General features: G+C 38.9%; 2 protein-coding genes across 5 annotated transcripts in view; both read left to right on the forward strand.

Moving 5' to 3' along the window:
* The window catches only part of kiaa0825 (KIAA0825 ortholog), a 128394-nt gene extending 34638 nt beyond the window's left edge, over positions 1-93756 (forward strand). Inside the window, exons 11-23 of one of the 4 annotated variants that reach the window (XM_055049232.1) lie at positions 493-643; positions 2953-3143; positions 4236-4442; positions 4735-4845; positions 7644-7783; positions 10604-10783; positions 13926-14153; positions 14253-14557; positions 14868-14974; positions 17688-17832; positions 19211-19357; positions 21650-21744; positions 93343-93756. In XM_055049232.1, coding sequence (XP_054905207.1) covers positions 493-643; positions 2953-3143; positions 4236-4442; positions 4735-4845; positions 7644-7783; positions 10604-10783; positions 13926-14153; positions 14253-14557; positions 14868-14974; positions 17688-17832; positions 19211-19357; positions 21650-21744; positions 93343-93544 — 2209 coding nt within the window. In that variant the 3' untranslated portion in view covers positions 93545-93756. Of the gene's footprint in view, positions 1-492; positions 644-2952; positions 3144-4235; positions 4443-4734; positions 4846-7643; positions 7784-10603; positions 10784-13925; positions 14154-14252; positions 14558-14867; positions 14975-16277; positions 16380-17687; positions 17833-19210; positions 19358-21053; positions 21389-21649; positions 21745-93342 lie in introns of those variants that run through there. The other 3 variants (XM_055049233.1, XM_055049234.1, XR_008607223.1) reach the window with 3 other exon arrangements.
* Positions 93757-96304: 2548 nt separating this feature from the next.
* On the forward strand, positions 96305-243572 carry fam172a (family with sequence similarity 172 member A). The gene is made up of 11 exons (XM_055048923.1): positions 96305-96389; positions 96940-97078; positions 97187-97288; positions 102311-102411; positions 111264-111329; positions 113665-113856; positions 153713-153931; positions 166128-166247; positions 192858-192974; positions 199686-199770; positions 241255-243572. Exons 2-11 carry the CDS (start codon positions 96958-96960, stop codon positions 241413-241415), a joined length of 1284 nt encoding a protein of 427 aa, XP_054904898.1. The 5' UTR covers positions 96305-96389; positions 96940-96957; the 3' UTR covers positions 241416-243572.
* The last annotated feature ends 9410 nt before the right edge of the window (positions 243573-252982 follow it).

A 252982-nucleotide genomic window follows, 5' to 3' on the forward strand; every position in this document is an offset into this window, starting at 1 on the left:
TAATAGAGCACACTATAATGACACCATAGAGAGCTGCTATTAGTTCACTTTTGTCATTAAAAACAGTATTGTTAAGTTGGAAGTCCTCAAGAAGTTAAGGTGACTTATAAACATGTTTAATTAGCACTGGTTGGCAATGCGTCCTTAAATTGTGTGGTAACTTTAGTAGAGTATCTTATAGCTCTAGTCTCTGTAGATTCCCTCTATAGTCCTTTGTCTGTCTGTGTGTTTGTAGGCCCCTTATCTCTCCATTAAACTGTTTTTAAGGGGGAAATAAACCTCATTGTGAACTTCTAGGATAAATCAACAGCTTCTTTTTTCTTTGCTATTTTAGGTTATATTGTTATTACAGATTCCTGCATAAATTTAACTGAAAATAAGATATGCACAGTTAAAGATTGAACTTAAATGAGCTTTGTCCCAAATATTCTTGGTACAATACAGATTTGTTTGTTGCGTCTCTTGAACTTTCTTTTCTTCTTCTTTGATCAGGTCCTTGACCCTGCTACCAATCCAGAGATACCAGGAGGCAGTGGAGGCCTTAAGAGAGCAGATGACCAGCTACTGCATCCAGGTTTGCCTCACCTGTATTCTTCAGGATGCAGAGAGTCATGACTGGGCTGACCCTAAACCATTCTACGAGGTGTGAAGTTTACATCAATTTCCTGTCCGTTTAGCTTGATATACCTCCAGATTGACAACACTGGTGTTTCATGCACATGTTTTAGAATTTACATTTTATGCACCATTCTAGGTTTTTGCTTTGGAAATATCTCGTGTGCCTGTTCTGCAGATTGTAGGGAACTATAGAATTATTACTCCAGAGCCTTCCTGCCTATTCCTTTCATTCCCACAACACACCTTTACCTCCCACTCTCCTTCTTCTGCCGGAGTGTTATACTCTGAGTTTCCTAAGAACATCTGTGGCTTCCATGCTGCCCTGGGGGCTCCAGGGATTCAGCTGTCTGAAGTCTGCAGTCTACACTGGGACTGTCTGGAAACAGCATAGGGGCCCTGGAACTCCGGTGCCTTTATGCCCTAAACCAATCTAAACCTTGCCTCTCCTTCTCGCTTTATCCTGATTCCCTCCCCTTTGTTCCTTCCTCCTTCTTGGGGTCACTGGTGTCAGACAGGCCTGCTGTGTGCAGGTGTGTGCTTTTGTTCAACCACCCCCAACTGCATCTGTACGGATGGATGGATGTAAGAGAGTTTGCAACAACTTTGGCTCCTCCACATCACAGTTCTGCTCTTGAGAAACTTTGTCGTCAGCCACACCAATTTTTTTGTTTTTTTTGTTTCATTTTTATGCACCCACACCACCAAATGAATTGTTATTGGCATAAAAAAAGTAATATGTGACACTAAAATTGCAACATATGTTTGAGGTCAGTTAAATGGGTCAAAGAGAGTATAAAATATGAGCTTGGCTTATGTCTTTATGACATGATTTGGCCTTCAGAGCCTTTAGAGCCAAATAGTGATTTAATTCAAAAATAAGGAGGGGGAGCTTTCGAAATTCCATGTGTATTTTATTCCCAGCTCCCCAACCTGGTCTTGGTCTTGCAAGAAAAGTAATGTTGAATAAAATGTTCTATTTTTTTTTTCTGTAATTGACCTGACTTGTTAAAAAAAATAGCTAACTGATCCAAGCAACCAAAACAATTGTGATTTATTTCAAATCCTGCTTCCTTCATATTGAGAGTAATTTGGAGCCATGGCATGACAGGAACTTTTGCATTATTAAAAGTTTAGATGACCTTTCTTTTATTTGGCAGTCCTTCTTTAAAAAAAAAAAACATTTTGTCTAACACTAAGAAAACATCCACTGTCATTTTTTTTTCATCTGAAATTAGCATTTGCTCAGAAAGCTCCTTGAGTTCATTTTAATGTTTTTTCTTTCGTTTTGCTTTTTCTGTTGAATTCTTTATGCAGCGAGAGAGCATGGAAATGATTTCCAAGCTGCTCTCAAATATAGGTAGCTTTATTGAACAGAGTTGGATGATGATTTGTTTTGCTAGAACTTTACCTGAGGTTTCCTGCCTATTCCTTCAAGAGTTTTCCTTTTCTGACAGAATCTGTTCACAGTATAGTTAGGTTTAAATCTTCAGATTTTTGCCTTCAGAAATGTTTCTTTTAACTTGCTCTGGGATTTTTACATTTTTTAAATTCCAGGTTCAGACTTGCTATTGGATTTTATAAAACTTTTTTGGGGAAATTAGGTGTTTTCATGGGGTTGCTTTTGTTCTGTGCCTAATACTGCTGTTAGTCAGAAAGATCCAGGCCATACTCCCGTAAATGATTTATTGAGTGAAATTACCAGAAAAGGAAGAAATATAAAGGTGAGGTAGAATTTGAGGATGTGTGAGGGAACTCAATGGCCATTGAGACGTAGACAGGAGGTAGTTGGGGAGTTTTGGATGACTCAGTAGCCCTGCCAATCTCATCATCAGTTTGTTGCTGGAGGGTAAATACAGTATGCTGAGCTTTGGGGAACAGGGGTAAAGAAATCTAAAGGCATCTTTAATATATTTTTGACAAAGCTACAGAATTCCTGGGTAATAATCTCTCTCGATCCATATAGCTTTGTTCTTTCCAATTCTGACGCATCATTTCTATCTTTAGCATTATTTGATTGATCTCATCTCCCTCTCCCTTTCTGTAAGCGTGAGTGTTTCTGGAAGTTGCAGGTGTGCAACTGTTGGGATTTTCATGAGATTGTGACTTTAAAGGAGCCTATATTCCCAGTGGGGGAAGAAACCCAGGTGCAGAGTGCAGGTGGCATGACCGCTACGACATCCTGGTGATGACAGACCAGTCTCTTTCCCTACATTGCTTGCAGTTTCTCTCCTTCTATATTTATCTTTTCTGTGTTTCTGCTCCACTCTCTGTGTCCACATTATAGCATATATGCAGCTGTAGCCCTCTCCCTCCTGAATGTTTCTTCCTTCGCAGGGAGAGCGGTGTTCCTTCGCACTGCAGATGTGGTTTTACTTCCTGTGCGGTCTTCGCAGCGACCTGTGGTCAGTTCTTCCATCAGAGCTTGCCAAGGATATACTGGGATATGTGCTGGCAGAAACTTTGCAACTGCTGGTGCGAAGATATTCCAGAGTCCGTGCTTCGTACAACAGACACTTGCAGATTAGGTACTTTGAAAAAATATATAAACAACGCTACAACAAAATCAATATCCCAACAAATGCACTGAATTATAAAGTATGTTGAGTTTTAAGGGACCAACCCTTGGGTTGCAGAATCTGTTGAGTTGGTATTGTACAAAATAGCTAGAAAAATGTGAAATTAAAGTAACAGAAATGTCATATTCTGTATCCTTTACACACCTCTAGTACCTACTTTGATTGGTAACATGGATCTTTTTTTTTTTTTTTTTTTTATTTTAGATTTCAGACAAAAAACTCAGCATCAGCCAAAATCAAAATCTATTGGTCAGACGTTTAACAAACAATGGCGATCTGCCTGAAATCTGCTGTTGGTGCACCCTTAGTTCATCACTGCAACCAATTCAGAACCTGACAAAGACAAATATTACAAAAAAACTTAATTATACAAAGAATTGTTTTGCTACACTTGGTAGTTCACACATATGACTAAAGATACAGAATAATTGAGTTGAATCAAAAATGTTCATGAATCAAAAGTGTGAATTTCATCTATTCTCTCAGTTTTGGAGTTTGCTACCTGCTTCAGTCTGACTTTATCAATACTACCCCTGCATTACAAATAAACATAGAGATGATGGATGTCAGTAAATTTATTTATTTTTATATTGAAATTCCAAAACAGTAAGAGAAATATTAGGAAACTATGGCTTAGATAGAAAAACAAAATGCAGTATGTTAAGTAAAGCAGATTGTTCACAGAAAGTCTGGTTTATGTTCTTTGGAAATATTCATGACAGTTGGAAACTGTGAGATACAACTAAACAGGTGTCTGTTTAAAACTTCTCAAGGTCTAAGACACCAATTGTTACTTTCATCAGTCTCTGCTGGGTCACCATTGCTTGTCTCTGAAAAGGTAGCAGATGATGGAAAAAGAATACTTGACCATATTATGAAAAGGCTTCCAGATTTTTAAATATTAACACTATATTTTAATCCCTAGGAGTTAAATAAAAATAATGTTTTTCTTTTTTAGTTTTGGATTGAAACAACAATATGCATACTTGGGTATTGCCTGTTTTCATATAGTCATCTTCCCTGTTCCTCTCTGCTTTTAAGGTGTGACATCACAGCAGTGTTGCTTTACGTGGAGGACCTCATGTGGAGTGTCAGTGAGAGTCCAGAGGATGTGATTCTGATCAACCCTTCCTCAGAAATTACCATTATAGGAGGTGGCTCGGACTGGCCGTACCAAATCCACATCCTGTGTGACCAACTGCTGTCGGTTCTCCTAGTTGTTACAGCGCCAATATCTTTTGTGCATAGGTTCGTACTCTGTGCACATTAAGCTTATTTTCTAAGTAACTGAAAATACTTAGAAATTAAGGTGAAGTCCGTAAACTTAATAATTATCAATTAGTGGGCTGAGTGAAGGCTGTCAATAGCAAAAGAAACTGAAGAAAACTGAATAAAAGACTACAATGAGCAAAAATAAATAAATAAATAAATAATCGGTTTTAACGTTTTCTGCTTCAAAAGCTGTTTGACCTCCATTAAATAGACACGTGTTGCAAGAAGCGTCTTTTAAAGCTGCCGTGTGCAATTTTAATTTCTCTAGATCGTTTCTGAATAGTGCTTCGAAGGACTCAGCATTGCGCCAGCCTGAAAGGCCTGTTGTACGCTGGTTAAATGCTATCAACCCTGACCGCTTCCCAGAACAGGTCATAAGGTATGTAAAGCAGACCCATCATGTAGTCTGTCACACATCATTCAGTAGACACACTAACTGTACTCAGAAAAAGCATTTGTACCGACTGAACTGCATCCACAAACTTCAAAGTTTTTATCACCAACCAGCAGGACATAGTGCACAAATGTAAAGTATTTCCTTTACATTTTAAAATTAATCTGACAGTTTTATAATGCATTTGTTTTTAGCACCGTTTATTCGGATACGACTGCATACCCATTGTTTTCAGAAGTTAGGTACTTAGATTAAAGAGTCCAGATGAGTGTGATTTAATCTTAGAGTAAATTTCGCTGTTCTGTGACGACTAGTCAAAGGCAAAGTTTAAAGCAGAGTTAAGTTTTAAAGCACTGACTTGTTCAAAAAAATAGCTAAGCTTTGGACATTTCACACAGCACTGTTAAATTTATGGTCTAAAAAAGAAAGAGCCTGACACAACCACAAACTTGACAAGAGTTGGCTGTCTAAGAAGGCTAAACAAACAGAGCAGTAGAGCAGCCAACAGGTCCATTGTAACCTTGAAAGTGCTGCATAGATCCACATCTCATCTGGACATCTTTTCAACACATCTAGTAATCATCTACCTCAAAAATCTGGCATTTGTGAGAAAATGAGAAGAATGGAGGCATCACTGAGAAAACCAGAGGATGTCCTTGTTTGCAGTTTGTTTTTGTTTTTTCTAGACTGGCAGTGGAAGAAGTTACTCTGCTGTCTGCCTTACATGCAAAATGCAATGTGTGGCCAACAACTAACATTGTGTCCTCCTCAAAATACCGCCCCTAGCTTTGTAATTAAATATGGTAGTGGAAGCATCATTCTTTGGGTATTTATTTCTTCCACTTGAACAGGGAAACAGAGGGAAGTTGATGGATGGAGCTAAATACAGAACCATGGAAGAAAAGCCATGTAACTATTGGGATCATCTCAAAGTAAAATGACATACCCAGAGCTACAATAGATTTCTTTTTTTTTTTTTAACAGTTGATAGAATTAACATGTATTGGAAAGGTACTGTCAAAGTTTAGACCTAAATCCATTTCAAATTTGTGCCATGGATTAAAAATAGCTTTTTATCAACTCTTTTTAGCCAATCTAACTGAGCTTTGAGCTATTGTTTGAAGAAGAATGGTTAAAAATTACAGTCTCTTGATGTACAAAGCTTTTGAAATGCACTCCAGAAGTCTTGCGGGAATGCTGTAATTGCAGCAATAAGTGTTTCTACAATGTATTGACTCAGAGGGACTGAACACAATTGTGCACTGCACCTTTTATTTAAAAAAAATAAAAAAAATTGGAAAAACATTTATTGGTTACTTGAAAATTTGAAGTATTTTTGGTTAGTGTTTCTCATAAAATCCAGATAGAACACAAAACTTTTAGGTTGAATTGGCACAAAATGTGGAAAAGCTCACCAGGCATTGTAACCTGTTGCCCAAGCTTCAGTCCAAAGTTGCTGCCATAATATAATGCAGATGAAACCAGGATTACCTTTGACACAGTGGTAACACTGATGGTTATGGGATCTTTATAAGGGAGACATCACAGATGCGTTATTTGTCTACGTTTGGGTCTAACTGCTGTTGTGAGCTGTGCAATCAATCACTCTTGCGCACATTTGTCTCCACCCTCCACCCCTCTCATCTCACAGCCAGAGGTTATGTCACTAGATGCCAGCGGAGCACAAATCAAACAAATCCCTACTTTAGTATTGTGGATCTGAAGTTAGTTTGGTTTTATGGCCTCTTTATTTCTTTTGGTCCCACCTCCTGCTTTGATGGAAGGACGCCAGAAGGCCTACAGATGGCCCATAGCCAGAACCACAGGTCCACATCCATATCCTGACTCCCAAATCTTTCCCCAGTCAATTAAAACATATAAATGTATTCAATGAAACACTTAAATCACCAAATAAATTGTGTTGCATGTTTCTCCTTTGTGCTCTGCTCTGAATTATTCCATCTGTCTGTCTGCGGGTGAGTGTGCATGTGTGTGTGAGCATGCATGCATAGTTGTGTTTGTGTGTTTGGATTCTGTAAGCTGACCTTCCCCTGTAGATTTATCAGAGCACTTAAAAGAGGACTACTTATGAATTTGCAGTCACAGTGACATCATAAATTGTTCTGTCAGACCAAGGCATCGTTTTCTTCAGTCAAGCAGTAGGGTGCACCCTTCTCTAGCCTTTCAGTTCAGATGGAATGGCTAATTTCTGGGGAGACACCCCCTCACCCGCTGCCTCCCGCCTCTTTGCTCTTAAGACCAACTCTGTCCACTCTTTCCATTAGATTTTATTGAGATGTATAAAGTAACATGCAGGCACACATGTCAGCATGCTTTCACACTTGCACACACATAACCATAAGCAAAGGCTCTGAACACACTGAAAGCTTCGCACACACCAAGGATACGGCTCATTACTCACAGCTGGCTGCAGCCTCTTGGTTATACAAAAGATGTAGGAGGGGGGTATTGCTGTATTTTCATGTATTTGGCTGTCACCCAAATGTTAATTTGCTTTTAGCTGGCCAAGATTGGAGCTAATTCCTTCCCATGCTTGCTATAAGTAAGTTTACATTTGAAGTGAACAGCACTAAAAAGAATGACTATTTTTGTCGTTTCCCAGCTGTTTGTACTTCTCAGGATTTCTGCCTTTGTTTCTTCCTCTCTTGTGAAGCCTTCATGTCTTTTTTGTCGTCTCTAGCGAAATGGATTTCAATCAGCATACTCACCTGACGCTGCAGAACTGTCAACTTTTTCTCCTTTCTTTGTTTCTCATCTCTAAGAGGTGGCCTTACGGGTGAGGCAGCCTTGGCATGCCAGTTGAGGCTACTGACCTCTGACCCAGGATGCAATCCCAAGCTGCTGCTGCAAATGCTGCTTTATAAAGACTGTCACCTGCCTAGAATACTCCTCAAAAATTCCTGTGAGTGTTTTTTTTTTCTGTTTATTTCAGTTTGCATTGACTTAAAAGTGTTTGCAGTTTGAGCAGGCTGTTGTTTTCTAATGCCTCACCATTCGTCTTTTAGGAAAAAAGCAAAGATACTTTTGTTCTTTGATATTTCCTGTTTCATATCAGCAGTTACCACAGGGGACATCTGTGAGAAGTGTTTATTGGAATCCTAATTATGGTGCTCTAAGATCTTAAGCTAGTTATATGGACTGTGGATGATCCCCATTCATTTTATGAAGTTATCATCAGCATCTTTGCTATCATCATTTTCACCTTGGTCATCATCATTACTAAATCAATAGAGCACAGTAATAAACACTCAGCTGGCCCAGGCAGAGCACATACTCTGACCTTTAAAGATTTTTTTCCCTTCCCTCTTTTCTTCTCCACATGGCAACAGTCTAACCTTTAAAGACTGTTGTGCACTCGCACATTAATTCACATTATAGCGACCTCATTAATAACAACTCTCTCTGTCTTGTTCTCTCGCTTGGTCTGGGCCTGACTCAGAGGCTTCGAGATGCGTCTCCCTGCACGCTGCCGTAAATCAACACTAGAAGCGCTGACTCTCGCCTGTTATCTGGGGTGACGGGATAATTAACCAGGACACAGACAGACAGAGGGAACAGCTTGACTGAAATGTCCTCACTGCAATAAGACACTGCACTTCCCCATATGTTTGGGTCATTTCTCTGATGATTAAAAAAAATCTACTTTCATAATATAGATTTACTTTAATAATGTAGTATGAAAACTAACTTTTTCATACTGCTTACGCGTCTGTCTACTTCTTGTACGTTTTATTGGACCTTTGAAATGAGCTGCTACTGGTTGAAAATAGGATTGGATATTTTATGAGACTTTTGTTTCATCGTTTTTCAACCAGCTTTTTCAAATGTTGACATTAATAATGTAATGTACTGCCATTTTGTTCAAGTGGTAGCAGTCCGTGGTGGTTTTTGATGCTGATATTCCTATTGATATGCATAACTGATGCTTCAGAGTAGTCCCAGTCCCATCAGGTCAGTAGGTGGTCCTTTTCTGTGTTCAAAGCCACCTCTGAAGGTAGTCTCAGGAAAAGCATTTGCAGTGTGTCTTGGGTGAGTTCACACCTGTATGTGGGGTTGTCTGGACACAATCAGATCAGTTTAAACTGTTATTAATGCCAGATGTGAAGCAGGTCTCTCATTACTTTTGTAATTCAACAGCTTTCTCAAAACTGAAAGTCACACTACGTCAGGTAAACACAAACAGTCTTTTTATTGTCTGTTGTGCGCCTGCTTCCAATTACTGTGGTTTGCGGAAAGGACCCTTGTGACTGCATGACTGGTTGTCCAGAAGATAAACAGGTGTCTTTGTTGGCTATGTATCAAGGCTGAATAAGCACAGAGAACAGACAAGGGTAGAGGGGTAGAGAAGGGAACATAGAAATCAACTTAAAAAAAAAATAACACACAGGAGTTATTGTATGCTGGAAGAGTTCTGGAAAATCCACAGAGATGTGCCAGCGCACTGACATCTGTTTTTCTGAAGTCATCTGCTGCTTCATAATGGGATCATTATTAAAAGGCACCTAGTTAACCTCCCGTGCTCTCCAGCACTCAGAGTGGAAATTAATGTTAGCCAACCCCGTTTCTTTGGCCCATTGCAGGCACAGCAGTGATATCCATAACACTCTCCCCTTAAGGACCAATTACCAGACAGGCAGCGAACAAGATGCCTGCCTGATCCACTTAATGCTGCACAATGTGCAGAGTCTTGGTCCGTTTGGTTTACAACATCTTAGGATACATGTTAGCTGAATGGTTGTAAAGGAGCAGAAGTGTCAGTGTGAAAATCAGTTTTCTTATAGTCCTCTGTGCTTCATTCCCAAATCTTATGCAAGGGGCTGATCTGTCACTGCAATGCTGCAGCTAATTCTGCCCTGTCATTTTAAAATAGCCCAGCATTAGTCAGTAGGAAGTCATGCTGCCCTCCATTACAGCACAGCGCGTCCTCATTGACTGCTGCCTTGCATACGCTCTCCTATACAAATAGTTGTCATTTCCTAGACCTCAGACTGACAGACCACTAGATGTCTGCCACCTCTGGAGCAGCGGGCCTTTCCTCAGCAATCCCTGTCAACTTAACACACTCACACACACAAACACACACACACACACACATACACACACACACAAATCACATGTATAGACATCCATATGGGTTTTACAGTCACACACACCTCCATCTTCAGCCAGCTCAGACAGCAACCCCCACAAGGACACCCTGTCAAAACCTCTTCCTTTTCACTTCCTGTCTCCATGTTCTATGGATCCCACAGCCAGGGGCTTTGAAATCTCTTTCTTTTTCATTCTTATTTCTATCCAACACAGATGTGGGTTTTTCTTCCCCTTCCATTCCACGCTGTCTTTTGTTCACCCTTTCTGTTAACATGTGTCAGGCGAGGCAGCCTTGACATTTTCCAATGTGTGTGTGTGTATGTGTGTGTTTTGTTCAAAGAAATCAAGATGTTTTATATTTATCTATCTGTCTTTCTATACATACCTTTATAGAGCTGATATTTTCTGAATGATAATTCAAACAACTCCCCTGAGTGTTTTCTAGCATTTGGGTGGGTGAGCTTTTTCATCTTCTAGGATTGTGATTGTTTGTGTACGTAAAGTCTTCTAGAATATCAGGATTTCATCAATTCAATGTCGTTTTAAATATCCACACATGTAGTTGTTTTTTTTTTTTTGCTGAAGTATCTCACCAGGCTAAGGCTGACTTCAGTTGTCTTTTTGTTTCCAGATTTTTGCCAGGAGACTGACTCAGAAATGTCCACAGAGAATTGCAAGGCAGGAGATGATTTCATAGTTGCTTTGTTCAACTTGTTCTCCTGCTTGAATAATGTTCCTAAGGCTTTGACCCAGGCTCTTCAGCCATACCTGGAGAAAGCACACATATGGAAATATCTCTATACACTGGCAGGTAATATCTTGGTTGGAAAAGAATGGTAATATATCAAATTCCACGCCTTTAGATACTCGAGTATTCTACTTTGTCAAATATTGCATTGTTTAAAAAACAACGTTTTGGGGTAAAGGTCTAGAAAAATCAATTGCACTAAATTCTTTATATTCAATATCTTTTATATTTATTGCCACAGCTGTTAATCAGTAATACACAAAGACTCTGGTATTAACATAAGGATTACTAACAGTAACAGTCACATAGTACATTATTAATTTAATGTCTGAATTCAAAATAAACTTTGATTTGATCAGTCAACCTTAAAATGATCTGATAGTTTCTATCTACTAGTGACAACTTCAATTAAACAAATATATTTGAACATCTATAGGATTTAAAAATATACATACATAGTGGGGTTGTATTAATGGTATAATATTATAGTGTATGGTTCATATTTGTTAGAACCAAACACTATTATAGTCAAAAGCAGTTATCAAAATGACATAGAAAAGATCTGTCAAGGTCCTAAATTGAAGTAACTCCTGTTGCAGATTAGATTATTGGTATCATTGTTCCACTGACAGACTCTCAAAGGTCATTGTTTAAGTTTTTACATATATTGAAAATTTTGATGCACAGAACTTACCACTACTCAACCAGCAACTCTTGATGAAGTTGGATGATGTGTGGTTTAAATTTTTTCGAAGATTCTGCTCCGTATTATGTTCAAACAACACAAATTTGCATCCACTTCTAGATAAGCCAAACTTTCCAGACTTTATTTTCTTAATTTTACTGAAACTACATCATAGCAGGAAGCAACATTCACCATCTTCTTGTTTAATGTGTGGATTATCAGCCCCTAACCACGTTCACTTGAGTGGCCTTATTTAATAAAAGTGACTGTCATATAGTCAAGGCTGATTCCTCGTGTGGTTTACTCTCTTTATAGTTGTGGATCCACTGTGGTATTAAAAATCCTGAAGCTGTGTATCGGTTATCTTTCATTAACTTTAATTAACTTGAGATTTAGCTGCCCTGAACTCAGGGTAAATCTGTTGAGAAGTCAGTCCTATAACGCTTGGTATGCTTTTCCAAAAGGGTGTGTGTAGCCTCTTTATATTTCCTTGACAAAAGAAACTCTTTTGTCAAGTATGCTTTTCTTTCAAGACATGTTTTATTCGTGTTACAGCTCCTGTAACTCCATTCCACTGTTCCAAAAATGACAGTGTTTTCACACCTTCCACACAGAAGAGTGTTAGTGATAGTGTGACCTGGTTTAGTTTTGTATGATGCACTCAGTGATTGAACCTCCCCCCCCAAACAAAACATCTGATTTGTTGTTGCCAACGAACCAATCACCAATCAGAGCTGGTCAAGCAAGAAATCGTCTTATTCCAAGCTCCTGTTGATTTCTTGGTGTAACCCTAATAAATCAGTCGCAGGAAAATGTTGCTTTTTCATGATAGCAGGAAACGTGTATGAACAACTGAGAGAGGTCACCACCTTCTCACTCATCTACTGCATTTCAGTAACGGTGATTTTAAAGTAAACCTGTCAACGGTATATTAGTTTCTTTATTCTCTAAAGGCCAGTGTTGACATCGAGTGCAAATGATCAAATGTATGACTATAATATGATGTTTCTTTTTTTTTTTTACAACAGTTCTTTTTTTCTTATCTCAGATGCAAGCTTTGCAGAAGCGCTTAATCAGAACTCCTGTAGTGAAGAGAGTTCATTTTAGGAGTGATTTTCACATCCTGGCTGAGTGGTAATTATTGCAGCATAAATTAGGGTGACTGGAGAAGAGTATTTGGATAGAGACAAAGCACGGGAGGGGTCGAAAAAGCAAATGAACGACAGTGAGATAGAGTGTGCCAGAAAGAAGTTCTCAATGTCATCCAATCATCACTTATCCTCAAAGGGTAATTAGTTTAATTATTGGACTGTTCCAAATCTTTATACTATAATTTTGGTTACAGGATACCCCCAGTGCCCCCATTTCTATTTAAACTGTTTGCTGAATTAACTTTCATAGATCACATTGAGAGTTTTGACAGTTTCAACACTTACTCTGATGTTTTACCACACTGGAGTTCGAAGGTTGTTTCAAATCAATACAGGGATCGATAAAGTAAATGCAGTTTAAGGTCTGAAAATCAAGTTACTTTGAAGAACAGATCCAGACTACACTTTCCAGAGACTTGCTTTTTTATTCACTAGTTATATCATTTTCTATTTTGCTCCCTGTTTTGGGGGGTTTTCTTCGTCTCGGGCGCTGAGTTCACCCAGCTTTTAGTCATTCTTGTGGGTTCATGAGCCACCTCTATAATTTGTAGCTTGTAATGTTACAGCCAGAGCTGTGGGAAGTTTATAGGTGCCATGCAACCTCATTCTATAGAAGCTCTGTTATCAATAATAACAGGATTTGAAAGAGGAGAGCGATGAAAGCTACACTGCACCTGGCGAAGATAGTAAAAATACTGCTATCGGGCCATCTGGGTTTAATACAGAACATCTGAGTAGAGCCTGACCTTACTGTTTTGTAATCCAATTTTTATTTCAAGAAAATAGGCATTCTATTTGAAATTTGAGTCACAGGTGCCTCTGCATTTTCATTTTCCCTGCATTAACAAGTCATTTTGACATAGTGTGACCTGTAACATTGTGTTCTTTTGATTGAAACTCCACCAGTCTAGTAATGAAATATATGCATGTGGTTTTGTTTATTGAAGCTAATGTATGTATTACAACACTGACAATCAGAAGAAGAGAATTATACACTTACATTCCGACTACTAGTAGGACTAATGCTCCTTATTGTTTTATTAGCCATCCCTCAACATGATGCTGCCTCCATCATGCTTTATGTCTGGTGCAAAATTCTGACAGTAACTAAAATGTTTCTTGCCCTTGTGGGAAAGACAAGTCAGTCTTTGTTTCTGTTGACTATAAAGCTTCTCTCCAGTTATTTAGCTTTACCACTTGAGCAGCTGCAAATTTCCCCTGTGGTTGAAAGTCATTCGTTTCTTCTTTCATGTTTTGATTATCAGACATTTCAAACAAAAATTGTATACCTTTTAATGTCTTAAGATTTTGTTTTATTTTACTTCAATCACTTTTTTTACTTGCTGCTTTGGTTTGGGATTTTCTTCAGACACTACACAGAAGGCACCAGTGGTCGTTGATTGTGTCCGAGAGTTGGTGATAAACTCAGTCAACAGAATTTTGGTACAACTGGTCTCCATGGCTTGGCAGAGCACAGAGGATTGTAGTAAAGCACACCAGTTTAAACACAAGGTGCCAGACAGTGTCCTGGCTAAAATACCTGAGGACTGGAACTATACAGTACCTGGTGGAAGAAGGACGGATACTTCCTCTAAAGGTAAGCATACACCCATTTTTCTCATACTTGGAAAAAGGAAAAAATTCCTACGAAAGTATTTTCGTCTCTGGCTGTTTTTTCATGTGTTTCTCCTTTCAGCTGTCATATCCTTAGCAATTCAAGCATTGTCCTTCATTTTTACCAACCTGCCATTGGCTGTGTCGTCGTTGCCTCTCCCTATCCGCTTCGTCTTTCAAATGGCAGAAAAGCATCTCTCCCAGCATGCCCGACAGTTGCGCTCAATGGGGCTGTTGCTCTGGGCGCTGCTGGGGTGTCTGATCCAGGGTCTGGAAGACCATGATGCACTTGAAGAAATCAGTGGTCTGGCTCTGGACTGCAGGGCAAAAGACTACTTATCTCTGCTCAGAGAGTGCCTGCAGGCTGCAATGAGCATCCAGCACAAGGTAAATAATTTATTCACCACAGATAAGTGTGAGTTTTACTATAACCGGAGATGTTCCAATCAATTAGACAGAGATCAGAATCAGAGAATTTGCTGATTCTGCAGGTTGGATCTAAAAATAACATAAGTCACTTAGCTAAAGCTTGATTACTGCATAATCTACTGCACTTTTGATACAGAGCATGGATGCTGCCTTATGTATATTGAATGCATGTAATCTGTTGTGTTTTTCCATGTGATCTAATTACACTGTACATCCAAGCTGATTTGATACAACCTCAGGTGCAATTTATGTTAATGTTCTACGACAGGGAATTCCCAAGCCTACAGTGCATAAAGTACTGCAAGGTCTGGAGGAAAGAAGACCCAAGTGGATAAACATCCAGCTGCAGAAAGCTCGAAAACTCTGTGCAGAAAGGTGAGAGGGCACTGGAAAAGATTTCTGAAGAGGTTGTGGTCAAATTAGTACTGATTATAGTTTAATGATTACATATGTACTATTGATTATTTAAATAACCAACGGGTTTATGAATTTATTTGGATCATTTGAAAATGCCTCTTTATACATCTAAGATCTAAGAGTTTTGATTGATCATTGCCTAGATGAAGGTTGAGGGCTGACAGAAGGAGGGTCAAACTGGTCCATCTGACTGATGGTGTTTTTAGGTACTTGACATTAAAGAAAGAAAAAAAAATACTCTTTTTCTTTTAATTGAGCATTCAACGTTTGATAAATTGCATCATCAGGATAATTTTTTATTGAAAAGCTCTGAGTCAAATCGATGAATCTCAGATGTGTTTGTTTTGGTAAATGATGTGGTGGACGTACCATTTGGCCTACGAGAACTCCAGCATAACATGATGGGAATCCAGCTTTTATTCTGGGTCAATCTGTGACCTTTGGCTTTCCGTTTTGTAGCTTGTTCCCAGAAACGGCGTCTCTGGCTGTTCACTTCATCATAACAAGCTCTGGGTGCATCTATCCTCATGAAAAGGCGATTTAGTGGCGTAACAACTTTAAGTAAATGAACAGATGAAAACATTTAGTAAAGCTGCAACCGGTCCTAGTAAAAGGCTCGCCTGTTACAGTAAGATGAAGAGGGGGTGAGAGGTGAAGGGAAAAAATAGAGAGAACAGATGGGGCAGCATAGAGCGTCAGGGCGAGGGGGGATGAGTGGAAAAGTGAAAGAAGAGTGATTATGTATCACCTGTCGGAGGCATTCAGTGGGATCATTACTATTCATTAAACTAACCTTCACAGGGAAGTGACGCCTGACTTGTAAACAATCAGAGAACACTGTCAGACAGAGAGAGAGCAGCGGTATTTAATAACTCCAAAAAACACAGCCACTTTTCTGCTGCCGTCATTTTTGGAGTGAAACCCTTATAAAAGGACATTTGCCCCCTTCTCTTCTTTCATCTCACTTTCCTCCTTCCCTTTCCCAACTGTAATTCCCCCTTCCCACTTACTGCGCCACCCACCTTGTCTTTGCAAAGTAATTTGTAGAGGAGAAGATTATTGTTCTCCATCATGGTGACCCTGGCTGGGCTGACGGGATGCATACACAGATGAAGATGAATGCAGTTATTCCTTGGCGGAGGTCTGCCTCTTTCAGGGCACATTGGCCCTAATGACATGATTGATAGGCTGTCCCAAATCCGGAGGGGCCCTCATTAATCACCCCGCTGACTGAATCCAATCATCTGCTTCACCTGCACAGTGATGGACAGGAAAGGATACAGCGCAGGTGCTGACACGGATGCACAGCCGCCACCGCCGACAACACCACCAGCCGGGCCGCCAGGCAAAAGAATGAGGCAATGTATATGGACAAGACGGGACTCCTCTTCTTTTTGCCACCCTCAATGTCAAACAGCCAATGGCTGGCTGACAGGCGACACAGCTTCTGCCATATTATAATTACAAAGAGGAAGAGGAGAAAGAGGACGAGAGAGGGAACAATGACAGGAAGTGTGTGTGAAGGAGAGGACTTGATGGACGGTGGTGTGATAGCCATCCGTACAGAAAGGGCAAGAAATGATGTGGGCGTATGCCAGGGTTGGGAACTGTACACGCTTGAGGACCTTGACATACAATTACACGTCCTAAAAAACACACACACACACACACATACCAATCAATTTACTATCGTGGGATTCCCTGGTCAGAGTTTATTTGGTTCCTTATCACAATATTTCTAATTAATTTCCTTTTTCACTTGTGTTCTGGGGCATTGCTAGAATAAAGCTGCCCTGAGGCCCAATATCTAAATATAGTTGAACGCTTTAGACTTAAGACTTAAATTAAAGTATCCACGGAATGTAATTCATAATACTTGACAAATGACAAATGGAAGGGATGGTTTCAAAATACTTTGTAATTAAAAATGTGAATTTATTGGAGTGCATGTTTCAATCCCTTGTTTTTGTCAGCTGTGACAGATCTTTCTGGAGTTTTACAACATCGAGAGAGTAAAATCTCATCCTTTTCTTTTGTCAAAGTGGCTCAGGCCCTGTCACTTTGGATGGAGAGCTTTGTTTTCAAGTTTTGCAAAAGTGCTTCTTTAATAGAAACTTCCTCATGTGTGCTTTGGACTCAAAATGGCTGGTGTCAAATGACAAAGTGTTCTTACTTTCTTTCTACAGTTCAATAAACTTCTCAAAATACAGATTTGTGCAGGACATAACTGGTAGATGTCCTATCAACAGATTCATTCATCTGAGCTGTGCAACTTAACAGCTCCCAGTGTTACAAGAATTGGTGGCTTCTTTTTAAGTTGAATAACCTTCATACTGACTTTATAACACATTCACTAGCAGAATCTTTTTTTTAACAATACTTTGTTTAAAAAAAAAAAAAAGAGATGGAGCAACTGCCCCAGTAAGATGGGTCTGACAATATCTACTACATATATTAATTTTTATTAGTTTTGACTGAATAGTTTCAGTTATCTGAGGCATTTTTTTTTCTTTGATAAAACATACATTTTAGTTTTTAACCCGGTGATGGGAATGTTTCAGAATGTTAATTTCCAACCTGGATCCAAATTCTTCTCTTAACTGAAATCAACTTTTTAGAGACCCTCTTCTCGTTTGCCTTCACGTCTCTTTTTGTTGTCTTTTTCTCTCAGCATCTTGGAGCAGGGAGCAGACAGAGGAGCTGCTGCGGCTGAACTGACTGAGCAGAAAATAGGCCTGATGCTGCTGGAGGTCTGCCACAAAGCAGGTGGCTGCGCCTACCTGAGGCAGATCTATCACATCATCCAAGGCAATGAGGTAGGGAAGAGCCCCTTCTCCCCAGCAATTAGGTGGCTGCTGGCCTGAGGCCGTAGGCTGTTTGGGAGGGGAAGAGGGCCACTGCTTGTGTGCAGTCTGCTTGCTTTGATCTTGTCTTGTGCAGGTGACCTCCAGGGTGCAAACCTTCTGTGAGTTCTCTGCCAAGAAAATATCCAGTCACAATGAGCTGATTCAGTATGATGCTGTTCATGTGGAGAAAATGCACCTTTTTAAAAATTAAATAAAACATATACTATCACAATTAACGCCTGAATTTAACTGGATGGACAGATGAATGTATTTACTATTTACAAAGAGATATTTGTTATTGAATTATAAATTGGAAAAAGAAAGAGACATGCTTATTTTGCTAATTAAAGCAGGAAAATCTTTAAACATTCTTTTAAATTTTCTTTTAGGTCAGTGTTAGATGATTATCTGAAATGTAGATTTTTTTTAATTGAACTGATCCAAACTGAAAATTGTAACAGTCCAGAGTTTCTCACCTCCTCTGGTCAGGAGAACATCCTGTGGAATAACAAACAATAAGTAAGACTCCAAGCCTGTAGGTTTTTTTTTTATATCATTGCTTAATTCAGAGCCCTAGTGAAATATGGTCTTGAAAAGCTTTGAGAACTATAAAATCTGACTTTATTATTTTCTAAGCCTTTACAATAAGTATGGAGTGTGAACAACTTTTAAAAAAAGGCATACATTTTACGAAACCAGATGGTTTTGGACAATAATTTTGATGAGAGCTATTTTAGAAACTGCAAGTGCATGCAAGCACCTGTGGATGTTTCACGACGATGCTCAGGTGATGGAACAGGTAATGACAAGGTTGTACTCTGGGAGTTTTACACAATAAAGTCATTAGGAAAACAGCTGAGAAGTGTTGTTCCTTGCTGTCTTATGTATTTGCTAATGGAAATGTAGAAAACAGAGTGCCTGGGTAAGCAGAATGCAACAGGACAAACTCTTCACAATGCTGTGTTCTCAATTTCTTTAAAGACAAAACTGAAAGTGGAATCAGTTTTAAGGAGCTATTCATTTTGAAAACAGTGTGACTGGAAATTAATATTACCTTTACTATGCTATACAGTTGTTCCTTTGTTTAGCCTGCAGACTTTGACATTCATTAAAAAATGGCGAATGTCCTTAACAATCTTTCAAATATCTATTGTTTGACATTGATTCAACTGTATGCTAAATTATTGTTTGTTATTCTTTGAGAAAGATGAAGATATAATGCACTTGTAACATAATTTTTTGCTTTGGAGGTCTGAATTTACAGCTGTTTCTTTTTATTTATTTTTTTAGCTATTTTAAGTTCTCATATGATAATATGTTCCTGTTTTGGCTTACGTTCTGGGTGCAGGAGCTCTTGATGTCTAAACTCAATGGAAACACAGACTCCACAGATCTCTCTGTGAAATTTGATGTCAGCCCAGAGAGTGTCGATCGCACCGCATGCTTCAATCCTCTCCTGCAGTTTGACCACATTGGCAAGAAGAAACTGAATCAGGTTTGTTCAGCATAAGGTGTTTCAGAGGGAAAATACTTTCCAATAGGTTCTTATCTACACTTCTATGACTGAGTTAAATGTTAAAGTGAACTTGAACTTTTTCAGACTTTACAGTCTTGCATGGGTATACCTGTTATGTGTCATTTAACTTTAACCAAGGACAAGGGCTTACTATTGAAGGTGAGGATCTGCCGAGTGCTTAGTGAACTATAGCTCTCTCTGAACTTTTCTGCTCTTTCTTGTTTCCCAAAGGTTGCTGCCTTTTTCAGGCATGGCGCTTTTGGCTGATAGAAAAGAAAACTGAAAAAGTTGGAAAATGAATGTGTTTTGTTTTGTAATGAAACTGGGTAAAGTTAAGGTGAATTACTATCTTAAAGTGCAGCTTGTTGGAGCTTTGAAATACATCTTTTGTCATAGAAAACCAAACTTCAGGTGTTTAACCATGATATTCAGTTTCCTTGGCTCAAAAATATATTCACACCCTTAAACCTTTTTCTACATTTTACCATGCTACAACCAAGAACTTCAGTGTGTTATTGACATTTTATGTGACATGTAGGAGAAAATAATGTATCGTTATACTAGTTTTACTTGTAAATGTGTGTGCATTGCATTTGTACCCGGTCCCTTTTACTCTAATACTCCTAAATTAATTAAGTGCAGCCAGTTGCCTTCAGATGTGACCTAATAAGCAGAGTCCACCTTTTGTAAATTAATTGGTATATATACAGCTGTTCTGTGAACACCTCAGTGGTTTTCTGAACCCTCCTGTGGTCTGAGCATGATGCTCAGGAGGAGCACAAAAAATGTCACGGTCGGACGGCGGGGAAGCAGGGTGGTTGCCCTGTCAGAACATCAATTTTCAAAACCACACACAACAAAATGCGTAAAGACGCACACTGGGTCAATGTGACCCTGCCGAATCGCACACAGAGAAAAATAAAAAACTAAACAAACTCATGCCGTCTAATTGACACCATCTCCAAAGACCGCATGAGGGTTGGAGAGGGACGAATCTTAATACAGGGCAGTCCTGACGGAAAACCTGCCGCTAATTGCAAGAGACTTCAGACTGTGCCAGAAGGTTTATATTCCTGTAGAAAACAACTTTAATCATAAAACTATAGTGGAAAGGTGTAAATCAAATCATATAATTGTGTTAGAATGGCCCAGTAAGGTTGGAATGTAAATCCAATTTGTAATTTGTGGCAACCTTTACATAATCACCGTTTCGACTCACTCTCCATTCAGTTTGACTGGTTGAGCTATTTCGTGAAGAAGAATGGTCAAAATGTCAGTCTGCAGAGGAGCTGGAAGAAACAGAATCAAGACTCGAAATTTCAAAACACTGCATTAAATTCATTGCAAGTGCATTAATGTTTGTGGGGAGACATTTTTAAGACATCGGTATGTAATTTAAAATATTGTCCCTCATAAAAACTAGATTAAATGTTTTTTTGTGAAAACTGTTGATCTCAAAGAAAACAGTCATTTAAATGTCCCTACTTATTTAAAATATATTTATATTTACATAACAGAATCAACAATGCAACAATGCTCATTGGCATTGTATTTAAAGATCTGACACATTTTAATCCAAAGACTTTACCCATTTTAGGCTTATCGCATGAGGCTGCATAGCTTTGCATAGAAACACCCTATTAAGGAAATGATTAAAAGGCCTTTTCTGCTTCAGGTGCCAGTGTTGTTTGTCAAATAAAAGGGAATGGAGAGAAAACAAGTTACACCCATCAATCAACCATTAGGAGGAGAAATAGAACTGGATGGATGGACGGACGGACGGACGGACGGACGGACGGACGGACGGACAAACCTGGAGTTAATAGTGGCAGTCCAGGGATCAAAGCTAGTCTTATTGTCTTAGTTCTTATGATGAAATTTACTAAGTGTGGTTGTTGATGTTTACACTTTTTTGTGCCCATGTCCAAGAGAAAGATGGAGAGCGAGAGAGAAAATGGGGGATGGCAGGATGCCGCTGAAGATGGAAAGTGAAAAAGCACAGCAAGAAGAGTAACGACTCACTCCAAAAATTGATTTATCTTTCTATAAATGATGGCTACATCCCCCCAAATGGCTTTATAAATTAATTGCTGTCTTATTGGAATAAAAACCTTCTTGTGCGGACATGATTGATATCCAATGTCGTGGCCTGCGCTGGAGAACCCCCCACCCCTCCTTCTTTGTTAGTGGGGTCCCAGCTGGAGCGGTAATGCACTGATGGTATTAACCCTGATTAATAACTAACAATACGCTTTCCTCATACATCAACAGAGTGAAGTGGTTGACTGGACGTGGGACTGGCCAAGGCTGCTGCCAGCCTATGAGGGCATGAGTCAGGTCACCTTCAGAAGTCTGGTAGCCAACAGGTAAGATTGTACTTAATAGGTATGTTTGAATTCAGACAAGGTCCACAAACTAAATAGACATGTTCAATTAATCAGTTCTTCAGATGACCACCTTGTTCATTTGTTTTTTAAAGCTGAGTTGTGGAAATAGCGAATTCGTAGATTAGGTCTTCACAGAAAGATTTTGCTTCTTTCTGTGACGGGCGATTTTTTTTTTTTTTTGTAACAAGTTATTTTAATTGAGAAGTTGAGGCAGTGGTGAAATCAAGTGTTGCACAGCTGCAGGATGAAGTTCACATAATAAAGCTGAAAACTGGTCAGTGTCATCCAACCCACATCTGTTTTTGTTTGCACGCTGATTTTAATTTGCTTGTTTTGTCAATAATAGTACCTCTGCCCTGTGTTGTCTTCATTTGAACTAAATGAAACTGAGCATAGAGGCAGTTTTTGGCTCATTTTGTTGTTGCTTTTTGTTCTTAATTAGCAAAAGCAACAGTGTCTCCCTTAAATCACAATGGAAGTTTTTTCGCCTTTCAAAACAACAGTCTTTCAGGTATGTGTCCAATCTCACCTGCCGCTGCAGCGTTCTTGATAGGTATTTTCTCAACCTACATAAAAAGAGAACCACAGACAACGTTTGAGTTTTCAAGCAAGTCTTTTGCAAAAGGAGATGGCACAGCAGACCACTTCCTCAAGGTGTCTGCCATGCATTCTGACTTTCTGCATCACAACTGGTCCTTTATTACAAAGCATAGCAGGAAAGGAATGTGGAGGGAGGCAGTTTAAGGAGTATGCCAAGATAAGAAGTGGCTGCAGCCTCAAGGTCTGTAAGCAGCTGCAGCTCCAAAGTCCAACAAGTTCCTTTCATCAGGGATGTGAATACTAAATCTATCAAAACTACAAATGTAAGAATGATAACAAAACATAATTATTCTAACAGTTCTCTTCAAAAGAGTGGGTTTTCCACAAAAAAATATCTTCTGTGTCTAAATTATTTACAGTTTTGTTGAGATTATACAATAGAATGGAGCTTTGTTGTACAGGATTGGTAGAAGGATGTTGGAGCCATATCGGGTTTTGCTCCTTATGCTGCTTTATGATGATGAAAATTACAGTGGTTTTGAGTGCAGTTCATGTTTTTGCAGGAGTTTTGATGAGGGGTGCACAATGTTAATTTCTTTCAGTTTAAATAAGGGATCATATTTGCATGTTCCTATGTACTTAGTCTTTTCTGTTAAAATTTCACAAGTTTAAGTCGTAAAGAGAAGTCTATATCCACTCTTCAGCACAATGTCTCTCTGTCATCCAGAATCATGCTTCTTTATGCTCTTTTGTTTTCAGCTTACCTTACAGGCATTGAGACTGTAGATCCCTCTGAATATCAATGTAACTTTATTTTATTATTTAATATAATTTTATGGCACAATAAATACTACAATGTTCCATTTCGAGTTTTGTGATATTTAATTTCACTGGTAATTGTTGAGAATTATTTTTTCATTGAAAATATTTTATAATAAAAACATATACTGAAGGTGGAGTTTAATTAATACCATTGTTTTTTTTTCTTCTAAAGTGGGAGCTGTGTAAATATACATAGCAATGTTTTTTGGTTAAAATTATTATTTTTAAAAAATCCCTTACCATCCATCTCACTATCAGTGGTGGCAAATGTGGACGCTTGTCCAGCCTAGTGGCCAGTGGATAAAAGAAATGGACCTCTCTTTTATGTCAAATATAACCCAAGGAAACAAAAAGCAGAGTATTATTTAGCAGCATCTAAAAGCTGTAGTCCTCTTAACAAAGTGAAATACGTGGAGATTCAGTGGTAAAGCAGCTCAAATGTATGTAGAGGCTGAAGTTCTTGATGCAGCTTCAAGGGTTTGATTGGTGACCCGAGTCGCTTTCCTGCAAGATTTTTCCCTCTCTGCCCTTCCTGTGAAGCCATTATTAAATAAAGTGAAATATTACAAAATTTTAATGTCGAAGCATAAAAAGGGCTTGAATCATATTTATTTTAAAGCGAGCATTAGTGGTATCCCTAAAGGATTTCTCCCCCTGCCCCCACCGAATAAATTTACAAGTTAAAGATTTTTATTTTTTTATTTTTTCCCCCGAAGTGAGAAATTATATAACTGCAGTAAAAAGATATATTTAGTTTAGCTGTTTACACAGTCAGGGATGGCTATAAATGTCTCAAATGTTTGGTAAAAACCATTAAGTGCATGTGTTTTACCTGATCTGAGCTTACTTGGAGATCTCAGGACTAATAAAATTGAGCTGATGATGGATAAAGACTGGCTGGCTCAGATCTCGGTGTCACCTGACTGAAGTTTTTTTGCCTAAAACCACCTTTCCTGTCCCATCCTCCCATTCTTCTCTTCCCCTCCTGCTCTGCAACAGGCATAAATATTTATGCAGGTATGTGACACATATTAGATTGCAGTACTTCAGGCTGTTCCCTGTTCTCCATTCACAGCTGTCACGCTGCCAGCTATCAGGGAGCTATGGGGCTACTGCACCTTGTCTCCACGCCTACGCCCAATCCATTCTAAATCACTGCCATTGTAACACACACACACCTTTCTAACAAAGGGCAAGCTCTGCATCTGCCAAGGACACGGGCCTAATAAGGGTGAAGTACGCAGCACTGTGCTATGCTGTGACGAGCGTTGTCGCCTTCATGCCTCTACCTCATCTTCCCACATACACATAACCCATTGTCCCCCTCCCTTATTTGCTGCTTTGTTGCAAGGTAAAACAGGGACTGTCATAGCTTGAGTGAGCCAAATTAGGGTTAGGGTATTCATGAATAGAAACTGGATAAGGTAGATATTAAGTCAGATAGAGGAAGGCTGAGAAATAGAAAGATTGGAACTTGCAGTTGGAGATTGTGAGTGACACGTTAAGAGACGACAGTCAATTTTCATAAAGAACTAAAAGAAAAATAGGAATAGGAGGGGGGTAAAAGTTATATAATTTACCCTAATCTCCCAATATCAAAGTGTCTTAAATGCTGTCATTTCTATCATTAGCCACTCTTTGTTAGGCCCGAGGAGTGGATTTCATGGAGGATTTGGAGAATGGCTTTGGTTCTGCCTGAGTCACTCAGAGAAAGCAGAAAGCTGGTTCCATGACTGCTGACATGTAAGCTGTCAAACTTTCCCTTGGATTCATAAGTGCTCAAAAATATCTCTTGAGCTATAGAAGTTAATTCTCAGATAGGCATGTTTGATCCACTGAGCTGTTTTGTTGAGATGAGAGTGAGGTACTTTGTATACAACTGGGATATTTTCATTCAGACAATTGTTTTTCTTCCACTTTAATTGTTGGGAAATTTGTAGCCTGCAGGATATTATATGTAAGCTCTTCCATGTAATTTAGAACAAAAAAGTTAATTTATTTTATTTATACAATTCAAAAAGTAAAAGTCAAATTTACTAGATGTTCTACATAGAAACTAAATTAGTTAAAAACAGAATGATGTATGTGAAGATTTTATTTCTGATTATTTTTGATTAAACCCTATACCTTACACTACCACTACTACAAATTTTAAAAATTATAACACACTTTATGTATACATCTCAAAGTGCTACTAAATGACAAAAAACAACTAATTAACCAATGTAAAAACAATAAAACTCATTTAACATATCAATTATAAGATCTTAAGAAGATTTTCCAAAAAACAGTTTATCAGAAAATTATGATTTTATGTAATAACAATTTTTGTGACTTTACATCCATGTAATACTTATGTAAGCCATAATCACCAAGATTAACACAACAAAGTTGCTTTGTATAACTGTATAGTTAATCTATGCAAGTATCACTGTTTGTACTAATCTAATTAAACACATTGTTTTCAATAATAAACTGAAACAGTGAGATTTCATGACAATCTTAATTGCAGTAGCGATGCCCAACATGAATGTTTGAGTTGTATAAAATAAGATAAATCATTCTTACTTTCCATGGTCCACATTTTTTCTTTCCATCTTAAAAGTTTTAGTCTCCTTGAATGACTTCTCTTTTCTGTACACAGATGATGTTATTTCTTCCTCACCAGACTTTGTGAGTTAGCAGAATGGCCCATTGGCCTCCAATATATTGTTATAGTGGCAGGACAGTTATTGTGCCCAGGTTTTATGTCACATTCTAATGGAGCAAGGCTATGAGTTAAGGGCGCTGGGCTTTTAAACCAGGGCTGTTAAATCACAGTTCAGATGACTTCATTAGCTGAGCTGGACACACACTGGAACATTTTAGCCTTTGCACACAAACACACACACTCCCCCCCATTCCCCCTCACACACGCATACACTTACACTCCGCTACCTTGACAATGTAACATCAGGGCCAGACAGGAGGCATAGTCAATTTATACAGGTGTGTGTGTCCTTCTTTGTCACCTGTCACTTCCGTTCCCCCAGCATGATGGCTCATCCATCATCTGCAGATTGAGCTTTTCAGCAGAAACTAGACTGATTAATACCACAGGACCCCCAGGGTTGACTAGCTGACTGGCTGACCTGACTTCCACTCCACACTGGCTTTTGATGTGTATGTAAGTAGACGGATAGCTTCTATGCGAGGTAACTTTTTAGACTACTTATCTGTTGACAATAAGGTGGTCTAGGTTGGGTGGGAGTTTTGTAATAAATGAAAAAGCTGTTTAATTTTGTTGGTGGATGATGATACAAATATATTGACTGAAAAACAACGATCGCAAATTAAAATCTTCGAAAATAATTCTTCGAAGGAATCCATTTGGGGATCCCAAAATCTTTCTAGGCGGAAAAAGATTGTGGTTCATCCAGCAGGTTCCATGTATGGCCTGGAGTCTCCTTCCAACTGGACCTGCCTGGATGACTTAAAGAGAAAATAAAATTTCATTTAGGTCAGGTGTCATTTCACCTGACTCCTTTCAATGCAGCAATTCAACTCTGAGCTTTCCCTTTTAACAAGGGAAGTTTGTTTAAACCACTTACCTCTAAGATGTAATCCTTGGAGACATGATCCTTATCTTACCATTGCTAAGGGTCAGGTTGAAGATGGATTATTAACATTGAACTCTTTGCTTGTTTAGCTCAGCTCTCTCTTCACCATTGTTAAACAACAGAAACTGTGCACATGAGGCAAAAACCCACTTATTTGTAAACATCATAAAGAGGATCACTGACTAGTTACAGCCCTGATGAAACCCGACCCACTCAGGGAGCAACCTTGCTGTCGTGCAAAAAATGTGGACGCAGTTCATACTTTAGGTTTACAAGGACAAAATAGGCCTTAAAGGCATCCTCAGCACTCTGTACTTCTGCCCCCTCAAAATGCCTCATTTGGCCTCATTCCTGTTTTTTACACACACTTTCTATCTCTTGCTATATCTGATGTATGAAGGTAACATCACTTTGTGAACTGCCAAAACCTGTTACATTATTTTCCTTAACATTTGATCTAAACTGGGGTTTCTGGTTGTATACTTGTTACCACCACTGGCTTGCAGCAAATAAGATCCAAGGTGTGAATCATGGGTCGGGTCTTTCTGTGTGGCTTCCTTCAACAGTCTAAAGACATGCATGCTAACTTAACTGTTTCATTAGGTATGAGTACGTGCATCCAGTAGCTGTTTTTCCTGATTCTTTCTGTTGGCCTGTACATTTCTGGAGACCCCTCCTCTCACCAACTTATCCTCGAGAATTGACAGAACCTCCCAACCTTGTAATCATAAGCAGATATAGAAAATGAATAATGTTGAAGGATGGACATAATTCATTTGAAGAAACTTGCACGCAAATGATCTGAATTAAGTGTCAGTATTTTATAATTGAAAAAATTCTTAAACTTACGAGGCATTCGTTCTTATAATTGCTGGAAGTCAAAGTATGAAGTGTTTCAAATGAAGATGAAGAGTTTTCTTCTCAGTTAGATGTATACAAATGGATAACTTGCCTGCCTTGTCCTTTGAGAGCCTTTGAAAGAAACCTTTTCCACAGTGAGCACTTGAAACACTGTTTCTCCATACTTCTGTATAAAACAGTCAGAAGAAACTCAACACCTCTATAGGCTGGGATTAATGGCAACTTTACTGACCCTTCACTTTATTCTTTCTTTTGATTGTGCTATGAGGCCTTTGCTTGCCAAAGTCTTTCATGTCATTTTTCTTTCCCATACAAAGAAAATAAAACAGAAGAGAGTATGGTGTATTGCCCCAGACTGAAGTCAGGTTTTAACTGTCATCTGCCAAGGTGACTTTGTAAAACTATATTCGTGTGCCTGTATGTCAGAGAAGGTCCTCTGACCTGGTTGATAAGGGGCAGCTAGCTATGAGGAATGAAGCTTCATGTGTCACAGGGCACTCTTCCACTCCATCACTTGGACCTAGTATCATCCAAGGACATTACCTGTGGTAAGACACCACTGGTACCCCTTCAAAAACGGGATGGGAAAATGCGATGGCCTTACACTGCTCACCTATCAATTCAAGTTCAACTCAGGACATTCGAATGTTATTGAAAGTCAATTTAGTTCAGTAAGAATTCTAACAGTGAAACTCATATAATATACACTCACATTTATTTATTTATTTATGTCTGGTGATTTAATAAACATGGCTAACAGTTAATGAAAACCCAAAATCTGTTTTCTCATAAATTAAAACAGCCAGTTACCAATGTTTTGAAAGCTGAAATGGAAGCATGCGGAAAAGTGTGTGACTGTCCTGTTTACTATGTGGACCCTGAACTTGGTTGGAGCTAATTTTGCATCAGATTGACATGGCATGGTGTCGCGCAGCCTGCTGTAATTTTAGGGAAGCTTAATAACCTTAAATAGGCTCTAATATGTTTACTCAGCCAGTCTGTGTTAATTTCTTCAAAATTCTTGTCCCATGTACAGAGTTTACAGTCATCTAAAGGTTGCAGTACGACAGTTTTTCCATTCACTTAACTTTTTGTGCCTTGCCGTCCTTGTGAATGGTGTCATTAAATGTTCACTGAGCAATTATCTTTTCAGCAGTTTTTCTTATTGTTGTTTTAGTCATAACATTTTTCTTATTTTTTTTCAAAATTTTTTGTCAGTTTTCAGAAAAAAAACATGCTGGATTATTAGATATAAGCCACAGCCATTAAAATTCAACAAAATAAACACACATGTGTGTTCAATATGTATTTGAATTTTCCTTTTTAAAGGGAATTACTGAAAAGTTATACTGATGCACATATATGCCTGAGATAAGTTTCAAAGCTTTTTTTGTTTTTATTTTGTTGAGTAAGCACTGTGTTTTTCTATTTTATAAAATGATAAACAATAACCATAACAGATTTTTAAATGGCCTATAGGTTAAGTAATTCAATATTGTAAGCGATAAAGTAATGCTCAAACAACAAAAGTGTGTCCTCTGCATTTACTGATTGTTTCTGTTACCCCGTAAGTCCATAACAATAGCAGTTTGTGGAAAAATGCCAGTCTGTGGCATTCTCTTGCTTGAGCAGCTCCTTAAATTGCAGCAATAGACGCTTGTGCTTTCAGAAAGTAGGCAATCGCCATCTGTTCCTGGGCGGTGCCATATGGTGGGCTCTTTTCTCAGGGAATAAAATAAAAACAAATATGTCAGAATGTTCGTCTTCCTCCACGGACGCTGATCAACCTGGGGAAAAGCTGGATCGGAGTGTGTCTGGATTAATGGTCTTACTTTATGCTTTGGGGAATGAGGAAATGTTTGTGCTTGTGTTTGCTGTGTAGGTGTGCGATGACTGTACACGTGCATCCTTTGTGAGGGCATGTACATGCTAATCTATGTGCCTGTTCCTGTAAGTGTTTACTGAATCATTTATCTGACTTAACGGGGAAAATCTTATCTTTCAGCTTTCAAGCAGCTGGTTGTCCTAGTCTTGGTTGCATTAAAAACACACACAGGAGAAAAAGAGCTTCAAGGTTAGCCAGAGTGACATTTCATGGCTGCCACTGCCAGAAAAACAAGGAGAGATGCTCTCGAGCCATCATCAGGCTCTCTGTCTTGCAAGGCCAGGAATTCAAAAGACTTGTCAGTTTTGAAAATCAGGGGAGTGTGATGTGTCATTGAGGAAGGGCTGCTTTCTTCTCTCATCGTTCCTCTTGTGTGTCCCTTCCACTGACTGACAGCTAGAGATGGGAGTCTGTTTTGGTCGAGACAGAATGTATCTTTTGTCTGCTTGGTTATACATGCTGTGTTTAGTCTTTGCTACCTTTGGACAGCACTGACACATTAAAGTTTTCATTAGCCATAAGCAGGTGGCGCTGGCGAGGGAAGGCCTACTGCATATGCTGATATGCATGTGTTTCTGCACTGGGCCAAGTGGTCTAAAGCAGGCACATCGTGGAGGGAGGACCATACATGTGTCCGCCTGTGCAAGTGTGTGTGAATGTTCAGCATTACACGTTAGTGTATGTTATACTTGGAGGTTTGCTCCAAAGGCGAATAAATCAGTGATGCCTGGGATAAGGCCATGGCCCCTCCTCAAACTGCACAGACAAGCTGAGAGGCTCATTAATCAAACGGCCAGTCACAGATGTGATGGCTTCCACACAAACCGCCAGCAGACTGTGAAAGTCACATCCAACAGAGTCAACTGTCAGCCAGGCAGGCAGGCTGCACTTTCCTCCCCGCTTCGTTCTTTTTCCACCCCCTGTTGTATTTATCTCTCACTCTCCCTTTACCTTCTCTCACCTCCAGCATGATGCCTCGGTGTGATACATCTCAAATATTTGTCTTGTCCCTCTAAAAACGATCTCAAGGGTCGAGGAAAATCCATCTTCTCAGAGAGTGGTCATGGTCAGACCATTCTGGAGGCACGAGACATCAGTCATTACTACACATGACTCCGCTCGACGTGCTAACAGCAGAGCAAAAGAACACATTTTGTTCTGTAACCTTTGTTGCGCAGGCATCTACTGTAACCTGTTTGTCTGATATCTGTATTTCGCTGTCCCAAAGAAGAGTTGCTTCATGTCATGCACTATGTATATATACATACATAGTGCCTTCTAAATGGAGTTTTCTCCTGTTAACTTTTCCATGTTCTGTGGAAAGGTTGCATATAATTACGAGGTGTAGTTCTTATAAGTAGATGTATGAGTCCTCTTTAAATAACAGTTCAACCAGAAGCCTTCAAAAGTCAGCTGGGTACTAAATACACCACTTGTGTGCAGCCAAACTCAAAGAAAACAACTAGTCTGTGAAATACTGTGAGGTTTGTTAGAGAACATTAGTGAACAAACAGCATCATGAAGAGCAAGGAACACATCTAGCAGGTCACCTGAAGTGACAGACCAAACACGTACAGTATTTGTCTGAGATAGGAGCTGATGAGAATTTGTAACCCTGGCTTTGTAATCTTTGTAACCTTTGTAACCTTTGTAAAGTGGCAAGAAGAACTCAACTTTACTCTCTGCTCTGGGTGAGTGGAAACTGATTTCCCCATTAACTGTGTCAGAGTATTTAAAGTGAACACTTATAAAACAGCCATTTAACCAAGATTTGATCAAATAAGGTGCCACATAATTCAGTTTAATTACTAATGTTATTTTGGTCTTGTTGATTCCAGTAACTATCTGGAATGCAACTTACTGTCATCACATCCTGTGACATGTGACCTATTATCACATTTTATCTGATAGGATACCATCTCATCATGTCTTATCACATCAGATATTATGTTATCTTATCTTGTACACAGTAAAATAACATCATATAATCTTGAACACTAGGATTATTCTGTTTTCAAAGCAGTCTTTATATTTTTAATGCGTATAGGATGTTTGTTTTTCTCATACTTTGCACTCTGCAGCACTCCTAAGGTAAAGATGAGCAAAACCCCTTGTAAATAATTAATCTTTTACTAGGTTTGCAAAATCTTATCTGTGAAAAAAAATGCTGTTTATAAACAGGGAGCTGTGGAGATTTCTGCACCTTTTGTCCTGTCCTCCTGAATGTGCATAATGGAAACTCATCCAGCTCCATGAGTTTGTCACAAAATTTCTTTCAATATTTACCTTTGTAAATGTACAATTGAATGAAACCTGTTCATCTCTAAGTTGTCACCTGGCAACTTTTGTTTTCAATTTCTTTTCTGACAGTGAAAATGTACAAGCTAAGGTAAGCAGCCAATTTCATGACAGCTATCTTATCTTGCCCATTTTGAGAAGTAGGTAAGGAAAAATATCCTATTTCCTTGCCATATTCATACCTTTGGGGGAAATAAAAAATCATAGGTTGCTAATTAGTTTTTTTGACACTGGTCAGTTTTTTTTTAAAGTATGTAATAAAATGTGCTTCACTTTCACTTTTCTAGGTACTCTCAAGAGTGCCACTAATTGTGACGCTGGTGATTTTCAGAAAAAGCTTTTTTTTTTCCCCATTCCATTTTTATGCCCACAAAAAAAAGAAAAAAAAAGAAAAAAAGGATCACCTTAAATATTTTTCTTTGTCAGCCAGTTTGGAAGGACAAGCGCTTGTTGTTAAGGGTAAATGACGTTAAAGTGGCGGGCTGTCTGACACTGTTTCTGTTGTTCTCACTGATTTACTGAGTTTCTGCTGCAGGCCTTTGTCAAGAGTCACATTCGCTCTAATGAATGAACACCTCTCAGACCCTCCGAGCCTTTGAGCTTTAGCTTGCAGGATGGAAATGTTTTATCATTTTATTGAAGAATACTGCAAATCAACTAATTGACATAAAATGCACTGGTCCTAATTTGGACTTTTTCTTTTCACATAAAAATGAAACCAAGATCACTGAATTGCATAATTGTTAATTTTCCAAACATCTGCTTCTCCCTGCTCTCATTTATTATAATTCACTCTAGAAAAGAGCAGGAGTCAAAAGCCTAAAACATTGTGTCTGAGTGTGTGTCCTCCTGTGAGAGATGGTGAGGGTGTGTTCTGTTCTGATGGCACATCACGAGGTCCCATCCCATCGCCAGGCTCATTAGCCCATCGGCGGTGCCCAACCAGCCCCAGCCAATCGTCGCTCTCGACTTGGCTTTGCCATTTGCGTGTGGTCCAGAAAGAGATAATTAGAGGGATCTCTGCCTGTCACTGTTAATCTGGGACTTAGTGAAGGGCTGTGACGCCGACATGCTGATGGACTGACACACGTGCTACGCACACACGCTATAGTGTCGCACTGGTGGAATCCAATATAGACGCAGAGAGATTCCAAGGAGAATTACAGTACCTGCATGCACACGCATTCAAAGCCTGTATGCACAGGCTATTACATGCAAACACTGCCTCTGCTATCCTTCCTTTCCAACTCTGAATGTCATCCTTTGAGGCTCTTGACTCGTGACCAGTAGAGTTGTCTTTTTGTCATCTTTCTTATCTCTCATCCCACAGCACACTGCACTAAAGTATATCAGTCTCCTCTCTATTGGTATGTGAATGATCGCATGTTGATTCTGTGGCTGTTTACACCAGTTGTACTACGCTGTTGACAGAGGTTTTAGATCCCTGCTCAGATAGACTGCGCGCTTGTTGCTTCCCAAACAGACAGAATGCTCAATAAGCCTTTTGAACAAGCCCAGCTGTCAGCCCTATATACAGTACTTTTGCACACATACACACATCCCAACAAACATGTACATGGGCTTGTGCGCTGGCACGTCCCCAGACACACACACAAACGCAGAAAACGCACACATGGCCTGATTGGCAGGCCTCCTGTTTCACTGTAATTCCGACTGATTTATCCAATCAATCTCACTTGGAGAGCTGCTAAAGCGTTGACTAATATTAAGAGTACAACATGTGACAATTAAAACATCCTTCAGGTAATTACAGAGCTGGTTTAGCAGCAAACAACTCAGGCATTTTATAAATTCAGCCTGTTGCCCATGTGCTTTATTTGTACCTGTTTGAAAGTTAATCGGGGGAAATGAGGTACATCTGTGAACACTTCCACCGTTAATGTACTTGTCACGTATTATGTAAAATATCACATCATTAGCTAAATGTGTCTATGCAAATATTGACTCTCTTCATCTAATTGAATATCATAGACGGTTTTATATCCTGAACAAGAAATGTCTTGCAGCAGGGCTGGATAGATGTTCCTGTCATTGCCCAGCCCATTTCTATGCAATGACAGCAAGTCCCCTCTTTTTGCTCTCTCAGGGATAGCTAAATGGTGCATGTTGAGAGAGTGGGTGAGTACGATTGCCGACCTTATCTGTCCTGCTGTGTGACCCTGTGTCACCACTGATGGCACATAATGGTTGACACTTGACTTCTGTGGGCTTTTTAAGTGCCAGGAGTGCCCAATGTGCTGGATTCATATTCTAATGCAGGCATCTTTGCCCTCTGAGCCTCTAGCCTTTTGTCCAGGAGCCCTTGCTACATTTGTTTCTGGTTCTTTTTTTTGTCTTCTAGTCATCATCTTTCTGTTTCAACATGTTTCTCTTGTGCCAAAAAATATATCAAGCGTACGGCAATGAAACAATGTTAGAACTCAAGCAGTCTTTCTCAATGGGTCATGCCTGGCATGCACAGAGAATGACTTTCTTGTCACTTCTGAAAAGGCAGAGAATCCAGCTAGAAACAATCAACTCCCTTTATATCTCTAATTAAAATGTTGTTCTGCCTGCATGCAACGTTGTTATCTTACCATCACATTGCTTTGTTACAAAGAGAAAAAATAAATTGAGGGTTGAAATTGGGATGGACTGTAATTCAGACCAAATCAAACGACTAAACTAAATAACGTCAGAGTAAAAAAACATTTTTGCATCAACTCATATATCTAGTTAACCAATGAGAACATTTATTTAATAAGGAGTATTTATCGATGATTCATATTATGCCCTCTCTAATTCTATGAAAAGGAGACCTTTATCACATCATACAAACTTAGCGCATTCCTTTTAGCAGATGTTTTTTACTGGAAGCAAATAATTGTATACACATGGTACCAAGGTGGTATGAAATGAAAGTTGGTCTGACAGAAGCTTCAAAAGCATAAAATAGTATGGTGGTAAAATGACCAGTATCCATTATGTCAACTGTATTTTGTCATTTCAACAAAAATGTAGTCAGTTCTTGGTAAACAAATCCAAAATATATAATGCATGCACTAGCACATCTGGTATAAATCCTCAGATCTAAAAAAAAAAGATCTCATTTCACATTCTGTCCATGCTGTAAATATCATATGTGTGTTTGTGTGGCCAATGACAAATATGTGCTTGCACCCTCGCGCTTTTGCTTCTCCACCTTTGTAGCTCTTTAGTCTATGTTTGTCTCAACTCTGTCTCCTTTTACCTGCTTTTGCTTCCCGTCTCTGCTATCTTCTCTGTGAAACCATCATGGGTCATGTTTTTTGAGTCTTTGATCACTGAGTAGTCTTTCAGCGTGTTGACTACAAGGCCTCTCACCTCCCCGGTGGTTGTTGCTAAAAAAGGGGGCACACTTATCTGCCTTCTGTGATGTTGATGGTTGAAAGCATTTGCTGATCTTGAAAGAGTCTGTTTCTTTCTGAGTGTCCGTGTGTGTGCACGCATGTACTTTTGAGTATATGTGTGTGTCCACTCAGACATGATAAAAGACTCATGGTACTGTGTTGTGATCCGTTGAAACTACATACAGCCACGTTCCGAGCTGGTTGTTCAGAAAAGCATCCTTACATGGTGATCCGCTGATGATAATCATGTGAAGGTACCATCATTTTGGTAAAGTTCTAATATAATATTTCAACAATTTTAGTAATGCAAAGTTACTCTTTACATTTCTCACTACCTTGAAGATCCTGTGTAGTTTTGCTTTTTCTGTTACAAGATGGAAAACTTCCTTTACTGTGTCATAATGGGTCTGTCCTCAGGGCACAAACTCTGGTTCAAAAAGGAAAAAAAAATATATATATATATATATGTTTTTTAGTCTTTGCATTTCATATGTGTATTCAGTCTCCAACTCTCCTTCCTCTGACAACCAACTGCAGAATGCTCCCTTTTGTTAGATGCAGGAGATGGCCCTGATATGACAGCTTGTGATGCTAGCCCAAGTTGTTTTTGACAGACGACAAAGACTAAGGAAAAGAGGTAAAGAATAAAAACAGCAACATGATGGCAAAGAGTTGGCTTTTTTTCTTAGACAATGAATTAGGTTTGCAAAAATCAATGTTTTCCTCATCCATTTTAAAAAATCCCATCTATTTTTGCCTTGTCATGACTGTTAAGAGCAGTCTGTGTGATTGAATTTGCCTCTGGAAATATTTAGTGATTCTGATTAATTGTTTGGACTCAGGGCCTGGGCTTTCAGGAAACATATTTTAGAAGTCCCCTCCTCTCTGACATTATGTAAACAGGTCTACCCTTTGCAGCAGACTGAGTGGTATTATTTGACATATTGTGCTGATGCATGCCAGTCCATAAGAATGCCAATGACAATCATGGTGGAGGATATTTAGATTACTGTTGAGGCTCCTCGTCCCGTCTCTTTTTATCTGGTCTCCTATCATTCTGTCTGTTTTGTAATCTGTTTTTTCTTCCTTTTGAGTTTGACTTGTAGGATTAAGAGCTTGTCACAAAGGTACAGGAAGTTCTATGTGAGTGTCTACAAATGTTTACGTGGGATGTTTTTTGTTGTTCTTTTGAATGGGTTCAATGATGGCAGAGTGAAACCAGGACTGTAATTCTCAATCAGGCAGCCTGCCTCACTTTCCTGTCTCAGTATGTCTCCTTTAAGACCTTTAAAATAAGTTCTTTTCTTCACAGTGTGGTAGACCTTGGCTCTACACCATACTGTTCTCAAGGTTTCTGCTTCCATTTTGTTTGGTCCCTATCCTTCATAAGCATCATCCTTTAGATATATGTTCTTCATAAATGCTTTAACTCTCTATTAGGTCACCTCTTTACATGGGACCTTCCCAATTCTCTATATAAGACTTTTTTTTCTTTTTTTTTTACCAACCCTCTTTTTAGTGCTTAAACAAATTTAAGGCACATTTCTTTAATCTAAATGTTAATTAATTATCATAATAATACATACCAATTCTCTGAGGTGTTGTATGGTCATTTTGATACTGCTATATTAACTTCAATCAGAGTTGGTAAAATACAGTAACAATAAACAAAACCACTTCTCCCAGAAAACTCAGTGAAAACCTTCAAACATTACTATTCCCTTTTAGATTATGTTCACTTTTATAAAACATGTAACTTGAGTTAAGTTGTTTATTTTAAGTACTTTATTATTTGTTATTATTATATATCCATAGCTTTTATATTCATTGGGATTAATGATGTTGACAGGTTGGCAACATATGCACAAAAAAACTCTTGAAAAAATAAAATCATTAGTTTTTTTTTTCACTCTCTGGTTAAAAGCCCTATTATGTGTTCAGTTATGCACAGTATTAAATATTGATGGCTTATCGTTTATATGGTTACCGTCCATGCAGTGTAATATCAGTGTAGGCTGATATCCGTCTCTGTGCGTCTGTATCACTGAGTCGCTATAGTTGATATCCTTGTCATCTCAGCATCTTAGACCTGACAGCACCGATTATAATCAGCACTCCCTTCAGCCGTCCTTTCAGCTATCTTCTTTTTTTCTTGCAACACATCCAGCTGATATATGGTTGTGTTTGTCTTCCCATGATTGTTTGCTCTGTCTACATTCTCCTCTAGGTTGTCTTATGTTTCTTGATGAAATGTTGAACTTTCATTTGTGGCCAGGCAGGTTTACAGCTATTCCACATGTTTCAAAGGTTTTTTTAATGCACTTAATGGTGTCCGTTGGAGCATTTTTTAGAAATTTTATTTTCCAGTCATATCATCCATGATAAAAATGATCTTCACTTTTGGTTTTGCTCAATCGTTTTTGTCTTCCCCATGATAGAAACTTGTCTTAAGCATCTTCATGGCTGTGGGAGGAAGTCAGAGTACCTGAGGAGAGCCCACAGTTGCACAAAGTGAACACGGAAATTTCATGTTGCTAGACCCTGGTCAGGATATGAAATTCAAATCCTGAACAGATCCTATCAACAATTCACATTTTTTTTCATTTTTTTATTTTATAACTAAATGTAAACATCAACAAAAGTAAACAAAAACAATCCACCCCAAATCAACAAGGAGCAGAGCAGTGTCAAAATAATAAAAAACATACATACAGCCCACATACACAAAATACAGACAGACATACCCAAGAACATACCTGTGGTGCTGTCCATCTCAGTGGTATACATTTCTTGTGAACTCACATTTTTAATGCGAAGCAAATGTGTTAACAACTGCATTACCATGCAGTCCAAGCAAATTTTAAATTTTTGGAAAATGTTAATGATGAACCCTTGAAATTGTTGGTGTTTTAAAGCTGCAGTATGGTGTGAGGCAGAGGATCTTTGATAAAATAAAGTTCCTCCACCTTCTCTCAGTGTAAACTCGAAACAACCAGTCAGTGCCAGTGCCTGCTAATCACTCTCCGTGTTGAATTGCTCTTGCCACCCTTTGCTCTTCCCCCTTTGGTCTTTGTTACGCTGCAGCTAGCAGAGTCTGTTGTGAATGCTCAGGCTAGCTAGTTTTCCTGTAACTGTATGTTGTTTCTCCTCCATTAGCACATTGAGGAGCAAGTACACAAGGTTAACTGACAGCTCTTAAGACCCTCCCCCTACTTCTGATTGGTGGTTTCTGGTCAGGACGCATGCATTTCTTCAGACAGCAGTAGTAGGGCAGATTGGAGGGGAGGAGATTGATATTTTCACAGATTAAATTCTGGTAACAGTTTTAACAAGTACGTAAAAATATATATATTTTTATATATATTAGGTATATATAAATAAAAGTTGCCTACCACAGCTGTATTTCAGGTTGTACAGCAGTTAAATCATTCACTCTTCTTTACAGGGTTTCATATGATAGTATTTGTTCATCTGAAAATAAATAAATAAATAAATATAAAAATATGTACATATTTTACAATACGATTTAAAATATGTACATATTTTTGGTGATGAGGTGTTGGTGATGTTGGCTCAATGATTGTATTGCTGTAAATGAAGTTGGCCAGTTTTTAAACATTACCTGACTTTGCTCAGTTCTGTAATTAAATACATGTATTTAGTTTAAAGGTGGGTTGCACATATCTGTTCAGTGGCACTGGTTATCAGTGACAGGGAGGATCAAAGTGTGACACCACAAATGAAGCCGTCAAAGTGGCCCCGGCAGCTGGGTCCCAAGGCGAACATCCTTCGTTCGTGCATTTTATTAAGATCTCGGTGATACCTCACAGCAAGTAAGAAAACAAGAAACGGGGAAAGGAAAACCATCATCTTCTCAGCAAGAGAGGGAGAAAAAAGAGAGGGGGAAATAAACCAAGCGGCACAATATTATTGCCGTTCATGATGAAATGAATTATGAATGTGTGAGGCGGTTTGGGGTACAATGGTTGAAGTCACACGGATCCTCGCCTAGTTTCCTCACACTCATCCTGGCAGCTAATTAGCACTTTCAGCACTTGTGTATCATCTCATTAATGTGATTTCTGCTTATGTAACGTGCATGCAGATGCGCTTGCTTACATACACACATTACAGTGTAATTATATAAAGCAAACGCAACATGTAAATTCTATTGTTCATTGTTAATCTAATATGGTTAGCTGTAATACTGTAAGTTTGTCGACAGAATTTTCCCTTTTGTCTTGCAATTATTTGAGCAATTTGATGCTTTGCGCTGATGGTCATCAATCGTATCAATTGTTAGCGGTGCAGAGAAAAAGCTGTCAGTAAGTACTGTATTGCTTCTATAGCTAAAAGAAACACAAATTATTGAACAAGCATGACGTTTAAAGGCGTATACAGTATATTTTTCAGTTCGCTCAAATTGTTTGTATAGTAGATACAATCCACGTCAGCTAATTAGGATAACACGCTGAGATATGGGGAGAGGAGCAAGGGGGAAGCGGCAGCAGGAGGGTAAGGGTAGATAATTAGACAAAATTAAGCCATCTCTTTTAATCTAGCTCCTGAAAGACATAGAGAGAGAGGAAGAAAGAGAGCGATGGGGGTGAGATGGTGGAGGCTCTGGGGGTGAGGCCTACATTCACCCCTCTGCTCTCTCTTTCCCTCCCTCTTTGCCTGTGTGACGCAGGATGTGAATGTGTGGGAAAAGAGGGGCCTGAAGTCTTAGCTCAGCAGAAGGGATCAGCTTGTGTTTTTGGGACTCTAAAAGTGTCCTATTGTCATGATGTCACTGCAACTCAAGAGGGCTGACCCCTGACCCTGATGGATTCATTGCGGCCCAATGCGACACCCCCCAAAACAACGCCAAAAAAGGGCCAGTTTGCCACTGGGCGCCCACTAGGGGGTACCCAAGCCTTTTGCTGTAGGGTTTAAGTTGCTTGCAACTGATGGTGTACGCGCCGATGAATTCGTCCCTCTTCATCCCCCCCGATTAGGGCTCCTTTCTCCTTCTCTTCCCCACTTGTTTTGCCTCTTTTCCCCTCAGCCACTCTGCCATCTCAGGCAGCCTTTTCCCCTCTGTAGCTTTCTCCATCTCTCTCTCCTCCATTCATTGCATCTCAGTACTCATGAATATAGCGAGTGCCGCCAGATGTCGCAAATACATCATCTGAGGGATACCGCGGTGATGGAAAAAAGTCAAGGCACGTACGAGTGGGGGATGTGCGCTGACTTGAGCTCTCCAAGCGCTTGTGTGTGAGTGTGTCACTGTATGCCAGCATTCATTTGTGTGTGTACGTATACGTTAAGTGTGTCTATGTGCAAACGGATGAGTGTGTCTTTTTTTTTTGTGCGGAGGTCAGAGCAGGTCAGCATATTGTCCCTCTGATGTTTGATATTTTATGTATAAGATGGGGACTAGCACCAGAGGATAAGCACGATTCTGACAGAGGCATCTCTCCACCACAATCTGCCACCTCAGCAATGTAGAACCCAGAGTCAGATCGACGATGGCGAGGCGCTGCCTAACATCTAGAGAGGGCTGGTGGGACCGATGGGGGATCTGCAACAAGGCTACAGCTGCTGCTGTTGGGACTGAAGACTATAGTTCAGCACAGACACAATGAAATCATTACTGTTTTGCTTGCTAATGCTGATTGGGTGTTTAACTGTAGAATTTAAGGGTTAGTTATGGTATCTAGTCATCATTTGGGATGATTCTGAGTTTTCCAGTGTGTTGCAACCAGGGATAACCAGACATCTCCAGCCGGGCTTGGTGGGGATAAATTGAACGTCTTCTTCGAAGTGTCTGTTGGATGTAAAGTGACAATTGTCAACTTGTTGTGCTTGTGGCAATAATCCAAGCCTCTCCATCTGGGCATTTGAAGATCCTTGCAAGGAGAAGTTTAACAGATTCATGCTGGGATGGACCTGCCCACGTATACCGCTGATGAAGATCTTTAGTCTTCATCAGCGGTATACGTGGGCAGGAGTAAAACATCTCCAGCTTGGTTGAAGTGGGGAATGAATGACTATCTACAGCATGGGTTTTGTGGGGATGAAGTAAAGACCTCCAGTCTGGATCAGTGTGGGAGTAAAGCATCTCCAGCCTGAGTCAATGGTCCTACTGGGGATGAATCGATCATCTCTGGTGTCTTTTTCAGAGCTATGTATGGGGAGGATACAGGTATCTGGAGGCCGAGTTTGCACTTCTGGGGTTCCATGAAACCAAATACCCCATCTTGAGCCTCTGGTCTTTGTTTTCAGTAGAAATGCACAGGTTCAGTCTGTAGTTCTGCTGGGAATGAACTGAGCATCTCCAGGCTTACTTTGTGAGAAAAAGGCAGGTAATCATAATAATATGACTCATGTTTGTAACATGATCAGCAATGTTTATCTTAAACATGCAGCAGCCAGGCATGAAAGCTTGCTTACATATTGATTTTATATGGTTGAAAGAAAACCAGTTGAGCAAATATCAGATTATGGCTGGTTTGTGGTGCCAGTTACAGTATGTGTTGTCATTTTCTGTTTAGAGGACTTTCAGGGCCCAGAGAGTGACATTACAAGTAGTATCCCCTCAGATCAGCCACATTTTGGGGGACAGGAATCCCCCCAGAGTGAAGTTATCCAAAACAGCTCTTCCTTTTCTCCTTCAGGGGGAAAAAAAAAGTTTACTGCGAGCTTGCTTTTGTAGTCGGCCTCAAAAGATTTGCGGCAGTCAGCATTAAAAGGCTCAGATCTAAGACGACTCCTCCAACTGAAATACCTACAGATGAATGAGAAGAGGAGGAGAATTAGAAAGAGACAAATCCGGTGCAAACACTAAAGGCAGATGTTAAGCATTCCTCTTATTTTGGCTTTATACACCAAAAACAGAGGAAATAACAACAAAAGTACCAACACCATCCAGTTATTCTTTGATTCACCCTTTTTCCAACCATGTTCACACCCTTTCATTGAAAAGGTTAGTCTCTTTTTTTTCCCTTGTGCTCACAAACACGGTCCTACAGAGCGGTTACCAGGGCAATGATGTGGCAGATGACATCATGCCCTGACTGTATTGTTCAGTGACACTTCATGGGATGTGGCATAGCTCCTTCCTCTGCCAGCGGCTCACAGCGTTGGACTGTCCAGTGCTTCTTGTGCTCCCTAGAAAAAGGATTAATTATTCTCTGCGCTGCCTCAACTACATTTGAATTTGGCTGTTGAAGTAACCTTTTAGCATGGCACAGTTCTTGTTAAGGCAGATGCTTTGGCCATGTTTACATTCAGAGCTTATCAGATTCTTTCAGCTGTTTTCCACCAACATTGCTGCTTGTGATGTAGGAGTGGACTGACATGGACATGTTTCCTCATAGAGCATCCTCATAAAACATAAATAATCATCTACAAATTTGAGTTTATGGCAATTTTACTGTACCATCACAGTACCTTGTTCAGTTAGACCATATAGGTTGCATCTGTAAATATCAAAACTTGTAATATTTGCACTCAGATTTGATATTTTTATCTAGACTTTGACTTGGCCAATCTTGTATCATGATATGTGACCACTTGTCCTGCTGGAATGGGACATTTGCCAATCTTTTTCAGCTTTTAAAAGTCTTTCTTCCAGTATGGCTTATATTTACCTCTGTTTGTCTTGTTATCAGCTCTGACCGGCTTCCCAGGCCCTGATAAAGAAAAATATTTTCTGCCACACATTTTTATGTAATTTTGGTCTCATCTGACCAGAACACCTTCTTCTGTGTGTTTGTCACAGATGACATGAAAAATTACTACAAACATGATTTTCTAAGTCATTTTTTTAACGATAGTTGTTTTTTTCCCCCCCATTTTTCCATAAAAGTTGGGTTTCTGGCATGCACAACAAGTGGTTGTATCAAAAGAGTCACCTAAAGGATCTGTGGCTCAGCTCCTCCTGATTTACCCTGGGCCTCTTGGTTGCTTTTATCTCAAAGATGTGCTTGCTGGGCCTGTGAGTTGAGGCATACAGCCATGTATTTACATGTTTGCCATATGCGTTCCATTTTCAGATGATGGATTAAATAGTTCTTTGAATGATTTCCAAAGTGCAAAATCCTTCAGTATAGTGGATAAATGAAAACTTAAGATCCTCCATTATTTGTTGAGACCACTTTTTTCTATTTGTATTTTTTTGTTGCAAATAGACCGAAAAGAAGAAACAAAAATACGTCTAATACTAACAGCCAGCGCGAAACAGAAATGGACCAACCATAATACATTTTACAACACAGTATCTTCTGCTGATATGCAGTCAATCATTGTTGATTAATTATTACATGACTTGAGATGTTATATGCTGCCATAAAATGGCACACAATACCAATGCTTTTATGCCCGTACACAGTGGTAAAACGAAACGCGACACAACGAGAAACGAAAAGAAAAAGCCTTGACGGCCCCTTTCAATGATCCCCATCCCCCAGTTCCTGTCTCCCCATTTTTTGCTCTTCCTCCATCAGTGGAGGTGGCGCCTTTGTCGAGCAGGAGCACAGAGACCTCACAAAGCGAGGGAAGATGTCACAACAAACAAAAACAGCATAGTAACTCCCTGAAATCTAATCAGGAGCCATTGATTCATGCTCTGAATGGAGACTGAGTACCTTGAGAGTTTCTCATCCAATAAGGCCATAGACAGCATGACAGGGTCCTTCACAATTCAGCTGTATGGTTCCCAGTCTTTCTGTTCTCACCTTTAGATTCGACACTATCAGCTCAAAGATGATACAATAATCACTCCACTGCAAGATTTTATGCCCTCTTTTTCAAGGTCTGCTAATTTATATATCCTCTGTATACCCGAATCAATCACTTATTTCCCGCCCTTTTGACTTGACGTGCAGAGTATTCTTTGAACTGTAATCGGAAGTGGAGGCACAGGAGCCTTTGCTGCCTTATTCATCCTGATTGCGCACATAAACGAATGCTTTGATTGAGCAATTAAGAATAATGCAAACTATGTTTACTTAATGCTTCTTAAAGAAATCCAAAGTAAAGAAGAATCTGGTATTTAACACAAAAAGTTAAATATTTCCAATGGTAAGAATGTATAAACTGTTTTTTTTTGTTTTTTCTTTTACCTCTATTGCATTATCATTATCTCTCTACTGCCTTTGGCTTTCTTTTTCATAAAACCAAAAGAAGAAAAAAAATGCATTAACACTGTAACTCCATTAACACTTATAGTAGCAATCTGTGACATTTCAAATGAAATTATTTAATCTATATTACGTGCATGCCCTTCACAGAGTTTTTAAATGCTCAATCTAATGCAACAACTTTGCTCTTATTATTTGTAATGATACTTTGGCATTATAGGGTAGAAATATTGATTTTGGAACCCAGAGCATTTATTGTGAAGGTAAATGTTATTATTTTAATATTGGAGCCATGCTAATTTAATAGAGTGTAACATACGCACCACAGTTTAAGCCGCAGGGTTCTCCCCCGCCTCTTCTCGCTCCCTCTGATTCGGTCGGCCAATGAGCTTTACTCAGTACAAGTTGATATCAGGTAATGCGAAAGACAAGTCATGGCAGCTCTGCAAGTTCTCATGTGGCAGACTCTGCTTCAGCAATCAATAGCACATATTTGTGATGTGGCGATGTTTCATATGTAGTGTCAGCCTTATTTATATAGATTGTTCATCATTCATAGAAGCATATCAATTATCACTCTGGTTTGGTGTGTTTCTCAAGAGTAATGTAAAGTATAAAGAGAAATTAATACTTTTAACTACTCACCAGCACACAGTGGCTCAAAAGTACTAAGGCTTTGACATCTGATGCAGAAATTTAAATCAAGCGTCCCTCATTGTTGATTTTTTTTTAACTTCTTATTATTTAGGAAATAGATGATTTTCAAGATTTAGTAGTACTGTAGTGATCTGTTCTGACAAGGAAGGAGTAGGTGTGATTGGTAAATTAATTACATTAATTAATCAAATTTGCTGTCCTCTGAAGGTAACTGATTAAGGGCCGATGGCAGTAAAAATCTGGTGTATCTTATAAATGTACCTTAAAATCAGGGCTGAACATGTTCAGGTGGCTCATGCAAATTCTGACTCAGCAGTCATAGCAACAAAATAGATTACATTAACCAGCCAGCATTTGTAATAATGTTTTCGTTGAACGGTAATGTTTCTACTTAGGATGAAGTTTTTCCACATTAACAGCTTTAACAACCTCAGTCGCCTCACTCTGAGAAACCAATGACAATAAGTAAAACACTGCTCTCTGTACTGTATAAATGAGCGTACTTACACAGGCTTGGCGGTGATGTTTCTCCTAACTTCTCATTAATAGACTAGGAGACCTTGGCCTCGTGAATGTTACCATGGCAACTGACCCATTTGCCTGTTGTTTTTAAAAGTGAGGATAAATGCGACAGAGGGTTAGAGAGTCTGACCTTCAGATAGGTGGAGTTGTAACACTATGGTGAAGTCATTCTGCTAAGTTCTTTGTAATTCCTGTCATTCTGCCTCAGTTGCTGTGTGAAGCGTCCGGCCAGCTGTTTCGACAAGGAGACATTTGATGCGTATGGTTAAAACCTACTGTCGGTTTATTAATTTCATTGCTTCAAGTGTGTGTGTGTGTGAGAATGGATGCACTTGTGGCAATGTTTGTTTTTGAGTAAGTGTGTAAAAACTTATTGAAGACATGTGGGTGCGCATGCTTGGATGAAGAGGTGGAGCCTTTTTTAAAACACTCTATCTAAGGCGGTACTACTGGAGAGGAGGGGTCTGAGGGATACCCCCCTGCCTTGTCTCCCACCCCAGTGAACAGATATGAAGCTGTCAAGAGAAGAATAGCTGCATTCATTGAATGACACTTATTTTCTCCCACTTTACACAAGTGCAGCGAACAAAACAGGCCGTGGAGAGCCTAGGAAGACATTTTTCTCCTCTTCGAAGGCAATGACAGACATGCAGCAATTACTGAGAGTCTAAGCAGACAACAGGAAAACAGCCAGTAGCTCTGCAGCTTTGTTACTGAATTCTTTTGAATAGAATCAGGATTTTTTAATATATATTTTTTAATGCGGTCTTTTTTTTGTGTGCGCATATGTCAGGTGTGTGTAAGGAGTTAATTACTCAGGACGCACCGGCCTTGAACAGACCCTTTTCCCTTTCAGAGATGAACATATGGCGGTATCTCTATTCAAAGCTGTCACAGAAAACCGTACAACAAACGAACATAAGAATTATTTTTATGTAGTAATGTAAATAAGTTTACAAATAAAATTAAAAATTTGAATGAGGTCATTTACCTCATTTGTTACAAGTGTATGCTAGATTGAGGGTTTCTCTATGATATTTTCTTATGTATTGCCTTACTAAATTAATTACATCTGTTGAACTTTTCATATTTGATTTTGGTGCAAATTATGAAACGTATATATTGCTATTTTTTCCTTACTTTTTAAAATTACTTTTTGCTGCAGTAACTGTTTTTTTTGGACCTCCCTTGAAGTGTTGGACATCAGGAGACTGGAGTTTGAATGGATGCCAGATTTTAAGTTAGTCGCAAATTATAGACAAGGCCTATGTGTAACGTACACTTCCCAAAGATACTCTGAACCAAAATGTTTCATTGGAGCCTTGGCTGTTTGGTTATGGTCATTGTTCAAATTTCTTGCTGACATCTTCAAGCATGATGCTGCCACTGTCAATGTTGTAAAAGTTTAGATGTAGTGTGGGTTTTCTGCTACACATCCAATCCAAAATTCTCAGTTCTGATCTCATTTAACAAAACATTTTACAACATATTTGTTTTGTCTCATGCATGGTTTATGGCAACATGCAAACAGACTTCTTAACACGTTCAAATGAGGACTTTTAGAATGAAGATTTTTGAAGCCAAAGAGCTGTGGCTGTTTTTTCATTGATGGAACCTCTTTTATTTATGGGTGTCAAATTAGAGTCGGCTGAATTCACTTGAATGCCTAACTTTTAAGATTTTTAAAAGATAAAACTTTGGAAAAAAAATAAAAAATCTTTCTAAATCACAGTCATCCACCACATTCTGTTGGTCAGTAATATAAAATGTTACTAAAACTCATTGAAGGCTGTGGTTTAGTTTGATTTTTAAAAAGTGAAGCATTCCAAATGCTATGAATACTTTAGGAAGGTGCAGTGTAATGCTATGTGTTTGTTGTAGACATTTGTCCAGTAGGTTTACAAGAGACCAGCTAAAAATGGACTGTATGTTCAGCCAGTATCTCTATTTATGTGTTGTCACATTGCCCGCTCTTGGTTATCTAATAGCCTGGCAGCAATGATTTACTCCACCTATGCCATGTGGCACTGGGGATCTAATCTGACCATGACTAAATTAAAAGTCCTTTGGTGCGGAAGTGGATAACAGTGCCTGCCTGTGGTTCACCTTACGTCCCTTCTGCCTCCTCCTGCCTCGTTTTCTTTGCCTAGCCTTTTGCCCACATGGCCACAAGCCGGTTTTCCCTCTCAGACCAGTATCCCTTTGCACTAATAAACAAGGTATTATAACCAAAATCACAAATATGTGCAATTAAAAAAATAATAATAATAAAAAAGAGACACTGACACATTGATAGTAGACAGACAGCAATCCTTTCATACAAAGTCAATGTAAGCACAGACTCACACACACACTTGAACGGACGCCCCACTGTCACCCTGCCGTATGTCCAGGAGTGACACTTGGATGACACCAGCAGCAGGATTATAAGCGCTTATTTATTAGCCTTGGGAACCACAGGAGTTCAAGCACAAGTATGCTGGCAGAGAAAGCCAGAAACAGAAGCTAAATGACAATTAAAACCTATCAATTATGCAGTGGCTCAATGCATATTTACCAACATTGCCAAGTATTTAGTTTCTTTGTATTTGGTTGTCAGTAAGATTAGAAATTTGGCCATTAAATTTATCTTTCCACTGTCCTCACATCAACTTCGAAAAAACCTGAATATTTGCAGTGTGGCAGGTAATTGCTTTCCTCAATGACACATATATAAATGCTCTTTTCTTCTCAAGATAAAAAACAATGTTATCCAGTTCACTAAGGCCTTTCGAGAAATGTTTGAAAATTTGAGGCAATAAACAATAAAAGAATAAGTGATCAAAGAGGTGAACTACATTTTAATTTCAAATGGTTTTTCATGTATTCTTTACTTTTTAGTATCTGTTGGATTTTGCTTTTCTGTTTGTATGTTAATACCACTTTCTTTCTCAAGATATCAAATACAATTGGCTTACTCAGAATCCTTCCTTCTGACACACACACACAAATGGCCATACCCTCTGTTGCCTTTCAAAAGAGCAAACTGGTTGTCAGCATCAGTCCATCATTACAACCTGCAAATAAATGAATGATAATGTAGAAAGGTTTTCATTATTAAAAATAACAACTGCCATTGCCTCCAAATCATGACACAGTAAACACAAAGCACTTAATCACCAGCAGAAAGGAGGTGACCAATGTCTTAAAAGTAATTTTATTTTCCTTATCTGTAATTCTTTGTGCTTGGAGACAACGTTGCCCTGCATGAACCTTGACACTGTGAAGCATTAAGAGGTTTTTCACACTGGAATTCAGAGCAGATAAGGATAAAAGAGACTTTGCTATTTAAAGCATAGAACTGTTAAAGCTAGTAAATGCAAATACTTGTCTCATTGCTGCCATTTCTCTCACTCTGTGTCCTTATTATCCTGTTTTGATGCTTAAGGGAGGCAAATGAACTTCAGGTGCCTTGGAATCTGTTAATGAACTCTCTCTTACCCCTCTTTGAATCCTGCATGTATTAAACCAGAACAGCAGCAGTTTTTGTATTCGATGTGAGTGGCTACATAGGTTCAGAAAGACTCACGACTTAAAACACTCAGATTATTCACACCTGGTTGCTGCGTGACCACCAGGAAACCACACATACATACAATCATATTCCACCTGGCAACCAACACAGTTTACAGACTGATGCAGTAAACATGGCAATGTTTACTCCCTTCCCTAACAGCAGCCATCTTTGCTTGGTCCTTTTTGGCAGTGGAGTCACAAGTAAGTCCTAATTCAAACCTTTCTTTCCGGCCTACTGTCCACTCAACCACAAAGTCTGGCATGAACTTCATCAACTTGTACGCTAAGCCTCCCCAGATGTCTACATGCTACCCAGATTTTTCTGATTGCACTGACCACACACAATGGTATTAAAATGATGGTAAAAACACACACTAGAATAAAACTACGACAATGTTTTTTTTTTAAGAAATAGAGTTTTAGTAGGTATGCTGTTTTCCCCATTTCTTTTCTTCTGCTTTGACAGTACACAACCTATGCATCTCAGGGATGTCAGAATATCTTGTGTTTGTGGTCACAATAATCTACGTTAGAATCTTAGAATCTTTGGCTGCCTCTATTATAAAGTTGTCCACTTTGCCCTTTTTACTAAAGTTACATTCACAATGACAGTGGATGGACAGGAAATAAGGAGGAGAGAGAAGCGGAAGATGTCACTAGTTATGCATAGCAGAGAAATCTACCCATTCAAATTAATCTTTAAAACTGGTAAAGAGCCTATTAAGATCTGACAAATCATAAAAAAGAAAGGCTATAGAAAAAGAATAGCGCTTGAGAGAGGCCACATCATTTGGACAAATTCAAACACGATAAGGAGCGACTTGAGAGAGCCTCTGAGAGCAGGGAAGAGGAACAGGCAAATGAAGAGTGACACAGAGTGGAATAGAACATATGTTGGGCTCAGGCAGCATGGCTAGTTCTCTAGCTTCCTTAAGCTCTTTTCACAGTTATGGATGTACATACAATTGGCTGGCAGACTAGCTGGCTGGCTGGCACTTGTGGCTGCTCAGTGGTCCTGAACCAGCCTATTTGAAAAGCCTGATGTGTTTTATTTGGGCCTGCTTCACACTGTCAACTACGTTAGGAGATAGACTGTAATCGAGAGTCAACTCTAATCTGCATAGTGTGAAGCTGAGGAGAGTCGGTGAGCTAAGAAAAGACAAAGCAGTGAGGATATATTTGAATTTTGTGCCAAAGGTCTTCCACAGAATAATATTGACAATATTGATAAAACATTTTCTGTGTGTTTTTGAAGCAGGATTTTAAGCTCGGGTTGGTAACCAGTATAATAATATATCAAGATTTTTAAAAATCCACTGGATTATGACATATCTGTCATAATTGATAGGAATGATCAGAGTGACCAGCAGCTTCTCCAATTGTGTATTGTAGCCACTACAGACACTAGCCCTCCCTCGCCTGCTGCTACACACTGCCTGTCAGCTGGTTGAAGCAACAAAATTTTTTCTTATCCTAACTGAAAATACCAATTTAGCTGTTTCAATATATTTCTGACATGGCATAGACACTTAAAACGTGCCCTTCATTACAGAGTAGCTACTCAAAACATAAAATTGGCAAGCCATAACCTGGCTAGTCAACTGATTTATGTGAAAGCAATTTAATTATATTTTCATTATTGTTTTAAATCCTTGTGTTTTTTATATTAAGACATTGAAATTATAATATTTTTACTGAAGGACATTATACCCTGAGAATCTTTAATATCTACTGAATTTATATTTTCCCATCCAGTCTTTTCTAGAAAGAGCCACAGATCACTAGTCAATGAAAGAATAAGAACTTGAAGTTGCAATTTCCAATAAACCTTTTCAAGTCAGTCTTCATCTGTGTTTCTGCTTTCTTTTCTCCACCTTTCTCTTTTATACTCACTTGCCCCTCCTTGCTGCCCTTGAGTTTAAACAGTGCAGCTACATTTTTAACCACACATATCCATTAATAAAATCTACATGAGTACGCTCATATGTCGTTCTTTATTTTTCTCTGAAAGACGGCTTAGGAAACCACGAGGAGCCCAATGTTCGAAAGGCCAGAACCTTGCATCGACTGAATGTTGTCTTAGTGTGTAAAAGTGAATGGGTGTTTTGATTTGCGTGTCTCCGTTTTCTGTTTTGTAGACACTGTGCAAGTGTACCAACACTGGTTGTACAGGTAGCAGAGTATGACAACCAGCCAGCAAGTGTAAGGAGATGCAGTATGGTTCTGGGGGTAGGTAGTGAGCTGTACAGTATGTGGTAGTGGGTGAGGGGGTGCAGGGAGCAGCTCAGAAAGGCAAGGCCCTTCTGTCTCCCTGTCATCTTGTAGTGCCACTGGGGGTTGAAAGTGCCAGCACGTGTGTGTGTGCGTGTGTGAGCGGTGCAGTGATGCGGGTGGGCGCACAGCCGAACGTGCACTTGACTGGCGCTGCGGCACTTAGCTAGCAAGTGGCTGCTGGCTTGGAGGCGCTCCAGGTTAACTCGGCGTGCTGGGAGGTTTTTTGTATCTGTGTGCGTTGGGGTTGATGTGGCACCAGATGCCACTCCATGTGCCCAAATTCTGTTGACATTTGGAGAATGGGCAAATGGGCACATTGGAAGGAAACAAAAAAAGAGCAGAAAAGGAGGGAAATCTAATAACATGAAACAGCAGCCCCAGCCTTTGTTACAATGTTACGCTCAGAACTGGCAAAAGATGCAGATGCATGCAAAGTCACCCAGAGTCACAAATTTGGTATAAGGAGATAGTCCTTAACAAGTTTTAGAAAATGTGGCTGTATACATTTTTTTATACACTCTGCAGGAGGCCAGTACATTGAAAGAGAACAGGAAACAAGATCCCAGGAAGATAAAGGTGGTAGGAAGAAAGAAGTATAGGGGGAAGTTCACTGAAAAATTGGCTTTGTGTGTGCATATGTGAAGGGGATAATTTGATTAAGCAGGCTGGCAGGTGGAGGAAGTGGCAATGATAGTGTGACAGGTTGAGGTCGTCTTCTCCTGGCATGGACTTCACCCAAACTGGGAGGAGATGGAGTTAAAGGAGCAAGGAAGAAGGTCGTAGGAAAGTTGAATTAAAAGCAGTCAGATCGTGCGGGTGCAGTACGTAGCCAGGAGCATTCAACGGCAAATGTTTCAAAGAGTATGATGAGTAAAACATGGAGATATAAAGTAATTATCAAACAGAAAAACATATACATTGTTTTAAACCAATATCCACATATAATTGTTTTTGTTTGCTTCATCCATTTTTCCTTTGCTCCCTTTTGCGGTTGGTTAAGTGCTCTTGCGTCAAGTAATTTTTAAGCATGGGCTTGCTACATAAATTTCATCATACTTTTAAGGAGTTGCATTTTTACTCTAGTTTCTCATGATCTGAGAATCTCAAACCAGCCAATACCTGGTCACAAATACCTTATTGCAGTTTTATCCTCAAAGACATTTAAATGTCTTTGTAAGCTCAAGCACTAGAATGAACTAACCATTATCATCTCTGCTTCCTTTTTTTTTCTTTCTTTTATTAGAAAGCACATATTCATTGTTGTCTGTAAAGATTCCAGTCTCGTAACAGTGGACAGAGAATATCTGAAAATCTCTGCTGAGATTCTCATTGTGAAACCCAGGAATCCATACCAGCATGAATGTAACCTGACAGACTCTATAAAAACATTTTGATATTCCACCGATATTCAGTAGTTTGACAGCAAACGCCACAACTCTTCTGCTATTGTTTATTCTTTTCTGATAAAACTTTTCTATTGTAAGTGTTTTAGGACCATAAAAATATACAGAAACAAAAAATAAATTATCACCTTTCCTTTACCCTGGAAAGCATAAAACATAAACCCGATCTGAGTTCCAGAATCTTGGAGGACCAGATTATTCTGTGCTCAACATGTATTTCAGTAGGTAAGCAGTAAAATCCATCCAGACCCGCACATGCACATGTACTTACTGCCTCATTTATATGGGGAAGCTTATGGCTGGCATCTAGCATCAGGTCTCATAATAATTATTTTAAATTGCAAAGAGGAACTCAAGTCCTGGTGGGATACATTACTCGAAGTCTAGCCAGAGATGAATTTCTGCCTGCACCTATGTACACCAAAGCCCTCTTGCTTTTTATATATGTATGTATATAAAATATATATGTGCAGGTGCTTGCATGTGTTTGTGACCTATACTGCACAAATACATGTGTATGTATCTCCGTTTCAAATACATACACATTCCAGTAACAGCTCATTTGTTTTGGCTAGGGTAACATATATGGTTCAGGGGAATATTAATGTGGAAACAAGGTCATAAGACTAAGTCTATTTCTTTATATATTTACGGTATACATTTACATGTGAAAATGTTTTATTAGAAGACTGTAACTGCTATTTAAGTTACTCTTGTTGAGTATAGATTAGTGCCATTGAAACTGTTCTCTGTAAATGTGTCTTACCCTTACAGATTTCTTCTGTTTTACTTTCAGGGCACTTAAATCAACCAATAAATTTGATCTACCACTCCAGATTGCTGTGCGACATGAACGGCCTGTTTAAGGTCATGTCACTGGATCTCGATTGAATTGAAGTCTCAACATAAGAGCTAGTGTGTTTAGGACAAGCAATCTGCTTTTGTAATCTGAATGTGCTTCAGCTTAAGGTCATGAGCTGATGGTTGAAGATTCTCCTTCAGAATCTTTGGGTAGAGAGCAGAGGCCGTGGGTCGACCACGTCTAACTGTTGCTAAAATGTTGTTTGAAGCACTGCATCGGTTCTAACATTGTACAAGATGTTTTAAATGAAGAAACTCAAAGGAAGCATAAAATTTGGACTAAACTAAATGCGTTTTTCAGAATTTGTATGAACAACTAAACAGATGAAACTTGAAGCATAAGAAAAAAAAAGGATTTCAATGACTGATTTCTAATGTATTTAATATGACTAGAAAGACAGATAGGTTGCTTTTTTTGCACTAATTCAACTTTCTCTTCCTTTTGCAAAAAACATAGCATATTTAGAAGAAAAAAAAGTTTTATTTTTTATTTTTGCTTTCTACATATTTTAAGTCTTCATCGGGGGAAAAGCAGAAACAAAGTAAAGTTGCTTGTTTTTAAGCACAAACTTGGTAAATGAAGCTGATTTTGATTCCATATGTTGTATAGACATTTTCTAAAAACACACTTTGACACACCAAAAGATGGCATGCCCATTAAACTTATATGACTGTAACTAAAATTGAAGATTCTCATTTAACATGCAAGCGACACCAAAACTCCTCATAATGAAGGTGCCATCCTGTCAGGCACGAGTCGTCCGGGTGGAATGGAGGTAATGGTGTGAGGTATATACAGATTTAACAGTCATGGACCACATGTGGTGGGATGTAACGCGCCATAAACCTAACTCAACAGAAAGAAAGGTGGAATTACAGAACTAAAACGTGAGATGGGCTCCTTCCCTATCCTGGCACTCCTTCATTCTTCCCTCTATCCTCCTTCTCCCTTCTTTAACCCACACCTGAACCTGTCAGCTCTGCGTGGCGGGGAATTTTCCGGCAACTCTTCGACATCTCACTCGCGCCCTGCCTGTCAAAGACCGCTGAGGGCAGAGAGAGCGAGCAGAGGATGTACTGATGAATCCCCTCACAGAGCAGAAAGTTCACCTCGCAGGTAATCCTATAAAAAGCCAAGGTGAGGTGCTCTTCTGCCTCCTGCTCATTATCGCGTCTTTACCCTGCACTGTAGCCGCTGCTCTGCTGTTATTGGTATAGTGGGACGGTGGAGAAGGAGGCGATGGGGGCGAGTTGGGAAGCTGGGGGCAAAGAGACAGGGGAGACCTTCTCACTATGCACACAGCGCTTGCACGTTACACTGCATGCACCACATCTGTTAGAGTTTTTGTATCTCTCTCCCTTTCTCCCTCTTTTTCTATCGAAGCCCCTCCCTCCCCTCCGCTCCTCTCTCAGTTCCTTTTTTAATCTTTTATTCATAGCTTAGCAGGTGATGAAAAATTTATGCCCTGGGTCTGGCATTGAAATAAATGCAAAACGAAAACAGAAGCAGTTTATACTGACAGTCTGAATATCTCTATCTAGAACAAGGCTGCTTGCTGGAAATCGGGAAACCTGGTGCTCTCCTGTTAGCGCCGCCGTGTAAATGATGCTTTGTGGCTTCCCATGAAGCCAAAAGATTAGTGTGTTTTGTTTCTGCCTTCACTCTCCTCCTTTTTATCTTATCCAGAGGGGAGGGAAGTGGGCAGTTTTTTTCTGGGCATCATTTCTCAAATCTCTCCACCTACATCCACTCCCCCTCCTCCGCTTAGCCCAGCCCTCTTATACCACAGCCGAACCCCCCCAACAACACCACAAACGACTTGTTTTCCGGTAGCCGATCAAAGTGGGCAAAGTGTTAGATTTGCTGTTCTACTTGTTGGTTGAGTGTATTCTCAGGTGTATTGTCAAAGCGAGAGTGAATTATTTCCGTGTGAGTGAATGTAAACCCCACTTTAGCAGAAGCTTTAAAATCCCTAGCCTGCCTTTAAAACATGTCCACACATACAAATATACACACACACACACACACTTACTCTTAAGGCTTACAAGAGGGTCTATTCCTCTCTGTGGAAGTGTCATAGAGAGGCAAACGCTTCCCCTCAGCACTGGCATATTGCTGCTGTTAGTTTTGAAAGTGACCCCCCCATCCCCACCTCTGTACCCCGCATGTTAAACCTAAAGCTATAAGCAACAAAACCAATCCACCTGTTAAAAAAATACTTGCACATTTTATAAACACAGTATCTCCAAATGCACCATAAAGTGCTGGGAAAAGTGATAAATAAGAAATACGTGGGAACCTTATGCTTTGTGCTGGTAAGCGAGAGAGAGAGACCAGTGAAATAAGCATGGCTGCATGTTCCACCGTTGCATGTGTGTGCATATTCGGTGCATCGTGAAGTCCTGCTGTCAGCTGTAATGATGTGTTGTGGTAGAGTGCTGAGAGCGAAGAGGCCAGCTTGGCCTCAGCCATGGATCTAACTACCGATCTGATACTCTCTGACAGCCAGGGAGCAGAAGAGACAGAGATTTAAAGATGAAGGAGGAGGAGGGGAAGGAGAAAGACCTGATTTAGGACAGCAAGGAAGAAATGGCATGAAGTTTTAACGCCAGGAGGAAAGAGTCACTTAGGAGAGATATGAAGAACAACATGAGGCTATAAGAATGGACTATAACTAGTTCTTACCACACAAGTTTTGAGTTATTATATCATAAGCTGTGGACTCTGTGAAAAGATGCATTTACCTGTCTGCGTGTTACCTTTCTGATGTTTGGCATCATGGAACCAAAAAGTAAATACATTGCATGTTTCATAAAAAAGTTACAAAACATTTGTTAATCAAAACACTAGCTCTCTACTGACATTTCTTGTTATTTTAATTATTCCATATCTAATCTGACATATAAATATGAGATCCAGAAAATGGTGGAGCTTTTGTTCCACCACGACTTGGCACTACTCTAAAGTAACATTGTCACCAATGGTGGGTGAGTGACACTGGTGATATCTCCACGCACCTGTTAAGTGCGTGGACTTTATTAGGCAACAGCCAAACATTGTGTCCTCGAAATAAATGTGTTGGAAGCATCAAAGGGAGCAAACAGAAGCGCGTTTGACAAAGACGATATTGCCACAACTGGCAGACTGAGTCAGAGATTTCCCAAAACTGCATCTCTTTTGGGTTCCCAGTCAGCAGTGCTCAGCATCTCTACATCATGATTCAACAGTGGTGAACCCCAAAACGGTTAAAATACACTAGCTCAAATTGTTGGATTAGTTAATTCTGATTCTTACACAAAGATGTCACAACACGCATGACATCTCAGTTTGTTGATTACATTTCCAGGTTACCCAAACTGACTACTGTCACCCACCTAAAGTGCCACCGAAGCATGACCACAGAATAAGAGAAGGTAGCCTCGTCTCATTAAGTAATATTTTTTTTTGTGACATGGATAGCCAGGTATATGTCCATCATTTAGATGAGAAATCAAGATTCAGTAGAGGAAGGCTGTGGGACTTCAGTCCTCCAGAGTCAGTGAGACATGCGTTAGTGTTGTTTTGACAACAAGAGAACTAACAGTCTATTAATCAAGTGGCCATGTTACTCCTGCTTGATGAATGTCTTGTTATTTTGAACAATGTTTATTAGATAATTTGAAGGAAAAAGTGGATATATGTCACGTGAGCTCATATAATAACTACTGGGATTTTAACCAACTAATCAAGAAGTTGGACTTGATCATAGATCTACTGTGATCAAGGCAGTGATGTTTTGGAGCAAGTTCACAGGGGTGTTTTCTAACTTAATGTATCCTGCAAACATGTAGGTTCATTTTGCTTAACATTGTTAAAATAGTATTGCCTCCTTTTATACAATCTAAAATAATTTGGCCAGAGCAAGTTTAGTTTCTTTGGGATTTATCAGTGAAATACAGAAAGTGTATTTGTTTATATGCATGAATGTGCAAGTGTGTGTCCCTGGCCCCTGCCCCAATGCCACAGTGCCAGTCTTCAGCGGAGCGTGGCAGTGTGCAACAAGGACGAGTACCCCAGCAATTAAATAAAGATCTCTAATTGGCTACTTCATATTAGGGTCAGCAGCTGGAAAAAGAAGAGCGTTTTATTGCGATGTGCGCTTTGACACACTCCGAAGAAAACCCTGAGAGTGTGCGTACACGTGGCACGCGCATGTGTGTGTGCACTCATCTACTCGCGTACACAAGCAGGCGCAGCTCCTGAACAAAATTCAATTATGAATGGACTGATTGCTCGAGTGGAGCTTCACTGGGAATCTGAACCTGCCACACTGAATAAAATAAAACCACTGCTTTACATTTTCATTATACCAAACCGTGTTTTAAATTGCAAATGCATCTCGGAAATCCACCGTTGCCCCTCCTTCCTTAGCCCACACCCCCAGCCCCTCTTCTCCACCCTCCTTTCTCCTTGCTGTCTCACTACAGCAACCCACTCTCTCCTCTTTCCATCCTCCTCCTTGTCCATGTCCTCACCAGATACATGTATCCGTGCACGCGCTCAAATACACGCACACACATGCATATTTTACTGTGGTGGTTTGTATGTGTGTGTGTGCATGTGTGTGTGTGTCTGTGTATGAAGAGGCACCATTAAGCAGTCTTATTAAAGGAAAAAGCTGTCTGTGTTTGTGGGAGAGAGGAGAAGTCTGCATGAGGAAGTGCTTCTGGGCCACAGCGGAGCTCCTTCGCTTATTTGCAATCAGGTCAGACAGACAGCACAGCCACATACACCACTGTCACCTCCCTCTAGACTTCGCTCTTTCTCTCTTCGACTCTCCCCATCCCTCTTCTGTCTCCTCTCCCTCCTCCCTCTGCTATGTTTTTCTTCAGCACCACAGAAATAGCACACTTTGTCAGGAGTTGGATATCTCAATTATCTCTTTCATAATGCTGAGTACATTCCTTTTTATTTCATTAACCAACTCTCTCTTCTATTTTTGATGCCCATTGTACACAGATCAGCTTTGTGCTCTTGCCTCTTAAATGTCCATTCTAAATTACCTTCAGGTATTTCATCCAAACCTCGGTTGACTTTGTTATTGGTGAACAAAAACAAATATTTCTTTTTGCATTCTTCCAGTTTTTAAATCTCAATTTACATCGTCCTGGTTTTTAAATACCTATTTTTTGGTACTGCCTGTTTCACAAACATTATTGCTTGTTTTGAGCTTAGCAAACACATAAGAAATGCAACAATTAATATGTGGAAGATTCATCCTGGAACAGATGTACTTTTTCAGAGGGCTTCATTGTCCTGACTCAAGGGTAGGTTTTTTTCTTTTAATAGCAGCCTATTTGAAAGAATGCTAAAAACTGCAATGATGCACTCACAAGTCACTTTATTTGGCACAATTTCAAAGTTGGACCCTCTTACCGCTTCAGAACTACCTCAATTCTTGGTGGCATAAATTCAGCCGGATGTCAGAAACATTCATCAAAGATGTTGGACCATATTGACATGACAGCGTAATCCAGTTGTGGCAGATTAGTTGGTGGCACATCTATAATTTAAATCTCTATTTCAACCAAGTCCCCAAAGGGCTCAATTGGATTGAGATCTGGTGACTGTGGAGGACTGTGAACTCATTGTCATGTTCAAGAAACCATTTGGGGATGATTGGAGATCTATGACATAGTATATTATCCTGCTGGAAGTAACCACCAGAAGATGAGTAGACTGTAGCCATTAAAAGCTGGATGCAGGGTTAACTATACTCAGATGGGCTGTGGTGTTTAAAGAATGTTTATTTGGTCACAAGAGGGCTAGTATTCAGAGAAAACATGTTCCTCCACACCATTTAGCCTGAAGCATTGAAGGCAGGATGGCGCTTTAATTTTATATCGTAAACAAGCAACATTTTCCAAATCTGTCATTGTCCAATTTTGATAAATCTGTCTGTTTTCTGTTCTTGGCAAGAGTGGTTTCAGATCATTGATGGCTGAGGTTTAGCAATGTTTTGGCCAAAAAAATGATAATTGATTTTCTAAATGAAAGATGTTTATACTATTTTTTTTTCTGACAGAAAACTACATGAGCATAATCATGTTGTAAAAAAATATCATAGGGCTCATAAGATGTTCTTTTCCTAAAAAGACTGATTACCAGATAAAACACCTTAAATGCCATTTAAGAATTATGAGAGGAGACTCTAAAGTGGTCTAACTGTTCATCATCAGTTGAACCAATCAGACTTTCTGGTTTACACCTTCAGGAAATAACTGAGCATTAACTGCAATATAAGGGTCTTATGATCGTACAGCCAGCTATCACTACCTTGCTGATGCCAGCTGTTTAGATCAAAAGAAATGTGGGTGAAATGAAGACTTACCCGGTCATCACGATCTGTGACAAATAATGTGGCGCTGACATCATGTTATTGACTTGACCAATGTGTGGAGATAAACGTATTGCTTTTCTTTGTCGGTTCAGACGCTTTTTATTTGTTTGTTTTAACTCGCCCAATTGCCGCAGTACGTTGAGGAGCAATGGAGAAAGATTGTTTGGAGGTCAGCTGTTTTACACCAACTCTCTTTCCCAATACCGAAGCACAATACTGTTCAATGTCACCTTTGCCGGTTTTGTCGTGGTTGTTTTGAAGGATTTTGACATAGGCTTTAGCTTTGCGGTGGAGTGTTGCGTGGTGTGTTTGGGATGTTTAGAAGTGCCATATTTGTGCAGGTTTTTGTGAATGAAAACTTTTGTGTTTCAATCTCATGTGTGCAATATTACTTTTTAAAACAACACAGGGGAGATATTTGTTTTTATAAAGACCCTGCTATGTATGCATGAGGCTTTCCTATGATAATAACATTTGATTAATGATCAAAGATCAGATATGGGCTATGACAGATAAGTGTGATAAACAAGAAGAGAGGAAATCTTTGGCTTCTGTAGTATATCCAAAATGTTTTTTTGCACATTTGATGCTTAAGTGTATGCTTATCTGCAGGGATACATGGAGCATCCCTATATGTCTGAATGTGTTTGGCAGTAAATATGTATTTGTGTTGTGTGTGCTGCCTTTTGCACACATTCTTGTTTTTTTTTTTACTTCTCTGTCCTTCTCTTTCTTATTTTACCCTATCTGTGTGTGTGTGTGTGTGTGTGTGAGAGAGAGACTGCCTGAGTGTGAAAGTGGTTATAGTGGGGACAGAGAGGCTCATGGGAGCTGTGCTAAGGGCCATAGTATCACACTCCACTGTCTCTCAGGGCACATTGTTTATGCATGGGGCCACATATGCAGCAGACACAGACACACACTGCATACTTCAAGAGGCACAGGGAGGTTGTGTGTGAGGGATCTTGTATGCATATAGAAAAAGAGTACAACATGTGCATGCATGCGTGTGTGCGTGTGTATGTGTGTGTAAGAAGCTGCATACTTACCAGTTTATGCTTTGAAGTATAAACTGGCATAAGCTTTATTTTCTCCTGGACATACATGCAAAAGAAACCTCCCATCACAATTACAGCACAGAGATGCACAGTGTTTCCATCCTCTTGTCTCCACCTCTAATGTGTCAGCACCCTGCCGGCTTCATACTGTTTTCCTTTGCTCTGTAGAATCCAGCTCCCATACAGAAAACAGCACACATGACCTCATAGTGTTCAGCATATGGGCATTTGTTAGAGTTTGATGTTATGTGTGAGAACATGCCAGTCAAACAAGTCCAAGGTCAAACACTTTTTCCTGCTATCTGCTCTCTGCTTTTGGCTCCTCCCAGAGAGAAATAAGCTTGAGCCAGATGTCTTGTTAAAAATGACCCTTCAGTCCTTCCTTCCTTCTCTCCTCATTAAGTGAAACCCTTTACTTAGTATATCCCACCATGTGCTGAGCTGTATTTCAGTCCCAAATATGAGTTTGATGCCAATGCCTTCCCAACCACACATTTTTGCATGCACTTCAGTTAAATTTCAAAAATACTTTGGTTTTGACTGAATTAAATTAAATTAAAATTAAATGCTGCCCTGAGGTGCTATGGTGGCACAGAGGTGAAGCACAACCCAAGTGTGAAGGCCTCAACACGGCCGTCACAGCTTCAAGTCCCGGCCTGATGACCTTTTCTTCCCCTTCTCTCATTACCCATTTTCCTTTCTGTCAACTCAAATAAAGGCCAGTAGAGCCAATGAAAGGTATTACAAAAATTAAATGCTCCTCTAACTCATAGGGTGTCACTTAATGGTGATGCAGGAAGACTCTCTGGTAGCAGGCAGTCTTGAAGCGAAACTGAAGAAGCCTGTGGCTGACTGCTACTGACAGCCTCATGACTGTCATGACACACTAACAGCTCAGTTTCAAATGACGATTCAATTTGTACTATTGTGAATTTTAGTATTTTAAAAACTGATGTAAAGAGATAGGCTAAACGCATCTTTTCTTCAACATTAAAATTCGACACTGAAGTTATAGGTATCTTCAACACATAAGCTACAGTGGTTTGTAAAATTAATAATACGCCTTTTACTTTTTCCCATTTTCTGGAATTACAAACACAGTTCTTTTCTGGATTTTTTTTTTTTTCGTAGACCAACACACAGTAGCACAAATATCGAAAACAATATGGGAAATAATTATTGCTCTTCAAAAATTCTCACCAGTAAAAATCTGAATAAACAGCATTCACCCCTCCAGATTTAATACTTTGTGGAACCACCTTTTGCTGCAGTTACAGTGGCAACACTTTTGATGTATATCCCTCACATACTCATCTCGCCTGTCTAGATCTTCTTCCACATGTTGTTGAGTACCTACAAGGGTTGTTTTTTATAAAGTACAGGTGTATAGAGTGCAGTACTAATAATTGTTCAGACAACACACTCTCCCATCTCAGCTGCATCTTGATCGTCTGATACTCTGTCCATTTTGAGACTATGCTGTTTCTTGAGCAGATCCTAATGAACTGTCCAAAGCTTTGCTATTGCAGTACAGCCTAAGTGTGCTTTAAACTCTGAGTGTGTTCCTTGGTCCGCATGTTTGTTCACCAATATTGTTTATTTGGCCTGTAAAACGTTCACAGAGCAGCTGGATTTATGCTGAGACTGAATTACACACAGAAAGACCATCGCTAATTAGGAGACTTCTGAAGGAAATTGGTTGAAATTGGAGATTTTATTATGGGGTTAAAATAGTAAACTGGCTAAGTAAATATACACTCCTCATTTTTCAGATTTCCAATTCACAATTATATGCTGCTTGGTTTTGTCCTATTAAAAAATAGCAATAAAATACAAAACAAGCTTGTATTGTTGTACAGTAAAATGTACAAAAAATACATTCTTTGCAAATCAAGAATGCAAAGAATGTATTAGGATTGTAATTTTTCTGGTTATTGTCATTTTCCTCAGATGTTTAGCAATTTTTGGCTGAATATATCTGATGATGGGAACTTACTGCCAATATATTTTCAAGTGAAAATAGTGTTGATTTTCGAGGACATCATCGTGTATTTGACACAAACTCAAATATTTTTCATCAAAATTATTCAAATCTTTCTGTCTTTTATCTTTAATAACAAGAGCAATAGCTAATCCCTGTAGCGTTTTCATTGGTAGAATCAATTGAGCAACTGTTTCGAATGTGAGCATCTGTCAGAAGTGGGTTTGAAAAAAAGGAGACAAGAAAAACATGTCATTGCATTCTTGACAACAAGGTGGCACTCTGCACCAAGGCAAATCCCCTGAGGCTTTTTTTTAACCCCCAAGAGGACACCTTTACCCTGTGTTCTTCAGTGTGTTTATACTGTGTCTGACTGTGGAGTGTATGGCTGTCAAACTGACTTTTGACTTGTGAGGTCTTCTCCTCGACTCTGTACCATGTTACGCAAGTCAGCGCTCACAGATTGGCTGGCATCCATGTCCACATAGAAGTCTGATAGAGTGAAATTTTTGTAATAGGACTGAGTCTATTTATGCTTAGGGAAATGTAAGGATTGTCTGGTTTTTGACCTTTGGAAATGAGTCTTGCATGTTTAATGAAATACCATTTTGTCTGAACTTTTATTTAGTACAAAATGTCAGAATAATTTTGTTTGGTTGAGGACAATGAGAACAATTAAATCTGGCATTTTGGCAGCAACTACTTGTTTGAAATATTGCAGCTTTTATGAAAATTATTCTCTTCAAAAGTTTAAAAGCAATTTTTATAAAATGCCATAAGAGCTAAATAATTAGTTTTTGAGTGCTGTTCTTTTTCCTCCTTTTCTTTGTATGTGCCCTGTAGGAAATGGTGTGTTGCCTTTGTTTCAAAGGTGGAGCACAAAACCCTAAACTGACTTTTAACTGGCGCTAAAAATGCTTAAATGATTCTTTAAAACTGGATTTGTGCACAAAGTAATTATAACAGATGGTGATGAAACACTTCAGTTTTGATTCCAACTTAGGTGTTTGACATTTCATTTTAGACCAAATACATTCTGATTTTGAAATTCTGTAATTGTAAATGTTTTACATTTTCTGTCATTACAAACAATGGAAAATAACCTAAAAATATTTTTTTATCTTTTCACTTAAACACTATAGTAGTCTCACGACCATAAGAACAGGCTTTCTATTTTTTCAGCAGCTTCATGTAACATATGTCTGCCTCACAGACAGTGATGTTTTTTGTTTTTTTATGCATGCAGTGTGGCTCTGTGCTCAGGGCGGCACTGCCTGGGGAGTACCATCAAGCAAAAAGAAAAGGAGTTTTCCATCACGGGCTCACAGGCACCGATAAGATGTTACTGTACATTGCAGGTGTAATAACACAATTTTTTTAATGTAAACTTTTATGGAGTATGAGATGTATTTGACCTTCTCTATTTAGCCGCTGTCATTTTTTATGCAGGTCAGACCTAAACTGGACATTTTCCACTGAGCAGAGACTCTTTACAACCAATTTAATAATTATTAGCCATTTATGTTATCTCTTAAAATAAGAAAAGGGGCATTTTACAAAGCTTTCTTTGCATGAGGACCACTTTAGATTAAAACACACAAGAAAAGGCTCAATATTGATTGGTCATACCTCAACTGATTTTTTTTTTTCTCCACTGATTGCAGATGCTATAAAAGCAGCTTGTTGATTGTAAAACCATTACTTTATGTGACTTTTTTTTCTCACACAGAGAGATTGTTGATATTTAAATGTTTATGGATTGTATGACATGTTATTTATATTAGAAATAATGTTTATAACAAGTCAGAAATGGTTCAATTAGGGGAGTGGGCATGTGGCTGCTTTTGTGTTGTGATTCATAACACAACACAAAGCCAACAATGGGCTTTTACTGTCCATGAAGGAGCAAAAGGAAATATTTTACTTTATCCAAAACTGCAAGTGGAGTTTTGTATGCCATATAACATACTGTGGTTAAAATGCATTAGGTATATTTTCCCTTCTGTATTTGTCCACCTTTGTTTGGTTTGGTGCTGACTGCTCTCAAAGTGGGCGAAAACAACTAACGCAGCTGCTTTCGTCAACTTTGTGTTGTCTTAGTGGTTTTCTGTTTAATTTATCTTAACCTGGGCCACTTAAATCTTGATCTGATTAATTGACTCATTTAATTAACTGAACCACCTTATTCGTGACCGAATGTATACAAAATGCATTTTCCTGTACTCTAAGCACAATCTAGGTATCAGCGTGTGCAAGGTTGCTGCTCTTTACAGGAAAGAGCTCAGTGACAAGTGTGCTCAGTGCCATCTGCACCAGACCTCAGACTGTAACATCTGTGATTCTCACACATACACACACTCTCCATCCCATGAGAAGTATGCACTTCTGTGTTGTCACACTGCTGTTATGTAGCTGTCATTTACTGAGCATATGGCACTAACCCTTCCTCCCCCCACAGAAACCTGAAGGCCCAACGTCAGATGTGACAAGCGATGTAGAATTAGTCTCAATTCTGCTCCGCTGTAAAAGGTATTTACTCACATTATGTTGAGGTCACTCTCGCAGCAGCTATCAAATTACAACACATTTTCATTTGATTGCCAAACTACTAGCAGCGAGATGCGGTGATGAGTAATTTTAATGTGATCTTCAATGAAGAACGATTTGTAATGCTTACGTTGTTTAGATGATGGCTAAGGTCAACCAAAACTTGATTTTTTTTTTCTTCCCATTTTTGCCGTTATTATGGTTCATCTGTAGCTGATCTGTACAAACACATCATGCTCTAATTGATTCTGTTAAGACCTGTGACTGACAGTATTATACCCAGCGTGCCCTACAAACCATATAAAACCTATCCTAAGAATTTATAGAATGGGAAATGGGAAAAAGCTATGCAGCCTTTCCTTCCTTTTAACTTGACATGTAGAAGAATCTGAATCCAAGCTAAATTCACTATGTAGATTTTACACATCCTCCTATGTTTGGACCATTCCGTTCTGTTGCTGCGGTTAAATGTTGGGGGATGTTGCCCAGGATATTTTCCAGGATTTCCCTGTGCTGGCTCCATCCATCTGCCCATCAACTATGACCACCGTGGTAACCCCCTGCTGAAGAGAAATGTCCTGCATCATAGTGCTGCTCATGCTGTGTTTTGCAGTGTGGTGTTACCCTTAAAAAATAAAAAAAAGAAACCTCACGTTTGGTCTACCTAAGATACCATCGTACACTGATGAATGAAGTAATTTTCTAAGGCTGGGTGTACTGTATTTTATTTAAAGATATCAGAATTAAGGAGCTGAATGCAAGTGTTCAACAAAGTTTTTAAAGTTCTATTTGTAGAAAAAAATGACATGTCTCACTTCCATTCATTTAGGGTTTGTTATTAAGTTGAATAACTGTGGAAAAGTTGAAGAAGTAGGAATACTTTTACGAGGTGTAGTTAAAAGCAAAACATTTTTGCGTGAGCCACTTGTGAATTATGTCCTGTAAAATGTCAGAATCTCTCTCTACGGTTCCCTTCATGTATTAGACGTGATTGCCATTGTGTGTTTGTGTGTGAGAGAGAGAAGAAGAGAGAGAGGGTGAGATGGCCCAGGGCATACATACTGTCAGACTGAGACTAATCACCTTGCTGTTGTGATGATTGAAGGTTAATTTCTCTGTTAAGGGTTGATTTGTCTGTTACAGAGATCCATTGTTACACTTTCCCACCACTTATTGGCGATCATCATTCTTAGGACTTCAGCTGATAATGAATGATAAAGGCTTTTGATTGTGCTGTGGTCTTTGAGTGCTGCATTAGCAAGAAAAATAATTGTTGCCATCATCACTTAAATGGCTTCATACACATGATGCAATTTAATTGGGCAGCTATTTTCCCCTTTTTTGTTTAGATTATTTAGTCTTGTTTGCGGTGCTAATGAAGGACTTCATGAAAATGATTCATTAGAATAAGCACAGGGATCAGCATGTGAAGCATGCAGCTTCCATCATAGCCTTCGTGCAACATTGCCTTTAAACACTTCTTTATATATCATGTTTTATGTATAGCTGCAAAGAATTTCAATCCAGATGGAAGAGGAATTTTCTTTTCATCATTTACAACATGAAACAAAAACTATCCCTTCAAATGAGCATCTCGGGTACTCAGTAAATATGTGGACAATGTTTTTTTGTTGTTTTTTTTTGTCAAATGAGACAAATTAATTTTGACTATGCAAATTGCCATGTCTGGTGGAAAACTAACCCTGAAAACATCCCGTTGCTTAAACAGAGTTGTGGTAGAATGATTCTGTGGGAATATTGTTTTCTAATAAGGACAGGGAAGCTGATCAGAGCTGATGCTGCTTTTTAATCCGCAAAGACATTCTTTCAGAAATTGCACTTTTGCAATAAAGTTTAGAAAGAAATGCTACCAAAGATTGAAGAACAAGAAAACCGTTGTTATTCTTGCTTAGACTATGAAAGTTTCCTGTCTAACTTTTCCATATTGCCTCATTTCCACTTGTTTGATGTTAAGAGTCCAATCTTGACTCTGTGTTTACCTCCTCGCTGACCTCAGCCTCCAGCTCCTCAACACCCTCCACTTCTTCTCCCTTCTCCTCAATCCCAGCTCCAGTCCCTGCAAAAAGCGAAATTGCTGATTTCTTTAAAAGGCCATATAGACATGTTGGCAGCCATTATCTGTGGTTAGAGAAGGACCAAGCAGAGAGCCAGCCCTTTTATCCCAATGGCTCTGCTCCCCTCTGTCCTCCTCCTCCTCCTGCTGGTTTGTGTATGTCAGAGCTGCGTAATTTGGCCCAATGTATGGCCCAGCGTGCCACAGTTAATGAGGGGCTGTTTGAGAGTTAAATGCACATGAATAATCATCAGGGAGCTGGAGCTACAGAAGGAAAGAAGAGAGTGAGAAAGATTTAAATAACAACACATGCAGTGGGACTTGTGAGACTGAATGATCAGAGGCAGATGAGTAATGGTTACTACATGACAGGTCAAATATCAAAAATGTTTCCAGTGTAACCAATCCGCATTTAAATTTTTTACCTAATGCAGCCAACAGGGATTTTGTCAAATTTAAAAGACTGAATGATAAAATTACAATTAGCCAACATAAAACAACATGTTTAAGATTAAGTAGCAAAAGAAATGAGAAATATAGTCTTTTGTCTCATCTCTTGTCTCATCAAGATCTATACCTTAAATTAACTTTAACAAACTGAATAATCTAAGCCTGAGGTTCAGCCAAGGACGCATGAATCCTTAGATGCTGGAATTAGCTCCACTGAGAAGTTAGCATGATGACTTTGATGAATGTTGTTGACATGTTTTCGGACCTCTGTAGAGTTACCATCATCTTCTTGATAACTTCTCTGATTAATGCTGACCTCACCCAGCTTGTCAGTTTAGACAGACGATGATTTGCAGTTGTGCCATATATTTCAGTTTTGGATGAATGATTGAAGACTGTTTCATTATGTGTTCAAAGCTTGGGGATTTTTTTGGAACTAAATCTTCTCTAAGCACAACTTCCTGGGTCTACACGATGCCATTTTTCCACTCGGTTCTTTAATAAACTTCTAAGGCCTTCATAGAACATCTGCATAAACTGAGATTAAATTACTCGCAGGTGGAATGTGTTTAATTACTTGGTGATATCCATCCTCATTCTACTGGGTAGTCTAAATTTCATTTATCGCAACAGAGTAAAAAGCTTGACTGCATGACAGAAATTTTGAAAACCTTGTTTGATTTTCCGTTGTCCTCCCAATTATACGCTACTTGTTGGTCAATTAAATCCTAATAAAAAACACTGAAGTTTGTTATTTGTAATGTGACAAAATGTCAAGATGTTCATGGGATATAAATACCTTTGCAAGGCATTGTATGTTTCATAATATGGTTGTTTCTACCAATGAACGGCAATCTTAGTTGCTTCAGAAGTACAATAGACCAAATTAGTTACAACTACAGAATTGAGACCTGTCTACTTAATCCACAAATTATCCAAGTGCTGATTTAACGCAGTAATTAGACCACGGCGCAAGGGTGTTTAAACATGCAGGGAGCCCCGTGCTCCAACAAAGACCTACTCTACCCAGCACCAGCTATCAGGGAGAAGGAGTGTAATGGTAGAAGTCAAAACAGGGCCATTCATTTGCTCTTGTTGAGCTAAGTGCATTCTTGGCTCACAGTCGGGGGGCATCGCACCAGACTGCGCGGCTAAAGCCAGAGAGCCCATTTACGGAGGCAAATGTCACCATGTCACACCGCCCCGCATCTCTGCATCTTTCTCTCCATGGCTGGTACCCTGCCGTGCCCTTCAGCGCTGTTCAGCTGTAACTCGTGCTCTGTTTACATCTGTTTCTGCTTTCTCTCTCCCGCTCTCAACCCCGTCATCATGTCTGTCTCTTGTGTCTTTTGAATCACTTGCTACTCAAACAGAAGCTGTCTCTCTGTCTGTGTCTCTCTCTTTTTCTGTCTCTCTCTCTCTTTTTTTTTCCCATATTGTATCTGCCACAACACCCCTCCGAATCTTACCCCTGTGGCTTAGGTCGTTCTATGTCTGTGCCCACATCTTTCCATTTGTCTCTATCGGCTCAACCTTTTCTCTTGCCAGTCATCTTTCATCCTCAGCTGATCTTTACAGTGTTGCTTATCTTATCAGTGCAGTTTTGCATTTCCTCTGTCTTGATTTCTTTTTTCTTCTCACATGGCCATGGTCATTTTTTTTTTCAGTGTTTATAGCACATAATTTCAGGCTTTACATAAGTGATCAATGCAAACACAGAGAGCGATCTCATTTATCCTCTACATCCCCTAATTCAATCTGTCCCTTCCTCTCTCCCTTCTTCTGTCTATAGCATCATGGAGACAGTTTCATCTCCTCTCTGTTTGCATTGCAACCAGAGCGTGCCCCGTGGTTTGCATGTAGCCGCTCTATCTTAAAACCAAACAGCGTGCATGTGCTCCAGGCCCAGCGAAACGTTATAGAAGGCTGCAACGGCGTGTGTGGAGCTGCCAAGATAATGAATAGGCGACGCAGCTCATGCATGCTAATGTTATGTTGTAAGCAGTTTTGTTGACAAGTGCTAATACTTCTTTCATACTATCATCAAAAGCAGCTAATACAACAGCCATTACTCCACAGCACTCCATGCAAGACATGATGGATTGTGACCTTAATATAGGTTAGCTGAGTTTTGAAAGTTAAACAACCTGCAATAAATCACAGAATTATTACAATGCACTTTAATTGGTTAAGGACTGTTTATTTCCTAAAGAGGTGGGAAAAATTGGGTTTCTGCACTTTTTAATTTGCAAAGTGCATTTTCATTACAAATGGCAGTTTAATATTACCCTCCTTTGTCATGTAAAATACGCAACACACTGGCAATATATTAATTGGACAAAAAAAATGCGATGCCAGCGCAAATCCTCCCTCTGTCTCTCTCACTCCCTTTCCCTCCACCTCTCCAGTGGAAAGCGGCGGTTCCATCGATCAGAACCAGAGACCACGAAGGCAGAGTTAAACACTTGCTCTCACACCATGCCAGTCCTTGTCTGCTGATGAAACGGGAGGAGCAAAATAGAATAAAAATAAACTCACCCTAAAGCGACAGGCTATTGTCTGGACCAGGTCAGCAGCTGATTAGGAGACAGTAAATATTGGGGCCATGCTGATAAATATGTTTGCCCTCTGTTGGTTTTGGATTTTAGGCCTTCCACTGAAAAACAAACCATGACTTGTACAGTGACAAAATTGATCAACTTTAGCTCATGTCTCTGTATATTTTTTTTCAAACATTTGTAACTTTATTTAACAAAAAAAAAAAAGAAGAATAGCTATTTTATGTAACTTTGATGAACTGGCTGCATCTCTTGGCTTTTCATCCTCTTATTGCAGAAAAGGTTAGGCTGGTATTGAGAATGGGAAGTTTTCTTAAAGAACAAACTGCTTATTACTTTTAAAAATCTGTCCACTGGAAACTTGTTTCATTATCAATTTTGTTTTAATTTTGGTTTTGGTTTGGTAGTAATTTTCAAACTAAAAACTTTTATTTTTTAACTTTTTTAAGTATGACTGATGCTTAGAAAGGTCACCGCTCTATTACAGAATTGAAGACAGAAACTTAATTTCCATAAAGCTTGCTGGAAGAAGCACAATTCTTCTGCTGTCTGCCCCTTCAGTATAAATCTGAATGTCTTGTCTGACATATTTATTTTGATGTGTCTCATTCTATTTATATATTTATATTCCACGTGATCAATGAAGATATGATATCTTTTAGAGCTGTTTAAAGGACTGCTGTCATAGAACCTCTGGAATTTGTCATATTTTACTAACTAGGCTATTTAAGTCTAGCTAATTAGTTTGGTAGTGGATCTTGACAGTGATGGACACAATTTGTCCTCAACACTGGACAAGCAAAGTAAGAAACCAAACACTAACCCTTCAGTTTTCAGTGATGAACATAGTTTAAGCTTCTGGTTCTTCAGTGCATCCTGGGGGCATTTACATGTGTAGTTATATTTAACTACTTGTAATGAGATCACTCAGAATCTTTTTTGATATGGGGTGTAGACTGGGAATTTATTAACTTTTTTCCAAACTTTTTCAAAACATTTTTTTGCATTTTACAGTTTGGCATCGTTGCGGCAATCACCAAACGAGTCATATGTAGATTTGATCATGTTTTCAGTCACACAGATACTTAAAGAACATTTTAAATGTGAAACACAGCAACAACAAAAACAAAGAATATGCATGCAAGACAGACACATTATGTCTTCATGTCAAACTCATCTAAGCAACAATTACTTCATACAATTTCACATTTATATTAAGCAAAGAATGTTGAGTAAATGTGAAAGTTTAACAGAAACTTTAATTCTGTTTACAGCGTGTGCTTTATTTGTCTTTGGCGTGTGCATGTGTGTTTCATAGTTTGACATATATTACCTTTGGTTGAACAAATCACTTTCTAAAGTGTGAATGGTGGATTTAAAGGCTTGTTCTACCCTCTCTTTATTTGTACTTGGATCATATATGGGTTAAAACAATGTGAATTGTGAAGCTGGGGACTCTTGTGCCGTATGATCCCCAATGGTAACATTATGACATGTTGCCAGCTGGTTTTGACAGGGTACCACCCAGACATCACAGTTCTGTCCTGTGTCTCCAACCTCTAGACACGTATACACACGCACACACACATTCAACACGATGCACACATATACCCCTGAGGCCATCACTCACCCATCATTCTCTGATGCCTCGTAGACCAATCAGGCTCTGTCTCACGAGAGACAGTGTCACACATTTAAGGATGCATGACAAAGTGCTCCTTGATTTCCCAGTGGCCACTGTCTGCAGCCTGCTCGTGCTTCTAACCACTTCTGAACATGCGCACACACAAACATGCACACAGATGCATGCTCGCACCCTCAACGTGCCTAATGTGTGAGAGAAGATACGTGTCAGGGGACGTTACGTCAGTAGTAGGTGAGACGATGGGGGTCTGACCTGAAGGCACTTCCTGTGTCCATTTTGAACATATAAAGAAGGCAAGCAGAATCAGTTTTTTTTTTTTTATTAAATGTGTTTTTATTTTAATACTAACATACAGAGTGAAGGTAGAGCAAAAGAAGAAATTGTTATATAACCTTTTCAACACTAAAGCAGCCTTCATTAGACTGGTGCTAAGTGCAAAGTGGCAACAAGTCCTGTTAAGTGTGCTGTTTTAACTCATGTTAACTCATAAACAGTCATCAGGTTTTTCTTTTAAACTAACCTTGATTTTGTTGAAGACCCCAGTACATTCAACAGCAGTGGGAAATCCACAACCCGCCAGCAAGCCCCCTTACAGAAAGAAGCTTCTCTTTGATTTTAACATTTCCAAACAGAAAAAAAGCTCTGTGGTTGACCTTTGTTCTCTCTCGTCCCTCCACTGTGATTTTCTTCTTCTTTTGTCTCGTTCTCTTACTTTTACAGTGCCTGTATATTGCTGTGAGCTAGGCAAAATTATGGGGCCTGTTGAATACTGCAGAATGGTTTCACCATTAGAATAGAGATGGAAAAAAGAAAAAAAAATACAGGAGAATTAGAAATAGCAATACTCTGTATGAGTTGTACGTGTCCCAAAGTTACCTCTACATGACCCACAAAAACAGTGATTCCTGCTCAGGCAAGGAGAAAAAAAGCATTTTGGAGCCATTACTCAAGCCATTGCTGCTGTGCACTCATATAAAACAAGGCATACAGGGTGGAGGTAAAGGCGAGAAAAGGTATAGCGCCAAAGCTCAATTGCAAACATAGCTTTTATGCTGGATGAAAGCCAAACTTCAATTGAGGAGAGCTTTCAGGGTCTTGTGTAGGGGTTGGCATTGAAGAAAGGCATACAGTAATGTTAGAAAGCCATTTGTGCCACACTTTTGCACAATTACAGCCTTTTCTCTAAAAGTGTGTTGTTTGTAATAGGTGACTGAGGCAACAATTGCACTGGAGTAGCTTTGAAGCCTAGTGCTCGGCAGAAGAGATGGGGTCCAATGCACTAAACATGCGACAATGAAAGAGAGTATAATCCTCATAAACCAACAGCATGAATTAACATTAAACTGGCATTGTGTGTGGCTGTCTGTGTTCATGAAAATATTGCATGTGAGAGTCTCTCTTGTTTTCAGATCTCGAGATGTGTGAAAACGTACTTATGTTTTCAGCTCAGCAAGGTTTGCGTTTTTCAAAATAAGACTCATCCCCCATCCCAACTAAGCTCTCTATCAATCACAACCAATTAGCATTTTGCACAGTGATACAGGCCACAATGGTTTGATGTACTGACACCAGCTGCTGTGACTTTACCATCATTCCTTAGGCAGTTCTATGAAACAGTAATTGTTTGTGACTCAAAGCCTGTATTTTGCGAAAGCCGGCACTGCCTCAGGTTTGTGCGAGATAAATCAGCCATAAATCAATTTACCAATCCGTGTATTCCAAGCTTGGCTTTTAGGTTTGTTTTGGTAATGGAGTAATCCTTTTTAATAGAAAATTCACACACCCACACTCGTCTTTTTAAAAGAGAGTTTGATGGATTAGCTTTTCCGCTGAATTCCATGGATGACATCCTGGAGTGGAAATCCAGGTGTGGTGATCCTTTTATTTATTTCTTTGCCCCCACCGTTTCTTTTTTTGTTGTTGTTGCTGGAGCTAGAAATTGGCAGCGGGGTGCGTAACATACAAAAAAATCACCCGTGCATGAGAGACACAGACTCCCCGCACATATAGACGCAGGAAGCTTTTACTTGTTTAAATGTGTGCACATCACATTTTAGCTATTTGTTTTTCACTCCTCTTCTTCCTTCTCTGTCAGTTGTCCTTCATCTTAACATTTCATCTTCAGCCTGTAACCACAGATAGGGGTCTGCCATACTTTCAGGTGTACTTTAGACAAAGCAGACTACAAGTGAAGTTACTGTGACCATATCTGTTTACTCAGCCTTCTATGGCTAAAACACAGGACATTTGCTTCATTGCAAAGCGTGAAAGTGAAAAGTACCAGCAGCCATGTTCTGCCTGGTCTGAGGCGTGACGGGCTTGTCGATGGTTGACATGAAGCACCTGGGTGGGAAGATGGGCCAGCCAAAACTAAAATGGTTCACATTTTCTATGGCTGTTTGAATCAAACTATTCATTGTTTTATCTTTTTTCACATTGGAATAGATCCAACAAAGAGAAATGGTTGAACTCATCCGTTGTTATCACCCTTTGTATGAAGATGCATCAATCAGAAATAGTAGGACACTTTTTTCTAACTGATTTTTCCCCAAAACCGTTGCATTGCCGTTTCTACAGATATAACAACAACATTTAAATTAGAACAAATAATATTTTTAAACTCCAATGTATTCAATATTCTAAATTGGAGTTAATTTTGAAATATGAGAAATTTAAGACAGCACTATATATACTAAGACATGTCAGAGTATGTCACAGTAAACAGATTAGAACATTGGAAGACGAAACCAACGTTTCAGCTATGGGTGAGAACTCATCGAACTTAAATTGGCCAATTTCTGTCAACAAAGTCTTTGAGTGTCTGTTACAGCTGTCCAGTTTCCCAAAGCTGACTTCAAAGTCTTAATTCAGGGTGCTGAGTTGCATGATAAGAGCACATATAGTTTAAAAAGACACATGCACCATAAATGTATGGGAGTCTCTGCAGACTTAACCGTCAGAAACACATAGCACTCAAAGGGCTGATACGGCCCGCCCACAGAGACACCTTTGCACACACCTTACTCCTGGGGAACATCTCCATACTGAGGATTTATAGATCCTAATAGACATTCCTTGCAGTGCCCTGGATGAGGTGTCAGAATTGATGGCATGCAGACTTTTATTACCTAGTATGGTGTGTGTAATTAGGTTAAATAGATGGGGTTGGACACGCATGGTATAAGCTACATTTCTCACCCCGACTAAATTTATTGGCCACACTCCGCTCTCTGAGGTCTCCTCTAATGCACTCATTTGCATGGGGGCACATGTAACTGATGTGTGTGCTACTGTTACATCAAGCACTAAGCACAATGACAAGGGCTAACTCATGAACAGCCCGGTTCGGTGGTTGGCAGCAGCCTAGCTCACCAACTGCCTATTAGCTATGATATGAAAGCTTCTTGGCAAGTGTTAGATTGATACTTGACACTTCAGACAAAGCTCATTGTCATTATAATTACTATACGTTGGGTCTTAATTTCATGGTCGTCCATATTGCCAGCATGGTAGGGCTGTCTGTTGCTTACATCTTCAGTAACAGCTGCCCATTCAGACAGGGTATCTATCCGCCTTTCAAATTTCCAACAGTCTCAGGAATAACGACTTCATAATGACTATAATCATTGCAGATATAATTATTTTGCATCATCATTAGTACAATTAAATAGTATTTGGTAAGATATAGCAGTTTCTATTTCTTTCTCCAGATGTCTAACCAAGTATGTCTTCCTGGAAAGCACCACAGAGCACTATATGTGCTATAACCTGTTCACTGAGTAGTCTTTTAAAAGAATCACTTCATACCAGTTGCTCTGTCATTTACTAAAGGGTCCATCCCATCTGTCTGTTAAGGACAGCCTGATTATGAAGTGTATTTGATGAGGTCAGTTGATGATGAGCGGAAGCCGGCCAGCATTAATGACATTGTCGAAGCCGAAACAGTAGCCTGCATTGGTGGATGTTATCGTTTATACTTTTTTTTTTTTGACCTTCACGAATTCCAGTTTTCCACACCGAGCCCATTATTCGATTGAATCATTGGGAAGGCGTGTCCGCTCATGTGTTCTCGCAAGTATGATCTCATCCACCAAGGTCTCTTCCCTCTACTTTAGGGGGAAACAAAAAATAATCTCGCAAAGAGGACCGTTCACATCGATGTGCACTCAAGTGCACATCCCGCCTCTGAGTCCAAGGCCAAGTGATTGGCTTGAAGCAGTCGAACCATTTCAGTCCATGAATACAGGAAATACACAGGCTTAGGGTAACATTCCCCTAACCCGGCTCCTCACCTGTGCAACAAGACAAACATCCAATGGAATGTTGGACACACACAAAAGCAATTTGGCTATTTTCTCCATGCATTTGGTTGTTCTTTCTCTGTCACTCCTCTTTTTTTCCACTTCCTCTTCACCCACATACAACACTTCCTCTACTCATACACTTTCACTCTTTTTTTTTTATTCCAATCTTTCTTCATACTTACCAGTGCATGCTCACCATTTTCTTCCTGCTCCACCCCACCCCCATACCCTTGAGGGTCGGAGACAGCATAGAGAGGGGTTTGCTGAAGACAGGGCCCATTGACAGGCTAGACTGGCAGTAACTTATTGTCTATTGATGGAGTGTGACAAATCATGTGGGAGCGCAGGGGTGCGTGGCAGTGAGAGCCAGGGTGTTGAGTACGTGAGCGTGCCTGCATGTGCACTTGCAACGTCGATGCATGTGTGTGTTTGTGTGCCTGCATGTGTCAATGCCTGAACGTGTGTTTGTGCATAAAGTCTTAGTGTGGGGCAGGCGGCATAGCCAGGACCCTTCACAGCTCATTTAGCCCAAATGGGGCCACCTGGGTGGTGAGGGGGGCTCAGCAGGACCGCTCTGGCATTCTGGAGCCCCGCTGACAGCCCTCTAATATAGGGGCTTTGTCGGCCTATTAATCAACACAGCCACTCTGACAAATCACCACAAGTATGACCTAATGAGCAAGGAAAGGAGGATGAGGTAAAGTGCAGGAGTAAGAGACATGATGGAGAAGGTAAAAACAGTGGCTATATGGATAAAGCTGGACAGAGTGGGAAACTAATGGAAAGGAATTGAGAGGAAGTAGGTTGACATTACAACTGGCAGCTCAGGCTGTTGGGGTCAACCTGAGGTAATAAGAGGCGAATGCTAACCCAGTTGTCATCTGTAGCTAACTCTTTGAGTCTGCAGTTCCAAAACAAGCAAGCTGATATGTTGAATTGGAAGACGAAACCATGTCATCCAAACAGTGGTCTAGTAAGTTTGAGAGTAACAAACCAGTCCACCAATTTTCTGTCGCTGCCAAACAAATTAAACTATAAATTCCTTCAAGACAGTTTTTTTTGTTGTTGTTGTTGCAGAGACTTCAGAGAAAATTAGAGGTGCGAAGACATTTGATTTTGAACACAAACAACATTGATGTATGTCTTCTTCTCCGGTTCCCACCCTGCGGTGAGCCGGCATCTAATCTCTCCACTACCAATCTCGAGTCCAAATCACATTAGGCGGGATCAGAGGTGAAACTGGAGCTTTTCAACAGCAGCCTGTTCTCACTAATGAACCCCCATGGCCATCCATTGCATATTACAGCCACTCTGAGTGAGGGCGAGAAAGTTTTTTGCAATAATCATTATGTAATTGCACAATGGTTTCCATAGCCCTGACATTTTGAAAACTCGATAGCAATATCTTTATGCTTCTCCATGGGGAGTGTGTTTGGAAGGGCTGCACTATATATGATGGATGGTTTTCTAAGGCTAAACAATATACTTATTGTAATTATCTATGGAGGTGTCCATCTGAAGTTTGTACTGTAAACTAAATTAGTTTATCTGCTGTGAATTCTTGGCTGTAAACTCCCACTGGCTGTATCCCATTGCTTGTCGGAGTAAATGTGACCAACCTCTGAAGTCGCTCTAACTTACTTTTACTAACACTTTCATTAGCTTAACTATTTCTTCCTCTCTCCTAATTTCTTCTAGAAATTCCTTGGAATGCATCAATGAAAGTTTTGACTAAACTTATCTGTGCTAATTCATATTCAGCCCACCACTGAACACTTGAGTGAATATTCAGAAGCAACATCCCTCTATTGACTTGTATCTGTCTGCTGGGCACCTCAGTGATATACTAAGCCTCAGCCTGTCTGGTCCATTGTCTGGCCCAGGATGGAAGGGCACCAGAGAGGATTCACAACTGCATGCTCCTCCCATCAATTACCTGGTTAGCTGCCGCTTATGTAAAAACACTGACTGTGTGACACAGTTTGCCTTGTGCACAGTTTTTCAGGTAGGCAAAGTAATTCGTTTCATTTTATGTTTATTGATATTCCTGTTAGAGATTGATAGGGCTTTGCTAAATTTGTATGGACTTGCATCAGGAGCATGACCAAGTCCAGCTTTTATTGGAAACAAAATGTGAGAACTTCTGACATTAACTGGCTTTAAATTCAGGTTTCACATCATTACCTAATTTAGTATACCATCCTTTTGTGTGTGACTTTAGTCAATGAAGTCCCTCATAAAAACTTTTTTTTTCAAATCAGTACCAGCCCAAGTCTGCTTTTGCTTTCTTTAGCAGTTGTTTATTAATTTGCTAATGTTTCTTGCTCCATTTACACGCTTCAACAATAGTTTTGTTTGCTGTACTTTGTTGAATAATCTTTCCAAATTCATTGATTAAAGAATCACATCTGGCTTCTGATCCAGTCTGTGCAGGGCAATTGCTATACCACTCCCTTCAGCAGCTGCAGCTGTACAACACATAATGCCCTCTGAATACAAAGTAATAAGAGCTGCAAATGCAAAGCTGGTGTGCGCTTCCTTTACATTTTGTATTGGTAACTCAATCTTTACAGTCGATTTTTGTTTTTGCAATGTGCACCACATTGCAAATACATCCGTACCATGAATTGTTTTGCAGATTTTCATGGTACAGTCACAAAGTTCAATATACTATAAAAGTTCTTCATGTGAAAGGCCAACACAAAAGGAAATATTACAAATGTACATCTCAGAAGGGTCTGCTTCTCATCCCCTCAGAATCATAAATAAAATAATCTATGTGTGCACATACTTTATTATTAAATAAAAAGACATCTTGACAGAGAACATTAATGAAAGAATTGACCTTTTGCCCTTGGTAACTCTGGAGGAGGTACAGTGATCCAACGTTCAGTTGGTAAATTCTCTTCACATGATAAATATTGCTCCCACACTTATGAAAATGTGACTGCATGAAACACTGGAAAGAAAAACATCATTGTTGAAAGAAAGAAAAATCTCCTAAATGCCATTTAAAGAGAAACGGCTAATATATGAGAGAAGCTCTTGTTGTGGGGATTCTTTTTTTTTTTTCATCGAGAACATAAAAAACTGGTTGTAGTGAATGAATTTGTATGTAGCTGAAAGCAGGAAGCTTAAGAGAAAGAACTATTAGCGGCAAAATACTTGAGGCAGAACATCCCAGCAGGGTAAAAGCTAGAAACAGTCAGTCAGAAGTACATCAGTACAGTTCAGGTCAAATGTGTCCACATGACCTAGAGACACACAAGCCAAGTCAAAACATACTCCAAGCAACTGTCAGCTATAAATGAAATACAACACATTGACTCAGTGATGCTGAATACATATGCATCATGCAGATTGGTTTGTTAAATTGTTTTCAAACCATCTATCATTCCTCTTCTGAAATTTGACTGTGCAATTATTTAATTTTGTAGACGGAAGCTTTAAAGAACTGAGAGGAAATACCTGTGCAGTACAAATGCTAAACAGCAGAAGCTTCATGACAATCATGTGGATGAAGGCAAAACAAAATCTAATCGGGATGTCATGCTTGCATTTGTTTTCCTGATAGGTAAGCCTACAAGCGGATTGTGAATCATGATGTTGCGCTGTTCCTTTCATAGACTTTGTCACTGTTTGTATTTTGTTTTGTAAGAAATGCAAAACTGCCAGAGGGCTGTGTGTAAGAGAGCAGACACACTGTGCTCTCCTGAGCTGACAATAGACCTTTACATCAAATCCCTACAAGGTGAGGCATAACTTTAAAAAAAAGAAACATCTTTTCATCGCCCTCCTTATCTCTTTCACACTGCTGTTGGCAGTAAAAAGCAGAAAGAAAAACTGAAAGAGGGTGCATTATGATTTTATTATAAGGACATAGGAGGTAAAATAGGGCAGACACGATAAGGATCGGGAGATTAGGATGGAGCTGAACAATAAATTATGCAAAGTGTTTGAAAACACATACAGCTATAATTAAGTGGCATTTGATTTTAAATGAGTTGACAGTACAAATTTATTTATCTCCTTAACCCCCTAAAAATGCCATTAGCATGGTAGAAATTGAACTGTTTGAAATGGTAAAAGAACAAGGCCCTCGTCTGATAGACAATAACAGAGCACCCCCAGCCATACAACACACACGCATGTGCACGCCCATATGCAAAAACACACACAGAGAAAGGTAAGATCATTTCCACATGGACTAATCAGCTCATTGCAGACACTGGCAACTGTAAAACCACAGGAGCCACACCTAATAATGTCATTATGAATGGAGCCTTTACACTTAAATTTACAGTATGGCCAAACTGGTGCCTGAAAGTGATGCAAATATTTCTGCAGTTTAAATCAAATATGTTTTGTTTTCTAATAAAAAATGGTTGCTTAGGAATTGCTTGGCAGGATTTGCTTTAAAGAAGAAAGAAACAGTATAATGTATTGTAGTGAAGACGAAGAAGTATTGCACTGCCCCAGACAAAATCATGGCAAGACTTACTTTAGCCAAACCCAAAGAAATAGGCAGACACTACAATATTTTTGTAAATGTGTAGGGCAAAAAAATACATTTTTCCAACCAGTACTGTCCAATTTTTGTGAATTGTAGCTTCACTTTCAGTTCTTAGCTGACAGCAGTGGCACCTGGTGTGGTCCTTGACTTGAATTCAGAGATAGTATTTCTCACACCTTGGTCCTTTTTCTCGCCATTCTCTGTTGACCTGAGAGGTTGTTTCGGGTAAAAATATGAGAATATCAGCATTTTCTGAAATATTCAGATCAGCCCCTCTCTTTTTTTACTGGTTCATAAGAAACTATTTTTTGACAGTAAACCTCTGAAAATGTTTAAAAAAACAAAGAAATGTGTTTTACTTCTACATCTACTTTAGTTAGTTTATGCGATTACTTAAACTGTTACAATAACAAAGTTAAATCAACCACACCAAGAATGTATCCAGCAAAGCCAAGGCACAAATTTTCATGAGTAAAAAAAAAAAACAGAAATGCTGAAAAAGGAAGTTTATTTGTAGCCGCTTGAAAATTATAGACAGGTAGGCTGAAAAACTAAAGTTTTGTCACTTTTGCAGCTTCTCAAGCCTCACCACTCTTTAGCAGAGTTTCCACTTGATATATGCACAAATGACAAAGAGAAAGTCTTGAATAAGTCATAGATTATTTCCTGCTAGCACACTGAGGTGAAATAACAACAAATAACTTTTTTCCTCCTCTGTAGGCTGTTCAGTGGGGAGCTTGGATGAGGGAATTCTTGTTCTCTGTGTTTGCGCTAGTGTGTGTGAGGAGGGCAAAATCTAAAGACTATCTGCATCGTCTTTGTTCATTAATTCATAGGTTATATTTTATGCATTTGGTGACAAGGTTTAAAGGAGGAGACCCAAATACAGGCAGAAGGCACGGAGGCAGGTTGTGTGTTCTGGCAGGCTTTCATATTTGTTCTTTAAAGAAACCTGTGGATGTACAGATCACCTGGTGTCAACAGAGGGTGGAATGAGGAGTTGTGGTTTCACCAGGACCTTAGAGGATGGTTCATGATTTGAGGAAAGGTAGTCTTCCTGTAGATTGCATTTTAGCTGAGTGGATGTAAAACATCTACCAAGGATCTATACTGTTTACGTTATAATACCAGGTTTATGTGGCTTTGTACATTTTTAGTTTCTCGTGTCTTCTGCAGTTCAATCTAAAACCAAATAAATGTGATTGGAGAAAAGGAAGATTGTTGGTAGTAAAAATGTGCCAGATTTTGAGGACACTAGTGCTTCCTCTTATTCGGATGAGCCCACAGATTTTCGGGAAGATTTCATTCTGGACTTCGGCCAAACGATTGAAAAACTATGTCTCCTGAGATCATTCTTTGGATTAATGTTTGGACTTACTTAGACGCTGCAAAGTTTGAACCCTTTTATATTTAGCTGTCTGAGACACCTGACATTGTTGCATCAAAATTAACAGGGACTGTTTTTAATTTGACAGATTTCCAGTTCATTGTTTTTATTATGGTGTACAGAGTGTGTCTCATTTAAAAGGGTGAAGGAAAATGTCACACATTTTTTTAAGTCATTGACTATTGTTGAAACATCTACAAAATTTGGAGCATTGCAGGCATGTTGGTTTGGTTGCAGGTACTTGCCAATGTTAAATACCTGACTTACCTACTACACAACCAATCAGGCCAACATATTTTTAAAAAGGATTTTCATTCAAGATTTATGCCATGAAGTGCCTGATTTGCAATAATGACCAAAGACATTTGTTGTTTTTCAAGTTGCTTACTTTCAACCTTCTGAATAGATTTATATAGGAGGGCGGTTTTTGTCCCCTGATGGAAATATTTGTTTTTCCTCATGTGAAGGGAACTTGGGAAATGGTGTCAGACAGGGAGACATAGGACACAGCAGAGACTGTTGGCTTTCCTAACGAAGGGGCTCGCTGTAATAATTTACTGCAGCTCAAGAAAGAAAGGTCTCTCTTTCTCTCCCTTTCACACAGGCACACACACGCACACACACATCGAAGTACCTGCACATGCCCACAGTTCTCAGTGTCACAACTTCTTCTGGGGGTGCTGTTTCAGTGAAAGATGCCAACCTGTTAAGCCAAGCTCCTAACAAGAGCCAAACAGTTGGGAGACTCGGAGGCAAGCAAAGAGAGAGAGGCAAGGTGGAGGGAGAGGTGGGTCAGGTTGGAAGATAAAAGGGACAAAGAACTGTCAACCCTCTGGGACACAGAAACCTCAGTGCCTGTTCTGCTGTACTGACCAGGAGACAGTGTGTGGACTTGGCAGGTGTTTGGATACTTGCTGTTGTCCTCATTTTCCCTGCATATAAAAATGCGTCCAAAAACAGCAGCTGTTCTAAATTGGACCTCACCTTGTCAAACACGAACAGTTCCCCCTCACTCTTTTCTCCTCGAGCAAGATCTTAGCCATAGAGGAACAGTGAGCATATCTGAGGAATGTATCAAGCTGTGTCTTATAGACAAGTACTCACAGTCACACTGCGGTGGACAAGCAGCATAATGATGTCTGAAATAACAGAACAACCGCTATGATGTGCCATGGTAATTGCTACCTTCCTGTCCACAGTACAAATAAATGTTGACTCAGAAGGCAAACATATTAATATGGAAATGTCTACATTAATTTGGAGCATGGTCTAAATTATTCAGTAATTAAGCCACTGCAAATTTACACAAACTTTCCCCTGGATGACTAGAGAGAATAATTAGGAGTGAGAAACAGCCAAGCAAAGGGATTTGAGATATTTGGTCACATGACACATAGTCTGATGTCTTTAAAAGAAAATGAAAATAATAAAAAAACAAAAGGAGTCTGACTGAGTCGAGGGGTTTGGCCCACAAAACACACACTGTAATCCATCCACTGCCACAACATTTTGTAAAGTATTCAAACCCTTTCAATATTTTGTTGTCTTGTTACTGTCGCAAACTTAAAAGTTCAAATGTTTATACATGGGGTTAATTTACACAAATTAAAAGAACTACAAAACTAAACTTAATTGTTTATCTAAGCAGGATTTTTGAAGGACTATTTTAGCATATTTTGTACTGTGTAGAATGGCTAAGCTATAAAAAGAAACATGCTTATTGCATGTCAGGTTTGAATATTCAGATCATACTGTAAAAAAAAAGCAGAAGAAAGAATTACCCAAATTGATCACTTCTACTTCTGAAAACAACCACAATTCAGCATCATAAATGTTGATTAGTGTAATTTTTAATTAGTTTAATTGCAAAGTGAATTTGTCTATTGTGGTAAATTACTCTGTGTGGGTTGGTTATTAACTCACTTCTGCAGCCCATTTCATTGCAAAATCTTTGAATATTGTTAATCAGTATCGTTCATAGAGCTGCACAATTTAGTAAAGCCTCAACATTCATTACAATATCAATGGTAAAACAACACAATTAGAATAAAATATTAGCTAAGTCATTACATATGCTTCCATGTTGTACAAGTCACTGTTAGCTAGCTAGATGAACTTTTACTGCTCTTGTTTCCCACCCGTTATGTAGCATTTGGTGGTTGCGATGCTAAACCTCAAACAGATGATGCATTGACTGGAAATATGAATTATAATGATATTCCTCAATGTTTTCATTTATGTATGATTTCCTAAAATGTTGCCTGATAGTTTATATTCTCTTAATCATTTCATTCTTATTCCTACTCCATGCCTACTTTTACTTTGTAGATTAGGTATCCTTTCTTTAATTGATTTGGATTTATGACAGGCTGAAATCTTCCTTACTAGGTTCTAATCTGGACAATAACAACTTTCACAGTTAATAATTACAAGCCATTGAAATGTAAGTATTTGCCAATTCCATCCAACAGGAAAACTTCTTCTGCAGCACACACTGTACTGCCTCTCTTGTATGTCTTGAATTATGGGTCTTTTCGACTGTCTTATGAATCTGTGATATGTTTTACACCATCCAGTCAGATATTTTAGATTACTTCAGTTAAAATATTGCAATATTAAAATGATTCCCCCACCCTCATTTCTACTTCTTTTTTTTACTTTACATCTGTCTGTTCTTGGACATTTCATTTGATGATTTAAGAAAAAGCCAGCCTGTGCCTTCTGATTAGCTTATTATTGCTTGAACTTGGAGCCAGAGACCAAGCTCCGTTTGAAGTCTTGTGTTCGTGTGAGTCCCTCTGTACATGCGCATGTGAGCACGCATGCCTCAGAGGCTAGATGTGTGTTTGTGCTCAAGCAAGAAAAAGCGTGTCAGCTTGTGTAACTGTGGATGTCCTTTCAAAGGGCCTTCACAGATCTGTCCAAGGCCCTTTGATCAGGCCATCTATGACTTGACTGCTCTTGACGGCCCTCGAGATGGGAGGATGTCTGCTTGGTGGGAGACAAGACCGGTTTGATATGGTTGAGAAAGTGTCTTTGACATGCACGCTCACACATACACAAACATAAACATCAATGCACATGGCTAGCAATTGTGCAGATTCATTCATGTGATGCTTGAAAACTTGGAGACAGGTTTACCAGTAGTTTAGCATGTGGTGAGAGTTCAGAAATAGATTCTGGTGGGGATTACTAAAATTGCACACCACTCTGTGACTCCTTGTCTGCTCCTAATTTTCTGGAAATCATATATAACATTTCCTTTTGGCAATCCCAACACATTCATATTGCCTTGAAACAATTCCTGAAAAAAGTTCATTCATGATACTTTAATTCACTGGAAGAGACCATGTAGAGATGTGTATATTTTGTGAAGCATCTCAAACACACTGTTCTGTTGTCTGACGTAATGAAAAAAAAATTTAACAAACTCTACAAAGACATGGGGAGGACAGTTTAAAGTGTTTCATTCATTGTGTCAATTTCCAGATGCCTGGATGTTTTTATTAATTTTAATTTGTACTAATGAATGTCTTGAAGTATAAGCAGATTGGAAATGTCCAGAGATCATAGATTCAGGATGGACATATGTTTTGTCTCTTGAGGATAAATATGTTTTGGTGCAAATCAATGCTGGAAAGCAATACATAACAAATGCAGACATCTCCAAATTTGTGCCATAACTGATTTTGTTAAATGCTGAATGTCATAAATAGATCAGTCCATAAAAGTTATTTTTTATCTAAAATGTATTAACAAAAGCAGACATATTCAAATATTTACAAAAAAACCCAGACATTTTTTGAATCAGATTAGTTTCAAGCTGTTCAGACTCAGCTATTGTCATTCTTTCTTGTTTTGTGATGCAAACTCTGTCAGTCAGTCTATCTTGTGCGCATTGAATTTTTTTTTTTTCATCATTTGACATAGATTTGCTGTGATACTGCATATTTCTATCCTGGCTGTGTTACAGAGTGTCCTGCAGCTTTTGAGCGGACATCACTTTGTATTGAGATTATATTGAGATGGATCCCAGGTAGGGTCTAATACTGAGTGGCAACGCCACGTCACCCGGACATACTGTAGATCTGATGCTGAGTTGATCTGACAATACAATGGATCAGTGTTGCAGCGAGTAAGTCAGAAGGTAGAGCATAATCCCTTCTGTCAAGTCTCTGTCTCGTCAATATTCAAATCCAGCCAGCTGTCCAATGGCTGTCAGTTACAATATCCCTCTGGCTTATAGCCCCGCACAGGCACATACCCAAATTGAATTGGATGTTTGCTTCTCATTGGAAACTGAGTCTAAAGAAATGACCTCCTGCCCTATATTGTGAACTCATCAGTTGTCTTTGATCGACTAAATTCTGATCCACAGCCATTCTTATCTAATTGCTCTTTTTTGTGGTTTTACTTTTTTTTTTCCCCTTTAACTTTTAATTCACATTTTTAAACTTCCTTTGGAATAATTTGTGTAATCTTTAAAACTATATAACTAAATGCTAACTGAATTGCAACGACTTAAGATAAGATTTTACTCAGTCTTATTCTGTTGCGATACACTCACAATCTGTGCCCACATCTTGTACTCTACATCTATCCGCTCTCACCTTTTGACTCACACCCAGACACTCGGAGCTCTGATCTCACCACAGAGCTGCTGCTTGAGTTTGGAGAACCAGTCCTGGTCAAGTTGTCATAGCTGAGGAGGTTCATTTGTCTTTAGAGAGAACCACTGCTTGCTCGCTGCTGTCAGAAAGTCTGATATTTTTATAGCTTTAAGCTGAGGTTTGTTTGTAATGTTTCTGGAAACGATGGTGTCAATCTGAGTGTTCTTTCTGAGACACCTTTACATGTTGTAGCCATTTAGGCCACGATGCAAGTGACTGAGAAGTTATTTAAATATGAGAATAAAACTTTCAAATTCTACTGCAACACCACTTCAAAGTTTGATTGACAATCCAAAGGATGCCTGTAACATGGTATCAGATTTGCACAATTCAAACATTTAAATGTTTGAATTGTACTGGCTAGAAGTAAGTTGGTGCTCACATTTATTGGCACCCATGTTGTAGTTATGTAAAAAGCCTCAAAATGCCTCAGGAGAAAGCATCAGAAACATGAACATGTGAAGTAAAAACTTTGAAAAATTAGAATAGAATAGAATGCTCTGGCCACAATCTGAGCATTAAGGAGGGAAAACACAAAAAGAGCTAAAATGTCAGTTTACCAATTTAATTGATAATCACCTTAGATATTTAGTAAAATTCTGATTTCCTTGGGCAGAAATGCGAGAGAAAATGCACAGAAATTGTTCACCAGACATAACTTTGACCTTGGTCAATGCCCAATCTCAGTTCCCATGCCTGAAACCTAAAAAACAAAAAACAAAAAAACGCTGGTTGAACTGAACAGGAAAGTGCAGAAGGGGCAACCCAGAATTGTCCATAATCTATCCAATGAATGTAGCCGGCTCTGTATTTCTCCATGTGTCCCCGTTGATATGTGCTTCTCTTCCCACTTCACTGTGCACTTCACTGACACATGTCGCCCTGGCATCCACGGAAAGGCCTGACCTTTGGAAAGTTTAGCGCTTTAAATATTTAGGCCTGGGTTATGATGGATTCTCCAAGCCCTGTGGCAATGTGCAAACCCTCTGATTAGAGCTTGCTGTCAGAGTCATTTAGCAGAGCGTCTGGCTGTCGGTGGCACTCTCTGTTTGACAGGCGTGCCTTTTTAAACAAACAGAGGTCCCGGTGGCAGAGCAGGCACTGCAGCCAGAGTGGTACAAACACCCCGACACTGAGAGAAACCACAGACAGCTGCTAAAGAAACCACTGGCCACAGACTCGTGATCTAAGCTCTGTCTTTCAGCTCACTTGCACCAAGTTCAATGCAAGCAATACTTCTTTTACTTCTTAGAGTTTACATTTTCTCTAGTTCTTTGCTACTCGGAGAAACAGCTTTGTGGAGGTTTTATCTGCACTGTTTTATTGCTTGATCTCCAGCAAGATGTTGAATACATTTTCAGCTAAAAGAAGCAGGAAGGATGCTGCCTGTCTCATGTCTGCAGCCTCCCCGTGATTAGCACAGCTCACACACTGAAACCGATCCGAACCAGCCCTTCTCATCTCACTCTGAGACAATCTCTCGTGGCATCAATCCTGTAAATATATGAGTCTTAATATGTGTGTCCTATTCTGTATTCAGAGGAAGAGCTAAGTCAGCAGCTCCAGTATTAATGCATGAGAAATGAGCAGAGCCCATAAGAATTAAAGGGTAAGACTCGCCTTATTAAGATGTAAATTCTGGGGAAAAAGTTGCCGAAATGAGGATACAGTGAAGTTACTGTCAACTTTAGCCTACTTATGCATTTCTAAGAGGCGTTGTTGTGTCATGATTGTTGAAATTAGATGCACATCGCAAAGCACCTTGTGTCTTTTGTTCAGCACGAGATCAACCAGTCCTGGCAAATCAGCAACCTTTTACCTTACGCAACAATTTACAGTTTTGCCAACATTATCTAGTGACAGTTTACATCAACTATTGTGGTAATTCTGTTTGTATGTACGCAGATTTGTGTGTGTGTTCTCTTTATTTTTTTTCCCCCTGTCTCTCTCTCTCTACCTCTGTCTCATTCTCATTTCAAATTTGCACTTAACACCTTCCTAGGGAAAGACTTCTCATTCATCAACAGTGTTTGTCCCGGTGACAAGCAGGGTGCTTCCTGCATATCAATATCAGCTAAGACAATGCTGAGCATGTAACCTTCAGCTAAATGTCATTCTGCTTAATCCTATTTGAAAATTAAACATTGAAAAACCTTTACCGTACCTTCCTGTCTTCCTTCCGCTCTCCCATCTCTCTCTTTTCCTCTTTCCCTCTTTTATTGGGTGCCATTCTTCTGGCTGGCTGTTCTCCCTCGTACAATTGCTGCTCTCGATCTGCATGCCGTGTGACATTTGTATTGTTCTCAATGTGGGAGTGTTGGAAGCTCATAATGGTCATTCGGCAGAACTGATTTTATTCTTTGTCACTCATAAAAACATCAGGTGTAAATTCTTTTCAAGTTGTGTGATTTCCCTTTTTGTTCTTCAATCTTCTCATTCTATGGACCGATGAACTATTCTCACCACTTGAACATTTATGCATCTTGTCGTGTTACAGCCACCAACTTTTTGATTGTGGCATTAGACATTAAGACATACACAAAGTAGCACATGATTGTCACAAATGAAAATTTGATGAGTGCAGTATGATATTGTTTTCAGTCCACTTTTCTTGGATACCTGTAAATAAAGTCCATTGCCTTCACATTACACCTTATATGTAAACAGAGGGATGTAGGCTTAATATCAATAGTGACCATGAGTGAACCAATACCATCATAAACAAGAAACACAGTGGACAAGGATAAAGTTGTGGAGAATCTGCTTTTACATCTGGTCTTTCTTATGCCCATGAGATACATAGTGAGGTAATCACAGCCCTGCATCGGCTGATCTGGCTAGAAGTAAGTTGGTGTTTCAAGTTGAGGGAGTGACATGGTGATAGTTTGTTGGTCTGCCAAGCTGCAAGGTAGAAAAGGTGTATAATTGTAATTTGACTCATTTGTTCAGACAAAAAGGATCTTCTATTGTCCTGCACTGTCAACTTCATTTCTGAAAGGTAACTGCTGTGTGCTCCTTGTAGGAATATGACAGAAATATTTTGTGAAAGGTTCTATCAAAAGCAGGCTTTGAACGTTTCAGTGCACTATTCACTCCATTTGCCAAATATGGAAAGAGTACAGCAAAACTGGCAACCTACCAAAACACAACTGTCAAGTGTATTTCACAGGGGCAAGGATGGCAGGAATTGGAGAAGCAACCAAGAGACTCCGGATAACTGTGGAGGAGCTGTAGAGACCAATAGCTCAGGTGGAATATTCAGTCAATGGAACATCAGCCATTCACTCCACAACTAAGTCCCTTCGGAGTATGTCACGAGTCATCCGAGGGACACAGCAGACTTGCGTCGGAAGAGGTTCTGGCTTGTGAAAACCAGAATTGGGCTTTTGACTCAGATGTGGGCAGCCAAAAACTGCACAAAAAACTGTACGTCATGCTGAAGACACAATCCCATGAAACAATGCGGTGGTGTCATCATGTCACGGTAATGCTCCATTTCAGAAACCACATTGAAGCTGGCAAGAGTTGGGTGGGAAGATCTAAAGACAGATCAATCCAGAGAGAAAGTCTGTTAGGTGTTACAAAAGACTTCAAACTGGGTTGAAAGGTCATCTGCAGGAAAAAACACTAAGCTCACTGCCTGACCAATGACAAAACAATTTGACTCAAATCATGTTCATGTATTTAAAATGATCTAGTCTAACCTAAGGCCTCTGGCTAACGGAAAATATCTGGCAGAAAATAATGTTCATTGACACTCTTCATTCAGTCTGATGGAACTTATGGAAGAAAAACAGGCAAACTTGTTGGTCCCTTGATGTGCAAATCTGGTATATAAAAACTCAGAAAGACTTGCAGCTTTAACTGTAATTGAGAGAATAACCGACACATGTCATATTTTTATGATTTTATTTGAAAATATTGGAGAATTTTCTTTTCACTTCAAAAATGATTGGATACTTTGAAAGATGTAAAAACTTTGGAAAGGCATAGTAAGAAAAGTGACTGATACACAAATGACCCTTCAAAACAAATTTATGACCTTAGCATGCAGAGAAGAATGCACACTTCCTTAAACAGACCCACTTCTTGGATGGTAATTACGATGCTTAAATTGTATTCAAATGAGCCAAAATCATGTCCAATTGGTCTAGACACAATCTGTTACAAAGACTAGATCTTCCTCAAAGGCTCTGAATGTTAGTTTGCATTGAACACATATGATTTTCTTCGTCTCCTGCCTCCTTCCCCCCTTATATACACTGTACACTTCACACACATCAACAAAGCACAAACATATAGCACATGTTTCACAGAGGCAATAGAGGGAAGTAGGAATGGAGGCAGACCAGGATAAAAGGGGACGGAAAGATTGCAACGAAAATGCAATCATTTGCAGTCGAATAGATATAATTCTTTTGTGGAGGCAATGTAATGCGGCGGCTCAAAGACGGCCCTCAGCCCATCCTTGTGGATTTGATTGACCACAGTTGCTCGTCAAGGCATTCAATCGAAATGCTGTGAGTGAATTACAACGAGATTAACCTTGATGTCCTCACATTGAAGCCCTCCATCCAACTCTGTAGCTTGAAGAATTAGAAAATGTATAAGGAAGACATACTGAAGACGCGATTAAATGGGATGAAGCTGCATTACTTCATTCTGTAAAAATGTTTTCACCCCAACTGATTGCTCTGAAGATGCTGAATGATATTTTGTCTATGGTAGAAATAAGAGAGATTTGTAGAAAACATTAACCTACTGTGCCTTGAAAAAATAACTTCTAAACATAGATTTTTCTACATTTTGTCACATTTCAAATAAACTTCAGTACTTCAGACTGTACAACTCCTCACTGGGGGGTCAGAGGTGACACAGGACAGAGGGAAGAAGGAGTAGTTTTTCTACAAATGTGAACTCCATATTTATCAGGCCAAACCATACAGTGCAATACCATATCACTGGTCAATCTATCCACCAAATTGCTATAATTTCCTTTTGTGTTGTATTTATATTCTTTGTTTTGTATTTAATTTGTATTTTTTTGTATTCTTTTGTGTATGCTTACTGTGTGCCACATTTTTGCCTGTGAGCTGCTGGTAACTATAATTTCCTGAGGGAGTCTTCCCAAGGGATCAATAAAGTCAAGTCTAAGTCTAAGTCTCTAAGACTACAGGGATTTACTTTGAAAGACCAATTTAAAGAGATGAATAATTTGAATGAAGAGATGTAGTTACATGTTGTTTTCAAAGATTTTGAGAAATAAAACCACAATATATTTCCCCACCCAACCTATATCAATACTTTGATAAAGGTTGGGTGAAGTTTTTTGGGGCATCAACTAGAAATTTGCCCATTTTGTAAAAAGAGTGGGTGGAGATCTTCTGTGAATATCAATTTGCAAATCTTTTTAAAGATTATCTCAAATTATTGACCTTTACTAGGCCATAGCAACAGATTGTTAGGCTGTGATCAAAACTAACCTTTTTCACTGCACATCTGGGTTACTATTTCGATCCATTGTCTTGTTGGAAGCTAAGCCTCCACCCTACTTTCCATTATTTTGTAGCAAATTGAACTTGTTAGAGTTTTGTTTTACCAATAACTTTCTCCTTTCTATTCTTCAATATGTGTTAGATTGGTGGAGTTTACAAGAAGGAGCAGACCTACTACTCTTTCCTTTTTGTATAGTGAACTGAATAGTACTCCATAAAATATCCTGACTTGTCTCATTATCTAATCCTGATCAAAAACATCTTCAAAATTCCCTGCTGTGTTTGGCGTACGAAGGTTCTCTGCAGAAAGTCCAAGCAACTCACTGTAGAAAGAGAGGCAATAGCAACTATTTTCTTTTAACTTTTCTACTGTTGGAAAATATGCAAGTTAATGTTCAAACATTTTAACAGAAATTTATTAATGTACAAACATAAGTCGGCAACACAAAATCTGGCACCAACATGAGTTTTGGATAGACGTTTAGTCTGAGTCTAAATCAGGCCCATGGTGCCTCATGCTTGTGAGATATATTTAGAGGAGCGATATAGAAAGATAACACCACTTTGGTTGGGAGCTTATCGAATATGTTGGCAAAGTCCTAATGCATCAAAACAACATAAAGGAGTCTAATTCAGAAGATTTTGCTGAATGTGGTTTTTCATTTAACCCTCAGAACTGTTTGCTGAAAAATAACAGCTGTTGTTGTGTCTTCTTGCTCTCCAGGTGGGATATGCAGGAGGATGCAGAGCTGGAAGATGGAGAGAGAGCAATGGTGGAAGAACTTCAGAAAGCCTTTTTTGTTTGCTGCTGCAGCGCGGGACCACAAGATGCCTCTGGAACTGATGAGACACCAACAAATCAGACCCAGGGGGAAGCAGAGCCCAGCGATAAAAGTACTGCCCGACAACAGCGCGCACCGTTGTAGTTTTTATTATGTAGTAATTTTTTTATATTCTCTTGGCGCTCTCAAGGTGGTTGTTTGTGGACATGTACGTGCATCCCTGTTCACACATTTGTGGGAATATGTTGGCCTGTGCATGTACTGGAAATTTGTATGTATGTGCACAAAAAACAGGGAATAAAAAACAAAAACAAAAAAAACACTAGACACAAGAAAAGAGAGCACGAGCCGGTGCCTTCCTCTCTCTGCACACACCTGAGACAAATCCTCTCTGTCGTTCAATGCTGCATCAGGTGCGTTTTCATCTTTTTGGAGCACATCTGCAGAAACCAGTTCCGGGAAATAAAGAGTTGCGATTTGTTTGTCTGGGACAAGATAGGACTGTGTGATCACTATAGCAAGCTGATGTGTTTTAAGACTGTGTGGGTAGTGTCAGCATGCTTTCTTTTGCTTTCTTTTGAGAAAATATCAAACAATATAGTTTGGAAGCAAAATATTACCTGTTTTGATTTTTGATGGGTTCTAGAAATATGCCACACCATAAATTATCAGTCAGCATTTAGTGGAAACTTGAAAAATATTCATGCGTATGACGATTGCTAATTATATTTTTTTCTAAATCTGTATACATATATTTTTTTATTTGCATGAATTTTTGTAGGTAAAATGTTACACATTAAAATACAACCACATTTGTACTTCAGTAAGGATTGTTCTTTTTTTTAAGATAAAATAGTATCATCTTTGTGATGTAATTTTTGTATATTGGATTATCATTTAATGCTGTATTTACAAGCATTTTTTCTCCATCTAATTTTCAAATTAAAAGAAAACAATTGCTTCTTTTCTTTAGTCTGAATAAAATATTTTTAAATTCTACTATGTGAAAATAACTATTGCTACTGAAAAAGATGTTGGTATAGAAACAATAAAAGCAAATGTAGAGATATTACAATGAAAAGGGGGTCTGGATTTAACTTGTGTCTTTATATATCTTATATTTTATGTAATAAAACTTGTTTGGTAGTTGTGAAAAAAAGTCAAACTAAACTATTTAACTTACCTTTTGATCTTCACTTTCTTGCTAGCTGTCAGTAAGTATCGTGCATGAGATGACAGTCGTGTCATGGGAAGCTTATATATTGTTGTTTAAAGCAGGGTTATGTGACAACTTTCATCAGGATTATGGCACTGCAAAAATACAAAGACATGGCTGTTCAACTAACAGGCTGGGTCAGGAGAACCAAGAAGCCCTTGGTAACTCTGAAGGAGCTGCAGAGATCTACAGCTCAGGTGAGACAATCTTTTGAAAGAACAAATTATAACTTAAATAGCTGCACATTCAATAAATCTGATCTTCATGGGAGGGATACCTTGCTGATAGAAACCCATAAAAAATCATTTTGTCATACCAGACTGGAATTGAAAAGCAGTAGTAGATTAAATGATAGTCATGTCTTTAAATGGACCAGTTAAAGTCCAGACCTAAATCCAAATGAGAATCTCTGCCAAAGCTTGAAAACTGTTGTTCACAGATTATTTTCGTTCAATCTGACTGAGGTCAAATGTTAAATTTCAGTGTGCATACAAATATTGTATAATAAAGACATCTTGGTTTTTGTTGCATGCAGCTTTGACAACAGAGCTGTTTGGCAGTCTGATTTTCAAGTGCTCAAGTTTGGTTGTGGTTTGTCAGATTCCACGTTCTGCACTTTCTCGCAAATACCAGCAAAACAACAATTGATCGACAACTGTCATATTTCTAACAGACAATTCAGCAAGTATTGTCTTGCTTTTGTGTGGTTTTGATTTGCTGTGATTTTTGTCATAGAATACTTTTCTTCACCTATAAACAGATTCCTGACTCAAGTAACAAAAATAACTTTACTCTTGCTTTTTGTGGTTTTAATTAAAAATTCCATTTTGACTTTTATTCACAAAAGTTTTTCTTTCTTTCTTTTTTTTTTTTTTTTTTTTTTTTTTTTTTTTAACCAGTGCACAAAGCACAGATTTCAGCCAAGTGTTTTGGCTGCTTGGACACAAAACACTTTCAGATTTTTTTTTGTTTGTTTGTTTGTTTTTGATTGTTTATTGCCACTCGTACAATCTTCAAGATCCCAAACAAGAAGTCATTCTCATAGTTATACAACAGATAGATATGTTATCATTACATATTATAACACCGGTTCCAGATTCAATTACAGTACTGAAAATATTTGTTTACAGAATTACAAAATATAAAAGCTACAAAGCTGTAGGCAATTCATGTCTTTTTCACGCTAGATCGACCAGGTTTTTAGTCCTAAAAGTGAGTATAAAAATTCACAATAAATTCCCTTCAATATTTCTCTAAAGGTTGAATACATGTAGGCTTTGTATCTACGTCCAGAGATACATGTATCTGAACGGATGGACAAGGGATGAGGGGAGAAAATTTGCAATATGCACATTGTGCCATAATTAATTTTTTCCCCCCTTATTGTTTTCCAGACCTGGAAAATACTTAAATGAAAATCCAAACCTTTGCTGATGCATGACTGTTAAGGATTTTTTAGATCTGAACATTATATAGACAGCATTGCATTTTGTGAATTTTTCGTTGTAATAGACAGGGAGAGAGAACTCAGCGCACACCCTGAAGTGCAGCACAAAAACACAAAAGTTACGTTTCCGCCACAGTCTCTGCTGTCTGTTCAGCACTTTGCGACAGCTGCTGCTGCTGCGCTACTGTCCCTTTAAATATCCATTCCAGTTCGTTGCCCCGGTAACCCGGAAGCTTCACGCGCTGCTTGCCGCTGTGCTGAGAGTCCTTCCTGTTTCAGAAATTTGAAGGAAGCAGCAGCAACAGGACAGTCGCTGAGTAAACATGGTGCGTGAGTTCAACATAAAGTGTGCATGCATCTGCAGTGAGCAGCCCGGCGCTCTGTAAAGCTCCCTATGACGTTTGGTTTGAGTGAATTTGTGAATAAACAGACGGATATACCTCAGTGTGTCTGTTCGCAGTTGTTCCAGGTAGAGCAGCTGTTTCTTTAAGCCTGCGAAACATCAAGCAGATGTTGTCTATTGTGGACAAAGTCCACGGCTCTGTCCTAGTGGGCGTGAAGAAATGTTTAAATCTTTGGTCGGTTTGGAAATAAGAAAAACGTCGCGGAGTGTGGATAATTATTAACTTGGTTGCTGCACGTGTGGAAACTGCCTGAGTAGTCCTTACTAAACAATAGAAGTGTTTGTTTTCTTTATGTTTGGGCTAATTAATGAGAAACACATGTATCCACGACAACAATAAGTGACCCAATTACTAACTAATATGTGTCAATAAGTACGACGGTGTCCAGCAGCTGCAGATATGCATGTAATGCAAAAGCCAGCATAATTATTCTTTTCTTCTACTCTATATTTTCTATATTGACTCGTGGCAGGTTTGATCTCTGATCTGAATGAAGGACGGACCTATGCGCTCTCACCTTTTTTCTGCCACATCAGCCTTGTACATACTGTGGATCACCATGGCCCAGGTCGCTGGCCAGGAGGACAGGGAGAAAACCACTGCGCTCAAAGGTGAATGAGCAACTCTGCTGAGGGTTTGGGTTGGATTTGAGTTGTCACTATACAGTTTTAAATGTGTGTTAACTTATTTCTTAACTTGCCATGTTTCTTTGCTTATAGATCTGTTGTCAAGAATAGATTTAGACGAACTGATGAAGAAAGATGAGCCTCCTTTCACCTTCCCTAAAACACTGGAGGAGTTTGAATATGCCTTCAATGAAAGTAAGCACATTTATTCCCTGTGTAGACCGGGACTACCTACTGCTGGCCGACAAGGAGAACCAACCCGAAAAGAACAAAACAATGGGTTCAATTAGCAGGATGGTCGGTTAAATAAAACTGGATGCAGGAACTTTAAATACCTTGTAGATCCATAAAAAGTAAGTAGATAATTATCAAATTATCTTGACAGTTATCTCATTAAAATACAGACAAACCAGTGTTTAAGCCAACATTAGAAAGTCATTTCACCAAGTTTATATAAAAGGACACTACTGGCAAAATGTTTAAGTCTTTGGTTGGTTTTGAAAATAAGAACAATTTTCAAAACCCTAGCCCTTTTTTACCCTAACCCTTAGAAAATAACACTACTCACTGTCAAATCTCTCATGATTCTTTAGATCGTGAGAGATTTAGCTTCCCTGAAACTTTTAAGTTCAAATGTATCTGAATAATACTTTTATTCAAATCATAGTCAGGTAGTTTCTGCAAGTGCTACACTATGATGCATTTACTTGAAGTTATGTCCCTTTAAGAATGTTTAAAAAATATTTTAAAAAAATACATTCTGGTGTCACAGAGAAACTGTTTCCTAAGTATTTTTTTTTTCATCATAATTTCACAATTAAATGTTTTTAGCATGTTTTACAATGCAAGATTAATAACTGTTGTGCTGAAAATGACTGTGAATTGGAGTGTATGTTATGCTGATGCACAAACATTTAAATTCAGGTATCACAAAAGAATCACAAACACATCTAAAAATGTGTTTCAATGATGCCATCTCGAATGTTTTTCTGAAGTTTTTGGGAGGTTTTTTTTGCTAAGGCTCGTGTTGGGAAGATTTAGCTGTTCCCATCAACATATGGTGGGAATATAACCATAAACTTTTAGGGTAATGAATACAAATATCTCAAAAGGAGAGTCAATAAAAGAGGATACCTTGTACTTCTAATTGTAAAGTATCACAAAGCTTCTTCCACTTCCACAGGCATGAACTTCACAAACATACACTAATGAAGGTGAAGTGATGAGGCTGAACTCTGCAATATTAGCTGATTACTTCCACAATCAAGCTGAGAAAATCAAATTTATAATTATTCACAAGATCATAACTAAGGGGACCCTTGTAAAATTAGCATAGCATTTCAGAGCATGGGCTGCATAGTAGCACAGCTGGTAGCACTTTTGCTTTGCACGAAGAAGGTCCTGAGGTCAAATCCCAATCTAAGGTCTAAGAGTTTGCATGTTCACCCTGTACTTGAATGGGTTTTCTCCAGGTACTTCCTTCCACAGTGCAAAAGCACTATTGATCAGTCAGTTGAATACCCTACATTGATCATAGATACCCGTGTGCATGTATAGTTGTGTGTTCTCTGTGTTACCCCATGTTGGACTGGAAATTTGTCCAGAATCTGTCCAAAATGGGGGAGAACTGGATCTGCTGGAGATAGACAGCAGTCATTGGGTGTCGTTGCCTATCCATGCAACCCTGCAAGGACAGGCGGTATAGACAGTCAGACAGCATGGTGGTAATGTGGTGGTCTGGGGCTGCTTTAGTTCTTCACCACCAGGACATCTTGCCTAGTTGATGAAATCATGTATTCTGCTCTCTACATTGAAATTTTGAAGGAAAACATACAACTGTCATTTTGTGACGGTAAGCATTATTGTTCTTAGTTTGTGCAATGGGACTCAGCTGGAATTTGAAGTACAGGCTTAAGATCACTGCTAAATGATATTAAGCCTGTTTTCATTTTAAAAAAACATTAAAATGAAGATAACATTTCAGTGTGACAAAATAAAGATAATTCTACAAAGCAGAATGAGCCAAATTTATGCCACAGGAATATAAAAGAGTTATTGCTAGTTACAACAAATTCTTGAAGACAGTTGCTGCAGCCACACTTGGCAAGCCCAGTTATTGGTTTAGGGAGCAATTACTTTTTCAAGTTGGTTCGGTTGGATTGGACAGCTGTTTTTGTCTTATGTTAGAATTGCACAAAGTAATAAACAAAAAGCTTAGAATAACTAAAATTTTGCCAAAAAAGCCTGGATGAGGACCTATATTTATTTTTTCCGTGATATGTAGACAGAGAGATGGAAAGGAGGTGCAAGCAAGAATAGAATCTTGGGTGATAATGTTTTAAAATATTTTAACCCTCTTTATGAGACCTACCAGTAATTGTGGAGGGTGCTTTATATTATAGGAAATGGGTAAACTCACAGACCGTACCCAGGTTTAAGCTATAAAGGTAGCAGAATATGAAAATCTCCTTGTACTTGTTGAGGTTTAGATGATCTAACAATCTTTTGGTGATTATTTTGGTTTGCAGTAATCAAAGCAGGGATTCAGGAGAAGGAAGAGTTTGGAGACGGATGTGTTGCTGATAGATTTTTGGCTCTTAATATTCCTCCATAGTCTCTTGCCCTGTCTCTCTTATCTCTACTTTTCTCTGTCAGTGTCTGGCTGGCTGAGTGGGGGACATGTTGTGTACTCTACGGCCCGTCAGTAACCTACTCAGCCTTGCCCTCTGTCTGACGGAGAATTTGCATAACCTTGCTGCGCCTAAGAAAAGACTCAGCACCTGAAATTATGCAACACCCACAAGCTGCTCTTCCCACCCTCAAGTCCTAGCTCAGTCTACCATAGAGGCGGAAAAAACACAGTCTTTTACCTTCCTCTTCCTGCAAATTCCCATTCCTATCATTTCCCCCTTTTTTCTCTCTACTTCTGCAACATCTCACCAAAAATTTCAACCTGAAACACAAGGTAGCACTTCACACTGGAGCTTTTTAAATCTTTATGTCTTGTCAATATCTCTTTTAGGCCTGTTTTCGAAGGATACCATTTCCATTAAAGCCACAGTGGCCCTCTGGCAAAGTCTCCTGTATGTCGACTAAGTCACTTTGGCCTGAAGGGTTTTTATTTTATTTTAATATAAGTGAACTCAAGCTATCGTAGCCTGAGACAAGTGGAACAAAAATGTTAATTTCACCATGTAATGATATGAATACAGAAGAGGCTGTGTACAATAGTTTGCAGGTATCTTAATCACTGAAGATGATGACTTCATCTCGCCAGCCCTCCGGTTTTCCATTACTGGAAATCCAAGGTTATGTACACCTAATTAAGCGGCCAAATTGAGAACAGAATGCTAATTATGACAGAAAAGGAGGAGAAAAGTTGAGAAAATGTTATTCCTTTGAGAGATTGTGTTGGGGGAGATGGGGGGTGTGGTGAGGGGGAGCTGATCACCCCTCAGCCTGTAGACATGAACACACACACACATCTCACCCCCCCTCTCCATTCCCCTTCTCTCTCTCTCTCTCTCCACACACACACACACACACACACACACACACACACACACACACACACACACACACACACACACACACACACACACACACACACACACACACACCATCCCTTCAGTGGGATTTCATTATAGCTCTTGTCTTCCCCCCCTCTTCTTAGGCTGTAGTCTTTAGATACTCACCCCGTCTGTGAATGCATAATTTATTTTCTTCAAGGTACTATTTGTGCACACACTGTTTTATACTAAGTTCTCACTTGCCTCCTGTTTTACCTTTCAGGCATAAATGTATTTCTAAATACAACGTACCAGGCCTAGATTCAGGATTACATGTTATCTAACAACTAACAACTATGAAAGTACTGTGATACGCAGTAAGTGAGTAGTGTAAGATTTATCACGTTGATAGAGGTGTAAAATGGTGGCAATTTAGAAGGAAATAAAAAAAATCTTCATGCAAAGATATTATATTTATATGCTCACATTGTGCAATAATTGAGAAAGTATGAGGCCCCCCTGGCTATTTGGGTTAAGTATGTGTACTTTTTGTCATTTAGCTCTCACAAACTTTGCAGTCATAAAGGTCAAAATTAAATTTAACACCGTTTAGTGTTTTATTGTGTTGTAGTGTCAACTGCAGGATCGATGGGCTCATTGCTAAGGTATGGGCTCTGCAGTAGCAGAAGGGTAATTATTTAAAAAACTAGTGCCACCTCTGAACAGCATTTTCTTCTTTTATGAGTTTTTATATGAGTAAAACCTTTAATGCTTTTAAAACTCCTCTTGCTTCTCTGAATTAAAATGAAGCATTTAAGCTATGTTCCAAAAACCTTTGCGTTTTGGCTGCATCGTAACAATTTCCAGATGTGGACAAAGTCATAGTTCGAATTGTATGCCCACACCTGGACCCCTCTGTCTGTAGCAGTGTGGCTGTAGGTTGCATCGCTAGTGCCTTTTGCTGTCACAACCCAGAAATGAACAGGGTGCAAAAGTGCACCTAACAGTTTCTTTACTACGCTGGGACACATTAAGCAAAGTGTACAGTCACACTATACTAGCATATTGTGTGTTACCTTCATACACACAATATGCTAGTATTTACATACAATACTTGCATTTTGTGTCTAAATATTGGTTATTTACACACAATATGCACGTATTTGAGGCATTTCTGTTCAAAATGCTATCAGCCAAACGGCTGCTTATGTCAAAATAAGTTTTGATGGACAAGGTTATAGAGAAAAAGCAATCAGAAAAAGACCTTGTTCACACTTTGCAGTAACAATAACATCTCACTATTAACATAGTTCAAGCTGTTGAACTATTTCAAATTGAGCTGAAAAATTAAGGAATTTAAAGCTGATCACTTTGCAAGAATTTTAATTTCATGTGTGACAGGCCACTTTCGGCGAGGTCTGCATACGTGCAACTCAGCCGAGATGCATGTTCATACCAGGTGATGATAAGATCCATGAAAAAAGAGACATTTTTGTAAAATTTTGAAGAATAGCTACTGTTGTTTAGCCAAGTAATAGGATTTGGTTGAGTTGACTTGGGGGTTGAAATTTTCTGAATATGTCTTTTAGTAGAGGATTAATAACAAAAAAGTGCAATAAGCCCTAGAAAAATGATCGTTCCAAAATTTTAAGGATTTGTTTTCTTTGTAGTTGCTTGTTTTCCTTACTAGTCATGTTATGTCTCACAGATGGCCAGCTCCGGCACATACAAACAGGTGAACCCTATGTGTTTAATGCCAGAGAGGATCTGCACCGCTGGAACCAAAAGCGTTATGAAGCTCTTGGAGAGGTAATATGAGTTTTCTTCTGGCATTTCTACTTTTTCATGCATACATAATGTATTTTTTTCTTTTTGTGCTGCAGCTGGCTTGCTTGTCTGTACCTTGAAAAACTCTGGAACAGAACCCAAAGAGATATTTTGAGTTTTTGAAAAGCTTTTAACATGTGGAAGATATTTGAATCACAAAATGTGTAGTTTCTATTAGGATGGGTCAAATGGAATAATAAATACCACATTGATATGTGACAATTTTTAATACCAAGCCCACACAGAAAACAGAAAAATCTTCAATCTTCTCACTTTTGTTTTACTTTTGTTGAGAGAAAACAGAAGAAATCCGTTATTGAGAAAAATGCATTTCACTATATAATGATATAGTAAACCCAAATATGCTCTATCCTAAAATTACCCTCTAATTCAATTCCACTATATTCATTATGCATAAAGATAATGAGACAAATATTCCTTTGTAATAATCTTTTTCTGGTTGCTTTCCCTACTTTGCTGTTGTTAATTGTTGTGTGCATTCTTTGAAGTTCAAAGGATAGTGATGGACCCTTTTGTGGGATTACCTGGATGTTTTTATTATGTCTAATGCAGGTATAAAGTAGCACCTCAGTGAACCAGTCCTCTCTGGCGGTTTTTGTTGCCTTCTTTTTTTCTTTTGCATGCTTAGGCAGTATCTGTCACCATCTGAAAAAGGATGAAAAACAAATATTTGACTGCAGCAAAACTGTGGAGCTCAAGGAATACACAAACATTTAAACTAAATGAACTTCTGCACCTGACATTCAGAAGAAATGAATAATTATCAAACCAAACTTATGCAAACAGCATTTACCCTTTGATTAAAGGACTGATAGAAGTATCTGCATTAGAAATACAATAAAAGAATCCCTGCAGATATGACTTTGTGTAATGAGAGCAAATATCATATGAGTTGTGCTGTAGGAGATTAACTGGCTGAGATCAAAAAAGCACTTTCTGAATAAGCAATATTATCTTGTTCATAGGCCTCCAAAAAAGAGAACTGCATCTGCAAATGTCTGTACAAGAGTAGAACGTAGCACTGAATTGTTCTTTGCTCTAAAAGATTTGTAAGACCGAATATAAATAAACACAAATTCTGAATTGTGTACCTGTGGTTGTAAAGTGGATTAGGCTGCTTAGTCAGGCTCTTCATATCTGAGGTTAAAGCTGTGAGGCACACAAGCATACCTGCATTCTTATTTCAGCACCTGTGTTGCTGATGCATGCAGATTTATTTACGCTTGGATCTCTTTTTGTCTGCCGAGTCTTTATTTCAGGTAGATTGAGAAAGTACATGAAGAGTTTGTGTAAATGCACACAAGTCTGTTGTCAGCTAATGCTACTGCTTAGTACATCCCAGTCTCCCCATCAGTCTGCAAGCTGATGGAGGATATAAACAGGCACAAAGCTATGCGTGCATGTTGCCTCTTTTTGTATAGAGCAGCATCATCGTTTCCCTTAATGTTCATTCAGATTCCTTTCTTCCCCACTAGAGAAGGATACCTCTGTCCATCTCTCTCTCTCCAGTCTTCCCCCCCTTTAGTTCCTTTTGATCCTCTCAGCTTCTCATTTTCCATGTAGGGCTGAAAGTGTGTATGCGTTTTGTGTGTCTGTTTATGTGCATCAGGGGGCTGTGGGGTGTGGTAGTCAGGGTGTTGCCCATATTGTCAGACACATCACACCACCAGATGTCCAATTCGCACTTCAACCTTGTCTGAATAGGAGTCTGATGGAAGGAGGGCATTGGATGATATTGGTATGACGGCTTGAAAAGCGGAAATAACAGAGATGAGCTTTATTCTGTATGGATAAATATTGTTCAAACTTTGCTATATGTTTGACATGATAAATAGACATTTGCAGATAATTTATATTGTCTTTACCTACCAGAATCTCATCAGATTGTTATTTTAAGCAAAAATTAACCCCCAGTGGGCCAAGAGAAGCAACTTTGTCATCCATCAGTTGTTTGAGAATATTGGTTGTGCATCAACTTGCCAGAAAATCACAATTACAAAGGTCCCAGCTGAAACCTTTGTGCTTAATAAAAAACACAATTAATTGCATTAAAAATGTAAAATCTAATTAATTAATTGAAATGAATACATTACAGTCATTACAGCCTTCTTATAATTCCAAATTGTAAAAACAATCCATCCCTTGTTTGCTTTAAAGAAAGAATGCGAATAAGCCGGTATCACTGTAGTTGCTTGACAGTTTATTCTATTTTTGTACATACTGATAAATACATTTGATCGATGGCAGGGTGAAACCATGTGAAGAATAATTTGTAGTTAATATGTCTGCAATATAAATGCTTCTCTTTTTGTTGAGTAAAATCAGCAAAGTAGTTGGAAACCCCGCTATTTTTATGCAAAAAACAAAATGCTCTACTACATTGCTAGATTGAGAAATATATTTTTATTTTGTTTTGAGCTTGCAAACTAAATTAAACTCAGGGATAAAATACCTACACACTAATGACTACGACATGAGCATTTTCCAGTCTTGGCACCAACTGTTGTCATAATTGCTGCTCTCCAGCTGTAAAGCACTGGAGGCTATCTGTGCAGTGTCGTTCAGTTCAGCAGGGTCACCTTAGCCTGTGTAGGTGTCAGTTGGCGTCTAATTTCTGTGATTTGCTGATAAATTTCTCTGATAGAAGACAAGCATAGGGCCTGGCCCAGATGGAGCTCTATTAAGCTGTTAATAAATGAGGATTCTTCTCTGCTCTGTCTGCATCTGTCGAATGGAAGGCAGTCACAAATTTGTAAACATACACGCACACACACACCCCGTTGGAATATTGTAATGAGGTAAAGCTAGCCAGATGGCTGAATTGGAAAGCTCTCTCTCTCTTTCCCTCACACTCTGCAGTGTCTCTGTTATCCATTTTCTCTGCCGGCTTTTTTATGGTATTGGTAACCAAATGACAGTGGTCCTCAAAGTTTTTACCTCTGTAAATCCCACCTATATAAATGCTGCATATTAAAAATTTCTGGTTGATTTCTGATCCTCAGTTTTGTAAAACTTTTGTCTGCCTGCAGTTTTAGGAGATTTTGATTTTGATAATTAGCAGTATTCAAAAGTATTTCTTTCTAGCAATCCTGTCCCGACATACTGAATACTCTGCAGAACTTGTGTTTGACAGTTAAATAGGACATGCATCAAACTACATTAGGTCCCCTCTAAAAATTGGTTAAAGTTGCTTATTTTATAACAAACACCAAATACACCTAAATATTCATTAATATGCAAAGTGGTAATAGTTTAACACTATTTCAGAAGCTAAAATCTACAGTTTCCCTTATCTTTGCTCTTAAGGGTGTAAGAAATTTGCTTAATTCTTAAAATATGACTATGTAAGCAGTTGCATATACAAAAAAATGTATTACCCATTTATCAGCTGTTATATCCATCTTTTCAAGTGAAGAAAAATCTCCCAGGAGGCCATTTTGGTTAGAAGCTGATTGGATCCCTCCTTCCTACAAATGGCAGCTTTCTCGGTGGCTGCGTTGACGGTACCAGGCCCAGGAATCCCTCACTACTTTTACTGAGAAGAGAGTGGCGGATGCAGGCGGAGGCAGACAGATCTGGATGAAAACAGTTGAACGGAGTTAAAGAGTTAAATTTTAATTGATGAAAGAAAAAGAGAATTGAAAAATGATATGTCAGGTAGGGAGGTTTTTAGAAGACAGACAAGGGGACTGGTGGTTACAACACTGACATCTATCACTACATCAAAGATTCACTGAGACTTTACTTTAAACAGTCTCTCCGCCAGCTTCGTAACTTAACAACTGAGTAGGTCATTATGCTGCTGGTACGATAAGCGGAGCAGGTAGGGCAGGGCAGAAGTGAGACAGAGGCACATGTGCGCGAGGTGTAAACAGTCTGTCAGTCAGTCTGCATGTGAGAAGTTTCTCTTCCCCTGGAGAGTCCTCTATCCTCTGACAGAAGAATGACAGAGACCTCATGGGAATTACGGCAGCTTCTTTTTCTCTCTCTTTGTTTCCCACGCCGACTGACAGATCACAAATTCACAACAATAGGCCCTATTTTAATACATTTTCTGTTGGTACACAAGGCTGACTTAAAATAAACAACCTTTCTATTGCCTCACGCACGCTCTCATTTTTGGAGCCTCTCTCCTTCTGAGCGTGGTTTGCTGTTGTTGCTGCGCTTGTTGTGCTGCATTGTTCGGGGGGGATTTTCTTCTTTTTTCCCCTTCTTTTCTCTATTCTCTGGAGAAGCAGGGAATGCTTTCCTGGGTGCAGTCAGTGATACGGCACAGAGCAGCTCTTTCAGTTTCATTATATAAACAGCTTTGATGCCTCTTCTTGTTCTCTCTGGTGTCTATGGGTAAGTGGCTTTTGGAGAGAGCTCTGGACCGAAGAGACAAGAGGTGTGTGTATGCCTGTACATAACTTTTACTGTGTGTGTATGTGTGTGAGAGTGTGAGTACTGTATTCCTCGGTGAGTTTTGTACATTTTTGGTCTTAGGCCACGATGACTGTTTAACTGTCTCCTTGTTAATTTTCTGATGGGGTCACATCACTTCAGAGTTGCTTTATCTTTTGAATTACATTTAGAAATAGTTCCATACGTTGGAAAGTATGAATTGTTGAAATGTATTTTACTAATTAGGTTTAAAAAGGGGAAATGGTCATCTGTGTTATGTGTATGATCGGAGTTAAGCAATAACTCCAATCATAGTGCACATGTTGTAATTCTTAAAATCTTGAATTGGCTTTTCTCCTCAGTTCTCTCAAGATTGTGGTTGTCTGCTTTGTGGTTTCTCCTTCCACTCAACTTTTCATTAAAAAGCATGGATATAGGATTCTGTAAAGATCCAGCTTCTGCAGCAGTGATCGTTTCTGGCTTCTACGTGACAACTGTAACGTTTTCACGTAGAAGCAACTTTGATAAAGACTGTAGTTTTTCAGAAAGACTACAGATATTACATTAATGTTTTAAAAAATGTTTTGGTTTTTCAGTGTATTTTGAGACACTGAATTTTATATTTTTCTTAGTCATAAGCTATAACAATCAAAAAACACAGGAATGATAGTTCGAAATACATCTGTGGGAATCTGTGCAGTATTTAAGTTTCACTTTTTAAATTAAATCACTGAAATAATGTGTCTATCACATACTTACTTTTGGAACTGCACATCTATTATCTATCTGATCAAAAAAAAATTATGTGTTAGCCCTTCTTCAGAGCAAGACTTTTGTATTTCTGGGTTCCTTTTTAGTTATTTTCCTCTGTTGTTTTCATGCCAAATGTTTCCTCCTCCATTAGGACTGTTGCTTGGCCTCTTCTTCCTTATTTGGTCCTTTTCCTTTTGTGTGCGCCTGGGAAGGATCATCTCCTTATTGCCTCAGGTGCGGTCAGCCAAACCAGGCATGACTGTTGTAATCAGTGGGAGAACACACAGGGATGCAGGAAACACACACAGACTGATTCTTAGAGACACAGTATGTGGGAGGTCTCTGAAAAGCATATCTAGTTGCAGCCACAGTGTTCTTCATGAAGACCTTGACCTCAAGGAAGTGATGAAGAGACTATTTATGGGGATGACTCCAGATTTGCAGGGAGCTGATGTCACAGCCCACCCATTCCAAGGCGTTTCATCAAGACACAGTGCACTGTACCTTTGTTTCTCCATCTCCACTCCCTCTTCCACTGCTCTGTCCTCTTTGGTGCTCACATCAGTGGGAGCTGGCATGAGACTCTGTCTCTTGAGGATTACTTTGCCATCTCTCCTTTCTTGTCTTCTTCGTTTCCTCCCACTGAGCCTCAATCTAAGTCCCTTCCTTCCGCTCTGATCCCCCTTTTCTTGGTTCATCGCCACAATCTTTCCCCTACACAAACAAGCTGCAGACACAGTGGACACAGCTGCAGAAGTTAGATCAGAGTGTCCCATCTACAGACCCTCTCACGGTGAAGAAGAACAATTGTTCTTTGTTTGTCTTCTGCTGAATTAGTTTCTTTATAGAGAAGGATTTAAGAGGTTTTTGATAGTTTGGTAACTGTCCTTCATGATGAATGCTGTGATTTGCTCTGCAGCCGAAACTGTGTCTGTTTATTGTTGAACATATTTGCCTTTTCTTAAAAGTACAGCAGCAATAAATAGTATATGTACTGATTTGAACTACTTTAAATCTTTTTCTTTCAATCCCCTTCTTGTTTCTCTTTGTGTCCCTTGATAATATTTGCCACATCCACTCTCCATGCTTGTCCTAGTGACAATGGCATTGTAGCTCCCTGCAGGCATTTCATTAAAGCACTAATAACACATTGGTAATTAGGTGACAAAGAGGCCATTTTTATTGTACTGATCAGCTGCTGAGACATAGTCCTTGGAGGTAACCGATGAAGGAGCTATAATGTGTTTGCTGGTTTCTATGATCTGTGGATCCTGCTGTCAGTAAACTAGAAATAAATACTAGTTTAATCTTGTAAGACCAAAGAAAAACATTTAGATAACTTGATATAAAAGGTTATACACAAATCTGGATATTAAACTTGTACAAATTTATTACCAGAGCACATTTTTATCTTTGTAAATGTTTGCACAACCTTGCTTTTGTTAATCCCTTGTTCCCTTTTCTTATTTTCCACCAGCCTCCTTATCCTATATCAATAGTTCGTGGGCCACCTGAGGCACAGAACAAATAAAATATTGCAAAAGAAATTTCCTGTGAAGCCTATTGATGTCATAAAGCATGAGCAAAGCGAGGCCAGGAATCATTTTAGTTCTCATCAGAGCAGCTGACATTTAAGCGTATTAGCTGCTTGAGGTTTGGTATGCTTCAGTGTTGCTGCTTTAGCTCCTCATAGTCCTTCGCTTCAGCCCACACAGAAACAAGGTCAAATGGTAGCATTGATCATATCATCTAGTCATTTTTGTGCTTTGTCTCTCAGTTATAAGACTAACATTTGTCTATCACCTGATTTTGTTCTTTCGTCTTATGAGATAAAGCCATTATTACATTGGTCTATTTGATGATATAGTTTATAGCATATTTTTAGGTTTTTTGATGAGATTAACCAGCACAGAGTAGCGCAGAATTGTAATCTGGAAAATAAATAATTCAATGCTTTCAAACCTTTTATGAATAAAACGTCTGGCAACCAGGCATCTTTATTTAGCCCTCTTAGTCAATACTTCACTGAACTACCATTTGCTGCAATTACTCCAGTTCAGTCAGACTGTATGGAGAGCATTTCTTCAAATCTTGCCACAGATTCTTAATTGCAGTTATACTTTAATATAAACCATTCCACTGTAGTCCTGTCTGCTTGTGTGAGCTGTGTTCTGGAGGAAGGTGAACCTTTGCATAAGTATTTGGTACTTCTAACAGGTTCACTTTAGAAGCACCAAATGTGTGGATTGGCAAAAGTTGTCATGTGAAAAGGAACTCTCATTTGAGCATTGGAATCCTGTTGCTCTTTCAGAGATGCCCACGGGCTTATTAGCTGCTTCTTTGATTAATGCACTTCTCTCCTGACTTCGAAGGTTAGGGAAATGGACATTTCCTCATAGGTTTGCAGTTATGTCAAACCCGTTCCATTTTCAAGTAAAGAATCGAATGGTTATCTCATGTTATAAGTGAAACTCACCTTAAACGTCTCCAGACCTATTTGGATCATTGCTTGGTCTTGACATTTGAAGGCATTCTGTTGCATTTGAAACCTGTGTATTAATATCTCCTCACTTTAAAATTATGCGACGGTTCAACTTCACAAAAAACTGAAAACATTAAAAGGAAATGAATGCCTCTGTAAGACAATGTGTGCACAATCTGTTAAGTCAAAGTGAAGTTCTCCTCTTTCCACACTTAACTGACATCTGAGCCTCATCTCCTGTGCTTTAACGCGCAATGGTCTTTGGTAGAGCCTTGTTTGTGTTCGAAGTCAGTCATTTCAGCATGACTGGAGCGCCGACACGCTTTGTGACTGTGGCGCCACCGCTGGCCTTTAGTTTCTTGATTTAGTAAGGCTGATACTTCAAAAGCACATTTAAGTAAGACTTCACAGCACAGCATGACACCAGGCTGCTCAGCTCTCCCCGTGGTGCATCCACCCAACACAGCATTGTTACGACACAGACGGGACGCATGGCTTGTCTTACTGCGGGGGGAACCATCGTCAATTGCTGTGCTGCATCTTATAGCTACTGGTTGTGTTTGCTGTCATCTGTTCTCAGTCTTTAGTTCTCTGTTTGTGTCTTTCACACCTGATCAAGAATTAAAATCTTTTCCACAAAGTGCTCCTGTCTGTTCTCAGTTGAACAGGATGGAAGTGGGAAAAAAATGAAAAGAAGGAAAGAGAAACTGGGAAAAGGGAAAAGAACGTTGCTAATGTCACTGAACCATGAAAGGCTTGGCCTGGGGTAGGAGTGACTTTGTATACAAGGTTCTTTAGTGCTGTGGCTGCAGGGATAAACACAACTTACATCAGCCCTTTGCATGTACAGGAGATTTCCTCTCCTGGCACTTTCAACCTCAACAGTCTTGACTGTACTGTACACACAAATACACACTCAAGTACGCACACACTCGCACGCACACATGTACAGTATTAAACCAGACGCTTTCAAGTTGTTCGCGTGCACACAAACACCAGAGGGCAAATGGGGGTTTTGAGCAGCATTCCTTTATATCTATGGTGGCAAATATGACTGTGGATGCTGTTTCCTTGTTCACATGTGTACACAGGTTCTCTTTCACAGATTTATTTGTATCAGCAGCCAGGAAGAATATTAACAGTGTATATCTGACTCGTTATATCTGACAGTGCCTTTTCTGTTTTTCTTTTTCAGATCATCACTAAGTATGTTTACGAACTGTTGGAGAAAAAGTGCAACTTGACTAAAACATTTCTTCCTGTAAGTATCTTGAAAATTAAAAGAATTAAATATAAATAATGGTCAGATAAATAATGGACTTTCTTTAATGGTCAGAAAGTGTTTTGCAAAACTATTCATGAGCTCTGAACATTTCTATATTTTTTTATATTGCAGTGTTTTACTGGGGTCTTGCTTGAAAAGACCAACAACACAAGGTAGTGCTTAATTGCACTCAAATGTAGCCTTTGAGCTAGTTTATAACAATGACTTAGAGATTTTTCTGTTATAAATAAGCATCTTAAAAAAGTGCAACGACTATTCACTCCAATAGCCAATACTTTGAAAAACTAATTGTATTAAAATTAAACGTGCAACTCTTTAGAGATAGTAAACCCTTTACACGAAGAGATAGACATTTTTCTCATTCTTCTTTGCAAAATAGCTCAAACTCAGGTTGAACTTCAAGTTTTACCACAGAATCTTAATTTGCTCATGGTCTACAGTTTGGTTGACCATGTGGTTCCATGGTCAACCAAATTTACAGTAATTTGAACTCATCCTGATTCTGTCTATTGACTAAACAGAAGTAAATAAACTTGTGTTTAAATGGTGAGTAAACAGAAGAACTCCATGAAGAGCTCTTTCTAGAAAGAAGAGCTATTTATGGAACAGCGTTGTAAAATAAGCTCGTGGAATCTGTTTAGTAAGGTGACTTTTGAAAACAATTGAATGGATTTTCTTTTCTAGGTGTATTACAGTAAATTAAGCCTTTCTGTTTGACTGCCACATACAATCCAAATATGTACACTGAAGTGTGTGGGCTCAACAGTACAAAATGTGAAAAAGGTGACGTGGTGTGAATATTGTAAGGTACTGTGAATGATCAGGCTTCAGAGTGATAATGTGTGTCCTATTTAGAAATAAAAAAATAATAATAAGAAAGGTGGATTTTGAGAAAGCAGCTTTCCTAATTCTCCATCAGTTTTTCTTTTTATGTCTTCCTCATATTCTGTGTCTTTCCCAACTGCACACATCCTTTGTGCAAAAGTGTCTCCTCCACAAATTAGAACTGGATTGTGATGTGTCATTTCAAATAGGCACAGCAAGCTGATGCTTAATCTGTTTTGCATTCAGTTGGGCTGAAGGCGACTTTCCACTCTGCCATTGTGGTGGTATTCTTTGCCCAGCTCATCCAGGCTCAGTGCACATTCTTGATCCCTTTTTATTTGTTGTCACAGGCTTGTTGTCTCTTTTTTCTGCCCCCTTTTTACCTCTCTTTCCCTGCTCTTTTTCTGTTTACAAAAATGGTGATCATTTTTCAGAAGCAGTTTTATAGCGATGTTGGGAAGCGTTAGTGTTTAGAAGCATGCCAGAGTTAGCCAGAGCACTAACAGTGTCTATAAATCACCTAGCCAGAGTCAGCGCCTTTCATTAGCCCCCATACTCTTTTACTGGTTTATCTGCTTGGCCTATTTATCTCATTATTCCTCTGGAAAATTGCTCTCCTATGATTCTCTTCTGCCCACCCGCCTGCACATATACTGAGAGTGTGCGTGTGTGTATTTTAGCGTGTTAGCGGTGGGTCCGTCCACCTGCGTAGCATTGAACTTATGACCGCAGATTTTAAGAAGATTAACCGCAGCCAAGTATAAGGAGAGGGAATGAAGGAGCACAGGAGAATAAAGGGTAAGATTTTCTCCCCCACTTGGCCCTCTTTGTCTGTTTGGATTAAGTTCTTGCAGCTGCCACCCATAGCTTTTATGGACAGTGTCTCCTTAGAGATTCTTCCAAGCATACTTGAGAGGGATGCAAAGAAGCCAGGGACGTGGATGAAGCACAGACTTTGTGCTTTCTGACATTTTCATCCTTAGCTGTACACCAGACCCACCATGAGTGTTTGTTGGGGAAAAAATAAAATTCTGCTAAAGTCCAAGAACAATTAAGACCACGTTTCAAAAAGTGTATTAATATGGGTCATCATGCATCATATTTATATGAAAGGATATAAATATAGATTAATTAGACATTTCTTTGTTTCACATTATAAATGTAAAGTGTACATAAAAAAAATGCTTCAGTTACATTTTTAAAAAAAATGTTAGATGTTTAACCGTCGTGCCATCACTGACTTTAAGAACAGTTATTTATTTGTAGTTATTAAATGATTAACTGTTATTCCTCTTGGTAAATGTTGGAAAAGTTTAATTGTTTCTAAAACATCTGTCAGATTTTGGTGCTCCAAGAACTTTTTTTGTAACATTTGTCAGATAAATTTCCAAAGAAGTATACTCTTAAGTTCATTCCTTCAAATTAATTTTGATTAAAACCAGTGATTGTACCTTTTTTTGCGACTTTTTCTTTTCTTCATTTTCAGGTGGATGCAACAGACGATGAACCCAGAAGTTTTATCTACCTTAGCACAGATGCCTTGAGTAATCCAAACAAGCTGCTCGTGCTTATCCAGGGCAGTGGTGTGGTGCGGGCTGGTCAGTGGGCCCGTAGGCTTATCATAAACCAGGACCTGGACTCAGGAACACAGATCCCTTTCATCATGAAGGCCATGGAGGTAGGGTCTCAGTATTGTCCACAATTAAATAAATTTTGCGTTAAATCCTAGCACGTCTCAGTAATAATTTTCTTCCTATTAGGATAAATGTTAAGCTAAAATTAAATGTGCGCTTATCCAACTTAACTTGTGGGTTGCATGTTTGTAATGTGTAAGGAATAATGTGTACCGTCAACTTAATTCATTTTAAATGCATTGTACAATTTATACAAGTGCGGGATGTAATTACATGATGATGAACAATTATAGCATTCTGCAGCATCACATAACCCTGGTACCACAAACAAAAAACACAGCCAGACATTTATTCACAGGTGCAAACCTCAACTCAGTACTCCTGAACGACACTTTAAGTAAACCATCATCAGCTCAGAATTTAAGCTCATATTATCACATAAGTAAAATTAAGCATATTTGTTAGTGGAATCATTATCATGCAAGGAAACTTTTATGTAGCTTTATAATACAGGATTTCTTGTTATGTCTTGATATGTATTCTTGGGGATTGAGGTGAAACAGCAGCGATATGAAGCAAATACGTTTTCTGTACTGACCACATGATTATACGAAATGTACACCTCTGTGTCAGCAAGCAAAAGGTGGCTTTGCCTGTCTCATTATTTTCCTCCCCATCTTTGTGCTCATTTGTCAGTGTGACCACGAGTGTCTATGTAATTTAATCGGCCTGCTGTTCAAATTGACTTTGGGGGATACTGCTCTCCCCTTCTCTCACCCATTCCTTCGCTTCATCCACCTGAATATGATAAAGACCTTACCTGCTGTATAAAGCTTTCTCCTGCTGTGTACAACTGTGGAAAAGGTTGGGGTTACATGCGTGTCCGTATGTACTGACATAGATTTTCCAGGTATCATGAAACATGCCTTGCACAGCCTGCCTGCTCTCACCGTTCGAAAAGAAAAAGCTTGCGCTGCACTGAGGCAAAGTGACAGCTTAGATATAGAGAACATGGGTGTGTAGAGAGAGTGTTGCCCATTCATCACTGTAAACAAGAAATCATGTTCTCGCACCCTGACAAATCATCATCCAGGCAGAAGGCAAACACAAGCCTTGTAGTGTGTTTGTGAGCTGGAAAGACAGCTGCGCAAATTTCCACTCAGTTCAGACTGTCTGCAACTGTTAAAGACATGTTTGTGGTTTATTATGTCATGCTGGGAAATTTGTCTTGATATCTTTTTAAGCACATGCACAGAAGAGGACTTTGCTGAACCATCAGAGAGAATAACTATAATATGTAATGGATTTCCCCCCCAAAACTTTTGCTTATTCAATCATGAATTTTATAGAATATACAATTGGAACCTGATATTTACACAAATGTTATGAATGAAGCTTAATCTTTTTTTCCTCACTGTTTGACATTAAATAATGCTGCATTTTTCAATTCGGGTCCATTAGGATTACCAACATTATTTATTTTTACTAAATGTCAGAACTATGAGTATCAGAAATGTACATATAGTTCCTCAGTATTTTTGCTCAGTTGCTTCATATTTTTGTCATCTATAAATTACTTTCTAGGATGTTACTGCTTGAACTGACTTGAACACTGACTTATGCTGCATGCATATGCTGCTTTTCTCAACATTAATCAATGCTGCTACAATAAAGTCTGTATTTAAACAGAATTGTTTTCACCATAGTGGCCTACAGACACAAACCATGACACATTTTTTGACTATTTAAAATTTTTATTTAAAAATATTGATACGTGGTCAGATGTTCATATTATTGCTACACTTTTGTCTGTAGATTTATTCCAATTTTACAAAAGTAATTTTTATTAGTTATCTGACCATAAAGTGCAGCTTATTTTACTTATGACCAGCTGACTGGAAATATAAAGCCTAAAGTAAAGTGTCACAATACACTGGAGTTTAATGCTGGAGTTTTTACCTTTTCAAAACACACCAGCACCCAGAGACCTACGTTTAATTTGGCTCAGAGATGTTGGGAGTATGTATGTGCGGTTGTGCATGGAGGTGCACCTGCACTATACCAAAAGTTTTTGGCAAGTTTCTTGAAAGTCTGAGTCAGCCTTCTTTGTTTTGAATTGGTACTGCATCTGCCAATCAGATGATTTTTGGAAAAAACTTAAAAAATAAAAAAAACACTGATTGCGTCTTTTAATCATAGATTTACACAGGTACAATGTGACACAGATGCATCAACACACAAGCATAAAGAAAAGAGAATAACTTTTATGGTTTTATATTAGGAAAATATCTTCTACCCTTCTTTGCTTGTTGTAGTACAATGACCACATATTAATGTGGTTGAAGAAATATGTGTGTTTAAATTCTGAAGTGTTTACACATGAACATGTACTGATCCAGAAAACATTCACATATAGACACGCATCACACCAGGTGAAGGATGTGCTGCTGACACTTGGCAGAGTGTGTATAGTAATACTAAGTTAGGGGAAGAAATTTTTGCTGTCTTTGCAGGCCTCTTGCATGTTGTCTTTCGTGCATGTGTGTGTGCACATGGAAGAGGTGTAAGTCCCAAAGCCTAGAGGTAAAATGACAGGTGAGAGGAAGGAGAGGAGGCTGCTCCAGCAACAACCAAAGTACGGATGGAAAGAGAAAGGAATCTGAGATGGGAAGCGGGGGTGTATTGGGTGCAGGAGATGGGATTATGATTGGCTGGACGAGGACAGAGGAGGAAAGAAGGAGAAGAGTACAGAAAGGATTGATTCGGGAAGAGAGAAATGAGAGAAGGATGAGGGAATGACTGCAAATGGGGTGGGACTGGCAGAGGAGAGACGGGAGTATTGAGGGATAGTAGGCAGAAGGCAGCCATCTGACAGCTCCACTACTGGGAGAGGGCCTCTTAATGACAGCTTATTCCTTCATGATTTCAATTCCTGACAGTCGACAGGTCTGCTTGTTGCATCATGGCAGCTGTATCATTACCTTCTGGCCTTGTCAATGCTCTGCATCCTGAGACTGAGATGGTGGATGAGGAGGGTACATGCAGTGGGGCTGCAGAGGGGGTGATGGTGGGTTGGTTGCAGAGACAGTAAGGTTACAGTTAAAATAATTGAGCAAGGAGGGAATATTGAATATTAAAAGACAGGTTCATTAGTTGCAGTCAATTGCTGATGTAGCCAATAAAACCCTGAACTGAAGTTAGTTCATGTCCACACCAAAGGACTTTTTACATTTATTGTAATGTGGTCTTTCCTCATTTCTCTTATGTACATTCAGTACAGTCTACATTTTAAAATGAAGACAACTTAGCATTCACTTTTTTGGCTTCAACCTTTTTAAAAGTTAGTTATCTTTTCTTCTTTAAGGCATTCTAGAGGAACAAAATTTGTCTTAAGTTTTGAAAGAAATACTATACACTTTTATAATTTTGAAGCACCAAGATCCAGCTGGTTGGCTGTTCAAATGACCAGGAATCTTCAGCAAAGATGAAAAAAAATATTTAGTTTAATCTTTATTGAACTACAATAGCAGTATGATTATCAAAATACTTTAAGTCTTCTTTGTTTAATCATTTTGTTGTTTGTGTTCAACCAATACAAATTAGTGCGTTACAAAGAGGTGGAATGAAGAAAAACATAGTTTTCCACCACAGGTTACACTGATGGCTCTAAATAACATCCACTGCAACCAACAGCCCCTAAAATTCATTCGTAAATATATTTAATATGTTTGTGATTGAGGTTTGTTAGAGAACTGCCTAAGCATTTTATAGAGCACTGTTCAATTTCACATCTATATAAAAAAGATTAAGGTAAAACTCCAAACTTAGGAAGACAGTCGGAGGGTAGGATACTGTTAATCAGAGTAGCAGCTGTAACTCTGGAAGAGCTTCTTGGATCCATATGTCAAATGGGAGATTCTGCCAAAAGGACTATAAGTTTAAAACTCAATAGAAATGGCCTTTTTGAAACACTAACTTTGAACTCGCCCTCTTCCTGTTAAAACATATTGTTAGTACTATCCTTGAAATTTATGTTCATAGACACTCTCTACCGCTCTGCCCTCCAAAAAGGCTTGGGGACTGACTACATGTACACACTACACTTTCACCATCAGTAGAACATTTTTAAACCAGATATCATTTTCTTTGACCTTTCACATTTATGCAAAACTTTGTGTCACATAAACTGTCCTTCATACATGTAACCATTTCTAGTAATCTGGCAATAAAAAGAAAGGTTCTTGGTTTAGAAATGGATTTGCAAAGCCTTGTATGCTCTGTCAGTATAAATAACTTAATTTTAGAGTCACTAATAGAAAAACGGATCTGTGGCTGCTGTCACCCTGCCGTCTTCACTTCTCTGCCACTCTCTTGATAGTGAGTCAGGCACGATGCTGGAGTCTCATTGGGAAGAAAGGGGGGGTGTGGTGTTTTCAGGAGTGTGTCAAAAGCCTTGGGGTTTCTATCTGCCCAGAATTTCAATGGGAGGCTGAAAGGGGGCAGTGAGGCAGACAAACTCAAACACAGAAATCCCACTAATTTCTGTCAGCCTCCTCCTTCTTTTTCCCTTTTTTTCTCTCTTCGGCCAGATGATGTCTTCTTCAAAATCAGCTGCACACTCTGTTTGTGTTGTGTCACGGCATTTATATTGTTATGTTCTTTATCTATTAAGTCAATTATTTTGCTCTGTTTCTCATTAGATCATTCCCTTCCCACTGAAGTTCTATTTAACCCGTATGTAAACGTGTTTTCCTCCTCTGTAATCAAGGAACAATGTTGCATGTTCTGGTCATGCTCAGGGCATCAGGTGGCTGCACAGGTCAGACAAGTATCATTCTGCCAGCTAGTGAGCTTTAGCCAGAGGACAATTTTAATGTTGGTGAGTGAGTATGTGTCCATTAAAGCCTGTAAGATGCTCCGCCTTGCCATGGCCTTGTAGCAGTAGCTCTACAAGCAACACACACTGAGGTGCATACACACACCTCCAGGTGGGAAGGTCTCAGCTCAGATCAATGCACTTGACACGTTCAAAGGCGGCTGTGGGGTCTGGACTTGCTCTCGGGTTAAACCTCTTTTAAATAGTCTCCCCCGGGAAGGCAGCTGTCAATAACCCACCATAATTACTGGGGCCAAGCCGCCAAGGGCTCGGCTGCATGGGCCAAATTAAAAATTGATCAGAGGGAGAGAAAACATTATTTTTGTGGTGGTATTCCCTGTCCTAACAGCACTGCTGCTGCCGTATGCGAAATTTCATCAACCGACGTCCAAACTTGATATCTAGAGACCCATTTATCTATCGGCCCTCTCACCTTCTTCCCCACAAACAATGGAGAGATCTCCAGGTTGAAAAGATACATTTGCATATTAAGTGCCTTTTGCGTTATGTATGCGAATGTACATGTAAGTTAACGTGCGATTGTGCATACTGCATGAGAATGCAGCTGATTGCTATGTGCTCCAGGTAATCGTACATCATCCCCTATCTGTGTTGTGTGTGCACACCTTGTAGCAGTGTATTGATTGTAGTTTTATTGACTTTCTCTTGGCAAGGGGCCTGTATTTGTTTGTTAGAGAATGATATGAAGACAATATGTTCATCCTCAGGCCAGGAAAACACAGAGGTTGTTGTTTCAAAAGACAATGATAAATGAGGACAGTTTGGAATAGATAAATATTGTGTTATCTTGTTTAGCAATTATTGTGTCTGTAACTTTGGCCTTTGTTGTGCTTTTAACAGTTACATAGCAAATAGTAGAACCTGTTATTCTGACCCAAATTTAGCTTAATAAATAGCTAAAATTGAATTTTAACATTTTGGCCAGGAATCCATTAATTTAAACAATATCTTTCAACTCTATCACTATGTGCTGTGCAGTAAAGGGGAATAATGATGCCCAATAACAGTGAATAGCAAATATTCAATGAATGAATGAATGTTTGCCATTCATTCATTGACATGAATGGGACACAATTGCATTACAAGTACATTTAACAAAATGATTTGTGACTTTAATCAGTCTTCCTGTTACCTGTTGAGAATTTGAACTGCAGAAATATCTTGACATGTTGTAGAAAATAACGGGTAAGAATAACTTATTCTTGTGCTTACTCTAACTTGATACTTAACACCTAACTGATGGTGAAAATTAGTTACCTTGTGACTTTTCTCCTCAACAATTTTCACATGACCAGAGTTGGTGTTTGACTGGATGGTTCATATGTCCTTTATACAACACAGCACATAGCATATATTGAGATGAATGGGAAACAATTGCAGTACATATACATTTAAATATGCACTTTTGTGGGTTTGTTGTTTGAAGGTTGTGAGAGGGGAATTAATTACATAAAAAATGGGACAAGAATATTTACTTGTACAGACTTGTGGCTCAAGCATCATTATTGACTTGATTTTTTTTTTCTCTTGAAATTAACAAATTACACCATCAAAAAGGCTGTCTTTGTGTGTATGTGCATGATTGAGTGTGTGTTTGCAATTGTCTGTATATGTGAGGGGTGGGTAGTAGGTCATTTGCAGCTGCAGGCTGTTTATGTGTGTCCCAATGGGAAGGTCTTGTTTAGTCTCTATGCCAGAAGGCCCCAGGCAGTGGGTTGTGGATACCTCTTCACTCTCTCTCTGGGAACACTCTTCTATGGCCAATATGCTCATGCAAAAACACATACACACTCACGCATACCCGCAGAAAAATTCTGATATCTTTATTAAAGTCGTCATCCTATGCAGCAGCATATTTGCTTTCTGTCAGCTGTAACGGCTTTTCTCTGTGTTTCAATACAGGACTCTTCAACCCAAGTCATCAAGCTCTACTAACCTGCAGGCTTTAGATGCATCCCTGCTCCAACACAGATGAATCAAATGATTGAATTACATCTGCAGGATTCCATCATGTTTGGCAAAGGCCAAATAACAAGCTGTTCATTTGATTCAGGTGTGTTGAAGCAGGGTTGCATCTAACCCCTGCAGGACTGTAGATCTAGAGGACCAGGGTCAGAGATTCTTGTTTTAATACATATGTGTGTGTGTTTTAAGAGTTTGTATCATCTAATAATACATACAGAGGCATAGCCTACACCGGTACACTTAAAGACTCCTTCATCCTGCTCTAAATTTGACATGTCTCCCTTTTTACAGCATGTTTGCAGAGGTTAAAAGTGCTTTGCTGAGGACAATCCAGAGGGAAATTTAGTTTTGTGAGGAGTAAGTGTTGAGAAAATCAGTGACCAACTGTACATTTTGTGTATAGACAGTGAAAGAGACACACATGCCTACACACTGCAATGAAATGTTGAGAATCTCTCTGGGTTAAAGTTGAAAACTGCTGTAATCTCTCCAGTACTGGTCTCAAACTTCTATACTTTGTGTGCCATGCTTTGATCGATGAGAACAAACTTGTGTTTAAATAGGGGTTATGTAGGTTCTGGGGGTATATTAGGGTTAGAAGCAGACAACAGTAAATCTATCCAATGCCAAACATTTGGTTGAAAATAAAGTAGATCCTGCAGGCTTCCCACCAGTTTTCTGAGGGGCAATAAATATTAATACTTTCTCATGCAGGATGTTGTGCTGCTTTACCCACATTTACCCCACTGGACGGTTACCTATAGAGATGATTGGTGTTTCACTTCTGTCAATGTATATTTATTACAGGGTGTTTGTGGGGTTGTAAAAGAAATTAAAAGGGAGAAATGAAATGTAAAAATTTCTTCCCATTAGAAAGTGTTCATACTTGATGCGTATGAACAATTACCCTACTATACTTTTTTTCTCCATTAATTAACAAGATTAAATTCCTGTGAATTTAATCTAGTTTTCTGTACAAGTAAGAACTGTTCTATATCAATGACAAATTGAGATTGGTCAGTGTCCTTTCGCGCCTGAGTTACCATATGCTCAATGCTAACTGGACTCCTATGCACCAGATCACAATCATAGAACTTCTAAATTTACCCATCACCGTACCGAAGCTTTTTCCCAGTGTACGATACCGGGACATTTTCTGGCATTGTAAAAGTTTTACGTCAATCAGCTGTGTTACATCACAATCCTTGCTCCTACACCTTAACAGACATGTTCCTGTCACACACATAAGGGACGATGGCAACCTGTCAAATTTGTGGTGAAGAGACAGAACTGATGTGCAGACATCCACTGATGAAAGGAAATTTATCAAAGAAAACTTACGAATTGCAGGTATAGTTAGAACGGAGCTAGAGAGTAGATATGGATTAATGCATAAAAATGGATATTCAGCACTGAACAGTAAAAATAAAGAGGTAGTATGAAAGGCAGATTAGGTGAAACATATGAGGATGATGATGCAGTGCAGGTGGATGGCATGAACAAAGATCTGTAAGTATTTGAAATTGAGAAATAACAATGTAATGCCAAAAATATTTTGAGAAATAATCTAGCTTCTGTTTTTACTATACCTAAAATATGAAGCTCTTCTCTCATACCTAAGTATAAAGACTGAAATATAGAGTTGATCAGGCATTATGAATTTGTTGTGCAACACAGTGCATGGAATAATCAAGCCAGGTATCTAAATCTAACTTGCCCATGTATAATATACATTCATTATTTCTTTGTAGAAGAAGAATAGTTTGTTGTAGAAAAAAAAAAAAACATGCAAATTAAGGTGTGCATATTCATCTTGCAACTTTTTTAGAGATGCAGAGTGCTCTGAGAAGAGAAACGAGCCATATGAAGAATTTACTGTCACTTTGTGCATAAATATTACGCAAGGAAACGGTATGTATGACAGACCATATTTTTTAGAGGAAACAAGTCAAATTTCAATGGTGATACAACATTGGGAGATGTAATTAGGTTTTGTATTTGTGTGTTAATGTCACTTTTGAGACATTGCAACTCCCTCTTGGTTTTTCTCATATTTTCTCTATGATATTATGCTGCAAAAATGCTGACATCTGATTGCAAACTTTCTTCAGCACACATCAACCATTAAACACAGATGTGTTATAATGTGTCAATTACTTGCCTTTGTACCTTGTCATCAGTTTCATCATGCTCAACACCACTCCTTATACCTGATCTGGCTCTCCTCACCTCTGTCTAGTGCTGTTGGTCTGACGATATGTGTTATTAGCCCACTCTCTGCTGACAGTCTATATCTTAAGCCCCTTAGGAGCACACTGTGCTATGCTTGGCTGACTTGTTTGCACTAATGTCAGATTTTTGCAGTTTAGCAACCCGTTACCATATGCTACTGTGCTGCTGTCACCCCCGATGCCAGTCAAATAAGTGTCAGTCTAAGCTCATAAGTGTGCACATTACAGAATGGAAACATTAAAAATGACAGATCATATACACAAGCAGTAAGTCATCCATACATTTACCATACTGTTGACAAGACAACTGCAGACAAATGAGACAAGACCTAAAGAAGACGCATTCTGTTTCAGATGTCTAGGGAGCACAATATGGGCTTTCACCTGGAAGACCCTGTCATGTTACTCTTCATTAAGCAGACTGAAAGGTGCAGAAGCATCTACTGTGATCCTTCAAGTGAGATTATTGGAAGAAAAAAAAAAGTTTGTAAAATATACCTAGACTCATGTATGTCAACGTGTCCACACTTACAATGCTTTGTATGGTTCTGCATATCACATTGGTTATTTTCTACCCATTCGTGGACTTGGTGAATGGGCATGGAGGCATTCTGTTGATGTCTGATCAGCCAACCTCTTAACCTGAAATGCTAATGATCACAATTCATATATATAGTGTAAAATGTGTTAATACATGCATGGTGCATTCAGTGACAGTCAATCAAACTAAATATGATCAGATTTATTTGATCATAAAAACAGATCAATTTGGGGCATCTGCATATAGAGTAAAAACTGTAAATTCTCATGTTGATATACAATCTTTTTTAGCCTGAAACAATAACCAGTTTTCCTCACAAGTATTCTTGTAGGACTCTCTTTTTTTTTTCTTTACTTCCTTTGTTGTAAAGGTTTCATAACAGACGCAATAGATAATGCAGGAGTCATCTCTTGAAAAGGTTCATCATTCTTTAACATGAACTCACAATCTCCACCTGTCTTGTTGGCAATTTTTATCCAAATATTTTGTCTACTTTCTTTTATTCTTGTTGAGCCTTTTCCAATACTGTGTCTTCATATGGTGCAGATGAGTGCACTGATGAAAGTGACATGTAAATGTCACCAGGTCCTACCTTGTATGACTGCTGTGAAAATGTCTGTGGAAAAGTGGTGAGGATGTTTATTCAGACGTTATGCCAAAATGCTGAGTTGCCTTCAGATACACGGAAACTAGTTCATGTCTGAAAGGGTCTCAAGATAAATACCAGCTCTTCAATAATCTATTTTTTTTCTTTCAACTTGACATTTACACACTTCTTTCTATCCATAAATTGCAGTTCTGTGGGTTCTTCTGTGGTTCCACCATCATCACAGAACATAATATTCAGAAAGGTTTGCATAGCTATTGAATATTGTGCTCTAAGCTCACACAATGAAAGTGTATTTCTTTTGTTGTTATTCTACTTTTCTGTGCTCTGTGTCATGTTGGAGGTTGTTGTCAGATGTTAACAGAGTTATTTTGTGTTCAATGTTAGAGATGCATTGTGGCCCTGCAGCTTTTTTTTCTTATTTGACCTTGTTCAAACGCATCCATTGTTACTCTTTAGTATTGTGCTCCCTCTTTTCCCTCCCATTCCAAGGTTTATAATTCTTAGTTATTTCTCTGCTTGTTTATAGGGGGGAAAAACTACGGAAAAGTCACTTCTAAAACATTTTTTCTTTGGCCTTTGACTTATTCAGATTGCAGAACCATGAAGGGTTGGGTCACCAGTTGTGAATACTGCATGGTATTTCTCTATATTTTTTATACCTTCCTTCTCACTGGGTCTTTTTTTCTGTTTGTCTCACTCAGTGTCTAAATTTAACATCAGTTAAACTGCTGAGCAGCAGCTACTTTTGGAAGTGATAGAGAAGTAGCATTATAGTAACAGTTACAGTGACACGGTTCTGAACGACCCCGGGGAATGGCAAGAGTGGCGGGTGCTATAATCCATTTTAATTTTCACTGATATTATTGTACCAAAAAAGAGGAAGAGCAGCAGAAAGAGAGGGAGAGGCAAAAGGAGTGGGGAGAAGTGAGATGTCTCAGACCAGAGACTTCACTCTCGCTGACTGCAATGCCTTGTGGTGACCTAGTTGCAACCTCTTTGAAGTCCACAGGCTGATCTTTCTCTATAGGCTGCAGAAGAGATCTGCTGCCTGCAGCTTTATTAGATTGATGAAGGAAAAAGAAGCATTAGTTGCGTTTTGTCGTGCTTTCCATTTTTGAACTTGCTCTAAAATGCCCCGGGATGACATGTAGTCTTGTTTAAGGTTACATTTTTGGATGTTGTCTGCAACATGGTGCGTGTGCGTGGGCTCATTTGTTTGTATGTGGCAGATTTTCCTTATTGCAGTGTGGCTGTAACGTCATGCCAAAGACATCTTCAATCCTTTAGCCCAGCACATTAGGAGACAGTGGTGCATTGTCAGGAGAGCTGACCTAGAATACTCCAATCACTCTACATTCAGCCCTCTGTTTGCCCTCTCCTGTGATCACCCTGTTGCCAATGCTGCAGTCTATACTGTGTGTGTATGTGAGGAAGATACTCTGCAACTATGACCCAGTTCAATCACTGGTGTTGCCAAGCTTTCCACTGGTATGGATGGTGTGGTAGTCAGATGTGTGCTCTGTTCTCTTACTTTGATTCCTCATGTCTGCCATTAGAGATGTGCCAATGAAAAATTTTATGCTAAGAGCAAAAAAAATAAAATAAATAAACTGCAAAAATATAAAGGAAGGACCAAAATGACCAGGACCCACCAAACTCTAGCGCTCTGTTGTCGCAACCTAATTTATGGTGCAGTTTCTCATGACATCACATATCTTTTATTTATATATACTACCTTGCATCTCTGTGTTTCTGACTGCTTTGCTATTAAAAATAAGTTTTTCCCCAACTGACCAGCCATTTGGGTGGATCAAACTAAAATTGACAGATTTTTCTATTCATCTCTAGCTACTGCTGTTGTAAATGTGTCTATGATTATACACATTTAAGGTTCATGGAATTAAACATAGTGACTCTCACAGGTATAGTAAGAGATGGCCGTTCAGTGAACTCTCAATTATCTGGAGCTTTTCTTTTGCACTTCTACATCCCTCCAACCATGCATCTTCCCACCTGCTCCCCATTGAGAGCCTGTGTGTGCAGACACACTCTGCTGGGGGCTTAACCTTTTTCCTGCTGCACAACACAAAGACACAAAGACATCCATGCTCTTCTTCCATTTGGGCTTCTATTTAAAAAAAAATCCACTTCATTTCCTTCCTTCTCTCTTCCCCATTCCTTTCTTCTTTCTCTCTCCTTTCCTTTGGCTTCTTTTTTTGTAGTTAGCCTGGGGCCGTGACAGAGCTTCATCAATCCTTTTGCCTTGGCTATATTGCATACAGGTACCCTCTGTGACTACTTGAAATGACTTAATTAACTTTAGTGTACAGCAGTTGGTAGATGCCTTCTCCATCTCCCTGTTCCTCCCCTTCTCTGTTTCTTTCTCTGTGCCTTCATAGAAAGGGAAAATGATTGAGCAAACGTGACATATTTAGTGCATTGCTGTATGATTTCACTTTCTAGGTCATTCTCTGGCTGTGGAACTGACTAACGGCCTATTGCCTTGAAGAACAACGTAATAAATGCTGATGCATGCATCCAGGTACATACAAGCTTCACTCTGCCTAATTAGATGTTTATTCTGGGATCTTTAGCTTGAGACAATAGTCTCCCATTATTTGATGTTTTTCATTTATGCAACATTTATTTATGCTGTAGCCACAAAAGAGCTAACAAAATTTAGTTCAGCTGTTATTTCAGTCATGTATTTGTTTTGAAGGTTCAGACATAGTTTTGTTGTGTTGACTCTTCTGGTGTGGATTCTCACACAAATTCTAACTTTAGGAGCTCAAACAGCCAGTTTCAAGTGGCTTTTCTTATTTTCAGTCTAGTCCTTGACAATTGAAAGTGACATTCAAAAAAAACATAAGAAAAACTAGTGCAACTTTATCCTCAGCTGCTACTTCTGGCCTTCAGTTTGAACCTATTGGACTTGATAACAATCACAAACTCCTGAAGAAGTTTTGTTAATGCTCAGTGCTTCCCATAGTACATCTTGTAACATTGTGAAGGTCCTGAAAGTTGATGCTCGTTCTCCATAAAGCTTTATAGTAATGAAGTGCCTGATGAAAAGATATGACCACAAGGTTGTGAGCAGTGATGGTCATCAATGACTAAATGAGTTCCTTCACCCTTAGGGTGGGAACAAGATCTCAGAGGCTTTAAGAGAGCAATGTGCCTGTTAACTTCTAGCGCACCAGTCTAGCCTTAGTTTGCTGGCTAGCTTCAGGCATGTGTTAAAAACCTGGGTCCGCTAAATTAAGTTTGGCTGTGTGTGCACAGCCCATGGCGTTGCACGCATCCACTTAGAGCACGTGAACTCACAGCTGCTTAAAGTCAGGCACTCGCCCATACTGGTTTGCACACACTCACACTCTCCCATTACCCTCTCTTAATTGGCTACCCTCCGTCTTTCTCTCTGCCTCTCCTTTTCTCTCTTGGATAGGCCCATGGGCCTGTTGGTACGCTGGCACACAGCAGCAGCAGCATTTGGGCATTTGCACAGGTCTGGGGGCAAGGAAGAAATTGGAAACAGAGAAAGCGATACAGATGGGTGCCGGGAAGAGGTTGAGAGCACGACTGATAGATGGAAGAAGATAGATTGCAGCTATTTGTCAACACAAAAGAGATATTTTACTTAAAATCTCTCAAAAATATTAATGTATATTCACAGTAGCTCATCTTAAAGTTACAGCTGCAGTCAGAAAGAAGAGTAGGAGATAGCTCTCTCCTTTTTCCACTAGCTGAGTAGTTGTCATGTGCTGTCAGCCAGCTTGTTCTCCATGTGCCTGTCACTGCTCTGGATAGGAGCTGCGGGTCCCAGCATCTTGCCAATTGGCGAATTGTGTGTGATTGTGTGGGAGGCTGTGTGTGCGCATGTGTGCTCGTTGCCCTCGGAGCACTTTGTTGATTCTACTCTGCGGTGTCAGTGACACATTGAGCTGGTTCGGTGGGAGTCCCCTGGTTTCCCCCGTGCTGTGTTTACTCCATCTGTTTACTCCCTCAAAACACTCTCAAATCTATTACCCTTCTCTCTCTCTCGTGCTCTCTCTCTCTCCTTTTTTCTCTCTCTCTGTCTCCATCCCTCTATTTTTTACTGTGTTGATCTCTCTTATTTACTCCTTACTTCTCCTGACTTGTCGTTTCAAATCAGTACTTTTGTGGTCGTCAGGTGGCGTGCCAGTCGACAGCCAGCTCTCGTCTCTTTCTCAGCAGGAGTCAGGATTGAGTTTCTCCCTCTCGTCATCCAGTCAACCATCTTTTTGCTTGAAAGGCCAGAACACGTTCCCTTTTTCTGTTTTTTTATTAGGTTAGAGAGAGACAATGGATAATGTCAAACTTTGTTTTTTTTTTAGCGTATTATTGCAAAACACACCTACAATTTGGGAATCAGATGCTTTGATGAAGGAGGTGCAGATGCAGTTTATCAGGGGATTATGTGCAGATTTAGGGAATCCAATGATTTATACTTACACTCCTATGTAATATTTGCTGGAGTCAGTTGCCTTTTAAAGTTTTAGGGGTATCGGAATAAAAAGGTTTAACTAAACCTCTCAGACAACAAATTTCTGACTTTTATTTATAAAATATTTAGAGAACCAGGTATGATTTTCAGTAACAGACATTGTTTGTTGGAATGTTACAAGGCACTCTGAATAAGTAAATATAGACCTATGCTACTACATGATCATTTTAAATACTCATAAAAAGTATGAGTGCTATATTTTTTTTCTTTAAAGAACACATCACAGTCTCTAAACCTTTAAATCAGCAGCCAACTTTCAGTCACATTTGAATTCACGTGTCATAAAAAGAAAATTTTGAAATAACCATTGACTTTTCCTTTCCACACAGCATCACCTCTGAAACAACTTCATTAAGCCTTGTGCTCATTATTCAACCTGTATTATCCTTTTTTCCAATGGCAGTCCAGAATCTGTGTGATGGTATGAAATGATAGTTTACATGCCCAGTGCCAAGGGCACCACCAAGGGCTCATGAATGAGAAATTAAAAGAAGTAAAAGTAGAGCAGGAAAAGAAGAAAACTGCTTTTCCTTTTCCCTTTTTTTCTTTGCTCATCTCTGTGACTGGTTAATTAGCCTGCTCCTCTACAGAGCTTCAGCTGCAGAGACAGAGTTCAATAGTTCATCTATCTACCACTGAGCTACAACTGTGGTAAACCTGGATTAGCTGCTCCTCCGGCTACCAGATCCCGTTTTAACACAAAACTATCGTGTTGAACAACCTGGAAATCAAATCAGTCCAAGAACTGCATAGATGGATTTACAAAAAAGCTGTTGATCAAAAGATGCATAATGCTTCAAAATATTTTCTTCTAGTGTTTTCAAGCTCTAACTTCCAAAATGAAACAGGACAAAATTAAGTAGTAATTTTAACTTGGTTATGGGTCAGAAATCCTCATATTGCTTGATTCAGTTAACCAAACAGGGATACATACCAATATTAATTGAAATAAATAGTTACATGTAACATGTTAAATGGTTTTCATGTAATTTAGAATTAAAATAAATTGTATAAAAAAATAATCATTTTATGACCACTTCCACAATTCATTAAAGCAAACTGATCTCAGTGACACTATTGTAGGACTTTACTAGAAGATAAAAAATATGGAACAGCATAACTTTGATTTTTTTTAAAGGATTTATGATTTTTGTCTTTTAAAATGTCATATTTTTAAACTTTTGTCCATGTTGTATTACACAAGTGTTATAAGAATCACCAATTAATCGAGTGTAATTCTTGCAACACAAGGCAAAATATTCTTCTCCTTTTATAAAATTGGTTTGTCAACATTTTGTGTAATTGTTATACTCAGAGCATTGAAAAGTGCTCAGTTCCTCTTGTAAAAATACATTTGCTTCTTAAACTAAATGTGTACAGTTGATACAAAGCACATCACCAATTAACCTCTTCTCACTTGGAAAGGAAATCAGATACACATTTCATATACATGCCTTCACACCTTCAACCAAGTCTAGCCTATGTTCTCATTTATTCTAAATGTGTTGTTGACCACAGATGAAGCAATATTAAAGGTATTGTGACTACACTGATGAGACACAAAAGTGAGGAGACTGAAAGAGATGGTTTGATGTTCTTTACAATAGCAAAGAGCAAATTAAAATTCCAGTCCTTCTTGGTCACATTCTATCTGCTTCACTCATCAGATAAGAAAATCATTAGGTGGATAATAAAGGTGTAGCACACCTCACTGGATGCAGCACAACGGCACAAAGCACAAAAAATGCATAAATTGACAGTTTTTTTTTGTGCTAAATTTCACACTTTTTTAATGATTATTCCAGTATTGCTGACAAGAATATTTGTTCATCTTAACATAGTTTTTGTAGCCATTCTTCTAAGTTTGTGGTTTCAACCTGCTTAAATGAATCCATTTGGATGCCAGTTGCTCCAGCGATCGTTTTATATCGCAACGAAAGTGGAGTACAGCGGAGCAGAGGGTCAATTTGGCTAATGAAGTTGTCAGAGACGTGCAGCACCAGCGTTGATGGGAGGGCCTGCCTGGCAGCCAATAGTAACGGCGTTGCTGTGATCAGCCGAGCGTGATGGGAGACCACCCTGCGCAGCGAGTGCAAAGGCTCGACACAGCCCCCAGATCAAAGAGCTGGTCCTCTACTGCACCAGCGGTCAGAGCAATGCACCTGCTTAATATATGCATCTTTATTTACACGTACACTTAAACATGCTTGTTAGCAGACTCCAAATTGTACTTAACATTACCACACATGTGTAATGCATATACTATAAGTAGCTGTATCTTCTGCAAATATATAGGAAAATACGATGATTTGCCATACTAAGCGCCATACACTGTAAGAAATGAGGAACCTTTGTTAAAAGTATTCATTTTTTAAATCCCAATTTTCCGTCTTCACTGGCAGCTCTGCTTTTCAACTCCAAGGCGCTCTCCTCTGTTCATCCATATCATGTCTTCCCCTTGGTTGCCCCTCTTTAGTTAAGTTATCTTATTAAAAACCACTTCTCTTGTCTTCCTCCAGTTAGCCTCCAGTGTTAGCTCTCTGCTCCTTCGCTCACCCCACCGCCTTTCCGTCTCTCCTCCCTCTCTGCTCCTCTGCTCTCTGCTCTGCTCTGCCCAGGGTTCTTGTTTGAAATTCAAGAGTGGTGCAGTGAGACTGCAATAACCTACATACAGATCTCTTTTCATCATACTTATTTTCTTTCCCTTTTTATTTTAGCAATAGTCCTTTTTGTTTTAACAACTTATGATGTGACATTCTTAAGATACATGCTTCATCTACAGATGCCTCAGTCAGATATTGGCAATTTTTGACCTCTGTTTATTTGCAATGCTCTTACTAATATATTTTAATGAATCAAGGATCTCCTATTGACACACAGCATATCTTCCACAAGCCAGTCCTTGTCAAGATGAGCTTCAAAATGTTTCACAAGTAATGTTTCCAGGCCATGTAGCTGCATGGCCTGGAAAACACAAAGCTACAAGTTGAACACAGTAATTACTAAAATACAAGACAGAAACCTGATTTAAAAGATTATAACAGTGACATTGAACTATTAAAACTGTTTTTAAAAGTTATTCAAAACGATTATGTCAAAGGATGCTCTGGTGATTACTCCATTCTAAGGAGCAAATGTTTAAAAAGCATATTTTCTTAATTCTTTTCTTGACCCTCAAATTTCTCATTGAACTATAGGAGCAGTGACATTGTTCTGCATCTGTGCCACAACAGTTGTTTTAGAACAAGGGTCAACTATTATTTTAAAAGAGCAAGTAATAATAATGTTGCTGAGATTTTACATTTTGAGTTCGAGACTGCAACTAGCATAACCAAAACTGAGTTTCTGGAGAGTGTAAATCTTGATTGTAAGTTAGATATTTCCATATGCCTGCAAATATTTACAAATATAGTGGGTTTCATGAGAGAGGGAGGTTAAAAGCTCAAAGGAATCAAGTGAAAGTCTCGCTCGCTCTTGCAGCTTGAATGAACATGTGGTTTTAAATAGCATCTTAGATCCCTGTAATTTCTCTAATTTCATCTTAAACACCTCACTTGCTTTCTAAGTTACCTTCAAGTCATTAGTATAGTGACTTCACTGATCAGAAAATGGATTGGGAGAAGGGAAAATAGATATTTTCTTTTTTATTTTCCAAACAATTTGTCACTTTGACTTTATGGGAACTCTTGAAATTAAGATGGTCTCTCTTCGCCAGTGTTTAATTGAAAATGCCGATACATCTTTCTTCATCTTTGCTACTCCTTCTGCACCAGCCCGTTGTGTCTGCGTAGCTTTGTGTATTGATGCTGAAGGTGCAACTCAAGTACGTCCCGCTGACTTCTAGGTGAACTCCTCTCCAGCAGATTAAAATAAAAATAAAGAAAGGAAAAGTAGAAGGCCAAATGAGAAGAAAAAAAAAATGTGTGCATATATGCGGAAAGGAGAGAGCAGAGGGGAGTTGGGGTAAGTCCTTTTATATGCATATTTGTGTCTTGTGTGAAGTTTCTCTTGGATTCGGTTATAGTAAGGAAGTGACATATGTTAGCAGTGGGTGGCAGTGCAGGAAAAGCAAGCTGGCTTGATGCTGGGGAATGTGAGTCAGAAGATTCAGGGTAACAGAATCTCACCCCCTTACGTTGCTCGTGGAGAACAAGTTAAAGTGCCGCTCTTGCCCTTTAATGCCCTTTTGTTTTGCTCCAGATGTCTCACCTTTTCATCTAATTAATCATTTTAAACTTCTTTGCTTAATATGGCCAGTTTATATGCACAAATAGGTGAAACGGAAAGCTCTGTTTTGGGATTTACTTTGTCTTAACTATAAATATTGCTCTAGCAGAAACCTGTGTAAACATAATACAATATAAACTCTCCTGTGTTCATGTCTGCATGTGAGCACACATGGCCCAACTAGATTAACCCTGATTAATCCATAGTGAAAGCCCCCCGAGTATTTCTTGGGACACAAGATGCTTATTTCCATGCTTTTATTTGCCTGGGATTAATAAAACACAACAAACTTCTACAGTATGCATTAATGTGAATATGCATACTCAGATTTGCATAGACATTTTCAAAGTAAGTCAAATTGGATGCTTAAAGGGTCAAAGCAAAGGGCAGTGGGTGTTGGTGGTACCCAGGACAGACATTCCAAATGAGAATGAAAAAATAGAAATAACTCGGCATCGATCTTAATATTGGGTCAAAGTGTGGTTTTAAATACTGCAGTGTTAGCTGTCTGAGGAAATTTTGAGTATTTGTAAAAAACAAACAAAAAACAGAAAGACACTGAGGGGGAAAAGGCAGATATATTGATAGCACACCACGCTTCTCTCTGCCCTGAATAATCATGATCCTGAACTGGGATACTGCTTCAAAAAGATCAGAGTATGCGTGAACTGTGAGTGAACTGGAACCTGCATATGAACCGAGGTGATAGCCCAGCCCAGCAGCTATCCCGGCTCCCCCAGCGGGGTAATTCTGAAACGCCAAAGTTTATGTGTTCTGATATTGTGTGAGTAGATGCGGCTAAGGGATTATCTGTTGTGGACACAAATGGTTTGTTCTGATGCAAATCATTATGAGGCTAGGGGTAACAGAACGGTTGAGGTTCAGTCTTAGAGAACTGTCAGGTGAGCAAATCTTTGTTGCATTTTCTCAAAGTCTGTTCCACAACAGACCCCTTTCTCCATCTCTCTATTTTGTATCTCTCTCTGTTAAACTGTCTGTTAACAGTGCCTGTCTGTGTGTCATCTCTTTGGGGCTGTTATCATATTCTCCCTCAGATCTTGTCTCTCTTATAGTTGTGTTTCTCAGAATAATTTTAAATTCAAATGACAGATCCTGAGACGGATGTGTTTGGAGACTGCAGTACCTTTTCAGACAGATAGGTGGCAGTGTACCTTCAGGCTAGATCATTTTCTCTGCATATTCCTCTTCTGCTCTCAGTATTTTTGCTGTTAATGTCTCTATTATAGTATGTGTATATTTTCAAGTTTTCATAACAAGAAATGATTCAGATGGATCTTTTTAAATCTCTTGTCATGTCAAGCTCCCATCTTTTTTTCTTGTCCTCTTTCTAAGTCTCCCTCTAGGCTATCTGTCCATACTTACACTCTCATCTCCCCCTGCAGGTGCTTCCTGTCTAACCGCTTTACTGCAGTGTCACCGGGCACCTGTTAGATGTAACTATTCTTCTATGGGGTCCATAAAAGACCACATCAGCTGCAAAGAAATTGTAGCACTGCGTGTTATAAAGGCAGAAAGGAGGAGATCCTTGCACGCAGAAAGAAACACATGATCTCACAGTTTGGCCAAATCAATTCTGTGGCTCTCAAGAACTTGAGAGAGGTCAGGTACAGAGAGCTCGTGGAAATAGATGGTTTTGTGATCAAAACATCCGCTCCTAACGACACGAGCTTTGTCACTGTTGTCACATGTTTGTTTCTTATTTAATTTAAACTCTCTTGCACTTTAACTTGCACCAAACACGCACTAAACACTACCCACCGACACAGCTTCTCTTTTTCCATTTTAAATGTTCTTTAAGAGGTCAAGTTGACATGCATTCTGCTTTTATATTAGCAAAAGTACATTTATTAACTTACATATGTATTTTTTTAGTGAAGGTCAATTCGACTGGAACTTGTTAAAAGCTCATGTTTGCCTTTATGTTAGTTTTTCTTCAAATGAAAAAGTATTTTTGCTTAGCAATACATCAATTGGCCAGACAATAGATATTATTATTATTATTATTGATTAATCCAATTGTGTGAGAAGCTTGGCCATCCAGGAGGGGCTCAGAGAAGAGGAGTTTAGAGGAGTTCGTGAAGATGGATCTGGCATCTGGTTAGGTCTCCCTGGTGGTCTCGCTCAGAGGAAGACCAAGGACATGCGGGAGGGAAAATGTCTCTCGGATGGTCTGGAAACGCCTTGGGATTCCCCTGGAGGAGCTGGTCCAATTGGCTCAAGAAAGGGAAGTCTGTTCTTCACTACTTGACAATCTGATCCCACATTAGGGGATGGACAAACGGATGGACGGACGGATGGACGAACGAATGGATGGATATTTCAAAATGAGTTGGGCTTAACCCATATTTGTGTTTTTCCCATCATCATGATGGCTCTTGCACTCTCCGTTAGTTTTAGCATCTTTTAGCAAATCAAATGAGCAGCTTGAAAAATATTTCTGTCTGATTAAAGGTCAGTTTTAAAACATACCACATGAAATATATCAGCAAACCAAATACTGCTCACTGAATTTATATACATTTGTGCTGCTAGTTATTGTTTCAGTTGTCAAAATTCTTTTTACCCTGTTTTTATGTAGTTTGTGTTTAAAATCTTAACCCAAATCATTGTGCAAGAAACTCCATTAAGATGAAATTGCAAACATTTTCTGTATTCATTCTCATAATTAATTGTACTTGTATATTTTTCTCACTAATCTAATTCCTGAGAAACTTTAACAGGCATTCATAGCATTGAATGCTATGAAAATTTCATATAAAAATTTTAGCTGATAATGCTATCTGAGCCATATTAACTTTGCTGTTATGAAAGTTACCAATATTTACCAATATCCAATAGATTTTACTTCCCTTTCAACACCTTGAAAACAAATAGCCACACTTCCCGTTTCTTCCAAAGTGGCGGCAAGAAAAATGGACAACCTTGTACTATACAAATTCGTACTTGGAACATCGAGAAAGTATAATACTTTGCCTACCTTCACCACTATCTAGTTGCATTTAGTTTTTGCTACACACATTTAAGCCAGTTTCGTGTCCTTTTTCACCTCAATGCTTCCCCTCCTGTTCACCTCCCCCTGGCCACACCTGAGAGTTGAGAGTCTGCCGTGCCCAAGTTTGCCACATGTTCATAGGGTCAGCCAGAGTAGCTGGGTGAGCGCCAGCCTGCTGAGAGTGAGGGCCAGGGCAGGCCAGAATTTGCTCTGACCAGCAGCAAGACCTTTACAGACTGGGATGGGAGAGGGGGTGAGAGCGGCAGAGTTTGTATCCTGCAGATCACAACGACAACCAAACTATATGCACAAGAAAGGGTTTTTAGTGTACTGCTCACCCAGCAATGACCCTCTAAACTTGGGAAGCAAGTCCACATGCTTCTGTCTGCACGTGTTTTATGAATGGATTTGTTGAACGTGCATTTTCTCTTTTTGCAGCCCATATGTAAAGGAAGGGTAAACTTTTCAGCTTTTTTCACGTGATCCAGCTAAAACTGTGTTTTAGAGAATACATGCAACTTCCACCTGCCTGAGTGCTTACGTGTGTGAAGCTTGTGTATGTATGTTGGCTAATAGGGAAAGCAAAGATAAGTACACAATTAGATTAGATCTAAATAAGTCAATTTTAGCAATCTATTTGTGTTTTCTTTCAAATATCTTAACCTAGACTGCTCTGTTATTTTCATTTCTCTTTTAAGTTTTCTTTCAGAAATGCAATATTTCTTTTGTGTTGTCTAATATTTTGTAGTATGAGTTTTATAATATTTTGTTAACTTATTCAAAAAAAATCCAGCAACTGAATTAGGCCTAATATGGGGGCGTCTTCACAGGCATTGTGTATGTATGCATGTCCCTGCGCTGTGTGCGCTTAGCAGTGTGCCACATCTCCAGCCCCTTATTCTCAGATAATTGTACTGCAAGCCCTCAGCCTCCCCTTTAGCCTGAAAACCAAGCTCATTGCAGACCCCAAAGAGCCTTCAACCCCCACCCATGCTGTGAAAAAAAATCCCAAGTTGTCCTTGTGCATAAAAGTAGATTCTACTCTCCAACACCTTTTCAAATTAATATTTGCGATGGGCGCCATTCTGCCAGCCCCAGTTTCTGTTCCCCGCCTTTGTTCCCGCGTTTGATGTAATGGAGGCAAGGACAAAGAGGAGAGCAGGCAGAGTGTGTGAAAATGGTAGTTAAGTGGGCTTAAGGGCTCCTTCAGTACCTACTGAAAGGCCTGGACCCTGAATAGGACCCTCGCACTGCTAAGCTGTAGTGCAGTAAACAAGACAGGTCCACCACAAAGGTGTGTCTCAAATGAGCACAGACACCCTCGTTCCTCTTTTTCCTCACCCCAACCTCCCACCCGACTCTGACATCTGGCCAATCCCAAGACCTGTCTGAGCCCTCACTCATCGCATCCCCTTTATCCGCTCCCCTTCATCTTTCCTCCCCCTCATATCGTTTCTCTTATTCTTCAGAGTTTCTCTGGACTCTCCTCTGGTGTATTCGTGTTTGTGTTTTGTTGTACTGGTCCTGGCTGGACAGCTTGCTCCCTCTAGCAGTCTTGTCCCCCTGTGCTGGGGCGTTTCGGCTCCTTTGTTCGGTTAATTGCAATGAGTATAATGTACTAGTCTCTCGGAGGTCTACGAAAGACAATTAGACAATCCCAAGAATTTAATGAGACACCAGCAGCCCCAATCCCCCATCCTTTGCTTTGAGAAACACCCTGGTCTCCAAAGGCACTGACTGTGGTATGGGTTCGGGGGGGAGGGAGGGAGAGGTTGATACAGGTTGCCTGGTTGTGCTCATGTTTACGAGATTGTTAGTCAGAAATCACTTAAGGAAAAGACATAAGCAAAATATTCTGTCACAGTTAAAATTTTGTATTTACTTGACACATTTGCAGACTTCCGACACTGTGGGATGCTCATGTAAGGACACAGTTCTGTTGGACAGGACCGATTTCCTGGGAATATCAGTGTAATTATTAAGAGTTATTATCCTGTTCACCCAGTGTAGGAACAGAGCACTTGACGGTGTCATCCCCTAAAGGAGGAGGGATGGCTGAGGAGCTTGGGTGATGGACAAAACCCTGGGTGGCCTTTTAAGGACTTCTCCTTGCTCTTTTTTTCACTTTTTTCTCTCTAATAATTCTCTCTTAGTGTTCGCTTCCTCTGTCTCTTTTTTCTTCTGCTTTACATTCAGTCATCAACTCTTAAGACCTCTCTGCGGATCATACCAAGATAAAGACCATCTTAAAACAGAAGAAATATCCATAAGTGATTTATTATATCTCTCTTCACCTCATGTTGAGATTAATTAAAAATATCACTTTGCCTTTTTCAAGTGGCTATAATTCACAACCTTAAAACCTACACTTTCACCGTGTCATGAAGGGACGTCTTTTTTTTCTTATGTTCCTCTGGTCCTCTTCTCTCTTCCATTCTTTCTCTCATTCTGTCCTTCCCGTTCTTTTTTTCCTCCCTCCTCGGCTAATCACGGTGTTACAACAAAAGACGGGGCTCCATTATTGCATGTGTCTGTCCCAGAAGAAAGGAAATGAGAACGGGACAGAGGGTGGCCGTGGCCTGACACCGCACTATTAATCTTCCAGTAAAGCCTTGTCAGGCAGAAACGGACACAAATGGATCACTCCCATTAACTGGGAGAGTGTAGGTAAGGGCTTTAACAAGCGTTTACCAGAGTCCATTTTCTCACTAATGAAGAGGGGGAATACGCGGCCTCCCAGAAAAACCTGCAGGACTGCACTTGAAGGCTTGGGTGGAGGAGGAAGGGAGGGAAGAAGAACCGGAAGAGGTTGCAAGATGGCAACATGTGAGCATGGATTAAAACAGTGTTCTCTGTGTCGACATAAACCATGGTGAGAGGTCAAGATCAAGGCCACCTTCATATTCACCTCTTCATTGCCCCTCATAAAACAGGTCTTCTTTTGCTGTTGGACAGAGAGATTCTGGTCTCAGAAACTGTAGAAACAAAATATTTTGGGTTCACCAGAACGACTCAAGATAAAGTGACTATAGAAATAGGTTTTGTGGAGAACTAATGATTGCGGTATCATATTTTTTATGCTTTCACATGACAATAATGCAGTTCAGGTTTGATTCATGACAATTGTTTTTGTCATACATCTAATTTTTAGGTGATCCTAATGCAAAGAAACATTGACGTTTTTTGATTGTCTTTTCATTAGTATAATAGAAGTCACGTAAGAAACACACTTCAGTGCTATTTTCAAGGTTAGCTTGATGAGTTTGGGTGTTTTGCTCTTTGAACTTGAGATGATCAAATGCAGTCCAGTATTCTTAAACAATTGCAAAATAGCTGTGGAGCAGATGCTTGCTTTAGTTAATATTTTACATGCTAATTTTTGAAGTAGGTGCTAGCTTTAGTTTAGTTAAAATTCACTTTTATCTTTAATTCACCAAATTCTGCTGGATAAATAATTTAAAAAAATTGTGGAGACTTGTGCAATACAGTCAGACAGTGCAGTGACTTGGCAATTCAGTATCCCTTTCTGACTTCAAAATAAGTCTTAAACAGATAAAATGCAATGTATCCATGACTCATAATAATACATAATGAGACTTTGCCAGATAAAATCACATTTGGAAACTAACTAGATAAATGTAGGTTTTAAAGTGATGAGAATTATCAGAGCATTATTGTTAAAGGTGAATCATTCAGTCTGTTTCTGGCTGAGACTGATGTCCAGTTGTCTTTAACATATTGCCAACTAATTTTAATTTCTACATGAATTAATTGAAACATACATCCACGACTTTTACCTGCTATTTGTTGGAACCATATCAAACTGATGATATATGTAGATGCATTTGCTGGCTGGAAACAGGAAGAATTATTCTTTTGACTGCTGATCAGAGCTGATTAAGACAAAATGCTGATCTGCAAAGAATTCACAGGTGTACTCTAGTCTTACTAACACTTCCATATATTGATCTCAACTTGGATATGAACCAATTTTGACTAGTACTAACAAAAAAGAGCATACGTTTGTTGCATTCTTTGACATCCTTGTCTTTATAGAATGGCTTGGGCCAATACTGTAGGATTCTTGTATTTGCATTTATGTGCTATGTTTTAAACATGTGTCTGACAACCCATCGATGTGACAAAGTTTCTTCCACCCTGCCCTGAAACCTGCTGGCAGTGTGACACAGCTCTCGAGGGTGTCTCCTGCATTGCACCTAAACTCCCAGAAGGTTTTGTGTGTGTGCTGTTTTGTATAAATCTGTGTGTTTTCTATCTGGGAGTTATCAGAGTAGACCTTCTTGTTGAATTTTAATGCATTATGTCCCTTCTCCCTTGACACAAGTTGGATGGGCAAGTGATTTCTTTGAAAAGCTGCACGATAACAAGAGATGTGCTGGAAATACATCAAAGATCAAACTGTGGGCTGCAATGTAATTCATCACTGTCTGTCCATATGCTAAACAGTCTCAGTTTAAGTCAGGAAACAGGCGGTCAGATAATTAAAAAAAATAAATAAATCTAATCCACTCGGACTAAAAACATGCAAATGTGTTTTCTGCTTTTCTGATTTTTATTTTTATTTTTTTCTTGGTTATTGTCTTTCTCTCCAAGGTAAGAGTGAGCTAAAATCTCTCAACAGATTAGATGTTCATCTTGTTTTTGTTAAGGCCATGATATCAGTAGGTGTGCGTTTGGTTGTTGTTTTCCTTTGTGTCAAGTGTCTGGTAACAATCAGACCCGTTTCCTGACCGCAGCCACATCGGTGGAACTGGTGTCATTAAAGAGATAGCAGAGCACGCGGACCTGAGTGATATCAGAAACTGAGCAGAAAAGTCAGAGGAAGAGATGCACTGCCAAGCCCGTTTGTCTGTTATCAATGCCTTTGTCTTCCACCGGCTCCCAGGGAAAACTTTGAGACGAGAGGAAGACCTCACCTTCCTCCTCCCAGACGCCACTCCGCCCCGTCTTCCCATCGCACCCTGCAACAACATCCCCCTTTCACCCACCCACCACCCCCCCGACACCTCAAACATTTTTAATTATATCTTCTACCAAATAGTGCGGCTCAGTAACCAAGGAGCTGACATTGATGCATGTGCTGATAAATCCGCAAACACTGGAAACAAGATTAACAAAGATTTTGAGGAAAGGGTGACAGCTAATTTTGCGCAATGGTTTGGTGCCTTATTCAAGACTGATGTTTTTGATAGAGCAAGCCACGCCTGAGAATTCACGCTTATACACAGGGGAGGGGGCCTCAAGCACAGCAGTATAAGTTTGGTGGCATTTACTTTTTAAATAGTTTTTTTTTTTTTTCCAACATAAACATCAGTATTCTTTGTCACTTTTGTTGTTTCATTTTTTCATCATTGCCACAGAGCACCTTTGTTACTCATGCAGGAAAAATAACTGACTACAATGTTATATCGCTTTAATAATTTAGATCATATTACAAAATAATTGTAATAAAAAAAACAAAACAATGCCCTAACACAACAATAAATGGACAGGTTAGTATCCATGTCCGTAAATTCGTGCATGGCTAAGAGTTGACTCAGGTGTTGGTTTCAGTTTTTGTGTGGCTAATCATTACGATCTAATCAGTGTATGTTACGGAGTTGGTGACATTCCACTCCAGGCCCAGAGCCCTGTCTCTAAACTGACTCTCAACCCGCTGAGACACCGATTCACGGTCTTCTGAGAGAGATATCTGTCCGTTTCATCACCCATACACACACACACACTGTAGAAAAGAGAATGAGATAACAATCATACTTCTACAACTGATTTCCTATTTTCTCATCGAAAGAGCCACCACCCCACCTCCGTCTGTTCTCTTTCTTCTCTCTCCAACCAATTTCAGCTCTATACAGTAGGAAAATCCTACAGATTTCTTTTGTTCTTGTCTCAAGCCCATTTTCCTTCTCTGTTTTCTTTATTCCCGCCTTTTCTTTCCCTTTCCCCCCCAAATACGTGATGTCTTCCCCACTTATAATCCCCTTCCCTGTCTTCATCTGTAGGCAGCGGATGGCTTCTTTCAGTTTTTTTTTTCTCTTTGTCAATTTATCCTATGTCCCTGCGTCTCTTTAGCTCTCTTTTTCATCTGCCACCCCCCCACACACACACACTTCCATCTGCTTTCGCTTTTGTTTCCCTGGCCCCTCTCCCGTCCCAACTTAAAAATGAGGAATGCGGTGTGACCCTGACCTCCATCGGCCCTGCGACCACCTCCGACCCCCCAGGTGACCCCCGGTCTCTGTTTTGACAGCTTGATTAATTACCCAGTGTTATGATTTATGAGAAAAGCTGTATGTAAAAATAATAGACAACAGGTGGTCTTGAAAAAAATTGGTAAATTTGAAAGAGCTTCTAGTGAAGCTTGAGGCGGCAGCGGGATTAAGGTTGGCTGCACGTGAGAAAAATGTATACATCTTCTATTGTTAATTGTTCTCAACCATTTTTGAAGACTACATCAGGTTAATAAGAAAATGTCTGGTGCTACATGCTTGGTTTCCTTAGTTGCCAAAGCGTGGATTCCACCACGTGTATGGTGAGAGGATGAAGGGGATTACAACATGCAGCTCCATGTGTGTGCTGTGAAGCATGAACCCAGCCATGTGGTAATGACACAATGGAAAATGTGCTTGAACACAGACTTACAAGCACACTCTCACACACACGCACACACAGATATGCTATATGCTCTGCCACCTCTTCTCCGGGTTACACGCTGTGAAAATAAGCAGAGTAAATGGCAAGACAGACCAGTCATAGTGTTTACCCTTCACACCTCAAACATAGCTTGTGATTGGCTGTAGCGACCTCCCCTGACTCACAGACCTGTGGTGCACCTCCACTTAGAGAGAGGTCAAACTTTTGGACAGTTGGACCGTCCGCGTTTTAGTGTTTCTGTGAGCAAATACAGGGGTTTTCTGATCCTCCGTTTTCTGACCTGTCACGTTTCCAAATAGAAATTAATTATGTATACATGATGTTGGAAAACTGTCTCACAAATACCAAATTGTGCCACATAGCAACAGCCAGCCACATCAGCAACCCCACCTGCTCCATCTCTGGTTGTCCCTTCTAGGTCACAATAACAGGGCAGAGGTGACGCGACTTCTCTTTGACCTTTGGTCCAATGACATTGCAGAGATTCTATGATGTTTAGTAAGATTAATCTGCAGAACAGCTACATTGTTCACTTATAGAAGATTATCGTTAAAACAATGTTGATTGTATTATCTGTACCTACAGTTTATATACAGTGGTTTGCAACTTTGTTATGTTTTGTCACATTATAATCAAAGACTAATTTGACAGGCAGCTATACCTCATTAATTTGGAAAAAAAAAAAAAAAAAACTGTCCCTTTTTCTACGCTGTGCTTAATAGAGGATCTGGACCCTCGACTATTGAGAAACGATTAGTTGCTGGGGAAGTGAATGCTTTTGAAGTTTAAAACGACTGGATCTGATTTTACCCAGTCGCTAAGGTTTGGCTTTGGCATATATAATGTGCCAGCTCGATGAAGCTCTCTAGAAATTACTTGTGCTGTAAGCAACCTTGTGGGATTTAGAGCCACTACATCTTTGCCGGATATAAAATATTTTATACATTCCTCTTCCTTCGACTTTAATTGCTCAATATTTAAAAGCATGTCCAACGCTGACTGAATTGATTTGTTCACTTCCTCCATTGCCATTGGCAAGCTATCAACATAAGACTTAAGTCATAATTCACAGCTCCTCTTTCTGTTTGCGGATTCTCCCAGTTGGAATTCAACTGGAGAAATCAAGATCAATAGGAGAAATCCCAGACGGATCACTGAAGAGAGACAAAATTTGTAAGGAACACACAATGATTAGGCCAATTCCTCATGAACTTCACAAGTCGTGAAAATAAAAAAGCTTTCCTTGAAAGGAAGCCATGAGATGTCCCTTTTGTGGTTGTCCTTAAACCATGTAGGGGACAGAGCAAGCATGTGATAGAAAGCGGTCTGGTAAGATTAACTTCTTATCTTACATATACTGTCAGTTTTGCAGAAATCTATCATTGCACTCCGAGGTGGAGTGACACAATAGTTGCTTCCATAGAGAGTCTTTACTTCACCAAGAAGTTAGGAACCTGGTCAGATTTAATGGAAGATGGATAGCGCTAGTGATGGGACAATACTGAAGAAAAAGCTGCTGTGCATGACTTGAGCAGGGGTTCACCTTCCAGCATGACAACAACCGCAAAGATACTACCAAAACTACAGAGGAATGATTATGATCAAAGCATATCCACATCTTAGAATTGTCTAGTCAAAGTCCAGAGCTAAATCCAGTTGAGAATGTACAAACTGACTTGAAAATTTCTGTTCATTGACGGTCTCCATCCATCTGACTGAACATGAGACATAAAAGGATAAACAACATTTTCCATCTCTAGACATTTAAAGCTTGTCCAGAAACCCCCTTAAAGATCTGCAGCTGAAATTGCAACAAAATGGGTTCAACAACGTATTGATTGATTGATTTACTTTGTGTTGGTCTATAACTTAAAATTGAAATAAAATGCATTGAAGTTCGCTGTTACAATGACATCAAGTTTAACAAAAGTTGAAATCTTATGGATGTTTGTGAAGTGTATGTATGTTTTGGAAAAACTGTCCCAGTATGTAGTTGCATGCTTTAGTGGATAGATGTCCTTATAATTTACTCCTGAACATACACACTTGAAGTGTGTGTGCATCGTGTACACACACACTTCTTGTTGTCGCTTGTTTTATGGACTTGTCTCTTTCTTTGTATGCTTACATGTGCCTGCAATTACTAAATGTGTCTTTCCATTGACCCCCTGCTGACTCAGTCTGTACATGTAGCCATGTAACCTGCACCCAACTTGCATGTGTGTATCAGCACAACTATCTGTCCAGATGGCAAAATAGAAACATTGGACAGCTGCTGAAGGAGGTGAGATTTCTTTGCTCTAGTTAAGTACTATGAGATTCATTGTTGCTGTCATTGTAATCAATGTTTTATATGGATTCATTTTAGTCAAAAGTTTTTAAAAACAGCTTTCATTCACTTTGTCCAAAAAGTAGCATCATATTCCTTTCTTTGTACATTCAAATCTTTATCTTTCTCACCCATGTTAATCAGTAATATATGCCCCTGAAGAAAGGGATGCTCCAGGGCAACTTCTCCTCCTCCTGTTTACACTTATTTTGTAGCATCTCCGCTCAGCTCTTCTCCTGATTTATACATTAAATAGTTATGTGGGAGAATGGGGAGGCACCTATCATTCCATGATCTATACCTCTCTGTGCCTCCATTAAAAATACATGTGTATGCTTAGGGGAGACAATATAGAATATATGAATCAAAATGGTAATGGCAGCATTGTTGGACTGCTGTATTTATTTCCCTGTAGCTTTACCTCGGTGAACTGTGGACTCTTTTTACTGACTTTATTTCCTTTCTGATGGTTAACACATTTACTTCAACGTTAAAATATGTCAGATGATAAATTCACTAGTTATGATCCTTTATTTTATCTTCTTTTTAGGCTGTTTTAGCCTCTTAACACATCCATGATCTGCCCTGTGAATTCAAACTCTCAACTGCCCTGTTGCAAATGGCATGTTTTGATGTAACTAAACAAGTTAAAAGTAGGAGGGAAAAGGGAAAAAGTTGACAAATGACTTGTGTAACATTTACTTGCACAATCGATAGCTCTGACAATTTCCACCTGGACGGTGATTAATGCTACATCCACCCCCTATCCTGGAGCCCCCACCCCCAGCCCCTTACCTCCCTCTGTTTGTGTCGTGCTGGGCGCAGATGAAGCAGGCTTGCGAACTCCGTATTTTTCAGTGTGCATGTGTGTGTGCGTGCATGTATTCATGTATTCAGTGTCAGTCTGGACATTCAGCCTCCAAACATCCATTGAGCATCGATAGTTGTACAAATACACTCAGCGTCAAGTGCGGGGAAATAACTGACTGGGCTTTTTTGGGCTTTTCACCGCGGTGCTTTCCATATGAGTGTTTTCCTGGCTCTACAGATGTGCTGAAAATAGTCAGGTCAAGAGTAGCGAAATAAAATGAGAATTAGAAAGTAAAATAGAGAACTAAATGTAAATACACAAAGAGAACCAAAGGCATGGGAGATCAGATGGTGTATGACTCTTTTCACTTCCTCCTTCCGACTGTTCCACTTTGAACCCATTTATAAATATTCAGCTGCACATATAAACACTAGCCAAATGAGCCCAGGCATCCAAACCAAGGTTAAAAACTACTTCTCATTGCAGACTCAATGACTTGACTAGCTCAAAAGGTTAGTTTCTTATTCTGACCCAAGCTGTTTATGCTCATTAAGATCAAGGAAAAACATAATCATTACTGCACAGTTATTTACTCAGGCCAAATTAGTGTATGATTATTTTAGATCAAGCACACAACAAAAAAGTGTCTTTGATGTTGAAATGAAAAGATGAATTTAGAAAATGTAATCACATATGCAGTCTCATTTCATGCCAGACAAATCAACACAGAGGATGAACTATTCATAATAAAAAGGTATATGATAAACTCCAGTTTATTGTATACGTTAACAAAGGGGACTTATTATTAAAATATTTGTAAAATGTGTTAAGTCCTGAAATAAATACAGTAGTTCATTGCAGTAACATAAGTGCATATTGTATAATTTCCCAAACAAATTGCTTTTTTTAACTTGAGTATATTTATAATGTATTTATATTTATATGTATTTATTTCAGAGTAAAACTCGTTAGCAAATTGCCTTTTTTTTTTTTTTTTTTTTTACTTGAATGATCTGTGTTCATCATTGGCCTATTATCTAACTTTCCATTAGCTTGGTATGTTTTGATCTTCATTTGTTGGAGAATAACTAGATAAATTATCTGGAAGCTTAACATTGTCACATTTACAGTCGGCGTAATGATTCAAAAGTTTAAAAGTGCTAAAACTGTGAGAAATTAGGCCATCTAAACATTTCTATTACACACAATAATGACTATGATACGGAAGTAAAACTAACAAAAAAAAAAGATTGACTTTCACTCTTGGAGAACTTTGAAGGTCCAACATGTTCAACTTACAAAATTTCCAAAAGAGTAGTTTTAAGGCATTTTTAAAATCTTCATATTGTTGCAAATGATTGTGGAGAAAACTGGATGCACTTTAAGTGTAGGTGAACCCCACTCTGCGTAGTGTTGTCATTTTCATCTGTGATCTTGCTGTAAAATCACATTTAGATCCCGACTTCAAGTACTTGCATGGCCCTGTAGCTATAGCTAGTTATCAAGAGGGTGATTGATTTTGGCTGACAGGCTGATGACAATCCTGTCTCATCTCCTCTCACATCACCTCTGAAATCCACATGTCTTTTTCATAACCCCCGTAGTACAGTAAGTTCACTCCCACCTCTGTGCGCTCTCTGTCTAACAAAACTGTGTGTTTTGCGATTATGGGGGGTCTCGAACTGGTGCTGTGTGAAAATGAGAGAAGGGGGCACCGTGACTTAATCTGACAGTACTGTGCGAAGTGTGTGGTATCTCGGCCTCAGGGAGACAGGCGTGGGGAAAAGAGAGAGGTAGAGAAAAGGAAGGGAATCCAGTTGGATAAAGGGGCCCTGCATGGAAAGTTAGCTCACACAGAGGCTGAGACAGACGAGGTCACACAGAGCAGGGTGGCCCTGACAGAGAGGGAAATAGAACAAGAGTGTGCGTTTGTGATTACTGTATTTACCTTCTCCCTCAGTTGCATTACATGTCTTTTATTAAGAGTCTGTGTTTTTTGCTTAACAGTTGCAAACATTTAATATCTTTGTCATTTTCCTAAAGAAAATTATTTTTTTTCGCTTAGCATACGGTGCTCCCTAAAAATACTAATATCCCTAGTAAACCTGAGTTATAAAGCCTGAAAATAAATTATTCTAGTAGGTACTTCAAGATGCCACTCTTCTTTTTCACCACCCATACCTCTCTGCCCTGTGTACTCTGGGAATATAAAAAATCAGTACACTCTCATTCTTTGCTGTTTTAGTTGTTTTAAACCTTTAAGTTATGGTTCTGACTGTAAATATTGGAAAGTTTAAGCCAGTAGCTATTTTGTTGCACCTTTATCCTTACTATTGATCATCAACACACATCTGCCTTGTCTGTCTTGCATGTACTCTTGCTTTCTAATTTTTAAAAGTATTTCAGGAAAAGAGAGGTTCTTGAGGTCGGGGGGAAGAAGATATCAATGGAAATTATTTCCTGAAATCAGCAAATAGATCCCTTATACTCCAGAATCTGTTGAAATCCAACTTCAAACACAAAATCATCTCAGTTAGGTTCAGATTAGGGAATCACCTGAACTCAATAGCAATGCAATGCAAAAGTGGATAGTATAGCACCAGTCTAAGTTAAAACATTTGCATATTTTTTTCAAAAGTAAAGATTATCTTGTTTTTTGTGTTATTTAAATTCTTAAAATACTGCATTTTTTATTATTTTGAGCATTTAATATGTTGGTGCATGGTTGAAAAGACTCTGTTGTGATTACTTTATGAAATAAACCACCCAATTGCATACTTAAAAATCAACAAAATTAAAAAAACAAAACAATTTATTAGGTGGTCCATTGATTTTCTGGTGACCCGATGTGAACAATTCCTAAAAGTGAAGAATTGTTTTACTACTGTGCTATAGGAATAATATTTGGAGATGTTTGAGCCTCCTTTACCACCCTTTGGTTCCTCATCCATTCTCATTTCCTCAACACAGATCTTGTCTTTGTCTTCTTTACAAAGACAAGATAACATGGCGTTCTCTTGTCTTCCCCATTACACCACATAGTTTTGAGAAATTGATCTGTCTTACATTATCTTTATACCTGTAGGGATAAGAAATTTGTGAATTTCAGATAAAACGTAATTGATGGTCTGAATAACTTCAACCTGTAAAGATTTGAATGAAGAAAATGTCTCAGTTATATTTATTTTATAGAAAATATCACTTTTTGCTTGTCTCATATATGATGAGATAATATGATTGTCTCATCATATTGTTGAGACAAGGGAGCAGAGGAACAGGACATGCGTCTTTGCTTATCTCGTCTCCTAACAAGAAAATATGAGAGCCTACGAGCTAGTTCCTTTTTCTAATTTATTGAGCAAGTATCCTTAAAATATAAATGCATGAACACACATGTATCAATATTTTTTGATAGAAGTACAAAAGGTGAGTAAGAGAACATTTATGTTCTTTTATTCTGCAGGCAATACTGACACAACACATACAGCCTCCAATTCACCTAACCATACCATCCACTTTTCTCACTCCATGCACCCGTGACCGCTATCAGCCATGCTTTGTACCTGTCAAGTGATGTCCTTTTCCTTGTGCCCGGATCCCTGCTTCACTACATGAGAGCTCTCACATCAAAGCGTCCTGGAGCTCCACACACACAGATGAAACACACTCTCAGTGTAGCCGGCTCCGTCCCCCGCTCCGGAACATTAGACACATTTCACTTCATTACAACACGACTGGAAAAATAGAGGTGCTGCTGTCTTAAAGGGACATCTTATTTACCTTCACCTGTACTTACCAAGATGTGGATACACAGAGGTGCACAAACACATGTCTTAACAAAATGAAAGACTAGTAGAGACAGCATGGCTGCTTTAGATTGTAGCTGATATTGCAATCATAGCCAGGATATTTAACACTAACATTTTATATCTGTCAGTTAATTTAAAAAGATCAAACAAAATGTGGCACTTTTATTAGATTAACTCCAATTTTATATTTTTTCCTTTTAAATTTTTTTGTAGAAGGAGATGACCAACGACAGGTTTCATAATTTGACGAGACAAGCCCCGGTTTCCGTAGCAGCAGCGGTCTTTGTTTTGCCATCTAAGTGTGGGGACAGGCTGACAAAAGAGAGCTAAGGAGCGTCCAGAGCACGGTGGCGAGGGTCGGGTTGTTCCCCTCTCAGAGGGGGCCGGGGTGACCCTCTTGACCGCTGGCCCCAGGGCAGAGTCTCAGTATGGTAGTGGCACAGGGGCACCCATAGGGCATGGGAAGGGACTTAGCCTGCACACTACAGCAGAAAGACAAGATTGACCTACAGCTAGAGGATTGTGCGTGTCTACTTTATCTAAGACAGTGTGTATAAGGGACAAAAGAGGTGTTAGCAAAGCTAGCAATGTGTGAGAGATTTTGACGTGTCAAAAAAAAAAAAAAGCATGTTGACCCAAAGATGGCCATGGGCATCTGTGTGGGATTCACACTTTGACAGCACATCACAAAACAAAAGATCAGATTTTTGTCTGTGTGTGTGGAAGGTGGTGGGGTGTGTAGGGGGTTAACAGTGAGACATAGCCACAAAGACAGAGACCAAACTAAAGAAGATGGTTGTTCAACAGACCTATTTGTTGGAAGAAGCAAATGTGCAGATGAAGATATTTGACAAAGGCTTTGTGAAGAGAGTTTTGTGGGGGGAAAAAAAATAAATGTACCTTTCTACATCCTGTTGGAAAATTACAAAGTATTAAAAATATTAAACCAAAGCTATCTTTATTTATGCTAAATAAAATTACCCTAATCTGTCATAAGTTTGCACAGACTAAAACAGGCAAGTTCCAGAGTGATTGATTCAAATAATAGAAGTAAAAAGTGAGTGGACACAGACATCTGGGATTTCCTGATTCCAACGCAGTCCTCCCAGTGTTCAAGTGAATGATGGCTTCCGACACATAGATGAACCTGACAGCCCTGCTCTTCCAAATAAAGCACTCTAATGCTGCTGGTCTTCTTTACAGCAATCTTCTCATGGGTGACTGGCCAGCTGAAAGGGTTAGCAATGTTAGGTTTATTATGTGTATTTATGTCTCTAAAGAAAGGGGTATAGGCCATAACCTAAAGACTAGCTAATGGCTGGAAGCTGAGGTCCTGATGTTGGCTTTAGTGTGCTTAAGGATAGAGAAAGTTAAGGGTCAGACTGAGACTAAACATGTTTAAGGGACACAGGGTTCATGTCAGAACACGAGGATCGTTGATCTAAACCATTAACTTCTGCCCTTTGCAAACCAGGATGAAGGTAAAGAAAAACTACTTACTGAGAACGTATGACATACGACTCACCCTATAAAACATCTCTGACAAAGATTGGTGATTTATATCTTTACTTTATTTGTATATGAATTATGTGTTTTGCCATCATTTCACAAGATGTTGATTTTTTTCTTATTTGGTTTTCTCAAAGATGCAGTACATACAAACAATTGTGTTGGTATCTCTTAGAAAGTGCTACTTCAGTGTTTATAGATTAAGAGCTTTAAACTGGCTTAGCTGGTTTTGTCAGTTATTTTATCAGACCACCACCAGTGGGCAGTGGCACAAAGCTATTGTGTATAGGCTGTATCTCTTCTCATTATCTTTGCTTTATTAATTTATATATAACTTAATTTCTGTCCCCATTTTTCAATTCTTCACTCTTCCCATTATATTCCAGTATTTTTTTTTCATTCTACTGTGCTGGAATGTGGGCTCATGTCTTCAAACTTCAGTACTAGTGTGTAAATATCTCTGTGATGTTGGGTTTAACTTGTCGGAATAATGTTCACTGCTGCTATGCAAGCAGTATATTTATTATTCAAGTAAGTTTTAAGGTTGACCTAAAAGCATCTGGATGAATAAATAACATAATCTGTTAAAAATATCTTTATCTTTAATAACTTAAAAGCTGTTGCAAAAGGGTCAAATTGTTATGTAGTATAAAATCAAAAAGTTTTCTAAAAATACAATTTTATTTTTTCAAATTGAAATATTTCATCATTTGTAAGTAGAAACATTGCACTTTTGTTTTCAATTAAAATTGTAATATTTTAAAGGTAATTTAGATGTTAACCTTTAACGTTACAAACATCTGTCAAGAAAGAAATTTTCGGACTGACAGGGAGTGAGAACAGGACAAATTTCTTCAATATTAATAAGTGAGAACGTGTCATTTTGCCGTTTGAGCCATTTTGCCATTGTCAACACACGGCAGGTGCTAAGGCACAGGGTGTATGGCAGGTTTGATGTCAGTCGGCACAGGAGGGACACACACACATGCTGCGTCAACGGAAGACAAGCACATTGTGTTAACACTTATTAAGGAAGAGGAGACGTGCTGCCATGAGACGACGCTGTCCGTTGGAGATTTGCAAAGGAAACTGAAATGTATCTCCTAAACGTTTTCTAGTTGTTTCTTTTTTCTTACTTAATCCTAGTGCATGTTTAATTTAAAATGCCTGTGTTGAAATGATTTTGGCAGACAGCCATCATTATTGAATTTTCTGGAGTGTTTGTGTGGTTTTGTGTATTTACTCTCGGGCTTGTGTGTAGAAAGGACATTCAAAGTGAAACAGGAATCCATCTATTTCCTCCTTTTAACAAAGGACTTGGGATAATAAACAGAGTTAATTAAAACAGGTTCAAAGTTGAAAAAGTCATTTGGCTTCAGTAGAAGAACCTTTTTTTGTCCCTCCGTATACTTTTTTCTTCATTTCCTGAAAAATGCTTTTATATTTTTTCCCCTAATTTCTCTCTCTGTGTGGACATTATCACCCAACCCTCTTTGCTTTTTTTATATTTGAAAGGGTTGTTGTTAAATGATCAGGAATGTTGAATAATATAATTTTAAGCTATGCACAAACAAACTCAAGCAGCTACAGAAAGATATGTTCTTTGCAAACCCTGACTGTGTGATGGTAGTATTGATTGGGTTTGATATTAAGTGACACATGGCCTTTGGAAGTCACTAAATGCTACTCACTGACTGAAACTACCACTGCTGAATTCCAATCCCCCAGTTACTTCTTAAGCTTGTCCCTCCAGTGACACACTCTCCTTTATCTCATTCACTGCCCTTTCTTTCAGCCTTGATTCACATCTTTCCCCACAGTTATCCAAGAAGCTGTGCCTTTAAAGTGTTGTAATGATATTTGCTCACAAATGGCCAATGCTGAGTTCTTTATTAAACACAAAGAGCATGAATCAGAGATAAGCTGATATGCTGTGGATGAGCGTTAAAGAGCATAAAGCTATTATGTTTTTTTATTTATTTATAATTTTGTGATTTTTTAAAACTGAAATTATGACCAATGCTTGTTCATCTTTCTTTGTAATAGCATTTCACAAAGGAAGGCAAAGCAACTGTGGCCAAATGTCAAGCTTTCAGTTGGTTCTTAATCATTTCTGACCTGACTTGCATATCTACTAAAAGGTTAAACACAGTATTTAGATATTATACATAAACATTTTCAGTACCTTTTTTATATATATATAATTTTGCCTCATGAAACATTTTGATGGTAAAAAGATCAACAAAACAAATGTTTGTTGAGCTACACATATGATTACATTTTCCAGTACTATAAAACTCTGACTTGCTGATACTAATTTTAATGTGTGTAAAGAGGATTCAGTGTAAAAGAGTTTTAATATAAGAAAATAGACCAAATTAATTGACTATACATTTTAAATAGCCTCTGGTGTCTTGTACGAACAAATAGCTCAACTGGTATTGCTAAAGAAGCATTCTCTATACCATCCTGAACCTAGTTTGTAGATTTCCTGGAGGCCAACAACACTTCAAAATACAGCATAATTAATTAACAGACGTTTTAAATGCTAAATAATAACTGTAATACATGGGCCTTTCTGTTACTTGCTAAAAGTATCACTTCCCCTTTCTATTTGACAGTTCATATAAAAATATATGTGTTCACATGTCTAGAATATTAGTCCCTTTTAAATAGAATTTTACATCTACTCGATAGTGAAAGTCTTAATCAGTTAAATTATGCTCTTATTCACAAGTTTGTGCTGGACATGTTTTAGGAGGACTATGGCGTGATGGTGCTCAACCCCAACGAGAACTACTTGGAGGTGGAAAAGCCAGCAAAGGACTCCCCCATTAACTCTCCTGCCGAAAGCTCGGATGAACCTGCCGAAAAGAGGGAGCGCAAAGATGAACAGGAGAGCAAAAAGAAGAGGGAATTTTATGAGAAATATCGCAACCCACAGAAAGAGACTGAGACCGAGCGCATCCCTATACGGGTGAGTCGGAGCGATTAAACCATATTTATGCTGACAACGATGAGAGGAAGGAAATTTTGGACTGGAAGAAGAGGAGAGAGTGGTAGATGTTTGTCAAAATCTTGCACGATGGGGTATCTAGACAGACAGACAGACTGTTCCAGGGTTGTAGATGGAAGTAGAGGAGAAGTACATAAGAAAATGGGAAAGAGGAAATTGGACAAATTTTGATTAGAGAAAAGTGGTAAAAACGTGCGGATGGCGACTTAGCTTGCTGAAGTAGCAAGGCAAGGATTTGTTAGGTGACTAGGGATGAAGAGAGGATGGAAAGCAGAGGGAGAAAGAGAGGCTCTTGTGTGGTCAGCCTGTGTGTGAAGAGGTTGGCTGTGCTCCAGTCGCCTCTCAGTGAGCAAGTGTTAACCACATGGCTACCTCCCTCTCTCCCTCGTCCCCTCCCTTTTTTCTCCTTCAGATGAAGGGCTGGTCAGTGAATCTCTGGCCCAACACTCTTGTTGACCACTGGGATTTTTATCTTCAAAACACACACTCTGCAAATACACTGTAACACTCTTATCAGCCACACTCTAACCATGGACACACACACACATGGCTTAAAGCACCTACCTCAGCCAGTTTACCTTGTGGTCCAACAAAGAAAATGACTCATAAATCTAGTTTCTTTGTCAAAATAAATGTGATAAACAGTGAAAGCAAGGTTATCCCCTTCATCGGCATCTTGTGTTACATCCCATTCAATTTTAAGTAATTAAAATAGATCTTTTAAGTAAATGTTTAAAACATTATTTCCACATCCAGCCTTTTTCACAAGAAGAGTGAACTATATTTAACTTTGCTTCATGGCCGTGATTTTAGAGCATCAATTCCAGTCCTCATGCCCCCCTGCCCTGCATGTTGTAGGTGTTTCCCTTCTGCCACACACCTGGGTTGAATAAGTGGGTGATTAAGAGACTCCAGCAGCACTTGATGGTCATGCAGTCATTTGAATCAGCTGCTCAGGAATAGAGGTACATCTAAAACATTCAGAGCAGGGGGGCCTGAGGACTGGAACTGAGAAGCGCTGCTTTAGAGTAATGAATTTCAGAAAATGTATACAGTGGTAGTGTATGCTTGCATGTGTGTGAAAAGTGTCACTCTGTGATTTTTGACAGGAGTTAGGGTTGCTGTGGGGCTAACAGGCAATGTGTGAGCTGTCAGTGCACACTTCTTCTTTCTCACCCCTCCGTCAGTACCTTTATGCACACTTTAATAAGGCATAATTAGCTTCAGTGGTGTCTTATTCCATCACACCTCTTTACATGTTTCTTACATGAGGAATTAGCTTCACAGTATCTGGCATTAAGTTTGTGACATACGATCATTATGTTACGCAACCCTGGATTTACCATCCTCTGTGGTGTCTTTCTCACTTTTGCCTCATGTTTCAGTTGTAGGACTGAAGCAATCCAGCAAAAATGACAACATTATTCTTTGTTTTAAATGATCTTAGTTTTGGTTAAAAGATGGTTTTGATGACTGAGGCAGACTTTATTTAATTTGCCCTTACAAATCATGGGAGAGACCTCACGTTTCATTAACTTTCACTAATTATGGCTGTGTTTCTAGCTGCAGAGGCTATGAACTCATTGATCTAACTAAAGTTAAGTTTATTGCAACTCCTACCTGATGTGGCAATCATTAGTTCTTCAAAAAAATGTTTGAATATTTATTCAGTAAACCAGTCCCAAATATTAATTTAATGATTCCGTCAGAATAGATGTATTTCTTCCCAGTGCTGCATCGCCATCTTTATATTCTTTGTGGGGTATATTTTTCAGTCTGTTTATTTTTCTCTATTTGCAGTAACATTTTCTTGGCTATGACATCACAGCATTTTCTGTGTAACTACTGAAAAAGTTCATGACTTCCGGTTAATCGTTTTGTGACTTTGCTTTTTTTTTTCGCCCAGATTTTGTAGTCCAAGTTCAGCTATGCCGAAGTTGCAAGTAAACAAGTCAAAATGTTCTAGTGTGTATTAACCTACAGGATTCCTTACATGGTTCCCTGACCTCAGAGCATCTTTGCAGTGTCTGGTTAAACTGTATTTTTCTCGAGAATCTACCCACATCTGGGGTGAATGTCTGTTTACCGCATCTGTATCAAGACGGATTTTCCAAAAGACTTTGTCTGATTGAGGCGCCAGTTCCTGCTCTCTACTAAAATGAGGAACATAGCAAAGCGGGAAGCGACAAATAACGCAAAAATGACAGCAAAGCTTATGTCAGACATGTATTGTGTGTGTTAGTAATTACTTCCTGACCAATAATTTGATAGGAGCATTGAGATTTCTGCTTCTGTTGGCACTGTGTACTAACTTTTAGCGGCCTCCTTGAGAACATAATTTTACTGCATTTTTTGGATATAAATATTTGGGGTTTTTTTGCCATTGTTGTCTTGGGGAACACATAATCCAAATGCATTCAATGGGGATCTTGATGCTCCTGTTAGCTAATTCCTTCATTATGTTGAGGTTTTGTTTACTTTAATAATATCATGGTAGGATTAATCTTTTAGTAGGTATTTGACATGCATGGACATGTAGTTTAACTTCACTCCATGTTGTAGGCAGCTGGTACGGATGGAGAGAGAGTAAATACAGTAATAACACCATTGTGACGCATTCATTTAACTGCGTGGTTCTGCAGGCTCTCTTCTCTTACTCTCGGTCAAACTCTGGATTTTGTGGACCTGTTATGTAGTTTTGTTCGTTATTTTATAGCTAAAAAAGTAAAATAAAAGCAACAAAAATGTCCACTTAACTTTTGATGCATTTGACAGAATACAGCAGCTGGTTGTATCAGGACTTGAGATAAAGACTAATGTGTGAGCATGCCTGCTTTTTGTTGTAACCACTTGAGTTTTGACCTTTGACCCAAATGTGTGAAAGATAATTGTGAGTGTGACCTTGTCTTTTTGTTTCACTACGCCTTCTTTTTCACTGTTGTACTGTTCTTCCTGCTACTGCCCTGGAGAAAGCTGCCACATCCTTACATACACTCACAATGAGTACAAATGTGTACACACACATTCTCTGTGCTTGTATTTCTGCTTCAGTTTGCTTAGTCTGTGTGACTGGGGGATTAAATCAAACCTCTTAAGGATGTCTGCTTTCATCTTTTTTTTTTCTTTTTTTTTAATGTACCTCACCAAAACTTACTCTCTTACCAACCTTTTCCATTCACCAAACATCAGATTTCAACTCCTGTTGAGCTGCTGGACCACCTGCCCAATGCCATTACAAAGCATGCAGATGTATAAACCTGAAGACAATGTACCTGTATCCCTCATAATATAGTTGTATATAATCCAGTTCAAAAATGCAGAGGGTTTGAACTTTTTGCCTAATTATCCAGGACCTGGAAAAAAACCAACGAACAAAGATCGGTGCTCTTGCACACACAAACACACAGCAACCCACTGATAGAGTTGAGTTGATTAATACGCTTCCATACACACATTAATAAGCTCTTAACCGCTTTTAGGATTCTTACTTTTTAGCCCCGGGTTCATAGTGTGCAACCTCTCAACCTCATCTAATCGCTTGCCTCTCTTCTCCTCCAGATCCCCAAAGCACTGGCCCATGTTTAGAGGGATAATAGCGAAGGAGGAGGAGAAAGAGGGAGGCATGAAGGGATAGAAAGTCTGATCAGGAGGGATGCTGATGAGGATAGTGACGAGTAATGTGGTGGGGTGGGGGGTGGGAGCACTGTCTTAGCACTTAGCCATACAGAAGTTTGGGAGTTCACTTTACTCTGAATTTTAGCAGTAATCCAGTTAGCTATTTTCTGTCAGCCAAGCGGAGGAATGGCAGGAACAAAAGGCACATTCATGGGCTTAAGAAGCTTCCAAAGAGTTCACCCAAGGCTGGCTGGCTGGGATTAGGCCAGCAGGCCCAGGAAAGAAGAAGGGGGGAAAGGCAAGCAAAGAGGTCCAAAAAAAAAAAAATAAATAACAGAGCATCGCCCTCCTTTAAGTGCCAATTGGGTTTGTAAATGACTGTAATAATTTTTTCTTTTTACAAAAATTTGTCTTTTTTTCACTTGGTAATAATCTGAAGGCTCACAGACATATTTGAAGATGACAAAAACACTTCCAATCTGAAGGAGGACTTAAATTCTAGTTATATTCACTGTTATTGCATCACCAAAATTAAAGTGGTCCTCAGAAGATGCTTTTTCTATATTAGTTCATAGAAAAACAAATACACAAAAAATAGCAGTATTGTTTTAAGCTTAAACAGCAAACATAATAATAATAATTTAAAGTAAAGAATGATGTACTTAAATACTATCTAGATTTAAAATGTTATAAAATTTTAAGAAACTGAACATTAACATAACAGCCATATTGAAATTTGAGGTTATGTTGGTTAGAAAATTGTGTTTGCCCCCTTTGAATTTTGAACTTAGGGGTCTTCCTTTTGATTTTTTCACAATGGAACTTGGATATTTTTCATTTAAACATAAAACAAGATTGTTGTTTTTTGGGGGGTTTTTTGTCTGTGTTTTTTCATGAAAACACAAACTGCAAACAGACCAAATCCATTTGCGGTAGTCTTTGTAATGTCTTGAAAGTGAAGGAACACTTGAAAAAATATTTAGCGAGGTGGTTCTTGTTCCAGAGTTAATGAACCACATATTTTTATTTGGTTTCTTTGTATGTCAGCTAAGGCCTGTTTTTTTGTTGTTGCTTTTTTTTAATTAGAGCCATACCTTTTTTCGGAGCTTTGTCTTTATTCCAGATGAATGCAAAATCAGACCCTTTTTGGCTACTTTTCTCCTGATTGCAACTGTGGCCTAACCAGCATATATATTTTTTCACAGTACCTTGAAGATTTTCTAATGTTTGTTGCTTCAATTATTCAGTGAAGGCAAAACCTTTGAATCCCAGCTGTGTTTGTCCACTGAGGCCCTTCCGCTCTGTTAAGCACATAGTGTTTCTGTTCCATTGTTCAGAACTTTATACAAATTGTCTTGTGGATTCAATAAAAATCATTTTGGCACATTGGCATACTTAACAAAGCACATGTCAGATATTATAAAACAGTTACACAAACATTTGCATTGATGATTCTACACGACGTCGCTGTACCATGTTTTTGTTTGACTGGAGTTTTGCTTTTTGCCACCCGCATCCATTTCCCCCAACCTGTGACCCACAAGCAGTTATACAGGCAGAGTTAATGCACTTTTGACCTACAGATTTGACAAGAAGTTTGGCTCAGTATTTCCAAGGACAGGCAGAAAGTTGATTAACCTTTGAACCTGGTCAGAGGAGAGTTCAGTGACCAGGACAAGATGGCAGATCACCAGCTTGCTGCAGAGAACAGATTGGCTAGATGCCATTTTATTTTCACTTCTTTCTCTCTTTTTTTTCCTCTTCTTGGCTACTAGCTGCCCAAATATGTTTGTACAAAGGATTTATGTACATGTGTTTTAGTTGTCTTATTGTAGGTCTCCCACATAGTCCATCTATCCACATATTTGAACGTGGATGGATGGACTATGCTAAGGTATTAATTTTCATTTAATATCTTAGCAATGCAAACAAAAAGCTAAAATTAAGTGAATGTTTGTATCCATACATGATTAATGCCTGAGGAACTGACTAAAATCTTTGACAACTCAAGTCAATTAAATGTCCTTTTTACATCTTAAAGACCAAAATCCAAGCAGAGGTGTCCGTTTTAAGAGTTTTTATATAAGTAATCTGAAAGTCCAAAAGAGAACTAGTTTTAGTTGGATTTTGGTCTTGTTTTTGTGTTGGCGCATATTCTGCACATGTGTCTTCTGTAGCACAGAACATCTGTTCATGCACACATTTGTGTGCAGCTGTGTGTTTGACCAAGGCAGAACCTGCATTGCCGGTCTCAGATCCCTGCTCCCAATCTTCCAGTCAGGTCAACCATCAAACACTTCCATCCTGCCCTCCCTCGCACCTCCTCACCCAGCAAGCTCCGTGCCCTCTCAGTCTTCCACTCTTTCTCCCGCTCTTCCTCTCTCTCTCCCACTCTGTGCACACAACCCTGCTGTAAATACAGCCTGGTCCAAATAAAGACATACAGACACACACCCAGGTACACCCATATGCACACAGCCCTAGGGGTCATCCTGGAACAAACACAGCCTTGTCTGCCTGCCCGCTCTCCTTTGCCTTATGTCAATTAATGACTCGCAGTAATTTCACCTGACAATCGGGGCGGCAGCGAGAGGCTAGCTGAGATGTCACGGCGATGACCTCGCTGGCCCGCAGACACTCTTTTCTAATAAAGAATCTCACAAACCCACAGCAACTTCCTTTGTACTTTGTTAATGAGTTATTGATTTGAAACAATGCCCTGGCAAATATTGTCAGAGCAGAATGACCCTACCAAGGTCATGCTATTTTATTGTATACAGTCTGCACATGCTTATCTGCACGTGGGATAGCATACACACTATGGTTTTGCTTCTCTTTCTTCATCGTTCCTTCTCCATGTCATTTACTCACCCTCCTCACGCTGTATATTCCCTCATTGCAAAGTCAAATAACACTTTCTCATAGATTTCATCCTCTCTCTCTCGCTCTCTCACACACTCACACACACCCAGTTCCCTGCTTCTTGTTAGGCTTACACACATTTTTCACCTCATTCTCCCTTTTCTCTGTCTCTTTCTCACATCATTATATTCCCAATCCTCCATAGGTGCTATACCTGCTAATTACCCACAATGCCACAGTCATTATTTTCCCATCTTTGCCGCTAATTTGCTCCATACCTTCCTTCCCCCAGCTCAAGCGGACCCATCAGCTCACAGACAGCTTCCAGCTCGTCTGAGCTTTCCGTCTGCTTTTAAGGAGAGGAAAGAATGAAACAAATACAAAAAAAAGGGAAGGGAAAAAGAGGAGGAGAGAGAGGGATGGCAAAAGACTACATGTCCCAGGCATTGATTGGATTGCAATTGCAAACAGGTGTCCTACAGGACCACTTTTAATTGTGCACGAAGAGACAAGCATGCCATTGTGCACAAACAAACAGAAACTAACTTGTCCTAATAACCTATTAGCTAATACCAAACATGTAATTAGCTACATTGCTTATTTAATATCTAATCATTAGGCCAAATGAAAACAATCTTGTTCTGTGCTGAGCTCGACATATTAAAGATTGTAATGACTGGGGCTGTGGATCGCTTAACTCAGTGTGTGGCCTGAGCACAATACAGGAAGGAGAGATTGAAAGATTCAGTGAGTTGCAGAACTGTTCATGCCCATAGAAGAGATTTATACATTTTGTACATTACATCTACACACTCCTATGTATTTTATTGGAATTTTATGTCCTCGACAAACACGGTGGAGCATATGAAGCGGTCCCGTTATTCAGGCTGTCGCGCAACTCATCTCCTTGCAGATTTAGAACATTTTTCAACTCTTCTGTGATAGCCTCAGATGTTTATTACAGAGAATATTAGTGAACAAACAACAAAACGAAGACCAAGAAATACAGCTGACAGTCTATCGCTTTAGTTATGGAGACGTTTAAAGCAAAGTTAGGTTATAAAACCATATTATTGAATTTGATTATCTCATAAAAACCTGTTTAGTTTATATGACTGGCCTTGAAAAAACCAGGACGATGTGTCTTTTTGGATATTTTGAGTTGTCCAGAGATTCTGAAAGTGTGGATTCTAAGCTTTTTAATGATGTCACAAAAAATAAAAATTTATGTAAAATTAAAAAGATATGGCTAGTTAGATGTTGGTATTCTGCTAAAAAGACCATGAAGAAAACAGCTTCCTGGTCTGTTCATTTACATCACATTGTAACCTCCCCACCTCTCATCATTGCCCATCAACAGGTATGACTGGGAAGGTATGCAGTTTTGTGCTGCTTTGTTGTGAGCTTTGTCATGAAGTGGTCAGTGAACCCTGAACTTCAGTGGAATTAAACCATGCCTAAATACACAATGGAGAGATTATTTTTCTCCTCTAGCCAGGGAAAGTTTTGGGAATCTCCCAAAGGAGCCAGGCCAAGTGGCTGTAGAGAAGGAAGTCTCTTCTTAGGCTGCTGCCCCCGCAACGTGACCTTGAATAGTACATGCAGCGTGCTAAATAATGTTTTTGTTAAGCTCAACATGAATTATTATTTTATTTTAGATATTACAGCTACTAGACGTAGCTTAACTCGTGTTCATCATTTCACACTCAGCGAAGCCTTAGCAGTGCAGCGCCTGGCCAGGGAGGCTAAGATATGTGTGCTGGCGGTATCGTTCCAAAAACAAAATAAAGTTCTGAAACTCACCCCTTAAGAAATTGAACATTATTCCTGTTGACATGAATGCCCCCAATCATATAAGTACCCCTGGCATGTTTTTAAAACTGTATCTTTCTGGTGGAGGTTGTCCTCTGAAGTAAGGATGTACATCTGTTGACTTCAAGAATGTGCAGTTATTCTCATGTCATGTTGCTCTCTTCAGCTCCGTCAGTGGATTCATCTAAGAGAGAAACACAGCTAAACATGTAGCATCTATAGTCGTCAAAGGAATTGATGCAAACATTGCAGAAAATGGTGTTTCTCTGACATACTGAACCAGAGAAACCTATGCATACCTTTTCTTCTGATTTACAAGTTCCCAGTACTTAGTCATTACCTATTGATAAAATACATAGAAGTTTGTGGTTGTTACTTGAGTACAAAATAGTTTTTGGATTTTGTGTAGTCTGGCAAGGCACTATATTTAGTGAAAAGTAGAGTGTGTGAGAGGGATTGTGTGGGCTGAATAAGCTACTTGTTTGGCTTCATTCTATAAGAGAAGAAAGAATCTGGTATATTATTGCCATGTTATGAGTGTTTGGATAGATTTAACCAGTACCTCAGATATTTCTCCAAATTACACCTTCAAATACTTAAGTGAGCCTTTTTTCAAAGGTTGGAACCATCACTGCACTAGCAAAGGACTCCATGTCCAATAAAGTTGTTTAGGAATCCCGTGACACTGTTTCGACAGTTTTGGCACTCCCTAAAAGGTCTGTAGAGGAGTGCAAAAAAGTAGAATGGCTCTTACCCACGAGATGCTTTCCGGTTCCACGCTGCTGACTGTCTTCCAGCCAGAAACTTCAGCGCTTTCAGTTGTTTTCTGTCGTTTAGGTTAAGGAGGAGGAGCAGACAGGGGAGAAGGGAGGTCTAACTGGTTGTTTGTCAGAGTGTGTTGATGTTGTTGGATTCATTGTTTCCTGTGTTGGTCAGACACTGGGTTTATGTTGGCTTTGGTCCCGTTATTCTGGCTGCTGTGCAACCCATCTCTTTTGCTCTCCCCGCTTCTCATCACAGTGAATAAACAGGATCGGTATTAAACCGGGCTAGATTTAGGAAAACAGGAGCATGTGTGTGAAATTGATTGTGCATATGTGTACGTGTTGCTTTTGTGTCCATTGGATGAATGCAATTAAATGTGACTCTATAAGTAAAATGAAAGATTTGTATTTAATTTAGAGTAAATTGGAACATCTCCAAAACTTGAAAATTACCGGCCATATTGTTTCAGGAAATTACCATGTAATTATTAAAGAAAAAAAAAAAAACTTTGTTTTCCATTACTTTTGACAACTTTATTATGTCTAGTTGATTGATTGATAATAGCTAGCTGTCAGCGTCTTAAGAATGTTTGGACCTGACTCTGTCTTAGTTTTATAATAGATTTTTTTCTGCTTTGTATTCCCAGAGGAGAAACCATAGATCCCTTTACATCCACTCATCGTATGCACAAACAGCATCCTCCCTCAAATATCCCTTGACAGTCATGGTTGAAGAAAGATGGCAACAGGTGCACAGTTTGAATGCTATTCTGACAAGGCTGGCAGATTCACACACAAACACACAAAAGCAGTACTGTGACTGTGCTGTGTAGAAAAACTCTGAGAAGAAAAGCATAAAAAATAAAATAGCTCATGTGAGAGCTGGTGACAGGAAGTCAGTCTCGCAGGGTGGCATGCTCCACTTCAGCAAATTAACCTCACGAAATAATTGCAGCAGTAAACTAATGCTGTTTCGATTAGTCAGTACAGCACACATTGTTTTTGCTGCTAGTGTATCAGCAAATTGGTAGGGGTGGAATCAAGGGCTCTCTTTGTCCAACTGAAGACATCAGTCTGCGGTCTGTGAAATATTTATTGAATATTTATTATCACCTATATGTCTTTTTTAAAGACATTCACACCCCTTTCAATTTTTTTTTTAACCTATCTTCTCAGATTAACTATTTTGTGTTGGTCTCTCATATACAATATCAATGAAATCTATTGAAATTTTCTGTATGATGAGAAAATGTCAAGATTCAATGTAGCATGGATACTTTTAATTCTGATTAGCCTGCATACTGTTAAGACTCTTTTGAATGTGGAGGAGAGGTGACATGCATAGACTTAAGAGCTGCACACAGTCATAAACGCATGTCAGGCCTCTCCAGTAAAGGTTGACTAGAGAGGAGGACAAAAGGAGAGAAAAAGGTGTGTGAAAGAAAACAGGTGGCATCTGTGGAGGAGCAAAGAATATAGACAAGAGGGAGAAAGTGAGGATGAGGAGGTAGACTAATGAAATGAGCCTCATATATGAAGGGTGACGTGGTAGAGGAGAGAGCAGGGAGACTTCAAAGCACTTTGATGTCACAGCCTTTCAGACAGACAACTCTGCTTCAGCCAGCCACTGCGCACATGCCCAGAACCCATACACATACCTACACACACACAAACACAACACGCACACAGTGAAACAAGTGCACTGCAGTGACGGTGGAAGGGCAGGATAGCGTGGAGTTGCCCGCTCTTGCATCACACTCTGTGAACTGAGGTTGGCGCTGACACTACAACCCCCACATGCTAATATGGCACAAACACAAACAGCCTGACAGGTTAATTTAGTTCTGGACAAACACCACTACTAAAAAATACACATCAGCACATCATCAAATGCTACGAGCTTACACAGACTTGTGTGCACAGATCCAGGCAAGCAAAACGGTCATCAATTCAAAAGAGGGTTTAATATCCTCTAAATGAAAGTTTAGTTTAAACCACATTCTGTTATACATTTGTGTATGTGTGTTTTTGTTCTACACTTTCTCCCCAATACCACCTTTTGGAAAGTGAAAGTTAAAGTAATTATCTTTCTGTTGTACTGCACTATCTTATTAAAATGCAATCACATTTATGGAAACTAACAGGATAGTCTCCGAAGAGACATCCTTTGTCCTTTACCTTATATTGCTAATTATTTGTTTTGAGTCACATTGAACAGTTTGACACTCAATTAACAGATGAGGCTCCATTCTCCATAGGCCGTGTGTTTGTTTATTTTCAGATATATTTTTTTTACATGCATATGTATGCTAATTAGTAGAAATGCGGGTGCTTGTCAGTGTGGTTGTGTGTTGTGGGGGTAGCATTTCTCTGGCATGATGCGGAGTTGCTTTGGAAGATACAGGTGTTTCCAGTCAGCGAGGCTCTGGGTGGAGAGCATTCTCTTGTGGGTGCTGCTGATTTCTATTGTGAACCAGACAGTTTGATAGGAAATCAAAGCCTAGAATCAATGTCCCAAGTTCATTAACGGTTGCCCTTTTCTGGCCTGTACTTTTACTATTGTTCACTGCTAGCCTGGATAAGCACTTACATCTCAGGTTAATTAAACATGTCTCCCAGTTCCATGAACCTGGATGCCTGTGTGCCTGTACACATACAGATGAGATTGATGTGAGTACACTGGCAGATGTGTGCATGTTTTTATCTTCTGTTTGCTGTTGCTTTTTTTTCCTTTTGACCTTCTTTTAGTGTCTTCCTATTATGCCCTTACTGGTGTTTGGATGGGCCATTGATTCAGCAGTGGGCTACAAATTAAGATTTAAATGTTATGTCATCCTCACTATTGAGTTTTACATCTAGGGCATTTGCAAAATGCAAGACTTATTGATCTGCTAAAGTGTGGCTTTTTATTAAAGCTACCTTAGGCTAACGCCACTTTTTGATGTATTTTTCCAATTTTGCTGGGCTTTAGGGTTAAGAATCTTTTAGAATGAAAGTATCAATACAGTTTAATAAATGCTGATTCTTTAACTGGTTAGGCAAAGTCTGCTTCTGTTTCTCTTTGACACAGATGTCACATTTGATTTTGTTTTTCTCTGTTAAAGGAAAACACCTCCTCTGAAGAACACGTGCTCTACGTGTGGGACCACTTTGTGTCTAAAGCTGCTGCCAAGAATGTCTTCATTATCGCCCACAGCTACGGAGGCCTGTCTTTCGTTGAGCTGGTACGTGTGCTAGTTTTTCACCTGTCTTCTTTACCTCTTATTAATTAAAGACACATTGATATGCTGAACATCATTCTTCTGGTTTTTTTATGCAAAACTAGATTCAATGCTGAAGATGTATAAATGAGCACACATGAGCAGCAGATCTCAGCACTGTGTGAAATTTACAAATTTGGACTTTGGTAAATTTAAACATTTTTTCACCATTTTTGTTGACTTTGCCTCACTGATAACCTTTAAAAAAAACTGAATGCTGAATTTGATCAGCATTCAGTTTTCAGCTGATCAAATTCAGCATTCAGTTTTTTTAAAGGTTTGTTTCATCCTCCATGAAACAAATTATGCAAGACGGAAAAAAGCAGACATTAACATAGAACAAAATATATTTATATTTTTGTGAAAGTTCAGCCTCTGTCAACAGCTTGATTCATCATTGCCCTTCTGTGCTGTCTGCCTCTTATACACATCAAGAACAGATGAGGAAGAGTGGAGTTTTGGATATGTTGGCATGAGAGTACCTTGTAAATCTCTTAATACAAAAAGAGGACAGGATGGAAACTGGTGGGAGAGAAGTTAAACTTTTTTTCAATAAAAAATAACTGTATTTGCTATTAAGTGTTAGACCAACACAATGTTGCTGATAAATGGTAAGTGGAAGAAATGTGACTCTTGGAATTATTTTTGTTTGCTTTTTTTGTTTTTACAAAAGAGTTTTGAGATCAATGGTGTGTATTTCTATTCAACTTCCTTTTCTCCCATGACCATGATTAAAATACAGTGCGAAATAAGAGGCCCTAGTGTGTAATTTCATACCAGTATAAGTCTAACCATCAAAACAATCAACAAAGATGGCAGAGACAAGTCAGGAATAAGGTTGAAGAGGTTTTAAGCTGCATTATATTGAGAAACACCTTCCCTAAATTTTAACATCTTACACAACACATAACCTTCTGCAGGATCTTAGTTTGCGCCAGGGTCTCCTTTCATCTGGTTATGCCCAAAAGTTATTCTGATCATTTGTTCAACCAAGTCTAGCCTGCAATGGAGCAAGCTCATTTTAGGCCTTTCTATCCAGGATCTCATTCTTCATGATTCATATCTCATAACCTTAAGTTAGGTTTGGAATATAAATAACCTGGTAAATCGAGAGCTTTGTTTTGAAGAATGTAAGTACAACTCCCTCATGGACCAGAAAGCCCCTAAAGGCAACAGAGCACCAAATATATTCCAGCATCACTCCACACAATTTTTTGTAGTAATGTGATAAATTCAGAAAAAGGGATATGGATATTTATGAAAAGTGCCATATTGTACTTTAACAAATTTGGGGGACTTCATACATAACAATTTCTAATAATAATGTGTCTGTTTTTTTTTTTTTTATATATATTATTGTTGCATCCACCAGGCTTATTTGGTGGGCTAACATTAAAGGAGAACAATCAATTTTTATTTCTGACTTAATAAAAATTTATTTTATTAAACTATGCTAAAGAAATAGAACCTGAAAAAAATATATATAAACCAAAATAGATTAAAGCAAAAACCCATAGCTAACCAGAAATAAACAGATGCAAAACAAACCTAACAAAACCCATCCATATGTTACAAACCAAATGGAGTTCTGAGGAGGGAGAGGGAAAAGTCTTCTGTCTGCTGCATGCACGGCAGCTTTAAAGCAGCAGAGCACCAGTCAGGGCAAAACGTAACACCTGCAGAAGGCCTGTCTCCAGAACCATGCAAGGAAAAAGGGCAGAGACCCAGTGCAGCCATAACACTGCAGATGCACTGTGAGGTTAAGATGAACAGATCATAGAAGTCAAATCAATACTTAAAACCGTTATCTTTTGTTTTGTGATAGAGTAATTTGACACTATGTACCGTTGCCACATAAGTCTATATGGTATGCAACAAATATTATGTTGAAAGGTTGTCTTCCATCCATCCATCCATCCATCCATCCATCCATCCATCCATCCATCCATCCATCCATCCATCCATCATCCATCCATCCATCCATCCATCCATCCATTCCATCCATCCATCCATCCATCCATCCATCCATCCATCCATCCATCCATCCATCCATCCATCCATCCATCCATCCATCCATCCATCCATCCATCCATCCATCCATCCATCCATCCATCATCCATCCATCCATCCATCCATCCATCCATCCATCCATCCCATCCCATCCATCCATCCATCCATCCATCCATCATCCATTTTCTTCCACTTCCTTCCACTTATCCGAGGTCGGGTCACGGGGGTACCAGCTTCATCTTCTCCAATGTAATTTTCTTCTACCATCCATCCTGCTGATTTATGTTTCCCAAACAATATACATCATATAGTATTAATAGGATTCATAAATGCATGACAAATACTTTTAAATTCTAAAATTTTGATGTGGAGCAATGCTGCTTTTTAACTGCTTTTGCTTTTTCATGAAGATTTGCAATACTATTACTTCAAAGCACCACACTTCATTACTTCTGCTGATACATTGGACTGTTTTGTTTTATATAGGGGATATACTGCGAGGCTCACTACTTCCTGTATTATTTGGGAGATTGCATTCTCCTTTTCTTTAAAATGAAGGGAGGAGGAGACAGGCAGGACAATGTTAGCATGGGTAGTGGGGAATTAAAGAGTTGGACTTGTCCCACTGGTGTTCACAGGGATATTTTCTGTCCATCTCTTTCACCTACTCTTTTTTTGTTTCGCTATTTTGTAATTTTAATTTAACTACTAAATATTCATGTGGTGTTTTGTCTGTGACAGACTCATGTTCTCTTGGGTTTTCTCACTGTGTGACCAAGACCATCTATTCTCTATTTGAATCTTTCAGTCTCTGTGTTTCCTTCATATTCTTTTTCTTTGTGTGAGTGTGCCAGGAAAGACTCGGTGAATGCTTAGCTTACTACCTTTATGCCTTGTCCTTGTCATATGAAAACCCTGTAAAAAATATGAATTTACATCTTATGTATATCAAATACAAAGCATAATGCATAACAGGACAAATTCATTTAAAATATATTTTATATGAATACTTCTGAGGGCAAGAAAGTAAAATTATGCTGTTTCAGGTGTTGGTATCATCTTTATCTTAAAATCAGGAGTTTCTTTTTTAAATTTGTACATATGAAGTTATTTTATTATGTTACAGTTTAAGTGCTTTACCACAAGCTGTGTGTCTTTTGGTCGTACAAAAACCAAATCTTTTTTCTTACACACATGCAAGATTATTGTATTAAATCTCAGGTTTTAAAGCCATCAGTATGCAATTTTTTTTTTCTTGTTATGCATTCCCTTATCCACTCACGTCAGCACAACTACACACATGTACAGTACATACACAGACTCACAGACTACTTAATTGAGGAGAAAGTGGTCCAAAGGGATGGAATGTGTGTGCATGAGCTGGCATGTGGCGAGCGGAGCCTTTCGGGATGAACCATTTGACACACAAGAAGACCCAGAGAAAACAAGCTGTCTGCGGGTTAATTACCGCTCCCCTTTGCAGTTAATAAATACGTTTCTGATCAAGCACATCAAAAGGCCCAACATTAATTTCTCCTGCTCGCTTCCCTTGCCGCAGAGCATGTTAGCCAGTGTTTAGAGCACTCAAGTGTTTCAATGCAATTTGATTCTTTTTAAACACTTCACAGTGTGTACTGACTAATTATAGATGCATCAAAGGCTAACAAACTGCCTCTGAGTAGAAGCTAAGGCAGGTAAACAGAGAGTAGCACTCTAAGGTTACAGTACTGCTGTGTTCTTCTCCAGTCTAGCACATTTGTCACTTCATATAAATTCATTCATCCATCTGTGGTCTTCTCTTTTCCTACCTTAGACCTTTGGCCACTATGTTGTTTCCTCCCTCTTCAGCTCCCTGAGCTGTAAAGTTTGAAAGGACCGCAAATTGCATTCCCTCAGTTGTCAAAAACTGTTTCTTTTTAGCTTGTAGTGCACCAATTATAACAAGTTTTGTACCAGTTGTCACCCAACCATCTCATATATGAGTTGTTACATGATATCATCTTTCTTTTTTACCAGTTTATTTCTACTGCTTGTGTCATAACATCAAAAATATTCCAGTAAGTCTGATTAGAAAAATAAATATTTTGGTGAGACTATAGGCTCTGCTTCGCTTTCTTTTTATTCTTTTCATCTGTGCCCATCACTTAAAATCACCGATGCATCTCAGTGAATTATGTAGCATCTTGATACTATTCTATTTCAGTAATTTAAATAAATTTCTAAAGTTCATAAAAAAACATACATTTTCCACAAGAATATTATGCTATTTCACACACAATGGTGTATCTCTATTGGTCGGTCCATCTTGAATCAGAATTATCAGACTTGTCTCTGTCATCGAAAGTCATTTTTTCAGACACAAGAATATTTTGCATTTCATTTGGAAGTGATTTGGAAATGTACACACTGGAAGTTGCTGGTCATCCAGTCTAAAGTTGCCTCAGTCTGTGATGATATGGTGAGTTTATCTTCGGGTTTTTTTCTTTTTTTTCTTTTTTTATAAAACCAAGACATTTACCAGGAAATACTATAGCACTTGATGCCTCCAACTTCTCACAAGCCTTATGGAGATGTTGATTTTGCTTTCCAAAACTACTAATACTTAATTTAATGACCGTGGTATCACTGTTCTTGATTAGTTACCTGATGTAAATCCTGTAAAGAAATCCATCGAGGATTGCAAGAAAGAAAATAGGAGACACCAAAGTCAATTATCCAGACAACTTGAATGCCTGCTATTAAAGCATTGAAGAACCTGGGCTTCCTTAACACCTCAACAGAGCCACAGGCCGATCCATGTCCCCAATGCAAAAGGAGACTTGACCATGTAAAGATTGCATACAGATTATAGTACATGGACATAATTTTAAGCAGACTGACATTTCTTAACAAGTCTTTTTTATTGATCTTTCATAATATTATACTTTTCAAACATTTATAGAATATCTGTTTCACTTATTGAAGAGAAATACTGAAATAAATCAATTTTCTAATTAACTGAGCTGGATCTTTTGGTCTATATATAAAGAATCTCTTAGAAATTGATGTGGGGGTGTACTGTGGTGGCGCAGGGGTTAGTACGCCCCATGTTTGGAGGCCTCAGTCCTCGACGCGGACATCGTGAGTTCGACTCCCGGGCATAGTGACCTTTGCCGATGTCTTCCCCCCTCTCCTTGCCCTCTTTCGTGGCAAAATGCGAGCCACTAGCGCTGCTAAAAAGTCTTCGGACAAAAAAAAGAAAATAAATTGACGTAAGGAACTTATTTTATAGGACAGGAGAACATTATATAATGTCTTGCATAAGAGTGCATCTGTCCCCCTGTACAGCAAAGTGGGGATGCCAACCAGCCAGCCACTACAACAGCTCCTCAGAAACATAGTTGCAGATTTTTGAGTGTCCTGTGTGAACACGCTGTATATAAACTGTACATGCTTTCCAGAAAGCTGTCTGCACAGTTTCTCTGTAATGCCATCTGTTTCAGTTTAGTGTTCGTTCACTTAATGATTTTTTAAAATGTATTTCACAGACACACACAAAAAATCAGCTATTCAGGTGCAATTGGTGCACTGCCGTTTTCTTTTTTAAAATAGCGATTTTTCAGTAGAAAGGTTAACTAATCAATTGAAGACCTTTGCTACAAACAACATTTACTAGTTTTAAAGTATATATATATATATATATATATATATATATATATATATATATGAAGGTACCAGATATAAAGATACTGTATGCCAAAAGCATACAGTACAAGCACATATTGCTAATCTGTGAAACTACTCCACATTGATACTCATTCAAAATACTTTGTAAGTAGAGCAACCTTCACCTGAGGTCATCACAATGCAAATAAAAAATCACTTAAGTTTGTTGCATATGAATGCTTTAAAAAGCCCTTCATTTAATGCTGCGTGCTTGTGTTGGCTGCCTTCAAAAAGTGCTTGCCCATCTATTGCTTCTGGTTTGTTTTTATCTCAAGGTTCTCCATAGCTGCGGGCATCTGAGTGTTAGTGCAGTTTTCTGCGTCTGTCTGCCTTTAGACTTATTTTGGTGTTTATGTCTGCTTGTGGGCACACGCATATTGTATGGATCTCTATTTGCTTAATTATGTGTGTTTGCGCATGCACGTATGATAAAAGCGTGCACATTTGTGTCAACCCTGGCCTGAAGACACCTCTATCGTCCTGAGCAGCACTGCTCGGTGGAGAGCAGCTATCAGAGCCACATTAGGGGGAGCAGAGGAGGAGAGAAGGTGAGAGGCAAAGATAAATGGCTGGGTCACACTAGCAGAAATTAGTGGAGCCATATGCAAAGCTGTGGCGTTTTGTTTGATGTGAAACAAAAGGACCACCATGACAAAAGTGCCTGCCAGCCTTCACAGCAGGGCAGCAGCCCTCCGCATATACACTAAGCAGCAATGACTCTATGTTTGCATACGTTCATGTTTTTCACTACACACTCATCTGTGGAAGGGTGCTGTCCTGCATGCATAACATGCCTTGTGCCCGCATCTACTTTATGTGTATTATGTCTGTCTGTGTTTTTGTCCTCCGCTCATAATGACACACAATGCCTAGCTCTTTGTGCGGCCTGAGAAGACACGGTTTCTTCCTCAGTACAGCTACATATTTGCTCTATTAAGCGGCTGAAATATAGCCGTCTAATTTCTTTGGGAATGAATAGAATCTTAGAGAGCGGCTCTCCTCTTAACATAAGGATGTAAATTGAACTGTTTAAATGTCACGGCTAGCAAGCTGATTTGATTTGAATTGATTTGCTTGTTTCTTGGGAGAAAAAAAAAGAAAGAAAGACCCTGAACACCCCCGCCGAACCTTAGCCGCGCTGGCTGCCACAGATAGACCAAGGTCTTTCTTTCCACCTCAACAGCACATTGTAGGGCTCCTGAATTCTTCTATCTGCTGTGATTATGTACAAATGGCCTTCATTTGCCATCCATTTCAAAGCTGTAGTGCTGCATTGTGACTAGAGGCAGATGATGCAGACCAAATTACAGCGGGTTTGCTGCCTGAAAAGGATACTCACACAATAGGCTTTGTGAAGTATTCCCTTCAATATGTCGCCATTATTCTCACCTTTGTTGGTGTTTCTCTCTATGTTTCAGGAGCATTTTTTTCTTTGGTTTTTATCTTGAATTTCATGGTGCCGTAGAGCAGGCTGGTATTAAAAATACTTCTATATTATGTTATTCCCTTAACATGCAGACAACTATAACTTTCTCATTTACCAATGTGATAGTTTTCTGCAGAACAAAAACCTAATCTCAGAGAATTTAAAAAGTCAGTTTTTCTTTTTGATTGTCTTACTTCTTCTGATTTGTCATAAATGACATTTTGAACCTGACCAACTTGTAAAAATTTTATCAACCCTGTTTTATTTTTTTCTGCCTCTCGAACTACATTTTGCTTCGTATGGAAGGTCTGGGCTCTCGGCTTTGGAGAAATGATGGCTTTTGGGGACGTGGACTGTGTGGTGGATTTAAATTTTACCCACTCACTAGAGTTTGCTCTTGATGTATGTAGTTTGAGAAGAAGCTTACCGGAAGTTGCCTGTGCTGTAAACAGCCGTCCTCCACTGCAGGGAGGTAAGTGGTGATCTTAACGAGCCAGGTGTTGATGTTAAGTGAATATTTTGACCAACTCAAACTGGGTGACTTTGTTCACTTCCTCTGCTGCCATTGCAGACTACAATTCTAAAACAGTGCAGCAAATCAATGTTATCGTTCAGTTTTCTTTGTTTTTGCTGACACTTAACTCTTAATACTCTTTAGGGAGTAGAATGTTTCACTTTACTTTCACAGTTTTCTGAGATGCATCGGATGAAGAATAAAAACATCTGGAGTTTTTAAAGAGTAGGCATCATATTTAATTTACTTTTTAGCTTTAATCATGGTATGTATGTCTCGTCAAAAATATAGCTGGAGTGTTGCTTTGATTCTTTCATTTGCTTGCTTTCACTAAGCCCCACCTATTTCCACAAAGTTCTTTTTGGAGGTGAAGTCTCCAGCTGAGCTTCCACCTCACAAAGCACCGCTCCGCCTCGCCCACTCTGCTCCACCAGACTAGTGGCAGCTGCAATTACCAAATACCTGGTGAAACTAGGAGTCGTCTGAGCTCATCAGACGACCTATTTCTCAGTCCAACACTCCTAAGAATGATTGTAAATGACGCAATGGAAAGGCACTGTTGTCATGATGTGCTACTTCTGGGTAAGCCATGTTTTGATAGAAACTCAATATCATGTCATGGGAAGGATTAAAATTAGATATTAACCCCTACCTTTGGTATCAGGGTATTACTTCTTTTGAAATATTAGTTTAGAATAATTTGTCATGTTGACTTGTTTTTATCAAAGACCATTAAAGGTCTCTCTAGGTCTAAGCCTGTTTCTATTGCTTTATTCATTTGAAATTATTGCATCTCCGACTATATTATTATATTGACTATTTGAACATCTTTTCTCACTTGTTTTTTTTTCTCTCACTATTGTTGTTTTTCTTCATCACAAGTGACAAGACAGTGCAAAATCCATCTGTCGTCAGCGCATCACTTTGCAAAGGCTGTCTAATCTCACTCGTCCCGCTCCACCCACCTTCCACCCCACCTCTTCACAACAAGGTCTCTTTCGCCTTTTTGTGATATAAGACAGCGAGCTGGATGAAGTTCATTTGAGTTCAGTTAAATCTTTAGGGATTCATCATTACATATTTACTGGCTGAGGCTGATCTTGCTGTAAGGTTCTACCCTCGTCCCATTGATCTAGTGCGCATGTTCACTCCTGAGGTTACAGGACGTGCTTCCATTTGCATAAGGCCCTGGGCAAGGTTCTTTCCACCATTGATTGGCCTGTCCGTGAGCGCCCCGTGCCTTCTCACATTGATCACTTTGTTTTTTTCCCGGAGACAGTGCTACTCAGAGTTCAGCTGCAGCTCTGGCATATCAGACCTGCCGGAGGAAGAGAGAGCGACTGACATGGAAAGGGAGTGAGAGGAAGAGGAAAAGAAACAGGGGCAACTAGGAGTCACAGCAGATAGATGAAAAACTTTAGAACAAATCTTCCAGTAAAGTTTGAAAACAAAAACAAGTGAAACAATTCACACCTGTCACCACTGCCTCACCCTTTCTTCAGTTTGTGCTTCCTTCCAAGCATTACACTAAACTTAAACATACATAAATGGAAGTTTCCTTGAATTTTTGTAAAAGTATACTAAATCATTGTCAGAATAGTTTATTCATTGAGTGGTGATTGTTTTATAGTCTGTTTATTTATAGGCCTACAGCTGAAATATATTTTATAAAGGAAGCAGAACAGAATAATACAAGAAAAACATTACTCTGTACCAAGTATAAAGAAATGCAACCTCACTTTAAAAGATGGTTCTCCAGTCAGATTGTGGTACAATAAATGCAACTATCTATATCTTATTTTAAGTTAGAACTACTGCAAAGAAATTAGCAGGGATGTTTTATTTTTTATTATAAAGGACTGTGATAGCAACAGGTAGTTAGGATGTCAAATAAAGTTTACAATTAGGAACGTCATATTTCCTTTGAAAACCCTCGGTTTATGTTCTAAACATTTCTCATATTTGAATATTTTTGCCTATTTTTATGATGATTTAAGAGCTGACCATGCTTCAACACTAAAATCGCATTTTTAAACATGTATTTGACTAAAACATCAGGCCACCTCTACATGGCGTCAGTGGTGGCGAAAGGCTCAGACTCCCATGATGCATCGCTTCTCTTTGTTCCTGCTTTGTAAAAGCAGCATGCCGCTTTGTCTGGTTTTCCTCTTCCTCCCGTCTCGTTAGCTCAGTAGGAAGGTTTTGCTCTCCTCTCTCCATCCAAATTTTTTCTCGCTCTTTTATACTCATTGAGCAAGATTCGCCAGGTTATTTCACTCTTCTTATTCACATATTGTTTTCTGCCTTCTTCTCTGATTAACACAATTTTCCATCAATTCCGTTTTTCGTCGGTCTCGTTGTCCTTTCGCTTTTATCATCTACCTATTGATGTTATAGTGAAGTGTACATCTCCTGTTACTTCTTTGCTTCTTTGTTTTTCTTTCTTAATTAGCTTTTTTTCTTTCATCTATTTCTTAACCTAAGTTTTACATCAGCTGTTCTTCAGCACTGGTGAAAGGCCCCTTTTTCAGATTATATATATATATATATATATATATATATATATATATATATATATATATATATATATATACACATATGTGTGTATTTTTTTATTATTTTTTTTAAACATGAAGAACTGTTGTTGTTTTTTTTTTTGTTTTTTTTTATGAAATTCAAAGTTTTCAAAAAGGCTCAGCAGATATTGTTTCTCACCCTGTCTTTTCGCTCTCTCGCTTGCCTTTCCCTTGTCTCGCATTCTGCATTGCCACTGTGGCATTTCCAAACATTCACCTGCTGTGTCTGGATGTGCTATTTGGTTACGACCTAGGTCACCTTCAGCAGAGAGAGAATACAAGTGCTTGACATGAGGTTTGAATGTGGTGAAGATGACGTGTTGACAGCTCAAATTATTCACTTGTCACATGTCATTTCTCCCCTCCCCCTGCTTAATTTTGCCATTAGAAAGCAGAGAATGGTAGAAGAGGAACTTGGCTGCAGGGTTACAAATTGTCTCACACGCTTTTTACAAAATCAGCTCTTTGAATCCAGCTTTTTTTTTTCAGCAGTAAAGTGTGTGAATGATGTTGTTCCGTGGCAAATGTAAGAAAGAAAATATTGTGCTACTGAAAGGAAGGAAAGTGGCGTTTCTGACCAGTCCTGGTGCAAATGTCAGTGAACTTATTGACTTCAGTGTTGAAGTTTGAATCCTTTGTCCCTTTGTGGCATTTCTTGTCTCCTTTTGTGCCTCTTTCTTTCTTTTTACTTTCAGATTCTTCATCTGCATCTAGCACACCACATTCGCAACCTTTTTCAAAACCTTTTAAAAAACAGAATTGACTGTTTTCCTGATTTGTTTTGCCTTGCCAAAACCCTTAGTGACAGGGTCACAGATATCTTGTTCAAGTTTTTATTTATGTTTTAAGATTCTTCTGTGGCAATGCCTTAGCTGAAAATTGTGTGCTTTCTTCTCAACTGGTATGTTTGAATAGAACAAGCAGAAACAGAGAGAAGTTTGCGTTTTTCTGCCCTTTAAGCTTGGTACACCAAGCTTAAAGCTGGTGTACCAAGCTGACTCATTGCCACTTTTCAAAAGCCTTGTTTGACTTCTTAATGGCCATTTTGAGAGGCATGTTTTGGGAATGTACCTGCACTAAAACATTTAACTTTTAGGCAAGGACATTGACACTGGAAATGAATATGAAGTGTTTTATGTGCCATTTTATATGCTGTAAAATGTGATGGGGTTATGAAATAAAGTTAGTCGAAAGTGGTGGACAGACTGAGAGGCTGTATAGAACCTCTTTGATGTGTCAGTCAGAGAATATAGATCTGGTTGTGAGGAAGGCCTTGGTGAGACACATGCACCAACTCATTGTTTTTAAAAAGTTCTTTTTTGGAATGTTTGCCTTCATTTTAATGTCCGCCATCTTGAAAAGATTTGTTGTTTGGTTTTCATTTGAAATGTTCAGGGTGTAAAGACACCCTGAACTTTATGACCTCTTAATTTTGTAAGAGGTCATAAAATTTAAAATCTTTTTTTTGTTGTTTAAATGTTGTTGTACCCATCTGTCCAGACAAGGTCTGAAAATACATTTAGTTAATTTCTACAGTCATCCATTTATGACTTCTTCAATCTTTGTTTTTTTTTTTTCTTATGTTATGCCAAGAGTTCATAAGAAAGTCTATGTTTGCCACGAAGGGATTTAAATCAAGAATTTCAATATTAAGCCAAGTCAAGTCTATTTGAATAGCACATTTCAGCAACAAGGCAAATCAGAGTGCTTTACATCATAAAAACTGAAAAAATACAAAGTCATAAAACACACAGTCAAAAGATCAAAACATGCTATTATATGATCTAAGTCCAGAAAGCTCTGGATTTGTATGCAACTCAAAAAACATATTTTTAAGTTGGCATATTATGATTATCTTGCTTAAGTCAAGGAAGTTAGTTCTGAATTTATAATTATTCTATTAACTCACTGAAGGTATTTTTGTAATTCGTGTGTGTCTTAAATTTAATATGATCATCTTAGCACTTTCAATCCTTGCAGATGTGAAAATTTAAACAATGAGATTCCTACATTTCTAAACTATTTAAAGTTATTTAAAGTTACATATAAACATATTTAAAGTTAACAATAGACAAAAGTATAAATTTTATGTCTAAATTTAAACAAAACAATGTTTTAGTTTTCTGGGGAGGTATAAGTCCTTTGTCATGGTTAAAATATAACTGGCTAGATGTGACTATTTTTAAAGAGTGATTTGTATGCTTTAGAGTTATAGCCTTAAAATATTGTTTAAATCATCTGCATTGTGCATGTTTCATGTCGTGTGCCTGTGCATTGCTCTCATATTTAGTTTCTTTTCAGGTTTGTCCGTCCTCCTCCATTGTTGGCTCTCATGGAGGGCCGGGCTCCCCCTTTTTGGGTTTGTTGCCCCCATAACCCTGAAAATTAAAAAGTGACTTAAAGCTGTCAGACAGTTTTGACCCCCCTCTTTCAAACACTCAACTAAAACCCACATATATTCCCGTTAGTTCTTGTGTTCTTGTTCTTGTGTTCAGTTCTTGTGTCTCACAGAGTAAAAGAAGTGGGACTTGTCGCTGGACACAGCCATCTCCACATTTAAATTTGTCCCTCAACTAGAAGCACCTTTACCCCTTGCCTTCTTCCCCCTGTTTTATATTTGTTTTTGTGGCCTATCATGGATAAGTTGATTTGGTTGGAATTGTCTTTGATGAAAACACTAGGGGGCACTGCCTGTCCTTTGTTACCCCCCTCTTTCATTCAGGAGGCTTTTCGCTGTATCTTTTTGTAACTATGTCTGTGTGTCTGTGCTTGCCTTCTTGTTTATGCTTGATTATGTTTTTTTCCTTCCTAAAGCAGGTCCCCTGTCTGTAAAGGGTGACATAGCTCTGCCATCAGACGGACAGAAAGGCAAGCGGGCACCAGGGTCTCTTGTGGTTGCCACACAGGACTAGTCCAGAACCTCCTGTCGTCATCCCCCCACTGTCCTTGCTATCATCCTTTGTTTCTGTTTGGTGAACCCAAGGGTTCGGGTTAATGAAAAGGGCTTGGACAACCGAGTGGAGCGACAGTCATCTCCCAGTTAACTCGGCTCACCTCCAGCCTTCAGAGACCTTTTCTCCGTGACAGCCTCCCCACCATGTCGGCCTCTGTCCCCCAGGTCGCTCTGTGCTGCCTGTTGGCTGCTATAGCTTTGGAAGAAGTGTCTGGAGTGTTGGAGCCTTGTTTTGGATGATGAAAAGAATGCATGAGAGCTGGTTCTCCAAAAGCCTCGCAACTTATGCAGAGGAGCTTGATTGCCTTCAGGTCGGGTCAAGGAGCAGGCAGACTGAAAATAAAGATCAGCTTCACACCCTGAAGTCTGGGACAATACAAAGAAAGTGTAGATCTTTGTTTCTGGTTCCACAACTTCTCTAGTGGTACTCTACTTTTTTTTTCTCTCTTTACATCCTTAACACACTCAAGCCATATCTTGCAATTAGTTTTAATGTGCTCCTTCTTCATCCCTCCTTAAGTCTTTTTAATGAATGAGTGCATTTTCAAGAGAAACTTTGAATTATTGATTTGTTCTGTTTTCTCTCCTTAAGCAGACAGATGATAAAGGGGGTTTGATGGTGCTAATTGGCAGCTCCCATCCATACAGTGTGATTGGTGGTGGGTTGGGGCTGGGCGAAGTGAAGCGCTGTTATTGTTTAGAGGTGTCAAACCCAACACAGAACAAAGAAGATGGGAGAAATGTGCTGCACATGCCTTTCATTGCTGTATGCAGCTAAAGCGCGCACACACACACTCTTATAAATACATATTAAAATTTACGTAAGTATGAATGCTCATTCCTGTCCATCTGCTCTCATACGCACTCACAGTAGACCGTTACCTGGCATCAAATAAGACAGAGTTCATCCTTAGTGACATGCATGCACCGCACAAACACGAAACACACACAGGCACATACATGGTCTAGGGAAAGAAAAAAAAAGAAGAAAATCAGTGTGAAAATGACAAGATAATAACCACATTCAAACTTACCTTCAGCTCAGTGTAAATGCCTCTCTGTGAGATAAACTAATAAATAAATTTTCTTTTCAAATGCATCACACTGAAGGCCCCTAATTACCATACACTGACAAAGACCTGACAGAGGTGCAGTAGTTAAAAGGTAATTTACCACAAGTAGGAGTTTGGATAGGGAATAGGGTCAGTGAAATACCTCCCTTCACACACATACACACATACTGCTTCCATCTCTTTCTTTAAGGGTTTATTCATGCTTTTCAGGACTTCTCCCGTGATTGACTGACAAGGTCTTTTTTTCAAAATAACATCTTCAGTAATACGAAATAATTGACTCCCTAATCAAAAAACAGAGGTTCGTGGAATCCACAAACCCATCCGTAATCTTGGCTGGCATTTCCAGCAGAATTGACAGTTCTCATTGCTTCAGGCTCTATACCACTTTGATTTAATTGCTTTTTTTATATGATTAATAATATGCCTTGCGCTGGGTTGGGTGTTTGTGCACGCGCTTAGTGTTCGTTTATTCTATCTCATGCTTCTCTCAGGTGTTGTTTTTAATCAACAGTTAAAAACTCACTAAAAAACAATTACCATTCTTTTTTTTTCATCACACAGCCATAAATATTACTTTTAAATTTCTCAAAAAATTACTGATGCAAAATGAATATCAGCTTCAGATGAAAACACAGTACAGTTGCCTGGCAAATCATTTCACAATAATTTGAAAAATAATTTATCAAAGTTAATCAGAGATGCACCTGACCAATACCGATTTTCAGTTTCCTTGATATTTTCCATGCCAGTTCCTATTTTGACTAAATGATTGTCTATAATGATCAAAAACTTTCAATGATAAATGCAGAAATTCTTAGTCCAAAAGAGGAAAGGAATTACAAATGTCAATGTTCCCAGTAATGTTTCAAAGCTCATCTTTCTAACATTTATCGAATTTTTGTTGAACACAGAAAGAATAGAACAAACAAGGCAACTTGTAATCAGCCACTGTTGATTGAGATTGAAATTGTTGAGGTTTTTAGTTTTGGTGCATTTCATAATTCTTTTAAAGATTTCAGATTTTTGGTTATTTGACCTTTCCATCACAGACAGATTTTTTAAATTTGCCACACTGATTATTTTCTTCACCTTTCACTTGAGATTCTCATGTTAATTTTTTTTTTTAAACAAGACAGGTTGTGTTAGTATTACCATTTTGGATTTAATATATGTATTTTACATTTAGGATATTTTTTAAATTTAATTTTCACTAACTTTAAATTTAAAGTGAGCTTTTTTGTTCCTTAATTGGTTAGTTAATTTTAATGTTAATTGCAGTATTTTTATAAGATATCAAACACATCTCCTGCAACATTTTTTAAATTGTATGTATTTAGGTCTTTAAACATTAAGGAAAGGTTTTATCTCTTGAGATCTCCGAGTTTTTAATTAGGCAAAGCTTTCTCTTGTGTACTCTTTTCTTTCTCTAGTTCTATTCTGACTCAACTTCACTCTAAAAAGTGCTTTTTTTGACATAAGCAATGATTTGAAAATTAATTTCAGTTGGTAATGTACCTCAATTTTCTTCAGTGTCTTTCTGTAATTCTTACTCATCTACCACTTTCTTTGAGGACAGGAGGTTTGTAGTCAATCCCTACATATGTATTTCCTTCATTTCAACCTTTATTTTTTTCTGCGTCCCTCAGTGAAGCTGACAGAGACTTTAAGGAGTTGAGGAACACTGTTTATCATTTTTATCAACTCTGTCTTTTCTTTTCATGTCCTTAAAACATAGTTTATCTGCACCGCTTTTAGTTGAGTTTTGTGAGTTTAAATAAAACATCTTGACTGATTTTTCAAATCCTGTAGCTCACACACGCACACACATACGCGCACATGCACACACCTATTGGCCAGTAATGTCCTGGACAGCAGGCGCTTCTAAATTTGTTGTTTTCCTTTTCTTTCTCTTCACACATTCACACCTGAGGTGAAAAACCCTCCTTAGAGATTTTTGGTAGATTTTGCGATAAGCAGCCCATACCCTTTGAAAATGCATACAGAAGCTGGACGTTGTGTTAATATGGCTGAGCATAAACAACTATTTCTATGGAACATAAGTGTGAATATTTAAAAAACATAATAACTAGGTCTTTGTTGATGACAACAAAAGGTATAAAAAAAAGTGACACAATTGTTAAAATTTAGCTCCTCACAACATATTTAGAAGAATTGAGGGAGAGTTCCACATCAGTGTGTGGTGTAACATTTTTTTTTTCACTGTACCCCAGTTGAGAAATATAGACACGACTGCCAAATCTGAGCTCAGTTAGTACAAGGAATCAGTGTTCATCGGCCCCCGAGGCTGCCTGCGTCTGTGCGTCTTAGAAATGGACAGCCGTACCTGATGGATATTTAACACATTAGCTCTGGCAGAGCTGAGAGTGGTGTGAAAACACACTGATTTCCTAAGTGGCAATCATATCAGCCTCGCCATCAGAGAGGCAGCAGAGAGCAAACATCTGTGTGTCTGACTGTGTGTGTGTGTGTGTTTGTGCCCTAGAACATGCATGTGAACTGTTTGTGTCCATCATTTAGATGCATATTCCTCAGAAGTGGGCTTATTTTTCTTTGTTCATCTATATATTTGGTTTAATTTTGTTGCTCACTCTACTTGCGGAGGGCTGTTTGCCTCCTTCCAAGCAAAGTTACAGAGCCCTTGGTTTTCCTAGATGTCTGTATAACCCAGAGTTACCACACACAAAGGTCTCAGCCTCCTCTAGCATCCCGCCCTTGTTAGGACCCCTCGCTCACTTAGTCCCTTCATCAATCCCAGTCTCCCTTGGCCTATCCATCCTCATATCCAGCTGAGAATCGCTGAACCGAAACTATGTTAAAACAGGGTCATCCCCTGGTGCACACTTAAAGGCGGTACCCTTTAACCTGCTCTGAAATACTTACGGCTATTATTATAGCTTATAAATCATTAAGAAAGTTTAATTATACCAAAATTTCATGGTGGAAATATGCAAGCTGACACATGGGAAGAGAAATTTAATGGGCCAGCAAGTCCCAGCACCATGAGGAAAAATATTGAGGTTAGGTTTCTATTTTACAGCATAGCCGGAGGGTTAGGAGACAGGGAGAAAGACAAAAAGACGCACTTTCAGAAGAAAGGAAAAAGGCGATCTAAAGTAAGGCCTGTTTAATATATAGTAACCTTTAGACTTAACAAAAGCTGCTAATTTAACTTAAAATTTCCCAAAGAATGAGTAAAATTTTGTGGGCAAATATTGTACTAGTTTTCTTAATTATATTGGGTTTTAATTAATTTACATTTTAATTAGTCTTTCTTTAAGAACAGTGCCTAATTAGATCATATAATTCTGAGGATTTCTGGTATTACTAAAGCTAAATAGCAGAACGTTGTTTGCCTTCTGACTGTTAACTTCTTTTCACAGTGAATTTCAAAGGAATACCGTTGGTATAATGAGGGCGAATGAATCGGTAACTGCCAACCCTTGTGGTGACAGTGTAAATTGATCAAACTGTTGTGAGCTCATATTAATAACACTTACTGCTGTGCAAATGTCAATGGCACTGTAATTAAATTCTGTTGTAGTTAACTATGATGCGCTGTCCTGTGTTTGAGTGGCCTCTTGGTTTATTAGGTCTGAAAGATATGAATGTAATGCCATTGTGACATAGAGATTTCAGTCATGTGGAAAACCCACTGAAATCTAGCCATTTGCTGGTTGACGTTTTAAACTTTTACTAGGCCAATATTAGATTATAATTGAAGAGGGGATACCAGCTGCCACTAGCAGCTTGCAAATTTTTTTTATATATTCTGAATACACGTGAATCATCAAATTTGAAAAGCGAAACTCAGTTATTATGTGGCTTTATTACAGACACATTCCCAAAAGAATGACTATTCTCAAACTCTTGTTTGAGAATAGAAAGTTAAGTGAAAGGAAAAAAGTCTGTTAAAAGAAGGTACACATAAGGTTATTCTGTAGAAATATCCTTTCAAGTTTGAGGGAGACATTCATAAGGACACATACTACATCTAAAGTGGGTGCTTCAAGAACCACCACACATAAATGTTTCCAGAACATTGGGCAGTACTTTACCATTTCCTTTCATTAAGGTATTCCTGAACCAGATACCCATTTTTTGAGCACACCGTGGTTTAATAACTGTTGCATCACTTAGTGCTTGATTGGCATTAAAACTGGGCTGAGCTAAGCCCTGTGGAGAATCTGTAGGGTATTATCAGGAGGAAAATGAGAGACAAAAGACCAAACAAGGCAGACAAGCCGAAGACCACAAGGGAAGCAACACCTCAGCAGAACCACATTCTGATAGGATCCAGAATGCAGTAAAACAAGCAAGAGCAGCCTCAATCAAGTATTATGTGGATCTACTGAACAGTATGAAAATACTTGGATCAAGTTTTGACTTAATGCCATCTATTTGTAATTTCCACTAAACAGTGCTTTAGTGATGAGGTAGAAGGTAACTCATAATTTTGTTAGTCTGTATTCTGCATGCTGTTCTCAACCTCTTCCTTAACAACAGATTTTTTTTGTTGTTTTTTTTAATTAACGAATTATTTTTCTTTGGGGGTGTATTACACATAAGCTATGTGGATTTTTCCCTTAAAACTCTCTCCCTTCCTTACTTCCATCCATCCCTCCTTCCTGTTTCGTCTTCCCGTCTGCTTCTTGTTTTTCCACGCGGGCACAGGCAGGGCAGAGCGCCCATAGCCGGCAGGCTTCCTGGCATGCCGCTCCTCATCCTCTGCCTTTTGTTTCCACCAGTGGACAACCATTCTCCACCTCTGCTGTGTCAGTAAATATTTATTGGCCTTCCTTTTCCTCACTGCCCCCACTGATTTTTAGTGTGTCTTACTCTATTTGTACGAAAATGTGTGGTTTGCGTATGTGTATGCGCCGAAATCGCTTTAACACATGTGAATTCGCTTACCACCTCCTGTTACCAAGTGTCCAGTGCCGTTGCTCACACAGTTTAATTATTTGCCCCCTCTTCTCTCAACTTCTTTGCATCATACATTTGGCAGCCATGAAAGGAAAGAGGAAAAAAGAAAGGGAAGTTATTGCAGTTTTCTCTTGCTCTCTCCTGCTGTCCCCACTCCCTCGCCACAACCAAAGTTCATGCACCGGAGAGGCAGAGAGGAAAAAATTCTGCGAGTAAATGCACATGACCTCAGTGAGCAAAACCTCTACACACTCCCACAACACTACATGCACGTTCACAAACATGCTGCCTGTTGCTCCCTGGAGGCCTGTGGCCTCGTGCTAGAGAGGGCTTCCTTCCTGTGGTTAAGACAAAGGAAGCCAGGGACCAACAGGAGACCTGAGGCCGCTGCTTCAAAGCCACAGGAAGCGCTGGTGTTGTCTCTTCCTGTGGAGGGTGTTGGAGCGTGGGGGGCCAGCTGCCTGTGTTTTCACAGTCAGGGATGTCCCAATCATCATTTGTTTGCGGACGCATGTGTGTGTGTCACAGACAGGTTAGTTAAAGTAGCAGAACGTATTGCACTGTAACTCTGACCTTATATCAGTCGCTGAAAGCAGATTGACAAGACGATGAGGAATGAGTCGTAAACCTTGTTCCTGTAAAAAATCCCATCAAAATTTTCTAAGACTAAAAAAATTAGCTCAATTTAAAATAAAAATAAAAATTAAGGATTATTTTCATGTCAATTTAGAAAAAAATATTATGTAAACCAATGCCTGCTAGAGTTTCAGATGGCCTTCATGATTTTTTTCTTGCTTCTTAGCCTTCGCCACAGTCTCTGCAGAGCCCACACATGCTTTCAGTGAGAACAAGTCTGTGTTTGTGCCCCTTTTCCCTGTTCTTGTGTTGGGATTTCAGGGGGTGTACATGTTGGTGTGCCATGTGTTTTCAAACCTTCCGGTGTGCACCCACATCCATGTTTGTTTGTTTTCTTCTGTACTCGCCTTGGCTCCTCAGACGTGCTCCTCTTACTCTCTGGCAGCAACAGGACAGTTAATCAATCAAATATTTAAGCAGCGCTTCAGTGCTCAGTGGGTAGTCCTAGATTATCTGTGGCTGTTGGCAGAGTGTGGCGCAGCCACATTATAAGCCTTGTCCCTGACTGCCATCATCATGGGGTGCTTCTTGCACACACACTCTCCTCCTTCTCACTGGCTTCTGCTCAGTCTTCATTCTTTCTCACTAAGAATATATTTTTACTTTTTTTTTTTTTTTCTGTCATTCCCTCGTTTTCTTCCGGGGGGTTTTTTCCCCTAATTTTTGCACCTCTCTATTTCCACGTGCTTTGTGTATAATTATGGCTTTTCACAGTGACTATTTGACAGTAAGCAAGGCCCCTTAAAGAGCTCTCATCTCCCTGTCTTTGCCTGTATTTCTCTTTTCTCTCGCACAGCCTTCTTTCCAGGACTGAGTGTGCCTGTCTCCCTGCAGGGAACTCCATTGTGGGTTGCTATTCATTTTTTTGTCCAATTATCTAGTGGCTTTTGGTGCCTTTGACATGTAATTATCAAAGGCCTAAATAATTGTCTTTATTTTATTTATTTTTTTACCGGTGTTTAGATGTATCTTCACTGGAGCAGTCATGAGCAAGGAAGTATCACAGTGAGAGGAAAGAAATTAAGTATTTATCTCAACCATGGATTAGTTTAGCATGCTGTTAAATGATGTCTTGTTACTTATTTAAACTACTTTCCTTCATAAATAAACATTGTTCATACAATGACTTGCAAAAAAATTAAGGCTCCCTGATGTCTTGTACCATTTTTTAAAGTTACAGCCACAAACTTCAAATTATAGACTGCACATAACTTGTAACACCAAATAAAAATTTAAAAAGTGTGGCATACACTTTTATTCAGCCCAGCCAATATCAGATTATCCTGGCCTGTGTTTAGTGCCATCCATAATTTCTCCAACTCTGTCCAATTTTTCCTTTTTTCTGTTGCAGAAAAACAATAATGCTGCCACCACGTTTTGGTGGATATGGTATCTATAACATTAAGTGCAGTGTTATCATTGACCTCTGTACTATTTTTCAGATCAATGCTCACCTTTACAGTTTAGGTGGACAGCTATGTATTGGTAGGTTTGCAGCTGTGCACACTCCATTTTGGAGGTGCTCTATGTGATGTTAAGGCTTAACTTCCCCGAACTCTTATTCATGACTCATCTTTGGCTTTTCTTGGTTTTCATTAATGTTATCTGTTGTAAATCTCTGAGCTCTTCATGTAGAGCTGTCATTAAAAATGAATTATAATTACACACAAATTAAATACGTTTTCTAATTTGTGATATCTGAATGAAATTGGTCGTATTGGATTTTATTTAGGAGTGTCACCGTTAAATGCACTATAAGTGTGTGCTGGACTTTATGTAAGTTGCTCAATATTTTGGAGATCAGGCTTCATCTTCCTTGCACTTTTCAAGTATATGCTGTTTCATGTTGTTCAAGTAAATAAAATAAATAAATAAAAATATTTATCTTTGAGATTTTAACATCACAAAACAAAATATGAAAAGAACCAACACAATCCTCTCAGATTGTGAGAGAGGAGGAAGACATGCGGCAAAGATCAACAGGCTGCGATTAAAACATGTGATGGCTGCGTCGAGGACTGACGCCTCCATACATGGGTCGTCTGTTTTACTCCTGCACCACTGCTGCAGCCAAAAAACCTTTTATGAGCATATAGTTTGTCTAAGTTCCCAAATGTTCCCTTCCTTTCCTTCATTCACAATCTATTGCATGTTATTCTCTACATTTAGACTTTGTTGGAAGAAGACACTTTGTAAATTAAAGTACATCTATATGGGACTTGTGAGAAGTCAGGTAAAGTTTACTTCTAAATGTATCTGTATTGCTTAATGATGGCCTCTGACGTTTTGACAGAACTTGGAAAAAACTGGATTTAGCCTTTTGTATCACAGGGGTCAGAATCTGTCATGTGGGCGGGTGTTTTTGGCAACCAGTTCTTCTGCTGAGTAATCACAGAAAGAGTTTATTTGCAGGGTCAAGGATTTCATAGTTCATGTAGAGTTTAGATTTATTTGAGGTTTGGGTGAATTCAACTCTGCCTTATTACTTTTGAGTTTGTCATCATGCTGCATCGAAATGTAAAATGATGTGAAGTTGTAATCTAAAGAAATTCAATTCATTACACGGGAGTTTGTTTAAAATAGCACAATTAATTTCATGTATTTTTATGAACACAAACGGTGATTAAAAGATGGCCCTGATGTTTTAACCCTTTTTAGGTTTGCCTTTAAAATTAGCTACCACTGAAAAATAACATTTCAGATGGACATTAATGAAAGTATCTGTGTCTGTTGCCCAATCTTGTTCTTGTTTTCCTATCTTTCTGTTTCCTTTTGTTCTGCTGTGCATATCACTTTAAACCATTTATTAGCGTCTGCCCAACACCCACACACCCACCTGAGTTTTACTCAGTATATCAAGCTGTTGTAGCATAAAAGGAACTGCCAAATGTCTCAACATCTGTGTGTTGGTTTTAGGTTCAACAAGTATTTCCACATGTTTCTCCTCCCTTTCCACTGCCCGGTTTAGCACTGGTCACAACAGCTGGCTCCTTCTCTTGTTAAAGCTGCTGTCTTCAGTTACATAAGGAATTAGCAGATTTAACCTTCTGAATAACAGTACATGTCTAACTCCAACATTACAGGATAACTCAAGGAGTCATGGGATAGGACAGATAAGAGTCATATCCACATGGAAGCATGTGGCTTCATGGTTCTAAATATTTACAAGTTATAGTACAAGTTGGATTATACATTCAGCGTACAGCTAACCACAGTTGTCGTTCAGGCTTGTAAAACATGGGACCCAGTGGGTGTCCAGATTACAGTAGTTCAGTGCCACGCAGCTGACAGCATTCCTGAACCTGTTACTCCTCAGCTGTTATTACAGCCAACTGTGTTTTAATGTAGGTGTTGTACCAAACTGTTTCATTGCATTTCTTGTAACATTTACTTAACGCTCACAGAGACTAAAAGTCTCCTGTGCACAAGGGTTCTGGCAAAATATGCACTGCAAACCACTGTAGGCACAATTTTAAACATAAAAACACACAATAAAAAGAATTACAAGTTTTAAATGCATCTACAGCAAGATTTAATTCCAATCTCTTTAAAAATTCTTCAAAAGGTGGTAATAATATCTCCTGGATACTTGTGACATTCAGCAACTGATTTTAGGCAAATGGAGCTGTATGTTGAAAAAAGCAAGTTTTTATCCTGTTTTTTTCTTGTCTTTGACTTTGGTACTGATCAGACATTTGTGGCCAAATTTCAACCTACAGATTTTGTCACTTGAGGAAAAAAAAAAAAAAAAAAGAAAAAGATCCAAAGAATTCAAGGACAGAATGGAAACGAGACCACTGGCCTCAATCAGTCTGGAAAGAGTTACAAAGCCCTTTTTAAGTTTTTAGGACTCCAGCTAAGCACATGGAACCCATCATTCACAAATGGAGAAAACAGCAAACAGCAGAAAAAGACTGGATTAATGGGTATCCTACCAGCCAGTCATTGTTCATACATTCATTACTTTAGAAGTGTAAGTTTCTGCAAACCTCCTGATTCCATCTGACTGTGGTTCACTTGTAGGCCCTCAAAGGGAAACTGTTGTTTTTTTGCATAGGTTCACAAATCAACTCTGTTTTTATGCTACTTGTCATTTCTATCATGTAAAGAAAAAAGATTTCAGTACCCAAAAGTACACCAGTAGTAGTGTTATGTGAATCCCGTATTATAAAAAAAAGTAATGCACTAAATATTGCCCGTAACTGTCGCATTACTACCATTGCCTTACAAGTTCTCAATGTTGGAATCTAGTCAGAGATAGATATATTAGATAAGTAGATATATATCTTGCAACAGACTGGCGACCTGTCCAGAGTGTACCCTGCCTCTCTCCCAGAACGTTAGCTGAAGATAGGCACCAGCACCCATCCTGACCCCAGTAGTTGGCTTTGTTAAATACATGACACAATGTTACTTTAGAACCTGCTTCCAACAACAGAAAATCTAATAAAATATTCAATTCAGTTTATTTGTGTAGCACCACTTGACAAATGTTATCTCAGGGCACTTTACGATAAATAATTTCCATTCAGTCATGGATATTTGAATTGATCCTACTGAATAAACAGTACAGTATCCTCAGTTATGCAAAGTAGACCCAGCTGATTGCAGTATCTTTCAGTATACATCTGAAGTATGCTGAAAATTCTTTGGTTAATAGTACAAGGTTAATAGTATGAACTAACCATTTTGAGACGAGAGAAAATTGTGAATGTGTTTTTAACTGGCAACAACTTCACTTTATCCTGCTTTCTGACCTCAGTTCTGTAGCTGTTCAATCAACAGTGAACCATCATGTAGCAAAACCTTGGCTGACACAAAGTTTTTAAAGAATTGAAATGACTCCTCTCAAAGGACAAGTCTTGCCAGAGAAAATCCCTAAAACCACACTTTGATTGGGAGAATAAGATTTAAGCTCTTTGTGTTATCAGGTGCATGTTTAAGTGGCAAGGTTTTCATTTTCATTACCGCTGTTCATTGTCATATTCATCCTTTTTTTGCACCTACCTGCTGGCTTTGCTAGGTTTTTTTCAATGAAATTTACTACTTAATTCCTCATCAGTCGGATGGTCTGCATTGATGAGTTAAATTATGTCTTATATAAAAACTCTTATTTTAATTTGATCATGTCTGTTGAGGTATTTAAAACAGACATGGTAAACATTGTGCAGTTCAGAGATTTGACAGTGGTGGGTCAACTGCACCTTGCATATGATTTTGCAATATTGAATTGTGACTATATATCTCACGGTAAAGTCTCACTTGCCAATTGCTATCCAGTTGATGTAAGCATGCAACTTTGTCTGGCAAATAATGCCTTGCTCATTATTTTGAGACCCAGATGTGAAAGGGGATTCTTTAACCTTAGCACACTTTTTGAGACCATTGGTTTGCAATATATAACTAAGTTATTATTTAGTTTCTTTAGTTGGTGTCTGATCTACTGCCTGAATTGAAAGTTTTTTTTGGCATTAAAACAAGCATAAACGCCACATGTGAACTTAGACTGGAAGAACTCAGTTATATCCCTAATTACTTTTTATAGAAGGACATCAAAACTCATGGCTTTACAAAAATAATGGAAAAGGAATACTGGATATAACAGAGTTATGTCAGGTATTCCAAGTACTTGTTCGGTTTTAACCTTAAGGCCAAAACATATTGACGAAAATGTGACATGCATGAAATAACGTTATTTTGGGCAGGATCCTTTTTTGAATCATTTCAGCTTTTTTTAAAAATAAACCACTGAAGTCCAGTGATCTCTGTGCTCTTTGTGGCTTACAAGTGTTAATGGTAAGGAATAAATGTTTGTCTAATGACACACTGCGCTGCCAAAATCTTGACGAGTGGTTGCCATCTGGTTCTCGGTGTCCTCTCCTACATACCCATTTATCCAAGCAGTGAATGCCAACATAAGTCCATTTGACATGATTTTTCCCCCTTTTTTTAAATGACGCTGACAATAACCCTTTATTATGCTTGGTTGTTGACCAGCCTTTATGTAGACTCTGATCCTATTCTCAAAGCGCTACAGCCATCTCAATTCCACCAGTTTCAATCTGTGTTTCTAAGAATATACAGTAAATGATTGTTAACCTATTGTTGCAAATCATGTTCCCCTTTCTTCCAATTTTATCTTAAAACCAGGTAAAGTGAAAAAGCTTGTTCCCTAGACCTGGCTACAGTACTCCTTGGGGTCGGAGCAGTGGTGTGGGAAGACTATTGTAGTGTGGTAACAAGTCCTTTGTGTGACATTTTCCTTAGCGTTGACATTCAGAGGGGAATAGGAAGACGGGCTTGTGAACGGCACTTTCTTTGTGACATCTGAAGGTAAAGGGTATTAAGACTGGGGACCAGGTTATTTTAACGTGCACAGGGAAGGACATTTGCACAGAACGTGACAAGGACACGCTATAGTGGAAGTGTGTTCTTTCATATTTCCCTCTATAACATTATGCTATACACAAGGTTGAATCTGTATTCTCTGGCTTAAAAGCCATCGTGGTTTAACAAGTGGGCTGACAGTGCATGGTCTACTGGGAGTCCACAGTGAAAAGGCGTATTCAGATATTTGTATTCATATCCTTATTTTTCTGAAGATTACTTTTGTAGCTTTTTCAGTTTCTATAGAGTATATTGGTTTTTAAAAAAGTATAATCTTAGCAGTCTGTCATTGATGATGAGTAAGCTTAAATCCAGGCTAACAAGGTGAATTTACTTTCATTTTGCAGATGAATCAAAGGGAAATGCAAGTGAAGAACAGAGTGTGTGCTGTGGCTCTCACTGACTCTGCACATAATATTTGGCATCAGGAGACCTCCAAAGGGACACAGGACTGGATGCAGCAGGTAATACAAATAAATCAATTCTCAAATCAAAATCTAATAAGATAATTAAGACTATGAAAAGCGCATGGAACAAGCCACATAAAACACTCTTTCACTAAAGTAAACCGTTGAGGTCCTGGACAATTATTACTGGAGTGCTATCACCAGTAATATATTTATTTTTTTTTTAAATATAACCAGTTTCCACTTCTGCCTGAAGAGCATCTCAATGAGTAATTGATAACATGTATGTGTGTACAGCTTTACGTGGATTTGTTTTAGATGTGGCCATGTGATAAGCGAACAGGATGGAACGCACGCATGCATTTTTTTGTGGCTTCATATGAGAATTTGCCCTTTCTGGTGTGACCTCTGTGCCATATGCATCACCTGGGCTCACTCAATATGCACATACAGATGAGGAATAGCCAAGACCAAAGCTGCTGGAGATGCAAATGTCATGTGTTTTCTCTGTCACACACACACACACACGCACGCACACACACACACACTCACTAACCCTATACCTGCAATTGTATTACATTCTCTTTTTATATCCATGGCCTTTTGTTTCCACTATTTAATCTCCAGCTTTGTCCACCTATGTTTGACGGAGCTATCATTGCTTGATTTTAGATCTTGATGGGGTCCAAAACCTAACTGGACATATTTTAAGCAAAGAAACATTTTTGTTAAAATGGAGACCAAATTTTGTTCCCTTGGAGTTCAAAGATTTTTTAGGAGCTCAGGATTGTCATCTTAGTGATACTATCAGTTATTTTATTAAAAGGACAATGGTCTATATTCAAGTATTTATAGTAGAAAGCAGGCATTTCTGTATTCTATGCAAAAATTAAATGAGACTAAATACTGAAATCAGATTTTTTTTTGACACTTTTTAAATATTCCAGTGGTATTTGTCAAATAATTTTTCAAGTAGAAGTTTCTTTACACCTAAGCTTTAAGTTCCTGGTTGACATCCTAAGAGGTTTTCTGAATATTCTCACATAATGTTCTTTCCTCATAACACCATCTATTGTGTGAATTGCCCCAAAACACTCACACTACATGATGTTACCACCCTTGTACTTTATAGTGATCAGGCTTGCCAGCTTATCCATTTTTCTTAGAAATATAGTGATGGTTGTTATGTATGTATGATCATTGGATATAATTTTTTGAATTGCTGATAAAAGGCAGATTCAGGTATCTGGATAGTGCCTATTTTTTTTTACTTTTTTTTTTTTTGAAACTTGTTTGTTATTAAATTATAACTAAATTGAACTCCTGGATTAGTTTTATATGGTTTACCTCAGCTACATATTTTCTCATTTTGTGGATAATGTCTCTCTCTCTTTGTGGCTCACTGGAGTCCTGAAACCTAAGAAATAGCAGTACTTTTCAGATTGATAGAAACCATATATTTGTTTTCTCTTCAGTACTTTTGAGATCTTTAAGCCTGTGTGAGTGACTTTTTGATTCTACTGCAGTAATCAGGCATGAACAGAGAGCAGAAAGTGAAACTGAAGCAAAAATTATTGATAAATATTATTATTAAAAATTACAGTTAAGACATTAGGCATGATTTGAAAACCTTTTTTTTTTCAAACTATTAATTATCATTTCTTTAATAATATCTGTTTGATCTGAAACATTTAACGATGACCAAACAACAAAACTGAAAATACAAATATGTGGGTCTACTTCTTCACTGCCCTCCAGGTGTCCTGAAGTAAGCTTTTGAAATGATTTGGTTCCTTCATGTCTTAGTTTTTTCTCTTTGTTTTCTTGTGATTGGATATAAAATTTAAATATAAATGACATTTCTACTTTAGTGGGCACAGTTTAGGATATAGAAATACTAAGTCTAATATGAGGTAATGGTTGTATTTAAGGCTCCTTGGCTTTGATCGTGAACTGATGGGTTCTATGGATACTCTGAATGCTGATGTTTGTGATTATTTACCATTACACTCTATGGACTTCTTGTGCAAATCGCCGATAAATAAACCAAAATGAACAGCAGTATCAGCAGCTTGTACATAGGTGGATCCAACATGTAAGCAGTACTTTGTAAGACACATGGACAGAATCACACACAGGGAGGACGGCTTTCATGCCGCGACACATCCAAGAGAAGTGTTAGCATTGAATCGGAGTAGCACTCTAGGTGGTGTATAGATATGGGTGCCCATATGAGTAGGTGCATGTGAGGTCGGAGCACACCAGCTAGGTTCTTCTCTGTTCTCGTCAGACAGAGATAATTCCCTCCCTTGGGGGTTCAAGAGGTCGTTGGATGGCGGGATGGAGCGATCAGAAGAGTAGAAGAGAGAAGATGGGATTTAGAGATCAGTGCCTGCTGAGCCAGGTTACAAAGACCATATGGGTCAGACAAAGGGCACCTGACGTCACAGCAATGGCAGAAAATACAGAGTGAAGCTGGAAAAAAAAGACGAAATGGCAGCGAGAGAAACATTTCTCCATTGACTGACAGAAAAAGACAACAAAAAAAAAATAGTGAGAAGTGTTCAATTATTTAAATCCCATTGACTGCCACTGAGAAATTGTAGAGCTGTGGAAAAGGAAAAACAAAAAGACAGGTACAATCTGAATGGAGTGAATACAGATGGAGGAGAGGGAATAAACTGATGTATGTGGAGATAGATGAATAGCGGAGAGAGAAGAATTGAGTGTGAGAGAGAAATCCGAATGATGGTGTACAGCTGGCAGCCTGTCACAGTCTCCAAGGTGTCTCCTGTCACTGTGCTGGCCTGCTGTCACACTCTAGTGGCCTGCCCAGAGCACATAGACACACACACATAAGTATATATATATATATATATATATATATATATATATATATATATATATATATATATATATATATATATATATACTACTTGCACACAAACAAGAGAATAAAGCATCCTAATCCAGAAAGATTATATACCTTCTGGAGGAGATGGGAGAGGCAGGTGCAAAGAAAGTGAGCAAAAACTTCCCCTGAGTAGTTGCTTGAAAACTGCCATGTGTGCTACAGTTTAGGAGACTTTTGGGCACTGAGCCACTGTTTTTCTTCCTGTTGGCTCTCAGAATGAAAGCGTCAACACGCCATTCTTGGAACTGAGTAGAATAGATCCTGTGTAATTGAAAAGAAATTAAAAGGATTTTTGATTCTAATGATTGCTTAACCTTAGGAAAGGTATGATGGAACTATTTAGCAGTTTTGAACTGTAAACTTTTCACAACCTTGGTAAACTTTAACACATGCTTAAATCGGTACAACAGATTAATTTCTCAGGGAGTTTGGGTGCGGGTAGAGGGAGTTTCATCTAACTTTATGATTCTGACCACATTTAAAATGCTATGGAAATCATGGAACTACATAAAACATAGAGAGACACATACTCAGAGCTACATAGTTGTGGGAAAAGCCGTATCTATCTATCTATCTATCTATCTATCTATCTATCTATCTATCTATCTATCTATCTATCTATCTATCTATCTATCTATCTATCTATCTATCTATCTATCTATCTATCTATCTATCTATCTATCTATCTGTCTATCTATCTACCTACCTACCTACCTACCTACCTACCTATCTACCTATCTACCTATTTGTTTCTGTTTTGTTGATTAGTCACAGCCAATGTGATGTGCCATGCTATTGTCATATCACCCTTCTCTAATCCCAGCCAGCAGGCCTTGCCTTCATGCGAAGGCTGTTATGCCTCTGGTGTCCCACAGCTCTGGGGCTTTGTGCTCCGTGTGTCTGCGTGTGTTTGTGCATGTATGTGTGTGTCTATTTATGCAAGAGTTTGTATGCACATGTGTGTTGTTGCCTTGACAAATCTATTCAGAGCCAAACCTCCATGTCTCCATTGGTGGTGATAGCGGCGTTGTAAGGGATGGAGGAGGGCCCTTTGAAAGACTCCCCTCCTTTTCTCCCTCTCCAGTCGCCTTCAGCCCACTGCTCCACAGCCCAGCTGACATCTTCCTCCAGACAAACCGAATGAATTAAAGAAGATACAATGAGACACTTGATGTAGCAGTCAAGGAGCCCCACTGCTTCTGTGCTGCTCCACACAGCTCTGCCCTCAAACTCAGACTCAGAGGAGAGCACATCTAGGGCAAAGCAAAAGATCTAAAAATACACAATATGCCACTGTTTACCAAGATGACTTTTCATCTTCCCCCAGTACTAAAGCCCCGAGCTGCCTCCCGTGTTTCCCCTCTCATCTCTTCACTGATCTTTCTACAACCTCTGTGGCTTCACTTTTTCTATATCCTCTCCAAATACAGTTGTGTTTGATTTATGTGACCAAAGGAATGAATGAAACACGATGGACTCGATTCAAGAGGGCATTTTTTTCCTTTCTATTTTTTTTAATTAAATAAGTTCCCAAATCATTTAATTCAATAAAAAGTAAATCAAGTAACTCCAGAGCCTTCTATGAAATTGTTTAAAAAATACTAATTTTATTTTTAACTCTATTCAATTTGAGATTTTATATTTCAACATAAAAAGGTTATATATTTAATCATAGGTCTATAGTAGTTGCTTTGATGTAGAACAGATTCATCAAGCTGTTGATGGCAAAAGACTAAAGTTTTACCTGGTACAGAAGTTATAGCAATAATTCAAAGGTCACTTTCTCTCTCTAATATTTTTATTTTAAAACATACCAAACACATGTCGACAAGCACACAGCACAACTGATCCCTTTATACTTTCACAATTAATCATTGAAAAAATGTCAACAATGTAAATAAGTAAGAATCATAAATAAACTTTTACTTTGTAGTGGTCAGCTTCTTCTTTTTCAATAACATTGTTCATTCTGATACTTTCAGACCAAATGTGTGATACTATCTCCAAACTCTCTGATGTGGTACAGGACTCGAAGATGAATCAACGTGAAGAAACTCACCCTTTTATAACACAGAAAACATATACCAAAACTTAAGCATAACTATACTTCACAAACTCTGAAATAATGAAATTTGCTCTTGCTCTGCATCAACCATGCTACTGTAAGAACGCCATTTGGATTGTTCTGCCTGTATAACACATTTATATAAATGTATCGTATTTGTTGACTTTTCCTGTGCAGTGAAATTGTGACAATTCCTCCAAGATCTTGCATGTGCGGTTTTGGCAATAGCAGCAGCAGTTTTGCCTTGCAGTGATGAGATTCTGGGGTTCACTTTCTACACGCACTGCTCTGTTTGGTCTTATTTTTATTGGAAATTTTTGTTCAATTGCACTTTATTGACTTTAAATTTTTTCTTGAGTCTGATACTTTTCACAAGCGTTTCACTTGTTTTGAAATCCTGAGTTTTGTAAACCTTGGACTGATGGAACTACTCTTCAAAGCAAAACCACTATCGCCCCCTAAACATTTTCTAATCTCCAGCAAGCTTTTGAAATAATGTGGTTTTGGTTTTGGTTTCATTTGGTTTGTTGGAATCAACTATTCACACACCACAGTGTCTGTTAGAGGTTATAGCATGAGAGGTGTTGCAAATTTTTCCGACTCGTCAATCACCTTGGAAGTCTGTGGGTTAGAAGGAGAATTCAGAAGCACGTGTGCCTTTTTTCTGTGTATTTGAGTTTGAAGGGATCACAACGCATCTTTGTGGGAGACCCTCCCCCGAAATGAAGTCACTGACCCACACACAGAAACCTTTACGCACACACAAGCATGCACTACGCAGTAATGGCTGTCAGGGGGCCAGGGTGAAAGTAAACAAGGGCAGATAAGCAGTGAATCAGAAGGACGCCAGCTGCACATTCTAATCTCTTTACATTTTTTCTTTCTTCTGTTGAACTTTTATCTTATCTAGGGGAGCGTCTTCTCTAAGCATTCCTCCTCAGCCTCCCTGTCTCGTTTCCCCTATTCCCTTGTTTTTGTTCTAACCCTATGAACCAGAGCATACCAGTCCACACTGCAGAGTCAAAAGAGACAAACACAGTTTGATGTGTTGTCATCCACTGACCCAGTCAATGAAAACTCAAAACTAGAGCACAAGGTAAAGTTCTCTGTTCTCAGGGATTGATACATTTTACTGAAAGGGCATCAGATTCAAACTTTGTATGTGTGAAACACCCCAGTGTGAGGCGGCACATATAAACTAGCAGCGATACACAAGATGGATGAAGACAGCAACAGCAGATAAAGAGGTCTTCCTCGCTTTCTGACAGTGGAGTTGTCAACCACAAGGGGTTTGAGAAGAGTTGGGGTGTTTGCAGGGGGTTATGGGTCAGCAAGCGGGGCAGACACCCTCTCCCCCCAGGGCGCCCAGCGATCAGCCATGGTAGAAGGCCTCAGTTCTCCACTGCAAACAAACGGCAAGCTGTCTTAGCAGCATGTCACAGAGCTTTTAATTGCTTGTTCTTGTCTTTGTCTCTTCTTCCCCCACCGTTCATACTCAATTTTTTGCACACTTTTTTTTTTCTTGCCCACCTGTTCCTTTTTCTCTTCTGCTGTGCCTTCTGTTGTTTCTTTTACATGGTCAACATTACAGAGCTTTTCTTCTCTGTAAAAGAAGAAGTTTTAACATTGTCTCTTTCACTATTCCTGATTTATTGCAGTTTACATCTATTTGTATGATGAATCTTTAGAAAACTGTAGTTGTCCTCGATCCTTTTTTATAATAACATACTCAAGAGTAAAAGTTATGACATGTTTTGATGTATTTGTTTCCTCCTGTTGTTTCCTACAGTGCTGTTGTAACTGGGTGTCGAGTCCCGAGCCACTGGACACGCAGCTTGAGCCCATGTTGCCAGACTGCCCTAGAGTTTCTGCAGGTAATAATCTGGTATCTACAACAGTTACATCTTTCAAAGCCTGAACTCTGCAGTATTGCTGTCATTATTGGATTGAGTAAAGAGCTTAATACTTTAAAGTTTGAATATTGTCAAATGGTGAAGCCTTTCCATTAATTGTTAATATGGATATAATACATTTTAAATTATGAAAAATAATGTGAAGCCCAGAAATAGAGTAAGCGTAAGCACTGCTTGTGTGTTTGCTATTAATCCTCAATACAGCTGTCTTTTTTTTTTTTTTTTTTTTTAATGAATATAAGGAAGTTATTGAATTTAAATCTTCAAAGGGTATGAATAGACTTGAGTTTAACTGTATCTATTGAGATAGTAATATCTTTTTTTTATTATTATTTGCACGTGTGTGTGTGTTATAAATCAATCTGCATACAGTCGACTTAGTATTGATTGAGATCAATCATTGTCAGTCAGACTCAAGAATTCTAAGCTTTCATGCTGTTTTAAAACATGAATACACAAAGATTTTCTTACATAAACTTTCAGTTCAAGTTCAGTTCTATTTCCGACTTCTTTGTCCTGTCTTTTTCATCATCCACTCTGCCTCCTATATTCATTAATCCTCTCCTGCAGTGTTTGGCCTCCTGTCCCTGTGCCCTCACTGCGGTTCACTGGCCTTGATGATGTCATGTCCATCATGAGAATGTGTCCTTAATGTAGGATTAGGGAGAAAAGCTGTAATCCTCAACATGACTGTTGATAAGAGATGATGATTGTGATGTTGTTTGAAGAGTGACACACATTTAGATATGCACACACTGAGAAACAAAGAGAAGACTCAGTCTTTAAACAGAAAACAGTGTATATGTTATGTATTTCAAGGCCCTTTTAAAATAATGTACAAGTCACCACTTAAGTATGTACCTGCCCACAGATACCTGGGGAACTTGGAATATGTTGTCTCATATTTTGTCACATAACAACCATAAAATTCAATGGATTTGTGTGGATTCAGGTAATGGACCAACACAAACAAGTCCATGTTTGGAAAGTGGACAGAAAGCTGTTCATAGTGGAAAAAAATATGAATCTTAAAGTGCCTAGTTAATTTCCATCCAGCCACTTTTGGTCTGTATGTGGTTGTCCCCTTAAAAAGCTGACAAGCCTATAATAAAATAGTTTAGATCAGACTATAATGATATGTTCAAATGACCCTGTCACTGTCCAGAACAGCATCCCCTTGAGAATCTGTGGGACTAGACTTGAAAAGTGCTGTTCACAAACATTCTCCATCCAATCTGACTGAGTTTGAGCTTTTCTCAAAGGTAGAATGAGTAACAAGTTATGTCTCTGAATGTAAAAAGTGACCCAAATGGAAAGACTGCAACTGTAATTCAACTAAAAGCTTGTACTAGAGGAGTGAGACACATTTTTCAGAACTTACTATGTAAAACCTTCTTAAACCCAGTCCTCTTTGTATCATGTAAACCCTCAATAAAATGCATTGAAATTTATGGTTGTAACCAAGCAAAATGTGAAAAGGTCTAAAGGGTATGAATACTTTTGCAGGAGACTGTGCATTCTTCTCTCACCTCTCATTTCCATCGCTGTTTCGGAGGTTCATACCTTGTGATTTTATTCCCTTCAAAGCTGCTCACTGACATCATAGTGAATGTATAGGTCATCTTACACATGCCCCATATGTCTGTGAGTACATCTCTTAACATAGCTATCTCATCTCTTTAACTGAAAATGGCTTGTTCCACATGAAGCAGTGTGGGGGGTTGGCCTGAACATCTACCAGTGAATCAGCTCCTTGAAATGTCACCTAGCTTTCAGAACAAAATCATTGCTTTATTTCATGTTCAAATGTCATTTTCTTTTACTCTCCTGACTTCGGCCTCTTCTCAGCGACTGCTGTCAGTCAAATGACAGCTGTGGTACAGCCAAAGTACCGAGGTCACCAATTTTAAAACTTTTGCCGTGCCTTACATTGTCCAAACACAGAGTTGTTTGACACATTATCGTTTTGGTATGTGTGCACTATTGACTTGTGCTATGTTGACTCCTGCTACTTTAACTGGGCTGAAAAGATCTGGGTCTCTAGCCTGCTAAGAGAGCTGCCAACTCAGCTTGTCTCTGGTCTTTTGGTGGCAGCTTCTGATGTCAAAGGTTGCCTCAGTCATCTTTGTGTCCTTGGCAGCCTGGCAGGTTCACAGGCAGCGACCATTGTGGTGAGAGTTACAGCAGAGCAACAGAGGTGACAAGGTTGAGAGAGGGTTGAGGGAAGGCTGTCAGGGCATCGTGGAGCAGAATTTCAGTCAAGCCAAATGCCACCATGGCTGCTGTTGTCTCGGTTGCCATGGTGTTTGCCTGTGTGTATGTGTAAGTGTTGATAATTGGGGCTAAAGATAATGCCTCTCAGTAACAGAAAATAAACCAGTGAATCCTTGCTGTCATGCCCAACATGCATGCACACATATCCAGGGGCTCACATCACAATGTGAACTACTGCTCTTGTGTGTAGCCAGGCAGAGCTGGGCCTGAGGCAAGTCTGGCTGGTGTGGAGAATGGTGTATGTTCAGACAGACCCGCGCTAAAATGTCTGTGGGCTAGCAAAGTATTCAACTTCTATTGGTCATGCAGCATCATGGAAAAATGGGATAAAGGATCAGTCCTCCTTTTGCTTTATTTGCAGTGTGGGCATTAGGTTTTTTTCAATTCTTATTCTTCTCTTCCTCACACTTTTTGTGTGATAATATTATTATCATAAAGAGTTTTTAGTAATCAATGTTAACTGTCATTTCCTAATTTCACATTTGCATGGTTAATATTACTGTGTCTTGGTGGTGCTGGAATGAGTAAGGCTGCTGCAGATGCTCACAGCTGACCCTGAATGATAGTGCCAATATTCAGCAATGATATTAAAATGACAATTTTAAACATAATGCAGTGTTTTTTCTATACCATTTACCAATATATATTTATTTCTGTTTCTTGAGTAAGTCTTCTGTGATTTTATTTTATTTTCCTCTTTATTTCATCAAGCAAAGAAAATTTTATCTTGTCAATGTCAGTGCTGTAGGATTTAGCAGTGACCTGTCAGACTAGCGGCATTTTATCAGTAAGTGGCATGTTGAGTTCAGGTTAAGTATGACAGTGTGTGTACAACTGGAATAATGTTGGTTTACATGTCATCTCAGTATACTTCATGCAAAAAAGTAAGTAAATCAAGGTAAGCTGGATTGATCAGCTAAATCTAATCCAGTTCTAGAACAATTAGCTTAAAGTCCATTATGGTTCCAAATAAAACAAATTATATTAAATACAGTTGAAAATGTTAGCAAAATGTGTTTGGTTTGAATACAGTAGTAAAGCAATATTTTTATATTACTTACACTTTGGAATTTATTATTTTTTTAGATAATAATTACAGAATAAAGAAGGCATTGTGCTGTGCACAGCAGTGAGAATGTTTTGGTTTATGATCTTTTTTGATGGGTTGTTTGATCACAGAGTCTGCTGTTTCAAAGGTGGGAAAGCCCCTTTGCTAATGACACGCACATGCAGAAGCACACACACACACACATGCACACACACAAACACACACACCTATAAATCACTTCCTCTTAGGTGATTATTCATTGTCCAAGCTGATTATTAATTACAAAGGGAGAGCTCTCTGAATGTAAACACTGATTAATGGCTAACAAAAGTAAGTTAATGTCTTACCTGTACTTTAATTACTGTCCCTGCTCTCCTACAAGAAATATCGCTTAAAACTGCAATTAACCATAATGGACCTCAGAAAGGGACTTCCTTCTGTTTTCACTTGTCACAACATATATAAGTTGATATGTCCCTTTCTTATTTTACAATGGTTCGCATTCTGAATATTTTCTATAATGCTAGTAAGTTTTTTTTATTTAAACGTACTGATCTTGTTCAGAAAAAAATTAAAGTGGCAGCTACAAAACTTAACCAATCTTTAGGAATTACAATCTCTTTTTTTCTGTGATGTACTGGGAGCTGATTTTGCTCTTTTCTTTTCCTACAGCCAGTATATCTGCAAATGTACTTAGCATTCTGCCACATCACAGCAGAGACAAAAAGGAGTGGCTTCTATTAAAGAAAAAATGTGATGACACATCTGCTGCCATGCCATGGGCTCTATCCTGCTCTAGGTTCATCAAGACTGTGACACTCACCTCCCTGATCCACGCATTGCTGACCATGAAACACTCTAGCTGTCTGCACATCATCACTACACACACACACACACACGCACATACACTCATGCACACTCACTGACACGCCACATCTGATGGGTGTTTGTGTGCCTTAAATCTTTAAAAGGAAATCTAGGCTCACTCGGATGAACCTCATGTCCTCCCACCACTGTTTTTTCAGCTTGGTGTGGTGGAAGTTGGCTGTCTCGGTAGAAGATCACTTGCAAATATGTGTGTGTGTGTTGTCTGTGTTTTTGTATGTATTTCAGTGTTTTTTCAGCTCAGCCAACCCATGTTCAGCCAAAGTTGCAGGAAATACGTAGGTAAACTCTAGCAACCTATTCTTCAACCTCTGACCTGGATTCACTGAGACTGTCTCATGCTTTTGTCTGGGTCACATTAGTTGCAGACCAAATCATAATAATGTGGAGAGAGCGCATGTCAAGGATTCCAGACTTGGTGAAGCGAATAGAAATAATTGTCTCTAATTTTGAGGGCCAATATGAATTTAGTTTATAATTATTTTTGTTTAAAAATGTATATGATCACATATGCATTTAGACCTAAATATTAATATTGTAATATTAATATTTAGGTCTAAAGTGAAAATGACACAAATTAAAATCCCATTTCTGCGTTACAACCAAAAAGGGAGCTTCTGAAAAAGCACAGTACTTTCTTGAAACAAAACAAAACAAAACAAAACATTGGATTTGCCCCTCCACTGCCTGCCTCTGAAATGTGACTGTTAATAATTAATTTTGTATCAACAAGCAGCTTCAAACAGTTAATTATTTTGCATTTTATTAGATTTTGCTTTATTAGTTTTTCATAGTGGTTGAGCTGTCTTAATTATAACTAGAGATGTTTCCGGGAAACAGTGTGTTTTTTATTTTACCCCTGCACCATGTAAACCTTGTTTACGGAGCATTGGGTTGCCATCTGTAAGTCAAACTCAAACCAGCATTGCAGGCAAAAAAATTCCCTAAAAAAGCATAAAGTATTCAAAAACTTTTGATCAATAAATGAAAGTTCAACCACATTGAGTGAACCATACAATTGTGTTGGGCTTTTCTAATCTCATTACCATCTTAGCGCCAGTTATGCCCTTGAGGGCTACTTTCTATTCACTCTTTATTAAGTCCTCCAAGTTTGCCACCTTTTTTATATCTTGTCATATAACTACAAACATGTAGCTATTTTATTGTGATTTCTGACCAATATAAAGTATCATGCAGTTGTGAAGCAGAAAGAAAAGGTTCAGTTGTTGTTATTTTTCTTCCAAATCAAAGTCAGAAAATCTTGGTAACCCCGTTATACTTTGATATCCCTCAATAAAATCAGGTTCCAAAAATTCCATTCATATGCCATTTAATTTGTCCGACTTTAATATCAGCTTAAAAACTGTTTTTTTGAAGGGCTCACAGGTTTGTTAAAGAAACGGCATTATGAAGACCAAGAAACACAGCAGAGATGGTGGTGAGGTTTAAAGCAGGGTTAGAATATAAACAGTTATGGTACGGCAAAAACTTACCAAGACTGTCTCCATAGCAGATAGGGCTTGCAAAAAGAGCATTTATCAGAGTTGCCAGGAGGCTCTCGGTAATTCCAGAAGAGCTGCTTTAACAGAAGCTATGCCAAGAAAAAAAGTAATTGCTGAAACAAGACAAGAACTCCCTTTTGCTGTTTACCACAAGCCAAATAGAGGACACAGCAAACATGTTTGCTGTGTCCTCAGATGAGATCACATCTGGTTAGATGAGACCACATTTTAACTTTCTAACCACTGTGGAAAAAACTAAATATGCCAGAAGGCTAACACTTCACATTTCTCTTAACCCCCCATAGCATTTGTGCTTGGAGCTTCATGTAGTGGATATGATGTTATTCTGCAGCAGGGGCATGAAAGCTCATCAGAGTGCATAGAAAGAACAATACACCTAAATATAGGTCAAAAATCTAAAAAAAAAAAAAAAACATTTGGAGGCTGTAAAAGATGCAACGGTGGCAGTATACCTTCCAAAGGACAATAACCTATTACATATAAGCAGAATTGCTTTGCTGATTAAAATCAGAGCATATTTATTTGAGTGACTCAGTCAAAGTCCAGACCTAAAGTCCAGTGAAAGTTCGAGGCAAGAACTTTCATTTGGCAGTGGTGCAGGAGTAACACACTCAATCCATGTCCAGAGGTCTCAGTCCTTGACGTCTTGACCTTTGCTGCATGTATTCCCCCTCTCTCACAACCTGCTTTACTGTTGATTCACTACCTAATGAAGGCCAGTAGAGCAGAAAAAATTTATTTAAAACAAAATAATAATTTGAATGGACACTATAACTGGACTTGACGTCAACGAGACTTATTTCAAGAAGACTGGAAACCTGGTAGACCATTCTCCAAAAGATTTAATTGTATTCGAATTGATATATTTTCCATGCAGTGTAGCTTTTCTATCATTCTGTATATTCAGCCCGTTTCTATTAAAGTGTGACTTTAAGTTAACCTTCCAATCAGAGGTCAGCTATTTTGTAAACTTTGAAAGAGTTTCACATATAGTTTCAATTTACTGCTTGGCATGAAAATGTTTAAAACTTTCTTGCATAGTCAAGTCTATATCCTCCATCAGTAATCTGGCTCAGATGGGGGCGCTCCTATGCAAGGTACAGAAGAGCTGGCCACCTGCTGCTTTGCAATCCTCAAGCCTCTTAACTTCTGCATGTAGTGTCCATCTTTAGTCACTTGGAGGGCATCCCCAGATTAGCGCTCCATGGACATGGATCACATTTGCCCATATGGCCTCTTCTCATTGAGTCGATACATGCTCTAATCTGCCCAGCCTTTTCCTCTGAGCTTGACATGCAACAACTACTGAGAAAAGTAACATGCACAACATGCATGTACGACCTCACAGAAGTAGTAATCAAGGGCGTCGATGGCAACCTGAAAGGTCACTAGCACGTTTTAATCCCAATTGTTGTGGAATTGTGGATAGTTTTAGGGTGGTGACATGGCGCCAAAGTAATAGCTTTGAATAATATGCATCCTTTTTATGGGTGTGGACTGTTTTTAAATGCACTCCCTGGTGTGCAATTAATCCAATAATCCCAGAGAAACACAGTGAGTGCTAGAACATAAACCACTATTATGAGTTTAGCTGCTGTCTTTATCCCATATCTTCCCTGTGTCTTTATCCGCTCATTAAGAAATCACATCTTGTCTTTCACAATTGTCACTGGCATGCAAGAGTCTCTTTGCTAGTAATCTTTACTGCCACAAAGACTGTTGGCAAGATGACGAGAGTATCTTTAAAAAAAATTAGGTGATGGTGGTTGTTTTTGTCTGCCATTTTGTCTTCTTCATTATAACAAACACTTGTCAACTGAATTTCAGAGTAGCACAGTATGACTGGAATGTATAGGCCTATTGAAAGAACTTGGGCAGAAACTGAAGCAGAGAGTAGTATTTTAAGGGACAGTAAAGTAAAGTTGAAATGTTCTATTAAGAGGTTTTGGACTCTGCAATTTTAACTAATATTGTCTTCCTTTTAATAAAAAAATATATATCACAGCCTAGAGATAGTAAGAACTGGACCGAAACAAAAGTAGATTACAAAATAACTGCTGTCTTAGAAATCTCAAAAATATCATTAGAATTTAAAATCACTACAATGGCAGGAGATGCTGCTGCTCCCTTTGCCTCCCCCTCCCACTTTTCTGTATCAAGACGTCAGGTGAAGAAGCAGCTGGGTGTGCCCACCTGAGTAAGCAGACAGTCATGTATTAGGCCCCACAGCAGTTTACTTATCGCCATGCAATTGAAGTTGAAGATACCATTATATACCTGCTTCAGCAAATCCTCTGTCATCTGGATAAAACAGGCAGCAGTGAGGATCATGTTCTTTGGTTTCCCCACTGCATTTAATCCAATTCAGCCTGATCAACTTTGTCAGAATCTCCAGAAGACACAGACAGGGGCCTCAACAGTCACCGATATATGACTACCTGACAAACAGATGGTGATAACACAGGAGCACCACAGGGGACTGCACTCTCATTATTCCTTTCCACTCTGTACAAATCAGACTTCCAGCACAAGTCCGACTTTTGTCATCTACAGAAATATTCAGATGATTCCGCAGTTGTTAGGTGTACCAGAGATGGACAAAAAGCTGAGTACAGAGATCTGGTGAACCGCTTTGTGTCATGGTGTGGGAACAATCATCATCTTGAATGTAAACAAAACAAAGGAGATGATTTGTTGATTTCAAGAGAAACAGGGTTCACCTGGACAACAGACTGGGCTAGAATCTGTTGTCCAGACAATAGTGAAGCCGTCTGTAAAACGGGAGAGAGAAGGATCTATTACTTGAGGATGCTAAGGTCCTTGTGGGTTTGCAGCAAAATACTGCATATCTTTTATAAGTCTGTTGTTGAGAGTGTCATCTCTTCCGTCGTCATCTGTTGGGGGAGAAGCATCAGAGCCAGGAGTTTAAGAAGGCTCCACAAGCTGGTAAAGAAGGCTGGTTCTGTTTTGGGGTTGACTGTGAAGCCACTGGAGACAATGACGTAAAGTGTTCTTCTTAAGATCAAGAAAATTATGGACAACCTTTTCAACCTCTTCATGAGACTAGGAAAACAGAGCATCTTCAGTGAGAGGCTTTTTCAAATTTGCTGTAATACAGACCACTGCAAGAGATTGTTCCTGCCAACAGCCATCACTATCTACAATGATAACTATTTGAAGAATTTCAGTTTATGAGCTCCCGTAACATTTAATCACCCTTTGGGATTAATAGTGTATTTTCAAATTTGAATATTGAATGCTCAGATAAGGCTAAACATTTAGTCAAATTTATATTGTCTACAGGTAAATATCATTGATCACACTGGCATATTTTCTATTTCCTGTATTTTGAATGTATGTATAAAAATAAGAAAAGTCTTCTTTGAACATTACTAATACAAAAGCAAAGCGTTGTTTTTTTGTTCTTAGAAATATAACCTATTTATGCTTGAATATTGCTTAGAAATGTAGAATCACCCATAAAATTAATGTAACTAGGTGAGAAATATGAAAACAGAAGAAGAAAATATTTTATTTTGAAAATGAAAAGCAATACAAAGGTGTAATAATGACTTGTTTGTGGCCGAGGAAGCAGAAAGTGCTCCGACGGTTTCTTTGATTATTGTGCCAGGAACTAATGAGATAGGCTGCGCTGATCCCTCACTGATGCAATGACTCCTAATCCTCAACACTGTTTTCCTGCTCCAGTTGTTTATCTAACAATATCCTGTGACCGTCCATGGCATGTCACCGCTTTGTGTAGCCCCAAGTGTCTCCCAACCTCTGTGTCAGCAAAGTTTTCAGCTTTGAAATCGATCTGGTATCTGAGCCAAAGTAATGTAATAAAAAGTTTAGCTTTTTCTTTCTTTTTGCTCAGTGTATAACTAAGCTATTGCTATGAAGCATGCGGACTATGTCTCTCTCTCTCTATTGATACTTCAGTGAACTGTATTTTGGAAATAATTTAGAAAATAAATTGCCTTTATAAAAGCTTCTTACCTCATATCTTTTTACTGGTATTGAAAAAGTGTTTTTTACTCTGCAACAACGTCTGCACTGGAGACTGCTTTGTTATTGTAACTTATTAGATCAAGGATCAGAAAAACACCAGATTCTTTTTTCTGATCACTGAGACACCAGTGAGGGTTGATGCAGTCACTAGTCAATTACTTTGTAGATCTTTAGGGATTTTCTTATGTCATGTTATGTTTGAAGTTGTGCTCTTGTTGTGGAACTACTTGTGTATACATTTCAACCAGACAGAAAATCGTGTACACTTGTAAGTATATCTTCCTACTACAAGGAATGCTGTGTGTGCTACCATGTTATCAGAATTACTTAGACACACTAGTTATCACTTGTGTGAGCCTCTAAGGGCTAAACTATAGAGTGGATGGAAAAATGCCACTCCTGTCTTCTCTTTGTTGATTAGATAAGAGATGTATCCTGCAGAAGGTGGACACACTAAAGGAGAGACAAAGAAAGGCAACTGGCCCAAAAATACACAAAGAATGCATTTATATCTGCAGATCCACACACACAATCAGAGATAGCACTGAACATCTAGTCACATTTAGTGATACAACCCCAACGATGCACACACCACTCATATCAATCCTTACATTGGTCTGGAAGTCAAGATATGATTAGCTGCTGTCATAAAATGCAGGAGCACAGCAGGGGGCAGACATCAAGACAAACATGCAAATCAGGAGGTCACCACCAGGTTGTGCAAATAGACCTTGATCTAGAGAGAAACTGAATTAGGAGAAACCTCTGTGCCTATAATTATGTCCAAATAACTGAATCACTGTGGTCCTCCTTTCAAATAACTTTGCCACAAAAGTCGGCAAGAAGAGCTGTGGGATCAAAGTTTAATGCACAGATTCCGAATCCATCCCTTGGCACTATTTTAATGTCCTTTTTTTTCCTTGTTAAATGCTTCATCATTTCAGGGTGCATCCCAGCTTGATCCTTAGATGTCACCAGCAGGACACCACTTTACCCCAGAGATCCAAATATGACAATCTCAAACATAGAAAATACATTTACCCGGCCAGCACGTTGTGCCTGAAACACTGTAAGAGCATTAAAGGAGGTTGGCACCAGCCAGTGTGGCACATTCTTGGAGAGTTGGTTGGATGTGAATTGCATTTGGCACCAGGAGGCTATCAGGTAATAATTAGTATAGCTAACATCCCAGATGAATGAGTCAACTCTAGGTCAGTGTAAAAATCTTCAAGGGTCTTAGTAGGTAAAGGTTGGAGGCCAAATCATGCTCCTTTCACTCCCTGAGTATAAGCTCATGCCTTGCCTGCTCAGATTTGCTGAAATCTGACTTGACCTTTAGCCTTGAGGTGTTGCAGCCAGTCACATGTCAGCCTGGCTCCCGTGGACCTTGTTGAATGTGTTCCTATTGGATTGTCTGAGGAGTTCCTACTCAACAGCTGAACAGCTCAAGTGATTTAGCTTTACACACAACAAGGCTTTTGACATAGATGTTACCGTACAGCTTAAACCCATGCTTGGCATTCCAGCCCTTCCCTGGCCCCAGGATCACCCATTCTCTGTCGCACTGGAAGATCCTTGAAGCTGCCAGAAGATAAATTAATAAAATGTGTGAACAAATGCAAAAAAACAACTTTTTTTTCAATGTATAAGTTTGAATGTAATGTGGTGCAACATTTCTTTGATTAAATAGTTGTGGAGATATGTGTGGATTTGTACATGATTTCTTTAAAAGAGTCTTTAATCTTTCAATTCAATCATAATATATTTTAATGCATTCTATATTATACAAAAACAACATGGCATAGCTGTTTGAAGTAAGTGTCACACTGACTTATTATCATGTTTTCGTTGCCTGGCAAAATACTTCAAAACGCTTTGAATTTTTTAAATATTTTGTCACATTGCAACCACAATGGCATGCTCAACACGGTCCAGAGTCGTTCTTTGTGTTCTTGGTGAAATTATCTAACATAGCGACCAGATCAATGGCATTTCTGACTGTCTTCCAAGAAAATCTTGAAGAGGGAGCTCATCATTTCCTGCCCTCGCAGGTACCCTGTACGTCCTACACTGTGTATATTTCCCTCCGCACTGTCACCTCCGAAAGAACCAGACTAGCGGTCTCAATCTTAGAAGGTCTAAGTTTTTGTTAGCTATGATCTTAATTGCATTTTTAGATCAACATTTGTAAGTCACTTTTGATGAAAGCGTCTATTGCACAAACATTGAACACAAATGTAGCAGAACATGGTCAAGTGGTGGCACATATTGTAATTATATATCTAACATGTGGTCTTTATTTGCTCTGATATATGATTACCAAATGACACAAAATAGTCCCGGTTGGTCAAATAGTGATAGCTAAAACTCATCCTAAAGCATGCCGGTCATGTCACACCGTTTGAACCTTTACACAGTAAAGGCTCGATGCATTTCAATTCCCCCTTTAGATTCAGCAGCACATACTACCGTATTTGAACAAAACATCCTTTTTTTTTTACTGTAAACAACAATATACAATTCTAAAAAAATTCCCAAAATAGAGTACATGTTCTTACAGTTTGAAAATAGAAAATTTTATATGTGTACCACATGCTTTCCTCTCATAGCTTCTGTCCCTGAGGAATTAAAATAAACAAAGATCTATTCCAGAGGGAGAGAAGGAGAAAAAAATTGAACTACATGAACTTTGGTGCATTTCATTTATTCGGTGTGCTATTTGTGGTGCTTTTCATCTCTTGAATCCTGACCTCGTTTCTCTATCTTGTTTTTGGAAAACATGAGCTAAGCTGATGTGCACAAGCCATTAGATCATTGCACTGTATATCTGACCTGTGACCAGTTAATCCGGTGCCCTGCCCCGCCCCTGGTAAACCCCTCACCCCCACCCTCTCCACATCTGCCTGCTTCAAGCAATAACCCCAGCCACATCTCTTCGTGGAATTGATATTATGGTGTTTGGATGATCCGCTGTGTCTTCATCCATACTGTAATCCCATTTGCTCTGTCATGTGTTGGGACTCACAAATTGGTGTGTGTGGAATCACATCCAGCTCATTTACAGATGTTTCAAGCTTAGCAGTGCCATTGTCTTCCACATGTGCCAGAGATTGTTCTTCCGCGCAAACACACTTACCATAACTCTTCAGTCACACATTCAGGTTTTCGGTTATAAATAATTCTAACAATATGAATGCGACGACTCCGGAGGATTCAAATTTGAACGCTCTGTCCTTTAATCCCCTCCTTTATTCTGCCATTTGCTGCAATAAAAATGTTAAGCTGAGGGATTAAATAAGTGCAGAATGGAATAAGAGGATGTGATGTGGCAGACTTTGGGCGCAGGTGGGAGGCAGAGACTTCCCGCTCATTACTGAGACACGGGGCTAAAGGAGAGGCAGAAAGCACTGCGGGGTGAGAGGTCCTTAGCAGCAGTCTACCAGTTGGCGTCTCGGTGTCCACATTTAGTTCCAGCTGAGTGCCCACAGTGGATCTGACGGTGCTGACTTGACACTGACCTCTGGAGTGAGGACCATTGCTTGCCTGAATCCACCGCCGCTTTTGATTCGTAGTGCTCCTTGTTTTCTAACCCCTCCTACTCTGTGTATGACAGAAATGGTTTCCTAACAAAACAAATAGGAATGCTTAGAAGTTGATTCGTCCTACCAGTGTGAAAGGTTTGTGATCAAACCGGCGCAGCTTTAACAAAAAAAAAAAAACTTAAAGTGAAAATCAATAAATATTTTATCTTTACATTCTTAACTTTTTATGCATGTAGAGTTTATGAAGTTAATTAGATTTTTCATAAACTTTTCCATGTCTGCTTGATTTTTACATACTTAATGATGGCATGGTGCAGTCTGTGGTGCACCTTGGTACACTTTAGGTTAGGTTTAAGTAATTTCACGTGGTAAACCAGGTAGTTTAATATCTGTACATTCATTTTTACAATGACTAAAAGTTCAATAGAGACACTGAGAGAAAACAATGATCGTTACTAAATAAGTAATGAAATATTCAAAACCGGAGTACAAGAACTCTGACTCCTTCGCTTTTTTTTTATTGCATCACACTTTAGATGATGCTCTTATAACACCAACAAAGCAAGGCAGAAATATATTATATAAATTCTTAGCTTTAGAGGTTTTTATGTCTTAATTGTTCCTCTTTACTCCTGCACTTCACAGTACTCCTCACTTGAAAGAAAACATATTATTTGACATCCCATTGTGTCAGTCTAACTGTCTGTTTCTTGATAAAAAAGAAAATTCACTAGTGATTCTTAAAGACGTTGTTTGTTCAAGGGTTTTTTTTATTGGAAGCCTCCTGCCACTGCAGTTTCTATGTCTGAAGTACCCTTAACGCTGATTCAGAGAATGTTAGTGTTGGGACTACAATCAACATACTATCAAGTATTGTGGACTCATGTGAGTGAATGGGCTTGCAGAAACAATCCAGAGAAAATATTATTTTGCCTGACAGTTGTCACTTGGTGCTTCTTGCTAAATCAATCTCAGTGTCAGGTGTCTTTTAGATTTTGTTATTCTACTCTGCAAATATTGAAAAAGTCCATTCAATAACTAAGCTTCATAGAAAAACTGAATTTATCTATTTGATATTGATTCACAAAATGCTTTATATGCAAATATGTTTCATGTTGAAAGTTCTCAACCTTCCTATTACCTTTATGCTTTTTTAAAACCAGCATTTGATCAATTCAAGTGGTTTGAGAAATGAAACTTTAATCATGAACAGCGAAAGATTATCTTGGAACTTGCTCATCAATTTTTATTAGAATCTTGTATATTAACTTATTAGTTCTTAAAACATTCTTGTAAAATGTAATATTCACCTTCTATATTATGAAGTGTGTGAAATGTAAATGTTTTTCCTCTATTTTGTGAATGTTTTTATTTGCATTTCTTTGTTCTACTATAACCATCCTGTGTTTTACAAAAAGACTGACTGGATATGATTATAAACCATTCGTTAAACATTTTATTGGAACCCCTGGTGAACATATGCAAACATACTTAAAATAAATGTATCTTTTAGGTGTTTCTGTCCTGAAGCCCATGGGATTCTTGTTGGAGTGAAAGGAATTAGAAATCCTTTTTGGACCTTTTAAGGAAAAATCTGGTGGTGGTTGTCTGGAAAGGGTTGTTACCTAAATTTTTTTGCAAGATTGGTGGTCAAAAGAACTGTTCACTAAACACAAAAGCAACCTCTTTCCCAGTCCATCTAAGTCCCAATATTGAAATCCTATAGAAAACTTGTCTTATAAAGATTAGAATCGAGAGAGTAAGATAGAATCCAGAACTCTAGATGATCTAGAGAAACCTGAACAATGACCAAATTCATCTAAGAAATACAATAATTTGTCATGGGGTTTTTTGCATGCTTGTTCAGGTAAAGTGTTTCAGTGTGGTGACCACTGCTATTCCTTTTCTAAATGTGAAGCAGCTTTTTTTCACTTTCTAGCTATATACAGGGAAGTGTTAAATGAACTTCAAATGAAATCGTCACTTGGAAAAGTTATGTCATGAAGCATAGGAATATTATATACAAGATTAATTAAGGTAATTATATGGCCTCTTGATCTGTGGTCAAATAAATTCAACTTTATTTTCATTAATAGTTTCTACTTTTGATACTTAAAGGTTAGTACTTTTACCCTGATACTAAATAAGGTGGGCACCACATGGTCTTGGAAAAAAATCAATAGCTGTTTTATGGCTAAATGGTTTGAGACAATCAGATTTTGGAATGCCTTATGAATTACGATTGTATTGATCTCTTTTGGAAATGCTTGTATGATATTGAAAGGACAAAAACAGTGGCAGAGAGGGAATGGAGGAGGTAAAGGTGAGGTTGAAGGGGCGAGACATGTTAGAGGGACTTTTTCAGGATGCAGATAGTGGGATCAAGATTGGATATTGATGACATATGGAGCTGGGTGACTGAGCCACAGAAGCTTGAAATAAACTGTCGGAGGCACGTGGCAGTCATTATAGTGAAGCAGCCTGGCCCTGCGCAACCTTGAGCCCGTCGATAAGCTATTATAACCATGCAAATTGTGGCCAAATCAGAGGCCTGACATATTGGTATTATATTCTTGTGCAGCGAGCAAGTTATACATCATCATTGGAATCTAGCAACAATGTCCATTATGCTTTCTGTTTGAAGATTCTTTAGACTCATAAAAAGAAAAATATTATCAGGAAATAATGACTATGTATTTTAGGGGCTTTGAATACCATTTTAAAGGTCAAACATGGAATGCCCTGTCATGTTTCTATATTGCTTTACATTCACTGGCTATGTTACTAGTTACCTCTAAATAGTACTGGGTTGGACTCCCTTTTGCATTCACTGCCCTTTCTTTGTGACATCAATTCAGCCAGGTTTTGGTTTATGTTGATGCGATAATATCACACAGTTGATATTAGCTGCACAACCATGATGTAATTCTTCCATTTCATCATTTTCTGAAAGTGTTCGATGGGACTGAGATCTGGTGAAGGTGAGGGCTACAAGTGATGAATAGGGAATTTGTTGTCACCTTCTAGAAACTGTGGTTATAAAGGGATAGCTATAATGAGCATCAGTTCTCAGGTTGATACAAAGGGACCAAAAGTGCACGCAGATACTTTGTCCCACAGAGCCACACAACCAGCAGCAGCCTGAAACACTAATACATGATGAGATAAATTGAAGCTTTTTTGTTTTATAAAATCTCTCCCTGGCCTTTTAAATGTTGCAGAAATGTAAACGTATCCAACTGGGCAGTTTTTTCCAATTTGTTGTCTAATTTTGACTAACCTGGGTGAATTGTAGCCTCTGGTGTGTTTATTTGTTGCCATGGCCTATCTTCTTCTTCTTTATAGTTAGAAGAAGATTTTTATGTGTCGTAGTGGTAACAAGTGGTTATCAGAAATACTATATTCCTTATGTCAACTTGAATCAAGCTGCCCTTTAGTTGTTTATGATAATGCCAGTAGATCAGCTTGTCCAACACTAATAATTATTCCAAATCACTCAAATCCTTTCTCTTGTTCAGTCTACCTCTGAATGCATGAAGTTGCAGCCACATGTGTTGGCTGAAAAACATTTTGTGTAAATAGTCTATTGATAAGATATACCTAATAGTGGCAGGTGACTGTGGTTGACCCTAAACACATCTTATTTCCCTCCAACCTTTCACTCATTTTCTTGGCTCCTGCATTCTCTCTGTTGTTCTCCTGTATGAAGGCAGGCAGCCAGGTCATTTGCTCTCAGTGACGGTTTAAAGCACCCAACGAGCCATCATTTGGGTGATGTAATTTGAACTAAAAGGTGTGTAAACACTGCTGTGACCTTGGTTTTAGTTTTGTCAATAGGGCTTGGTTAGAGAACAGAGAAAGGATTGTGTGGGATTGAGGGCAACAAGTCCTGGCTATGATAGTTGGAAGTCTGTAGCTTACTGATTGTTGTTATAACCTCATCGGGATCTCTTTGTCTTGCATCAGCTACACTCCTTTAACCGGTTTATATGCTCCTCACCTTGTCAAAGCTGTGTGCTCACTTCTCCCCCGCTTCTTTCTTTTTGATATTTGTTCTCTTGCCTCCTCTTGAGCGCTTGTTATTGCTCTTCCCTCATTTTCCCTTTACCCTTGTTTTCCCTCTTCTCTGACCCTACTCCTTTTTTCTTTGATAGCAGTATCTCTGGCATTCTCTCGGCAGCTTGTCAAGTGTCCGCCCTCATCTTCTCTATCTTAGTGTTTTTTCTCTGTTCCTCCTGACATCTGTTTGGTGCTCACCGCTGTGAGCTCCAGAGGTCAACACAAGTAAACACTGGCCAACAGCCAGGACGACAGTCAGCTATTGATCTGGTTTGGTTGGGAGAGGTGTTTGGCTTTCTACAGGATCTCAATTAGGGTTATGATCTCAGGGTCTAGACTGCATCTTCATTTGGTAGAGGTTAGGAAAACAGAGAAGCTGTCTAACCGACAGTATTGATCCAAAGTTGTATTTCTCTATGTTTGCGCAGATAGAAGGGCTTAGTGTTTTGTCTGTGTTCATCTGGTATGTTTTGAGGCTAGTAATACTCACCTTTAAATATTAAAAGTGCAACTGTGCATATCACAGAGTGTTTACTCAAATGCTTTATGTATCAAATATGTGTGTGAAAAAACTGGGACACCATATTAAATATTTAGCTCTTCTTAAAATGTCCACATATCCGTGCCTTTTTTTTTTTTTTTTTTTTTACTTTAGGGGTAAAGGGTTGTAATTATAGGTAAATATCAAAAGTAGTATTGTTTTATTCATCAATATAAAGTATCAAGAACTGCAATTCTGACAGAAAGGTTGCGACACTGCAACCTCTAATAACCATTTTTACCTGTTTTAGTTGAAACAACTCCAGTGAGTTGCTTCTTACAGCCTTCTACAAGTCTTGGGCATCCATCTTATTTTGCCACTCCCCCCAATCAGTGTTAGATGTTTGAGGGGATTCTAGCCTTTAAATGCTTCTTCAAGTCACCCCACAGCTCCTCCATGAGATAAAGGTCTTTGTTTCAATTCTTCCCAAGGCTTTCCGTTTATTAATTCTCAGCCAGTCTACAGGTTTGGGTCAGGCTCATGTTCCAGGTTTTATCTCTGCTTCAGTTTTTTATATGTTTATGATTGTGAACTGGCCTGTTTCTGCTGCATAGAAACATCTCTGACCCATAATACTTTCTACTATGTGCTTCACACCATTAACTGCTTGCTTCCTTGTTCTTTAATGTTGTATTTGATGGCAAATATACCCTTTGTTCCAAACTACAAGTAATTTGCCTAATAATGTGCACCTGAGAATATTCCACAGTTGTCATTCTGATGAGTTAAGACAACTCACCATTGTGTTCATTTTTACTTCAACAGTCTGGAGAAAAACAAATTAAATATCTGAGGTTTTAATAGAGCAAGGCATGTTTAGTTATATAGCACATAAAATGCTTCAAATGATGAATTCATAAAAGAGTACATTGCAGTCACATAAGAAGGAAAGAAAGTTGGACTGCAGACTAAAGGTAATGATGTTCCAAATACTATAACAAGCAAACTTTATTCAAAATACTGATGTACTATATGTATCTGATTATATGTCATTTTTCACCATTCTAAGTAGGACAAAATGTGGGGTGTCCTGATTTATTCCTCACTAGCATTTCTATTTTCCACACATTTTGAAAATAAACCTCTAGTTCTTTTTCCACATGATTAAAATTGGTGTCTCAGTGACCATTTAGAATGCAAGCTTATGTAGTTCTAATAATTAGGATTCACACCAAAGCCTTTAATCATTGGTCCACAGATGGGCAGCGATTAATCAGAGAGGTAGCTGTGAAGTAGTTTGCAATTAGACTGGTAATCTCTGAGGCATGCTAATTGAATCAGAATATTAGTAACAGTGCCATACTGAGCTGCAATAGGCTAGCAGAACTTGCAGCAGGTGCTAGCCCACCCAGCTGTGGAACAAGGTATTTAAGCCACATTAGCAGCAGTAAAATATTCCTTAATTTGGAACAGCTAGTTTCACCACCCACATTACCTTGAATAGCAAAACAGTAAGCCAAAGAGCTGAGTCAACAGCTGATTGCTACTCGATTAAACCATAGAATGAATAATAAATATGGTTGGGATGTTTATAAATATATATGATTGTAATAATACATCACTGAAGATGAGTTACATAGGTATTATCTTTGTAAGCAGTATTTCCTTTTAAGACAAACCTCATAAAACACAAAATGATTGAAAATTCTTGCGTATTTTTTCCGGTCTCCTTTAGGTTCTCTTCCTCTAGCATCTACTCCCCTCTGTTTGCCTCCACAACTTCTCTCTTCCAGTTCCTCTGGTTTCCCAATGGCTCTTTCGAGCTGTCATCTTCTTGACACAAGTTAAAGAAGTTGTGAGAAATTAAAAATTGATCACTTTTGAGCATAGGTTTGCAAACTCTTCTGCTTGTTGGCTTTGAGGGGGAAGGCTGAAAGAGAAGCCCAAGTCAATAAAGAGAGGTATTGAGGTAAAGAATTCCCACATGCAGACAGTGGTGTGCCTCAAAGCTCTGGCTTTTAAACTTGCTGTGTATTTTATTCACAGAAAGAGCAGCGGTTATGGTGGAGGAAAAGAAAGTTTGAGTATAAGTGTTAGTATTTGAGTTTGTAGACATCTTCGTATTTGCCTCTTTAACACCCAGTGGTCCAAAACCAAGTTCTCCTCCTGTCTCTTTCAAGATTGATATCTTAATCAAACAGGCCTGTCTTTAAAAATAAAAACAAAAAAAAACATACAGTAATGCATGACTGAACTTTAGTGTACTTGCATATTGTATAATAACTTCTCATTTGAAGAAAACATATAATGTTGTGCAGGTCCATAATTTTGCCTTCCTTATCAAGTATAGTGCTTACCAAGTCAGGGACATGGATACATCCAAAGTTTCCACAGTTTGAGTTGTGTTTAAATCATACTCATAAGGATTATTACCTGGCCACTGTGTACACTGACTGTATTGATTTGTGTGTTTTTATCTGTGTTCATGTATTTGGTGTCTGTGCCCAGCTTGAAATAAGAGGGGATGAAATGAGGTCGCAAGGTGATGAAAAGCTGTCTGCTATAAACCAATGTCAAGCATTGATTTTTCCTGTAATGAGTTGCCAGAATGTATAGAGGCCGTGAAACATACACATACATATTGTACATGGTTGTTTGTGAGAAGATGTCACGTGCTCTGACCCCAGTCATAAAATATATGTGTAAAATTAGATGCTGTAACAATATATCTTCATTGTATCAAGTTTTACATCTGAGCTAAATATTTCTTTATGTCAAGGGTCATTGAATATATATTCTTGTGGATATATTTGCATTAAATATTCTCCAGATGTTTAAAGAAACATGTTGAGTATTTGCAAGCTTTAGAAGTAGGAATATCAAGAGCAAGTTTTATCTGTTTTATTTTCTGAAGAAATATTCAACTATTTGTAGTATATACCAGGTTAATTACAAGTCTGATTCTTTAGAACCCAGAGTTCTTCTCTTAATATATATCATGAGTACAATGAAGTTACAAAAACATCTGTGTCATGTACTGTACCTTCTCTTTGCAGCTTTTTTATTTAGTTTTTTTTTTCCTTTGCTTGTTTGTTTTGGTTTTCAGAAAAGCTTGTTAATTAGGGTCAAATATGAATTTTAGGTCCAGGCTGTTCAAGTGGTTATTCCCCAAACTACCCACCTGAGCACCCCAACACCCCACTTCTCTCCTCTCACCCGTCCCTCCCTCTGTTGCCTTTTCACAACAGAACCATCAGGAGCTTATTCCAATCACTGCCTTGGCTGGGTGCCCAAATCAGTGCTTGGCTGACCTGAACTCTGCTGTGAACTTTCAGCCATTCACTTAGCGCCTTTTCCTTTCTAGTTAGCTAAACCTTTCCCCATGCCTTATCTCTGTCTATTTTAGTAGGCTATTGGGTGTTTTTTATCTGTGATGGTCTCAATGTAAAGTCCATACTCTTATGTTGAGTTTACAGAACACATGTAAACACACATGGGGTACAGATTATCAGTATAAGGAATACAGCTGATATTTTTTCTCACAAACTGTATCAGCTAATTGGAAGATCAGCAAGATATTCAAACTCAAATCTTAATTTTTACGTATGTTCATTTGCCTCTGGCCTATAAACTAACTATAAAGAGTAGGACAATGATGGCTCACCCAGACAGTTCTGATAATGGGTTCTTAGAAAAGAAGGCATAAAATATCTTAATTTATTTTTTATTTTGATTTTGCAGTCAATGTCTTAAAAGGCATTAATAAATTTAGAGACACATTATGAAAAATTTCAATTAAACTGCTGACTTACAAACTATTTGGTTAAATAGATGAATGAAATTGGTAATTTCACTCATCAGTAAATTTCTCATCAGGATTCAGTAAACTTAAAAAGTAACTAAACCCTAAAACAGCTTGTTTTTGGAGGTAAGCTATATATATTGGGCCTTAAAGGTGCAGCAGACAAGAAATATGATTCTTTACATATTTGTCTACACTGTTGCCATCTTGTTACAGTATGGTATGACCCGGATAATCTGTGAAAAAAATCAAGCTCTTCCACCTCTTCTCAGTGCTACTACTGATGTCTGTAAAAATGCTCTGATCCTGGCGAAAAACAACCAATCAGATCAAGAAGAAGTCTCTTATTGCTGTCAATCACCCTTGTTTACACATTGCTCAATGTTCTAATGGCAGAGAAATAACATACTGTTCAAGAAAAACTGTTTACCTGACATCATTGACACGCTAACTAGCCTGAATATTCATGGCAGGCTCCATTGTGGTGAACCAACTGTAGCAAAGCAGCTCAAGCTTAAGCGAAGCTGCATAGGGAGTAGAGTAATGGCAAAGAACCTTGGAGCTCAATAAATTGTTAAAATACCTGTGGACGCATCCAAATAGCTGGTCAATATTTATAAGAAGGTTTGACTTGTGTAATGCTAACAAAGGTTTTTCCATTGCTTATCAAGAAGGGTATAAATAATCAGACACTTTAAAATATTTCAAAAATATCTACTCCTTTTTAAGATGATGTCTGGATCATTTCCATTCAGAAATGTAATGTTTTGCTTAAGTAAAAAAAATGTATTCAAATCTGCCAGGTGTATGAATAAAATTGAACTTAGAAGTATAAGAAGCATACTTCTAAGTTTTAGAAGTGTTTGAACAAGGTGAGACTTTTGTTCTCTAATTTAAATAGGCCCAAAAACCTTATTTTCCAAGCATTGTTAACCAAAGTGCTATCTTTCACTATTTCTTTGTAAGTTTAAATTTGACTGTTTTTATTAGCCTTAAGTTAATTATAGTGTAGGAGTAACAAGTTATATTTATCTTATAGGGTAATTTTACTTTCTTGATGAAAACTGGCGGTATTTGTTTCAAAATGTGTGTAAATTCTTCGTTTTATCGGAACACCTCAGAAGTTTTAAACTGAACTGTTTTGTTGGTTTTCATGTCTGCTGGTTCTTTGAGAAAGAAGGATGTTCATTATATGCTGTCTATATGGTTGGTATTAGCTTATCTCTCTGACCTTGTTTGGTAACAGCCTGTAGCTCAGAGCTGCTGACATGATGTTGGTGCTCCACGGGTCTAAACTTTTACAAATGATGCGTTATATCAGCTAAGCAATAGGACCGAGAGCTAAAAGGCCCATAACATTAGGTCTTAAATGTGTCCACAGCAGGCGGGAAGGAGCAAAGGAGCAAAAGAAAAACAAGAAGGCAGTGGGAGAAAAGTATATAGGGACACAGGCAAGGATTATGTTGCTGTGCTGGCTTCTCTGTATTTTTTGTAAATTGATTTGACATAAACGTATACGTAGATGCCAGCAAGACCGTCTCTGTGAGTACCTGATGGATTCACGCTTTATGTTGTCTGCTGTGTGATCTTCTTTGACACACACCTTCTTCGTGAGAGACACATAGCACTACAGTTGACCCTGGCGGATGGTGATAGCTTGGTTCACCACCGCACCCTGATGCAATGCGTTGTAAATATATTAAACCACGCTGCAGAGAAAAAAGCTGATTATCCATCCTTTCAACCTCTTTCTGTAGCTCTGGTCCTCTTTTTTATCATATTTCTCACTCTCATTCTGCTTCATATCAGCTTTAGTTTTTTTTTCACTGCATCTGTCTCATTGTGTTTTATGTTCTTTTGTCCAGTTTCTGGGTTCCATCTGTTTTTTCATCTTCTGCTTGCAAATACTTCCCACACTCTAAAGAAAATTAACAACAAAGCAAAATTCATGTTGTCCACCTTTGTTATCAGCTACACTCTTGATTGTTTCTCATTCCTGGTCACGACACGTCACATTTTAAACCTACTCAGGGGGTCAAAGGGAGTGCCAGAGGTGCTGTGACTGACGTGGCACTCTGGCTGACCCCTGGCAGCTTGGCAGAGCTGCCTCCATAATGAGATTAGCTGGGTAATGCCGACTCTGTGTCTGTTTCTCCAGCCACCCAGCCCACCCTTGGGCTCTTTATTTAGCCACCAGCAGGACAGGGCGTGCCAGCATTTGCAGGTCGAGTCCAGGACAGGTCCCACAAGCCCTCTCTCTCCTTTATTCTAAGTGCCCATCTCTCCCCATCACAGTCACACACCCTATTTATGTGAACCCCCAGCTACTTCAACCTTATGCATTGGCATTGTTACTAATTTTGCGTCTTAAAATTGGAGAATTAAGTAAAAACGACTTGTTTGAGCTTCATTTTATGTCATGTTATTCCCTCATCAAAACATACCTGTACAGTTGCTTCGATTATTTTTATGCTTCGTGTTTCAGAAATCACCAAGGTGTTGGCATGGGAGTAGAGCATGCATCCCATGACTATGTTGCTGTGCCACGTAGAGCCTTAGTGCTCTACTTGGCCATCAAGGATTTGAGTCACACCCTTCCTGTAAATTCACTGTCAAATAAAGGCCACTAGAGCCAAAAGAATTCTTTAAAAAAAATTAATCCAATAATCTCCCATGGTAGCCATTTGAGATGCCCAAATGCTTGCTCTCACCAAGCATCACTTATTCAATGGAGCTCCTCAGAGCTGGAGTCTCTAAGCCGAGCCTGTGCCTCGGAGCGCTCCCCTCACCCACGCCTTCCCCACTCTGTTCCTTCAGACTAGTGTCAGCAGCAGAAAAGAATTTGGGTCAACATGGAATTAATTAGGTGTAAGGAAGTGTGATCTACTGTTGGATGTTTTCTGACATGTTATGTTAATATTATCTTGGTTCCTCTGTTTTTCTTTTTTATATATATTTGACTCATTGATGTTGCACTGGGTTCAGATTGACTCCACCCAGATCTGGGTCAAAGTCAAGAGTTTCAGAACAGCTGAATTAAATCAAACTCAGAATTGTTCCTTTTAAACCATAGTGAATGGGCAGGAAACTGTTTAGTCATCAAAATGGATACATTTTGATGACCATCATGATGACACTTAACTTTCTTTACACACTAAATAAAGTCAGGTGGTTAAACCATTAAAGTAAACAACCTTTATCTTTTTAAACTTACACTCTGTGATATGTTATGATGATTTTTCTGTTTTTTATGTGTATAAGCGTCAATTAAACACTTGAAACTTAGCTAACATTGGAGTTGTTATGAAAGGTTCCTTAACAGAAAGAGGGGCCTCTTATGAAACAGGTGTGCCCCCCTCAGCTTTGGGGTCACGTTCTGTCTTTGAGAGCGTGACAGCTCTACTGAGTCCAACTGAGATATAAAGCTCAGTCCAGGTGTCCAGGTGTTCTTAGTTTCAGTATGTGATTGTGTGAATACACACCAACACCTGCTTGGCTGTGGCCCAGGGGCACAGACAGGTTCAAGTTCCACCCAAACAAACATATTGTACCAATTGCTCATTGTACTTGTTTCCTTTCTGAACGTGGGTGTGTGATTGTCAGCTTATGCCTGGCAGAAATTGTGTAACCAACATACTTCTACTGTATGGCCTCTGCACTCATCTTTTACACTGCAGGGTTGTGTTACCCAGACATGTCAAAGTGTGCTTTTGTTCTCACTGTCAGTTGGCTCTTCACCTTGAGATTGCTCTTGATCACGCAGGCACTGGGTTCTGACACTTTTTGTCCTCACTTCTTTGTGTCCATCTGAGACCACCCTAAACAAACGTGACATCCTGAGCTGAGGGCAATTTTTAGAGGGGTAAATTAGCGTCTACCCAAATTGCATTCAATTTTTCATTTTAGCTATTCTTTTCATAGCTCTCAATTCTATCCCATGCTATCTATTCCTGACGCTTTTATGATTTTACAATTTGTCATGTTACAAACTGGATAGTGCATAAAAAGGAAGAAAAACTATAGCCGCATTGTCAGAGTTGGAGGGCTGATGGCTATAGCTCAATAGAGTATATTTCTGCAATAGTTTAGACTGGACAAGAGCTACACCTTCTCCTGTGTCACTGAGTCTAAAGATTCAGCTAGAAATACAATAGAAAGGTTTTTTTTAGAATATTTTGTGTAAAGATAGGCCTCTCACAGTCCCGACCTGTCGAATGTGAAAATTGTTGTTCAGATGCTCTACACATCCACTCTGTATATGTAGAGGTGGTAAAGACATCCCCAAAAATGTGTGACAGAAAAAAGGTACTTTTACAAAAAATTATTCAGAGGAATAAACATCAATTCAAACCACACTTTTTGGATTTTTATTGGTAAAGTAAAAATTATTGACTTTATTTACTTTTTGTTCTGCTTCATGGTTACATGTCAATTTATGCATGTATTTTTTGTTGGTCAGTTAATAAAAATTCAGACATTAGAATTTTTGACATTTGACAACGTGTGGAAAAATTCAAAGGTATGATGGACACATTTAATGCACTGAACACGTGCAGGACCTGCTCAAGGATTTAAACGATGAAAAGAACAAAATGTGTCTTTGCACAAGTGCTTTTATTAAAATAAAAAGGCCTATCCACACATGACTACAGCGCAAATATGATACTTTATACACTAAAGAAAACCTGTTCAATGAAAGGAAATTGTGAAGATTTCAGATCATTATATTTCTCTACAAACTCAAAAGCTGTACAGGCATCTATCTGTACATGGGACCTAATTAACGGCAGGCCTTGTCCACAGATAAGAGGTCAAATGAATTTCAACAACAGTCTGAGCTGAAGGCTCTGCATTTTGTCAAAGAGAGCTCGCTTACTCTTTGGAATCCTGTTTTGAATCCTTCATAAAACCTTGTATATTTAAAACCGTTCATCTGCATTACAATTCATTAACATTTTCACTCTTCAATTGAAGAAGTGAAAATTTTTTCATGTGCTACATTTTAAAATCTTATTAAGTCCTTTGACCTCAGCTTTAAATTCTGACTCTTACACTAGTGATGTATTGAACACTTGTAGTTCATATTAATTGCTGGAGCAGTCATTGTGGTAGAAATTATATTTCTACATCCTAAGAAATGTATTAGGTATTGTGGAAGAATTGAAAATCAACAGACCAAACAGTCATTATATTTATACGCTGCTAACGGTTTGTATGAAATGATAAAAATGGAGTTTAATCTGAGAGACCATTCATTGTATGGGAATGCAAAACTTACCAAACAGTGCTTTTACTGGCCTAAGGAATGAGCAACATTGTATGGAGGAATAAAAGTACTTTTCTTCTGTTTTGTAGTCTAAGGAATGCAAACTCTCAATTGAAATCATTGTGTACTTTAACGCATGGTGGGACGTTTTTCATCATCATCTCAACTCTATTTATTACATGACTAAAACCATGGGTGAGTTTGGATATTAAAATTCTTGAAGAGGACATGTTGAACAGGAAATGCTCTTGAAATGTCGATGTTTTTTTTTTGTTTTTGTTTTTTTTGCTTTTTTACAAGATAACCACCCATTGCCAACCATTAAGCAGACATCCACTTCCCAGTCCAAACGAACAGGTTTAATGTCATGAAGTGTGCACCTAAATTGTTGCACATTAATCCAATGAAAATACTTGTGGGGTGACATCAAATATTTTACATCGTAAATGTTTGAGTTTGTGAGAAAAAATACAGACACTACTGTTTTTTTTTTTTTTTGTTTTTGTTTTTTCCCATTTCTTTTTTACTCTTTCTCTGTAGATAGAACACTTGCAAAATGTTTATTCATAGTATAAATTAGAATAGCATATGCAGTATTCCCAGTTATTTCACCTTTCTAGGAATTTTCAGCTTTGTGCATTTATACAAAGTGATTATTTTGTGTACAAGCAGATCAAGCATTTCCCTCTTTTTAACCCTTTTTTTTCCTGTTTTGTAATTATTTCAAAATGCAGGCAATATTTCAAATGAACGGGAAAAAATTTACGATTTTGATACTGTCTGACACAAGTAATATGTTAGAGGCTTAAGAATAGGGGAGAGAGGGATTCACTAAAAAGCATTCAAAGAAATAAAAAAAAAGAATGAGAACTTGAACAACCTGCAGGGAAAGAAAGAAAAGAGCAGTTGGAGATAGGGGATCCCTCTGGATGGAAGATTGTAACATCACACTGCAGGTTTCCTTGTGGGACTACCAGAGACGGCACAAACTCCCTGCTGCATGCAGGGAAAGGAAGCTTTGCCAGCATGGAAAACATACAAGAGTAGAATGAGAGATGAGCATGGCAGAGGAAAAAAATGCCTTTTTCCCCTGAGGTGAAGTGGGAATTTTCTGCTAGCGCAAACAGTATGTAGTCAGATAACTGAGAAAGAAGAGGAAAAGAGATGGAAGAGCGTATTTCAGTAGGAAAGGAACCTTCTGACGGACAAAACTGGAGAAAATTTCAAGTGAAGGGTTTGGAATAAATGTGCAAAAGCGTAACTTTGCATTAGGTGAAAAAATTGTGACATGAAAGTGTAATAAAAATTATGTAGTTTATGAAAGGATATAAACAGAAGGTTAATCTGGTGACTGCATCAAAGAAATTGTTTTTTTCCCCAATGATTTTCTCATAAAATATTTAAATTTGTCTTGATGTTTTATGGTGACAGTAAATGCTCACTTTGTCATTTAATGCCAGTTTATTGGATTTGTAACCCTAGATACCATCACAGCACCTTTCACTGAGCTTTACGCAACGCTTAAGCTTTTATTGTGGAGTGTAATCTTGGACAACTGTGTTATGTGTATTAGAATGTGTGAAAGTGCGCAAGTGAAGGCATCATTAAACCAAAGTAACCTAAGTGGTTGTGCATTATAGTTCAACATTAGAGAAGCTCTGCATAAAGGTCAAAGAGGGCCACTCTGATCTCGGGAGAAACTGTTCATGGACACAGCAATAAATACAGAAAGAAACTTTAACAGCTGTAAAATATGAGGCAGTCATCTCCATTTGCAGCATGTTTCCTTGGTTGTGTGCGTATGTTCGCTTAGATGTGTTTCTAGGATGGAGATTTTGCTTAAGGAGGGGAACAAGAAAGGGTTAGGGAGGGATTTAATATGCTTCTTTGGCCCTTGGGGGGTTGTACAGTTGAAAGTCGACACACGAGGCGTGCAGAATCACACCACATTGAATAACAGAGGAACTGGGGGTGGCGGGTTGAATGAGTGGGATGGGGGCGCTGCTATAAAAAGTGAAATCATATCACTTAGCAGCTGAGCGCAGATGAAGCTGTGTTTGAACTGGAAGGCATAAAATATACATTGTGAACACAGTATTCGTAGCCTTCTAAATTATGACAGAAGGTAGTTTTTATGCTTTGCTGTGCTGTTTCTCTTCCTGCAGTTTTAGTTTGCCACTCACCTTTATGATTTCCCTCTGTGTCTACAGAGCCCAATGTCTTCTAACTTTAGTATTTAAATATTGTTCCCTCTTTCCACATTGCCTGCCTCAAGAACTGTCTTCAGCACATCACAGAGCTTATGCTGATGTGTTTTGTCTTTTTGGGTTTCTCTTAGTTTGTAATTGCTTATGATGAATATCCCCCAGTGTCAACTTAACTGACTCAAATGAATGTTTCACTATTAGGCTCTTTTTCAAAACTTGACCTCCCACATCTTATCCCATCATCTGTGAATGCTCCTGAAGGGAAGCAAATCATCTTTGATTATCTATGTATTGATTCAGAAATGACAAATTAATAGAAAATTGTCAATAAAAATAGTGTACTGGTTGCTCAGAGTGCAATCGGGTTCCCAGATGAACTACAAACTTGACAGAGCAAGTAGATTTATTACACTGTGTGTGTGTATAGTTTTCTTTTCACTTTGCAGATATGCTAGGCCTTTTGTTGGTCTTTTTTTGTTTTTTAAATCTGAATAAAATACTTAGAATCTTGTGGTTTTTAGACCCACAGATCACCCTAACTCAAACATCTATTTGCATGTTTTTGCTTAAAAACAGTGGATTCTTGCATCTTAAGGCTTTAACTTGATGCTTTACCCTTTATAATTGTATTCTTTTTGAAGATATAGAATCAATATTTCTTTAATGTCATTCTCTGCTAATCAGCATTACGCTGTATCAGACTGCAGGCTGTAACCTTTCTCCTCTCAGAGGAGTGAATGTGGAAGTTCTTTCTCTTTCTGACGCACATGTTTCAATGAAAAATGCATACAGCGGGAACTAAAAGGAACTTATCAAAAGGTTAAGTCTTCCCTACTGTTTTCTGCGTCTGCAAATGGAGCGCATCCAGCAATAGCGGCGGCAGTGGATTACTTTGTGTTTTATTCTGTTTTTGTTTCAGTGTTTGTAGAATTCCTGTGACTCCGTGCTTTGTGTTTTTCTCTCAAAGTTGAGTTTCAAGTGTACTGTGCTCCTAGCATCATTAATTAAAAAGGTTATTTGAGTGCAGCTTCATAACAAACTACATAATTCCAATATGAAGAGGATGCGTACATATAGCATTAAGGATATGTCTATCTTTAATATTCTGTAAATAAATCAGGTTTTCTGCTTGGTGAAATTAGTTTTCCATGTTATCATTTCTGACTCCAGACATACAGTGGCTGGCAAAAGAATGTTAAATTGAGGCCAAATGTTAACAGGAACTTTAAGTCTTGCCTCAGATTCTCAGTTGGGTTTGGGTCTGGATTTTGACTCAACCATTCAAGTTCATAAATATGCTATTTCCATTAAAATATTTAACTTTGAGCTGAAATTGTGGGGGGGAAAAAGTTACATTTGCAACATATAATATGATTGGCAGCATTTTCCCACCAGATATAAAAGTGAAACTTTCAGACTAATTTGTTTAAACCTTTGATAACATAGAAATAACTAAATATCATGTTTTCTCTCCCTGTAGTAAGCTGTATTTGTTGTACTTCCACTCATGCATTTCAGATTGCTAAAGTTAACACACAGTCCCTTCTCAGGCCTTATGTGGATGGAGTGCTGCCTGGGAAAGTGATAGCAAGAGAAAAGAAGCTCTGGAGAGTGAGTTATCTCTTTAGATGTCATTGAGGGGACGCCTCCTTTCTGTCTGTCTCTTCTTCTCTCTATCATTTGGCTCTTTCTTCTCTTCTCTCTGGCTCCCTGTCTCTCTTGTTCCCACTTGCTCTCTCAAATCATGCTCGCCTCCAGTGGTATTCAGACAGTCCAAGGACAAAATAGAGATATGCTGGGAGCAATGGACTGTCCGTCAGTGTGCGCTCGTGTGTGTGTGTGTGTGTGTGTGTGTGTGTGTGTGTGTGTGTGTGTGTGTGTGTGTGTGTGTGTGTGTGTGTGTATGTGTGTGTGTGTGTGTGTGTGTGTGTGTGTGTGTGTGTGTGTGTGTGTGTGTATGTGGGGAGGGTTGATGTTGAGTCTTTGAAGCTGTTTTCTCCTTGTCCTAACAGATTGGAGGCCCGTCCCTCTCCATTTAACCCCCTGATGCTACATCACACGCTTACACACAAACATTGCCCACGTAACAGGCAGCTGTAGACACACTTAACAACACACAGCAAGATTTAAGATTCACCTAGAGCTTCGTGCACAGCTTGATATTGTCGAGGTCAAGCCCTTGTGTTTGAGGACTGTTGCATTCACTTCATTTCATTTTTACTGACTTGTCAAGGTGACTGTAATGGCATTAAAAAGGTAATTTCCATAAAGATATGTAAGATATGTGTTTATTTTTTATTTTTTTATTGTAGTCCCACATGAGCAGCACCAAGATCAGGGTCTCTCCATTACTAAGTCATGCTGTGTGTTAATGTGGCCTTGCCTTGTCTGACTAAACCAGTTTGAAGTAGATGGCCCCTAGGTCTGTGACCCTGAATGTGCACACAAAATAAACCGCATGCATTACCTATCTGCCTCATATTCCCCACATTGTGCACATGCACACACACACAAAGAAATCCATCCTGGAGACAGACTCCCCCCCCTCGAGAGTATGTGTGACATGGCAGCTCCGCTCCTTAAGACAAACAGGGGATATCCTCCTTGTCTTGCCCTGTCCATCACCGACAATCTCAATATCCCAAGGCATGTGCCTGACTGCAATCCCTCCCTCACCCTGCTCCAAAAACTGAGAGATTCATCCAACACCCTTGCGCACACACACACACACACACACACACACACACACACACATAGGACACTTGGCTCCAGAGGAGTTCCCCTGACACAGGGACAAACTTCGACAGGAAGTTTAAGAAGAGGTTTGTGGCATTTTACTTTAGTCAGAACACTTCAGGTTTGACCCCTTCTTGACCAGGTGGCTTCCTTCTCCTCCATCTCTCCATAAACAACCACATTCCCGTGACTGAAGGCGCGCCGGCTTGCAAAGTGTAATAACATCAGTCATGTTTTGATGTGAGGCTGAAGGTCTACGTGAACTAGGGAGGATTCGCAGGGAGAACAGTCTGTGTTTCCTTCTGAGCTCTATGATTGCAAGGACAACAGATCTTTGTCTGGGAGGAAACTATGTTAACCTGTCACCTTGGCAGTCTTCTCCACCCGCTATTTATCCACCATGTGTCAAAACACACCCATGCACACGCGCACAAACTTTGCATGCACACATACACTCCGAAGGAGAGCTAGCTGTGGACTGATCTTGCTGAGTGTATGTCAGCTCTATTAGCACATTCCCAGATAGTGCCAGAGCACTCTTATCTGTGGTGACCCATTAATTACACTTTGTTCCATTAAGTGATCTATTTCAGACCTGCCCCACCCTCAACACCCACTCTGCGCTATCTCCACCTATGGCCTGCTCCTCCCCCCACCTGAACTCTCTCTTCTCATATGTAGCCCTTTCATCCAGCCAACACATGCAGCATAGAAACACACATTATCTCCATAGATCACAAGGTCAGTGGAAGAGCAGATTTGTACATGCATAGGAATAATTATGGCTGCAGGTTTTTTAGGGTTTGATTCTAAACTTTGTACATCTGGAAATTGATTTTTTTTTTTTTTTTCCCTTTCTTCTTTGCAAAATTGCTTAGGCTAAATGAGATTGGATGGCAATCCTCTGAGAACATTAGCTTTTTAAGTCTTGACAGAGACTTTAAGTTGGAATTTGGTCTTTGAATAGGCCATTCTAAGACATGGATATACTTCTGAAGTTCTAAAAGGCAGTAGAATGCACTGGATTTTATTTAGGTGTATCAGATTAAATGTGGTTGAATATATATTCACACACGCTGTTCCCACACTCAAAACTGTCTACTCTTCGACCATTGGTTCTGAATACGTCTTGTGTTTGTTACAGGTCTATGGGGCCTCTTCTGCTTCTCGCTTGTTCCAGAGCCTTTGTGGCTGATTGGTGTGGGTGAGCTTGTCCTGTAGGTGAACAAGTGTGTGTGTGTGTGGGTGTGTGTGTGTGTGTGGGGGGGGTGCGTGTGTGTGCGCGTGTGTGCGCGCGCTCCAGACCTCATTGACTATAAGTGGTCCAGGAGATGTGTTTATTGGAATGAGGAGTGACTGTAGCACAGATAAGTACTGTAGTGTGTCCAATTCGGCTTGGATTTTAGTTCCTGGACTCTCTGGAGAGTCTCTACATCTACATACCTACATGTGTAGATAATCTGTATCCACTCCGTCTAAGCATCATGATGTTCTCACTCAGAGTATGAATATGCATGTATTTGGAGCCATTTCTTGTGTAAGGTCTTTGTGGAGGGGTTTTCTTTTTAGCAATGCTACTTTTGAGTTTGTGTCTGGCCATGGAAATTAAAGCTTTCCATTGTCCCTCAACAGGATGAAAATAAAGCCGTGTGAGGCAAGCTTGCAGCCTATTGAATGTTTGCCATTTAAGTATTGACCAATGGTGGTGAAGATAAAACAAAAGGCCTGGACTGGAAAGTAGGACTACAGTGTTTACAGTGCTTAAGTATATGCAGTAATCCTAACAAGCCTTTTCCATAAACATACATGTTTGCCCACTGTTTGTCTCAAACCCATACTTTCTTTAGTGTCATTTTATTACCCAGATGCTTCGCTTTAAAGCAACAGTTTTATGTATATTTTTAAAACAAGAAATCTTGGACATCCTAGAGTCAACACTGACTTTTGTGGCACAGTGCTAAAATATATATTCCTCTTGAATTTTTTCCACATCTCTTCACCATTCAGCCACAAACTTGGAGTTTTCTTAGAGATTGTGTGATAGACAAACTTGACTATATGTGAAAATGTTCAGGGGTTATTAATGGTTTTGTAGGAACAATTTTCAAACAATGAATTTATCAAATATTTCTGCGTTCATTTCATTTGTACTTCATCAATCTGTCTTTCCCTGAAACAAGAGGCAATAACTCTGCATATCCAGCTTTATTCTATTATTTCTATATACTCTCTGTTAAACTCCTTACACTAAGCAAGCTAAGGTGGAGCCAAACGCTATATTAAACTCCATAAATATGTATCTCATCTTATTGACATGCATCTCAACCACTTTCCTCAGAGCTCACTTAAGCTGCTGACATTGAGAGGTTATGTAGAGGGGAAGGGATGTTTGGACCTTTCAATTTTTACTGGAGAGAAGAGCGTCTGACACTGGTATCAAATTGCACGGTCCTTGTACCAGGGTTATCTTGTAAATACTTCGCTCCAACTCTATAAAAGCGAGTGTCTTTTATGACAGCCAAGGCCACTCTTCCCAGTTAAAATAAAAAAGCACTCAGTCCAGTCTGACAGTCTGGCCACAGAGGGAAATAGGTTGAAGGGGAAGCATTTAGAGGTTTAACTAAATCAGACATAAAAAGCACAATGCCTTGCAAAAGTTTTCATATCCCTCAAACTTTTCAAAGTATTATATTGTTTATACTGTGAAACTTCAATGTGTCAGGGAAACTTCAATTGGGACTTTATGTGGCAGACCAACACAAAGTATAGTGTCAGACAAATGGGATTTGTATTTCTGTTGAACACCATTTTATTTGACTCTCAAGACCCTCTTTCCTAAAAAAGGAAAAAACACCAAGTTCCCCAAATTGGTTTAGGTTTCAAAATAATATCCTAAGCTCTAAAGATCTCAAGGAGCACCACTCAATCCATCTTCTAACAATTGATGTCATCTAAATGTAAACCTATTGAGACATAGCCATCCACCTTGACTGACAGTTTTAGAGAGGCAGCCGACAGGCTGATGGAAAATTTAGAAGAGCTACAGAGGTACGCAGTATTGTTTTCTTATGAAGGCCAACAATTAGTCATTAACTGCATTGTTCTTTGATATATTGAAGAATGGTAAGAAGAAAGCCATTGTTAAAAAGCAGTTAGCCACAAAGTATGTAGGTGACACAGTGAATATGTGGAAGATGCTGCTCTATTCAGATGAGACCGTAGCTCCTGCCTACATGCAAAACCCCAACAGTTCTTGATCAGAAGATGAATATTGCTAAATAGTGGGTGATCCTGGAAGGAAACCAGTCAGAGGCTGCATAAGATTTTAGTGTGAGGCAGAGGTTCAGCTTCAATGACATTCAGGCAGAAAATCACAGTGTGTTTGAATCAGCCAAACATCCCCTTGAAGATCTTTTGGCAAGACTTTTACAGATTTTCACAGATGCTCATAACTCACATGACTGAGCTGTCATGCAAAGTGAAACTGTCAAAATATTCAGTCCACAGATGTTTAAAGCCGATAAAGACATAACCCGAAAAGATGTATAACTTCGTAATTACAGCAAAACACGGTTCCAAAAAGTCCTGGTATGTATTGGGACTGAATACATATTTTTATAATCGTATATCATTTCCCTTCCACTTTTCATTGTACTTGTCGGTTTATCACATAAAATCCCAATGTAATAGATATACGTTGTTTATTATAGCGTTACAGTGTATACAAAGTTTGAGTGTAAATATGTTTGCACGGCACTGTGATGAGAGTTTTATTCTTGTCACTGTTTTTTCCTCTCTAGACCATTTTATTGAAAACAAAGTACCACAGACTGGGTGATAATATCAGTTAATGTGATATTCTCTTTCTGGTCCTTGTCTTGATTCTCTTCTCACTCGCTCTTTTTTTTTATTTTGCTTTGGAAATACAAAGTCCCCTGAGCAGCCCCTGCAGGAAGTGATTCAGGGTCCTCATCTCTGGATGCGTAATGAGTTCTGCCTTGTTTTTGTCTAACAACAACACACAGTAATAAGCAAAGCAATTAAAAGCAGGATGACAGAAACGTGAGTGGAAGTGGGGGAAGCGAGGTGGACCCCACTTACAAACAAGCGTTACAAATGAATTTCAATGAAGAGGCGATAGTGGTAAAACTGGTTTAATAAAACAAGCTCTGTTTTGGGTAATTTTCTCTGGTTTGATTAAAGTAAGCAAAGTGATGTTATTTTCATCTTACTTTAGTCAAACAGATTATTTGGCAGACATATATCTGATTTTATCTATTTTAGGATAAATAGATATATCTATAGATATATCAATGTATCTATTTCATCTCTTAAGCTCTGTTTAATGTGACTGTTCTGCTCTGAGTGACAATTTAAGATTACAGTTATGGGTTAATTTGACTTCTGGCTGAAAATGGCATCCACATGCTTTGTTAGATAGGGCAGCTTTACTCCAACAGTGTGGCTGACCACCTGTCACCTGCCTGCACTTCTTTTTGACCTCGTCTTTACTGGCAACGTGTCGCACCATCCAGAACAAAGAGCCATATGGAAGAAAATGACATCCTTGACCTTTAAGCATGTTTGCACATAAAGTGACAATACGCAAAAACTGGACTGCACATGCGTAGGCATTGCTCGGGTACGAGCATACGTCAAGCTTCGACCACCACTCATATGCTACACACACACACACGTACACACACTGCAAAGGACCATCTAATATCAGAAAGAGTCGGGGTGGAAATCTGATGATCTGACAACCAGGATACAGACAGCAATTCTCTCCCGGCGATGCATGCAACAGATAGTTTCCACAAGCAGAACCACTGCTAAGGTTACAAGTAGCCCAAGCGTGCTCCCACAATGCTCTGCTGTGGCTCCACATTGAGATACAACTAAGGCTGAGGTTACATTTGATGGGACGTTGATAAAACAGTCCTCTGTGTGTTTTTCTTTTTTATCTGGTGTTTTCTTAAAAAAAAAAAAAAGGAAAGGAAACAAGATGAAAAATACGTCAGAATTTTTGTCTATTCTATAAATACTGTGTCAGGAATTCTGCCTTTCTATTTTCTGCTTAATGACTATATCAGGGCTAATCTTTTTTTATTAATACTTAACCTAAATGTCAGTATTTTTTTAAGCACTCTTAATTGTTTAAAGAAAATCAACTCACAAAAATAAAAGTGTCATCATTTTACAATCTGCCTCGCCTCAAAGCATCCTTAATTTGAATATGTATTTATATTATAACTGTAGCAAAGAGATATGCCCCCCTTCACATCAGTGTAATTATGAATAAAAAAGAATTTGATTCAAATAAAATAGGCCATTTGTACACAAGCAATTAACTGGTGCGGCTTTAAATAATGTAGCCCAGATGGAACCTAATTATAGTCGGCATGCTTTGATTCGCAGCTCCTGTCGGAGTATCACTCGGGGCATCACTTTGGCTTTTCAGTCACCTACCGTTTGTTTTGAAATTTGTGACAATCACAGCCGATTACCATTTGTAACAGCATGCAGCATTTGGTGCAGAGGGAAGAAAGCATGGCCTTCAGCTATGCACGAGTTTCCCTGTTTCCAGCTCAAAACTCACTCTGCTCCTCTCTTAGATTTCTCCTCAGCACACAAATCATCATAACTGTGTGTGTTTGGAACGAGTGACTGTGGGCATTGAGCAGACACTTGCAAGATAAACGTGTTTGTCTGCGTGTGCAAATGTGTGTAGTAATGTCGAGTCAGAGCGAGATCAAACAGCCAGTCAATTACCCAGAGAGGGCTCCAGTGACTGTGACAGAGAGGAGGAGGCTAAACATCCAGGATCAAATGCTTCTCTCTGCTTGCCACATAATGAGCCGGCCTCACCGAGTTTGGGAAAACACACTCACTCAGGATGGTCAGCCGCAAGCCACTGGCCGGCCCGGCCATCAAAACTGTGTCTGGACCTCAGCAGAGAGAACATGCGGGTGACCTCACCACAGAGCGTGTTTCTGCACCAGATATTTCCTGCCTCACAGTTAAACTTCCCCACAGAACTGTGAATGTGTTTCATCAGTTTCAGACCAGCTGTCCTTATTGTAAAAATGTTGGGGATTTTTTTCTGATTACCAACTCTAGTTAGAAGTATATTCTGATTATTATTATTATTATTATTATTATGATTATTGGAGATGTTTCTTTCTGTCGTGTTAAGTTCAGAAATCTCTCTTTGTTGTTGCTGTTTCATTTATTTATTTATTTATTTATCTCTATAGATGTCCAAAAAAATAGCCTATCAGACAACTAAAATGCTTTTTCATAGATCATTCAAATTTTAAAAAACATAAAGACTGTAACTAGAAATCTGTTATAAAACATTTTTTGACATCTCTGCAAGATGTTTACCACACTTAAAATGTTTCACATTTCTTTCTCAGGCTGCTCTTCCACTCTTACACAGCTTTAAATTTGCTCAGCTTTAAAAGGCTTTTTATTAAATATAAAAACTTTATTCTATTATAGTAGTTTTATACATAAACAGTTAAGAAAATTTAAATATACAATCTCTGTTTTGGACTTGTATGACAGATAAAAAACCTTATAAAGTCCCAAAAATGTGGCTATTATATTGCAGTACATGATAAATACTCAAAAAAAAAAATCTAGCAATATTCAGGTGAATTAAAGTTATAGATGAACATATACTGTTTTACAAGGCATGGTCCATTCCCTATTGAACTGTGTTGTTTATATATTACTTTGTAATGATTTTTCTTTCTCTCCAAGCATGTGCATTGTGAATTTTGTCCTTAAGCTTTAGAAATAGAAGTGGATGCAGTTTGGCACATTTCATATGAGCGACTATTTATGTCTGTATGTGAGAGTGAAGGGAGAAGAATTAATCTCAAAGCCTTCAGCCCTTTAAAGGAGGTAGAGTTTAACATCCAAGTCATTGGAGGGGCAGCAGCTTCATCTGCATATTAGCACAGAGACACCCCCATGGTGACCCTCGAATGCGGTGGAGTAGGGCGGAGAGGCTGGCGGCGTGCAGGGGGAGTTCACCACCAGTTCAGGGTGAACGAGCGAGCACTGCCGCATTGATCTGCTGGAGACAAAAAAAGGAGGACAAAAACAGAAGTAAAAACAATAGTGAGACAAAAGCCAACAAGTGAGGGAAAATAGGAGAGGTGAAATAAAAGATCACATTGCCTCAAATTGGATATAAATGATAGATTAGAGGTGTGAGAGGGCTGTGTCTCTAGTTCCCAGGGACGGGTGTTGTGATGAGCCCTACACAGGTAGCAGAGTCACCGAGAGAGCGGGGTTATTGACTACCAAGATTGCCGGGCCAGTAAATTTGACCCTAGGCACTGACTGCCATCTGCTTGCTATATAACTCGCAGTGTAGTCCCTTATCTCAGAGAGATCAGAACCGCTTTTCCCCGTGTACATTCTCCCACATACAGATTACACAAACACAGAGCACACCTGCAGGAACTAAACCCAAATCCATTCCTAGAACCTCAAAGTTGCCTCGGGTCTTACAGTCACACACGTAAAACACTCGCACACGTGAACATATGGAGTCTCCATTGATGCGTCGGAGTCGAGTTCAATCTAATAAACACAGGGTCAGAGCAGCGGTCATCAGAGGCCTGTCTATGGTGAGAGAGCCTTTAAGGTACTTCCTAATTGTATCCCTGCGGTCTTTTAGTCTAGATTTTATAGCCGATTCCATGTACACAGGAGAATGCTGGAAGGATCAAAGAGGGGAGAGAGAAGCTGCAGTAATAGGATCTATCTATATGTACAGTTTTTTTCACTCTTACAAAAAGATTCAAGATGTAAACCTTTGTTGTTTGACAATGTGTATATTTTTTTTATGCTAGATATAAAAATCTTAAGGTTCAAACAACCTGATTTGTTATCAAATGAGTTAAATGCTAATTTGCGAGCCAATATGTGCTGAATTATACATTTTCTGGCCTAAAGTTGGTGAGAACGTTTAACATCCTCTCAATGCCATCCTGCTCTCCCTTTCTAGTGTACATAGGGCCATCTCATTGTGGCTGTTAAGGTCAAGTTACAGTGGTGTTGCTAACCAGCTGAGCTGTTGACCGTTGGCTGCAGTGACAATCAATTATCTAGTAGCACCTCATCTTAAATAACCTTGAACAAGAACTAAAAGCATAATCTGGGCTTATCATCTATGCTTCATTAGAATTTGTAGCAGGAGTAGCTGCCACTGAGTTTACAAGCTATCCAACTGAATATCTGGCCGATGGTGCCCTTACCCGAAGAAACCCAAGGCGTGTGTACCAAATTTCAAGCTGCCGGGCGACCCCCAACTTGGGAACTTGCTAACCTGGAGGAGGTCAGAAGGAAACCCAGCACTGTTGCCTCCCTTCTAGGTACTTCCAGATCATCTGATATGTTGGCTAGTTATGTCTCTCCAGCTTCTGTCTTGACTTTCCTCAATCAGCCCCTTAGAATGAATGACTACCGCTCCACTGGTTTCTCTTAGTGCACCCATTGTGCATATCTCTGGTTTTGTTGGAAGGACCACTTTCCATCTCCTCGGACATGCGGCGCTGTTGATTATCGGGTATCCACTTGGATAATACATTAAAGCCGTCCCACTGGACTAATGGGTCAGAGGCTGCCATTGCTCTCACGCATAAGGCCTTAGTTTTACATACTGATTGGTGAGCCTCAAAAGACTTACTGTCTAATTCCATTATGATTAGCAGCAGTGCCTTGAAAAAGTTGATACCCATTGAACTTTTTTACTTTTTGCCACAGTGCAGACTCAGTGTATTTTTGTATGATTGGCCAAAATAAATTAGTGGGTAATTAAGAGGTAAAAGAAAGAAAAAGACATATAGTTTTAATATATTTTTAAAACCAAACATTTGAAAAGTACTGCATGCTTTTGTGTTCAGCTCCCCCTTTACTCTTAAGACCTTAAATAAAGTTCAGTGCATGTACTTGCTTTCCAGTGTTCCATAAAAAATTCTGTGAAGGCCTTAAAGATTTCTTTGAGAATAAGTTTAAAAAGGTAGCATTATGAAGACTAATGCTGTCTGTCAGAGCAGACCTGTCAGTCAGGTTGAGACCAAAATTAGGTTCTAACACAATTTCTCAAAAACCCACTCTTTTATTATTTGAAAATGGAAAGTGTGCATCTACACCGGTTTGTTTGGGTGTTTGGCCATTCACCCAAACAAACCGGTGAGGCTATGAAGGTATTGATTTGTGAGGCCAATGACAGCTCTGGACCGAGCTGCAGCCGAGGTGCTAGAATGGCTTAAAAAAAAAAGAAAAACTAAAAGGGATTTTTTAAAAAAAACTAGAAAATGTATTTTTTGCCATGTACCATGAACAAAGCAGATAACACAACAGACATACACAAGAAGGTGTTTTTTGATTCACCAAAAGTGGTAAATAGCAAGACTGGTAGTGAAAGTCAGCTCTTTGATTATGCTGACTTTTATCATTTCTTTTTCCTGAGGTTTTGATTTCATTGTATACAGTAGAATGCAGAAGATTCGAGTTTTTAAATGTGTTAGAAGCATCGCAGGAAACAAATTTCTAAATATGCACGTGTGTGTTTGTTTTCTGTGTTGCAGGCACTGAGAGGCATGAACTGACCTCCTGGATGAGTTTTGAGTCCATCTTCAGGTTCTTCAACGAAGTCCTGAAGACGAAGGAGGAAGAGGAAGCCGAAGAGAACTCCAACGTCGTCACCACACGCAGCGGCTCTTTGAAAAACAAACACCAAGATTTATAGAAAAGCGCTCAGCATTGATTTGGACAAGCAGGACATTCCCAGCGGTGCATCAGATAGGAGAGTGCAGAAATTTCCCCCTCCCTAACTTTTGTTCTTCTCTCGATCCCCCTCCCCTTTAACCTCCTCACCGTCCCCTCCAGCTCCGTCCCGGCTTTGTGTCCACTCAGCCACCTTGTTGTTTGAGACAAGAGTGCCAGGGTCACCACGTATACACCACAATAACGTTTTGCATTACTCCTAGATGACTGCAACTGTCAAAGCAATATGGACCTGAGTGTTGGTGCTTCCCGTGGGCTGTGGCCCGGCTGCGGGTACGGGCCGCAGCAGAGATTAAGGCTGACAGGCCGCTGTACACAATGCACCGTGGTGCACCTCTAATTGTCCTGACATCAGCCTGAAGTGAGCTAATGCCCCCCCACCCCAACCCCATCCTGTCTGCACTGCTCAGCCTCTTTCCCTTTCTGTGTCTCTCTCTGCTCTCCACTGTTTTACCCTGCAATCAGTTCTAGTAACACATCCTAAAGTACACCATCATTTCAATCCTGCTAGCATGTTCTTTTGGGCTTTTTCCAGCATTTCCTTTCTCTGCTGAACATTTTTTATTAAGAAGGAATCATCTCTAATATCTAATTCTTAAAAATGATGTTTTTTTGTGTCTATTTTTAGCTTTTAAACTTGATTTTTCTCAATCAGTCTGTCATGATTGTTTTTCTTCCGAATGCTACTTCTTTTAATGAGATTATTTTTTTCCTCAAGTTTAAACTGAATTTGTTCTTATACGGTAATACTTCCCATAAACAATGTTTTGTAGTTTAACAAAGAAGCTGTTGTTTATTTTTGTAAAAGTTTAGTTTTTCTTGTTTTTTTTAATCATTTATTTTTCCTCATATGATATCCCTAAAATTGATGTGTGTAGCTGATTGAATGTGATGAAACAAATAATACAAACACAACCTGTTCTGAATATGAGGAAGACAAAAAAAAAAAAAAAAGCAGAGCACCGAGCGTTTTTAAAAATCACTTAAGCCGAACGCCAAGATGGGGTTTGAGTGATGTCTCATTTTAACGGGAGCCAAAAGTCAGCCCACAACACTCATAAAAGCCCAATATATCGCCTTACACACGTCAGGAAATCCTACACTTCAATATTATTCTGACCCAGAATGATATTTCCTTAGAAGTTGAAGAATTGTAACATATCTTCTCTTTTTTTTTTTGTCTTGCCTTTCCACTCAAGTACTCTTTGTGCGTACTTAGACCTGTCAAAGTCGGCTTCCTGCTCAGCTCCCATAATCTGACTGCGTGACACAAACATGTTAAAGATTTTTTCATAAAGCCGCTGTGTTTTATAAACCATTCAGAGCTTAATGGAATACATTTCTAATGTGTCTTGACATTAGTAAAAACTCAAACTTGAAACAGAACCTTATGATACCTTCGTCGCATTGTCAAACATACACTTCCCTTTTTTTTCCCCCAATATTGTGAAACTTTCCCCACTGTGAAACCCTGCCTCTCCTGCTCCGTGTGTCTGTGGTTTAAGGCGTTTGTGGATTATCTTTCTGCTGTAATGAGACAAGTGTGCCTGGTGGTTGTGAGCCTAATTTCCTTTTAATTTGATTTAGATCTCTCCAGGTTTCAGCTAAGAAGTTGGCTTATTATTTGATATTTGACGGCTCTCATTTCAAGATACCACAGCTCGCCTTTGTGCTTTTCAGCTACGATCAGTTAATTTCTCACTCTAGAATTTGTATATTGTTGCCTTAGGAGTAAACAACGCTCTCCTCTCTGTTTTTTTTTTTGTTGTTGTTGTTATTTTAATATCCAACAAGCCATATGTGAAAAGAACGAAACATCCAAAGCACAGTCTGCAAATAAATTGCTCTTGAAGATTTTATTTTTATTTTATGCAGATCGTTATTTGTTATTGGTTCTAATTGTTTCATCCTAAAATCTCCCAATGTACAGCCAAGTCATGGATTTCTCCTTATATTCTATTTTTTCCCCTCTGTCTGTTGATTAATGTTTATGCAAAATTGTAAAGATGAACACCTCTGCATCAGTAATCAGTAATCACATTTATTTTACATTATTTTTTATTTTAACCTGATTGGCCCATATTAAAGCAAAAGGAAATAAATGAACTATGCATCTTTATTTTCAAACTGTTGTTTGGTTATTTGTCTTATGGTTTTACTTTTTGTGGTCTACAAACTAACTGGACTGTTTAGTTTATTTGTTTTGTTTTTTTAACTGTTTGCATGCTTTCCTCGGCCCTTCACTGCTTGAACACAAGTCATCACAGCCAGATTGCAAATTTACGTGTTACGGGATTCATTAATTCCTGCTGGAAAATGTTACATTACAAACTCTACTCTCACAAGTCATCACAGTGGTTTTTACACTCTGCTTGTCTGGCATTTCCTCATTGTAAAGAGGGAACGCCACTGGCTTACATTCATTTATAAGGCAATGCTGGGAAAATTACGTCTTTATCTATTTCGATTCTTGTGTCCAACAACAACAACAGGGAAAAGCTCACATTCATCACACTGGCTTCTTTTCAGAGGCCCCAGCATCTGCACAGATTTTGGGAGAGTCACTTGTTTGTATGCAGCACCTCGTTCACAGAGCCTTCTGAGAAACTTTTTCAACTAAACAAATTGAACAATTATGCTTGAATCCTTCAAATATTTTTTTTACAGCTTGTGAACGATTTGTTTCATTCTGTATCATTGCCAAGCATTTATACCGGTGTGCCTCTTGGCAGGCGGTCCTGAAAAAAGAGATTTTGCCTTCCTGTTTAAATAAAATTTGATGCAGCATGTTAGATTTGATGCATCTGCAGCTGAGTATGTAGTAAATCAGAGTAGAGTTGTTCAGTCATGATTTGGCCTCAAGTCACAAATGTAACGACTTTAAACTCAACTTGATGAAATCTCCAAAAGCCTTGAGATTTGAACATCAGTGATGTTTTTTTTTTTTTTTCTAAAATTATTCTGTGATTAGATTATGTATTTATTAAGATGGCTTGTTAATGACTTGGCACTTACATGTTATGACTTCAGGCTATAGAGCCGTTTTTCTGGGGCCCAGAAAATTCCTGATCAGGAAGGCTTTAAAGCGCATAAGGTTCCACTTTTACAGATTAGAACGAATCCCGTGCAGAGAGTCAACAGAATAAGGAAAGATAATGGGACACACGGTGCACAGGCACACGGTCTCTGTGCATATGAGATTGTTGTGTTTTGCAAAGATATTCTTCAAAAGTCCACAAGATACATGTCAAAACCTGGAATCTGTAGCCACCATGACTACCTCTAAAGGGAAAACAAAGTTTTCCAAAGAAAAGTCCTGTTTTACAGTAGATTCTGGTGAGTTGTCACATCGGTTCATACAGCCACAAATCAGTATGGAGCTCTGAAATCCCACATTCACCTGGCTTTCCAAGTTGTCATTTTCATGTTTTTATTATTATTATTATTGTTATTATTATTATTATTATTATTATTATTATTTAAATCTCACACAGTACTATCCATCCAGGAATCATTAAATATAAATTCCTTTCATCTTAAACATTTGTCAAGAGCTCATTTAGGGTTTGTTGTCTTACGGTTCCTGAAGTTGAACATCATATCAGTAATGTAGGCTCTACTCTCACTACATTTCGTGAAGGCTACATTTACTGCTGGAAGGGTTTGATTTTGCTATTTACACATAAAATATTCCAGTCCAGATTTGTCCTATTCAAGAAGATATATAGTCTTTGATTTGATTATTTATTTATAAGAGTTGTTCATCTGTGTTTTCATAAGCCAGCTACATTTTTTTTGTTGTTTGTTTTTATAACCTGGTGAATAAAAAAAATCGGATCATTAGAACACACTTGGGACTTGAGTGGAAAGGCTTGAGGCTTAGTTGTGACTTGCTAAGTAATGACTTGGTCCCAGTGCCACTGAGACAGACGCTTTCGTAAAGTGAGGAAGATGTGGTCTGAAAGTGGGATGGGAAAGTTGAGCAGCCGGATGTAACATGACCCGAGTCATTGTCTCTGCGAATCCGACAAGTTGCCCGGCAGAGAGGAGCTTTTTTTTGTTTTGCTTTTATAAAGTTTCCAAGTTGTCAAACTTATTAGCTTTTTTTTTTCTTCTTCTTTTTTTAATTAGCTTTTAGAAGTTTCATTTCACATAAGCTCCTAACGCTTTAATAAACGTATATTAAACTGCAAACATCCTCAGTTTAGAAGTTTGTCAAAATGAAAACAAGCCACAAACTGAAAAGTCTATTTTTGCTTGTTATTCAGTCACACTGAGACTCACACACACACACACACACCCCCCCCCCCACACACACACACACACACACTCTACCTCCAGCTCAGCAAAGGTTTTACGGCATCATTTGTTTTCACACGGTGAAACCGATCGGGTCATTAAACGCCCCCTCAATAAATCTTTAGAAATCTTTTCCATTAACCCCCCTGAACAACAAGTGAAACCAGGCGAGCACCCCTCACACAGTGTCAAGCCCGCAGATTAAAGAGGGGCATTCAATCACACAAGTATCTGGCCTCAACTCTCCGTCTTAAAAAAAAAAAGGATTCCGAACTTCTATGGGATACATACAGCTTCTTGTGTATGCTTTAATGCAGAGTGGGATGGTGGGAGACTGTGTTTAAAGTTTAATTAAGCAACCTGCCTTCTGTCCAAAGCGATGATATGGTGGTATCATAAATTCTGACCTCCAGTCAGCTCCCATCAAAGGCAGGCGATAAATAGTTCAGACAGCAGGAAATGTTAAATTTTCCAGCAGGAATTAATGAATGCCTTAAGACCAATTTGCAATCTGGCAGGTGTGGCTATTTTGCACATTTCATGGTAATATCAGAGGTTGTGAAAAACAAGTGTAAAGTACCACCCACCCTCTTTACAGTTTAGATTTATTTTATTTTTTTTAATAAGGAGTGTGGAAATTGTTCTCCTTTTTTTTGACAATGACGTCTCCGGAGTTTCTGCTGTCACTCTGGAAGAGTTTTGTTTTGTTTTGTTTTGTTTTTCCTCAGCTTATTAAATAATTGTCTTTTTTAATGATACTGATGTGCAAAAGGAGAGTTCAGTGATGGTTCAATTCTAAAAGTTTGTCTTTCTTTTGTAACAACAAATCCTGCCAACATGTTTAGATTCAGATTTATCTTCAAATGTTTCTTCAGTCAGCTGGTAGAGAACAGACAGGTAGGTTTTCTCATACGGGTTATACAATAAATAAAAAACTAAAAACTTAGTAAAATTTAAAATTGTCGTAAAAATTGTGAAAGAGAAAAAATCTTTATATGAGCAAGAAATTAAATGTGGTTTCTGCTTAGATACCATGTGGTAGTATTACTATGTTTATGCATATTTCAAGAATATTTTGCACACAAATTTAACTTTAGTGTTTATGTTAAATTCAAACTTACTTGCATGCTGAGCTTTTTAACTGTGAGACTGCCATTGTCAGTGGGGAACAAGCTTACACACCCCACTAAGAAATTAATATTCACATTTCAGCAGGATTTCCATTTACCAGCTTAGACCACGCAGTACGTCAAAGTAGCTGGCGACACTAAGCCCTGATGCAACTGATGCTGATGATGGCACACCTTAGCTCTAGTTGTCAGTAAAGAGGCTTACATGCCACCTTGCTAGATTTAAAAGTTTATTATAACTTTTAAATCTAGCAAGGTTTAAAATGTTCAATTATTCATCGTTAAATTCCTTTATTAGAAATCAGTTCTTCATTTTTGTGACTTTTTATGATGGTAGAACAAACCGCAAGTGCAAACCTATCTTGCACTTCCTTTAGCCACTGTACCTACAGTGAATCTTGAATAAAGGATTTATTCAAGGGACACCTTTTGTCTAAAATGTACGTATTTTTTCTTTGTTCTAAATCTATAAAAGCTTAAATGAATACTTTCAGTGTTATTAGTTGAATTCTGAGAGTTTTTGTCATCAGTGTCTTTTGGTCTGGCTTGTAAAAGTTCCCAAAATAATGTTTGCTTTAATCACTGGAAAAAGTTTGGGCAGACGTTTGTTCACTGTTTGAAGGGTGAGTTTCTGATTATGGCTTTCAGTCACTGTGAGCAGCTCAAACGGCTTCATGGTGAACTATAACGCAAAGGATCAAAAGCTGCTAAAATTTGGGGGAACTGGGGTCTGAATGCCAGCTTCCTCTGAGGGTGGAAAGCATGATGTTAAAGAAAGGAAAAAGTCCTGCTGCCACAGGCTGATATTTCAATTTTTGCTTCAAGGGAGTTGTTGTCACGCTTGCTTGCCCCTGTCCACTCTGATGTGCGCACCGCCCCTGCAGAAGATGAACTCTCTCCAAAAGGAACCAGGCATTAAACAAAGTTGGAATGCCACCCCTCTGACAACCCACCTTCCCCCCAGTCCCTCAAACACACACACACACACACACACACACACACACACACACACACACACACACACACACACACACACACACACACACACACACACACACACTCCTTCAGCACTCTCCAGCGGATCACTGTCAGATCGCTATTTGCATAATTATATGCTCATCTCAGAGGAGAAAACTAACCCCCGAATTTTACGGGTCAACTAACTGCAACAATCAATGTTTTATCGGGTATACTAAAGGGGGGGGAAATATCTTTAACAATCGTAGTGTGAAGGAACCCGCTTTCTCCTTCTCCTCCTCTCGTCTCCTCTTTTATCAGCTCAGTTCAATTACATTATTGGCATGACTGCTTATCAGAAACAATATTTCCAAAGAGATTTAGAGGGGGGAAAAAAGAAAAAAAATCAGCACTCACCCCCACCCCCAAAACTTGGGAAAAAAGAGAGAAAATCTCGCACTCTTTTCTCTCTTAAATTCTTTCTTTCTTTCTTTTTTTCTTTTACACCCTATTGACCGAGAGAATGTCAGGCTCACGTTTAAAGTTGCATTCGAGATTTGCATCCCTCCTCTGTCCCCCTTTTCTCTCCTGCTCCAAGGGCTCTTTAGTAGAAGAGCCTGCATGTGTATACCAAAGCGCAGGACAGATCTGAGCTCGGTGACCGGTTTCGTTAGACGTCATTACATATTCATTGACTCGCAGGGAAACCATTTAATCCAGTGGAAACAACTCCTCTTCAGCCAGCCGTCCTGAGCCTGAAGCGGCCCTTTGCTGGGACACAATCGTCGGTGTTTTTGAGGGGAACGACCTGAAACCTGCAGGAGACATTGCGGTGCAAGACGCGGAAAGCATGGAAGCACCTGGTGGGGGTCCCGACCCGTTGGACGGGTCGTGCAAGTCCCCAAACATGTGAGGAAGGTGTCTGAGTATTTTTTTTAATAACCCCATATCAATCATAGGCTTGTTAAATCATATCCCTCCCATATTAAAAAAAGAGAGCTTGTGAAATACAACACACACAGAGGATAACCTGCTGTCTGTGTCTTAATCTTTTTTTTTTTTTTTATTACTTGAGGCCCTGCTGTAACTTTAATTATACAAATCTGCAGCTACTTTGAGTCACTGTAAAAGAAAAAAAAACAACAAAACGATTCTACTCGGTTTTCATGATTAGGAAGCATGACTGTGGTAAAGCAGCGTCATATTATTGTGGTTGACCTAGCTATGTAAAACTCATCATCATCATCATCATCATCAGCTGCAGCAACAGAAGCTGCAGGAGGAGCTATGATGTGTGTGCGGTGCGTGCCTGGGGGATCCTGGCATATAATGCTCCGATTGTGGGACAGCTGTTGGCAGGGCCCGTTTTACGGCGTTCACTCCATTTGGCTTTAATAGCGGCTTTCAGGCCAACCGCTACTCTATCCCCTCACCGCCCCTTCAATTACACCTCCTCTGATACTTTTGCTGGCCTAAAGACTCCGTGCAGCACAGCGCGCACACATGCCCAGAGTGAAACGGAATACATTTCAAGAAAGGGCACCGACTTTCAAGTTTTAAACTCCTCCGATGAACCAAGCGCAGCGGCGCGGGGACGGAGGGAGGGAAAAACGGCTCGGTGGCGTTTTAACAGGCCACCGACGCCTCGCAGAGGAAAAGTGGTCATTTTGACAGAGGGGGTTCCGTTAGACTGTGATCGAATAAAGCTGGAAACCGCTGTTTCTGGTGTTATTCGAGCGAGAGTAAGTACTTCAATTAAAAAAATAATACTGATAAATGTTTGTATTGTCTTTGGTTTGTTTTATTTAAAAAAATGCACAAACTTTATGAAATGGAAAGTGCTGTAATTAGCAGCAGGGAAAAAAAAAACAAATTTCCTCTCAGTGTGTCTCAGTCGATTCATTTAATAAACTAAAACAATCAAATAAAAAAAAGTTTGATCGGAAGTCCTGTTACCTCAGAAACGGGATCAACACGATGCGAATATAACAAAAACCTTAAAGGACCGAGAATGGCGAAATATGCAATTAATTTTGAGCATCTTATTGTTTTTATGGACTACTTTATTATTTAGTTATAACATTTTACAGAGTAAAACAAAACAATATATAAAGTGACAAATCACAAAAGGACAATAATTATTCATATATTTATTTTTATAACAATAAAATACATAAAAGCGAGGTAATAAGGCTGATTAAAACTGTTGCCAAATTAAGATCGCAAGTAATACATGTAAACATATAGACGTTTTATATAGTATACAAAACTTTGTCCAATCTATTTTTCTAACACGTTCTTCATTGAAGTACTAATGATAACAGTCCTAGAAAGATGCTCTTTTATTGATCAGCAAATATCACCCTCCTGCATTCTCTTTATTGTTTTATGATTAAAAATCGCAGAAGGTCAGTTTTGTATGAAGTAATATTTTTTATGCACTTTATAGCAACGAAATAATTAGGCATGTCCACAAATCCGTTCAGTACAACTCTCCCTGAGTCAATATATCTTCGGAGATGGGGAGATATCGATCAGACGGCAGTGCAAGAAAAAGAAAAAGGCCTTTTTTTGTCACACTGTAAAATAAATAAATATACAAATAAATCCGCTTTTTAACAAATTCCCAGGAGCATAATACTTCTTATTGTTTTTTTTTTTTTTTTTTTTTGTTTTGTTTTGTTTTAGCTGTATTTATATCTCTCATGGTGTCGGGATAAGTCGATGATTTTAGTTCGATTTAATCTCTTCTCTGTTGTTTTGGAAATCTAAGTGAGAATGAAATATATATATTTTTTAAATCACTTTGAGTATAAAAATTCTCCCATCCTGTAAAACTCTGCGGCTTTACAGGAACTGGAAAAATAGAATTTACCATAGATAAGATGTCTATTTTAGCTTATAATAATAGTAATAAAAAAAAAAAGAAACAATGAAAGCCAAGCAACGACTCCTTTTTTTCTTTTTTTTTTTCTTTTTTTCTTGTTTTCAGTGGAACTTCCTCTCTCATCCACAAACTCCTCTCCTTTTGGGTTTAAATGTTAGGAAGGAGGGGAGCGCGAGGCGATATTAAATCACACATTATAGATGAGTTTCATCATGTGCACGCAGCCCTCCGAGGATAAACACGGGCGGTGCGTGGGGTAAAGGAGAAGAAGATCCGCAAGTTATTATTACTGAGGGAGCGGCCGCCCTGCCTGCATCCTCATTACATCCAGCCCCTCAAAAAAAGAAAAAAGAGAGAGAGAGAGAGAGATGGAGCTCTAAATGAAGTTATTGCCATCCAATGAACTCAAATTAGCCGGGGCCACACCATGACAGACAGCCCAGGCTGAGGGAGGGGGGGGGGGGGCTCGGAGGGGCTGGAGGTGGTGGGATTTGGCAGGTGGATGTTTTTTTACGTGTATTTCATGGTCCTTCAAGTGGAGCCGGGCTCGTTTCGAATCTGCGTGGTTAACACGGTTGTGTTATTAAAGGGGAGGTGGAGGGATGGGTGGGGGGACCCGCAGCGTGTTTGGATCCCGCCGCTGTGATGCCTCTCCTCTCCTCTCCTCCTCTCCATCCCGACGGCTTATTGACTCTCCATCCCGTCTATTGAACTTCTTTATCAGCCGTTCAGAAATATAACGCTTCTGCCCTCTTCTCGGGGTTTGAATGGCTTTTCTTCCCCGTCCTCATTGTGTTCGCTACCTGAGTCAGCAGGGGAGGATGAAAAGGGGACGAGTTTGACGGAGGCGATGATAGGCGGAGGGCAGTGGGAGGAGGGTGGTGGTGGGGGGGGGGGGCGGATTGAGTGGATTTACCTGCTCCTCCGGTGGCGAGGCTTTCTGTGTGTGAAAGTTAACGAGCGGCCAGCTCCACTTTATTGCTGTTTATCCCCGCAGCCAGAGCTGTCAGGGAGTGACAGATTGGCAGGATCTCTAATCAGTTGCCCTCTCCGAGATCCTGCGCGCAGCTCGAACGCATTCCTGCTCTGGCGCAGAGCAGGAGCGGTGCGCTCCTCTCACAGCGCACCGCCAGATCCTGTTGAACTTTGCAGTTTCGTGGCTCAAAAAGTGTCGACAGGTTCGTCACCTCACAGCCATTCGATGCACAGTTGAGTCAGTGCGGAACAACGAGAAGTTGTGAAGAAACACCAGAGTCGGATTACGTTGACATTTTTTTTTTGTTTGTTTTAAATGGGTCAAATTTTGTGCAAAATGATGAAAATAAAAATGTGTACAAGTGAAAAATCTAAATTGTGATGTTTGTATAGAATCAATATTTACATTTTTATAATTAAAAGGACATCATAATGAGGATTCATAATGACAACTCCTGAGCTAAAGGTCCCATTGAGGTCATTTAGGTTTTGTTTTCCCTGGGTCATCTTAGACTTGGAGACAAAAAGAGTTTGTTTTTTGCTTGTATTTCCTTTGTTGCTTCAGAAAGTTATTTGTAAAAAATCAAAATTTTCTACAGAGAATAAAATATTTCCTTAGAAAAAGTGTGTTTGTTTCAGATAATGTAAAATTTGCTGAAAAAATCATAGCATAAAAGTTGTCAAATTTGACACAAAGGCCACAAACGCTTTTAAAGGCATCTACGACAGCTTGGATGTAAAAAAATAAAAATAAAAAATAAAAGTTAGAATTTAATATGATGCACCAACTGTCAACATTAACTATATTTAAAGTTGTAAAAACTTAATAAATTCACATCACTTACTTGTGTAATAATAAAACTGGACATTTTATACTTAATCTGATGATCCACACATTATTTCTGTTTTATTTATAAAGTTCACAGTAACAGCTAACTCACTTTGGGAAAACTTAAACCTCGGAATTTGATTCAGTTGATCTTCTAATAACTTCACTGAAAGTAACCAACTTTCTCCACAGTGGAGCTGCTGTTGTCTTTCGAGGTGACGTCCATTCTCGCGTGGTTTGGACGAATCGACGGCGTCTGCTTTTTTTTTGTTTGTTTGTTTGTTTGTTTTTTACTGTCCTCACAGACATGAATAAATCAAGACGAGGTCAGATAAATCGACACACGAGAACTTTATGAGAGTGAGCGAGGGTGGGGGAGAGGATATCTTCACCCCATCCTGTCCGATTCCCATGCACCGCCTGCAGAATAACAGCAAACCCGCAGCTATATT

Source organism: Poeciliopsis prolifica, unplaced genomic scaffold, assembly GCF_027474105.1.
Source record: "Poeciliopsis prolifica strain line A6 unplaced genomic scaffold, Auburn_PproV2 SCAFFOLD028, whole genome shotgun sequence".
NCBI lineage: Eukaryota > Metazoa > Chordata > Actinopteri > Cyprinodontiformes > Poeciliidae > Poeciliopsis > Poeciliopsis prolifica.

What these genes read in the sequence shown, in the direction of transcription:
- fam172a (XM_055048923.1), top strand. Translation starts at nt 96,958, where the DNA reads ATGAAGGACGGACCTATGCGCTCTCACCTTTTTTCTGCCACATCAGCC. An exon ending in TGACTAAAACATTTCTTCCT is followed by an intron (nt 111,330 to 113,664) that starts GTAAGTATCTTG and finishes CTTCATTTTCAG; the next exon opens with GTGGATGCAACAGACGATGA. An exon ending in CTGCCCTAGAGTTTCTGCAG is followed by an intron (nt 199,771 to 241,254) that starts GTAATAATCTGG and finishes TCTGTGTTGCAG; the next exon opens with GCACTGAGAGGCATGAACTG.